This window comes from Anomaloglossus baeobatrachus, chromosome 6, assembly GCF_048569485.1.
Source record: "Anomaloglossus baeobatrachus isolate aAnoBae1 chromosome 6, aAnoBae1.hap1, whole genome shotgun sequence".
NCBI lineage: Eukaryota > Metazoa > Chordata > Amphibia > Anura > Aromobatidae > Anomaloglossus > Anomaloglossus baeobatrachus.
Window position 1 is genome coordinate 437,393,538 of NC_134358.1, and position 288,358 is coordinate 437,681,895.

The 288,358-nt window shown below is 46.2% G+C and overlaps 2 protein-coding genes across 6 annotated transcripts; one reads left to right on the forward strand and one right to left on the reverse strand.

Annotated features, from left to right (window-relative positions):
- The first annotated feature begins 9,113 nt into the window (after nucleotides 1-9,113).
- Nucleotides 9,114-116,152, forward strand: GASK1A (golgi associated kinase 1A). Of its 2 annotated transcripts, none has more exons than XM_075315226.1 (5): nucleotides 9,114-9,615; nucleotides 44,615-46,003; nucleotides 112,174-112,296; nucleotides 114,828-114,931; nucleotides 115,395-116,152. In XM_075315226.1, exons 1-5 carry the CDS (start codon nucleotides 9,613-9,615, stop codon nucleotides 115,597-115,599), a joined length of 1,824 nt encoding a protein of 607 aa, XP_075171341.1. In that variant the 5' UTR covers nucleotides 9,114-9,612; the 3' UTR covers nucleotides 115,600-116,152. The 2 variants fall into 2 exon arrangements, with proteins under 2 accessions (XP_075171341.1, XP_075171342.1); XM_075315227.1 differs by lacking the exon at nucleotides 9,114-9,615 and adding an exon at nucleotides 13,979-14,064.
- A 64,862-nt stretch (nucleotides 116,153-181,014) lies between these two features.
- On the reverse strand, nucleotides 181,015-243,954 carry POMGNT2 (protein O-linked mannose N-acetylglucosaminyltransferase 2 (beta 1,4-)). Of its 4 annotated transcripts, XM_075315229.1 has the most exons (3): nucleotides 243,572-243,954; nucleotides 238,636-238,700; nucleotides 181,015-184,907 (listed from the first exon to the last, which is right to left on the reverse strand). In XM_075315229.1, exon 3 carries the CDS (start codon nucleotides 184,816-184,818, stop codon nucleotides 183,082-183,084), a length of 1,737 nt encoding a protein of 578 aa, XP_075171344.1. In that variant the 5' UTR covers nucleotides 184,819-184,907; nucleotides 238,636-238,700; nucleotides 243,572-243,954; the 3' UTR covers nucleotides 181,015-183,081. The 4 variants fall into 4 exon arrangements, with proteins under 4 accessions (XP_075171344.1, XP_075171343.1, XP_075171346.1 ...); XM_075315228.1 differs by lacking the exon at nucleotides 238,636-238,700; XM_075315231.1 differs by lacking the exons at nucleotides 238,636-238,700; nucleotides 243,572-243,954 and adding an exon at nucleotides 215,142-215,162.
- Nucleotides 243,955-288,358: the final 44,404 nt, after the last annotated feature.

The following is a 288,358-nucleotide window of genomic DNA, read 5'->3' on the forward strand; positions in this document are numbered from 1 at the left end:
GCCATAATGGGATGGGATCTGCAGGGGGAAAGGGGCCATAATGGGATGGGATCTGCTGGGGGAAAGGGGCCATAATGGGATGGGATCTGCTGCGGAAAGAGGCCACATGGAATAGAATCTGCAGGGGGCAAGAGACCACATGGGATGGAATCTGCAGGGGGCAAGAGACCACATGGGATGGGATCTGTTGGGGGAAAGGAGCCACATGGGATGGGATCTGTATGGGGAAGGTCGTCCGTTCCAGTTTTAGCAGGGCTCCTTTAGTAATAATTTTAAAAAACTGTAGAAAAAACGTTTAATACAATAAGAGTGACAGTGACTGGAACAACTGGTGCTGGTCAGGAGAGTGAGGGTATAGGAGGGGAAGAAGGGGAAAGAGATTATACTTTAAATTACTTGTATTTTTTGGTTGAGGAAAGTGCATGAAAATGGGTGTGGCTAACAAAATGGGTGTTGTTACAGAATGGGTGTGGTTTTCAAATGGGTGGGGTTTACAGAGAACCTGTTGTTAAAATTTGAATCCCACCTGTGACTACCTGGCTAGTCCAGAGCGTCACATAATCAGCACATACTTAACACATGGTGCATGTGGAGATAATATAAATCATAAAAAAATCCCAGCACTCACTTTGGATCAAGAAAATATCTTTTTAATTATCATCATCTGTCTGATCTGGACGTTTCAGATGTGTCAGGATGGGGCTATTATGGGGACATATATACCAGGCTGTGGCCATTGTGGGGACATATATACAAGGATGGGACCATTATGGGGACATGTATACCAAGATGGGGCCATTATGGGTACATGTATACCAGGATGTGGCAATTATGGGGACATGTATACCAGGATGGGGCCATTATGGGGACATCTATACCATGATCGGGCCATGATGGGGACACATATACCAGGATGGGGAAATATATACCAAGATGGGGCCATTATGGGGACATATATATCAAGATGGGGCCATTATGCCAACATGTATACAAGGATGAGGCCATTATGGGGGCATATATACCAGGATGTGGCCATTACAGGGACACCTATACCAGGATAGGGACATATATATCAGGATGGAGCCTTTATTGGGACATATATACCAGGATAGGGACATATATACCAGGATGGAGCCAGGATGTGGGCATATACCATGAAGGGGTCAGGATGTGGAAATATACCGGGATGGGCAATGATGGGGACATACAGTTAGGTCCAGAAATATTTGGACAGTGACACAAGTTTTGTTATTTTAGCTGTTTACAAAAACATGTTCAGAAATACAATTATATATATAATATGGGCTGAAAGTGCACACTCCCAGCTGAAATATGAGAGTTTTCACATCCAAATCGGAGAAAGGGTTTAGGAATCATAGCTCTGTAATGCATAGCCTCCTCTTTTTAAAGGGACCAAAAGTAATTGGACAAGGGACTCTAAGGGCTGCAATTAACTCTGAAGGCGTCTCCCTCGTTAACCTGTAATCAATGAAGTAGTTAAATGGTATGGGGTTGATTACAGGTGTGTGGTTTTGCATTTGGAAGCTGTTGCTGTGACCAGACAACATGCGGTCTAAGGAACTCTCAATTGAGGTGAAGCAGAACATCCTGAGGCTGAAAAAAAAGAAAAAATCCATCAGAGTGATAGCAGACATGCTTGGAGTAGCAAAATCAACAGTCGGGAACAGTCTGAGAAAAAAGGAATTGACTGGTGAGCTTGGGAACTCAAAAAGGCCTGGGCATCCACGGATGACAACAGTGGTGGATGATCGCCGCATACTTTCTTTGGTGAAGAAGAACCAGTTCACAACATCAACTGAAGTCCAGAACACTCTCAGTGAAGTAGGTGTATCTGTCTCTAAGTCAACAGTAAAGAGAAGACTCCATGAAAGTAAATACAAAGGGTTCACATCTAGATGCAAACCATTCATCAATTCCAAAAATAGACAGGCCAGAGTTAAATTTGCTGAAAAACACCTCATGAAGCCAGCTCAGTTCTGGAAAAGTATTCTATGGACAGATGAGACAAAGATCAACCTGTACCAGAATGATTGGAAGAAAAAAGTTTGGAGAAGAAAGGGAACGGCACATGATCCAAGGCACACCACATCCTCTGTAAAACATGGTGGAGGCAACGTGATGGCATGGGCATGCATGGCTTTCAATGGCACTGGGTCACTTGTGTTTATTGATGACATAACAGCAGACAAGAGTAGCCGGATGAATACTGAAGTGTACCGGGATATACTTTCAGCTCAGATTCAGCCAAATGCCGCAAAGTTGATCGGACAGCGCTTCATAGTACAGATGGACAATGACCCCAAGCATGCAGCCAAAGCTACCCAGGAGTTCATGAGTGCAAAAAAGTGGAACATTCTGCAATGGCCAAGTCAATCACCAGATCTTAACCCAATTGAGCATGCATTTCACTTGCTCAAATCCAGACTTAAGACGGAAAGACCCACAAACAAGCAAGACCTGAAGGCTACGGCTGTAAAGGCCTGGCAAAGCATTAAGAAGGAGGAAACCCAGCGTTTGGTGATGTCCATGAGTTCCAGACTTAAGGCAGTGATTGCCTCCAAAGGATTCGCAACAAAATATTGAAAATAAAAATATTTTGTTTGGGTTTGGTTTATTTGTCCAATTACTTTTGACCTCCTAAAATGTGGAGTGTTTGTAAAGAAATGTGTACAATTCCTACAATTTCTATCAGATATTTTTGTTCCAACCTTCAAATTAAACGTTACAATCTGCACTTGAATTCTGTTGTAGAGGTTTCATTTCAAATCCAATGTGGTGGCATGCAGAGCCCAACTCGCGAAAATTGTGTCACTGTCCAAATATTTCTGGACCTAACTGTATATACAAGGATATAGCCATGGTGGGGACATATACTGGGATGGGTCCATGATAGAGACATATATACAAAATATACAACATATATACATATATACAAAAGTTAAAAAAAAAAAAGAAAGTTTAGGTACTCTTCAAGCCCTTGCCATTGCTTCCCATGATGGACTTCCTGGGATCTAATCCTTATTCTGGTTTATGAGCTCACTATAGTTCGCAGAAATACAAGTGAGCTTGTGCGGGTGATCCGACAGAACATGATTGTAAAAACATTTTCAGAAAGACCTATTAGGCTAGGTTCATATCTCCGTTGTTTTTCCATCAGTCACATGCGTTGTACAACGGATGACAAGAATAGAATTCATTGTCGGATTCCGTTGTAAAACGTGAGAGAGAGAGCAATCAGCTGATCGTTCACAATAGCCGGCCGGCGGCTTTTGAGAGCGAACAGATGATTTCCCAGCGGCCGGCTAATGAGAGCGATCAGCTGATCGCTCTCATTATCCGGCCGCCGGGTGATCAGCTGATCGCTCTCATTATCCGGCCGCCGGGTGATCAGCTGATCGCTCTCATTATCCGGCCGCCGGGTGATCAGCTGATCACTCTCATTATCCGGCCGCCGGGTGATCAGCTGATCGCTCTCATTATCCAGCCGCCGGGTGATCAGCTGATCGCTCTCATTATCCGGCCGCCGGGTGATCAGCTGATCGCTCACATTAGCCGGCCGCAGGGTGATCAGCTGATCGCTCTCATTACCCGGCCGCAGGGTGATCAGCTGATCGCTCACATTAGCCGGCCGCCGGGTGATTAGCTGATTGCTCACAGAAGGCGGCTGGCGGTTGATCAGCTGACCGTTCGGCCACCGAGAGAGAGAATGCGCAGCGGAATCAAAAGGATTACGCTGCTCAAAAACTGATATATGCTGCGTTCCTGCCGCCCGATGGTCAGTCGTTCCACGACTGTTCAGTCGGGCAGAGGATGCAAGAGCATCAGTCACAATCCGCCGCTCATACAAGTCTATGGGAACAACAGAATCCGCCAAACGGATTCTGTTGTTTAACAGAGCCACGGATTGTGACTGATACAAATTGACGGAAATGTGAACCTAGCCTTAGTGATCAGATCAGAGATAACGTCTGCGGGCAGCATGAGACACAACTGCTCCAATATAATGAAACCTCATGTACACATTTTCTCTATATCTATATATATAACTGCCTTATTCTGTCTGTCTGTCTGTCTGTCTGTCTTGCTCCAAAATTGTGTCCTTACGGTGACACAAAGCTGATTGGCCGCTGGGCTCGCCATGGCCCCGCCCCCCCCGCACGGATTGGCCGCTCGCCCATGCTCCGCCCCCACACACACATCACACACACATCACATCGCATCCACACACTCACAACATCCTGGGATATCGCTTGCTTCTCGGCGGCGATACTGTGCTGTGAGCTTCCAAGACCTGCCGGAGGATCACATGGCCAGAAGCATGTGGTATCTCCGGATGTTGTGAGTGTGAGCGCGTATGTGTAATATCGTCAATATGTGTGTGCGTGAGTGTATGCGATCGTGTGTGTGCGTGTATGCGATCGGGTGTGTGTGAGTGTATGCGATCGGGTGTGTGTGAGTGTATGCGATCGGGTGTGTGTGAGTGTATGCGATCGGTGTGTGTGTGTGTGTGTGTGTGTGTGTGAGTGTATGCGATCGGATCTGTGAGTGTCGGCAGAGGAGCACGGCGTGCTGGAGGAGGCTGGGAGGAGAGAGGCTGATCCTGGGGAAGGCTGGGAGGGGGATGGGGAGGCTGGGAGGGGGGAGGCTGAGAGAAGAGAGGCTGGGGGAGGCTGAGGCTGGGGTAGGCTGGAAGGAGAGAGGCTGATGCTGGGGACAGAAAAGGCTGATGCTGGGAGCAGAGAGGCTGATGCTGGGAGAAGAGAGGCTGATGCTGGGAGGAGAGAGGCTGATGCTGGGAGGAGAGAGGCTGATGCTGCGGACAGAGAGGCTGATGCTGCGGGCAGAGAGGCTGATGCTGGTGCAGCATGGGGGATGGAGCACGGTGGGGGGTGCACAGCATGGGGGATGGAGTACGATGGGGGGTGCGCAGCATGGGGGATGGAGCACGATGGGGAAGTGCGCAGCATGGGGGATGGACCACGTTTGGGAGTGCGCAGCATGGGGCATGGAGCACATTTGGGAGTGCGCAGCATGGCGGATGGACCACGTTTGGGAGTGCGCAGCATGGGGGATGGAGCACATTTGGGAGTACGCAGCATGGTGGATGGACCACGTTTGGGAGTGCGCAGCATGGCGGATGGAGCACGTTTGGGACTGCGCAGCATGGCAGATGGACCACGTTTGGGAGTGCGCAGCATGGCGGATGGAGCACGTTTGGTAGTGCGCAGCATGGCGGATGGAGCACGTTTGGGAGTGCGCAGCATAGCGGATGGACCACGTTTGGGAGTGCGCAGCATGGCTGATGGAGCACGTTTGGGAGTGCGCAGCATGGCAAATGGAGCATGTTTGGGAGTGCGCAGCATGGCGGATGGAGCACGTTTGGGAGTGCGCAGCATGGCAGATGGAACACGTTTGGGAGTGCGCAGCATGGCGGATGGACCATGTTTGGAAGTGCGCAGCATGGCGGATGGAGCACGTTTGGGAGTGCGCAGCATGGCGGATGGAGCACGTTTGGCAGTGCGCAGCATGGCGGATAGAGCACGTTTGGGAGTGCGCAGCATGGGGGATGCAGCACGATGGGGAGTGCGCAGTATGGCGGATGGAGCACGTTTGGGAGTGCGCAGCATGGCGGATGGAGCACGATGGGGGGTGCGCAGCATGGCGGATGGAGCACGTTTGGGAGTGCGCAGCATGGGAGATGGAGCACGATGGGGAATGCGCAGCATAGGGGATGGAGCACGATGGGGAGTGCGCAGCATGGGGGATGGAGCACGATGGGGGGTGCGCAGCATGGGGGATGGAGCATGATGGGAGGTGCACACCTCCCCCCAACACACACACATGTGCACTGCACAACACACCACACACTGGGAACCACAAACACCGCCCTACACAGACACCCACACACACTGACAACGCCGCACACACACAACACCCAACACACAAACACCGCGGCATACATAAATATACGCACATACCGCACAACACACACATTGCACAAAACATACCTCCCCCCAAAACACACCACACACACACAAACCGCGCAACACACACACAACGCTCCACAAACAACGCAACACACGCAACACACATACAACACCGCTCTCACCCCCCGCCACACCCAGACAACACCCAGAACATGTACAGCGCCCTACACAAACACTTGGTAACTACACACAACAACATCTATATATATACTAGAAGGTGGCCCGATTCTACGCATCGGGTATTCTAGAATTTACGTATTGTGTAGTTCATGTATGATTTTTGTTATATATATATATATATATATAGAGAGCGGTGTTTTATGTGTGTTGCGTGTGTTGCGTTGTTTGTGGAGCGCTGTGTGTCTGTAGCGTTGTGTGTGTGTTGCGCGGTTTGTGTGTGTGTGGTGTGTTTTGGGGGGAGGTATGTTTTGTGCAATGTGTGTGTTGTGCGGTATGTGCGTATATTTGTGTGTGCCGCGGTGTTTGTGTGTTGGGTGTTGTGTGTGTGCAGCGTTGTCTGTGTGTGTGGGTGTCTGTGTAGGGCAGTTGTTTGTGGTTCCCAGTGTGTGTGTGTGTGTGTGGTGTGTTGTGCAGTGCGCGCGCGCGTGTGTGTGTGTGTGTGCATCAGCCTCTCTTCTCTCAGCCTACCTCTCCCAGCCTCCCTCTTCCCAGCCTCCCTCAGCATCAGCCTCCCTCTCCCAGCCTCCCCAGCATCAGCCTCCGCCAGCATCAGCCTCTCTCCTTCCAGCCTCCTCCAGCATCAGCCTCCCTCTCCCAGCCTTCCCCAGGATCAGCCTCTCTCCTCCCAGCCTCCGTCCTCCCAGCCTTCCCCAGCATCAGCTTTCCCCTCCCAGCCTCCCTCAGCATCAGCCTTCCCCAGCATCAGCCTCTCTCCTCCCAGCCTCAGCCTCTCTCCTTCCAGCCTCCCCCAGCATCAGCCTCTCTCCTTCCAGCTTCCCTCAGCATCAGCCTCCCCTTCCCAGCCTTCCCCAGGATCAGCCTCTCTCCTCCCAGCCTCCTTCCTCCCAGCCTCCTTCCTCCCAGCCTCCCTCAGCATCAGCCTTCTGCTCCCAGTCTCCCCCAGCATCAGCCTCCCCATGCATCAGCCTCCACCAGCATCAGCCTCTCTCCTTCCAGCCTCCCCCAGCATCAGCCTCCCCTTCCCAGCCTTCCCCAGGATCAGCCTCTCTCCTCCCAGCCTCCTTCCTCCCAGCCTCCCTCTCCCAGCCTCCCTCAGCATCAGCCTTCCGCTCCCAGTCTCCCCCAGCATCAGCCTCCCCAAGCATCAGCCTCCACCAGCATCAGCCTCTGTCCTTCCAGCCTCCCCCAGCATCAGCCTCTCTCCTTCCAGCCTCCCTCAGCATCAGCCTCCCGTTCCCAGCCTTCCCCAGGATCAGCCTCTCTCCTCCCAGCCTCCTTCCTCCCAGCCTCCCTCAGCATCAGCCTTCCCCTCCCAGTCTCCCCCAGCATCAGCCTCCCCAAGCATCAGCCTCCACCAGCATTTGCCTCTCTCCTTCCAGCCTCCCCCAGCATCAGCCTCCCCAAGCATCAGCCTCCACCAGCATCAGCCTCCCTCGTCCCAGCCTCCCCCTCCCAGCCTCCCCCAGCATCAGCCTCTCTCCTCCCAGCCTTCCCCATGATCAGCCTCTCTGCTCCCAGCCTCCTCCAGCACGCCGTGCTCCTCTGCCGACACTCACACACCCGATGGCATCCACTCACACACACCCGATCGCATCCACTCACACACACCCGATCGCATCCACTCACACACACCCGATCGCATCCACTCACACACACCCGATCGCATCCACTCACACACACCCGATCGCATCCACTCACACACACCCCGATCGCATCCACTCACACACACCCGATCGCATACACTCACACACACAGACACTGACGATATCGCACATACGCGCTTATACTCACAACATCCGGGGATATCACATGCTTCTGGCCATGTGATCCTCCGGCAGGTCCTGGAAGATCACAACAGCACAGTATCGCCGCCGAGAAGCAAGCGATATCCCAGGATGTTGTGAGTATGTGGATGCGATGTGATGTGTGTGTGAGTGAGTGTGATCTGATTTGTGTGTGTGTGTGTGTGTGTGTGTGCTGTTATGTGTGTGCTGTTATGTGTGTGCTGTTATGTTATGTATTTTCCGCCGCTGCAGGACCTTGATGTGTGGATGCGATGTGATGTGTGTGTTAGGTGTGTATGAGAGTGAGTGTGAGCCGGTGTACACTGGTAACTATGATACACATCGGGTAACTAAGGGACCTTAGTTACCCGATGTGTATAATGGTTACCAGCTTTCACGGCCTCCGTGAAGATCCCAGCATCGCAAGGTTATGTGTGGCGCTGCCGGGATCCTGACGGAGCCGGTGTAGAAGCAAGCGATATCCCAGCATGTTGTGATGTGTGAGGTGTGTGTGAGAGTGAGTGTGAGAGTGAGTGTGATCTGATGTGTGTGTGTGTACTCACCTGGGAATCGGGGCTCCGTGTCAGTTGGGCCAGAGCGAGCGTGCATTGCGTGAGGGGGGCGGGGCCTGCAGAGAGCCGGGGCGAGAGGCCAATCCGTGTGGGGGGGGCGGGGCCATGGCGAGCCCAGCGGCCAATCAGCTTTGTGTCACCGTAAGGACACAATTTCGGAGCATGACAGACAGACAGATAGACAGACAGATAGACAGACAGATAGACAGACACAGACAGACAGACAGACAGACAGACAGAATAAGGCAATTATATATATATATATATATATATATATATATATATATAACAAAAATCATACATGAACTACACAATACGTAAATTCTAGAATACCCGATGCGTAGAATCGGGCCACCTTCTAGTAATTGAATAAAGGGCATAGCTTTCTTTCACATTAATTGCAATACATCAGAATACCCACATTTTTTTCTGTGAAAATGTTGTTATCAAAATTTCATCAAATTTGCATTTTTTATTTTGCAGTTTGATTTTTATTTATTAATTGCATTACAAATTACACATTTTTTTTGCTTTATTTCCCAGGAAACGTTTTAATATTCCATGGTAGGACGTTTATTGTGAAGAAAGAACATCAAATAAATGAGCCTCTCCTCTTTCACCCTGCCAGACCCCTTTGAAACATCGGCCGCCCCCTCCTCTGCCTCACCTTAATCCCACCCTCTCCTCCTGTTAGTCTGGTCTGAGCTGGCTCCTCTGTGAGTGACACAAAAGTTGGCTGAACTTCCCCAGATACTGCACACATAGACACTCACTAAGCCAAGGGGAATCTCATCATGGAAGGAGGGGTGCATGAGGCTGATGGTTGATTTATAGCACACAGTAGCTTTAAGGGGAGTGTAGTATATGGGCTGCACAATTTTAATGCAAACTAAGCAGAAGAAAGAACTAAACAGATACAACTGTGGATACAAAACATCTGGATAGCATTGAAAGAGACTGCAGACAGTGTGGTGCTGGGGCTGAGCAGGAACCATGTAAACCTGATACCTCTGAGCTGTGAAGTGCTGGGATCCTAAGGAATAAGAGGCTGCACAACTGACTGCCTATGGCAAGGAGGACACAAAGGACAGGACTGCTCTACAAGACATGGTATGGATGGCTTTGGCTGTGACCATCAGTGTGGGGTGAATGCACACGTCTTATTCTCCAAAATGTAACATTTGTCACACACCCTTTAAATGCATGGGGAGAACCTTTGTTTTAGATATACTTTTCATTGGTATCATGTAGTAAAATGGTAAAAACTAATAGCAAGACAAGCAATAAGCCTGTAACTTTAAGTTGTATTATGGGATATTTTTTTTTTTACCATCTTTTGTCATTTCATAAATTAGAATTTTATTGTCACTTCCCAAAATGAATGTCTGAATAATAATAAATAATAATAATAATAATAATAATAATAATAATAATAATAGTGTAGTTAGCAAAGTGTAGATATACAGTATTGATGGAATGTAAGACTGGGTCACCAATAGAGTGATGGTTAATGGAAAAAAGTCAATAAAAAAGTTCCACCATTCTGCGGCTGTACTATATACCTGAATGGCGCGTACGGAAATCCATGCACATGGTGGAGAAACAAGCTGGAACTGATTTTCGTTTGTAGACATTTCTGAATCAAACCTGCCCCATGTGAAAAAACCCTTAAGTCCACGTTCCAACGATCAGTGTTTGTTGAGATTTTGACGCTGCAGAACTTCCGCACCTTGGCTTCCTTGCACTTTTTCCATTGCATTTTTGTGAATTTTTTTTATTGTGCTTTTGACGCTGCATTTTTTTTTATCTCTGCTTGGTGTATTGTGCTGTAAATAAAGCTGCTTTGTTTTATATACTGCTTGGTGTTGACATTTTTAGGTATGAACAAGGCTGAGTTCATATGTCCTGTAGTGATCCCTTAGAATTGATCCTGCAGAGATCTGTTGGCAAAATGCTTCTGTCAGATCAATTTTTTTAACGTGTAAGTATATGGAGAATGGATCCGTTAACGAATTGCTATCTATCTGCCATTCATAACGGATCCTGTAAGAAAAATACGGATCCTTTACCAATGCAAGAAAAACGGATGCCTAAATAGAAATCTGTGAATGGATCCATTCTCCATAGACTCCAATGTTAAAATAAGGGATGCAGCAGACTTTAGTTATTTAACAATGGACAAAAAGTTGTGTCTGCACAACTTTTTTCCCAATGGATCTCTGCAGGATCCATTCTAATGGACATGTAAACATAGCCTTACAAGCGTTTATGATGCGTTTCCAAAGCGGAAATGCGCTAAAAACACGTGTTCTTTTTTGCCTGTGGATTTTCCGCCTCTAATGCAAGTGTTGTGGGCGGAGGCCAGACTGTAGCTAAGGGGCTGCTCAGGGATGCTCGGCTCCGGGGCTTTATTGTGGCTCGAGTGGGGACCGGACCCGGGCTCGAGCAGCGGTCCGCTTCCCACAAGTGAAAAGGGGATATTTACAGGGGAGATTGTCTGTGACGCCACCTGTGGGTTGCGGTGATGAGATGGTGGCACCGCCGCTGCTTCTGGGGACCATGCCCGGGACTGATGGAGCGGGACAGCAAGGTGGGATCCCCTCCACGGGTAGGGGAGTTGTAGTCCCGGGGCCCAGGGTAATGTGAGAGGTTGCAGGGAGCAGTCTTTAGGAGGCAGGAAGTAGAGCACTTACAGTTGGTAGTCGTGGTGCTGGATGAGGCTGTATTGATGTGGAGGGTCAGTAAACACACAGTCTGTTTTGTCAACCAACTTGCCAAATGGCCGGTCACCTTTGGCGGGTGTCTTCGGGTCCCACACCCAGGTGTACAGCCAAGGCCCTTCCTTCCACTCTCTCTGTCTGTCTCCCTCGTGTCTGGACTAGTCCACTCAAACGGCCTCCGGAATGAGTCCCCACTCTTGGCACCGGTGGGCTACAACTCTGTCCCGGTCGCCTCAGGATCCCTGCGATCGGATCTCCGTCGCCTGTGGACCTCACTGCCACCTAGTCCTGTAGTCCAGGGCTCCAACCCCGACTAACACCTTCTCCAGGGAGTTCCAAGCTTCTCCCTGTCAGCGCTTCACTGACTACAGCACAACTGAACTTAACTCCTCTTGCCCCCTCCCCTTTTTCCTGGGGAGGGGGTGAGTAGGGCCTGATTGGCTGGTGTACATCTGTGTGGGGATTGTGTAGCTGCTAAGGAGAATTAATTCTTTCTGTGACTACCTCGTTTTGCCAGGGCGTCACATTCCCCCTTGGTTGAATACAGCCCGTCCGCGGGCTGTCCAGCCACTGACGTTTATTTTAACGGGAAAAGAAAGTTAACACATTACAACCATACATCTTAACACATCTGGAGGAACGTATGCTTAACCTTTAACTGTCCTGCCACCCACCACCTGCTGTGCAGATGACCTCCTCTGGGAACATAAGGACGTTCAACAGGGGCGACAGTCCATAAAACAGTCATTCTTTAACCTTGCGGGTAGCCGTCCATGTTCCACTACTGCTGCTGCTGCTGCCTCCGTTGCGGCCGGGCGGACTGCCGGAGCCAACTTCATCTCTGTTGCGGCTGGGCGGACTGCCGGGGCGGACTGCCGGGGCCGACGTCATCTCTGTTGCGGCCGGGCAGACTGCAGGGGCCGACGTCATCTCTGTTGCGGCCGGGCGGACTGCCGGGGCTGGCGTCATCGGGGCTTCGGTCCGGCTCGGGTCCGAAAGAGATGTCATCGGGGTTGCAGCCAGCTGTAACATCTTGCCGCTCTTGTGTCCAGGAACGGAATTTTGCAGAGTCCTGGCGTCCCTGCACTTTACAGTTCTCGTTACATGCTGCAGATTCTTCACCCGCCCCCCTTGGTCTTTTGCAAGCACTCCCTTGTGCGGAAGGTTAGTTTAGTTTTCGGCCTCAGGGTCCTCCTTCCAGCCATGTTCCAAGGGGGCGGGGCTTCAACTTCACGCCGTTTTCGGGGAAGAAGAAGATGGTGCCGTTGTTTTGGTGCCAAAAATGGCGGGCAAGATAGCGGCAGGTCATAATTTTCAAACAGTTCATGGATTACAAGGCGCACGTCATCCAGGTCACGGATAGGGTAAGAATCCTGTTTGTGACACCAAAATGTTGCGGGCGGGGGCTAGATCGTAGCTAAGGGGCTGCTCGGGGATGCTCAGATCCGGGGCTTCACTGTGGCTCGAGTGGGGACCGGACCCGGGCTCAAGCAGCGGTCCGCCGCCCACAAGTGAAAAGGGGATATATACAGGGGAGATTTTCTGTGATGCCACCCGTGGGTTGCAGTGATGAGATGGTGGCACTGCCACTGCCTCTGGGGACCGTGCCCGGGACTGATGGAGCGGGGCAGCAAGATGGGATCCCCTCCACGGGTAGGGGAGTTGTAGTCCCGGGGCCCAGGGTAATGTGAGAGGTTGCAGGGAGCAGTCTTTAGGAGGCAGGAAGTAGAGCACTTACAGTTGGTATTCGTGGTGCTGGATGAGGCTGTATTGATGTGGAGGGTCAGTAAACACACAGTCTTTGGCGGGTGTCTTCGGGTCCCACACCCAGATGTACAGCCAGGGCCCTTCCTTCCACTCTCTCTGTCTGTCTCCCTCATGTCCTCTGGACTAGTCCGCTCGAACGAGCGTCACCACTATCGGCAGCGTATCCGCAGGAAAAATTAACATGGTGCAAATTAGAAAAATGCACCACAGGTCAGTTTACGCAGCGTAAAAAAGAAGCACAGTGGAAGTGGACAAGAGATTTTTATAAGTCCCATCCACTTTGCTGGAAATATTTTTGCATCCAGTCTTCAGAACCCAGAATAAGTAAGTTTTGTGTTGAGGCAGCACTTACAGCCCTGAATAAATAAACTTTTCACATGCAGACGCTGCAATTCTTCACCATTCTTCTGCTTTGTATTACTGTTTATACTCTGCTACACAGAAATGGTCTCCAAATCTTCAGGAAGTTTCCTTACAGAGAAATCAGACTTTCTAATTGTTAAGAATAGGTTTGAAATCGACTGATATCCACACTAATCATACACACTTTAATAAATTCCCTTTATTAGTAGAGATATAAACTGGCTTCCCATTGACAATAGTACCTCATTGCTCCATTTATCAAATGACATTAAAAAAGCACTCCCATTAAACGGTTGGATCACCCATTTTCATTACTGGCCACATCGATATTATGTTGAGAAACAAGGTTTATCTCAAATACCTTGTGTTTGTAATAGTGCCTGTGAGTGGCGGCGCTATTGTGGTCAGCTCACCCCCTTCGTGTGACCCACGGGCTCCGTGACCTCTGATGTCCGGTGATGTCATGTCAACTGAGGCGGGCCGCAGTATTCCTGAGTGACTAGGTTGTGAGCGGAGTTTCACCACTTGTCACAGCCCAGGGCTGTGCTCCCTCCTTCACCGCAGAGTACACGCGAGAAACACAAGCGGTGAAACTCTGCCCGCAGCCCAATAACTCAGGAAGACTCAGAGATCACGGAGCCTGGGAATCACCCGAAGAGGGTGAGCGGACTCCAATAGTGCCACTCACAGGCACTATTGGCAACACAAGGTATTTGAGAGAAGCCTTGTTACTCAACATAATATCGATGGGGCCAGTAATGAAAACACGTGAACCACCTCTTTAATATTTTTTTCATTAAATATGTGTATATGTGCACGTAGTGTAGTGTGAGTGTATTAATATATTCACCTACCGCTGCTTTTTCAGTGATCCAGTGTTGTTCTGTTTCTCTTCTCACTGCAATTACGATTATCTGACTCACTCTATGCTGTAAATGTGAGCTGGAAGTCTATTTTACAATATAAGTCTATGGAGTCTCATTCTGATGTTCCATAGACTTACATTGAAAAAGGTCACTTCCAGGTGATACAGAGTGACCCAGAAAGTCTACAGAGCGGTGACAGCACTGAGAAGAGGAGCAGAACAGCACTAGATCTTGGAAAAAGTAGCAGTAGATGAGTATATTAATACACTCACACTATACTACATACATGTATACACACATTTATTGAAAGCAAATGTTAATGGGAGGGCTTCTTAAACTATCAAATCTTCAGTAATGCATTTATAAAGTCTCTCCAAAAAGTGGCTTTACTGCTGCTACTGTTTTCATCTGTTGACTTTGTGGAATATGTGATGTAATCTTTCCTTTATGAGGGAGTATATTGTACATATTTCCTTGGTTGTAAAGGGTTAGTTTTCTGGTGCAGGTTCATTAACAATAAAAAAGGTTTTTCTCTTAAATGGCTATTCCAAATATCACAACTCATATCCTATCAGTCAGATAAGAGATAACATGCTGATCGTTTGGACCCCCAGCAATACTGAGATCGGGCTCTGTAGTGCTGTATGTGGCTATTTCCGTCAGTCACATTGACAAGTAATTAAGCAGTGGCTGGGTGTTTGCACTTATTTTCCATTGATTTAAGGGTTGCAGAGCACTAGCCTTAGGCTGGACTCACACGAGCGTATGACATCCGATGCGAGAGCATCGGATGCGATATGCTAATGTCCCCCGGCTCAGGCTCTGCTGCGAGCGTGAGCCGGGTGTCATGCGACTGTAACCCGATCTTGCGATCGGGTCACAGCTGTGAAGCTGAGTGCAGGCGCTGCGGAGGAGAGGGAGGGGTTAATCCTCCCATCTCCTCCACTGTCAGCCTGTGCGTAGATCGCACTGCACTGGGATAACATCCGAGTGCAGTCCGATGTATCTCTCGTATCCATTCACTTGAATGGGTGCGAGGGATACGGCTCTCGCAGACAATCGCAGCATGCTGCCGCTTTTCTCGCATCCAGAATCTGGATGCGAGAAAAGCTGACCAACAGCTCAACCTCATTGCCTAACATTGGTCAGAGTGCAATGCGAGAATTTCTCGCATTGCACTCGTCCGATTTTCACGCTCGTGTGAGCGTACCCTTAGGAGGATCAATGGAGATCTCAGCAGCGGTCAGTCCTCCCCAGATCACCAAGGTATCCCCTAGCCAATGGATAGGGAATAAGTTGTGATTATGGGACAGATCTTATAACTTCCAGAAGACTGCTGACTATTTTTTAGTTTATATTGTATAAGGCTACATGCGCACGCTGCTTCTTTTTCGTGTTCACAAACTGCAGCCAAAACTGCAGCCAAAACTGCACCTTGTCAGAGAGAGCCTGGAAATGTCACAAAAAATGTAGGTGCTTTTTTGGTGCATTTTTGCTGCTTTTTTGGTGCGTTTTTGGCTGCAGTTTTGTCAACAATTGTTTCATCTATTTTTCAGTTCAAACAAGCCCATAAAGCTTGTTGAATTGAAAAAAAAAAATTAGAAATAAATAAATAATTAAAAAAAACTGGCGTGCGGTCCCCCCCAATTTTAATGCCAGCCAGATAAAGCCATACGGCTGAAGGCTGGTATTCTCAGGATGGGGAGCTCCACGTTATGGGGAGCCCCCCAGCCTAACAATATCAGTCAGCAGCCGCCCAGAATGGCCGCATACATTAGATGCGACTGTTCTGGGACAGTACTCTTCCCGATTTGCCCTGGTGCGTTGGCAAATCGGGGTAATAAGGAGTTATTGGCAGCCCATAACTGCCAATAAGTCCTAGATTAATCATGTCAGGCGTCACCCCGAGACACCTTCCATGATTAATCTGTAAATTACAGTAAATAAACACACACACCCGAAAAAATCCTTTATTAGAAATAAAAAACACAAACAAAGTCCCTCATTACCAATTTATTAACCCCGACAAAGCCCTCCATGTCCGGCGTAATCCAGGATGGTCCAGCGCCGCATTCAGCTCTACTGCATGGAGGTGACCGGAGCTGTAGAATACACCACCGCTCGGGTCACCTCCATGCAGCAAATGAAGACAGCCGCGCGATCAGCTGAGCTGTCACTGAGGTTACCCGCGGCCACCTCAGTGACAGCTCAGCTGATCGCGCTACTGCGTGGAGCTGACAGGAGCGTGGAGGACGGGACTATCAGCGGCGGTGGTGGCGGTGAGAGGGGTCCATCATCTCCCCTGTGCGTGCTCGCTGGGGACAGCGGTACTTCGGGGAACACGTGGAGGACGGGACTATCAGCGGCGGCAGCGAGAGGGGGATGGACATTGGCAGCTAAAAACATTGATTTTTCCCTCTCGCTGCCGCCGCTGATAGTCCCGTCCTCCACATCATCTCCCCTGTGCGTGCACGCTGGGGACAGTGGTACTTCGGGGAACACGTGGAGGACGGGACTATCAGCGGCGGCAGCGAGAGGGGGATGGACATTGGCAGCTGAAAACATTGAGTTTTCCCTCTCGCTGCCGCCGCCGCTGATCGTCCCGTCCTCCACATCATCTCCCCTGGGGACAGCGGTACTTCGGGGAACACATGGAGGACGGGACGGGACGGGACCACTTGCCTGACCTCACTTCCTGACAAATCACCTGCGTTTTTGGTACCAAAAACGCAGGTAAAAGGCAGTTAAAATGCACCACTTTGGATTAGCATGCATTTTTCCTGCGTTTTTGATGCCCTCATTGATTTCAATGGGTGACAAATGTTGACAAAAACGCAGGAAGAATGAACATGCTGCATTTTTTTGTCACAAACTTTTGACAAAAAAAACGCTGACAAATAAACTGCAATGTGCGCATGACAAATCTGACTTCTCATAGACTTTGCTGGGAAGTCAGATGTCAGAAAGTTCTGCTGACAAAACTGCAGCCAAAAAAGCAGCAAAAAAGCAGCAAAAAAGCAGCAAAAAAAAGCAGCGTGCGCATGTAGCCTAATGAGGGAGTCCATGTGAAAGGGAGATTATGACCAACAACCGACAGATGAGTGTTTTCAATTGTTCAAAGCACTGTCCAAGCGTGTTGGATTTTTTGGCTACAACTTTGGCTGCATCATCAGCCAAAAGATTCCAATATTGGCCGATGTAGTCTATACAATGTTTGGGGCCAACGAAAAGTGGTCGTTCGTTGGCTTACTGTCACGATTCCTCCACTCTGTGATCAGGCTGTGTTAAGCTGTCAGTTGGGTGACTGACAGCTCAGTTATTCAACCTGGAGCTGCGGCATGATGAGTTTGTAACGTCCCACGCGGCTTTTGGGTACTCATCACCGGGCTAGTGGTTTCTTGGGGTTCCTGTGACAGGCCTGACCCGGCTCCGTTGCCCCGTCGGCTACATGAAAAGACAAACAAACAGGTGGCCAGTGTAAATGGGAATGGAAGGAGGGCGATGGGTCCATGGGAAGCATGTCACCGGTTGCAATGGCAACTGGGTCTCGGCCTCCTCCACCACAGACCTTTCCTGCGACTTTTCCTCTCCCAGGGCAGTGTTGGATGGGAATGGGGGATGCTTCTCAGCGCCACACGTGGTGTCCGGTCAGGAATTAGCCGCCGCTGTATAATCTCTCTCCGGGGGAAGGTGTTGGGTGCAGCCAGGATGGTATCACTCCCCACAGGCAGAGCGGGATTACCCTGGGAGGTTGGTGAGAACGAAGCAGCAGTCCACAGGAGTGCCGGAGCGCGGGTTGGCGGCATTTACTCACAGAGTCACCGGTGCGGGTTCCAGATGCTTTTATTCTCTGGTTAAGATGGTATCACGCCCCAGGTGCTGGTCCTCGCCGTCAGAGACTCCGGTCGATCCTGGGCAGGGCAGAGGTCTGGTCCGGTCTGGTAATCGGTGGGCTTTCTCCTCCATGCACAACTCTGTACTTGGTGGGTCCCCGTGGCCTGAAGCGTCTTGGGATCCCCTCCTGCTCTCTCTCTCACTCTCTGTCTTCGCCCGTATGGCAGGCAGCTTGAACCTCTCTATGGGTCGGACCTCTGTCCCCGATCCTGGGTTCCCTTTTTGATGCTGTGCCTTGGACACTAACGTCGGTGAGGTCCCTCACTGGGCAGATTGTTATCCGGTGAGCTTGAAGTGCCTTCCTGAACTAGGGCTCTGTACCCCGCCTGTGCTCAGTCCCGTGAGTACTTACACCGTACTCTTCCTGGCAACTGTACTCCTTTTGCCCATGATTACTGGTACCGGGTCCTGTCCCTCCAGTTGTTACTAGCCCCGGTCTGGCTGGTTCCCCTCTGCAGGAGACTTCTGCAGAGATTAGTGCGGTGTTACATCCCAGACGGTACTGTTCTGCCTCCCTGAGGGGTGCCTGGCAGCAACCCCTCAGGGAGCTGCTCCACAGCATGTCTGCTCTGTCTCTACCTGACTGAAGCTGACTCTACTTCCTGTCTGCTCATTAACTTACTCCTACTCCTGCCCCCCTACCTTTGCAAGGATTCAAATCGTTGTTATGGTGACCTGGAGTTCCCCTAGTGCCTGTGTCTGCTAGGAACAGGCTGAGTCACTTCCTGACTGTCTTTAGATGAGCTATGTGAGGTGTGTGTAAACTTATCAGGTTAACCTCTTCCTGCCCGAGAAGGATATAATGATATACCCTGTAGCGACCAGTCTCAGAGGCACTACAAGTTGTCTGTGTTTTTGATTGACAACTCAGTTGTCCACTCTCATACCGGGAAGTGCTGGATTTCTGCCATGTTCCCTGTCATTGTCCAGCTATTTAGCTGAGCAGTTTATCAAAGATCACTCCCAGTTTTAGTCTTCTGTTGAGTTGTGCATGTTGGCTTCAGTTATCTGTGCTCTGGGAATTGATCTTTTGCTGACTGACCATTGACTTTGTTTGACCATCCTTTTTTCTTGTCCCTCTGCTCTGATCCGCTACCCTCCAGGAATTCTGACTGTGGATCATTACCTAACTATGTCTCTGTCTATCCTTCTTAATCTTGATGTGATCTCAGCTACCTGACCCCACAACATATAACTTTCCTGCCTCACGATTTGCCCGTGTAGTGACTAGCGTCACATGTATTTTAATATAATGTGTATAGGGACCTTAAAGGATTTGTCCTCTTTTCCTTTTCAGAAGCCCACCACTCTTCAAAAGCTCAGTTTTTTGATTACTGGTGGGTGGGTGAGGGGTGCTCCTTCTTGACTGACAGTTAAGACTGAAGCATTGTTGCACAACTTGCCTGAACTGTGCACTCTCTAATGCTGTTATAGGAGGAAGCCTTGCCTCCGGAGTGTCTGAGTTGTGCAGTAACATTGAGAATGGCTAGGATAGGTATCAAAAAGTGAACTCCAGTGAACTATTGGATAGAGCTAGTAAACACTGCTAGTAAACTCAGCCACTACTGATAGAGCGCTGTGGTGGCTGATATCCTAGGCTACAAGCTGTGAACAATAAAAAAGTGTAATTAGTAAAATGGTGTATAATTTTAAATCAGAATTGAATTGTAATGTTGCTTGTTTTTACAAGCACTTTGGAATTATACTCATCTTTTATGATGGCAGTAAGCCTTTAAAGGGAGGTATTCAGCCTGAACTGACAGTATGAATTAAGTAAATAGCCTTGTAGAGGATATAGCTACTATACAAATCACACCTTTAGCTTTCTAATTGCTGCCTCAGTTCTGCAGAAACTGAAGATTAATCAAATATACAAATTAGGGTGCACAGTACACCTCTGGTGTGGTCAAGAGGCTCAGTGCACTGTTCTGCCATCTGGTTTTGTATGTTCCACCTCCCTTTTGTAGTAATTGATAACAGTAGCTTCCTGCAGACAGTGCTGTGTCCAGGTAAATCAGAGCTGTCAATCACCTATGAGGTAGGTGTGCCGCCCCTGTGCCAGCAGCCGCCGCTGCTCGGGTCCAGACCCGCTGTATGTGTCTGTGGCTCCAGGGATCCTCCGGACCCAGGGGTCACGCGGACACGCCGAATAAAAAGGGGGGACGTAGATGTACGGACTAGGCCGTATTAAGTTCGTGACGCCACCCACGGTGTGTGGTGAGGTGGGACACCACCGCTGCTGTTGTAGGGCACCCGGGGAAGATGTAGTGGCAGCTGTATGTTAACCCCTCCGTGGGTAGGGATGGTTTCCCCGGGACCCAGTGTCTTTGTGTAGGGTATAGAGATGGCAAGGGCCGGTGCGCCCGGCTGTGCGAGGGGATGTTTGGTTACTCACAGCAATGAATCACACGAGTCTTTTGGTAAACCAAGGTGCTGGTGGCCGGCCGCCGTGGCCGGTTGCATTCTGGTCCCCCACCCGTGCTGGTGGTTGCTGTCCTTTTCCCTCTGCACTTAGTTTGTGTATGATGGACTGGCTGGTCTGGAACTCAGGAGTCCGCTCCCGGCTGGCTGTGGCCTAAAAAGCCGTGCCCGCAGACGCTGGCCCGTGAGATCTATGCACTCTGGCGGTGGCCTTATCCCTATCAGTGGGCTGTTATCTTCTTTAGGGTCTTTGGGTGGGACAGGACCTATAATTCTGCCCTCAATCGGTTAATTAGCTAGGCCGCTGGTTTCGGTCCTGGCTTCAGGGTCCGAGTACCCCCTCTGTGCTACGGTTTCCGGGTCAGTTCTCCTTTTACGGGCTACAACCCTGTCCCGGTCCACCTCGGATCTGCCGAGCCATCTTCCCGTCTACTGCTGACGGAGACCACCGTCTGCCACCTAGCCAAAGGTACCAGGGCTCCAACCCTGGCACCGTTCAACTTGAGCTTTTCCTCTTGCTGGGACTACACCTAGCCCCAGCTCCACTCCTCTCAACTTGAACTACCAAACTTATCTGACTCAGAACTGCTTGTTTTCCCGATCCGGGCTGTCTAGACCCCTAGGTGGGCATTCCCATCCGCCTGGTCCCGCCCACTGATGTGTCCATCTTTCCCTAAGGGGGGTTTCAGGTCGGCTGTGTGTTACCTAGGTGAGGGAAGGTGTTATGCGGCGGCCTATCTGTGACTACCTGGTTTTGCCAGGGCGTCACATAGGTAGGTCCTGCAAAAGCTGTGGTGGATACAGTGGAGTTCTAAGGCTCTTGACCCCAGCAAGGGTGAACTGAGCACTATAATTAGGATATTTAATTGAACTTCAGTTTTTGCAGAATAAAGGCAGGGAGTAGAATACTATGGTGTGATTTTTATAGGGGCTATATCCCTTACAATGTTATGACCCTGATTCATCAAGACTGGTATTGTTTAAAAGAGTTGCTAGAGTCAGAAGGATGCACATAACTCTTCTTGAATCATTAACTTCTTAAATGTGCCGTGCTTTTCCCTGCATTTTGCCGCAAAACTTTCTCCAGTCTGTGATTGAATGATATTTGTGGTGTATCATATGCCACAGGTCATTATGAGAATTCCAAATGATGCAAAAAGGGTTAATGCCGCTCTGCCGTGAACGAGAGTTAAAATCCAGGAAAGATTCAATGGTGATTTTATTAAGAACGCCTTTTGGAGATATCCATCTCCTTCATCAGGTCAGAATAACATTGAATTGATTTTTCCTCACATTCATGGCAGAGCGGCATTAATCCTTTCTACACAAGTTGGAAGTCACCTTGCACGTGGGGCTGCAACAGCGGTGTTCTATGCCATTATAGTGGTTATGACTGTCACAACCCCAAAGGTGAGTCTCTTTCAGTGTCTTAACCTTATCCTCTCACCTGGATAAGACCCTTTTTGCGCTCCTTTGTCTTCCAGCCTTAGATTACAGCTCAGTATGTGTTAGATTAGCGGGCATTGCAGTCCATCATCCCGCCCTTTCTCTGCTCATTTAGGCGGAGCTAGACAAACCTAGCGTGAACAAAAGAGGTAACATTTTTGTATAACCTTGCATTGTAGCGCCACACCGGGCAGGTGGTTAACCTACTCGTTTCCGGGCCGTTGAGGGTCGGGTCAGGCGATGTCATGGGTGGCCTTGCCTGGTTCCGTTGCCCCACGGCGTACAGTAAAAGGAAGGAAAAGTGGGGTGATTGGGAAAGTTTGTCGTGATGCCACCTGTGGTATTTGGCCAGGGAGTAGCCGCCGCTGCAGAATTCCTCACCGGGGCAAGTGTTATGGCAGCCGGGATGGTGTCGCTCCCAACAGGCAGAGCAGGCCCTGGGTGGATGACGAGGGTGGCAGTCCCTTGGAAGCACTGGAGCGTGGGGCGATGGCGTCGCTATTCAGAATCTGAGTCAGCAACTGCAGTTCCAGGTTCTTTTACTCACTGATTTAAAGCTGCAGCCAGGTGCTGGTCTCTGCCGTCGTGGGCTCCAGTCAATCCAAAGCAAGTGAGGGGCCACTACCGGTGTTTGAAGAAAGAGTGTCCTAGTGTCCTTTCCTAGGGTGACTTTTGTAGAAGTCAGGTACCCGGGCTGATCTCCACTCCAAGAACCGGGCCTAGTGAAAAGTCCAAGAGTTCCAAAGGTGTCTGGTCAGAACTATGGTCCTGACTTAACTGAGTGTGAAAGAATGTTGCGCCTAAGTGGAACCCACCCCCCCAGGTGGCTGGCTTCAGTGACCGGGGAAGTCCCATGATTGTGATAGCCACCCTCTGTCTACCCTGAGCCATCCTACACTGTGTGAAGGCTCCTGAACTGTATGTAATATGGGAATATGGAACACTGGTGATTAACCCCCCTCTTACCTGAGATAGAAACCGCACCTTAATTGAGATGCAGTACCCTGTGGCGACCAGAGCCTCAGAGGCGCCACACAAACATTTTGAAACTTTTCTAAGTGTTTCATACCAGATTTCCGAGCTTATGTGGTTAGTTTATACTGTCAGTTTGAGATGACGGATTACTTTTAAAATGCAACGTTAGTAAACTTTCTTATGTTAGAACAAAGCAAGACTACGTCTCCCTAAAAAAGTTTAGGGGAAAGTTTTAATTTAGTATTCTGACAGGATAGAATCCCATACTTAGCGTAAAACATCTAGAAATGTTGGCCCACATATAATATTAGAGTTACGCCAGAATTCTTTCATAAGTCACACCTTCTTTTTATCACAAACTAATTAAGATAAATGTCATCATTGGAGTGTTCCAAAAAGAACAATGTGCGTGCCCGTCTAGACATTGTTTTCGTTAACGTCTAGAAAAGAGACCATAGAGTCTAAAAATTGCCATATTTATTGTTGCATGTGCTGGTACTTTTAATTGCCATTAAGATTAACCCCTTATTAACTAATTTTGCAGAACTAAACACAAACATATCTACTATCTTTTTCTATTCTACTCTCTATTATGCCCCATTTTTACATCTTTTTATGGTTCTTTCTCTGATTTGTTTAGTTTCTCCCACTCTTAAATTCTCTATGTTTTTCTGTTTTCCTTTTATCATAAAAAGCATATTGCTTTGTAATTTCTTTTATTCTGTAGGATTGCAAATATAGAAAATAACTAATGAAGTTATTTACCCTCCTCATGTCCAGCACTGCCTCGCCACCAGACAAGTTACAGTGTCAACATTGAACATAGCTGCTATAGCGCAGCGGTTCTGCCTATGTAGACGGCACAAGTGACAAAGCCAAATGATTGCCTGCAGTGGTACTCCGCTATAGTTGTGACGTAACTGTTGCAGCCTGCCAATAAATAAGGAGCAGCAGCGGAGATGCAGTGCTGGATCTGAAGATGGTGAGTATTAGTGAGTTTATTATTTTCTATAGCTACAATCAATTTAATGTTTGACTTGCAGGACCTGTGTGAGGTCACAGCCATGTGACCAGAAGGGGCGGGGCCTCAGCCAACAGAAAAATGTTGCTTCCTGATATCAGCTTTGTTGGCTGAAGCCATGCCCCTACTGGTCACATGGGTATGACCTCAGCACAGGTCCTGCAAGTCAAACATTAAATCGATTGTGTGGCGCCCCTGAGTGTCAGGATACTACATCTAACCCCGGATTCTTGGAAGACCAATGCTGGTAAAGACCACAACACACACACAAATCCACGCCCTTTTCCCCAGACTGGGTAACAGGCTAGAGATGACCTGATGGATGGCCACTTATTGGTTGGGACTCATCCAATCCACTAGTCAGAAACCTGGGAGGAGGAGGGGCTAGTTAGTGGAGTTGACGGACATCTTGTCAGAGATAGTGAAAAGTCAGAAAGACAGTTGGTCAGAAGTTAAGGTGCTGACAGAGAAAGTTTAAAGTGACTACTGAGTAAAATGGGAGTGTGGTTGTCAGGGAGAGTACAGCGAGAGTACTCACTGAACCGAGCACCGACGGGGTACAGAGCCCTAGTTCAGGAAGATGCTTCAGGCTCACCTGATAACAATCTGCCCGGTGAGGGGACCATCAAGGACCTTACTGACGTTAGTGTCCGGGGCACATCAGCAGGGGGAACCTGGGAACGGGGACAGAGGTCCGACCCAAGAGAGGTTCAAGCTGCCTGTTGTACGGGCCAGGACAGAGACAACAGAAGGGGAACCCAAAATGCTCCAGGCCACGGGGACCCACCAACTACAGTCGAGTGCATGGAAGTAAAGCTCACCAGTTCACTACACCGCCACTGGAACAATGGGAATACTGGAGTGGTAGAGACCAGCACCAACAGGGCTGCAGCAACTCCAAACCAGTGAGTAAAGCACAAGTTAAACCGCAGCCCCTGTGTTCTCTGTATTCTTCCTACACCTCTGCATCTATATACTACAAACACCATCATCCTCCCCTGGGGCCTAGCTCTACTTGCGGAGAGCCATCACATCTAAGCTGCTTAATATCACCAGCCCCAGCAATGAGAGATTTTGCAGCGCCGGCTTTCCTATATAGCCGCATACCGCAGGTGGCGTAATGAAAAACACTTTATTTTTATTTGTCCCTTGTACAGTACCCTCTTTTAAGTGACCCCCAGGATCATGGAACCGGGCAACGGCCACTCAGTGAAATATCCCAGTAAGATACAGCCCGGAACCGAGTACCCCAAAACCCTGGGGTGCGTCAATTGTATAATACTTATGCTAATTCTAACCGGGGGAGGGGATAACTATGAATACCCCCCCAGCTATTATTTGATCCTCAACTGCTGTCACTTAAGAAGCTGATGATTTTATAAACTATCCTTTTTTGGATTTCAAAACCTAAACATCCGAGCTGACAACTAAAGGTATGTAAAGAATCAGCTTGATAGTGCCAGTATAGCACTGGCTTTAGGTTATATACGGAAATCCTGGTGATTGGTTCCTTGTCATACTCTCAAGAACAAGTTAGTGTTGCCCTCTTTTAAAGTCTATGGGAGCTACAAAATTTGTATCCATAACCTCCATAAAATATAATGGAGGCATTTGAATACATGTTTCAGTGCCCCTGCCTGCATTGGACCACCACTGTTAAAACAAGTTTTAAAAAATTGGAAGTACACTTTAACCAGTCCATCAATTTAATCAGATTCTAAATAACTTTTAACCTAACACCCAATGATCCAGCATGCATTGTTGGGTTCATAGTAGTCCCAAATTATGTATCTACAATTTCCAAATGGACCTAAAAGGACATAATTTGCATTTTTGGTTGTCAAAATCTGCTTCACATCCTATCGTTGGGCTACTTTTGTTTCGCCCTGCAGCAATTACAGTCATATGAAAAAGTTTGGGCACCCCTATTAATGTTAATCTTTTTTCTTTATAACATTTTGGGTTTTTGCAACAGCTATTTCAGTTTCATATATCTAATAACTGATGGACTGAGTAATATTTCTGGATTGAAATGAGGTTTATTGTACTAACAGAAAATGTTCAATCCGCATTTAAACAAAATTTGACCGGTGCAAAAGTATGGGCACCCTTATCAATTTCTTGATTTGAACACTCCTAACTAGTTTTTTACTGACTTACTAAAACACTAAAATTGGTTTTGTAACCTCATTGAGCTTTGAACTTCATAGGCAGGTTTATCCAATCATCAGAAAATGTATTTAAGGTGGCCACTTGCAAGTTGTTCTCCTATGAAGAGTGGCATCATGGGCTCCTCAAAACAACTGTCAAATGATCTGAATACAAAGATTATTCAACATAGCTGTTCAGGGGAAGGATACAAAAAGTTGTCTCAGAGATTTAAACTGTCAGTTTCCACTGTGAGGAACATAGTAAGGAAATGGAAGAACATAGGTTCAGTTCTTGTTAAGCCCAGAAGTGGCAGGCCAAGGAAAATATCAGAAAGGCAGAGAAGAAGAATGGTGAGAACAGTCAAGGACAGTCCACAGACCACCTCCAAAGACCTGCAGCTTCATCTTGCTGCAGATGGTATCAATGTGCATCGGTCAACAATACAGTGCACGTTACACAAGGAGAAGCTGTATGGGAGAGTGATGTGAAAGAAGCCGTTTCTGCAAGCACGCCACAAACAGAGTCGCCTGAGGTATGCAAAAGCACATTTGGACAAGCCAGTTACATTTTGGAAGAAGGTCCTGTGGACTGATGAAACAAAGATTGAGTTGTTTGGTCATACAAAAAGGCGTTATGCATGGAGGCAAAAAAACACGGCATTCCAAGAAAAGCACTTGCTACCCACAGTCAAATTTGGTGGAGGTTCCATCATGCTTTGGGGCTGTGTGGCCAATGCCGGCACTGGAAATCTTGTTAAAGTTGAGGGTTGCATGGATTCAACTCAGTATCAGCAGATTCTTGACAATAAAGTGCAAGAATCAGTGACGAAGTTGAAGTTACGCAGGGGATGGATATTTCAGCAAGACAATGATCCAAAACATCGCTCCAAATCTACTCAGGCATTCATGCAGAGGAACAATTACAATGTTCTGGAATGACCATCCCAGTCCCCAGACCTGAATATCATTGAAAATCTGTGGGAAGATTTGAAGCGTGCTGTCCATGCTCGGCGACCATCAAACTTAACTGAACTGGAATTGTTTTGTAAACAGGAATGGTCAAATATACCTTCATCCAGGATCCAGGAACTCATTGAAAGCTACAGGAAGCGACTAGAGGCTGTGATTTTTGCAAAAGGAGGATCTACAAAATATTAATGTCACATTTATTTGAGGTGCCCATACTTTTGCAACGGTCAAATTTTGTTTAAATGCGGATTGCACATTTTCTGTTAGTACAAAAAAACTCATTTCAATCCAGAAATATTACTCAGTCCATCAGTTATTAGATATATGAAACTGAAATAGCTGTTGCAAAAACCCAAAATGTTATAAAGAAAAATGGTTAACATTAATAGGGGTGCCCAAACTTTTTCATATGACTGTATATCTGCTAATTAGTAATCATTTACGGTGATGTGATTGTCAATAATATGTCTTATGTAGTTAGTGATGAAATACATTTGTTATAAAGCTCTATTTATAATATATCAAAACAATAAAGTAGAAAGTGAAATTCTCTTGGCTTTCATCCAATACTTGTTAATGGTGTAGAAAGGAGACATATTCTTTGCCAGGAAATCATTTATGTCAGTAAGCTGGGCAGTCATGTTGATAAGAATGTGCGCTATAAAAGCAAAAGTAAAAAAAAGCAAAACCAAAGAAAAATATTGTGAATTTTTTATCTTCCTGTCCAGGAGAAGTGTGGAATTTCATGAACGTGCTTTCCAGGTCACTTAGCTTGGAGACGTGAACTAACAGACTTCACAGCTGAGCTCCTGAATGCCTTTCTAGAAATCTGATACTATCTTTTCCTTACCAAATGTTTAAGGCTAAGTTCACACATCCTGTGTTTTGCATCAGTCACAATCCGTCGCCTTGGGGAATTACGGTAACCTGCAAAATATTTTGCAGGAATCCTGTATTTCCCCATAGACTTCTATTAGCGACGGATTGCGACTGATGACCCTGCGTTGCATCCGCTGCGTTGCGGTCCGTCGTTTTTGACTGACCGCCGAGCGGGGAGCAACGCAGAATGTAACGTTTTTCGGGCCGTCAAAATTAACGCGCCGCGCAGGAATCCGTCGCCATCCGTCAAGCTTGTAATGCATGTCTATGGTGCTGGATTCCGTCGTAATCCGTCTTACAACGGAATCCAGCGCAGGATTCCGTCATGCTCTACTGAGCATGCCCAGCATGCTTGGCACGCCCACTGGGCTGTCCCAAACACAGACGGATCATGACTGATCCGTCAAAAAACGGACGCACAGCGGATGTAACGGACGCAACTGATCCGTTTTTTCACAGGATTCCTGTGAAAGGAATCCTGTGAAAAACACATCAGTTGCATCAGTTGACATCTTGAAAATGACTGATCCGTTGCTGACGGACCTGACGGATTGAAAACACAGGATGTGTGAACTTAGCCTTAGGCTAAGTTCACATTTCCGTTGATTTGTATCAGTCACATGCGTCGCTTGACGCATGTGACTGATGCGCTGTTCAACGCTGTACAACGGATGACAAAGAACAGAATTCTTTGTCGGATTCCGTTGTGTGCGGGGGGCAGAGTTCTGGGGCAGAGCCGAGCGGGGGGCGGGGCCAGGTGCTGAGGATGTCAGTGGAAGTGCTGCGGTCTGCATGGCTGGGGACAGGTGAGTGTATCTGTGAGTGAGTGTGTGTATGTGCATGTATGTATGTATGTATGTGTGTGCACATGCAAAGTGCGGGAGGGGGCGGAGCCGAGCGGGGGGCGGGGCCAGGCGCTGAGGATGTCAGTGGAAGTGCTGTGGTCTGCATGGCTGGGGACAGGTGAGTGTATCAGTGAGTGAGTGTGTGTATGTGCATGTATGTATGTATGTATGTATGTATGTATGTATGTATGTGTGTGCACATGCAAAGTGCTGGAGGGGGCGGAGCCGAGCGGGGGGCGGGGCCAGGCGCTGAGGATGTCAGTGGAAGTGCTGCGGTCTGCATGGCTGGGGACAGGTGAGTGTATCTGTGAGTGAGTGTGTGTATGTGCATGTATGTATGTATGTATGTATGTGTGTACACATGCAAAGTGCGGGAGGGGGCGGAGCCGAGCGGGGGGCGGGGCCAGGCGCTGAGGATGTCAGTAGAAGTGCTGCGGTCTGCATGGCTGGGGACAGGTGAGTGTATGTGTGAGTGAGTGTGTGTATGTGCAAGTATGTATGTATGTATGTATGTCTGTATGTATGTGTGTGTGTGCACATGCAAAGTGCGGGAGGGGCGGAGCCGAGCGGGGGGCGGGGCCAGACGAGGGTGTCAGTGGCAGTGCTTGTCTGCATGGCTGGGGACAGGTGTGTGTGTGTGTGTACATACATGTGCGGAGTGCGGGAGGGGGCGGGGCCGAGCGGGGAAGTGTCGGCCTCCCTGCACACGTAACCAGCCTAAATATCGGGTAACCGCAAAGCACCCGATGTTTACCTTGGTTACCCGATATTTACCTTGGTTACGGGCCTACACCGCTTAGCGCTGGCTCCTTGCACCGTAACCAGGGTAAATATCGGGTAACCAACCAAAGCTGGTGACGTGTGCAGGGAGCCAGAGAGCATGCGCAGCGAAATCCGACGGATCTCGCTGCTCAAAAAACGTTACATGCTGCGTTCCCCCCGCCCGGCGGTCAGTCGTTCCACGACTGATCAGTCGGGCGGAGGATGCAACGCAGCATCATCAGTCACAATCCGCTGCTCATACAAGTCTATGGGAGCAGCGGAATCCGCTAAACGGATTCCGTTGTTTACAAGAGCAGCGGATTGTGACTGATAGATTTTAGCGGAAATGTGAACTTAGCCTAAGCCATCAGTATTGCCCCTTTCTGTTCAATTCTCTGTTCAGACATAAAATAGAAGCAACATGTAGGTTTTTCCCCCCATCAAATCAGTTTGTTTTATAATTTTCAAAGAAAATGAACCTACGTAGAAAGTAACATGTTAAAACATTTGAAAACATAATATGTATTGGTTCTCAGTTTCAACATGTATTATAGCCCAGAGCTGCATTGACAATTCTACTCCATCCAGAATTGAATTATTCTTTGCTGGCTCAATATCTGCACACCTCAATATAACTATGGATAGGATTTGTAACAAGGCTTCCACTGACTATTTGTCACGCTGCCAGGTATGACAAGCGTGGCACGTGTGTTCAGACGTACAGGCGTCTGACACATGACAAAAAATACAACAAACAATGCAACAAGTAAGGGGGAACACTGGGAACACAATAACATGGTGGACCCTAGCTCTATTGAGAGGGGTAGATGTGTCACCTCCTATCCTCACCTGCAGCTGTTCCTACTCTCCTAGCCAGGCCCTATACAGTCTCCTCAACTATCGTTGAACAGGAAGCTAAGAAAACCATGTAGTTGAACTGGCTAGTGTGTTTGCAGATGGGAGGCGCTAGTCGCACTGCTGTACTAATATGACACAAGGAAAGGTAAGACAAAAAGGAAAACAGAAACAAAAAAGAATAAAGACTGTTTTCAGGAACGAGCCTTCACAGGACCTTCCACCACGGTGACCAGAGAACAAATAGATTTGTATCTTCAGTAATGATTGCTGAGAAACACCTCTACTTAAACCTGAAGAGGCGTGGCTATAAAGCAGCTGCAGCTGAAACACTTAGCTAGGAACTGCTGGACAACAAAATAAACATTAATTCATGATGCACTGAAAGAAATGAAACCCCGTTTAAATGTAGAGCCCCAGATGGAAATGAGGGATCCCAACCCTGAATCCGTCACTAGTCTCCAAGAGAGAAGAACGTGACACTATTATTGTCTTCTTATGTGGCAAAGGGACATCTGGGCCACATATCAGAAATCAGGGATTAGGTACGACTGGTACATACCTAATAAGTACACTGGATATAAAATGTCTATCGTCCCCTGTTAAAATGCCAGTTTTTGTTATATAAAAAAATAATGCCAAGAAAAATGATTTCAGAACTTGTTCCTCCTGTAATCTATCATCACTTATAATATAATCTGTACAATTCAATTGAAAAATAAACTAAAATGATAGAATGGAAAAATAAAGATTTAGAAGTAAAATAATGTGATTGCATAAATATGCAAAACCTAAGGCCTCGCTGACACAAGCATACGAATTGGATGGGTGCGAGAAAATTGCACTCGGACCAATGTTATTCAGTGACACAGAACAAATCTGTGATCTTTTTCTCATGCTGAATTGGCGTGAAAGAAAATTGCAGCATGCTGCGATAGGCAGCGTATCTTGGATCACGTCTATGGGTACATGTGAAACATAGGATGTGCACTAGGATGTTATTTTGAGTGCAGTCCAATATACGTAGAGACAGGCAATGGAGAAGATGGAAAGATTTATCTCTCGCTCCTCACTGTGATCCAATTCTCACATGCGGGAGAATCGGAGCCCAATAGAATGACACTCGGCTCAACTTCGGATCATAGTTTGAGCCGAGTGTCATTAGCATATCACATCGGATGCTACCCTCTTGTCTGACCCCGGCCTTAAACGAGTACTTTGTTGAAGTACATTTCTAATTTATGACAACATTAAGTCTTTTCGGGTATGAGTCTATCAACGTTGTACATCTAGAATTGTCAATCTTTTCCCACTCGTCCTTGCAGTAGTGCTCCAAATCTGTCAGACTTTGAGAGTATTTCCTGTTTACTGCCCTCTTTAGGTTAACCCATTGACTTTCAATTGGATTAGGCTCTGGGCTATGGCTGGGCCATTGCAAAACTTAGAGCTTCTTCTGACAAATCCATTCTTTAGTTTATTTGGAGGTATGCTTAGGTAGAAAAACCACAAAGAACTATATAAAAAAAACACCAAAAAGGAGCCAAGACAAATGATATGTGCACACACAGAATGTGGTGAGCCTTCCTCATAAAGATGGCTACAGCCAAGGTGCAAGATGCTGATGTCACAGCCACTCAACTGTGGCTCAGTGGCTGTGACATCAGCATCTTGCACCTTGGCTGCAGCCATCTTTATGAGGAAGGCTCACCACATTCTGTGTGTGCACATATCATTTGTCTTGGCTCCTTTTTGGTGTTTTTTTTATATAGTTCTTTGTGGTTTTTCTAACTAATTCAGTGTAGGGACTCGCAAGTGTGAGAATCCTTGACGAACGGATTGCGAGCTTACATATTTTGGGCCAAAATATAAACTAATATCTCACTATTTGAGGTATGGCACATTTTATCCATTTTTGCAGGATGTGTGTGGACCTTTTGAATTCAGGTGGTTAAATGGTGAGCCTGTCATGTGTTATGTACTCATATAGTGCTAACTGACCCGCCTAGACCTGGTGTTGTGCATCATTTATAGGCCTTAATTCAGACACTGTGCGTCTCGTGTATCCGTGCGAGATGCACCTATATAGTGCTGTTTAGCCCGCCTGACCTGGGTTTCTGGCGTCATTTATAGGTTACAGTTCAGACACTGTGCATTTCACTCATTATATGATGGGCTCCCAGTGCAAGCCTTATTAGTGTGCATGTCTTATGCTAAGCAGCCGCCCCTCCCCTCTAGTGTGGAGGTTGAGTGGCTGTGACATCAGCATCTTGCACCTTGGCTGCAGCCATCTTTATGAGGAAGGCTCACCACATTCTGTGTGTGCACATATCATTTGTCTTGGCTCCTTTTTGGTGTTTTTTTGAGGTATGCTTAGGGTTTTTGTTGTGTTGAAAGTGAAATTCCTTTTCATCTTCAGATTTTAAGCAGAGGCCTTAAGTTTTGGTTCAAAAAATGACTGATATTTGGAACTGTTCATAGTTCCCTCCACCTTAAGTAAAACCCAAGTTCAGGATGCTAGAAAACACTACCTAAGCATATTGCTGCCTCCACCATGCTTCACTTTGGCAATGGCTTTCTTTTGATGATGGTTAGTGCTGGCTTTGCGTCAAACATACGGTACCTCATGGAAGTATGGCCACAAAGTGCAATCTTGCTCTCATCAGATCATAACATATTTTCCCACATGCTTTAGACAGACTTGACATAGATTTTGGCAAAACATAGCCAGTCTTGGATGTTTTTCTATGTAAGACAAAGCTTCTGTCTTGCCACCCTATCTCACAGGCTAGATTTATAAAGAACATGGGAAATTATTGTCACCTGCAGTACACAACTAGGACGTTTTTAGAAATTCCTGCAATGTTGCTGTAGGCCTCTTGGCATCCTTCCAAACTAATTTTCTTCCTGCCTTTTCATCAATTTTTTAGGTTTCCATACCAGGTAATGTTACAGTTTTGCAAAATTTAAACCACTTCTTGATGACCGTCTTCACAGTGTTCTGTGATATATCTTACGCCTTGGAATTTTCTTTGCCCTAATCTCCTGACTGATAACTTTCAATAATGAGATCCCTTTGCTGTGTTGTAAGCTGTTTATGGACGATGGCTTTTGCTGTTAAGTCAAAATGTGAACTATTTATTTGTAAAAGAAGTCAGATTGTTCTCTGAAGGGTTGGAAAATTATCAATAATGTAGACAACAGTGTTGTAGAAAACAGTGATGCATGATGGAGGTTCCTTGCAAGTGTGGGGTTGCATTTCAGTAGAGTTGGTAATTTGTCAAGAGTGAGAAATACAAGTAATCTATGATGCTATACCATCAGGGAAATGCCTGATTGGCTCCAAATTTAATCTGAAGCAGGATTACTTGAAGGGACAGATATATCTCCACAAGCCTACCTCCAAAGATGATCTGTGAATAATTTTCGAAGATATCTGGAGCAACCTCACTCCCGAGTGCCTTAAAAACCTGTGTGCAAGTGTACGTTGAAGAATTGATGCTTTGATAATGTTTTGAAGGCAAAGGGTGCTCACACCAAATATTGATTTTATTTAGATTTCTTTTTTGTTTATTCACCTTGCATTTTGTTAATTCCTAAAAATAAACTATTAACATATTTAGAAGCATTCTTTCAACGCCTGCCTAAACCTTTTGCACAGTTCTTTGTATCTTAATCTTCTTTGAGAAATAAAAATAAAGGTTTGTCAGTAAACAGTGGATATCTAGACATGTGGGAATGAAAGTAAGTGGTTAGTTTATCTTATGACATCTTAGACTAGCCTCTTGAAGGGTCATAGCGTGGTGCCCTCTCCCTGGTGGAAGCTGAGGTTTGGGCTGGCTCTCCTCAAACCTGGTTTATTGGTTTATTTTCAAAAGTCTTTTTTTATGTCTTAATAAACACAGTAGTAACTTCAGCAGACATGTTTTTGGAAAAGTATCTAAAAAGTGCATGGATTTAGAACGACCGATTTCTCATCCTGGAGAGCAGCCAGTGAAGCAAACATGTTTTATATGTAAACATATATATTGGATCTGACTGAATATAGCAGCGGTTTGTCTTGAGTAGAAATGTCCAATATTCACAAATGTTATTATGCTGACGTGAGATATAGTATGGTGACTCGCTCAGACCGTTGACCCAGAACCAGGATAAACTTCCTTTTCGGAATAGTAAATTGCTTTCCTGGAAACAAGTTAAAGAGAATGCTTCCACTTATTATTCCTTTTTTTTGCTTATTAAATCCAGATACCGAAAGATTCAGGTTTTTTTTCCCATTTTTTGATATTAGATTTTTTTATTCTAGTTTTTGTCCATCATTATGGGGTTGACAGTTAATGTGAACGTACAGTAGCTGTATTGATCAGATGAATCTGTTGTTGGGAGATTATTGACTTTTTTCTAATGGTGTTCTAGTGACGCCCTGCGACCTGTGGAGGTTTTGCCAGGAAGTGGGGGAGGCTTGATTAAACCATCACCTGTTTTTAATGGTAGATCCTGTGTTATCTGCTGTATGTAGAGGTATGAGTTGTAATTAAAGAGATTGTCCACTACTAGGACAACCCGTTCTGATTCCAGGTTTCCCCCAGGTAAAAATAAGAAAGCCTATACAAACTTCCGTGGCTGTCGTGGTGTCTGGGCTCACGTTGCTGGGGTTCACATGACATCATGAGAACTCTGCATCCAATCAGTGTCGGCTTCTGTCTCCCCGCCATTGGACAAAATAAGTTAATCATTAGGAATTGAGGGCTGTGGCTGCCGCTCACTTCTTGTTGATTGCTCCTATGTCTGAAAGCAGGGAGACAGAAGCCGGCACTGATTGGACTCAGGGCTCTCTTGACGTCATATCACTTGAGCCCCGACACAAAGATGAGTATAAGCTTTTTTATTTTACCTTTGGGAAACATGGAATCAAAAGGTGTTGTCTTATCAGTGGACAACCCCTTTAAGATAAACAAGATGAATGATAAAGTATTTTTTCCAGGACATGTGAACTACAGGACTAGAGGACATGTGAACCCAGCCTAATGCAGTTCCTCCAAAGTGGGAAGTCTTACAAAGGTTTTCTTTAACTAGGTATCAAAGGGGATGACAACAGCAAGGACCACTCACCCACTCCATAAGGGATGTTTTGCACCTACAAGTCTTTATGGAGATGAGAAAATGTAGGCAGAGAATCCAGTGAGCAATCCGTAAAATCCTTAAAAAACAACTTTTATTCCATCTTTAAAATTGTCAGACAATATATCGCAATGAGTGGCAGTACTATAATGCAGTCATCAACAAACTGCACATTTTGGCTTTACAGCCATTCTCATGATTGTCTGTTGAAATACTGCATTATAGTACTGCCACTCCTTTTATTATTACATTGTCTCAATTTTAAATATGGAAAAAAGGATTAAAAGCTATTTTTTAAGGATTTTAGGGATTGCTCGTTGGATTCTCTGCCTACATTTCTTCATCTCCTTCATATCGGTGAGCTTCCACCCCCCATCTGGGCGTAACCTCCAGAATCTGAACTCACACATCTTTAAGAAGCAACCTAAGGGTACATTCACACGACCATCCCGTTTTTTGCGGTCCGCAAAAAATGGTCCTGTTTTTTCACGAATGCATCCGTGTGACATCTATGTGACATCCGCATCCATTCCGTTCCGTATGCAGTCCTTGTGCCATCCATGTTACTTCTACACTAAAACGTGTTTAGCCTTGTACGTAGCCAAAAAATAAATAAATAATTAAAAAAAACCACATAGGGTCCCCCCAAATTGGATCACCAGCCAAGGTAAAGCGGACAGCTATGGTCTGGCATTCTCAGACTAGGGAGATCAGATGGTTATTGGATACTTCCCAGGCTAAAAATAGAAGACCGCAGCTGCCTCAGAGGTGGAGCATCCATTAGATGTGCTAATTCTGGCGTTTTGTCCCAGCTCATCCTGTTGCCCTGGTGCGGTAACAAGCGAGGTAATATATGGGGTTGATACCAGCTGTGTAATGTCACCTGCCATCAAGCCCTCGCTTTAGTAATATCACGGCGTCTATCAGACACTTGACATCATTAACCCAGTAATTAATAAAAAGAAATGGACAACAAACACATTTTTATTTTAAACAAAACTCCCCAACACATTCACACTCTTTCGCCGATTTATTGAAAGGAAAAAACAATTCCAGGTCTGGCGTAATCCAATAAGGGGGTCCCACAACGATCCATACTCACTGTACCAGTCAATGAAGAACAGAATGTTCCCCATTGGCTGGGAGAGCAGTGCAGTGACCTGAGCTATCATCAATAGGGCAGCCCAGGTCACCGCAGGTCATAACGAGCGCCGATGTCATTACGTTAGCTTAGGTACATTGCCTGCAGTGATGAACTCCGCTGAACTCGTAAAGTCAGCGCTCATCACTGAGTTCCATGCTCGCCGCGTTCTCACATCAAGTCTCACAGGTCCCCCGTGATGTCACCGCTAGTCACAGCCTCTCGGGCAGCTTGCGACACTTGAGGTGATATCGCTGCGGCCATGGACGACACGAGTTCAGCAGACTTCATCACTCGTCATCCACACAGCTGCTCGCACACTGCTGTGAGCCGCTGTGGGGCTGGCGGGGGAGTGGGATACAGATTGCAGTGGCATTGATAGACGGAAGCCACATGAAAGTGCTTCCGTGTGGCTTCCGGGGATTTGCGAACCCATTGACTTGTTTTGTGTCACGGTCCACATTTGCAGAACAGAATAGGACATGTTCCATAATAATGGAACAGACATATGGACACTGATATGTTTTTTGTAGGAACTGACGGCACACCGAAATGCTTCCGTGTGCCATCTGATCTTACACAAAACACATTGAAAAGATGATCTTGTCAGTAGGTCCACAAAAAAAAGGAACTGACCAGGACAAACGGAACGGTCGTCTGAATGAGCCCTAATGGTGAGTTGGTTATTTTTCTATTTGTTTGTACATGTCTCTAAGGCTTATTTTTTCAGTGCCAGATTTTTCACTGTTATTTGATTCACTTTGATATGATATCTATACACATTAGTAATTAGCCATTCTGTCTGTTTTCGATGTTTAATTCCGGTACTTGCCTGTTAGTGCTTAGGCACATTATTTTATTTATTCATTTTTTAAAAGTCCCAGATATACTCCATAATTCTGAACTTCTGGGTTTTACTTAGGCAAAACTCACACATTCATGTGTCACGGACTGTGATTCATGGACCAGCTGCTGGTCTCCCGATCCTAGCTCAACAGCTTTATAGGCATATATGAGCCTTTCAAGTTCAGACCCAAGGCCAGGCTGTGCCACACGGTTCTCACTTGGACTTCGATACAGTGATTCCAGGCCCGAGTCTATCATTCAAGAAATCTGCCAAGTTGAAGTTCACAACCTCCACCATTGTGTTGGGTTTTGATAATCTTTTATTTGATCACTTTGGGGTATATTAATATTTTACATCTAAGGAATCCTACATTACAAGAGATCTAGAACACTGGGACCTACTTAGGACGCAACATGCTTCTTACACCTTCCTATTGCTTTTGCTTCTTTGCAGCAACCATGAGATTTTGGGAATAGAATTCCTGGATGAGATGTTTTATGTATTAATATGTCCATCTATTTTAATCAACAGAATTGTAATTTACTTAAAAAAAAAAAAAAAAGAATAAGTTAGGAAAGTTATTAAAGGGAAATCAGAACACAATAGCGGAGTATGCACTGAGCAGAATGTTCTAGCTAGAGGTTTCAATTATACAGTCATGTAAAATCTTTCTGCCAAGTTCCAGGACATCAAAGATCCCATAGCTAAAATGTTCAGTGGATTTCTCTAGTGTTTGGACAAAATGTGCAAATAATAAATTCAACTAAATCCTTACAGTAATGGTTTTTTTTTATAATTTATTAATGACTTACAGCTATAAAGTGCTAGCATGCAACTGTAGCGCCCCACGGGGGACTTGTGCAGAAGATGGCTGGGGAAGGATGATGGGGGTAGTAGTGGGGTGAATGTCGTGACACCATCTGTGGTATGTGGACAGGGAAGTAGCCGCTGCTTCTGTCGCTGTCCTCCGGGGCGGATGGTGGTAGCAGCTATGGATGGTATCACTCCCCACAGGTGGAGCGGGCCCCGGGGAGGATGATGAGGGGAGTAGTAATGGCGGGGCGCTGCCGGTAATTAAGAGACAGAGTTTATGGCTGCGGTTTCAGGTTGCTTACTCTTTGTGTAGTGCCGCTCACCCAGGTAATGCAGGTCACTTGCTGTGATGGGCTCCGTCAAAGCCAAAAGAGATCAATCCGGTGTGGTGTTCGGTGGGTTCCCTCCTTGTAGCACCTGTGCAGTGGATCCCCTGGCTTGAAGCTACGAGGGGACCCGGGTTTTTACGAGTAGTACTCTTGTCCCTATATTCAGGTGCCGTGGTTCTGATGTGGGGTCTGGCGTTATCCTAGGCCCCTGATCCTATATGGCACTGTGCTTTAGGGTGCTGTGTGGCCAGGGAAGCTTGAAACTTTCCTTGTCCAAGTAGATTCTGGAAAACCAACGTGGAGTATGATCTTCCCTAGGGTCCTGCCGCCCTGAGTGGCGCCGATTCCGAGGAGAGCAGATGCACTCTCCCCACAGCAATCATGGGAACTTCTCCTTTCTTCCCACCGGAGCACCCATGAGACATGTCTGCTCCCTACCTCTCCTGCTGGAGAACTCTCTCTAACTGATGTGTTGGCACCTGACTCCCCCTGCTGGCTGCAGCTCCCCCCTCATAGGTCCTAAGCTAGTGGCACTGGGGCCCCTGTGTGACGGCATCCTGTAAATGCCACTCTGTCGGCGATCCCTTTATTACCCTACTCTAGCCCAGTCCCCAGTGGAAACAGGGCAACCTGGTGTGTATTTGAGTGTGTAATATGGTTAAACCGGCACTGACATCTTCAGGATCCAGGATTAGCATTACACCCAAATTTGGGTGCAGTACTCTGTGGCGACTGAAGCCTCAGGGGCACCACACAACATTCAACCATATTCTTAAATTTTTCTTCTTAGCTTTTGGATATCAACCTACCAATGACTGTGGGTAAGGCCCCCTTCACACATCCGTGAAACACGAGCGTGTTTGGTCCGTTTCCGTATGTACCGGAGACACGGCCAAACGTGCACCAATGTTAATCTATGTTTGAGGGCACACGTGCGTTATTTCATAATGTCCGTATCCGTGATCCCTATGTGTTTGCGTTTTGCACGGAAGCATGTCCGTTTTCTGCACGGAACACGCACACGCGGACACCATGAAAGTCAATGGTTATGTGCACACAATATGTGACACGGATGCATCTCTGCATGCTCCGTGTACGTTTTGTGCTTTTTTCTAGTCATTTTTTCTTTTCCTGTCTATGTCGGTCAATCTCCCTCAGTCCGTCGGTCGGTCTTTCTGTCTGTCTGTCGGTCTCTCTCTGTCTTGTCTGTCCCTCTCTTGCTGTCAGTCGGTCAGTCTCCCCCCTCTCTCATACTTACCGTTCCCCAATCACCGGCACGGAGCTACACGGTTGTTCTCTAAACTCCGGCGGCTTTTCCTCTTTTGAAAAATCCGGCCGCTCGTTAAACAATTTCGTATTCCCTGCTTTCCCCGCCTACCGGCGCCTATGATTGGTTGCAGTTAGACACGCCACCATGCTGATTGACAGCTGTCTCACTGCAACCAATCACAGCCGCCAGGGGGCGGGACTATACTGTGCAGTTAAAAAAATAAATAAATAATTAAAAATAAATGGAGGGCTTTCTTGGGGTTAATAAATTGTTGACGAGGGAATTTGTTAGTGTTTTTTATTTCTAATAAAGGATTTTTCGGGTGTGTCTGTTTTTTAACTGTAACCTACAGATTAATCATGGAAGGTATCTCGGAGAGACGCCTGACATGATTAATCTAGGATTTAGTGGCAGCTATGGGCTGCCATTAACTCCTTATTACCCCGATTGCCAACGCACCAGGGCCAATCGAGAAGAGCCGGGTAGAGTCCCAGAACAGTCACATCTAATGGATGCGGCCATTCTGGGCGGCTGCTGGCTGATATTGTTAGGCTGGGGGGCTCCCCATAACGTGGAGCTCCCCATCCTGACAATACCAGCCTTCAGCCGTGTGACTTTACCCTGGCTGGTATCAAAATGGGGGGGGACCGAACGTCGTTTTTTTATTAATTATTTATTTATTTTTTTAACTGCACAGTAGTCTTGCCCCCCGGCGGCTGTGATTGGTTGCAGTGAGACAGCTGTCAATCAGCGTGGGAGCATGTCTAACTGCAACCAATCATAGGCGCCGTTAGGCGGGGAAAGCAGGGAATACGAGATTGTTTAATGAGCGGCCGGCTTTTTCAAAAGAGGAAAAGCCACCGGAGTTTAGAGAACAGCCGTGCAGCGCCGCGCCGGTGATCGGGGAACGGTGAGTATGCAAGAGGCGTACTCCATTCAGTTACTCTGGTGATTAGCGGTCACCGGTGAGTCCTTCACGGGTGACCGCTAATCAGGACGCGACACAGACAGAGCCGCGGTATGACAATGAAGTCGGGTGAAGTTCACCCCAGTTCATTCTCTACTCGCGACTCTGTCTGCTGTCAGCGGGTATGTATCTACGACATTGTGCATCACAAATACGCATAAATTCACACGGACAACACATACACGTCAGTTATTTCTCTCACGCATAAACGGACAACCAACACGCACACACAGCTAGCATACGGCATTCACACAGATGGCACACGGACACAAAAAAAGGACACAAAAACGGACCCGAAAAACGGACGTAACACACGTGCATGTTTTTTCACGGACGTGTGAAGGGGGCCTAAAGCAAAGGACATGTAACAGCAAGAAGTCAATGAAAAGTTAAGCTGTTTTCTGGTTTTGGACTACCTGTCTCCGCATTACTCTCCCTCCCCCTGGTCCAGCTCTGAGTCTTTGCTACTGCTCCCAGTGCATGTTATTGTTGGCAGTGCTGACGTTATATCGACAGCACTGCAGGCAATAACTAGCTTAGTGGCTCTGCCCTAGTTGGACGAGCTACTCAGAGATGCTGAGCTCAATGATTAGCTGCAGCACTGTCTATGTGATGTCAGCAGGCTGCAGACAATGACATGAGCTGAGAGGAGCAGTGGAGAGTTAGTAATGGATCCATTGAGTGTGATTAAAGCGTATAGGGTTACTTGGCCTGAAAAGATTAGGAAGCCCTGGATTAGGGGTTCTAAACCTGCATTTAATGCAAGAATGATTTGATACTAAATACAGAACACATAAAATAATGTATAAATCAGAAGCATTGTTCATAGTCTGCTCATCAATGGAAAAGTGAGATTATTTACACAATGGCTGTAAGATTTTAGGAAAAATGCAAGCTAAATGCAAAGATCTGAAGTTTTGTATTACAGATTATATGTACAGTAGGTTCTCCACATGTTTCCATATGGTGCCAGCATACATGCGTCAACCACCAATCGATTCCCATAGTTTCCTTTCAGCAATTTAAAGGGATTTTCCACTTTCAGGAATGTGGGCCCCCAATGCTGTAAAACATACCTAAAAGAACCAATAAAGCAGGTACTCACCCTCCTTGGTACTTTGCAGCTTTTTGATGCTGTTCGGGTCTTGGTGTTTTGGTTGCAGCGTTGATGTGTACTGTTGATATGGCATTAATGTTGCAGGCAAAACGTAGAGATCCAAACAGTGTCAGGGAGCCCGCACAGGACCCGGGACAGTGAGTACCTGGGTTGTTTGTTATTTTAGGTATTTTAGATTGTTGGAGTCCACTTTCATAAAAGTAAAAAACCCCTTTAAGATAGATTTCAGCCACTGGGATAAAAAGCTATGGAGCTGGAGCGGTCTCTGTGCCGCCCCCATGCCAGCAGCCGGGCTGCTCGGATCCGGATCCACAGTGTGGTTCGAGGGGTCTCCGGACCCGGGGGTCTCGCGGACACTTCAAATAAAAAGGGGAATTGGTTGTATGTGGGATTTTCTATATAGTCCGTGACACCACCCACGGCGTGTGGTAAGATGGGGTACCACTGCTGCTATTAGGGAGCACATGGGGCGTTGGAATAGCAACTAGTTGTTTTTAACCCTCCGTGGGTAGGGGTGGATGCACCAGGGCCCAGTGTCACTGTGCTGAGGATGGTGGCTGCAGGGGCCGGCGCGCCCGGTTGGACCGGGGGATGTTAGTGTACTCACAGTCAAAGAAATCACACAAGTTCAGCGGTAACCCATGGTGCCAGTGGCCGGCCGCCACGGCCAGTTGTATTCTGGTCCCTCACCCGGGGTGATGGTCTGTGTCACTTTCCTCTGCACGGTTTAGCTCTCTTTGGACTTCCCGGTGTGGAACACGGGAGTCCGCTCCCAGAACTACGGGTGGGAGCCTTGCCCGCAGACGCTGACCTGTGGGATCTAAAGGGGCCCTGGCGGATGCCCTATACCCCGCGGTGGGCTGCTGGTCTGCTCTTTTGGGACTTTGGGTGGGACAGGACCTATAATCCTGTCCTCAACTGGTGAAATAACAAAGCCGGTGGTTCCGGTCCTTGCTTCAGGGTACAGGTACCCCCTCTGTGCACGGTTTCCGGGTCGGTCTCCGGTGTCGGTACCGGCGAGCTCCTACCCTGTCCCAGTCCACCTCGTATCTCCGGCAGCCGTCTTCCCGTCTCCTGACAGACACGGACCACCGTCTGCCACCTAGCCAGCACGCCGGGGCGCCAACCCCGACGCTTTTCCTCTCTGGCTTCCACTTCAACTTCACTTTCTCCTCTCCTCTCCTCTCTCACTCCTACTCCGAACTCTGCACTCTCAACTCTGCACTCTCTTTTCCTGCCCTGGATTCTCTAGACCCCTAGGTGGGTGTTTTCCTTCCACCTGGTCACGCCCACTGGTGTGCCTTTCCTACCCTGGGGGCTGACTAGGGTTTTGTCGGCTTGGTGTAACCCTATGAGGGAAGGTGTTGTGTGGGGGTCTACTTTGTGTGTGACCACCTGGCGGCGCCAGGGTGTCACATTTCCATTCAACTCTATTGGAGAAATGGAAAATGCTAAGTGCACTTGAGACAATAGAATAAAGGATCACATAGGTTGTTTGATTCTTTGTCCCTCCCAGAATAAGAGGCACTCAGGTGTTTATTCACCCCCTTATTAGAAATCATTTCATGTTGTTACTAATGAACTAATCATTGTATTTTTTTCATTAGTTTTTATTGTCCCATTTTCAAAAGTACAAGAATAATAACATCTTTCATAGTTGATCTACAATGAGCATTGACATCTGGTTTCATAACAGTATTATTAAGTATTAAGAAAAGTAACCATAACAGTCTCTTACGGAAAAAACCTTTACAGTGTTACGTACGTTCATGCAGCATTGTTTTTAGGAAACCAGTAACCGCACCCCCGTCAGTGCAGGGGGGTGTAGTTACAGCCTCCACTCACTATACCAAAGAGTTGACTGAACCTGCGGCGGCGCCATCCTGATGTCCAAAATCCCGAGGTTCCTGGGAGGAATAACCTTCTTTTCCTCCCGGCACTGGAGCTCTCGGTTGACAGCGCAGAGCAGCTTCTGAACACTATTAATTTGCATATTAATCAAATTTCTGTTGATTATGGGGTTTTTTTTAAATTTTTTTATCTGACAGGTTCCCTTTAAACTTGATTCCCTCAAAAGGTTATTTTCTTGGTATTGTAATCACTTGTGAACCTTAGAAATGTTATTTTAAAAAAGCTGCAATCGTATATTCGCACCATTAATTGATGTTGATAATGATTCCTTCGTCGTGGGTACTCAGTAACAACATTTAGCTATTTTTAGTCTAACAATAGTTAGAACATGTAAGATTACAGTTTTATAAAAAAACAAACAGAAAAAACGGAAAAAGTATCTGCATTCATATTTAGAACTGCTAAGACAGTATCTAAAATAAATGGATATCCACAAAGAAAGGACAGATATGTCTATGGGTCTCCATAGTGTAAGGATTTGGCCGCATTCCCATTATTTTAGCTTTATGCCATTGCATCTCCAATATTGTATTAAATTGATAAATGATTATGATTATTGATAAGCAAATGTCATTTCATTATCAGTTACTAATTAGTTGGTCATTAGATTACAATCTATAGAGAAACATTTAATAACACTCTTGTGTTTATTTCTTACTTTAGGCCTTGATGTTATGGCTGAGGATGCGCTTGAAGAGAAGACCATTTGTTGGTTTCTGCTTCCTGTTCATCGTCTCTCTGTTGCTAATGAACAGTTTTCCTGCCTTACCCGCAGACACAAATGGAGTTTCTGATCATCGACGTTCCCAACACAGAAAAGTAGTTCGACATAAGCGACTATGGATCAACACTCCAGACCCTAGTCTTGGCTTAATCCAAAATGCTGACCACAAAAGTTGGGAATCTGGCCTGGAGAGTTACAGGGTAGACGTGCAATCATTTCTCAACTCCAGCCGCAACTGTAAGGAAAAAAATGATTTAGGTCAGCTTAGCAAGCAAGAAGGATGGAAAAATCATAATTACCAAACCAAAGAGAAGAGGTCTGCCACCAAAAAACATTTACTTACGTTAAGCAATGCCGCAGGATATAAGCCAAAGAGCCTCATACCAGTAACCGATATAAACAAGAGGATATATAGTTATTCAGGTCCAGCAGGAATCCTTGCAGGCAAGAATCCTCATAGTCTGAAGGAAAGTGGCATATATCTTCCAAAACCAATTTTAGCAAAAAACAATAGTTTGGAAAAATCCAAAACTAAAATCAAAACCTTACTCAAAAAATATTCAAAAGTTGTACCAGATTTTCACCACCAGAAAACAGATGAACATGTGTTTCCATTAGGCAGGTTTTCAGGCTCTGTAAGAAATGGGGCGAGAGCCAGGGAGAACGTGAGTAATAAAACGGCTCTTTTCCAGGATTCTTCAATAAACTATAAAAAACATTTAATCTCAGACTGCATAAAATTCCAGTCTGAAGAGCCTAAGGCTGGTCGCCTTAAAGGAGACAGATTCACTAAAAATCCTCCTCCTTGGTTAACATCAGATGATTTGGTGAAGATGAAGTTGCTTTCTGAAGGAGAAATTATAGCTAAATCAAGAATCCCTGCTCATGGACAGGTCCTTAAAGTTTCTCTTTGCTCTGGCCATATGGATGGACAATGTCATCACAAACACCACTGTAAACAAGGCTTTTGCGGATTAATTAAAAGACCCAGTGATTTATATGAGGTTCTAGCCTTCCATCTTGATAGGGTCCTTGGGTTGAATCGGAGCCTTCCAGCAGTGGCCCGATTATTTACTAATAACCTATTGCCATACAAGTATACCAATGGTGTGCCAAGGCCTATTGTGTGGTGGGCACCGGACATCAAACACTTAAATGACACCAACAATGATCAGAATTCTCATGCCCTGGGATGGCTAGAATATCAGGATATGTTGAAGCATAGGTGTGGCATGTCGAACTCTCTTACTTCCATTGATACAGCACCATGTGTTGGCATCAATCATACTGAATGGTCTAAATTGGCCTTGTTTGATTTTCTCCTGCAGGTATGGCTCATTTTATTTCCATATATATAAATGTACAGACAGGTTGTGATATCGGTGTTTTTCTAAAACAATGTGTTGAAAAATTATTAGTTCATATTAACATTATTTGGGTGTTAATTTGGTTGGACATAAATGTAACTGCATGTATAATGATATAATGCCATTAGATAGTGTAGTACATACCAGCATGGTTGCAAAGTTTAATTTTAAGTGTAATTGTAACCGGTCCTCTACCGGGTCTATAGGAGCGTGAAGTGTTCCATTAGCCCACCAAGAGTTAAATTCACCCAGAATGGCTGCCAGCTTTCTCCAGTGTTTCTGTGTCATTGCCTGTGCTTACCCAGAGACCCACCACTACATTCCTACTTTTCACCGGATCCACTCACAACTACTTGTGCCTGCAAGAGTGGAATGTTCATGGCAGCCAACAATCTGTACAAGCGTATGGTCTCAGTTCTAGTTCTTGTTAACCATATGGTACTGATTCTTTAGGGACAGGTTTCCCTTAATTCAGTAGTGATATTGCAACAGTTCTTCATACAGTTCTTTATTTTCACAACGATGTTAAATCTAATCTTGATCACATAACCATGATGCACGCTAACTTCAAAGTATTACTTTTCAATTTCCCCATGTACATTGTACATTACTTTAATCATTTTGTTTATATTCTAATAGCCTATTGGACTAACTTCTCCCCCTTTCACCAAACCATTGGTTCCGCAAGATTGACCATTTTACAGGCCACAAGAAAACCAGTCTCTCCATAACTGCTGGTCTCTCTATCAAACTTGACCTCTCACACAGCCCACATGGACCCAGCAATGGCTCCTACTGTGACGAATACCCATCACGGGCCATTTAGTCTCTGGGGGATAATTTCCCAAAGGGCTTAAGTCTTGCTAAACATAGAGCATTTTCGTTATTGTTATTGGGGTATTCCATATTTTTTAAATCAATTGACCACTTTGATCAGCTGTTTAAAGGGGCCACAATGCTCCAGATATTGCAGCTTTTGTGCCTTTAAAGGAGATAAGCCAGAGTTGCAATATCCAGTACAGCCATTACTACAGAGTTGTGTAAGCAGTGAAGGCAACACAGCTCTCCGAGGAGTGCCAAGGTTGCTTCAAACAGCTGATTAGTGTGGGTACCAATATTAAGACTCCATTAATACAATATTAATAGACTTAAATCTTAAAGGAGCTTTGCAATACTAGGATAATCCTTTTTTAAATACTATACTCTCCCTAGTAAAATAAAAATAACAGCTCCTCACATCCAATACCAGCCTTGTTCTAGCGATGTCAACAGACGGTCTCCTGACCCTCATGTGACTTTGGCTGCAGGCATACATTGCTTAACAATCAGCGGCTGCTAATGGACTGCAGCGCTCCCACCTCCCCAAATGATCAAGGTTTGTCCAAAAGAAGTGAGCACAGCAGCTCACAATCGGCCGCAAACTGGTTTGCAGGCTTATGTTTCATAATACAAGTGCCAGGAGACCCTACATCAACATCGGTGGAATAGCACTGATATGACAGGTGAGTATGTGTTATTTTTATCTTACTAGGGGAGTACAGTATTTAAGAAGAGGTTGTCCTAGTAGTGCACAGTACCTTAAAGGGGTTGTCTGGTCTATGTATGAGTATGAGTTTGAGTGAGTGTGTGTGAGTGAGAGTGAGTGTGTGAGTGAGAGTGTGTGAGTGTGTGTGTGAGTGAGAGAGTGTGTGTGAGAGTGTGTGAGTATAAGTGAGTGTGAGTATGAGTTAGTGTGTGTGTGAGTGTGTGTGAGAGTGAGTGAGAGTGATATTCAGACCATCTTCTGTACAGCAAACAGGATCCTTCCTGCAGCATACAACCGCAACTGTTAAAACCGGATCCGGCACCCATTGAAATACATTGCAGCTACTGCCGCAATTTACAGGATCCGGTGAGTTGCAGTTTTTGAACAGAGGTGAAAAACGCAACAAGTTGCGTTTTTGATAAAAGGTAAAAAACTGCAACTTATCAGATCCTGACACTACCGCACGTAAATGCATGTTGCCGCAAGTCCATTGACATTGCATTGAGCAGACAACGGATCCAGTAAGATGCGTTTTGCGTTTTTTTGCCAATCGGCAAAAAAACGCTGATGTGAAACCAGCCTTAGTTAGGTTCTGGCAGGGAACATGAATATCACAGAAGTGCAGTCACGTGACAGTTGTTCTCAGTTCAAAAAACAGCGACTCTTCACAGTGCAGATAGAGTGACTGCATACTTATCACTTTAGACCAGACAACCATCAATCAATATTAAGAGATTGGGAGACTCTTGGGCCTGGGAAATGATATTGACAATTAGGGCAATATCTCAATTGCAAAATGTATGAACCTCCACTTGTTCAGACGCTCACATAATTCAGAGAAGGGAACCTGGTGTTTATTAATAATAATAATAATAATAATAATAATAATAATAATAATAATAATAACATAGGCCAGATAACAAGTACCATTTATAATACTGGCAGTATCTTGTGTGGCAGAGGGGCCTTCAACCCCCATAGGACCTGGATTCGGCAGCTATCGTTGCACCCCCACAGCCATGCCCTGGGGAAGACATAAATCTAAAAAAGCTCATTTCTAACGTGTCATGTACACAAAAGCTGCAGAAACCATAAAACGTTTCTGAAGTATTTGGTTGCTTTCAGTAAACTATACACATATCCCTGTATTATATCATACGTCATACTTCCAAAACATTTGTAAACTATTTTTGCTAGTTATACGGTTCCCAAATGTTTCATTCATGAAACTGTTTTGGAAAGTGCTGGAGAAGTATTCATCTAAGTACGTCTGACACACAACACGGCGCACATGGTAATCATTTATCTGAACGGTTCCCTCTGGATGATTTTTCGGAATATCTTCCTCGCTGAGGTACAGATTATGTTTCCTTTGAAGTTGCCATCCCCAGAGTATGACCAGATTACTGTTTTGGCTGACTTTAATATTTAATAGCTTATGTTTTTGCTCTTCAAAGTCTTACCCTAAGTAATATTCATTATTATTCAGAGCTACTTTCTAATTTTAAGAGATTTCCAAAGATATTAGTAAATGGCCAAGTATTGATTCCAGCACAAACATTTCATCTTCAACAGATTCTTTTAGTTCACAAACTGATACTGTCCCCATTGGGGATCACAATCTAAACTCCTTATCAGTATGTTTTAGGGGTGCAGGAGGAATCCGGAAAACTGGGAATAAACCCACGCAAACACAGGGAGAACACAGACACTCCTTATAGATATTGCCCTTGATATGATGGGAGCAGTAGTGTAATGTGTGATCCCCGCTTGATCTAGAGCAGTGTCACACATTACACCACTGCTTCCAAAGAAGTGGACAGAGGAGGAATCAAACATTACACCACTGTTCCCATAGAAATGGACGGAGCGGTGTCCCTATTACACTACTTTTCACATAAAAGTGGATGGAGTGATGTCACACATTACACTACTGTTCCCATAGAAGTAGATGGAGCGGTGTCACACATTACACAACCGCACCCATAGAAGTGGATGGAGCAGTGTCACACATTACACTACTGTTCCCATAGAAGTGGATGGAGCGGTGTCACACATTACACTACTGTTCCCATAGAAGTGGATGGAGCAGTGTCACACATTACACTATTGTTCCCATAGAAGTGGATGGAGCAGTCACACATTACACTACTGTTCCCATAGAAGTGAATGCGATCCAGTTTTTATAATATATGTGACATTGCCTTATAATTAGAGATGGGCGGACTCACAGAAAACCAGGACTGGCAGGTCCCTGTTATCTTTTTTTTTTTTAAAACCCGGTTCCGATCTGGAATCAAGTTCCCATATAAGTCTATGGGGATCAGAAACCAGAGATTAAAAATATTGGTAGAAGGGATAGGGAGTTAGGAGCGCCCGCAGTGTACTCTCCGTCACCAATGCTCTGTCATAGCGTCTAGCTGCTTCCAGGTTGCGCATTCACTTTCAGAGCAGCATTCATTGAATATGCACTGCTTTCCCCTCCCACCAGTGCCTGTGATTGGTTGCAGTCAGCCACGCCCCCACACTGACAGCGTGTCTGCGTGTAAGCTAACTGCTTCCAATGACAGGCTCTATGAGCGTCTATACCGTAGGCCGGGTAACAATGGCGTATGGCATGTGATGCGACAGCATCGGATGGGATATGCTAATGACACTCAGCTCAGGCTCTACTGCAAGCATGAGCTGAGTGTCATGTGACTGTGACCCGATTCTGTGATGACAGCTGCTGAGGAGAGGGAGGAATTAATCACACCATCTCCTTGTCAGCCTGTGCGTATATCGCATTACACTTGGATGTCATCCGAGTGCAGTCTGATGGTTCTCTTGCACCCATAGACTTGTATGGGTGCGAGTGATAGGAGACTCGCAGACAATCGCAGCATGCTGTGATTTTTTCCTCAGGCCAATTAGGGCTGAGGAAAAACTCACAGATGTGAGCTGCAGCATTGTCTTACATTGGGCCGAGTGCAATGCGAGATTTTCTCATGGCACTCATGCGAGTCATATGTCAGTGTGACTCTACCCGTAAAGTAAAAATAAATAAAAAAGTTGGCATAAGATCCCCCCATATTATGATACCAGCACAGATAAAGCCCACAGACACAGGCTGCCATGTGCTTATCTTGGCTGTGTATCAAAATAAGAGGAAAATAAGAGGAACCACATGCAGCTTTTTTATTATTATTTAATTAAACAATTTAAAAAACAGTGTGTGGTCCCCCACAATTTTGATACCCAGCCAAGATAAAGCCAGACAGCTGGGGGTTGGTATTCTCAGACTGGGGAGGGCCATGATTATTGGCTGCCCCCAGCCTAAAAATAGCAACCTGCAGCCACCCAGGATTGTCACATCCATTAGATGTGACAAGCCTGGCACTTTAACCGACTCTCCCCTGGTGAGGTGGCAATCGGGGTAATAAGGGGTTAATATGAACCCACAGCTGCTACTAAGCCCTAGATTAGTGATGGCAGGTGTCTGTGAGACCCCCCATCACTAATTTGTAAGTGAACGTAAATAAACACGGTCACCAAAAAATCCCTTATTTGGAATAAAATACAAAAAAACACCCTGTTTCACCACTTTATTAACCCCCGAACACCCCTGCAGGTCCGACGTAATTCACACGAGGTCCAATGGCGATTCCAGTTCTGCTACATCTCACAGCAAGCAGCAATAGAGCATAACTGCCCATTGTGAGCTCCATGGAGAGAATGAATGAGCCGCAATGAGCGATAACTGGTTGCAGGGCAGATGCTGTCACACAGGCTGGGGACGCGTCTGACTGCAACCAATCACAGAGGCGAGGCTGCCCGGTGGGTGGGGAAATCAGGGAAAGCAGTGCATATGAAATGAGCAATGATAAGCTGTACAGAAAGGCCGCAGGAGCAGCATATAGCGGTGTGGAAGCAGTTTACAGCCGCGATGGAGCTTCGGTAAGTATGAAGCGCTTTCTTCATTCTTATTTTCTTTATTTTTCCTTTATTTATTTTTTTAATTTCCCGAGTGCAGCATCCGGATCAAACACCCAGAATTGCAAGCCCAGGTTCGGCACACGGGTAACTTTTGAAACCGCGTGGATCCGGACTTTTACATTACAAACATAATGTGCCAGGGAAAAAAAAGAAAATGTAATAAAAATTTTGTATAATAAATCAAAAGTTTGATAATTTTCCAGGCAATATATGAATTATTACATTTTATGAAATTTAACCATTTAGAAAAAAAACATTGGAGTAAACATTGAGTAACTGGAGTAAACATTGTACACATTTGCTAAGGCCTAAGCCACACGGTGAGAAAATCGGTGCGAGAGGAGTGCGATAAAACATCGCATTCCCCTCTGACCAATTCTAGCCTGTGTGTCAGCACACATGAGCGATTATTTTCTCAGCCCTAATCAGACCGAGAAAAGCTGAGTCTCTTTCTCTCGCACCCATTCAAGTGAATGGGGCAAGAGAAATATCGCACTGCACTCGCAGTACACCGGTGTACTGCCAGTGCAGTGCGAGAATGGCAATAGCCTGCTACGGAGGAGAGAGGGAGAGAAATCCCTCCCTGCCCTCCTCAGTGCCAGCCCGCACCCCGCAGCTGAGGTCTGCTCACATGATCGGAGCTCAGATGCAGGCAGACTCGTATGACACTCGGCTCCTGCTGTGCTGCCAGCGGGAGCCGAGTCTCATGCGAGCATCGCAGTAGTGCCCCGTGTGGCCCCAGCCTAAATGTGATTCTCACTTGTTCAGCCACATCCCCACATAAAAACTGTCAGCCATGAGAAGACGATATATAAAAATGGCAGCCAGATGCTAGATAAATATAACATTGACTCATCAACTTATTGTTCCAACAAAATATTTTTTCCAAAATTAAAAAAGAAAACAAAACATTCCATCAGAAGTGACAGAAAGAACAGTGCGGCCTGCATCACTACACTTCCTCCTGCCAAACGAAAGTCATAACAACAGAGCCCGAATGGACTTGCGTCATTGCGTAGCTTATAACTAGTGATGAGTGAACCCATTGAAGTTCGGGTTTGATAGGTTCAGCCATATTTTAGATAAAGTTCAGTTCGGGACCCAGACTTGATCTGAACTTGATCTCAGAGCCTGAACCTCATTGGAAGTCACTGATTGGCAGTTCGGGTCTCCGCCCACATACAGCCAGCCGGTGGGCAAAGAAGTCCTGAATCCAACTATATATCACTTAGATTACTGGATGCAGCTGTTCTGACACAATCAGATTTTTTAGATTTAAGCATGTAGCAGAGCTGAGAGAGCTTCCCCCACCCACACCAGGCTCTCAATAGCGATTGTACATTGACAGTGAGGTGTTAATCAGAGGAGGGGGTATGCCGGACTGCCCTGCCCTTGAATTTGTAATCCAGCAATGATAAGCAGCAGGACATAAACAAACATTGCAAATAAGCAACAGATCAGACCCTGACAAGACAGGCATACCTGAATTTTCTCTGTTGACCATTGCAGCATGCTGCCTGCAGCTTACATAGCAAATACCTGCTGACAGATTCCCTTTAACATACTGGTTAGTAAAACAGAAAAGTCTTTTAAATACAACAAATAAAAATTAAAGTTCTTTTTCATTTTTTTAAGTAATGGACTACTTTATTATAACCAAACTTTATCACAGTCACATTTACCTCCCGTCTGCATCAGTTATTTTGAACCTTAATTCCCTCCCCCCAAAACTGTCTAAATGATCCTTTACCATGAAGCTGTAAAATGTAAATGCTATCGGAGATTGTGCTCCTGAACACACAGTCTGTGTGTGCCCGCCGGCCTGAACCGTGGCAGTCTTCCTAAACCAGCACACTGTATTTGCTTCTCAACCGCTCTTTAAACAAGAAACTGAGCGGAGAAGCAAGTATCTTTTTGTCTAGACCTGTCCAACTAAGCCACATTTATTTCCTGAGGTGTATATGGCAGCCAACGCTGTCAAAGATCCATTCTTACAGCTCCTCGGCGAACACCGAAGATAATCGCAGGTCAGACTTCCTAGAAAGACATAGAGGCGAATTTTCTGCATTCACTTAAGGGCAATTACTACGTGTTACCAAGGGCAATTACCGTGTACTCTGTAACAGAAAAGTATAGCAATATGAGACCCAATAGTAAATATAAGAAACACAAGCACTGCATTCATTCACTGTTACGTCAAGTGTCATCTAGGTAAGGGGAATGATAGCTAACTCATGATACAAGGATTCTTACTACTCTATAAGATATTTGAATTTTCAATTCCTCCTCATTCTCAAGATCTTTGTTTGATGTGAGCAGAAATGGGCCTTTCTGACCTTCTGATGCTTATTTAGTACTGACGGGCTCTTTATGTCACAATAAAATAACAGTTCTGCTGTTCACATTTTGCGGATTTCCATGCAAATGGTGAAATATGCTAGAAAATCCAGAAGAAATATGTAATATGCTGCAGATTACAAAACCCCATTCATTAGAATTTTACTATACAGGTACAAGTGACTTAAGGTCTATTTACATTAGACAATTTTGCGGATCGTAAAATATTTTGTGATCAACGGTAGTTTAATAACCTATTCACAGAAGGAGATTGTGCTTCAGATGATTCAGTAATAGTGATGGGGGGACTCGCAGATACCTGGGTTTGGCGAGTCCAACCGGCTTTAAAAAAAAACTGGTGCCGGCCCTGATTTGATCCCTGATCTCTGACCAGATGCCTGTCCCCTTATAAGTCTAAGGGGATCCGAATCTGGTGCTTTAAAATGGTGGTAGAAATGATATGGGGATTAGAGCAACTGTGTTATACAGTACTTACCAGTCTCCCGCGCAGCTGTAATGCTACTTCCGGAGTAGCTCGTTAACCTCATGCATATGCACTGCTTCCCCCACCTGCCGGCAGTCCTGGCATCTCTGATTGTTTGCAGTCAGACCATGGCGCCACCCTGTGTGACAGCTTGTCTGACTCCTTGCAGACACTGTGTGTATCGTGGTGTATAAATAAAAAAAAGAAAGAAATTAGAGTAGGGTCTCCCATATGGAGCACAGACTTACCCAGCACAGATAAAGAATACAGCTACAGGCTGCAGCCCCCAACCATGTGTTTATCTTGGCTGTGTATTAACATAAGAGGAACCCTATATGATTTTTTTTTAATTTAATTATTTAAATAAATAATTAACAAAAAATATGGCTTGCGGTCCCCCCCAATTTTGATACCCAGCCATGATAAAACCGACAGCTAGGGGCTGGTATTCTAAGGCTAGGGAGACTCATAGTTATTGGGCCTCCCCAGACTATAAATACCAGACTGCAGCTGTCCATTGTCTAACTGCAACCAATCAGGACTACCAGTGGGTGGGAGAAGCAGTTCATATGTATAAAGGCTAATGAGCAGCCCCGGAAGTAGTATGAGGGGCCCGGAAGTAGTGTTACAGCCCCGCAGAAGACTGGTAAGTATAACGCTCCTGCTTTTCCTTTTTTTTCTTTATTTTGTTTAATTACCCGAGTTGCTAGATCTGGATAGGTACCCGGAGTCGGTGCACGGGTACTTTTACAGTCCAGGTCCGCCCATTGGTATTATGTAAAAGATCATTCTGTGCATATAGACTGCATTGTTCTCTGCAGCACAGATCCTGTTTACACAGGATGATGCTTTGTCGAGAACGATTATGTTTTGTGTAGCTCAGAAGATCATCATTTCACCAGATGATTAAGTGCTTTTATTGTTCATCTGCTGATTGTTAGACACTGTAGACTGTACGATTATTGGAAAACAAGTGTTACAAGTGTTCATGATAATCTTGCAGTGTAAAAAGACCTATAATCTCCATAAAGTCATATGTAAATGTGATCCCCCTGGACTATCAGGTCGTCACAGGGTACTGCACAAACTGCCCTTCCGTGCGGTATTCCACCTCCCTCTTGGTGCTGGGTCCCTATCTTAATGGTGTTGCCTCCAACAGCAAATCAAATCCTAGATACACCCTGCACAACACCCACCAGGCACACCAGTGGACGGCTTGAGTGGAATAGAGTCGCCCACCTGGGGGGTCAGGGAGGGGAGGTGAGAAGTGTAGTCGGAGATAGAGAGTGAGAATGAGAGAGAAGTCGGGAGCGGTGGCTCTTGAAGAAGTTATCTAGGTTGCAGACAGTGGTCTGGGCCTAGAGGAGTTATACCCCCGGTCACAGGGGATTGTGGCATGGTGCCTGGACCTGTCGAGGAGGACAGCGGGCTGCCTTGCACTGTCACCGATCCGGGACCGAAGGCACGACGGGGTATACGGACCCTAGGTCGGGGAGTAGCTTTAGGCAACCTGACAATTTACCTTATGATCTGTTCCCACCCGCTCCAAAATCGGGGCACTAGCGCAACGAAGGGGATAGGACTTTCCAACCTAAAACGGCCCAGAAAATCCCAAGCGTGAGCCCTGAGAGCAAGCTCCCACACTCAGCCACAGTGGGGAGCGGGGACCAGCAAGTTCCATACTACTGGGCCACCAAGTTGAAGTTAAACTTAGTGCCAGGAGGCAGGTCACGGATCACCAGGCAACACCATAGGGGATGGGACCCGAACGACCTCCCCTCAGCGGTACTCAGAGAATTGGTTTACCCGGTTGTCAGCGTCTGCTTATGAACTGAGTGAGTACAAGAGTGACCCTTGCATCCCACGGCACCCCCACACCGAGTCCTGGGGCATCCCCCCTACCCATGGAGGGCTACCACACCTTGCTGCCCCACTTCATCACCCTGGATACTCCCAATGGCAGCGGTGGTACTCCCAAATTACCGTACACCACAGGTGGCGTCACGAACTATACATCAACTTCCCTGTAAATACCCCCTTTCATTTGAGTGGCCGCACGACCCTGGGTCCGGAGACCCTCCTCGAGCCACAGCGAACCCGGACCCGAGCAGCTCGGCTGCTCCCACGAGGGCGGCACATAGTGGCAGGTGGCTGTCAGATTATAACGGTATGAAGTGATTACTTATTATTAATGGTTGCAGAGCCACATGGGCAGTCACAATAAGAAATAAGTGTTTGTTGGTTTCCCTATAATCTATTTGACAGCTGTTGTGACCGTAAGATACAGGCACCTCCCACTTTTTCTGTACACTAGTGGTCTGCTAGCTGTTACTTCTGAAGTTCTGACCCTATCCTGAAGGCAGCTTCTTGGGTCATGGTTCTGTTGTGGCTCATTACTTCACTATGTGTAAGGCCAGGATCACATCAGCATATGCCACAGTCCGTATACAGACAGCTATGCCCGGTCTAGTGTCGGATCTTCTATCCTGAATTTACAGACTATTATTTGTGTATGAGTCTATAAGTTCAGGTCGGGAAACCAGTTAGTCAGTCAGGGCATTGTATCCGTGTATACAGACCTTGAAATATGCTCTTGCGAACCTGGCCTAAAGTTTGCCACTTTTTAAAAGTGTAAGGGGTGGACGGACCCCTAGTGTGGAGAAGACGTTTTTCCCCCCCTGAAGACGCCACAAAAGTATGGTGGCACATTGTACAATGTTGTGTGTTATGTACGGTTCTCCCCCCCTAGGTGCCAGTGTAGTGAGTGGTTCCCCTGGTAACAGTGACAGGGAAGGAAGGGGCAGGGCAGCCTAGGAGGGAAGAGAAGGGGGGTTGGGCTCTGAATGCAGGGCAGTGTGCTGGGAGATGTAACATGGGAGAGAGCTGAGGAGAAGTGCCGGGCAGAGTGGAGGAGTGGGTGCTGTGGCAGTGGAGCGAAGAAGTTGGAGCTAATCCGGAGCCGGTAGTGAGTACTGGAGCCGTCCCCTAGTTCAATACAAATCCCTGGGAAAGGGCTGGACTAAAATCGGGATAGGAGTACCACTGCTAGGGGGATAACAATTGGCCCCTGCAGGCAAAGGAAAGTGCCCGTAGAGAAAAAGGAAACCGTTTTCGTAGAAAAGGACTTGTAACTTGTAACGTACTAAAGTAAGCCTGCTGCAAACAGAAAGATGGAAGCTTTGTTTAATAAAACGGTGTTTGGTTTACCCGCTGCCTGCAATTGTCTCTTTCCTGAAAGTGAAGAAGGAGCTGGAGAGCACAGAAGGAACGCTGTCATGAATGGGCCCCATGCATCCACACTCTGCCCCAACAACACACCTGTTTTGCAAGTAACGGCCGGGCCGGGGTTCAGCCTGCGGCCCACAAGGCGAGGGGACCCGACTACACCCCCTGAGGTGCCCCCTGCCCCCGTTACATTTTGGCGTAGTCGGCAGGATCGGGCTCGCATGCGAGAGACCCCGACCAGAAACTGTGAAGATGACCAAGTGGTGCCTGATGTGCTGTACGGGCCACAAAATGGCGGCAAGATGGCGGCCGTCTTCATGGGTTTACTTAAGGCGCGAAAATTTGGCGCCAAACGAAAAGTGCTGGGCTGGCCTGGGCGGAGGAAGAAGCCAAGAGTGAGCGGAGTGCACCACCCAAAGAGGGGAGGTACCAGCCCCAAGAAGCTGCAGAGGTCCGGAGATGTGGGCGGCGCTGCAAGAAACAGAAGGCATCGCCAGCACAGCATGGACCCGGTGAGTGAAGCCGGGGGCGGAGTTTGGGCCGAATCGGAGAAAGAAGTACTGGAGCCACAGCCATGTTACGAGCCGTTCCACAGGCTACCCTGCTTACCTGGACAATCCCTCTCCAAATCTGTGAGGGCCCAGCGGGCTGAATGGCTGCGTGCATACCACCCAGCGTGAGGGTTAATCATCCGGAAGAAAAAGATCTGTTTGTTGTCGAAAGCCGGTACTGTTGGAAACCGGTGAGTGTTTATGGTTAAAGCTACGTTAAAAGAACTGAACCCGGGAATAGAAGAATGCAGGGACTATGCATGGACTTCTCCCGCGACTGTTAAGTAAAGAACCCTTTTGTTTCTGTTGGTCGCGGCTCATCTAAGACCGGGAGCGCTTGAGGAGAGCCTCTGGGCAGAAGATCAGCCAAGACCGGGAGCTCCCCTGGAGGGACTCCGGGCACCAGACTTGTGTGCCAATCTGGTGTGCTTTGATACGTTAGTTTTAAAATGTTTTTTTTTTATTGATAAGAAAGAAAAAGAATACTGCTGAAGAAACGTGTGTGTGTTTTCTATATACGTTGTCTTGCAGGTGCGGAACCTCGCCAGGAGGCTGAGGTTAAAGAGGGGAGGAATGTAAGGGGTGGACGGACCCCTAGTGTGGAGAAGACGTTTTTCCCCCCCTGAAGACGCCACAGGAGTATGGTGGCACATTGTACAATGTTGTGTGTTATGTACGGTTCTCCCCCCCTAGGTGCCAGTGTAGTGAGTGGTTCCCCTGGTAACAGTGACAGGGAAGGAAGGGGCAGGGCAGCCTAGGAGGGAAGAGAAGGGGGGTTGGGCTCTGAATGCAGGGCAGTGTGCTGGGAGATGTAACATGGGAGAGAGCTGAGGAGAAGTGCCGGGGCAGAGTGCAGGAGTGGGTGCTGTGGCAGTGGAGCGAAGAAGTTGGAGCTAATCCGGAGCCGGTAGTGAGTACTGGAGCCGTCCCCTAGTTCAATACAAATCCCTGGGAAAGGGCTGGACTAAAATCGGGATAGGAGTACCACTGCTAGGGGGATAACAATTGGCCCCTGCAGGCAAAGGAAAGTGCCCGTAGAGAAAAAGGAAACCGTTTTCGTAGAAAAGGACTTGTAACTTGTAACGTACTAAAGTAAGCCTGCTGCAAACAGAAAGATGGAAGCTTTGTTTAATAAAACGGTGTTTGGTTTACCCGCTGCCTGCAATTGTCTCTTTCCTGAAAGTGAAGAAGGAGCTGGAGAGCACAGAAGGAACGCTGTCATGAATGGGCCCCATGCATCCACACTCTGCCCCAACAACACACCTGTTTTGCAAGTAACGGCCGGGCCGGGGTTCAGCCTGCGGCCCACAAGGCGAGGGGACCCGACTACACCACCTGAGGCGCCCCCTGCCCCCGTTACAAAAGTATTCTCTATTTTGCATCTCATAGGATTCTTTGGATTCAAGTCTCTGTACATCCCAATCTCATGTAGTGCAGTTTCACCTCGTGTGACTGCTCTGACTGGATGTAGCAGTCATATGTGATGAAATATCGCCACAAGAGACCAAGCTGTACCAAGACTGGCATGGAAACAGTTACATGGGCAATGAAAGTGGTAGAAGTGATTAGTATTAGGGGTTCATGTATAGTCATGTGATGACGCCCTGGCCTATCAGGTCGTCACAGGGTATTGTGCAATCTGCCCTTCTGTGCAATATCCACCTCCTCATTGGTTACGGGTCCCTAACCAATGGTGTTGCCAAAACCAGCTAATCAAAATCCTAGGAACACTCTGCCCCACACCCACCAGACACACCAGTGGACGGCCTGAGTGGAATATGGTCGCCCACGTGGGGGGGTTGGTGAAGGGGAGGTCAGGAGTGTCAGGAGTCAGTCAGTGAGAAAGAGAGTGTAGTGTTGGAAGTGAAGGAGAGAGGTGGTCAGGAGCTGGGCTCCTTGGAAATACTAGGTAGCAGACGTTGGTCTGGGCATGGTAGGAGCTGGACCCTGGGTCGCAGGGGATCGTGACAAGGGGCACGGCATTGTCGTGGAGGACAGCCGGCGGCATTGTACCATCACCAGGCTGGGACCAGGGAATGACGGGGTACATGGACCCCAGGTCAGGGAGTAGCTTCAGGCAACCTGACAATTCACCTGACAAGAACGGAGCCTTCAAGATCCGCTCTCCATCCGCTCCAAAATCGGGGTACTAGTGCAACGAGTGGGATAGGACTTTCCACAAATACGGTCCATGAAATCCCAAGCGTGAACCCTGAGAGCAAGCTCCCTCAGTTATCCATACTGGGGAGTGGGACCCGACTAGTTTCAAGCTACAGGGACCAACTAGAAGAGAATAAGGTGCCAAGGGAAAGGTCACAGATCAACAGGCAACACCAGCAGAAACGGGACCCAAAACGTGCTTCTCCTCAGCGGCAGCGGTGTCTAGAACTTTGGTTTACTACAGTTGTTGGTGTCAGCGTTATTGGACTGAGTGAGTACTCAAGTGACCCTTATCTCCCCCACGGCACATCCCTGTCACCATCACCGAGTCCCGGGGCATCCCCCCTACCCGTGGAGGGGTTAAACACCTGGCTGCCCATTCCGTCGCCACCGGGTACTCCCAGCTGCAGCGGTGGTATTCGACCTTACCACACACCACGGGTGGCATCACGAACTTTAGACACTATCCCCTGTAAATACCCCCCTTCTTTCGAGTGGCCGTGTGACCCCCGGGTTCAGACTCCCCTCGAGCCACCGCGGATCCGGATCCGAGCAGCCCGGCTACTGACGTGGGGGCGGCACACTAGTACAACCCATTCTTTTTCCCCATGTTTGGCCCCAATGAAATATAAAAGGTTATACTTACCTCCTATGCCAGTGAAGAAAGGCACGGATGCCAGCTGAACGGGCGCCGCACTTCTTCGCCAACAAGTAGTCTCAGTGTGAATTTGGGTGGGGTGCATGACACTTATTGGTTTCTTCAGGCTGGTGTCCATCAACGCGCTGCCAGTCCTCGTCATAGACAAAACAGTAAAGGGGGCTTTACACGGTATGACCGATTGTGCAATTTCACGATCGATCGTAACCGCCCCCGTCCTTTTTGCGTCACGGGCAAATCGCTGCCTGTGGCGCACAAAGTCGGTAACCCCCCGTCACATGTACTTACCTCTCGTGCGACCTCGCTGTGGGCGGCGAACGTCCACTTCCTGGAGTGGGAGGGATGTTCGGCGTCACAGCGACGTCACACGGCCGCCGGCCAATGGAAGCAGAGGGGCGGAGATGAGCGGGACGTAAACATCCCGCCCACCTCCTTCCTTCACATAGCCGGCGGCGGCCGCGTGACGCAGGTGAGCCGCTGTTCATCATTCCCGGGGTGTCACACGGAGCGGCGTGTGCTACCCCGGAAACGATGAACAACTAAATTAAACGATATTATGGAACCTAGCGAGCAGTACACGACTCACGATTTTTGAGCGATACTGCGTCGCTAGGAGGTGTCACACAGGCCGGCATCGCCAGCGATGTCGGATGTCCGTCACAAAAACCGTGACCCTGACGATCTATCACACGATAGATTGTCTGGTGTAAAGCAGCCTTAACACACACAACACCAGAGTTAACTTGGCAACCAAACTTGTTCAGTTTATTCTTCACATCGTTATGACAGATATAGCCTCACTCATCACGGTGTCACACTGAGATTTCACCTGATGGTTTCTCTGGTGTCTGGGATCAACACTGGCAGACTCAGGTGTCAACCTGCCGTGTGCTGATTCATAGGCAGGCTAGCAAGAGTTAATCTCTGCTAGTCTGCTTGCTTCTTTAATCACATGTTGTGGAGAGACCTATCACATCTGCTCCCCTACTATTTATGCTAGTGGAATTCTTTTACCCATGCCAGCTCTAGTTTATTCTATATTGGTCTGTGAGTTGTGGTTTTCCTTACCCTCTGGTTAAAATTGTGCTTTAGTTGTGCGTATTGCTTGAAGAGACTGTGGAGTTTTCTCCTGTTCTTTTGTAGCTTCCTTCCTGATCTTGTTTTCCTCCTGAATCTCTTATTGTCTTTACCTTTGTGTGTAAACTGTGTGACAGAGTTTTGGTTATCCCATTGTCTGTCTTTTGATTGGTTTCAACACACTCCTGTTTCATCCCTCTCTGGGGGGAGGTGGAATCAGATCTGGAGCGGTCAGTAGCAGGGCCAGGAAGGAGACTCAGGTCTTTACACCATCAGGAGTTTTCCTGAGATTAGGAATAGCATAGGGTCCACTAGCTTGAGGGACAGATTAGGAACCTCAATTCACCCACTATCCCAAAGTCATGGTAACACATGGTTCTGATTTTACGGTTTCTGGGGTACTCGTCTTAAACCTGCCATTTCTATGTGTCTGTTCTCCCTCTTCCTTACACTATTGACTGCTTTTGGGCCTTATAAGAGTTTTCTAGTTGCATGACTCATGTCCATAGGTTCCGAACTGCTCTAGGTTACCTCAAAGTTCTGTGACTGGCCCTGACACCATGGACACATCTTCTCTTACTTGAACCCTATCCAGAACTGGCACCCCAGGAGGCCCACACTACTAGCCAACCCACTTGCCACCTGTCACTCCTCTTCTACTTCAATTTAACCCTGTTCCAGCAGATATCTAATCTATTGCTGCTCCAGCCTGCCTGCTAAGTGGCTCCCCTTGGTAGACAGCCCTGGCTCTGCTACATCAAGAAACTACAAACCTCTAGCAGAATTTACATGTTAAAGGGAATCTGACACCAGGTTTTTAACACCTAATCTGAGAGCAGCAGTAATGTAGGAGCAGAGACCCTGATTCCAGCGGTATTTCACTTACTTGGCTGCTTTGTGTAGTTTTGATAAAATCACTGTTTAATCAAAAGTAGATTATCATTAGAGGACAACTTGGCGTGCATCGCATCACCTGGCACAGCCGCACACTCTCCTGACACAAGGGTTTCAGTTGCATAGAAATACATGCATCCGACCAGCTCCTGTCAGTAGAGTGTTAGGCCATGCCGGGTGATGTGATGCGAGTCACTCGCAAGTGTGACTCTGGCCTAACTGATAGATCTGCAGCAGAGAAAACATTGATTTGATCAAAATGACAGCAGACAGCTCAGTAAGTGACATATCACTGTAATCAAGGTCTCTGTCTCTATATTATGCTGCTCTCAGATGGGGGAGCGAAAACCTGGTCGCAGATTCCCTTTAACACACATTTATAACAATCAACGTCATATCATATGCTTAGTCTAAACATTTTTCACAGTACAGGTAGACAACATATACCATAAAACAGCGTAGGGACTCGACAACCTCTATACAACCACTGTTCCAGTGGTGTCGGGGATCACTCTCCCAGGTCTCATGTGAGGTTGTGACGTCACGTGAACCCCGCTGCCAATCACTGCTGTATGAGTGTTTAACAGGAAGTGAGCGACAACTGCAGCTCTCTCTTCCTGTTGATTACTCATGCCTGAAGGCGGGGATATATATCGATATATATTGTGTGTATACCATATATATATATATATATATAAATGAATGTAGATAGATGTGATTTGAAGAATAACCCATTAAAGCTGGAAATCCATTCTTATGTACTCCTTTTCTCAGTCCTCCGTTCGGTCAGGTTGAGCCTTGGTCATGTTTAAGGACAGTGTGAAGTATTGAATTCGCACATTTGTTCTGAAGACTTCCAGAAATCACAGCTGCAAGAAAAATATTTTAGAAGATAATTTCAGCACTGCCTTGGTAACTAATCAGCCACACTAAGCCAGTTGTTGGCGATGATCATATAAATACCATTGCTGAATATTCTTAAAGAGAACCTGTCCTGTCCAATAATGCTATTAACCTGCAGCGATAGGATTCATCCTCAGTTTAAAAGAGTTATGAAGGTGCCCAGCCGATGTACTAAGAGTGCAGCACTTGGAAGAAAATTAATTCTATTTCTCTTGTGAGATGATGGCTTAAGGGCACTTTACACGCCGCGATATCGCTATGGATATCGCTAGCGAGCGTACCCGACCCTGTCGGTTGTGCGTCACCGGCAAATCGCTGCCCGTGGCCCACAACATCGCTTACACCCGTCACACATACCTGCCTAGCGACGTCGCTGTGGCCGGCAAACCGCCTCCTTTCTAAGGGGGTGGTTCGTGCGGCGTCACAGCGGCGTCACTAAGCGGCCGCCCAATAGAAGCGGAGGGGTGGAAATGAACGGGACGAACATCCCGCCCACCATCTTCCTTCCTCATTGCGGGCGGCCGCAGGTACGATGTTGTTCCTCATTCCTGCGGTGTCACACATGGCGATGTGTGCTACCGCAGGAACGACGAACAACCTGCGTCCTGCAACAGCAACGATAATCGGGAAAGAAACGACGTGTCAACGATCAACGATTAGGTGAGTAATTTTGATCGTTAACGGTCGTTTGTGCGTTTCACATGCAACGACGTCGCTAACGAGGCCGGATGTGCATTACAAATTCCGTGACCCCAACGACATCTCGTTAGCGATGTTGTTGCGTGTAAAGCGACCTTTAAGCCATGTGCACATGTGGCGCCCCTGACCTGGTCAGGCACCACTGAGTACTGCACCCATGCTAGGACAGTGCTTTCAGGTAATTTCAAAGGCCGGAATACACATAGCAACCAGGTCTCCCACACCATAGAGGGGACCCTTGGGCAGACCCAAGAGGGGGCGTTCCTCCACATCTCAGTTAGGGGTGTAGGGGAGGGGCTGTAAGCTAAGATGGCAGTGGCTGTAAGGAAAGTAGGAGGAGTTTAGTCAGTCTGGTAGCAGTAGGCGCATAAAGAAGGTTACTGAAGGAGAGACGCGTGCTGACACGCTAGTCAGACCCTGCACGTGCAGTAGCCGTTGGCGGGGGAGAACGGTTACCAGAAAGTCGGTCAGAAAGACGCTGAGGAAGTCAGCGGGGCAGAAAGACACTGAGGAAGTCAGCTGGTCGAGTACGGAGACTCCTGGTGGCTAGTTACGCACGGGGAACAGGTCCCTAGAGTAGACATCCATTTATTGATCTCCTAAACCTGCCGGTGAGGGGACCACAAGTTCCACACCAACCAACTAGAGTCCGAGCCTCAGCAGCAACAAGGGGGCCCATAAGGAGGATCGAGCCTGGAGCCATCTTCCTTGGTTCACGCTGCCGGCAAACGGGCCAAAAAGGGTAGAAAAGGCAGTAGCGACTTCCCTGGATGAATCCCACGGTACTTCAAGTCAGGGGTTATCAGAAACAAGAAGTGCTAGGAAGGCAAGTTAACGGTTACCCTTAGACCGGCCTAAAGAATACCTGGTTCCTCTTGGCTAATCTCAGCATCACCTGGATACCTCACAAACCATCAAAAGTGAGTAAACAAGTTGATCTTACACTGAGACTGAGTTATTCTGGGATCTGTTGTTCTACACACCCGAGCCTCTGGGGCCAGCCTCACTCACGGGAGACTGCAGACTCCATCAGCCCCAGACACTCGTTAAACCTGCAGTGGCGGTCACCCATAACCCTGACCGCAAACCGTGAGTGGCGTCACGACTCCCATGTAAATAAACCTGACATACCTGTAGCCAGATCTACCCAGAGTGAAGACCTTGTGGCGTCCCTGAAGGTGGACTGGAGTCCCTGGGGTGATCGCTACAGGTGGGCGACACACACACACGTTGCAGATTTGGTTAAAGAAATTTGTGCACCAAATCTGCATCTCCAGGCAGAAAAAGCACTTTGCAGTGTTTTCGGTGCATTTTTTATGTGATTTTTGCATGTTTTTCATGCATTTGGTCTGGAAAAACACAAAGAATTGACATGCTGCAGTTTATTTTCTGCACCAAATCTGCAAGGTGATTTGGTTTTTGGTGAGTTTTTGCCATACATATTTCATAATAACATCAGTGGGTGGAAGGGCTGAAAAACACAGAAAGAATTGACATACTGCAGAGTATTTTCTGCACCAAATCTACAAGGAAAACTTAGCAACATGTGCACACACTTCAGAATTTTCATTTACTTTGCTTGCATAAGGATAGACATGCGTTTTGTGAGAAAACTGCACTCAAAAACACAGTCATGTAGACGAATCCGCAATAATTACAGTTACCGGTCACAACAATGGGAGCGGCAGCTGTATGCACGCCCTGAGACTAAAGGCCCTGTCACACACAGAGATAAATCTTTGGCAGATCTGTGGTTGCAGTGAAATTGTGGACAATCAGTGCCAGGTTTGTGGCTGCGTACTAGGGTGACCGGATCTCATAGGGGGGGAGGGATGTCGGAATCTTGTTCGTCTGGACCCCACAAAACGATTCCCCTTTCCAGATATTGAGTTAGCCAAATTTTGAGCTCGATCACATGACGTTAACCCGTGCCGCTCGTTGCTCAAAGTTTGAAAAAAATCCAAATTTTTGGCCAAAAAGCTGACATATGGAGCCATAACTCCAGAACAGTAAATAATAAAAACACTCTTAATATCTCAAAAGAAAGCTAATATTGTTCTTCAAAATGTATATGTTACACACAGGGTGCATGTAATTTCTATTTTAGGGATGGTGATTTTACTTCAGCGTACAACCGACCTTTATTTATTCAGTTTAGTTTCTAAAGTGCCTTTGAGCTGGTTAGACCAAATTATCCAGTGAAGATATTTTAACGTTTTTTTTTAAATTTTCCAAGTGTGTGTGTTATTGTTTTTACAGCTATTATAGTATTATTTTAAAAGATATTTGAAAATATTTTATTGAAATTAAAGTTTGTAATATATTTTGTTTCGTTTTTCTAGTTAACTGTTATTTACCTATTGGACTCTGAAATGGCATTCACATCAGGTGTACAAAGCCGGAACAAGGATAAAATATTTCTTGTGGGCTATCCCATTCACCAGATCACCGGTTGTAAACTACCCTCAAATCGTCAAGTCTTATGTGCTTTATTTTATCATTTACGTACTGTGAAATTACAGTTAGGTCCAGAAATATTTGGACAGTGACACAATTTTCGCGAGTTGGGCTCTGCATGCCACCACATTGGATTTGAAATGAAACCTCTACAACAGAATTCAAGTGCAGATTGTAACGTTTAATTTGAAGGTTTGAACAAAAATATCTGATAGAAATTGTAGGAATTGTATACATTTCTTTACAAACACTCCACATTTTAGGAGGTCAAAAGTAATTGGACAAATAAACCAAACCCAAACAAAATATTTTTCTTTTCAATATTTTGTTGCGAATCCTTTGGAGGCAATCACTGCCTTAAGTCTGGAACCCATGGACATCACCAAACGCTGGGTTTCCTCCTTCTTAATGCTTTTCCAGGCCTTTACAGCCGCAGCCTTCAGGTCTTGCTTGTTTGTGGGTCTTTCCGTCTTAAGTCTGGATTTGAGCAAGTGAAATGCATGCTCAATTGGGTTAAGATCTGGTGATTGACTTGGCCATTGCAGAATGTTCCACTTTTTTGCACTCATGAACTCCTGGGTAGCTTTGGCTGTTTGCTTGGGGTCATTGTCCATCTGTACTATGAAGCGCCGTCCAATCAACTTTGCGGCATTTGGCTGAATCTGGGCTGAAAGTATATCCCGGTACACTTCAGAATTCATCCGGCTACTCTTGTCTGCTGTTATGTCATCAATAAACACAAGTGACCCAGTGCCATTGAAAGCCATGCATGCCCATGCCATCACGTTGCCTCCACTATGTTTTACAGAGAATGTGGTGTGCCTTGGATCATGTGCCGTTCCCTTTCTTCTCCAAACTTTTTTCTTCCCATCATTCTGGTACAGGTTGATCTTTGTCTCATCTGTCCATAGAATACTTTTCCAGAACTGAGCTGGCTTCATGAGGTGTTTTTCAGCAAATTTAACTCTGGCCTGTCTATTTTTGGAATTGATGAATGGTTTGCATCTAGATGTGAACCCTTTGTATTTACTTTCATGGAGTCTTCTCTTTACTGTTGACTTAGAGACAGATACACCTACTTCACTGAGAGTGTTCTGGACTTCAGTTGATGTTGTGAACGGGTTCTTCTTCACCAAAGAAAGTATGCGGCGATCATCCACCACTGTTGTCATCCGTGGACGCCCAGGCCTTTTTGAGTTCCCAAGCTCAACAGTCAATTCCTTTTTTCTCAGAATGTACCCGACTGTTGATTTTGCTACTCCAAGCATGTCTGCTATCTCTCTGATGGATTTTTTCTTTTTTTTCAGCCTCAGGATGTTCTGCTTCACCTCAATTGAGAGTTCCTTAGACCGCATGTTGTCTGGTCACAGCAACAGCTTCCAAATGCAAAACCACACACCTGTAATCAACCCCAGACCTTTTAACTACTTCATTGATTACAGGTTACTGAGGGAGACGCCTTCAGAGTTAATTGCAGCCCTTAGAGTCCCTTGTCCAATTACTTTTGGTCCCTTGAAAAAGAGGAGGCTATGCATTACAAAGCTATGATTCCTAAACCCTTTCTCCGATTTGGATGTGAAAACTCTCATATTGCAGCTGGGAGTGTGCACTTTCAGCCCATATTATATATATAATTGTATTTCTGAACATGTTTTTGTAAACAGCTAAAATAACAAAACTTGTGTCACTGTCCAAATATTTCTGGACCTAACTGTAACTGTAAGAGAATCAGCAAACCTGACCATACGAGAAGTGTTCATTTTTTGGGGGAAAGCTCGAATCCCGACTAAACATGAGCAAGATGCAATTACTAAGCTGGAAAAACTTCACGCCGAGTGGAGAAGTCTTCAAAAAGACCGGAAGAAAACATCGGAAATGGCCAAGAACAAATTTAAACAGTTTGTTGAAAAGTTGAATGATCTCTTTGATATTGCTCAACAAGATGCCTTGGCTCTGATGAAATCGAAAGAAGATAAGGCGTTTCTCGTGAAACAGAGGCAGAAGGGCCGCCCAGGTTCCATGGCTGGAGTGGATCTCAAGTTGTCTCGAGCTGAAGAAATCAAGGCGCAAAAGGAACTTGCAAAAATGAGCCGACAAATCCAAGAAGAAACTTTTGATATTGGTGAGTTTATTTTATTATTATTATTATTCTAAAAAGTAGATAAACAAATAAGTAAATAGTTTCATTATAATTGAAAGAAAATTGTACATGAGAGCATCATTTGGCATCTTTATGATTGAGTTTATATTCTTAAAATAATACCTATTGATAATTAGAAGTAGGTAATTTAGTACCTATGTATTATTACTATTCTGCTAAAACGACAAGTTTTTATACTCTTTTTTTTTTCTCTTTCTTTTGTTGCTTCTTAGAGACGAATGATGAAGACAAGCTCGAAGAAGGAAAAGAAGAAGAAGAAGATACTGAAGAGGACAGCATCTACCAGGAACTTGAGAGCTTGGAGGAAATGGACATCCTTGAAGAAGCTGCAGAAGATCCAGGACCATTTGAGAGCAAGAGGATGAAAGTTTCATTTGCAAGGGGCGTTAAAGAGATTTTAAACATGAAATTATCCATTGTGTTAGATCGATGTAAGGTATCCGACAGAAATGACACGAGAATTTTAATACCTACTCTAGAAGCACTAAACCTTGACCCTCTTGAGTACAAAGTCTCGAAAACTTTATTACATTCTAGAAGGCAAATGTTCAGAGAACAATATACGAAATTTTTTTTTAGATATAGTAAACATTCCTGAAAAAGAGCCCGTGGTTGTCTATTGGGACGGTAAACTTTTACCGGGTGTTTTAAAACATGAGCAAACGTGAGCGAATATGTGGCGCCCCAGGACCTGGTCGCCACAACAGCATTGCCCTCCCAAAGGGTTAATGCTGAGCCTGGAGGTAATTGGGAGGTCCATTGGCCAGCATTGGCCAACATCCAACGCAGTTCTCCCTCCGGCCAGCAGGGGGAGCTCTGAACCTGGAATTCCAGGGAGCATTCCTTAAGTCTGACCTGAGGGAGGAAGTAGGGTTCAGTCTGTAGAGAGAAGTGAAAGGAAGCAGATGCAGAGTGTGCTGTCCTGTGGATCTGGGGCCTGGAGCTGGAACAGCTTGGCCCAGGGAAGCAGGAGTAGCAGAGAGGCAGAGAAGAGACTGGGACATCGGAGTCTGTGGCCACCAGGGCTTAAAATACTCCCTGGTAGCCGAATCCGGAGGGCAGGAGAGCTGCAAGCACCTGGCCCATAAACAGCCCCAAGGTACAGCTGCAGCATCAGGGCCTGGTGTGGACTCCAGCAGAGAAGCACCAGAGAGGGCCTGCGCAGCCTACCACAGAGGGAAAGGGACGTACCACCGGTCCCAGCAGCAAAGAGGGCCATTGCTGGATCCAGAGAAGCAGGGTCCTATCGTAGTAAAGAAAGGAACAGGAGTAGGCCTCATACTCAGCTGGCCAGAAAGATCACCCCAAGTACTTCCAGGCCGACCGGATCCCCTTCACCACCTGTGACGGTCTCCCAGGATTGGACTGTTCCTAAAGTAAAAGAGGAGAAGGTAAAGAGACTGTTGTTTGTGCCTGGTTCTTTCATTGCCTGTCGGCCCTGCACCGTGTTAGCCACACAACACCATAGACTTTCATGAGCACTAACAGTGTCCCCAGGGCTCCGCTCCACCTGTGGGGAGCAGTACCACCATTGCTGCCGTATCATCACCCCGGAGGCCTCACACAGCAGCGGCGGCTTAATAGCCACAGACCACAGGTGGCGTCACGAAACAAATACTTTAATTGCTCTCAAGTCACCAGCCATATTAAACTGACACCCACCAGGGCCACGGAGTCGGGCCCCGCCACCACTGACGTCCCCCGGACTAGTCCGGCCCGGCACCGGGTGTCCCATAGCCCTGGGGTGGGCGAGTCAAATAGCTATTGCTATTTCATATGGCGAAAAGGAACAGCTGCTGGGAGTTCCTGTAACAGCAAGCAGCTCTGGAGAGGAGCAAACCGTAGCCGTATATGAATGCCTACAGGAATGGAGTCTTCACAACACCGTCAAGGCAATGTGCTTCGACACTGCAGCATCGAACACGGGAAGACTCAAAGGAGCATGCGTCCTATTGGAGCAAATGTTAGGAAGAGAATTGCTACACCTAGCTTGCCATCACCATATCTTGGAAATTGTGTTAAGAGGCGTATTCGACACAAAAATGGGATCAACCACTGGACCTCATCCAGACATTTTCAAAAGATTCCTCACTGCGTGGCCCAAGATAGACAAAGAAAAATACGACACAGGTATCAGTGACAATCTAATATAAAAGCAGCTAACTCCAGAAGTAATTGCAAATGTTACTGCTGAATTCGAGACCAAATTAACTGAGAGCCACCCCAGAGATGACTACAAGGAGCTGTTGCAGTTGGTTCTCGTATTTGTTGGATCACTAGACGGCAATGTTGTGGGTTTTAGAACTCCAGGAGCCATTCATCATGCTAGGTGGATGGCAAAGGCTATTTACTGCTTAAAAATGTTCATTTTTCGTCGTCAATTTAAGATGTCTAAAGAAGAAGAAAGTTCTGTGCGTGCCATCTCTGTTTTCCTAGTTAAAATTTATTGTAAAGCTTGGTTCAATGCTCCAAAAGCTCATCTTGCGCCAAAGCAAGATTTAGGTATTTTGCATAGTCTGTTAGACTATAAAGAATGTGACAACGACATTGCAGAAATAGCCCTGACCAAATTTTCGAACCATTTGTGGTATTTGAATGCAGAGTTGGTGGGATTATCGTTTTTTGATCCCACCATTACAGACGATGAAAAGTTGTTAATGGCTAATAAATTGCTCAGTAGCACAGATGAACCATCAGAGCATGCTAGGGTTGTAAATCCAAAAGTTAGGAAAGAAAAATTAAAAGAGGTAGTTGATGGAGGATTGGTAAATTTACTTACCAAAGAAACATTTACATTTCTTTGCCCGATTTAGTATAAAAACAGATTTCCTAAGACAAAATACAAACACCTGGCCTCAAAATAATGACTTCCAAGAAGGATTGAAAATTGTCAAAACATTAAAAGTAGTTAATGATATGGCTGAGCGTGGTGTTAAATTAATAACCGACTTTAACGACCTTCTGACAAAAGATGAAGAACAAAAGCAATATGTCCTGCAAGTTGTAAGCAATTGCCGAGCATTATATTCTGACGTTTCAAAAACTACTTTAACAAAAGCTCTAGAATAGATTAGATAACTATGTAAAATTATCAACTCATGTAGGTACTACGTCTGTATCTTTTCTGTGTCTGTTTTGTATGTATTATATACCTCATTTTTATATTTTAAAATAAAAAATGTCATTAGACTTATCAGTATTACTTGTTTTTTTTGTTATATTTCTACTTTAAACTCATAAATATACCAAAAAAAACCCCAAAATTTATCACTTAATAACAAAATACACGAAGTATGCTCCTAGTGGTACCAGGTCACGTTCTTGGGGCTAAAAGCTGTTGTAACTCAGTTTGACTTAAAATAACAACAATTATGAATACAATATAAATTTTGAAGAACAACATTAGCTTTCTTTTGAGATATTAAGCGTGTTTTTATTATTTACCGTTCTGGAGTTATGGCTCCATATGTCAGCTTTTTAGCCAAAAATTTGGATTTTTTCAAACTTTGAGCGACGAGCAGCATGGGTTAACATCGTTTTATCGAGCTCAAATTTTGGCTCTCTCAATATCTGGAAATGGGAATCGTTTTGTGGGGTCCAGACGGACAAAATTCCGACATTGATTTTTTGCGGTCACCCTACTGTGTATAAATGGAACAATAAGTCCATGATTTCACTGCAACCACAGATCTGCCAAAGATTTATCTCTGTGTGTGACGGGGCCTTTAGGCCACGTGTACATGTTGATTATTTGGTGAGTTTTTTTACCTCAGTATTTCTTATCTATTATTATAATGGAAATAGCACCACTTTTGCATTTTTTTTTCCCACTCCTTGTTTGGTCTTAAAAAAGCTGAGGTAAAACCTCACCAAATACTCAACGTGTGCAAGTGGCCTGACAGCCAGCTCAGCAGGGCATAAGTACAGGGCCACTTGTATACAGTGGCATGTAAAAGTTCGGCCACCCCTGGTCAAAATTACTGTTATTGTGAAAAGTTAAGCAAGTTAAAGATGAAATTATCTCTAAGGCCTCCTTCTCCGGTACATGTGTCGTCCGTTTTCACACAAACTGGAGACACGGACGCATGTAGACCCATTAAAATCAATGGGTTTCCGCACATATCCGTGTTTTGAGACGGCAACATGTCCGTTTTCTGCCAGCAGCATGGATATCACACGGACCGCACACTGATGTGATCCTTGTGGCATCAGTGTGATATCAGTGTGACACGTACCGGAGGAAACAAATCACTGAGAAATAAATGTATTTTTATACCTACCTGGGACTGCTGTCACACTTGTTTCTGGCCCCTCTCATTATGCTCATGAATATCCACTGCACTGACTGGGGACCAGGAAGCAAGTGTGATAGCAGTGCCAGAGACAGGTAAATCTACAAGATTTTGATGTTTGTGTGCTATCCGGATGTCACACAGATAGCATGAACAGCAGAACAGCACATGGAACACACAAACACGGACACACCGATGGACATAAATATTGGTGGCTCAGTGGTTAGCACTGCAGCCTTGCAGCGCTGGGGTCCTGGGTTCAAATCCTACCAAGGACACCATCTGCAAGGAGTTTGTATGTTCTCCCAGTGTTTGCGTGGGTTTCCTCTGGGTACTCCGGTTTCCTCCCACAGTCCAAAGACATACAGATAGGGACTCTAGATTGTGAGCCCCAATGGGGACAGTGTTGCCAATGTATGTAAAGCGCTGTGGAATTAATAGCGCTATATAAATGAATAAAATTATTATTATTATTATTATTATTATCTATACCATGGACTGTGGAAAATGTTCAGTTTTTGCAGGGACGTGTGAAGGAGGGCTAAAAGGCATAAAAAAAATAGGAGTATGAATGTAAAGAATTTAATTGCACTAAGCCACATTTCATCTGATAAAGGTCAAATTCCCAGGCAACCTCAGTATGAACCACAACAGAAGGGAGTGTATTGATGTGGCAATCGTAAGTGTCATCAGCATCAGAGAGACAGCTTTTTATTCCGCAGTCAAGGGGGAACAGTTTTCCATTAATGAATTATTTAAATTGCAACTCATTTGATGTAGTTTATTTATAAGAGTTTGACTGTGACCTCCAATATGTCAGCCGGACAATTCAGCCTATGCACAATAGGCTGAATAAACACCGGCATAATATTAGGCAGTGTTTCCAAACATTTTCTCCTTGACCACTCAAAGAATCCTGCAAATTTGCAGCTGACCATATTGGAGCAAATTCCAGAAAATGTATTGGATTGCCATAGGAGATTCCTCAATGGAGAATCCTTGTGGATTTTCAAATTGGCCACATTAACTCCTAAGGGTGTAAATATCAATATTGAACACATTCACTCACTAACAAATCAATCATTGAAATACATATACACGCGCACACACACACACACACACACAAGCGCACACACACACACGCGCACACACACACACGCACACATATATATGTATATATAAATATATATATATATAAAATTGATTATTTCAATGAAGATTAATAACAACCCCTCTTGATTTTTTTAATGATTTTTATTGAGCCATGTCACATTTATATATAAAAATTCATATTAATGTTATCAATTTTTCTTTTCTTTTCAATCTTTTTTAATAGGTTAGAATTTAAAATTATAATCGTTCCATTTGATAGAAAAATATCACATTATTATTAACAGTTCATTCATTTATTCCACCAATTTATACAAAATTGGAGTTTGATATAAGTCATAACTATTCTACACTGTTTCATCCAAGAAAATTATTTATTTATCAAGAATTCCTGTAGTTGTATCAGTGTATTTGTCACACGTTTTACATGAAATTTTAGCAATATTTTAATAATTAATTTACTTCTTTACACAAATTCACGATTTTATTTTTTTGTGTGGATATCATTTTAAATTGAACCTTAATCATAATCTGAAAGGTATTAATGCATAAGTTCATGTATATTTTATGTGTCTATTTATGTGCGGAATTGTAATTTAATTGTTTTACTGATTCCAAAATGATGTTGACTATATATAGGGGAAATTAAACACTGTTACCAAGCACCTGATAAAGGGCACGGACTGTCCCAGAAAAGTGTTGGGCAATAAAGGGTTAACAAGCTCACCCGATGTTGAGTCGGTCATCCGTGCAACGCCCAGATAACATCCTTTTTTCTTTGGACTATTGTTTGATGCAAAAGTTTGGTCACCCTGCATTGTTAGTACCTAGTTGCACCCCCTTTGGAAAGTATCACAGCTTGTAAATGCTATTTGTAGCCAGCCAAGCATCTTTCAATTCTTGTTTGAGGAATTTTCATCTATTCTTCCTTGGAATATGAATACGTAACCAGAACCACAGTCAGTGCATGACTACATCACCACGACAATCATTAGTACAGAAATACAGCACCAGAACTATCGCCACTACATGAATAAATCATCACAGTTAGTAGAGCGAACACTTGCTTAGCCCCTAACATATACACTTTGTTGCATGAAATGGCGAATCCCAGTATGTGATTAATAATGGGTAGGATAAGATTGGAGGAGTTTTTTCCAGCCATCATCAAAGTATGCATCATACAGGAATCACAGTACTGAATAGTTGCAGTCACTGTGCGATGCGCTCTGTTTGATGTGCACAATGACAGCACCTGCTTTGTTGCCGGCTCAGATCAGCAGTAATCAGCTGGCACACGAGCAGTGTCAGAATAACTGTTATGCATAGACCAGCACCACCCCCACAGGTGACGTCACTAGTCTCCGCACACCGGGTTTTGTGACACGGCTCTGGTGATCAGAGCTGGCAAGAGAGTGCATGCTGTCAGTGTGTACTTTGCGCAGAGACTAGCCCAGCCCTTGAAACGCGTGTCACTGATGATGCTTTGTTTTAGGTAGAGGCAGAGGCTGTGGCCAACCCTTTAACTTTGGGGAGATATCTTGTTTTAGGTCCATTAATTCTGAGCAAATTGGTGCAGCAATGTGTCGTGAGACCTCCATAGATTGCTCAAATGACTTCTTAGTACTGCACAGATCAGGAAACAGGACTATGATTTTCTACTGCATCCACTCTGTTTTGTCTGCTCTCCTGTCTCATGAGTTGCACTTTTCTAAGAGGTCTGTTGTGCGATTAGGTCTTTTGAGCAATTAGTGGGGGACTCGGTGTCAGGTTCCCCACAAATCTGCTCAAAATTAATGACCTAAAACAGAAAAAATAATTTCTCAAACGTTCAATTACTTTTTAAGGTACTTTTACACCGCAGCCAATATTGTTCTACCTAAACAGGAGCAGGAGCAAAACATTTGTTTAGTGAAATTTTTAAGCTTTAGGGGAGTCTGTCATCCACAAAATGCCAGTCACCCTGCATAAACATTCATATTAGGGAACGTAGTCCATACAAAAATCATACCAGGTGTATTCAGTTTAACTTAACATTTGCTGAAAAATCCACATTTATCTTATATGCATATGAGGGCGCTTCAGTGCACACTTTGTATGGCCGATGCTTTGATGCACTGTTATGTTCTAATATTTGAATATTAAAGCCAGTCCCTTGTCTTGATTGACAGCGGTCTGTTGAAAACAGAGAGTGCTCCCAGTGACAATGCAGGTGCAGACAATGTTGGCTATGGGCACACTCTGATACATGGATTTTGCCTGTCCGTGAATCGGGCCTGTCCGTGGTCGCTGCTCAATGCACCTGGCAGTGTAGTAAGCGACACCTCTCATTCTCCTCATTGAAGCCGCTTGAGTGGTGGGAAAAGACAAGTAGAAATCAGGCATCGCCTGTGGCCACATTGTATGCACGGCCACATGACACTTGGAGCACACCGATTTTAAGCAGCTGTCACTCTTATTAAATGAGCGCTGTCAATGAAGACAGCGGACTACTTTTAATATGCAAATTAAAGGATGTAATATTGCAAAAGGCACAGGCCACTCCAAAGGTTTACCAATACACCCTCATATGCATAAAAAGATAAAAGATTTTTCATTATTGGGTTAAACTGTATATGCCTGGTATGATTTTCATATAGGCTACATTCCCTAAATAAATGTATGTGCAGTTCCATTGGCTTTTGGGGGGGTGACAGACACCCTTTAAATATAATCTTTCTTGGCAGCACAATATCTTACAGTAGATCAGAGGTTGTTTATAACCTACATTTAGCCAATGTATTCAACCACCACTTGCATTTAGCCACCCTTAGATCTAGGTACCTCACAGGTCATGGTGCCAATGTAGAGCAGCTAGGGGTGTGACGCCCCTGGACTATTCAGGTCGTTACAGGGTACTGCACGCTCTTTCTCTTTAGTGCGGTATTCAAATCCCTCATGGTTCTGGGTCCCCATCTTACAGTGCTGCCTCCAACAGCAAATCAAATCCTAGATACACCCTACACAACACCCACCAGACACACCAGTGGGCGACTTGAGCGGAATAGGGTCGCCCACCTAGGGGTCAGGAAGGGGAGGTGAGGAGTGAAAAGTGGAGTGAGAAAGTAGAGTAGTACAGTGGAGGAGGTGGGAAGTAGTGGCTCCCCAGGAGAAGCTGACTAGGTTGCAGACGGTGGTCTGGACCTAGAGGAGTCAGACCCCGGTCGCAAGGGATTGAGGCAAGGTGCCTGGACTAGTCAAGGAGGACGATCAGCAGCCTGGTCCTATCACCGGTCCGGGACCAAAGGCACAGCGGGGTACACGGAACCTAGGTCGGGGAGAAGCTTCAGGCAACCCGGCAATTAACCTACTTGCGGAGAGCGGAGCCTTTATGGACTGTTCCCACCACCTCCATAATCGGGGCACTAGCGCAATGAGGGGGATAGGGCCTTCCATACAAGCAGCCCACTTGAATCCTAAGCGTAAGCCCTGAGAGCAGGCTCCCACACTTAGCCACAGTGGGGAGCGGGGCCCAGCAAGTTCCAGACTACTGGGCCACTTCGGTGAATTTAAACTTTGTGCCAGGAGGGAGGTCACGGATCACCAGGCAGCACTGCAGGGGACGGGAACCGGACGAGCTCCCCTTTGAGAGGCAGCAGCATCCAGAGACTTGGGTTACCCGGTTCTCAGAGTCTGCTTATTGGCTGAGTGAGTACCTGAGTGATTTCCCCTTCACGGTGTAACGGGGGCAGGGGGCGCCTCAGGGGGTGTAGTCGTGGCCCCTTTGGGCGACAGGCTGACCCCCGGCCGTCACTATTAAAACAGGGGTGTTGTTTGTGGGGCAGAGTGTGGGTGGCAGGGACGCGTTTGTGCCGGTACCTGAGTTCTCCGTTACGCCGTTTTCCCTCGGCTCGCCAGCCCCTTCATCAGTTACAGAAAAGAGCCACTGACAGGCAGCTGGTAAACTAAGAAACATTTTATTGAACGAGGCTTCTATTTTCTGTTACACTTCTCAGCAGCAAGTTACTTCAGTACTTCACTTTAACGTTACAGATTACGTTCCTTCCTGACGGTTTCCCCTTTTTGCTGACGGTCACTCTCCTTCACCTGCAGGGGACACTTGTTAACCCCCTAGTAGCTGTACTCTGAACCCTGAATTACTGCAGGGCAGATCTAGCACACACTACCGGTTCCGGATGATTTCCCACTCCTCTTTACACCTTTCAGCATCAAGTCACATCGGTTTACAGGTTACACTTCTTGCTGACGGTTTCCTCTTTCCCCGGTAACTTTCCCTCGCCTGCAGGGGACATGCGTTAACCCTCTAGTAGCTGCACACTGAACCCGGATCTATAGGGCAGATCTAGCACAGACTACCGGCTCCGGATAAGTTCTCACCTCTCCACTTCTTTGCCGGGGAACTACTTCTCTTGCTTTCTACGGGCGTTCCCGTGTACCTCCACTTCTTTGTCTGCGCACTCACTCTGGCTGCCTGCCACTTTTTACTCACACACTCTGCCCCGTCACCTCAGACTTCTCTCTCCAGTCACATCTCACTGCCCTCTGCACACTGCTCAGCCTTCAGAGACCTCCCTTCCCCACCTAGGCTGCCCTGCCCCTCCTTCCTTCCCTGCCACTGTTACCAGGGGAACCACTGCTCTACACTGGCACCTAGTGGGGAAACTGTTTAATCACTACAACAACAGGTAACATTTTACCATTAACATTTAACATTGGCCACCATACTATGTGGCGTCTTCAGGGGGGGAAAACGTTCCTTCACTACCAGGGGTCCGACTACCCCTTACATTCCTCCCCTCTTTAACCTCAGCCTCCTGGCGAGGTTCGTACCTGCAGACCAACACATGCCGGGCACACACACACGTTTCTTAACTAGTATATTCTTTTTATCAGAAAAACTTTTAAAAACAACACTTAAAATACACAGAATGGCACACAAGTTCGGTGCCCGGAGTCCCTCCAGGGGAGCTCCCGGTCTTAGTTGAACATCTGCCCGGAGGCCCTCCTCAGGCGCTCCCGGTCTTAGCTGGTATTCTGCCCGGAGGCTATTCCCAAGTGCTCCCGGTCTTCAGGTGAGCAGAAAATAACAGAAACAAAAGAGTTCTTACTTTAACGGTCGAGGAAGGAGTCCATGCATAGTCCTGCATTATTCTACTCCCGGGTTCAGTACTTTTAGCGTTACTTGAACTGTAAACATTCGCCGGCTCCTAACAGCACCGGCTCTCAACAACAAACAGCATTCTCTTCCGGATGACCACCTCTTCACACTGGGTGATATGCATGCAGCCATTCGGCCCGCTAGGCCCTCACATGGTTGGAGAGGGACTGCCCAGGTAAGCGGGGTAGCCTACAGTACGGCTCATAACATGGCTGTGGCTCCAGTGCTTCTTTCCTCATTTTGGCCCATCCTCCGCCCCCGGCTTCACTCACCAGGTCCGCACAGTGTTGGCGACACCTTCTGCTTCTTGCAGCGCCGCCCACATCTCCGGACCTCTACAGCTCACAATGGGCGTCATGGGTCTTCTTGGGGCTGGTACCTCCCCTCTTTGGGCAGTGCACTCTGGGCTTCTTCTTCTGCCCAGGCCAGCCCAGCACTTTTCGTTTGACGCCAAATTTTCGCGCCTCCGCTGAGTCCATGAGGACGGCTGCCATCTTGCCGCCATCTTGTGGCCTGTTCAGCACGTCAGGCACCACTTGATCTTCCTCACAGTTTTCAGTCGGGGTCTCTTGCAGGGCATCCTGCCGACTACGCCAGTTTGTAACGGGGCAGGGGGCGCCTCAGGGGGTGTAGTCGTGGCCCCTTTGGGCGACAGGCTGACCCCCGGCCCGGCCGTCACTATTAAAACAGGGGTGTTGTTTGTGGGGCAGAGTGTGGGTGGCAGGGACGCGTTTGTGCCGGTACCTGAGTTCTCCGTTACGCCGTTTTCCCTCGGCTCGCCAGCCCCTTCATCAGTTACAGAAAAGAGCCACTGACAGGCAGCTGGTAAACTAAGAAACATTTTATTGAACGAGGCTTCTATTTTCTGTTACACTTCTCAGCAGCAAGTTACTTCAGTACTTCACTTTAACGTTACAGATTACGTTCCTTCCTGACGGTTTCCCCTTTTTGCTGACGGTCACTCTCCTTCACCTGCAGGGGACACTTGTTAACCCCCTAGTAGCTGTACTCTGAACCCTGAATTACTGCAGGGCAGATCTAGCACACACTACCGGTTCCGGATGATTTCCCACTCCTCTTTACACCTTTCAGCATCAAGTCACATCGGTTTACAGGTTACACTTCTTGCTGACGGTTTCCTCTTTCCCCGGTAACTTTCCCTCGCCTGCAGGGGACATGCGTTAACCCTCTAGTAGCTGCACACTGAACCCGGATCTATAGGGCAGATCTAGCACAGACTACCGGCTCCGGATAAGTTCTCACCTCTCCACTTCTTTGCCGGGGAACTACTTCTCTTGCTTTCTACGGGCGTTCCCGTGTACCTCCACTTCTTTGTCTGCGCACTCACTCTGGCTGCCTGCCACTTTTTACTCACACACTCTGCCCCGTCACCTCAGACTTCTCTCTCCAGTCACATCTCACTGCCCTCTGCACACTGCTCAGCCTTCAGAGACCTCCCTTCCCCACCTAGGCTGCCCTGCCCCTCCTTCCTTCCCTGCCACTGTTACCAGGGGAACCACTGCTCTACACTGGCACCTAGTGGGGAAACTGTTTAATCACTACAACAACAGGTAACATTTTACCATTAACATTTAACATTGGCCACCATACTATGTGGCGTCTTCAGGGGGGGAAAACGTTCCTTCACTACCAGGGGTCCGACTACCCCTTACATTGGCACCCAGTAGCACCATCCAGAGTCCCGGGGCCTACCCCTACACCTTGCTGCCCCACTCCATCACCCCGAGTACTCCCAATTGCAGTGGCGGTACTTCCAGTTACCGCACACCACGGGTGGCATCACAAACTACAACTCCCCTGTAAATATCCCCTTTTACTTTAGAGTGTGGCCACTAAGCCCCCGGGTCTGGGGACCCTCGAGCCACGAACTGACACCATCCCGGATCCGAGCGGTACGACCCGCTGCTAGGGCGCTTTAGGGGAGGCAGTAGTAGTTGTGTGTGCAGGGGTTGCCAGGCTGCAGTGCAGCTATACAGCCATTTCTGCCCTCGATGGGGTTCCCTCCAGACTTTGTTCCATAATTAAATTGACTCGCTGACCACTTTCTTGAGCTCCTTCAGATACTGCTAGGCCCCTCATTCTCCTGTTTGACATCTCACTGCACTAGCCGATTCAAAAAGTCCTTTAGCCACTCCATCCCACCCACAGGCATTTAGCTGATGCTATTGAAGGAGCTTATTTCGACGACACTCCTCAGCCCGTGCTTCTGGCCAGGACCTACTCTTTTCCTTTAAGAGCTCACTGACCTTCGGTCTAGCAGGGAAATCCGTTGGGTTTTCAATCCAGGAAAGACAGGACCCCGCATGTCTGGTGTCAAAGGGTTGACCCTTAGGATTTTTTAGCATCAAATCTTTGAGCTTGTTAGCTTTCCCCTACTAGGGACTTTCCTGCCCTCCTTCTACATCCTGTCCTATTAATTCTGTGACCCCCTCCTTTCATTTAATCCTCTTCCTACCTAAGGGTATGTGCGCACGTTGCTTTTTACCTGCTTTTTACCTGCTTTTTTGCTGCTTTTTCTTCTGCGCTGTTTAATGCCAAAATGGATGTGTTCTGCTTTTCAAGCAAAGTCTATGGGAATTTGGGTTTCTTGTTCACACTATGTTGTTCAAAATGCTGCCTTTTTGTGGCAGAACTTTGGTCAAAAACTCAGCTTTTCAAAGAAGCAACATGTCAATTGTTTTTGCCATTTGGGTTTTGCACTGCAAAGCTGAGTTTTTGACCAAAGTTCTGCCACAAAAAGGCAGCATTTTGAACAACATAGTGTGAACAAGAAACCCAAATTCCCATAGACTTTGCTTGAATAGAAGAACACATCCATTTTTGCATTAAACAGCGCAGAAGAAAAAGCAGCAAAAAAGCAGGTAAAAAGCAGGTAAAAAGCAACGTGCGCACATACCCTAAGGATGTCAGGAAAGCAGTCACAGGGGCACCTCACCACCTTGTAACCATCTACCAAAATACACAATACAAACCAATATATTTTATGAACCTTCATGTGTTTCAGCCACTTCTGCAGAGGCAGCGTAACCTTTATCCCCCTTACACCATTATGACTTCACATCCACTGTTTGTACCTGCAGACCTCAATCTTCTTTGATCTTCTGCTGCACATCCCAGCACTGTACTCTTAAAAATAATAGTGTCATAATGCTGCCTGAATAAAAATAAATACTCATGCTGTGCCCTAAATAAGCCCTACGTTGCGCCCCTAAATAAATATCTGCTCTTAACTGTGATCCCTGTACAGAAAAATGACCCCACACCATCCCTCTTATGTTACATAGCCTCCACACCATCCCCTTTATATACCATGATCCCCACACCGTCCCCCTCTAAATACTAATAGTAACACATCATTCTCCCTTATATATCATGACCACCACACCATCCACCTTATGAATTACACTCACCGCACACTCCTCACTTTTGAACTTTCAAACACTGTCCCCAGCCCACGCTGCCCCCTCTTCCAATGGTCTCCCTCACGTTAGACTTCTCCATACTGAACCATGTTGCCCTTTCTCCATACTGTGCCCCCCACGCTACTCCTCCATAATGAGCCCACCCCACACTACCCCCTTTTCCATACTGAGCCCACCCCATGCTGCCCTCTTTTCTATTCTGAACCCACAGCATACAGCCCACTTTTCCTACTAGCCCATCTCATGCTGCCCCATTTTCCATGCTGAGCCCATCCCAAACTGCCTGTTTCCTATTCTGAGCCCATCTCATGCTGATCCCTTTTTCATAATGAGCCCATCTCATGTTGCCCCCTTTTACATATAGAATCTAACCAACACTGCCCCTTTTTCATACTGAGCCCACCTCACACTGCTCCCTTTTCCATAGTGATTCCATCCAACGCTGAACCCTTTTTCCATAGTAATTCCACCCAATGCTGACCACTATTCCACACTGGGCCTACCCCATGCTGACCCCTTTTCTATACTGAGCTGACCATACATTGCCTCTTTTTTCATAGTGATCCCATCCAACCTTTCCCCTTTTCCACACTGAGTCTGCCATGTTGCCCACTTTTTTTTTCTATATTAAAATCTTGAACATTGGTGCAGCCCCCTCACGACCTGCCACCCTAGGCACCTGACCTCCGGTGCCTAGTGGTAAATACGGGCCTGTTTAGGAGATTTCAGTCAAACTCAATGCTTTGCAGATTAATCCGCTCATCTCTAGTTTAAAAGTATTTAATAACTCCAAATACGCCAACAAGGCACCCGGATAATTGCTTGTGCAGATGAAAGATTACCATTTTCTCTCAGTTTTATTGTTGTAGCTGGGAATGCATTCTCATTTCCATTTTTCTCCTCAATCCTCCGTTCTGTCAGTGTGAGCCTTGGTCTTGTTTCAGGAAAGTGTGATGTATTGATATCAGCATGTTCATTGTGTCATTTTCCAGAAATCACAGCTGCAAAAAGAATATTTTAGAAGATGATTACCAAGACAGTGATGAGAATTAACAGCCACACAGAAATGTATATTATAATCTTCAACAAATAAATGGATCTACTGACAGATCTACAGAAAAAAACTGCAATGTATTTCTAAAATTAAAATACCGTACTTTTACAGTATATTTCTTGTTTGCCTTTAAAGTATTACTGAACAGTGCCATCAAGTGGCCACACTACAATAATGAATTAAAATCACTTTCGCCTGTTCACCTTTTTTTTTTTTTTTTTTTACTAATTCTTGGTGGCTGTACTAAATATAATAAAATAGGTGTAACACCCTCCCCAGGTCCAGGGTTGCATCTGTGCTGCTGACATAACGCCAATAGCAATGCAGCTGTTCACAGTGACCTGTGATGATCACCTATTCTGAATGGTGGTTTCAGTGTTATTTACTGTATATAGTGGTGTTATCTGTCATTATAATCCTGTCTGTAGTGATAATGAGATAGCTGAAAAGTCATCTGTACAGAACATGTGACATAGGTGTCTAGGAATGGGTTCTGCCTGTAATTCTGTAATTAAATGCTGGTTCTGCGTGAAAAATTCAACTTTTTAACCATGCAGATATAGAAAACTAGTCAAAAGGAAAAACCCCACTTTTAGATTTCAAGTAGGCTCTTTCATTCAGAAGCCAAGATCTCAGCTTATTAAAGGGAACAGGTCACCACTTTTTGGCCTATAAGCTGCGGCCACCACCACCGGGCTCTTATATACAGCATTCTAACATGTTGTATATAGGAGCCCAGGCGGGGGGTATAACATATAAAACACTTTATAATACTTACCTAACGGTCGTGTGGTGGGCCTTATGGGCGTCTCCGTCGTCCGGTCCCGGCGCCGCCTCTTTTGGCCATCTTTGTTCTCCTTCTCCCGGCATTCAGGTCCTGAGCAGGCGCACTTTGATCTACCCCGAGCAGGGCAGATCAAAGTATTGTAGTGCGCCTGCGCAGGACCGGCGAGTGTGTATGATGTAGACGCGTCATGCACACAGGCTTCAGAAAGAGACAAAGATGGCCGAAAGGGGAGGCAAGTTTTTCTTTTGGTCCGAAAAAATTATTTTAAAATTTAACTTTTAATAGTGCAACTAAAAGTGATGAAGTATCACAAACACCAGACAAACAACATAAGAAGGTTCTGGCCCTCCTATCGTCTCAAGGATTCATATAAGCCCAGAAATTGTTTGGACCTTTAACCCAAATGTAATCGGACTTCAGTACCCGTCAATATAGGTGCCAATTAACATCCGTGTCCAAAAAAATGGATAATTCTTACCTCACTCCATAACAAAGATATGAATTGGTCTCACTTTTTGTGATCAATGCCCTTATAAACCAACAATTTGAATTGGAGCTGGGAGTAGGTAATTATATATCATCATTTTTCTGGTATATGAAAAAGTTTTGATTTTTTTTGTTCTTTTGATATTTTTAATGTCCTTTGTTTCGAATTGGCTGCTATGCGCTTTATGAAAATAATGGTACTATAGGGAATACCCCCATTTATCTGGGTGATACACCATATCTTTATGGAGTTAATGTTTCTCCAGTTGTGTATCAGAATGAAAAAAAAATATTTTTGGTGATTTGGCCGAGATCTGTAATTATGCAGTATGCAATCACCGTGTATTCTTTTATGATGTTTAAGGGTGGCACCGTTTTTATTGAACGGGGGCAGCCTCCCCATCATGAAGAAAAAATAAATAAAAAAATATATTTTGATATGCCCTCTTTTGTTTCAATTTTTGTTGGGTAGGAGGTGGAAAAATGTTGCTGTTTTTTTACGCACACTATTCTATGTACACCATTCATGGACGATTGTATGAGTTATCATGGCAATCGTTTGTGATAGAATGGCGTGTGTTGACATGAGTGTTATTTTGAGCTTTTGTAACCATATTTGACATTGTTAAGAGGGTTTAATTGCAGCTCTATAACCTGGGGACAGTTGTGTCGCCTGGTGATCTAACCCGACGACTTTTGTGGCCGGATTGGGTTTACCCAGCTGACAATGCTTTGCTCTGAACGGTAAGTCAGCACCATCTAGCGTCATTGAATACCATGGTAACTGCATATATTTTCTTGTACGGTGCAGCCCCACTGTGGTCATGTGATTTGGAGGCAGGCACGTTGCACTGCGGCGAATTCCGGCGCGATGGGAGCCGCTCCAGCAGTATGATATAGTCGGACTTAGCTGCGGTTATGTGATCTGATAGGAGCCGGGTATCAGGTCCTGGCTTCTGTGTGGCCGCATAGATGTTTTGATTTTGTCGGTGTCACATGACCGGGTGGGTGTAGCCCGGTGCCATGGTAACCTAATAGACAATATGACGTGGTATGCTTCAGATGCGGTCATGTGACTCGGAGGGCGGTAGTGACGCTGGATGGTGTGTCCGGGCACCATGGAAACTGTATAATCATTCTGAGCTGTTCATTAGTCACATGACCGGAAGTTGCATCATATGATATGACGTGGTGGGAATATTTAAATCTGGGCGGCGTGCAGTGGCTCCTTTGATAGAGCGATAAGCACGGCCGCTCCAGCCACATGGTGAGTCCCCTAATTGCTTGTTTGTTTTGTGTGTACAGCAGCTTTGATGTGCTGACTCTTATCTTATGAAGTTGCACATTATCTCCCAGCATGGTGTATAGGCTATGGGTCCATAACCTTTGGGACCGAAGTTGGATGCGTCACAGAGTGGTTATGTGATGAATCCTCACTAGTTGGTGAGTTTTTTTATGTACCAATTTCATCTATGGATTTGTTTGGTGGGCTGACATGCTGATGCCTATGATATTGTATGTTTGTTTTCAGCATGTCATGCGGATATATGGGTTCAGTTTCTGAAGGACCCTAAAAGGATGTAATATATTTTTTGAGACTCCCCTGAAGAGTTCGATACTTGAATGAAACGCGTCGGGAGGTAGGGGTATTTTGTGACCCCAATATGTGCGTTTGATGACATCCAAATAATATGTGGTGAGACCAATTCATATCTTTGTTATGGAGTGAGGTAAGAATTATCCATTTTTTTGGACACGGATGTTAATTGGCACCTATATTGACGGGTACTGAAGTCCGATTACATTTGGGTTAAAGGTCCAAACAATTTCTGGGCTTATATGAATCCTTGAGACGATAGGAGGGCCAGAACCTTTTTATGTTGTTTGTCTGGTGTTTGTGATACTTCATCACTTTTAGTTGCACTATTAAAAGTTAAATTTTAAAATAATTTTTTCGGACCAAAAGAAAAACTTGCTACTTATCATTGATAAATTGTATTTATACCCAGTGGCTACTTATTTTTGATTGTGATTAAAGATATGGCGGGTTTTCTGAGTACTGGTATGGACACTGGCTCTTGGGCCAATGAGGCAAAAGATGTTTTTTCAGAAAAAACGTTTGTTCAAAAGAAATATACTCCTACCCTGAGTGGTGCCTTCCGAGAATTGACAAAAATTTACAAGAATAGGACAGCATCTTGGTGGGAGGTTCAATCTTTAGAGGTATACCTACGTGATAAGATTGTTCCAAGGCACCTGAGAATCTCCCTACAGCCTGGTTACCGTTACAGGAGCCAGGAGTTAGCTACTAGATGGGAAAAAGAAGCTACAGAGAGCTCCCTAAGGCTCATGGCTTTACTTCTGGATGAAGAAAAGAAAAATCTTGCAGATCTAGAAACAGCACTCAAAGAACAAATAGAAATGACTAATGCTTTTTCGAAAGAAACAGAGTTTTTGGTAAAAGAAAAGACTCTGCAGAATACGATTGAAAAGTATCAGTATCATTTAAAAGATAAAAAACACAAATTTTATAATAGGGATCTGCAAGATTTTAGAGAAAATAAAATTTATAATTTTGCTCAGCCACGTTTTGCCAAACCGAGTGAAACTGACTGCTCAACAACGGATACTGATGTGTCTGATTCTGAGAGCAGGATAATGGGAGCGAGAGGTAGGAAGAAAAAGAATTTTGGTAATGGGAGAGGGAGATTCCACCAACCATACCAAAATAGCCATTTTTTAGAGCCAAGGGAGTATTTTCTCAGGAACCGTACGAACCGAGGGGGCTACCAAAATCAGACCCCAATGGATCTCAACAAGTAGTTAATCTTTCAAGTAGGGAATTAAGTACAACAGAGCTCAGCGTACTAAGTAAGGGTCTATCATTTGTGCCTACAACGGACTATAATGATTTTGAGTGTGTCAAGGATCTTGGTCTCTTCATCAGGAAACTGAAGTGGAAAAAATATTTCATTAGAGATAATAAGAAAACATGCACTGATTTGGGAATTCCAGATGACATCCTAGAGGATGTCAGACTATTGTATGGTTTGGATGAAATGGGACCTGAACTGACAGGTCGAGGTCCCTTTACAGAGTGCAAATTAAAAAGCACTAAGACGCCTCCGGTCCAGAGTGACCTAAGTGCAATTGATGTTTTTCAAAATCTGGTATCTCATGAATTGGAGAGATTGAAACCCAATCATAGGGTTAAATTTAATCTCACCAAGAAGGAGATGGAGAGCCTTGACACTCTGGGTAGGGCAATGGACATAGTTATCAAGCAGTCCGATAAAGGGGGGAATACTGTTGTGATGGATCGATCTAAATACCTGGAGATGTGTTATAGCATCCTTGAGGATAAAAATGGTTATGTTAAGTTAAAAACTAATCCATCACATCAGTATTTCAAGGAATTGAGGATGATCCTTTTGTCTGCCCTGGATAGAAATCTAATCAGCAAGTCCGAATTTGATTTCCTTCTTCCTAAATATCCGGTTATGGCTACTTTTTATAGTTTGCCTAAACTTCATAAGGGTGTCGATCCTTTGAAGGGTAGACCTATAATATCGGGTGTTGATAATCTGACGCAAAACCTGGGTATCTACCTGGATGACATCCTGAAACCGTTTGTAGTAGGTTTGGGCTCGTATTTACAAGACACAACCGACCTGCTTAAAAAAGTAGAAGGACTATCTTTTGAGAAAGAGACATTCCTGGTGGGAATAGATGTCGAGTCGTTATATTCATCAATACGCCATGACCTAGGCTTGACTGCAGCCAAATATTTTCTCAAGTCCAGGGGGATCCAGTGTGAGGAGCACACTGAATTTGTCTTGGACATTCTTGAATTCTGCCTGACCCATAATGTCTTCTCCTTTGATGGCCACACCTTCCACCAGCTCAGGGGCACAGCGATGGGGAGCCCATGTGCCCCATCCTATGCCAATTTGCTCCTGGGCTGGTGGGAGGAAACGGTGGTCTTCAGGGAGGAGTGTGAATCTGTGAACAGTAACATCGGAATCTGGTACAGATTCATTGATGATATTTTTATGGTTTGGAAGGGCAGTGAAGATGATTTGAGAAGGTTCATGAGAGATCTGAACAATAACAATTTAGGCCTTTTTTTCACATTTGAAATGGATAGATCGAGGCTATCCTTTCTGGATTTGTTAATCGAGAAGGATCCGGATGGTACTCTGGTGACAAGTACATTTCGAAAACCTACCTCGACTAATTCCTTATTGCGGTGGGAAAGCAATCATCCACTAAGCCTAAAGAAAGGTATTCCTAAGGGACAGTTTGCTAGGATTCGTAGGAATTGTTCCGAGGAAACACACTTTAGGAACCAGTCAGAGGACTTAGAGAGGAGGTTTCAAGAAAGGGGCTATCCGAGGTGGGTGGTAAAAAAGGCGGCTGCAGACATTGGTAAGGTAAAAAGAACCGAGTTGTTATATCCCCCTAAAAAAGTGGCCAAAGAGGATGGGAGGAATGTGATAAGATTCATAACCACTTTCAATAATGGAGCCAAGGATGTAAGAGAAATCTTGGAGAAATACTGGCCCATATTGAAAATGGATGGAGATGTGGGGGGTCTGCTTACAGACAGACCGTCCATCACTTATAGAAAAGCAAGATCGCTAAAGGACCGGCTGGTCCATAGTTTTCTTCCTCCAAATAATCCTTTTGGTGCTTTGCCTGCTTTGAAAGGCTGCTATAAATGTAGTGGCTGTATTGCCTGTAATTTCATCACTGTGGGTAAAAAATTTGTGAGCCAAGTCACAAAGAGGGAATATGACATACGGTCCTTTATAAATTGTAAAACGAAGGGCGTGATATACAAAGCAACCTGTATATGTAAATTAGAGTATGTGGGGAAAACCCGTAGAGAACTAAGACGACGGATCGGTGAGCATCTAAGGGACATCAGGCTAGATAACGACACTCCTCTAGCCAGACATGTCAATGGTAGGCACAATGGAGATTCTTCTGTGATTGCGTTTCAGGGCATTGATCACATAAAGCCTTTGCCTAGAGGAGGTAACTGGGACAGAAGGTTACTACAGCAGGAATCAAAATGGATTTACTGGTTAAAGACCCTTTCCCCTAATGGTCTAAATGAGGAGCTTTCATTTGCACCCTTTATTTAGTGGTGATGTAGGGTCTTTGCTAGTTAGGAGGGTCAGACGTCGGCCGAGTGGGGGCGCCCTCACACCGTCTCTTTTTATGGCGCCAACCCCCACGTGATAGGTAGGGCTAGAGATTAATAGTTAGACTCCTAGGGAAATGGCAGTTCCTTCCTTGGTTGGTGGTATCTCCTTCTACTTTTTCTGAGTCTTCATCCTCCTCTGTGGGGTGAGGGTGTTGTATTCGATACTTTTTGTGATCAATGCCCTTATAAACCAACAATTTGAATTGGAGCTGGGAGTAGGTAATTATATATCATCATTTTTCTGGTATATGAAAAAGTTTTGATTTTTTTGTTCTTTTGATATTTTTAATGTCCTTTGTTTCGAATTGGCTGCTATGCGCTTTATGAAAATAATGGTACTATAGGGAATACCCCCATTTATCTGGGTGATACACCATATCTTTATGGAGTTAATGTTTCTCCAGTTGTGTATCAGAATGAAAAAAAATATTTTTGGTGATTTGGCCGAGATCTGTAATTATGCAGTATGCAATCACCGTGTATTCTTTTATGATGTTTAAGGGTGGCACCGTTTTTATTGAACGGGGGCAGCCTCCCCATCATGAAGAAAAAATAAATAAAAAAATATATTTTGATATGCCCTCTTTTGTTTCAATTTTTGTTGGGTAGGAGGTGGAAAAATGTTGCTGTTTTTTTACGCACACTATTCTATGTACACCATTCATGGACGATTGTATGAGTTATCATGGCAATCGTTTGTGATAGAATGGCGTGTGTTGACATGAGTGTTATTTTGAGCTTTTGTAACCATATTTGACATTGTTAAGAGGGTTTAATTGCAGCTCTATAACCTGGGGACAGTTGTGTCGCCTGGTGATCTAACCCGACGACTTTTGTGGCCGGATTGGGTTTACCCAGCTGACAATGCTTTGCTCTGAACGGTAAGTCAGCACCATCTAGCGTCATTGAATACCATGGTAACTGCATATATTTTCTTGTACGGTGCAGCCCCACTGTGGTCATGTGATTTGGAGGCAGGCACGTTGCACTGCGGCGAATTCCGGCGCGATGGGAGCCGCTCCAGCAGTATGATATAGTCGGACTTAGCTGCGGTTATGTGATCTGATAGGAGCCGGGTATCAGGTCCTGGCTTCTGTGTGGCCGCATAGATGTTTTGATTTTGTCGGTGTCACATGACCGGGTGGGTGTAGCCCGGTGCCATGGTAACCTAATAGACAATATGACGTGGTATGCTTCAGATGCGGTCATGTGACTCGGAGGGCGGTAGTGACGCTGGATGGTGTGTCCGGGCACCATGGAAACTGTATAATCATTCTGAGCTGTTCATTAGTCACATGACCGGAAGTTGCATCATATGATATGACGTGGTGGGAATATTTAAATCTGGGCGGCGTGCAGTGGCTCCTTTGATAGAGCGATAAGCACGGCCGCTCCAGCCACATGGTGAGTCCCCTAATTGCTTGTTTGTTTTGTGTGTACAGCAGCTTTGATGTGCTGACTCTTATCTTATGAAGTTGCACATTATCTCCCAGCATGGTGTATAGGCTATGGGTCCATAACCTTTGGGACCGAAGTTGGATGCGTCACAGAGTGGTTATGTGATGAATCCTCACTAGTTGGTGAGTTTTTTTATGTACCAATTTCATCTATGGATTTGTTTGGTGGGCTGACATGCTGATGCCTATGATATTGTATGTTTGTTTTCAGCATGTCATGCGGATATATGGGTTCAGTTTCTGAAGGACCCTAAAAGGATGTAATATATTTTTTGAGACTCCCCTGAAGAGTTCGATACTTGAATGAAACGCGTCGGGAGGTAGGGGTATTTTGTGACCCCAATATGTGCGTTTGATGACATCCAAATAATATGTGGTGAGACCAATTCATATCTTTGTTATGGAGTGAGGTAAGAATTATCCATTTTTTTGGACACGGATGTTAATTGGCACCTATATTGACGGGTACTGAAGTCCGATTACATTTGGGTTAAAGGTCCAAACAATTTCTGGGCTTATATGAATCCTTGAGACGATAGGAGGGCCAGAACCTTTTTATGTTGTTTGTCTGGTGTTTGTGATACTTCATCACTTTTAGTTGCACTATTAAAAGTTAAAAATTTTAAAATAATTTTTTCGGACCAAAAGAAAAACTTGCTACTTATCATTGATAAATTGTATTTATACCCAGTGGCTACTTATTTTTGCCGAAAGGGGAGGCACCCGCACCGGACAACAGAGATGCCCATAAGGCCCACTGCGCGACCGTTATGTAAGTATTATAAAGTGTTTTTTATGTTATACTCCCAGCCTGGGCTCTTATATACAGCATGTTAGAATGCTGTATATAAGAGCCCGGTGGTGGTGGCTGCAGCTTATAGGCCAAAAAAGTGGTGACAGGTTCCCTTTAAACATATACGGGAGATTCCCTTGAACTGCAGTTTTTTGGCTGTTCGTGCACTTTTATTTAGCGTTAATTTTTCATTATTAAAGAAATTAAACTTTTCACTTTACTGATGCATTTTGATTGTTTACATGTATATTTTGTTTCCTATAAAGAATTCCGTAGTTAAATATATGAAAAAAGAAATCCTTAGGCTAGGTTCACACTTCCGTTGTTTTGCATCAGTCAAAATCCGTCGCCTTGAGGAATTACGGTATCCTGCAAAATATTTTGCAGGAATCCAGTTTTTCTCCATAGACTTCTATAAGTGACGGATTGCGACTGATGACCTTGCGTTGCATCTGTGGCGCCCCTGAGGCTTCCGTCGCCACAGGTCATTGCACCCCATCCAGCGGTGTGATGCCCCATTCTGAGAGAGGAAGAGAGTGAACTCCGGTCCCCTGGTAAATCCACACTACACCCATTGTTAGGTACATACTGGGACCAGGGAAAGTGGCAGGCAACCCTCCCATGCTGCATGCTGAGAGGGGCTGTAAGACCCATCCCTGCTCCCATAGGGTGGTAGCTTAGCAACTGGGGAGGTGGGAGGAGCCATCTGAGAGCAGACACAGGGAGGAAGGTCAAGTTTAGTTAGTTACCTCAGGGAGTGAGAGAGTGAGGAGTCAGCATGTAGTTAGAGAAGAAGAACGAGAGAAAGGAGGGAGGAGGAGGCCTGCTGGAGGCAGGCAAGGAGGAGAAAAGAAAGACAAGAAAGAAGGAAAGAAAGCTCCAAGTCAGGCAGGAGCAGAGAAACAGAAGGAGACGCTTCCTGGTGAAGATCCTGGCACCCAGAGGTCCAGGTGACACCACGTAGGAAACAGAAGGAGTCGCAGGGCCACGGGTAGTCCTAGAGGTACCACGAGCAGTCCTAGAGGTCCCAAGGAGAGAGGGCCTAGAGGCGCCACGGGTAGTTGTAGGCTGCGGTGGCCTGTTCCACATTAACATCGGTGGAGTGATCAAGCTGCGACAGGGGACGGTCCCTAGAGACTGGAGGAGTGCAAAGACAATCTCCAAACAGTAAAAACCGAGGCCCAGGGAAGGTTGTAGACTCCCAGGGCCAGAACCCATAGCAGACTTCCAGAAAAGGGGCAATCAGCCGACAGGTGACCCCCCAGCCTGGAGGCTGTAGTGGAGGCCAAGCCAGGTCCATCCTAACAAATTCAAGGCTAAGGAAGACAGCAGAAGAAAGAGACACTAAGAGAAGGGCACCGGCATTCACTCTCAGAATCACCCAGAAACGGCGGAGGTCCCTGACAGTGGTCCCAGCAGTCCAAGGGTTCCTGCCGGCCTTGACAAGAACTGTGAGTAAAGAACTTGAACTGCACCCTTGGAGTGGTCTCTGTTATTTCAGCTGCATAGACACTTACAAGCACCAACTGTGCCCCGGGCATTGCTCCACCTGTGGGGAGCAGTACCACCATTGCTGCCATAACATCATCTCGGAGGCCCCACACAGCAGCGGCGGCTTAATAGCCGCATACCACAGGTGGCGTCACGAACACAAACTTTATTCATACAGCCACATACTCTACTGACACCCACCAGGGCCACGGAGCAGGGCCCAGCCACCACTGACTACCACCGGACTAGTCCGGCCCGGCACCGGGTGTCCCACAGCCCTGGGGTGGGCGAGTCAACTTTGGCGTCACGAACAGGATTTCGTGCCCGGTCACACCGGGTACTGTACGCCTGAAGAATCGTGAAATCTGTGTGTTACTGTGAGAAACTGCCGCCATTGAAGTCACTGAGTGCGGGAAGAAGGGGGCGTGCAAGAAGAAAGGGCGTGAAGAGAAGCCCCGCCCCCTTGTCCAAGAAAAGAGCGCGAAGTGGTGCCCGCCAGAGAAGGCGGAAGAAGAAGAAATGGCGACCAGATAAGCTGGCCGGCTGGCAGAGAGAGTCTGAATGCCAGACCAGCAGATAAAGAACATGTACCTTATCGCAAACGGAGTGATGCCGGCCGTGATGGGCTGGGCGCCAGTCTGGCGCCAGTTGCTAGTGCAGCCTCCGGCCCCGCCTCCGAGAAGGGAAAGGGAGCAGCCGAGTGGCGTGGTCGAGCACCCGAGCAGTGTTCCAGGCAGCATTCCCCAGGTCGGTAGCATGGCGGAGGAGCTGCAGCAAGGTGCACCAGGGACCGGAAGAGTGGATCCCGAGCTGGACCTGCTGAGAGAAGAAGTGCGAGTCCTGGCCCGGAGGCTGAGCAGCGTGGAAGTGGGAGCGGCAGAAAGAAACGCCGAGGGTGCCGGAGGATCTGGAGCGGTGGATGGATGCCGCGGAGCGGAAGCAGGGTGAGCAACCAGACACCCCGTCCAGTCCGGACCCAGGGCCCCGCCACACGCCCCCGCTTAGCCCCTTCACTGACCCTCTGGCCTTCCCAGCCTACCCCGCAGACGCCCGGTGGGGTACCGGAGGCCTGCCTGAGACCCCCACAGACGGAGCTTGGGGAGGGGTGGACCCCGAACAGCTAGTGGGCCCCCTGCCGAGTCCCCCTGTGAGCCTCCTGGGAATGGCATCCCTGGGAGTGAATTGGGACGCAGCGCCCATTGAAAGCAGGGGGCTGCAGCGGCCGCTGCGCCCTAAGGCGACCCCCCTGGCCAACGAGCTAACGTGCCAGAGGCTGGTGATCGAGTATCAGAGGGAGCGGGAACTCCGGGAGGAGAAACGCCGGGCCAGAGAAGTCGCTAATCTGGCCTCCAAAGAAGAGGTCAGGAAGGCCCTGAAGGGATCTGAGGGCCCAGTGCGACGGGGCCTAGTAGTGGACTTCAGACAAGTTGGTGGCTGGGGCTTCATCAGGGAGCCCGGCCTGGGCAAGGATGTATTTGTAGCTCGAAGAGACATCGAGGAGCACCTGCCCAGAGGCCACCCAGGGCGCGATGCCAAGACGGGTGATGTGGTGGAGTACATACGGCTGATGGGGGACCGTGGATGGTACGCGCTGCATGTACATATCCTGCGGGAAGAAGCGGCCCCAGAAGAGCCAGAGTGGCGCCGCACAGTGCAGGAGCGCAGCATCTCCCCTAGCAGCAGCACCACCTCAAGGCAGACCCAGGCCACAGAACTGAGCAGAGGTCCTGCAACAGCCACTCAGGAGACGCAGACCAGGATCTCCATGGCGTGTGTGATGCAGGGAGCCCGGCCAAGACAGGGCCCTAAAGACCACAGTAACAGCCCTCTACAGGCGAGCAGCCCTCTGCAGCAACGTCGTACAAAACCTGCAAGCAGTCCCACTCCAAGCCAGGCTGCAGAACAGCGCAGAAGGTCGGGGACCAGCGCCCAGGGGACCCAGACGATGATCTCGTCGGCATACCTGCTGCCAGGAGCAATGCCGGAGTGGGACCCTCGCATCTACCCTCGTGAGTAAAGGAGAAGAGATGCTGAACTGTAAATAGCCCCTGTCTGCCCCTCATTCTTTTTGAAGAAGTCCCTTGTGTTCTGCCCCTCATTCTTTTCGAAGATGACACCCTTTCCTGCTGTACTGCCCCTCATGCTTTTTGAAGACGTCACCCCCATGTTTATGTGTTACCGGGCCACTGAACTGGAATGTGGGCCCCGGTGAATGTGTATGTGTCTTATGTAACCAGGCCATTGGACTTAATGGCTGGTTGATTGTGTCGTTTTGGTGTTGAAAGGAAACGAACTGCCAGGCTACTGGACTTGTTGTAGCCAAGAAATGTATATAGTTGCACCTATTGTGCCCCCTACCAGAATTATGGGGGAAGTGCCCAAACCGTGCAATGAACTGGAAGTGCACACATAGTTTCTTTATAAGAAGTTCGCAACGTTAAAGTGATTATGCCTCCCATAAAGGGAAGAAATGTTTTATTGTTTTATGTTTTGCATACCAAAAATGTTTTGCAGTTCTCCCACATGTTTTTGTTGTTTTTCAGCCCGAGGACGTGCTGGGATTTGCTGTGGGGGAGTGTGGCGCCCCTGAGGCTTCCGTCGCCACAGGTCATTGCACCCCATCCAGCGGTGTGATGCCCCATTCTGAGAGAGGAAGAGAGTGAACTCCGGTCCCCTGGTAAATCCACACTACACCCATTGTTAGGTACATACTGGGACCAGGGAAAGTGGCAGGCAACCCTCCCATGCTGCATGCTGAGAGGGGCTGTAAGACCCATCCCTGCTCCCATAGGGTGGTAGCTTAGCAACTGGGGAGGTGGGAGGAGCCATCTGAGAGCAGACACAGGGAGGAAGGTCAAGTTTAGTTAGTTACCTCAGGGAGTGAGAGAGTGAGGAGTCAGCATGTAGTTGGAGAAGAAGAACGAGAGAAAGGAGGGAGGAGGAGGCCTGCTGGAGGCAGGCAAGGAGGAGAAAAGAAAGACAAGAAAGAAGGAAAGAAAGCTCCAAGTCAGGCAGGAGCAGAGAAACAGAAGGAGACGCTTCCTGGTGAAGATCCTGGGACCCAGAGGTCCACATGACATCACGTAGGAAACAGAAGGAGTCGCAGGGCCACGGGTAGTCCTAGAGGTACCACGAGCAGTCCTAGAGGTCCCAAGGAGAGAGGGCCTAGAGGCGCCACGGGTAGTTGTAGGCTGCGGTGGCCTGTTCCACATTAACATCGGTGGAGTGATCAAGCTGCGACAGGGGACGGTCCCTAGAGACTGGAGGAGTGCAAAGACAATCTCCAAACAGTAAAAACCGAGGCCCAGGGAAGGTTGTAGACTCCCAGGGCCAGAACCCATAGCAGACTTCCAGAAAAGGGGCAATCAGCCGACAGGTGACCCCCCAGCCTGGAGGCTGTAGTGGAGGCCAAGCCAGGTCCATCCTAACAAAGGCAAGGCTAAGGAAGACAGCAGAAGAAAGAGACACTAAGAGAAGGGCACCGGCATTCACTCTCAGAATCACCCAGAAACGGCGGAGGTCCCTGACAGTGGTCCCAGCAGTCCAAGGGTTCCTGCCAGCCTTGACAAGAACTGTGAGTAAAGAACTTGAACTGCACCCTTGGAGTGGTCTCTGTTATTTCAGCTGCATAGACACTTACAAGCACCAACTGTGCCCCGGGCATTGCTCCACCTGTGGGGAGCAGTACCACCATTGCTGCCATAACATCATCCCGGAGGCCCCACACAGCAGCGGCGGCTTAATAGCCGCATACCACAGGTGGCGTCACGAACACAAACTTTATTCATATAGACAAAAACTCTACTGACACCCACCAGGGCCACGGAGCCGGGCCCAGCCACCACTGACTACCACCGGACTAGTCCGGCCCGGCACCGGGTGTCCCACAGCCCTGGGGTGGGCGAGTCACATCCGCTGTGTCGCGGTCAGTCGTATTTTGACTGACCGCCGGGCGGGAGTAACGCAGAATGTAACGTTATTCTGGCCGTCAAAATTGACGCACTGCGCAGGAATCCGCCGCAGTCCGTCACGCTTGTAATGTATGTCTATGGTTCTGGAAACCGTCGTAATCCATCTTACGACGGAATCCAGCACTGGATTCCGTCATGCTCTACTGAGCATGCCCAGCATGTTTGGCACACCCACTGGGCTGTCCCAAACACAAACGGATCATGACTGATCCGTCAAAAAGCTGACGCACAGCGGATGCAACGGACGCAACGGATCAGTTTTTTCACAGGATTTCTGTGAAAGGAATCCTGTGAAAAACACATCCGTTGCATCAGTTGACAACTAAAAAATGACTGATCCGTAACTGACGGACCTGACGGATTTAAAACAACGGAAGTGTGAACCTAGCCTTAGGCTATATGCGCACGCTGCAGAATTGTTTCTCCAGCAAAAAATGCACCTACTTGTGGAAAAAACGTACCTACCTGCGGAAAACCGCACCAAAAACTCATGTGTTATTACCGCGGTTTTGTGCGGATTTACCGCGTTTTTGCCTGCGGTTTTTTAACATTGAACACAGAGAAAAACGTAGAAAAGAAGTGACATGCTGCTTCTTTTTGCTGCAGAAATTCTGCAGCAAAACCTGTAAGGAAAAAAAATGCAGCGTGCGCAGAGCATTTTGGATTTCTCATAGACTTTGCTGGGGAAGTACTGCATGAAGTTTATGACCACAAACCGTACCAATTCTGCAGCAAAAACATCGGCAAATCCATGTCAAAAAATGCAGTTTGTGTACAGAAGAAATGCCAAAGTGGTGAGAGCCTAAGGCCCCCTTCACACGTCCGTGTCTCCGGTACGTGCTAGGTCCGTGCCCGTATGTACCGGAGACACGGGCACACGTATACCCATTAAAATCAATGGGTATATGTGCATGCACGTGTTCTGCCAGTGGCCCGTGCCTCTGTGTGGAGCAGATGTGTGCCGTGTGCTCCACACGGATGCATGTCCGTGTTTCTCTGGCAGCATGGTCCCGCACACGTACCACACGGAAGTAGTGTGGATGCGGGTGCACGTGACTCGCACCGGAGAAACACACATGGCATTGTAAAAAAAAAAAATTACATACTCACCTCCACGGGCCCTGCAGTCTCTGCCACGGCTGTCACCTGCATCCGTCCCCCAGTGAATTTGAACAACGCGTCTTCTTCACTGGGGGCCGGAAGCAGCGCCAGCGGGGCGTGGCTTTGGCAGGACGCTGTCATTCAGCACCACAGACAGCGCCGGATGATGCAGGTGAGGCGGGGCTTTCCGTTCTCCGTGTGTTATTACGTATAACACACGGTGAACAGGAATGTGCCACAAACACGACACACGGGGAGCAAACCACCCCTTTAACACGTACGTGAAAAAACGGAACTTTTTTTCACGGACGTGTGAAGGGGGCCTAAAAAAAAAGTCTGTAGGATATTTCATGTATACACAAATAAGGAGAAATCGTAGAGCCATTTTGAAACACTTTTTCTTTTAAACACTGCAGCATTTATAAGGTAATGTTCACACTGAGTTTTTGGAGCAGAAACTGAGTGCTAACTCTCCAAATCCTCCTAAAAACTGAAAAGTCAGGAGTTTCCATTAAGTGGCTCTGTCCACACTGAGGTTTTTAGGACCTTTGGAGACAAAACAAAGGACAATTTTTCAAATACTGATCAAAGATTCAAAACTCCTCAAAAATTTGAAGGCTCTGCTCAGTTTTCTCTAGAAGAAAAAACACCTAGCAAACTCCAGAGATATGGTTATTAAAAAGGGGCATGGCGCATAGGATTCTCTAAGGGCATGTCTTTAGGCTCCTCAGCATTATTACCCTGCGAGCAATGCCTCTTGGGTAAAAAAAAAAATAGCATGAAATTAAAAATCCCATATATCCATATATCAGGGACAATATGACCCCTCTATCTCCCCAATTAAAGATGACTTGTTGCTTTGAAAAAAATTGAATTTAATTGTAAAAATCCCTGAGATCTCTTGATTATATTGCTGTTTTCCATTTTACACATCCATTGCAGAAACAAAAACAACAAATGTGAATATGTAGAATCTCTGCCAAACACAGCATCTGAGAGGGAGAAATGAAACCGTACAGTGCCAGAGAAGACTAGTGAAACATTCAGTTAGACTACAAGCAGAGATTTCACATAGTGTGCTCCGAAAGCAACAAGCGTGAATATCTCTGCAATGGAGCCACGCAGCACAATATAAAAAAGAGTGGCGGAGTCAGGGGAGCGCAGGGATTTTTACAAGGTATTTAACTCATTTTTTGTTTAGCAAGTGACCAGTCCCTAAAATACCTTTATTTCTCCTATTTATTCTTTCTAGCATGGTTTCTCCAGTTTCTATTGCATTATTCACTTTATAATAGCTCCCTGACCCCAATGCTAAACTTGTATTTAAGTCTCTAACCACCATGTGCCAGGACTACCATTGAGTTACAGAGCACCCACTTACTATGTACTATTTATAATACAGTTATCTTAAAAGGGTGATGGATGGGCCATTGGCGCATTTAGTCACAAGGATTTAGATGTGACTGCAATCCCTGCACCACCTATAGATAGGCCCTTGAATGAACATCTCCCAGACATTTCTTTCAAATTTTGGCATGTATTATAATATCGCTCTATTATAAAGGTCTTCTCCATATCTGAGATATGCATCTCTGAAGATGAGGATTAGTCACAGCTTCACTATGTCAAAAAATTGAAAGAATTTGTAATTCTGTAACAGCTGCTGTGCCCAACCCTGCCAAACTGTAGGAAAATCAGGAAAATTCAGGATAAAATGCTGCAAAATAGCAAGAAAATAATGTAATGGTGAAAAAGGCAGCAAATAGCAACCACTTTGTAGCAGGGGTGGAACAATTTCGGTCGCAGGGATCGCAATTGTGACTGGACGCGGCAGTGCAGTGGGCTCACTGGCCCCAGCCCCTGATCATGCTGGATGTGCGTCCGAACCTGCACATGCTGAAATGCATCGCGGTGCAGAGACCTGTCGGGTCCCTGTACTGCGATACACACTGCCGGCCAGACAGAAGCCGGTAGCTTTCAACTGTGTCCCAGTGACTGAGGGAGGTGCATGGCAAAAACGTCATGCGTTGCAAAAGCACTGACACTGATGAAGGCTGCCGGCCACTGTGCGCCTGCTACACAGGACGATGCTGCGTGATTTTGGGAGCGAGGGACTGTGAGTTCAATGGTGTTTTTTGCATTAGGCAGAATTAGGCAGAACAGAGACATATTTACCAGGAGGGGGGCAGTAGATACTAGGAGAGGCCCAAGATGGGGACATATACATCAGGATGGGGACATATATACACCAGGATGTGGGCTAGAATGGGGAACATATATACTAAGATAGGGTAACTACAAGTCAGGATGGGGGACATATATGCCAAAATGGGAGACATATTTACGAGGAAGGAGCCGGATGGGGGATATTAGAACAGGGTGGGGGATGCGTTTAGGGTCGCAGTGCCTAACTAAATCCCGCCCCACCTGCGGTCTGTATTAAAATACAGGTGTTCACTAACATATTAAAAGTTTAAAATACAGTTGTAAAACTAATCTCTTAGCGGAATTAATAGAAAATAATAAAACAGTGAATATTATAAAATATAACATATGTGTTTTTATATATATATATATATATATATATATATATATATATATATATATATCTATGACGGCCGGTACGTCTCGCCCCGGTTGTGCTCCCTCCATGTATAGAAAGCAACTCCACTTAAGGGTTAATGCTGTTTTCCCTGCAGGCTGAAAGGAGGGTTAAAAGGAAACAGGAAGATGGGCGTGGGTCCCTAGTGTGAGGGAGTGAACACAACTCCCTGAGTTTCTGCCAGAGAAACACATGTGTGCTGTTTTGGACTTTTGTTTGTGCAATAAACCATGTGCTGTGACCATTGGTGCCTGGATCCCGTGTCTTCTGCCGCGCAGCCGACCACGCTACCTCACAGATGGTGGAGAATGCGGGCATGCCAGCCCAGTGAGGTGTAGCATCCATCCCTGGTGACCCAGTAGCGCATGTCCTGGATTCGAGCGGCTATACTACAGCCCAAACCCGGCGACGCCATGGAGGACATACTAAAGCAGCTGGCTCAGGCTAATGCACAGCAACAACAGACCAATGCACACCTGCTCCGGTCGTTGGATCGTCAGCAGCAAGCCTTGCAATTGCAGGAACAAAGGCACCAAGAACAGATGGTTCTCCTGGCCAAGTCGATCTGTGCCGGACCGGCAGCAACAACCCCAGGACCAGGTGACGACGGCAGCGTCCGGAAAACGGTGAGACAAGCGTTGCAAAAGATGACCCAGGGGGATGATGTGGAAGCGTTCCTGGCGGTGTTTGAGCGGGTGGCCGAGCGGGAGAAGCTGCCGACCCCCCAGTGGGCTGAGGTATTGTCGCCCTATCTGACGGGGGAGCCCCAAAAAGCGTACCTGGACCTCTGTACCGAGGACGCCATAGAATGAGACCCTAAAAGCCGAAATACTTGCTCGGTTGGGGGTGAATACCTATGTACGGGCTCAGCGGGTAAATCAGTGGTTCTATGAGGAAGTCAAACCCGTACGCTCCCAGGCCTATGACTTGTTGCATCTGGTAAAGAAGTGGTTGCAGCCTGACACTCTGAGCCCTGCGCAAATGGTGGAAAGGGTAGTGGTTGATCGCTTTGTGCGCACTTTACCCGTCACCATTCAACGGTGAGTAGGACAGGGCGACCCAAGTACCCTGGACCAATTAGTGTGCCTGGTGGAGCGGCATGTGGCTACGCAGGACTTGATACGGGACACTGAGACTTTGCGTGCCGCCCGTCGGTCCGGCCCCTCCAAGCCTCGGGCCAAGGATCCACCGCTGACACCGGTGCGGGAGTCCGCTACCGTCCCGTCTGAGGCCGCGCCCGCCGTCCCTGAGGTTCGGAAGGCTATGTACCCTAAACGACAACTCGTCAAGGGGGTTTCCTTCCCTATTAGATGTTGGCGGTGCCAGCGGGTGGGACATATGGAAGCCCAGTGTCCACTCACCACGGAGCCCATGGATTGTGGGGTTACCCGGCGGGGTTCAATGTATGCTTAGGTGGTGTGTACCGTGGACCTTGTCTCCCCGGAGACTGAGCCCCACTTGTGCCAAATACAGGTGAATGGATGTCCGGTTACAGGCTTGTTGGATTCCGGAAGCTTAGTGACCCTGGTGCGATCAACCCTAAGGGCTGAAGTAAAGGCCACAGGACGTACCGTGGGGGTGGTTTGCATATATGGGGACTTCCGAGACTATCCCACGGGGATTGTCACCATCACAGCACCCTGCGGTCAGGTGCAACATGAGGTGGGACTTATGAACACTCTTCCCTATGACGTGATCCTAGGAAGGGATCTGCCATATTTTTGGACTCTATGGAAGGGGCCTCCTAAGTCCCCTCAGGTATTGGACAGTCCGGGACCTGAGCCCGACAATCCCGAATCCGGGACGCCTGCCGTAGGGGTCCCCATGATAGGGACAGAATGTGAACCCGATAGGTCGCCCCTAGAGGTATTGGCAGGAGAGGCTGAGATGGTCGAGCCCATCCCGGAGTTGGAGGCGTCCCCGGATACGTTTGGGACAGCCCAACTCCAGGACCCTACATTAATACATGCCCGGAGTCGGGTGACAGTGGTTGACGGGGTGGCACAGCTGCCCGGTGCCCAGGTAAGGTACCCCCATTTCGCTCTTAAGCAGGATTTACTCTACCGGGTAGATGAAATACGGGGCATGGGGGTAGAGAAGTTGGTGGTGCCCCAGCCGTATCGCCGGTGGGTCCTCGACTTGGCTCATAAACGCCTGATGAGTGGCCACCTAGGGGTCAAGAAAACGCAGGAGCGAATATTGCAAAGGTTCTATTGGCCCGGGGTCTTTGGGGAGGTAAAACGGTTCTGCGAAACCTGCCCGGAGTGTCAGCTTACCGCACCCCTGGCCCACTTTCGCAGTCCGTTGGTACCGTTACCCATTATAGAAGTCCCTTTTGAACAGATAGGGATGGATCTGGTGGGGCCCCTCGTAAAGTCCGCTCGAGGGCACCAACACATCCTAGTGATCGTTGATACCTCTCAGACATACTGCGGCGAAGCTTATAGCTCGGGAGTTGTTTGCTGTGTTCTGCCGGGTGGGGTTGCCCAAGAAGATCCTTACGGATCAGGGGACCCCGTTCATGTCTAAAGTGACCAAAGAGCTATGCCGGCTACTCCAGATCAAGCAGTTGCGTACGTCTGTGTATCATCCTCAAACGGACGGTTTAGTGGAGCGATTCAATAAAACCCTGAAAACCATGCTCAAAAGGGTGATTTCCAAAGACGGGAAAGACTGGGATATGATGCTTCCCTATTTGATGTTTGCCATCCGAGAGGTGCCACAGGCATCCACGGGGTTTTCGCCTTTTGAGTTGTTATACGGGCGACATCCCCGGGGATTGTTGGACCTGGCAAAGGAAACATGGGAGCAGGAGCCCACCCCCCATAAAAGTGTGATTGAACACATTTTAGGAATGCAGAACCGCATAAGCGCGGTCATGCCAATTGTGAAGGAGCATTTACAGGAGGCTCAGACCGCGCAAAGCGGCCGCTACAATAGACAAGCCACCGTGCGGACCTTTAAACCCGGGGATCGGGTGTTGGTATTGATCCCCATGGCGGAGAGTAAATTCCTGGCTCAGTGGCAAGGCCCCTACGAGATAAAGGAAAGAATCGGGGTGGTCAACTATAAGGTATTGCAGCCCGGTAGGCGGAAACCTGAACAAATATACCATGTCAACCTGTTAAAACCTTGGCAGGAACGGGAAAGCCTGATGGTTGATTTTTCCCCATCTCCCTCCTCTTCGGGTCGTTCAAACCCGGCTCCAGCGACCTCCGGAGAGGACGAACCGGAAGTAAGGATTGGAGAAGCCCTCACTAAGCAACAGAGGCGAGAGGCCAGACGGATGGTTCAGCAGAACCCCGATGTCTTCTCCAAGCTGCCTGGTAGGACAAGTCTGATACGACATGACATTGTCACCGAGCCTCACCTGAAGGTACGCCTGAAGCCATACCGGGTACCGGAGGCTTGAAGACAAACCATATCAGAGGAAGTGAAGACAATGCTACGCCTGGGGGTCATCGAAAAATCCCGGAGTGAATGGGCTAGCCCCATTGTCCTAATACCAAAACCCGATGGCTCCTTAAGGTTCTGCAATGACTTTAGGAGATTGAACGAAATATCCAAGTTCGATCTCCACCCCATGCCTCGGGTGGATGAGCTGATTGATAGGCTGGGACAGGCGCGATATTTCACCACGCTCGACCTGACCAAGGGGTACTGGCAGGTGCCACTGACGGAGTCCGCCAAGGAGAAAACCGCTTTTGTTACGCCGGAGGGTCTCTTCCACTATGTTGTCTTGCCTTTTGGGTTACATGGCGCTCCAGCCACGTTCCAGAGGTTGATGGACTTGGTGCTGGAACCCCACCAGGCGTATGCATCAGCGTACCTTGATGACATCATTATTTACAGCTCTGAGTGGCAGACCCAATTGGAACAGGTACAAGCGGTGGTGAACACGCTCCGAACAGCCGGATTGACAGCCAATCCCAAGAAATGTGCGTTGGGGCTCACGGAAGCCCGCTACTTGGGCTATGTAATAGGCCACGGAGTGATTAAGCCCCAAATTAACAAAGTTGAGGCGATCCAGAAGTGGCCTAGACCCCTGACCACGAAGCAGGTTAGGGCCTTCCTGGGTATCGTGGGGTACTACAGGAGGTTTGTAAAAAATTTTGCGGGACTATCGGCCCCCTTGACGGACCTTCTCAAAGGCAAGAAGTCCGTCATGGTGCGCTGGACTCCGCAGGCCGAGGACTCCTTCCGGGCCCTGAAGGGGGTCCTGTGCGGACAGCCCGTTCTTGTCAACCCTGATTTCCGGAAGGAGTTCGTAGTACAGACTGATGCCTCTGAGGTCGGCCTGGGGGCAGTGCTGTCTCAGGTGGTTCAGGGGGAGGAACCTTCTTAAGTAGGAAGCTCACCCCTCCCGAGCGGAATTATAGCGTAGTGGAGAAGGAGTGCCTGGCGATCAAGTGGGCCTTGGAGTCCCTACGCTATTACCTGCTGGGACGGCAGTTTCGCTTGGTGACGGATCACTCTCCGCTGGTCTGGATGAGGTCCGCCAAGGAACGGAATGCCCGGGTTACCCGGTGGTTTCTTTCTCTGCAGAACTTCTGGTTTACGGTTGAACACTGGGCCGGTAGGTTGCAGGGCAACGCCGCTGCCTTGTCCCGCGGCCCATGTTTGATGGCGGGAGTTCAACCCCGCACGCTTGAACTGAGGGGGGGGTATGTGAGACTGTGACCGGGGTTGTCTATGACGGCCGGTACGTCTCGCCCCGGTTGTGCTCCCTCCATGTATAGAAAGCAACTCCACTTCAGGGTTAATGCTGTTTTCCCTGCAGGCTGAAAGGAGGGTTAAAAGGAAACAAGAAGATGGGCGTGGGTCCCTAGTGTGAGGGAGTGAACACAACTCCCTGAGTTTCTGCCAGAGAAACACATGTGTGCTGTTTTGGACTTTTGTTTGTGCAATAAACCGTGTGCTGTGACCATTGGTGCCTGGATCCCGTGTCTTCTGCCGCGCAGCCGACCACGCTACCTCACAATATATATATATATATATATATATATATATATATATATATGTGTATATATATATGTATATAACACACTATGAAGAAAAAGACATGGATCGCACATCCCAAAAATACATTGATCTAAAAGCCGCTAGGCAAAATATTAAATAGAACATGAGGTTCTTTTGTTACCATTCTGATCAGATTGTATTAAGCCCACTGCCACGTCACGGCAAACCTCTTGAGTGGGTCCCTAACCTGACCTTTTTGTGTGGCACCGTGCACCGACCACCGCCGTAGCGACAAAGCGCCAGCAGGGCGGGCGACCTGGCGCCTCACAGCACCCATGCTGCAAGGCAAAGCCCCCAAGGCTCCAGGCCGCGCCGCCCCACCGACACCACACCACCACCACAACAGCAGCCACCACACAGCACCAGCACACAGTGAGAGGAGCTGTGCACTCACCTCCCACTGGCTCCCATATGTGAACTGGGAGCAAAAAGAAGGCTGACCCCTCTTGCAGTTTCCTGCTGATTAAAATCACCTGTGCCAAATGGGGAGAGTGCAGATCCAAGCAAAAAAAAAAAAAAGAGGGGGATAGAATGTTGTATAACACACTATGAAGAAAAAGACATGGATCGCACATCCCAAAAATACATTGATCTAAAAGCCGCTAGGCAAAATATTAAATAGAACATGAGGTTCTTTTGTTACCATTCTGATCAGATTGTATTAAGCCCACTGCCACGTCACGGCAAACCTCTTGAGTGGGTCCCTAACCTGACCTTTTTGTGTGGCACCGTGCACCGACCACCGCCGTAGCGACAAAGCGCCAGCAGGGCGGGCGACCTGGCGCCTCACAGCACCCATGCTGCAAGGCAAAGCCCCCAAGGCTCCAGGCCGCGCCGCCCCACCGACACCACACCACCACAACAGCAGCCACCACACAGCACCAGCACACAGTGAGAGGAGCTGTGCACTCACCTCCCACTGGCTCCCATATGTGAACTGGGAGCAAAAAGAAGGCTGACCCCTCTTGCAGTTTCCTGCTGATTAAAATCTGTGCTGTGTGGTGGCTGCTGTTGTGGTGGTGTGGTGTCGGTGGGGCGGCGCGGCCTGGAGCCTTGGGGGCTTTGCCTTGCAGCATGGGTGCTGTGAGGCGCCAGGTCGCCCGCCCTGCTGGCGCTTTGTCGCTACGGCGGTGGTCGGTGCACGGTGCCACACAAAAAGGTCAGGTTAGGGACCCACTCAAGAGGTTTGCCGTGACGTGGCAGTGGGCTTAATACAATCTGATCAGAATGGTAACAAAAGAACCTCATGTTCTATGTAATATTTTGCCTAGCGGCTTTTAGATCAATGTATTTTTGGGATGTGCGATCCATGTCTTTTTCTTCATAGTGTGTTATATATATGTATATATATGTTTTATTGTATAGGAGTTCCAAAAAATTACATATTTGGTATTCTCACAACCATAATAACCTGAAAAATGGAGTAAAGAAAATAAAAATTTGGCTAGTCATCAGATTCTAATGAAGTCTAGTAATTAAGGAATTAATAAATACTTGTGTTCTTTATTAATGCATCATTCTAGCTTTTTGTTTTTCAGTGTTGGAGTGGTGCTTTTATCTGAGATCCCTGCCCCTTGTAATACACTGTGTGCAGAATTATTAGGCAAGTTGTATTTTTGAGGATTTTTTTATTATTGATCAACAATTATGTTCTCAATCAACCCAAAAAAACTCATAAATATCAAAGCTTAATATTTTTGGAAGTTGGGAGTGGGGTTGTTTTAGATTTGGCTATCTTAGGAGGATATTTGTTTGTGCAGAATTATTAGTCAAGTTAATAAAAAAAAATATATTCCCATCTCACTTGTTTATTTTCACCAGGTTAAAAAATATAACTGCACAAAATTTAGAAATAAACATTTCTGACATGCAAAAATAAAACCCCAAAAAATTAGTGACCGATATAGCTACCTTTCTTTATGATGACACTCAACAGCCTACCATCCATACATTCTGTCAGTTGCTTGATCTGTTTACGATCAACATTGCATGCAGCAGCCACCACAGCCTCCCAGACACTGTTCCGAGAGGTGTACTGTTTTCCCTCCCTGTAGATCTTACATTTTATGAGGGACCACAGGTTCTCTATGGGGTTCAGATCAGGTGAACAAGGGGCTATGTCATTATTTTTTCATCTTTTAGACCTTTACTGGCCAGCCACGCTGTGGAGTAGTTGGATGCATGTGATGGAGCATTGTCCTGCATGAAAATTATGTTGTCCTGCATGAAAATTATGTTGTCTTGAACGATACCGATTTCTTCCTGTACCACTGCTTGAAGAAGTTGTCTTCCAGAAACTGGCAGCAGGTCTGGGAGTTGAGCTTCACTCCATCCTCAACTCGAAAAGGTCCCACAAGTTCATCTTTGATGATACCAGCCCATACCAGTACCCCACTCCACCTTGCTGGCGTCTGAGTCGGAGTGGAGCTCTCTGCCCTTTACTGATCCAGCCTCTGGCCCATCCATCTGGCCCATCAAGAGTCACTCTCATTTCATCAGTCCATAAAACCTTTGAAAAATAAGTCTTAAGATATTTCTTGGCCCAGTCTTGATGTTTTATCTTGGTATGGTATGATATGGCACACCTTGTGCTTGTTGATACTCCAGTAACGTTGCAGCTCTGAAATATGGCCAAACTGGTGGCAAATGGCATCTTGGCAGCTTCATGCTTGATTTTCCTCAATTCATGGGCTGTTATTTTGCGCCTTTTTTTCCCAATACGCTTATTGCGACCCTGTTGGCAAATTATCATGAAACGCTTGATTGTTCGGTGATCACGCTTCAAATGTTTGGCAATTTCAAGACTGCTGCATCCCTCTGCAAGATATCTCACAATTTTGGACTTTTCAGAGCCCGTCAAATCTCTCTTCTGACCCATTTTACCAAAGGAAAGGAAGTTGCCTAATAATTAAGCACACCTTATATAGGGTGTTGATGTCATTACACCACACCCCTCCTCATTACAGAGATGCACATCACCTGATTTACTTAATTGGTAGGCTTTCAAGCCTATTCAGCTTGGAGTAGGACAACATGTATAAAAATTATCATGTGATCAAAATACTCATTTGCCGAATAATTCTGCACACAGTGTGTGCTCACCCTCTGGCATTTTCACCTTTTACTGATCCACTCTGGTCCCACGGTGCCATCTTGTTACTTGTTACTGTAGGCTTGTCAAAGCGCCGGCTGCCGGTGCGAAACAGCTGTCGTCTGTGTGTCCCGTGTCTCCCTCTCCCCCTCCTTCCTAGGATGTTTTTCCTTTTCTTATAAGAATAAATGTGAATTTTTCTGCAAGAAAAAACTGGTGAGTGCCTTCCATCCTTACATTTTTTATGCTGATTGTTTTACGCTTTTTCTATGAAGTTGCACCGCTAGTTGCAGATCCTTACTTAGGAGTTAAAAGTCTGCTCACCGAGACAGGTGAATGAGGCGCAGTGATTGCTAGCTGGAAGTTAGTGCTCGGCTTTCTTTCTATTTTGGCTGCCATCTTGTTACTGTAATTTCTAACCTCCTGGTAGTCTGACGTTATGTCACAATGCAAGTCTATGAGAGCCAGAATGAGGCCAAAATGAGGCTCTCATAGATTTGCATTAAAGAATGATCTCCAATTTGCTCCATCAAACACTGGAGCTGCCAGCAGATTATAAACTACAGAAGACCAACAGGAGTGGCGGTGGTAGAGGGTGAAGATGGCAGCTGGTAAGTATAAGACTATCATAAGCATAGTAAAGTAGTAAAGCTCCAGTATTGATAATACTTGGCTGCATTGTCATCAACTATAACATAGAAGATATTTTTCACTAATTGGAAACTATGATCAAGGACATAAGAACATCTGAAGATGGGGTTTATTATTCTGAGTTTACCAGCTTGATTGACTAAATAACTCTGGTCCTTCAATGAATTAACACATGGATACCCAATGTATGTATTAAGTCTTCATATATTATTTTAAATCAGACTACTTTTATGTGGGTGAACATAAAGGTATTGGGTGTATATCAATCAGACCTGCTCTATGTATTCATACAAGTCATTATAGGGAGAAAAATAAAGCCTTAATAGGATCCATCAACAGGAGACTACATGCAGGTAGATAAGAGATTACTTCTTACACTACACAGAGCAAGGCCTCATTTAGTTGTGTTGTTTCAGGCTCGTTTTTGAAACTTGAAACTTTAGAATACCACTTTAAAAGTTATCTTCTATACAAAGTATAGGGGATAACTTTCCGATTGCTGGGGGACCCCCACCGATCTCAATCTATGAAGAGTCATGACCGAATGGAGCAGAGGTCGATCTTGTGCTTCTCCATTCATTCTAATAGGAGCACTGAAGATCAGCCGAGCGCTGCACTCGAGAGCCTTTATCAATTCCATTAATACTAATGGAGCGGTAGTGCGCAATATGTCTGCTCCATTCAGCTGTGAAGAGTTCAGATAGATTTTCAGGATTGGTGATGGCCACAGTGGTTGGACCCCAAGCGATTGGAAACTTATCCTCTGTCCAGCAGATAGGGGATAACTATTAAACTTCAGAACGCCCCTTTAAAAAGCGACCATTGCTGAAAACTGAAGTATTATATGGTGACCAGTCCATTAACTAGCTAATCAAATATCAAAAGGATGGCTTCAGTCACTTTCACAGAGTTTCTCACCATTTTTACTCAAAAAACAAGGTCCTGAACAGATGACCCACCTCTCCATGGTATTGTCACGCCCTATTAGGGTAGGAGACAACTCCTTTAACAGCCCAATAATTGCCTAAAATGTGACTGCGCCCACGATGCATGTCAGATCCACAATTAGTTCAGATATGTATGAAATGTTTGCAGTGTAACTATACTTGTCATCTTTAGGACAGGAGTAAATTGTTGAGTTCCATACATAAGTATTTGCTGGCACATCATGGTGATTCTGCTAAGCAGATATACTAAATATTTGACCTGATCACTGTGAAAATCTGACTGACATACTAAGGTATCGTGTAGAATTACATTGGGATCTCTACTAACCAGTTACTTTCAATGTCATCCTCTATCAGGTTCAGGATCGACTAGACAGATATTGCTGTGGATTTAACCCTGAGCCGACGGAGTCCTGTGTGGAGGAACTGCTGCATGACAAATGTCGCAACCAGAATGAACTTATTTTAGTACATATCCTTGTAAGTGTTCACATTATGTAAGTCTAAGGCTGCTCTGATGATCACCAGCAATACATTGCCTTTGCCACAGTATGGGTGCTGTTACGCTCTTGTCTGAACTCTCTCCCATGACCACTGCCTCTAGCAACGTTACGCTTGCACCACCAATGGCATTGGAGAATGTAAGCATGTTCACTGTCACATGGTTACATTAGTCTGGCTGGCACTCCTTGTCCCGCCTAGACAGTGTGTCTATATCTTGCTGTAGGGTGTTTGTTACATGTTGAAATCAGCTCCCTGCTGTGAGCCTTGAGTAGAGTCACTTCCCATTTAAACCACCAGCAGCTAAATCTACTAGTTATAAGTTATACCTTCCCTGGTTCACTCTTATTCCAAGAGGTAGAGCAGAAAGCAGGTTTCAAAATCCGCGCCAGACCACAGAGAATCCAGATGCTTGTTAGTAAATCCTTTCTTTATTTATTTTTTACACAGGTCTACGTGTTTCGAGGACACATCAATCCTCATCATCAGGACAAAGTACAAAGAAAAACTAGCCAGATAGTCTTTCTTTGTACTTTGTCCTGATGATGAGGACGGATATGTCCTCAAAACGCGTAGACCTGTGTAAAAAATAAATAAAGAAAGGATTTACTAACAAGCATCTGGATTCTCTGTGGTCTGGCGCGGATTTTGAAACCTGCTTTCTGCTCTACCTCTTGGAATATATCTACACTGCGGGACCGCTGCCTTCTACATCTACTACGTGTCTTCATAGGGGTTGTGACTTGCACAACCCCTTCAGGTGAGTGTACTAACCCACACTTGCCCCCATGTGTCATACCGGGTAAGACCCTATTTTGCGCCTTTTTTTCCACAGTTATCCTCATCCCTGGTTCACTCTTGTTACTTTGCTCCTGCTCAGGATTCCTGTCCTTGACTTGTATTTTTACTAGCTCTAGATATTGTGCCTGACCTTGACCTCTTGGTTCTGACTATTGTTTGCCAGCCCATTTCACCGGAAAGCAGCCACTCTGTAGACACAACCCAGGGTGCCCTGCATAAGTCCAGATGTCTGTATAGGCGTTACAGGGTGAAGGCCAGGATTCTCTTGAGACCTGTTAGACGGAGTGGCTTGCATAATGTCTGTCTTTGGAAGTCCTTTTAAAGGTAACCAATCACCAGGATTTTCGTATATAAGCTAAATCCAGTGCTATACTGGCACTATCAGGCTGCTTATCTACATACCTTTAGTGGTCAGCTCAGATGTTTAGGTTTTTAAATCCAAGAAAGTGAAGTTTGTAAAATGAGCAGCTTCTTGAGTGACAGCTGCACTGGAGCAGATCATATATTCATAGTTATCTCCTCCCTCTGTTATAATTAGCATAAGTATTATACAAACGACTAACTTTGTCTGTGGAAGGACCTGTGGGAGGTCATACCCATGTGACCTGGTATCCAGCTTTGGTGGCTGAGGCCCCGCCCCTTCTGGTCACATGGCTATGACCTCACCACAGGTCCTGCTAGACAAAGTGAGTCATTTATATAATACTTATGTTAATTCTAACAGAGGGAGGAGATAACTATGAATATATGATCTGCTCTTCTGCAATTGTCACTCAAGAAGCTGCTCATTTTACAAACTTCACTTTCTTGGATTTCAAAACCCATGCATCTGAGCTGACCACTACAGATATGTATAGAATCAGCCTGATAGTGCCAGCATAGCACTGGCTTTAGGTTATATACGAAAATCCTGGTGATTGGTTCCCTTTAAGAGCTACCAACCTTCCACTAACAGAGCTTCATTGCAGGTGCTGTGTGAAGTACTCTCTGTTGGCATCTCCCATCCATATGTCTTGTTGTCATAAAGTATAAAAAAAACACCTCCTTCATATATAGATAAATACAAGTGCTATAAGTTGGCCAAATCCTTCCATACAATGGTCTCACATAAAAAGCTATAAACTGCCATCACCACCATGCACTGCTGTATATAAATGGTGCTTATTGGGCTCAAATAAAACCAACACGCTGTGACAAATTAAGGCTCCATACGAAAAGTAGTGAACAGTGCTCTACAGAGTCCAACAAATACTGTTATATAAATGTTAAGAGCTTATTACCAACATTTCACAGCCCCATTCTCGGGTCCCATTGAATAGAGAAGAGCTGCTAATCAGTGCTGGGGGCATGGCTGCAGCAGGATTCACATGGGCTGCTAGTCCGACAATGATAATCTCCTGCTGATAAACCACTCATCGTATTGAAACCACAGCACATAGCCTAATAAGTGACACATCTCTGAAATCAGTGTCTCTGCCCTTACCTCTTGCTGCCCTCAGATTAAAAAGCAAAAGCCTGCTGATAGATTCCAGTAAGCTTCTTGGTGATCACAAGCCTCAGGTGCCAAGTGATTTGTGATGGTAATTTAAGCCTGAGTGTTTGCACACCCCTATAACTGTTGTGTGGGAGAATTTGCCATTCAGAATTCTGAAATACAACTAAATATATTATTCCATTAATACTCATAATTGCTTTGCTTTTTTTTTTAGGTTCGTCATAGTGACCCTTCTCACTTAGTTTACATTGACAATGCTGGGAGACCTAATCACCCGCATGATAATCTGAACTTTAGGCTTTTGCAAGGGATTGATGGGTAAGATATATTTATTTGTTGTTATATGCATGTAATCATTTTATATTTTTTCTAGATATATTTACATACATATTTATATATTATTTATATATTTAGACATATTTTTAGTTTTTATCATCCCTATATTTTGAAAGCCTTTCAGTCAACATAACCATATGGGCTTGTTTTTTGCGGGATGAATTGTATTTTTAATTGCCTTTATTTTAGTGTATATACAATACATTATTTACCTTGTTTATTTTTCTATTGGGGTACAAAACAAAAGGAATTTAGTTTCAACCAAATCTGCATCATTATGAAGGTTGTAGAATGTTTTTGTTTTTTTTATAATTAGATCTTATATTCTAAAACTACAACTAGCTGAGCTAGAATGCCGCATCACCACAGCCGAGCCATATCCATAGATAGAGCCTTTAGGACATTGCCACACAATCACTAAAATGTTATTATTACACCTTTTTAGGTTCCCTGAATCTGCAGTGCAAGTGCTACAGTCGGGATGTTTACAGACTATGCTATTAAGGTCACTGGAGGTGGACCACATCTTCTGGAGCAGCCATGGAGGCTTCCAGGGAGTAAAGAAATTAGTTGAAATCATTGATCAGAGAGGACAGATTCTTTTGAAATACATAGAAAAACACTCGATACCACTTATTTCTCATCTATAACTATCTGCTCAACATCAAGAACTGGAAAATGTGAAACCATCATGAGAACCAACAGCGAAAAGAAATCAAAGCTGCCCGAAAAAACTATAAAAGGATGAAGAGGAAAAAATAAACTATAAACTATATACCACAAATCCAAGCGCCAGTGTCAGATTGTGTGATAAATGATATTCATTGCTGTATCTGTGAAAACAGGCCTGTGTCACTGTAAATTCATACATTTTCTTTGTACTAAACTGCATATGCAAAGTTCCCACCATGATTGTTTGGTGCATTTTTGATGCTGCAGATTTTCTGCATCAGTTTTTGTCATTAGCAATCAGTTAAAAATAGTTTACTTGAGGTTACTTGTTTTTTTTTTTCATTGCATTTCAGCGCGTTCTTTTACATGTTTTTTTTTAATCATGTTTTTCAGTTGTGGTTTTTGTCTCTTTTGTTATGTCATTAGTGATGAGTGAGCACTACCATACTCGGGTGCTCAGTACTAGTGATGAGTGAGCACTACCATACTCGAGTGCTCGGTACTAGTGATGAGTGAGCACTACCATGCTCGAGTACTCAGTACTAGTGTTGAGTGATCACTGCCGTGCTTGAATGCTTGGTACTAGTGATGAGTGAGCACTACTATGCTCGGGTGCTCAGTACTAGTGATGAGTGAGCACTACCATGCTCAAGTGCTCAGTACTAGTGATGAGCGGGCACTACCATGCTCGAGTGCTCAGTACTAGTGATGAGTGAGCACTACCATGCTCGGGTGCTCAGTACTAGTGATGAGTGAGCACTACCATGCTCGGGTGCTTGGTAATAGTGATGAGCGGGCACTACCATGCTCAAGTGCTTGGTACTAGTGATGAGCGGGCACTACCATGCTCCAGTGCTCGGTACTAGTGATGAGCGGGCACTACCATGCTCGAGTGCTCAGTACTAGTGATGAGTGATCACTGCCGTGCTCGAGTGCTCGGTACTAGTGACGAGTGAGCACTACCATGCTCGGGTGCTCAGTACTAGTAATGATTGAGCACTACCATGCTCGAGTGCTTGGTACTAGTGATGAGTGAGCACTACCATTCTCGGGTGCTCAGTACTAGTGATGAGTGAGCACTACCATGCTCGGGTGCTTGGTAATAGTGATGAGCGGGCACTACCGTGCTCGGTACTAGTGATGAGCAGGCACTACCATGCTCCAGTGCTCGGTACTAGTGATGAGCGGGCACTACCATGCTTGGGTGCTTGGTACTAGCGATGAGTAAGAACTACCATGATTGGGTGCTCAGTACTGGTCATGAGTGAGCACTACCATGCTTGGGTGCTTAGTACTAGCAATGAGTGAGAACTACCATGCTTGGGTGCTCGGTACTAGCGATGAGTGAGAACTAGCATGCTTGGGGGCTCGGTACTAGTCTTAAGTAAGGACTACCATGCTTGGGTGCTCAGTATTCAAAATGAGCAGGTTGGACGCTTGCGCGGGCTGGATTTGAGTACTGAGTATAATGCAAGTCAATGGGCAACTTGAGCATTTTTCCAGAAGATCTTCCAGAAAAATGCTTGAGTTCCCCCTTGACTTCTAAAATAATAAATCCCAGACAATTTAATGGAACTGTTATATTCAGATTTTTACACATGGAAATAAATACACAGCAGAATAGTGTATAAAATACTCATCGTGGGAACTTAACTTTACGCTATGTTCACATAACTGGATTTTTTACCCCAATGTTTTCCGTGAAAAAAGCTGAAATCTCACAGACAGCAGCCAGACCAATGATATTCAATGCATGTGCGGAAAAAAATAGCAGAATGCACCTTTCTTTTCTGTATAGTCCATTCAAGTCTATGTGTGCACAAACCAAATCTGATCTGATCCGGATCATCCGTATAACATCCGATGTGTAGGGAATGGATACATTGTGATTATTAACAAAAGTGATTGTATTTGGTGTTGTAACTGTGAATCACTGCTGATGTAGAAGAACTATTGCCATACGGATGACAGGGACTTATTTTTTTTTTACACACTCGTGAGAACTTACCCTTATAATTACTGATGGGCAAGCACTAAAAAATGTGTTTTTAGTGTGTTTCCATTGCGGGAAAAATGCACTACGAATGCAAGTTACTTAAAACATGACATACCAACATGAGACAAAATACCGCAGAATGGGTTCAGAAATAGTGCAACATAAAAAACGCCCCAAAAGCTTTTCGTGGGAACATAGCCTTAGATTTCCTTCATACGTTTTTTGTTTCTTGCAGTTTTTTGTTAGGCTTGTAAATCAAAAAGGCTTTATATTTTATGACATTTTTGCAACATTCTTTAGTAGCATTTATTTGTCTCAATTCTATGGAAAACTGCCTGAAAAAAAAACAAACAAAGAAAGCACCAAAGCTGGAGCAACAGAAACAGACCCCCCCACCCACCCACACTCCCGGCCAACATAGGGTAGCTTACAGAAGTTGTCTGGCTGTAGGGCGAGGATGACAGGCAGAGGTAGCCATGCATACAGGGGTTAAGGTGCCGCAGCGCAGCCAGCGGTTAAGCTCATGCCTGCCGGTCCTTACTCCACTTGAATGGGAACTTCTGTGCCGTTCTCATTGGGCGCCACTCACATACTGAGACAGAGGACGACACAATTGGGAATAATTTTCTAGCAACTCCACTTTACCTTTTCAGTCCAAAACAATACTTGACACATTCCCTTTCAGGGCGCCAAACTTGTTCCACAGGGGTTCTTCACAGTTACAGCAAACAAGGCACCCAAATCGGTCCCACAAGGGTTCTTCACAGTTACAGTAAACAGAGCACCAACATTGGTCCCACATGGGTTCTCTACAGTTACAGCATCACAGTCTAATTTGGAAGCCGGCGCTTCCCTGGCACCTGTGTACTCTCGGGCATCACTAGGCCCCTCATTTCCCTAACAGATGTCACTCTAGCACTGGCCAATTCATTGCAGCTCCTAAGCCCTTCTATCCCACCCACAGGGACCTGCGTCTTGCACAGAAGGGACTTACAGCATAGTCTTCGCCGGCTTTTGCTCTGGCTGGGACCAGACATACCCTTCTCCAGATGGCGCAACCGGCTGTCACTCACCAGGGGGGTTCTTTGGGTATCCACAGCAGGGGAACGGTCGGCTTCCTGACCATCCAGACGGTGCCCACAGCAGGGGATGGGGTTCGGACAATGCTCCAGTAACAGGATCCCTCGTTCTGACGATCAAAATTGGCCCATCGGGGCCACTAATTCTACGAGGCCAGGCCTATACCACACACAGGTGTGTACACTTGTACGACCCCGGACTCTCCTAACAATTTTCCACTGCGACTACCTTTTGTCCCTCCGTGTCATTTTACTGTTTGGCCATGGAAGTGGCCAAGCACACCATGGCCCTCTTGTGACCAAACAGTAAAATGACAGGACAAAATAAAATAACATTTCAAAACCATAGTCGAACAAGTTGCAGCCAGCCTGCAGGTCTGGGATGGGCAGAGCCCAGCACCCCTCTTACACGGCCACAAAATATATGCAGTATATTTTTTAAGCTAATCTGGGCTGTATTGTCATTGTCATATAAAACATCCCTATATTATTATTTTTTTGTTTCTAATTTTTGATCCTCTTGAATTTTCACTTTATTCTCTGCAACTACTTTATTTACCTGCAGCTCAACCAAACATGACATGTTTGACTGCCGAACTTCACAGTCACAGCTGGCACCACCCAGCCTCAGTGTCCAGCCACGCCCTCTTCACACTCATTGTGTATACTGTATAGCACCTGATGGGAGTCTATAGTAGATATATACACCATGTGTGTATGGTCAAAGAGAAGAAAAAAACCAGCTCACCCTTTCAGGAGATTAGAGTGTCAGCCAAGAACGGTGCACGGACTTTTTGTAGTTAGACCTTACTACCACGAATTGCAGGGAGGAGGAGATAATCCAGCATCCAGATATCTAGACTAAGGACATATACGTCCGAAACGCGTCCTCCCCTTTTTACACCTGCTATGATGCGTTTTTAATGCAACCATGGAACATGGAATTTTAATGAAATTTTGAATAAAATCTGATGTTTTAAATTTCTGGAACTGGATGCTGGATTATCTCCTCCTCCCTACCATGTGTGTATGGTGTATATATATATATATATATATATATATATATATATATATACAGTCAGGGCCAGAAATATTTGGACAGTGACACAAGTTTTGTTATTTTAGCTGTTTACAAAAACATGTTCAGAAATACAATTATATATATAATATGGGCTGAAAGTGCACACTCCCAGCTGCAATATGAGAGTTTTCACATCCAAATCGGAGAAAGGGTTTAGGAATCATAGCTCTGTAATGCATAGCCTTCTCTTTTTCAAGGGACCAAAAGTAATTGGACAAGGGACTCTAAGGGCTGCAATTAACTCTGAAGGCGTCTCCCTCGTTAACCTGTAATCAATGAAGTAGTTAAAAGGTTTGGGGTTGATTACAGGTGTGTGGTTTTGCATTTGGAAGCTGTTGCTGTGACCAGACAACATGCGGTCTAAGGAACTCTCAATTGAGGTGAAGCAGAACATCCTGAGGCTGAAAAAAAGGAAAAAATCCATCAGAGAGATAGCAGACATGCTTGGAGTAGCAAAATCAACAGTCGGGTACATTCTGAGAAAAAAGGAATTGACTGGTGAGCTTGGGAACTCAAAAAGGCCTGGGCGTCCACGGATGACAACAGTGGTGGATGATCGCCGCATACTCTCTTTGGTGAAGAAGAACCCGTTCACAACATCAACTGAAGTCCAGAACACTCTCAGTGAAGTAGGTGTATCTGTCTCTAAGTCAACAGTAAAGAGAAGACTCCATGAAAGTAAATACAAAGGGTTCACATCTAGATGCAAACCATTCATCAATTCCAAAAATAGACAGGCCAGAGTTAAATTTGCTGAAAAACACCTCATGAAGCCAGCTCAGTTCTGGAAAAGTATTCTATGGACAGATGAGACAAAGATTAACCTGTACCAGAATGATGGGAAGAAAAAAGTTTGGAGAAGAAAGGGAACGGCACATGATCCAAGGCACACCACATCTTCTGTAAAACATGGTGGAGGCAACGTGATGGCATGGGCATGCATGGCTTTCAATGGCACTGGGTCACTTGTGTTTATTGATGACATAACAGCAGACAAGAGTAGCCGGATGAATTCTGAAGTGTACCGGGATATACTTTCAGCCCAGATTCAGGCAAATGCCGCAAAGTTGATCGGACGGCGCTTCATAGTACAGATGGACAATGACCCCAAGCATACAGCCAAAGCTACCCAGGAGTTCATGAGTGCAAAAAAGTGGAACATTCTGCAATGGCCAAGTCAATCACCAGATCTTAACCCAATTGAGCATGCATTTCACTTGCTCAAATCCAGACTTAAGACGGAAAGACCCACAAACAAGCAAGACCTGAAGGCTGCGGCTGTAAAGGCCTGGCAAAGCATTAAGAAGGAGGAAACCCAGCGTTTGGTGATGTCCATGGGTTCCAGACTTAAGGCAGTGATTGCCTCCAAAGGATTCGCAACAAAATATTGAAAATAAAAATATTTTGTTTGGGTTTGGTTTATTTGTCCAATTACTTTTGACCTCCTAAAATGTGGAGTGTTTGTAAAGAAATGTGTACAATTCCTACAATTTCTATCAGATATTTTTGTTCAAACCTTCAAATTAAACGTTACAATCTGCACTTGAATTCTGTTGTAGAGGTTTCATTTCAAATCCAATGTGGTGGCATGCAGAGCCCAACTCGCGAAAATTGTGTCACTGTCCAAATATTTCTGGACCTAACTGTATATATATATATTTATATTTATTTATGCTGTAGATATATATATATATATATATATATAGTACAGACCAAAACTTTGGACACACCTTCTTACTCAAAGGGTTTTCTTTATTTTCATGACTCTGAAAATTGTAGATTCACATTGAAGGCATCAAAACTATGAATTAACACATGTGGAATGAAATACTTAACAAAAAAGTGTGAAACAACTAAAAATATGTCTTATATTCTAGGTTCTTCAAAGTATCCACCTTTTTCTTTGATTACTGCTTTGCACACTCTTAGCATTCTCTTGATTAGCTTCAAGAAGTAGTCACCGGAAATGGTTTTCACTTCACAGGTGTGCCCTGTCAGGTTTATTAAGTGGGATTTCTTGCCTTATAAATGGGGTTGGGGCCATCAGTTGTGTTGTACAGAAGTCTGGTGGATACACAGCTGATAGTCCTACTGAATAGACTGTTAGAATTTGCATTATGGCAAGAAAAAAGCAGCTAAGTAAAGAAAAACGAGTGGCCATCATTACTTTAAGAAATGAAGATCAGTCAGTCCGAAAAATTGGGAAAACTTTGAAAGTGTCCCCAAATGCAGTGGCAAAGACCATCAAATGCTGCAAAGAAACTGGCTTCACATGAGGACCGCCCCAGGAAAGGAAGACCAGGAGTCACCTCTGCTGCGGAGGATAAGTTTATCCGAGTCACCAGCCTCAAAAATCTCAGGTTAACAGCAGCTCAGATTAGAGACCAGGTCAATGCCACACAGAGGTCTAGCAGCAGACACATCTCTAGAACAACTGTTAAGAGGATACATTGTGCAGCAGGCCTTCATGGTAAAATAGCTGCTAGGAAACCACTGCTAAGGACAGGCAACAAGCAGAAGAGACTTGTTTGGGCTAAAGAACACAAGGAATGGACATTAGACCAGTGGAAATCTGTGCTTTGGTCTGATGAGTCCAAATTTGAGATCTTTGGATCCATCCACCGTGTCTTTGTGTGATGCAGAAAAGGTGAACGGATGGACTCAACATGCCTAGTTCCCACCGTGAAGCATGGAGGAGGAGGTGTGATGGTGTGGGGGTGCTTTGCTGGTGACACTGTTGGGGATTTATTAAAAGTTGAAGGCATACTGAAGCAGCATGGCTACCACAGCAGCGGCATGCTATTCCATCCGATTTGCGTTTAGTTGGAGTATCATTTAGTTTTCAACAGGACAATGACCCCAAACACACCTCCAGGCTGTGTAAGGGCTATTTGACTAAGAAGGAGAGTGATGGGGTGCTACGCCAGATGACCTGACTTCCACAGTCATCAGACTTGAACCCAATCGAGATGGTTTGGGGTGAGCTGGACCGCAGAGTGAAGGCAAAAGGGCCAACAAGTGCTAAGCATCTCTGGGAACTCCTTCAAGACTGTTAGAAAACCATTTCCGGTGACTACCTCTTGAAGCTAATCAAGAGAATGCCAAGAGTGTGCAAACCAGCAATCAAAGCAAAAGGTGGCTACTTTGAAGAACCTAGAATATAAGACATATTTTCAGTTGTGTCACACTTTATGTTAAGTATTTCACTCCACATGTTTTAATTCATAGTTTTGATGCCTTCAATGTGAGAAAATCAGAAAAACTGTTAATTTTGCAGCGGTCTCTTAATTTTTGCCAGAGCTGTATATATATATATATATATATATATGTACATATATATATACTGTATATATATATATATATATATATATATATACAGCTCTGGCAAAAATTAAGAGACCGCTGCAAAATGAACAGTTTTTCTGATTTTTCTCTTTTTAGGCATATTTTTGAGTAACATGTACATTTTTTTTATTCTATAAACTACTGACAACATCTCCGAATTCCCAAGCGACTGAGTTTGTATTTATTTTCTGAAAATGAGAAATGGTCTAAATAACAAACAAATGCATTGCTTTCAGACACCTCAAATAATGCAGAGAAAACAAGTTCATAATCATTTAGAAACAAATATACTAATGTTTTAACTCTGAAAGAGTTCAGATATCAATATTTTGTGGAATAACCATGATTTTTAATCACAGCTTTCATGCATCTTGGCATACTTTCCACCAGTCTTTCACACTAATTTTGGGTGACCTTATGCCACTCCTTTTGCAAAAATGTAAGCAGTTCTTCTTTGTTTGATGGCTTGTGACTATCCATCTTCCTCTTGATTACATTCCAGAGGTTTTCAATGGGGTTCAGGTCTGGAGATTGGGCTGGCCATGATAGGGTTTTGATGTGGTGGTCATTCATCCACACATTGATTGACCTAGCTGAATGGCATGGCACATTGTCCTGTTGGAAAAAAACAGTCCTCAGAGTTGGGGAACATTGACTGAGTAGAAGGAAGCAACTGTTTTTCAGGATAACCTTGTATACGCCTTGATTCATACGTCCTTCGCAAAGTTTAATCATGTGACCTCAATGGCGGCCTGTGTGAATGCCATAGGACACGTCATGCACCCAGGCTTCAGAAGAAGGAGGACAAAGATGGCCGAAAGAGGAGGCGCCGCACTTGGAGAATGGAGGCATCCATCTGACCCATCTGCACCACACCGACCATTTAGGTAAGTATTATAAAGTCATTTTTATGTTTTAAACAGCTCCCTGGGCTCTTATATACAGCATGTTAGAATGCTGTATATAAGAGCCCACTGGTGGTGGCCGCAGCTTATAGTCACCAAATCTGGTTCTTTTTAAGGTCAATTTTTTTCAAAAACTATTCATAAACAAGTCTCAAACTTAGACACTTAAGTCATGCTCACTTAGAAGCTTTTAGGCGCAAAATGCACTATGGAGCAAATAGTTTATAAATTTCTATTCTAAAATGTAAAACCTACAACAGACCTTCAATAGCAAAAAGTAGCCAAAAATGACTCAGACATAATAGAGGGCATAAAAATGATGTATGAAAAATAGTATCACAATGACAAAAATATATAAATGGTAGGAATAAATAGTAGATAGTATAAAAAAGACCAGACTAAAAAGACATGCACGGAGGCCAGGACTTAGTAGTCCCCATCAACAAAATTGAAAGAAGACAGCACCCAAAATGTCACAGATGGAGGAAAATGGAAAGAATAAGGTAAGAAGTTCAGTAAACTGTCTATGGACAGGAAAATGGATACAAAAAAGAAACATGGCAGGTCACACAAGCTTGTTTGCCATCATCTCCATTTCTTCTGTATTAATGGCACAATCTGTACATGGCTTATATTCTTTTTACCTTATTCTTATCTTGATCTAAGACATTTCAGGTGCCATCATCTTACAGTTTCCTCACTAGTTCTATAGTCTAAATTCCTGCTGCACATACATTTTACCATCTTTCCCAAACCTTTATTTATGTGCCTTATTCTTCTTTACATTATTTCTACTTACCATTTCTTTTGGTGCATGAGGACTCATTTGGGATTGAGACACTGAGACGTTCTCTCTGATTAATGTTACATACAAACTTTTGACCAATATCAATAGGGGAGCATTGTTTTTGTCTGTAATTAGGGCTCATTCAGATGAACGTATTAAACCCTTCCTGGCATGCGTCATACATGTATGGTGCAAATCATAAGCAGGTGCATGGAGTGGGCTGACGTGGTGAGCCTGCCAGATCCTCAGCAGGTAACGGTTATGTGTTGCAGCCAGGAAAGTAATAATAATAATAAAAAAGTTTCTAACAATTGCGGGTGGAGCAATCTCTGCATTTATTACGCGTCGCCATTGTAAGCTCCCATCAGCACTACTTTGCTGTGATCGTGGGTCGCCGATGGATTGCTCTGACAGCAGGGTGGTCTGCTGAAGACCTCCGTGATTGTCATAGCAGCGCTCCTTTGAAAGCCTGTCTGTAGCTGGGCTTCAAAGGAGACTGTGATGCAATGGCAAAATATGAAAAAATTAAAAGAAACTAAAAAATCCCACCAAGGACGACATCTGCAAGGAGTTTGTATGTTCTCTCTGTGTTTGCGTGGGTTTCCTCCGGGTTCTCCGGTTTTCTCCCACACGCCAAAGACATACAGATAGGGAGTTTAGATTGTGAGCTCCACTGGGGACAGTGATGATCACGTCTGTAAAGCTCTGTGGAATTATTAGCACTATATACTGTATATATATAAGAGTAAAATAAATACATTAAATAAATAAAACTTGAAATCATCGACCCTTTTGCCCCATTAAAACTAAAGATGATAATAATAATAATAAAAAAAATACACATACGTGGTATCGCCGCATTGAGAAAAGGCAGAGCTATCAAAATCTAAAAATAATTAACCCGATCAGTAAATACGGTAAACAAAAAAATATTCAAGAACAGGAAATTACATTTTTTAGTCTCTGCAAAACCACAAAAAATGCTGTAAAATGTGAGCAAAATATCATATTTATCCCAAAATGGTATCAATAAAAACATTGTTTTGTCCCGCAAAGAAACCCCATCATACAGTTCAATTGACTGAAAAATATATAGCAGTAATGCAGTACCAGAGTTCCCTTATACATTGATGGCCTTTTAGTGTGCAGCTGTATGTATCTTGAAAAATGAAACCGTTACGGGTCTTGGAAAATGGCGACACAACCCTAATCAATTTTTTTTTACAAACAACTGTTTTTTTTTCACCACTAAAATAATATTAAAAACTGGACTTGTTTGGTATTACATAATCGTACTGATTAATATAATCGTATTGTGAGATCATATTACAACAAAATATATACTATAAAAAGAATTCCCCAAAAAATGTTTGAATTGTTAGTGTTGAGCGAGTAGTTAACTATTCGTATTCACTATGCTGTTAGCGAGTACTATCCACTACTCACATATTCATTACAAGCAGCGGGCGCAATGTAAGTCAATGGGAAATGCTCGCTAAGTAGCGAGTTACCCGAAAGCCGTACTATTCACCACTCACACAAAAAGTACGGTTTTCGGGTCACTCGCTACTTAGTGAGTATTTCCCATTGACTTACATTCCGCGTGCTACTCGTAACGAATATGCCAGTAGCGGACAGTACTTGCTAACAGCATAGTGATTGCGAATAGTTAACTACTTGCTCAACACTAAGAATTGTGTTTTTTCACAATTTCTCCCTTTTTGGAATTTTTCCTTGTTTCATTACAATATGTGGTAAAATGAATGGTATCACTCAAAAATACAACTTGTCCTGAAAAAAAAACAAGCCCCCATATGTCTATGTGGTCAAGAAAATAAAAAAAAGTTATGGCTCTAAAAGAAGGGGAAGGAAATTGAAAATGCAAAATCGGAATTTGTTCTGTCATGATGGAGTTAAACATCCATATTTTGTCGGCAAGCAAAACTGTTATTGTAGACATTGACCAATGCAAGTCAAAGTGCTAGCTCAAAGTGTTTTCTTGTTTTCTTTTTTTTACTTTTTTTTCTGTACTGTTTATCCCCATTTGATAGCGGCTCCATGGACAATGCTACCAGGTGTGTATCTTGTCAGATGTATGCATGCCTTGAGCAGCCATTCGAGGGTGAATATGTCTGCACTCGATGCAAGTATGTTGCATATTTGGAAGCCCAGGTAACTGATGTAAATATGCAGCTCGCAATATTCAGGAGCATTGCAAACCGGGAGAGGAGTTTAGAGCTCACTGAGCTTTCTCTGGCTGGGGCCAGTGATATGGAGGAGGGTGGAGGAAGGGAAGATGAGGACCCAGAGGTAGGTAGCTGGGTAACCGTTAGAGGAAGAGGTATGGGGAAAAGTGTCAGGGAGCCTAGTCCTGATCTGGCACAACCTAGTAAATATGCCTGTTTGGTTGATATTAGTAATGTAGGCCCAAGACCTGGATCACTACAGCAGGACGTTGCTTCTAGCAACCAGGAAATGACTGCTGTAGGAAGGAGGGAAATAGGAGATCAGCAAAGCCCAGACAGATGTTGGTGCTAGGGGACTCTATAAATTAGGCGGACAGACAGGGTCATCTGTTGCCGAGACCGTGAATGCCGAACAGTGTGTTGTCTGCCGGGTGCTCGGGTTCGGCATATTGCAGATCGGATAGAAAGATTGCTCGATGGGGCTGGGGTCATGGTGCAAATTGGTATTAATGACAAAGTTAGAGGCAGGTGGAAGGCCCTTAAAAATGATTACAGGGAACTAGGAGAGAAGCTGAAGTCCTGGACCTCCAAGGTGGTGTTTTCAGAAATATGACTGTCACTAGAAAGACAGCAGGAGCTTAGGGAGATAAATACATGGCTTAGAAATTGGTGCAGGAAGGAAGGGTTCGGGTTCATGGAGAACTGGGCCAACTTCTCAGTTGGCTACAGGCTGTATGGTAGTGGCGGGCTGCACCTCAATGGGGAGGGTGCAGCTGTGCTGGGAGAGAAAATGGTCAGACAGATGGAGGAGTTTTTAAACTAGAATCTGGGGCGAGAGAGGGTAGTGGAGCAAATAAGGGGATAGATAGAGCAGATAGAGACAGTGAGACAATGGGGGTCAATGAAGGATTAGGGGGGCTGGGACATGCAAGGAACGTTGGGAGGCTAGGAGTAATAAATGTGTTAATAGTATTAAATGTCTACTGTCAAATTCAAGAAGTCTTGCAAACAAAATGAATGAATTGGAGACTCTTATGTCAGTTATGGATTATGATGTGGTGGGCATTACGGAAACTTGAATGGATGAAAGCCATGACTGGGTGACAAACATAGAGGGTTATACTACATTCAGGAAGGACAGAAAAGACGAAAAAGGTGGTGGGGTGTGTATATTTATCAAATCTAACCTAAAACCTGTGTTGAATGATGACATTGGGGGGAACTGCAACAATGTAGAGTCCGAATGGGTAAATGTACATGGGGTGGGGAATAATGGAAAAATGCTAATTGGAGTTTGCTATAAGCCTCCTAACATACATGAACAGGTAGAGGGTGAAATGCTGGAACAAATTGAAAAGGTAGCAAATAATAATAATGATAATAATAATCGGGTTCTTATTATGGGGGATTTCAACTATCCACACATTCAGTGGGACATAGAATCTTCTGGTTGTGCTAAAACCTGTAAGTTCTTATCTACAATTCAAGACATTTACCTTTCTCAGCTGGTAGATGAACTGACCAGGGGAGATAATTTGCTAGATCTGGTCCTGTCAAATAGACCGGAGACAATTTCAGATCTACAGGACCAGGAGCACTTGGGCACCAGCGATCATAATATGGTAAGCTTCAACGTAATATTCAATAGAACATTTCAAAGGGGGAATGCTAAAACCTGGAATTTTAGGAAAGCTGATTTCAACAAATTAAGGGAAGAGCTTAAATGTGTGTTGGGACAATGTCATGGTAACTGGGGATACCGAACATAAATGGGGTACGTATAACTTTATACTACTAGACTCCTGTAAAAAACTTATACCCTCTGGTAATAAAATGTCCAGGAAAAAATGAAACCACTATGGATAAATAAGACAGTACAAAGTATAATAAAACAAAAACAAAGGGCGTTTAAAATCTTAAAGGCTGAGAATACAGAAATAGCATTTCAGGAGTATAAAGATATCAATAGGAAATGTAAAAAAGAAATCAAGCAAGGAAAATTAGCTACTGAAACAAACATCGCCAAAGACATTAAAATAAATCCCAAAATCTTTTATAAATACATTAATGCAAAAAGGAAAACAAAGGATAGTATCGGCTCCTTAAAATATAATAACAAGTTAGTTATAGAGGACAAACATATGAGATATTAAACAAGCACTTCTCATCTGTGTTCACCAAGGATCTGACTGTTCCAGGGATCATTCAACAAGTGAACAATCAAAGTTCCCCACTCGATATAATTAATTTAACACAAGAAGAAGTACGCCTACGTCTGAGTAAATTAAACATTGACAAATCCCCAGGGCCAGATGGCATTCTTCCATGAATATTGAGGGAATTGAGCTCCGTAATCGACAGATCGCTGTATCTCATCTTTTTAGACTCGCTTGTAACAGGGTTGGTGCCTCAGGATTGGAGGATTGCTGATGTGGTACCGATATTTAAGAAAGGTAAGAGGGTGGATCCAGGCAACTACCGTCCAGTAAGCCTGACATCAGTAGTATGCAAAGTTTTTGAGGGCATTTTAAGAGATGACATGCAAAAATATATTGCAGAAAATAATATAATAACTGACAGACAGCATGGATTCATGAAAGATAAGTCGTGTCTAACCAACCTGTTGGGGTTCTATGAGAAGGTAAGTGCAAATCTGGATACTGGTAATGCAGCTGATGTGATTTATTTGGACTTTGCAAAGGCATTTGATACTGTACTACATAATAGCCTTAACCCCATAGCGACGGCCTAACGTCTCAAGACGTCGGAAAAACAGGGTACTTATTCTGTTCCGACGTCTTGAGACGTCAGGCCGGAAAAAGCTTGTAGCGCCCCCCAGTGACGAAAAATCTCGGGGGTTTCAGCTGCCGGGGGTAGCTGAGACCCCCAAGATTATGAATCGGGGTGGTTTTTTTGGACCCCGATAATGTGATCGCCGGTATACACCGTATACCGACGTACACATAAAAAAAAAAAATGGCAAATAATACTGATTTCTTTCTCATCTGACATGATCAAACATGTCAGATGATAAAGAAATATAATCCTCTAGTGCCCCCAAAGCCCCCGGTACCGGAGAAATCAACCCCCACCACCCCCACCGGACATCCAAAATGGCGCCGACGCGGGACGAAAACTGCCGCCGCCGCCGGCTCTGCATTAATTTCCCTCCGATCTGAAATGATGAAACATTTCAGATCGGAGGGAAATGTCCTCCCCCTGACCCCTCCTCCGGTACACCGGAGATCTCTGGTCCCCCGGAGCACCCTCCGGTTCTCCAGAGCGCTCCCCCTTCCCTCCTCCGGAGCGTGCAAGATGGCGCGCGGCCGCATTCATCCTGCTCTTTCTGCCGCATGTGACACGTCACATGCGGCAGAAAAGTTGTCCCCAGGTCCCGCTAGGTCTCCCCCTCAGCCCCCGGTCTTCCGTTACCTGGCTGCTGCTCCGTCCCCGCGATCACTCCGCCTCCTCTGGAAAGCTGGCGGCGCATGTGCAGACAGCGGCTGTCAGCTGGATCCTTGCAAGCAGGGATGCTGGCTGCGCTGCTTGCACATGCTGCTGTACTGTGGAACGGGGGAGAGTGAGTGCAGTAATCTGCAGCTACACTCCTCACATGGAGAGCCTGCTGTTCTAGAAAATGGGGGATATGTTCCCTGAACGTGCCCCCCATATTCTAGAAGGTCCAGAGTCGCCGAGGGACCTCCAAAATGGATCACAGCGACCGAAATTTATTTATTTTCAATAAATTGGTGAAAAAGGAATGTTTCGGGGAGTTTTTTTTTTCAAATACATTTTTTTTTGTCTTTATTTTTTTCTATTACTGACTGGGTTAGTGATGTCGGGTATCTGTTTAGATGCCGTGACATCACTAACCCCAGGGCTTGATGCCAGGTGACATTACAGCTGGTATCAACCCCGTATATTACCACGTTTGCCACCGCACCAGGGCGCGGGATGAGCTGGAGCGAAGCGCCAGGATTGGCGCATCTAATGGATGCGCCACTTCTTGGGCGGTTGCGGCCTGCTATTTTTAGGCTGGGAAGAGTCCAATAACCATGGCTCTTCCCACCCTGAGAATACCAGACCCCAGCTGTCCGCTTCACCTTGGCTGGTGATCTAATTTGGGAGGGACCCCACCTTTGTTTGTTTGTTTGTTTGTTTGTTTTTTTAAAAAAAGCCCTCCAAATTGATCACCAGCCAAGGTGAAGCTGTCAGCTGTGGTTTGCAGGCTACAGCTGTCTGCTTTACCCTAGCTGGCTATCAAGAATAGGGGGGACCCCACGTCGTTTATTTTAATTATTAATTTTTGGGGGGGGCTAAATACAAGGCTAGGCACCCTTTAGTGCCACATGAAAGGCACTAAAGGGCGCCAGCTTAGAATATGCAGGGGAATGGGACATTATATTTGTTTGACATCTATCCATTCATCCATTGTAGCATTTTAGGCTGTGCGCCCACAATCGGGATTTGCAGCGTTTTGGGCGCAGAGTGTTTTCCCTGCATCCATAGCGCTGCGTTGTGCAGTAGAAGCACAGTGGAAGGACTTTTAGAAATCCCATGCCCACTGTGCTTCTTTTCTCTGCAGCATAAACTGACCTGTGGTGCAGCTTCCCGAGCCTCAGCATGTCAGTTTATGCTGCGGAGACAAGAGTGTTCTCTGCAGGTAGCTTAGAGCTCCACAGCAGCCTGAACCCAAATCGTGGGCATGGGCAGCTGCGTTCTCCCGTGGACAACACTCACATCTCTGCAGGAAGGCTGACACGCTGTGCTAGATGCCGTGTCGCTGGATCATGGCCACATAGCCTAAAAGTGAGAAATTTGTTGCTACAGCAACATTTTTGTGAAGTACCTGTGGATTCAAAATGCTTACTATACTCCTGAATAAAATCCAGTTTCCAAAATGGGGTCACTTGTGGGGGGTTTCTGCTGTATAGGTACCCAAGGGGCCTGCTAATGTGACATGGTGCCCGCAATTTATTTCAACTTTTCCAGAATTCAAATGGTGCTCCTTCCATTCCAAGCCCTCCCATTTATCCAAACAGAGGTTTTTGGCCACATGTGGGGTATCCCTGTGCTCATAAGACATTGGATAACAACCTCTAGGGTCCACGGTTTGTTGTTGCCTCTTGAAAAAGTAAGAAATTTGATGCTAAAGCAACATTTTTGTGAAAAAAATGAAAATTTTCAATATGGCAACCTAAGCTTATCAAATTCTGTGACGTACTCTTGGGTTCAAACTGCTCACTATACACCTAGATAAAAGCCTTGAAGTGTCTTGTTTCCAGAATGGGGTCACTTGTTGGGGACCTCCACTGTTTAGGCACCTTAGGGGTTTTCCAAATGCAACATAGCGTCCGCTAATGATTCCAGCCAATTGTGCAGTCAAATGGCGCTCCTTCCCTTCCGAGCCCTGCTGTGCACCCAAACAGTTGATTTCCACCACACATAAGGTATCAGCATACTCAGGAGAAATTGCACAATAAATCTTATGCTGAATTTTTTCCTTTTACACTTGTAAAAAAAAAGATACCTGGTTGAAGTAACAATTTTGTGGTAAAAATGTATTTTTTTATTTTCACAGCTCATCATTATAAACTTCTGTGAAGCACCTGAGGGTTCAGGGTACTCACCAAACATCTAGATAAATTCCTTCAGGGGTCTATTTTCCAAAATGGGGCCACTTGTGGGGGACCTCCACTGTTTAGGCACCTCGGGGGCTCTCCTAATGCAACATGGCGTCCGCTATTGATTCCAGACAATTTTGCAGTCAAATGGCACTCTTTCCCTTCCGAGCCCTGCTGTGCGCCCAAACAGTTGATTTCCACCACATATAAGGTATCGCCAAACTCAGGAGAAATTGCACAATACATTTCATGGTGACTTTTTTCCTGTTACCCTTGTGAAAAAAAGCTACCTGGTTGAAATAACAATTTTGTGGTAAAATTTTATTTTTTTATTTTTATGGCTCAACGTTATAAAATTCTGTGAAGCACCTGGGGGTTCAGGGTACTCACCAAACATCTAGATAAATTCCTTGAGGGGCCTAGTTTCCAAAATGGGGTCACTTGTGCTGGGTTTCTGCTGTTTAGGTACCTTAGGGGACCTCCAAATGCGACATGGTGCCCGCAATCTTTTTCAGCCAAATTTCTTTTCCAAAATTCAAATATTGTTCCTTCCGTTCCAAGCCCTCCCATTTGTCGAAACAAAGGTTTCAGACCACATGTGAGGTATCACCGCGCTCATAAAAAAGTGGGTAAGAAACCTTGAGGTCAAATTTTTGCAATTACCTCTTGAAAAAGTGAGAAAATTGATGCTAAAGCAACATTTTTGAGAAAATTATTAAAATTTTCAATATGACAACGTAACGTTAACAAAATCTGTGAAGTACCTGTGGATCCAAAATGCTCACTATACCCCTAGATAGAAGCCTTGAGGGGTCTAGTTTCCAAAATGGCGTCACTTGTGAGGGGTTTCTTCTGTTTAGGTACCTTAGCGGACCTGTAAATGCAACATGGTGCCCGCAATCTATTTCAGCCAAATTTGCTTTCCAAAATTCAAATATTGCTCCTTCTGTTCCGAGCCCTCCCATTTGTCCAAACAGAGATTTCTGACCACATGTGGGGTATCAGTGCGTTCATAACAAAGTGGGGAACAAGTTTTGTGGTCCATTTTGTTCTGTTATTTCTTCTAAAAGTGAATAAATTTGGGTTAGAGCAACATTTTTAGGTAAAATTAAATTTTTGCTTTTTTTCATTCCACATTGCTTTTGTTCATGTGAAGCACCTGAAGGGTTAATAAACTTCTTGAATGTGGTTTTGAGTACTTTGGGGGGGTGCAGTTTTTAGAATGGTGTCACTTTTGGGTATTTTCTGTCATCTAGGCCTATCAAAGTCACTTCAAATATGATGTGGTCCCTAAAAAAATGGTTTTGTAAATTTTGATGTAAAAATGAGAAATCGCTGATAAACTTTGAACCCCTCTAACTTCCTAACAAAAAAAATTTTGTTTCCAAAATTGTGCTTATGTAAAGTAGACAAGTGGGAAATGTTATTTATTAACTATTTTGTGTCACAGAAATCTCTGGTTTAACGGTATAAAAATTCAAAAGTTGAAAATTGCTAAATTTTCAACATTTTTGCCAAAATTCAATTTTTTTCATAAACACAAAAAATATTGTCCTAAAGTCCAATATGTGACAAAAAAAACAATCTCAGAATCACTGGGATCCGTTGAAGCGTTCCAGAGTTATAACCTCATGAAGTGACACTGGTCAGAATTGCAAAATTTGGTCTGGTCATTAAGGTGAAAATTAGCTAAGGGTTAAGGCCATGTCACACACAGAGATAAATCTGCAGCAGATCTGTGGTTGCAGTGAAATTGTGGACAATCAGTGCCAGGTTTGTGGCTGTGTACAAATGGAACAATATGTCCATGATTTCACTGCAATCACATATCTACACTAAGGGGCTGTGTACAAATGGAACAATATGTCCATGATTTCACTGCAATCACATATCTGCCAAAGATTTATCTCTGTGTGTGACGGGGCCTTTATACTAAAGCTCCATAAGGAAGGATTAGGGGAAACTATATGCAACTGGGTAAGGAATTGGCTAAAAGATAGGAAACAAAGAGTAGTCATAAATGGTACATTCTCTAAATGGGCTATAGTCAGCAGTGGGGTGCCGCAGGGATCTGTGCTAGGACCGATTCTTTTTAATCTCTTTATTAATGACCTTGTGGATGGGATTTATAGTAAAGTGTCAGTCTTTGCTGATGACACCAAACTATATAGGGTATTAAAACTGACCTTGATAGTACAATATTACAAAAAGATCTGGATAAGATGTCAGAATGGGCAGATACTTGGCAAACAAGATTAAATGTTGATAAATGTAAAGTAATGCACCTAGGACGGAGTAATCCTATAACTGCGTATACATTAAATGGAAGTAAACTCGGGACTACAGAACAGGAGAAGGACTTGGGTATTCTCATTACAAATAAGCTAAGCAGCAGCACTCAATGTCAGGCAGCAGCTGCTAAAGCAAACAAGATGTTAGGGTGTATAAAAAGAGATCCTGGGATCCCAACGTATTGTTACCCCTCTATAAATCACTTGTAAGGCCACATCTGGAATATGGGATCCAGTTTTGGGCTCCACATTTTAAAAAGGACATACACAAGTTAGAATCAGTCCAAAGGCGGGCAACTAGACTACTACAAGGAATGGAAGGCCTCCCATATGATGACAGGTTGAAAAAGTTAGATGTGTTTAGCTTAGAAAAAAGACGTCTCAGGCTATGTGCGTACGTTGCGTAATTACATGCAGTTATGCTGCGCTTTGTAGCGCAGCGTAACTGCATGCGTCCTGCGTCCCCTGCACAATCTATGGAGATTGTACATAATCCATGCGCATGTTGCGTTTTAGAACGCAGTGATTTGCATGCAGAAATTTACATCCGAATCGCTGCGTAAAAAAAAGCAACATGTCACTTCTTTTGTGCGCTTTGGTCCTATTGAAATGTATGAAGCTTGTTCAAAGCGCAACGAAAATGCATCGCTGTGCGCTTGCACTGCATTTTTGTTGCGCTCTGAATGATACAGAACGCATGCAGTTTGCCCTGGAAGTGAGGTCAAGAGGTTGGTTTCCTGTTGACCTCACATCCTGGCAAAGTACAGTCATCTTTCCTGTATTTTGGAGAGAGGCGGGCGTGTTTTTTTTTTACCTACCCAGGTTCGGAGCAATTATTTGGAGCATATACCATGGCGTGGTATAATCGTTTAAAAATAGATGTTCCGAAGATGATCAGCCTGGTGAGTATAGTGAATGTTTTATTTTTTGTCCCATAGTTTAGCCCCCGTGACCTGGTGCTGGCCTGTCCCGTAGTTTAGCCCCTGTGATCTGGTCCTGGCCCGTCTCGTAGTTTAGCCCCTGTGATCTGGTCCAGGCCCGTCCCGTAGTTTAGCTCCCGTGACCTGGTGCTGGCCCGTCCCCTAGTTTAGCCCCTGTGATCTGGTCCAGGCCCGTCCCGTGGTGCGGCCCCGTCCAGTGGTGCGGCCCCGTCGCGTAATGCGGCCCCGTCGCGTAATGCGGCCCCATCACCTGGTGCTGTCCGGTGCCGTGGTGCTGTCCGGCCCGTTGTGCTGACCCGTCCAGTGTTGATGTCCCATCCGCTCCTGCTCCACCATCCACTCCTGCTTGAATGACATATTTCTTCATGAGCTGAGGTGACGTCACCCCAGCCGTGGGAAATGTCCTCAAGTTACCCTATTCTCCCCAGCTGAGGTGTGATAAAATGTAAAAAATGAAAATAAAGTTTGTGATCTTATCTATCGATTCTTTCTTTTTATGTATATTTTCTATCTTTCTATGTATCCTTCTTTCTATGTGTTTGTTCTATCTTTCTATGTATCCTTCTTTCTATGTGTTTGTTCTATCTTTCTATGTATCCTTTTTTCTATGTATCTGTTCTATCTTTCCATGTATCCTTCTTTCTATGTGTTTGTTCTATCTTTCCATGTATCCTTCTTTCTATGTTTGTTCTATCTTTCCATGTATCCTTCTATGTGTTTGTTCTATCTTTCCATGTATCCTTCTTTCTATGTGTTTGTTCTATCTTTCCATATATCCATACATTTATCTGTACAAATTTTTTTTTTTTTTTTCACGGAACATGGTTTTTACTGCTCTTTTGTGTTTCTAGGTGGAGTCGTTCCCCTGCATATGGGACCCATCCATTCAAGATTATAGCCATAAACAAAAGCGGGAAAACAGCTGGATAATTATCTGCCGTGAACTTTTCCCTCGGTGGCATGAGGCTGATGCTGCTCTGCAGAATCAAATTGGTAATGTTAATTGATGCGTCGTACTGTCTACCAAAATATTTTATACTCTGTCTTCAAGATTTTTTAATTTTTATTTTTATTTGTTACAGAAAAAGATATACGTAAAAGATGGAGGTCAGTGAAGGACCGGTACAATAGGTTCCAAACGGATGCCAACCGGAGTGGATCTTCGCCTTCAAAATTTAAATTTCCTTTCCATGATGAGTTGCAGCTTCTCCAGACAAGCAGAGTCTTACGTCCGTAAGTTTACAAAATTGTTGCTCAAAAAACAACCAATGTTACCCATCTTATTTACCAATTTGTTAATATTATAAATTCTCAAAATGAACTATTTTATGTATTCACAGGACCGAAGGAAATATAGATTCTCCACAGGAGCCTACACAAGAAAGTTCTCTGGACAGTGAAGAGCTGGTGTTACAACAACCACCACAAGACATCTCCAGCCAGGCGTCTGAGGAATCAAACATGGCGGCAACCGAACAGCAAAATCCCAGCACAGGCGGTTCGTCGGTGGCAGCGGCAACTTCAGTGTCTGGGATCCGTCCAAATACTCAAAGAGGGGAAAAAACCCCCAAAAAACCACAAAACATTGAGAGCCAAGTCCTGACCCACTAGCAAATGAAACTTTGGCTATGCTAAAAAGTACGGCACAGGAGGATCACTTTGATAATTTTGGGGCAAGCATTGTGAATCGATTGCGTCTCCTAAACAATCGTTGTAAACAATCAACATGCATGACGGGCATTTGTTCGGTATTAGCTGGCTTTGAGTAAGATGTGCCCTTCCCAACAGGAGGTGAGCTTGCCTGTGGCATTGAACAAATATTTTTTCGTAAACAGGCAAGAACACCAATTGTAACAACAACTACAACAAGTGCCACCGTCACAACTTCTAGTGCCACCATTCCAACACCACCTGCCACTTATTCCTTTGTTCGTCCCTCCCCCTACCCAGACATTCCTAGCACATTTGGGGTGAGACCTGCCACCCCATATTATCAATCACAATTAAGGCGGGAGGTTCACCCAAAAAACATTGAACAAAATACCCCTCAAATTACTGGCCCATCACAAGGCTTTGAAGCCATGACCAACTTGTATTCTGAAGACTTTTTTAATCTCTAAATTAAAATTCCCCCAAAAATTTGAGGTTTATTCCACAGCTATGTTTAGACTGTAAAATAAAAAAAAAATGGGTCCTATCCTAAAGAATTATTTAATGTTTAAAAAAAAAAAAATTAAAACAATGTGTATGTTTATTTTTACACTGTCAAGTTTAGAACACTGTAAAATAAAAAATACTAGTTTTTAATTGAATCTTTTTGGTTAAATAAATTGTGAAAAACAGTTTTGACTGTGTGTGTGTTAACTTCTTATTTTGTTTCATCCAAATTGTGACACAGTAATTACATCATTTTTCATTTAAAACATATTTCTTTCACATAACATAAACATGTTGCATTTGAGGTATTAATTAGGGGTGACAAGATGTATTATTCCATTGAGCGTGAAAAAAAATCTTCAACATCTTGTCTTTCATTCGGGGTCCTGTCTTCTCTGCTGGTCTGGCTGCTCAACACCGACACCAACACCGACTGGAGTATTGCCAGTGCACGGCACCTTCCGGACTCAAAGTAGTCAGTGAAGGTCTCTCTCACAGAGACACCAGAATTACTAGGCTGACCAGAAACGGTCAATACTGGCATAAAGCTTCGTGCCTGTGCTTCTTCAACTACATCACTGGTGTACTGACGAGCAAAATTGTGTAGAGCACAGCACACTTTTATGACAGCATCAACCGTGTTTGGTTTTAACTGGATGGCTGTGTGAAAGATCCTCCACTGACTACTCATGATTCCAAAAGGTGCACTCCACATATCTACGTGCACGACTCAGCCGATAGTTAAAAATCCTACGCCGGTTATCCAGTCCCCTCTGTGGGTATGGGCGCAGCAGGTTTGTTCGTAAAGGGAAGGCCTCATCCGATACCATCACAAAGGGGACTGGATCTGTGGAGCCCGGCAAAGGTTGTGGGGCTGGGAGTGTTACGCAATCTTGAAGAATTTGCAGACCAATCTGTGATGTTCTCAACACCCGAGAATCCCCCGTACTGCCATAAGCACCAACATCGATGGCCACAAAGTTGTAATGGGCATCCGCCACCGCCATGAGGACCACAGAGAAATATTTTTTGTAATTAAAAAAATTGGATCCTGATCGCGGTGGGTTCTGCACTCTTACATGTTTGCCATCGACGGCACCTATGCAGTTGGGGAAGTTGGCCACAGTCTGAAAGCCTGCCGCAACCTGCAGCCAAGTCTCCTCGGTTGGGGAAGGCATCACTATGGGCTGCAACTTCTGCCAGATCACGTTGCATGTGCACCTCACAATTTCGGAAATGGTTGATTTACCAACCCGAAATTGAAGATGCAGGGATGCAAAACTCTCTCCAGTGGCCAGAAATCTGGAAAAGAAAAGAAAAGAAAATGAAATGAAAACCAGTTTGGGACTTTTTTCAAAATTTACATACATTGCAATTTAATTCAACCAATTCGCAGCAGTGACCTCATTAGCGATCTCGCTGTGTGTGACACTGGGCAGCGAGCTAGCCCCTGCTGTGAGATCGCTGCTCGTTACACACAGCTCGGCTTCATTTTTTAGTTGTTGCTCTCCCGCTGTGAACCACACATCGCTGTGTGTGACAGCGAGATAGAAACAATCTGATTGTGCAGTGAGCTGGCCTCTGCGGACGCTGGTAACCAAGGTAACTATCGGGTAACCAGCCTGGTTATCTGATATTTACCTTAGTTAATAGCTTCCGCCGCTCTCACGTTGCCAGTGCCGGCTCCCTGCACGCATCGCCGGAGTACACATCGGGTAAATAAGCAAAGCGGTTTGCTTATTAACCCGATGTGTACTCTGGCTAGGTGTGCAGGGAGCCAGCGCTAGGCGGTGTGTGCTGGTAAGTAAGGTAAATATCGGTTAACCAAGCACTTGGTGACCCAATATTTACCGTAGTTACTAAGCACAGCATAGCTTCCACGTGTCGCTGCTGGCTGGGTGCTGGTCAATGGTCGCTGGTGAGATCTGCATGATTGACAGCTCACCAGCGACCATGTTGCGACGCACCAGCGATCCTGACAAGGTCAAATCGCTGGTGGGATCGCTAGAGCGTCGCTAAAGTTTGACGGTACCCTTACTGGCTGCGTTGTGACAAGAAGACATTACATACAAAGGTGTTGGCTGTGCATTGTCCTCAAGTTCAGGCTGCATTGTGTAACAGCTATATTGACTTTAATGTTGCCAGGTTTTTTGAGAAATTAAATTAAGTGCAACATGAACATTTCCCATCAAAACAATCTACGTAATTCCCAGTGTCACATGAGTGTGGCCAAAATGTCGAGATTCAACATGCAAGGGTGCAGATTCCTGTAGCAGACACACAAAAAAACAAAAACATTGATTGGTATATATTACGTTACAATTTACCGCAAGGTGATGAGCAGCCTTTCTTCAGCTGAGATAGACCTTCGCATCACAGTGTCCTTGTATGTTAGGTCCGTTTTGACAATTGCTAGTAGATGATCAAAAGCGTGGATCGGGAGCCGACAAAAAGAAATGAATTTGTCTGGATACCTTTTTTTAAAAAAAAAACAAAAAAACAACAACAATAACAACCAGAAGCAGAGATTACAGAGATTACTGAATCCTCTCATGATTAGAAGCACGTATAATTCATAATACATATAGTTGGCAGAGAATGCAGAAACATGGGGGAGGAGGCGGAAACATGGGGGAGGAGGCGGAAACATGGGGGAGGAGGCAGAAACATGGGGGAGGAGGCAAAAACATGGGGGAGGAGGCAAAAACATGGGGGAGGAGGCAAAAACATGGGGGAGGAGGCAAAAACATGGGGGAGGAGGCAAAAACATGGGGGAGGAGGCAAAAACATGGGGGAGGAGGCAAAAACATGGGGGAGGAGGCAGAAACATGGGGGAGGAGGCAGAAACATGGGGGAGGAGGCGGAAACATGGGGGAGGAGACGGAAACATGGGGGAGAAGGCGGAAACATGGCAGAGAAGGCGGAAAGATGGCGGAGAAGGCGGAAAGATGGCGGAGAAGGCGGAAAGATGGCGGAGAAGGCGGAAAGATGGCGGAGAAGGCGGAAAGATGGCGGAGAAGGCGGAAAGATGGCGGAGAAGGCGGAAAGATGGCGGAGAAGGCGGAAAGATGGCAGAGCAGGCGGAAACATGGCAGAGCAGGCGGAAACATGGCAGAGCAGGCGGAAACATGGCAGAGCAGGCGGAAACATGGCAGAGCAGGCGGAAACATGGCAGAGCAGGCGGAAACATGGCAGAGCAGGCGGAAACATGGCAGAGCAGGCGGAAACATGGCAGAGCAGGCGGAAACATGGCAGAAAAGGCAGAAACATGGCGGAGAAGGCAGAAACATGGCAGAGAAGGCGGAAAGATGCCGGAGAAGGCAGAAACATGGCATTCATAATACATATAGTTCACAATGGTTAATTTAAATAACATTAAGATACAGATTATATATGTCAACAGATACGTTATTAGCAAAATTTATAAAAAAAAAGATGAAAATAGCCTATAGAGATGCATATAGAAATATGGTATAACATACACATATACATATGTAGCAACATAAAAAAAGTAGGTTTTGCTCACCGCCTTAAATCTCTGTACAGTGAGGCAAAATGGCCTTTCTCCTCACGTGCCATAACAAGAGGATGCACCCACATCTTTTTTGTCATTGCCTACAACATATTGTATTGGTTAATAGAGCACAACACACAAAACAGAAACATGATCAAATTTGGGGAAAAAATTACCTGGCGTCTACGACGGCGAAGTAATAACAGTAGAATAATGAGCAGCCGACTTCGTTGTGCCCTGCGTAGACGTATCTGTCCTGTGGGGTGCGGCATTTTTTCAGCCAAGATCACTCTGTTTCCACAATGGAGAATGTGGAGAAGAAGGAAATGACATCACAGGTTTTTTTTTTCCCAAGGTCTGTTTTCAACAAACTTTATTGAACAGTGGGTTGGAAAACGTGCCTAAAAAACGCATGGAAAACGCATGGAAAACACATCAGTGATGCCAGAAAAAAATGGACATGTCTCCGTGCGGCAATCACGCACATGCGGGTACGCTGCACGGAGACACGTGCAGTGAAAAATCACTGACATGTGAGCAGACCCATTCATTATAATGGGTCTGCGTATGTCAGTGATTCTGGTACGTTTTAAAAAAAAGCACAAATGTCCCAGAATCACTGACATGTGAAAGGGGCCTAAAACGGATGATTTTGCATACACTCATGTAAAGCCAGCCTTAGGGTTTTTTGTTGATAAGACAGTACCATCAAAGTCTTTCCCCATATACGAGTACATGTTTTTTTACGCAGGGTTCACATGAGCGTATGCAAATTTGTCTGTTTTACATCCAGAAAAAAGACGATTTTTCATCAGCATTGTCATTCATATGTGATAAATGTGCATGTTGGCCCATCCTGGGTTATGGCAAGTGTCACACATAACCCAGGATGGGCCAGCACCACATGAATGAGGTCTTACTATAAAGTTCCTCAATCTAATTCCAAGGGGAAGATAGCACACAAGCCTCCTCTATAAAGGTGGTGTCACACACAGCGACAACGACGTCGCTGCTACGTCACCATTTTCTGTGACGTTGCAGCGACGTCCCGTCGCTGTCGCTGTGTGTGACATCCAGCAACGAGCTGGCCCCTGCTGTGAGGTCGCCGCTCGTTGCTGAATGTCCAGCTTCATTTTTTGGTCGTCGCTCTCCCGGTGTGACGCACAGATCGCTGTGTGTGACAGCGAGAGAGCGACGAAATGAAGCGAGCAGGGAGCAGGAGCCGGCATCTGGCAGCTGCGGTAAGCTGTAACTAGGGTACACATCGGGTAACCAAGGTGGTTACCCGATATTTACCTTCGTTACCAGCCTCCGCCGCTCTCATGCTGCTAGTGCCGGCTCCTGCTCTCTGCACATGTAGCTGCAGTACACATCGTGTAATTAACCCGATGTGTACTGTAGCTAGGAGAGCAGGGAGCCAGCGCTCAGTATGCGCGGCTCCCTGCTCTCTGCACATGTTGCAGCACAGCGACGCGTGTCGTTATGATCGCTGCTTCGGCTGCTCTGTTTGACAGCTAAGCAGCGATCATAACAGCGACTTACAAGGTAGCTGCTACGTCACAGAAAATGGTGACGTAACAGCGACGTCGTTGTCGCTGTCGTTTAGTGTGACCCCAGCTTAACAGTGACCCTAAAGATAACATAAATTATCTATTTTCCCACCTGATATCCATGTATTGTTCCAAACACATTGACACTGCTGACTATTATGGTACTATTTCTCCCAGTAATCTCCCATCAAAATAATTATTAGGAGCGACTAGTGAACAAGGCCTAAAATGAGGCCGAAACGTTTGTACGGTCGCAAAGCTCCACAATAATAAAAAACACGTTTTGAAAGCAACCTCTGGAGAGTGCAGTGATTTTTCTTAATTTTGGACTTTGACCCCTCACAGTAGAGACACCCAGAGCCCCCATTACTGGTATAATGACAGCCAAAGCTTTTCCACAGAAATCACACCAAGCCATTATACCAAGATCCAGGGTTCCTACCTTACCCCTAAACAGATATGCTCTCCTGTGCGGGGCTACAGACAAAAGTCACCATATGAAGACCTGCTCTTCATAGCATGCACCAAGATAAAAACAGTTGTAATCCACATATCAGAGGCCCTCTGGCCCCATGTGGCTCCCAAGCCACCAATTGGGGATACCTGTATTATACTGTTAGGAACAGATCTTGCCCTACTGTCCACACACAGTCAAAAAATAATACAGCATGTGCATGTGAAATCTTTCCTTACATGTATAGCTGTATACCAGACTGACAAATTTCACTATGTAATAGCTGAACAACAGACATGGCACTTTGTGATGTCATCATCCATGGCTGCCGAGGAGCTTCATTGTGACATGTGCAGGGTTCTATCAAGGTGCCTGACAGTGTCAGTCTCCATTTTGATTTGAAGTAGGCATCTTTCCCTCATCGACTGCTCTCTTTTTCAGGCCGCAAAGACAAAGACAATTGACAAAGCCTAAACTAGGCACTTATATGACTGGCTGCCATCTTCTGCTATATATTGGGTGTCCATACGTTTCATGCAGCTTTTACTCTTTGTGGTCCAGGTTTTTTCAACTTGAGCACATTTTGCAATATGCAAACAGTTGCAGAGAATGAATGGGGACTGGTCAGGAGAGAATGGACAGTTGCAGGTGAGGTTAGGAGGTGCCCACCTACCCCTTTCACTAGTTCCAGGACCTCCTGTTGTTTGTGTGTACCCCCCTTTCTGGTGTTTTTTGTTGTGCTTCAGATGCACGTAGGTCTGAACGCATCCCGCCACGCTTGCTACACCTGGCAAGCATTGACATTATCTTCAACCCTACCATTTTTTCTACACCATCATAGTTCAGGCTGCAGCACTTGCATAGCTGATATAGTCCATGTCCCAGTTCTTGGACATGCGCACTCAAATTGTGCAGCAACTACAGCAAATTGCTGGGTATCTGGTCTTGTTGCATGCCCAGGCACAACCAGAACCCAAGATTGCTCTGCCGGATAAGTTCGCTTGTGGGAGGGATAAGTTCACCACCTTCTGGGAAGCCTGTAAATTGTATTTTAGGTTTCGCCCTTTAACTTTCGGGAGGAGCAGCGGGTGGGGATAGTAGTCTCCCTATTGCGGGGAGATCCGCAGTCCTGGCCTGGGCTTTTTCTCTACTGACCAACTCCCAGGCATTGCAGTTGGTAGATTAATTTTTTGTGGCTCTGGCCTTGGTGTATGGAGACCCTGACGGCATTACGCTCACGGAGTCTAAACTCTGAAAACTCCAACAGGGGACGCAGCCAGTAGAGGAGTATTGTTCGGAGGTCCGAAGGTGGGCCACTGACACCCAGTGGAATGACCCAGGGCTAAGGAGTAATGTTATGGATGGGTTGTCAGGTAGACTGAGGGACACTCTGGTGCAATACTCCGCCCCGGAGTCCGGAGGCTGCCATGGCTCTTGCTATATGAGTGGATCGCCATCTCAGGGAAAAACCCTCTAGGACCCTGTCTCCTGTTATTTTCCCCAGGAACATCTCCCACTAGTGCAAGCCAATGAACCTATGCAGTTGGGGGAAGCCTCCCCTCAGATGGAGTTGCTTGCGGTTCGTCGTGGGTCTGGGTCCTGTTTCTACTGTGGGGATAAAGGGCATTATATCAGGATCTGTCCTATAAGATCTAAGCCAACTCCATCTGGCAAAAAGTTGCGTCCTCCTTGTCGGGTAGAGGGAAATGACCAGGCTGTGTACATCTCCGCCATCTACATGTCCCAGTTCACCATCACAGCAGAGATGGCTATAGGTGGAAAAACTGAGACAATCTCTATGCTAGTTAACAGAGGAACCGATGCCAATTTGGTGGATTCTTGATTTGCGCAGAATCGGGGTCTGACGCATAGTGCACTGACAAGATCCATTCCCACCCAGGCTATTGACACAACTCCGCTCAGCCAGAGAGAGTGCACACATATCGTGCCTAATAATAACCTGCGGTGGGCTCTGTTCAAAGGAAGATAAGGATTTAGTGATGAGCGAGTACTAAAAAGCTCGGGTGCTCGAGGCTCGGGCCGAGCATCCCAAGATACTCGTGTACTCGGCCCGAGCACCGAGCCCAATGTTATCCTATGGGAGACCCGAGTATTTTTCTGAAATGACCCCCGGCAGCATGTAGAAACCCTAAAAATGGCACAAAAGTCTCAGAAGAGTGCTCAAATGACATGGCAACAGCATGGGGAAGACCCCTTGAAGCATTTATCACTCAAAAGTCCCAGCTGTGAACAATTTAGTCCGAGTTTTACGCCATTTTTACGGACTCACCAGAAAACCTTCCAAAATGACACCAAAATGAATTTTCATGGCGGAAATGTTAAGGGCACATACCCAATAGTGAGATAGAGCTGGTGTATGTTACTTTTTGAGATTAATACATGAAAGATTTTACGTAAAACATTGTGTGGCACTCCGATGTCCAAAACGCACGTTTTGTGCTTTTTACTAGCGATGTCGGTCATTTTTTTTTTCATTCTATCTCCCGTCAGTCGGTCTCGTTCTGGCAAATCGGGGTAATAAGGAGTTAATGGCAGCCCATAGCTGCCACTAAATCCTAGATTAATCATGTCAGGCGTCTCCCCGAGATTCCTTCCATGATTAATCTGTAAATTACAGTTAAAAAACACACACACCCGAAAAATCCTTTATTAGAAATAAAAAACACTAACAAAGTCCCTCATCACCAATTTATTAACCCCGACAAACCCTCCATGTCCGGCGTACTCCACAGTCCTCCAGCGTCGCATCCAGCTGTGCTGCATGAAGGTGACAGGAGCTGCAGAATACACCGCCGCTCCGGTCAGCTTCACACAGCAACTGAAGACAGCCACGCGATCAGCTGAGCTATCACTGAGGTTACCTGGATCCAGAGGTGGATGCAGCGGTGGCCGCGGGTAACCTCAGTGACAGCTCAGCTGATCGCGCTACTCACCGCCGCTCCGGTCAGCTCCACGCAGCAACTGAGGTGAGTATAGCGATCAGCTGAGCTGTCACTGAGGTTGATCGCGGCCACCGCTGGATCCAGCGGTGGCCGTGAGTTACCTGACTGACAGCAGCTGATCGCGCCACTCACCTCAGTTGCTGTGTGAAGCTGACCGGAGCGGCGGTGTATTCTGCAGCTCCTGTCACCTGCATGCAGCAGAGCTGGACGCGACGCTGGAGGTCTGTGGATTACGCCGGACATGGAGGGCTTTGTCGGGGTTAATAAATTGGTGATGAGGGACTTTGTTAGTGTTTTTTATTTCTAATAAAGGATTTTTCGGGTGTGTGTGTTTTTTAACTGTAATTTACAGATTAATCATGGAAGGAATCTCGGGGAGACGCCTGACATGATTAATCTAGGATTTAGTGGCAGCTATGGGCTGCCATTAACTCCTTATTACCCCGATTTGCCAACGCACTAAGGTAAATCGGGAAGAGCCGGGTACAGTCCCAGAACTGTCGCATATAATGTATGCGGCAATTCTGGGCGGCTGCTGACTGATATTGTTAGGCTGGGGGGCTCCCTATAACGTGGAGCTCCCCATCCTGAGAATACCAGCCTTCAGCCGTATGGCTTTATCTGGCTGGTATTAAAATTGGGGGGACCGCACGCCGTTTTTTTTTAATTATTTATTTATTTATTTTACTGCACAGTATATACACGCCCACCGGCTGCTGTGATTGGGTACAGTGAGACACCTGTCACTCAGCGTGGGGGCGTGTCTCACTGCAACCAATCATAGGCGCCTGTGGGCGGGGAAAGCAGGGAATATGAGATGGCTGTGTGCAGAGCACAGCACGCCCGCCGGTATAAAGGCTCGGTCACGCTGTGCAGGCCGGCCAATCACTGCAATTCCACAACTAACAGGGCTGTGGCATTGCAGTGGTCTGCCAGCCAATCCCTGCATGAGGGCTGGCTCTCAAAAGAACGCCAACATGCAGGGATGAAGACCACGAGTACAGCACGAGTATCGCGAAATTACTCGGTACCCGCTGAGTAGCCCGAGTACAGTGATACTCGTGCGAGTACCGAGTAGTAACAAGCATACTCGCTCATCACTAATAAGGAACCTTTATCCTTCTATGTCTTGGAGGGTTTGCCTACTCCTATTGTGGTGGGACTTCCCTGGTTGAAGAGGCATAACCCTGTGATAGACTGGGGAAGTTGTCAGTTGGGGCAGTTTCTGTGAGACTAAAGGCCACTTTACACACAGCGACATCGCTAGCGATGTCGCTGGTGAAAGCACCCGCCCCCGTCATGGCGCACAACATCGCTAGTCCTCGTCACACATACTTACCTGCCTAGCGACGCTGCTGTGGCCAGCGAACCGCGTCCTTTATAAGGGGGCGGTTCGTTCGGCGTCACAGCGGCATCACTAAGCGGCCGCCCAATAGAAGCGGAGGGGCGGAGATGAGCGGCCGGAATATCCCACCCACCTTCTTCCTTCCTCATTGCTGACGGCCGCAGGTACGCTGTTGTTCCTCGTTCCTGCGGTGTCACATATAGCGATGTGTGCTGCCGCAGGAATGACGAACAACCTGCGTCCTGCAACAGCAACGATATTTGGGATTAGAACGACTTGTCAACGATCAACGATTAGGTAAGTAATTTTGATCGTTGACGTTCGTCACTGCGTTTCACATGCAACGACGTCACTAACGGGGCCGGATGTGCGTCACGAATTCCATGACCCCAACGACATCTAGTTAGCGATGTCGTTGCGTGTAAAACCCCCTTTAGTGTCCATTGCTGCAGTACTTATTAAACACTGTCCACCCTGCCTTCCAGTAGTGACCTCTAAAGTGTCAAATAAAAGTAAAGGTACACTACCCCCACCTCTGGGGAAGAGTAGGCCTCAGTGCGGCTCCAGTAGAGGTGATTGGGGGAGGGTAGTCGGTCCCTCTAAGGGGTACTTTGCACGCTGCGACATCGCAAGTGCGATGTCAGTGGGGTCATGTCGAAAGTGACGCACTTCCTGCGTCGCTCTCGACATCGTAGTGTGTAAATCCTAGATGATACGATTAACGAGCGCAAAAACGTCGTAATCATATGATCAGTGTAGCGTCGGCGAATTCCATAATTACGCTGACGCGACGGTCCGATGTTGTTCCTCGTTCCTGCAGCAGCACACATCGCTGTGTGTGAAGTCGCAGAAGCGAGGAACATCTCCTACCTGTGTCACCGCGGCTCCCGTCGGCTATACGGAAGGAAGGAGGTGGGTGGGATGTTTACATCCCGCTCATCTCCGCCCCTCCGCTCCTATATGCCGCCTGCCGTGTGACGTCGCAGTGACGCCGCATGACCCGCCCCCTTAATAAGGAGGCGGTTCACCGGCCAGAGCGACGTTGCACGACAGTTGAGTGCATGTGAAGCTGCCGTAGCGATAATATTCGCTACGGCAGCTATCACAATGATATCGCAGATGCGACGGGGGCGGGGACTATCGCACTCGGCATCGCAGCATCGGCTTGCGATGTCGCAGCATGCAAAGTACCCCTAAGGCTATGTGCCCACGGGGACAGTGTCCTGTGGTTATATCCGTAGGACATTCCGCAGGTGCTCCCAGAAAACTGCAGCAAAACTTCTGTCTGTTTCCATGCTGCAGATGTACAACGGAATGTCCTGCGGATATGGTGCGGGCATTCTGCATTGAGGATACAGTACCATGGCTTCGGCACTGCATCCTCAATGCAGAACAAGTGCTGCAGTGATCGGGGCGCTCATATTACTTACCTCCATCATGCAGCACCTCGCTTTCCGGTGGCCGGGTCACTCTGTCACCGTCTGATGCACTGTGCTGGAGAAGCTGGACGGGCCTGCACTAGCTCCGGCTGTCACATGACCGGAGCTCGTGCAGGCCCCACCCACCTCTTCCTTCCTGTACCTGGATTGACCGTGCTCCTGTGCACCGGACAGAGAAAGTGACATTGTTGTCTTCTATCAAGGCAGGTAAGTATGGGACCCTGCGGAGAAGTCCGCAGGAATAATTCCCATGCTGCTGATTTTTCCGCAGGGAAATCCGTATTATTTCCGCTGCGGAAAAAAACGCAGTGTGGGAACAGCAGTTTCCAAATGCCATAGAAATGGCTGGGGAGTAACTGTGCTGCAGATTTTTGAAAAATCCACGGAATTTTCGCGAAAAAAACGAGGCAAATTCCGTGCATTTTCCGCAGCGTGGGCACATAGCCTTAGTGTGTGGTTCTGGAGTGTAAATTGTTGAATGAACAGGGAGACTCCTCTGTTGTTGGCTCTGCTAGGGGTCTTTCCACTACCACCCAGTGCATGAGTGTGAATAAATGTCTAGGTCCGGACCTGTTTAAAAATGACCTTGTATGGGTGTTCACCAAGAACACCAGGTGAAAGTGTGTGTCTGGGGCTCTAGGTTCAAGGTTGATTGGCCCCTTTAGGGTTCTAAACATTCTAAATCCTATGGCTGTATCGCTGGAGTTGCCCCCTGAACTAAACACTTATGATGTAGTCCACAGGTCCCTGCTTCGGGAGTGTGTGTTGCTCCCTACTGGTAACCAGAGGGACCTGTTCACATTAAAATGACCGTACCTATCTTGAGAGTCCGGAGGCCTCTTGTTATGGGAGAAGTACTGTCACGATCGTCTGTCATGATGTATGTAGTTTTCTCCATCCCATATTTTTGTATAAGATGCCATGTGATGTATTTTACCTTCTCTCTGTATTTGCTGTAGTACTATGTCTTGGGATGTAAGTGACCATACCTTCCCCCCAGCCTGTATCATATTGCAATCAGGCTTGAGCAGTAGCTATTGACATTGATTTGGTGGGGGTTGCATATATATATTGTTCTTCTCAGCATGGGACTTCTCCAATCTACAACTTGGTAAACAGAAGAGAGACAGCAGTCTAAAGTCCATTCATGCATCAAATGGCCAGGGGGAGGTGTGCCCACCTAAGGGGCTGATCCCAGGAGAGAAGAACATGTTAGTTCAGTTAGTTGGATATCGGCTGGAGAAGGATGAGGACCTATGGCTGAGGCTGGATCATAGAGAATGTGCATGTGTGGCGCCCCTGACCTGGTCAGGCACCACTGAGTACTGCACCCATGCTGGGGACAGTACAATACAGGTAATCCAGAAGGCTGACCGGGGTGTGGAACACAGGCGCATAGTGATCAGGTCTCACACATGTACCCATGAGAGGACCCCTGGGGATCCCAGGAGGGGGCAAGCCTTCACCTTCACTGGAATAGTGGAGGGGGTAGAGCCTCCATCTCCTCTCAAGGGGTGTGGTGGAGAGTCTGGTTGCTAGGTGGCGTAGGCAAGAACAGGAGAGGAGGAGCAGTGAGCCAGTTCAGTGTAGAGTCCAGGGAGCTCAAGTGAGGAGCAGATCCCTGGAGCTGTGCAATCTGACAGTGTCCGCGCAGTGGCTACAGACGGGGGAGAACGGTCAACTAGGAGTGCTGCCTGAAAGCCAGCTTCAGCTAGAGAGTGCAACGGAGTGGGAAGTAAGGAGACTGCTAGAGAGCACCAGGCCCAACCGGGCGGCAGATCCCGAAGCGAGGATAGATTCACCTTTCCCTGCTAAACCTGCCGGTGTGGGGCTCTTAAAGCCCACACCACAACACCACAAAAGCCGCAGCCACGTAACCGCAGTGAGGGCCCATAGGTCACAGGAGGCAAGCAGCTGGAGTGGCCTGGTCCGGGGAACAAGCACACGGCAAACAACAAGGGGAGAGAGGCTGCAGCATCTTCCCTGGGTGGCCCCCATAGGGACTCAAAGTCGGGGTCACCCCAAACCACCGAGGGCTAAGGAAGGCGAGTCAGTAGTCACCCTCATAAAGTCAGCCTGAAGGATACCTGGTTCCCACCTGGTTCATCTCAGCTACGCCCGGGCTACTCACTCTGCCATCAAATGTGAGTAAAGCCCTTGAAAGACAGTTCTGCCTGTGTGAGTCATTCTGCGACTTGTGGTACTACAAACCTACACAGGGCCCTGGGGCTTGCCTCACTCTCAGGAGGCTACTACATCCGACTGCACCCACCATCAGCCCCAGGCGTCCCCTAACCTGCAGTGGCGGTCCCCACTGACCGCAATACTGAGAGTGGCGTCACGATCAAACAAGAAGATTTCCTACCAGTGACGGAGATCCAGCAACGTGGAGTCCCTGAAGGTAATGCACCGACACTGACACTACCCCTGTGGGGCTTCACATCTGGCGTCACGAACAGGATAAGGACTAGACCTGTTCAGACAGGTGACCATGTGCCTAGGCGGTCCGCTTGAAAAATTGGAAGCGCCGCCATGTTGCCACCATGAAAAGCACGCTGAAAAACAACAGCAGCCCGCGCTGGAAGAAGTTACCGCCCACGAAGAGGTGTGGCTACCCAGAGATCCCCTGCAGGGTCCTGACCTCGCTGATGAAGAAAGCGGAAGCGTCCAGAGACGGCGGAGCAGAAGAGAAGCCAGTAGCTTGTTAGAGAAAATGGAGTCCAGACGCGGATACCCAGAACCAGGCACTGCTGCCTGGTGGTGCCGAGAGCTTGCCATCTTCTGCGACCGGCTGGAGGCCGGGATTGTGCGACAGCTTAGGGAAGAACGCACGGAGCTCCTGGAGATGGCTGCGGCGGTGCGGACCTACGAGGAGGGAGCCGCGCGACGCATGTCAGACCGAGCGGCGACGACGCAGACCCCGATGCTGCCACAGATGGGTGAGTCGAGTGATGCCCCGGCCAGCACAAGTGTCCCGACCCCTGCTGCCACGCCCGCGGTCCCGGAAGAGGCGCCCGGCGCGGCGCCACCGAACCAGGCCGCAGCCACGCTAGATGCGGCCCGCCAAATCCAGGCCGCCGCAGCCATGCCCCGCCTGGCCCGCAAAGGTCCGACTACCACTGCGATACTGATCCGTGCCGCAGGTGTGACACTGACCCAGGCTGCCACCCTGCTGAGCCCAGTCCGCCAAGACCCCACCGCAGCAGCGACGCTCGTCCGCGCCGCAAGTGAGATGCTGAACCAGGCCGCAGCCCCGCCGGGTGCGGCCCGCCAAGCTCCGATCGCTGCAGCGACGTCCAGCCCAGCCTGCACAGAGCCCCCTGCAACAGCGACACTGATCCAGGCCGCCGCCATGCCGGGCGCGGCCCGCCAAGACCAGGCCGCCGCCAGCCAGGGCGCGGCCCGCCAAGACCAGGCCGCCGCCATACAGGGCGCGGCCCGCCAAGAGATTGCATCACTATTTTCCCCGGCCTGCAAGGCCAGAGCAGACACCGCTCCCCAGTCCAAGGAGGTCCCTGCTAGGAAGACCCTGATAGGAGAGGACCCTGAATACTGGAAGCTGAAGGCTGACCTAGAGGCCCAGTTCCCACAAGAGATGGTGGATCGGTATCTGCTCCCTCCGCATACCCCCAAGGAGATTCAGGCAACCCCTGCAGCCGCGCCAGAGAGTCCACCGCCCAGACCAGCTGAAGAGAGCCCATCCCCAGCACTGCCACAACCAGAGTGCAGCGAAGAACTAAGGGGGAGAGGAGGCCAGGAAGCTGAGGAGCTGACTCCAGTGCCACCAGCAGTGGACCCATACCCAGAGCCAGAGATGCTGCCCTATTCTCGCTGGGATGAGGAAGATCTGACCCCGTCTGCTGACGAAGATCAGCCCAAAGACCTCACCTGGGAGCCTGCAAGCATGAACCCAGCCCGCAAGACACGGCGCAGCAGAACAAAGTATCCTCCAACACCACAGTCTCCAGAGCAGAGAGAGGTCACAGCCAGAGACCTGCAGGAGAAAAGATTACTGAGAAGGTCTAGAGTCCAGGTCAGAGGACCCCTTTACAGAGGAGTTGTAGAGGACTTCAATTTGAAAAGCGGATACGGCTTTATTGTAGTAAGAGGAATAAAAGAGGGCATATTTGTGAATCGGAGAGATGTTCAAGCCCACCTGCCCAGAGGACATTCAGGCAGAAATCTGAAAGTTGGAGACGTAGTACAGTTCACCTTGCATCAAGGAGAAAGGGGCTACTATGCCTTAGACGTAGCACCATGTCCCAAAGAGGAAAGAAAAGATAGAGATACAGAAACAGATGCAGAAAAGGAAACAGATGAAGATCAAGAAAGGAAAGACAAAGAGCCTACAGATGAAACTACCTCAGAGGATGACAAGGAGCAAGAAAACAGCAGGTGCCGTAGCCCAATAGGCCAAAGCCCTGGTACCGAGGAGTAAAGTAAAAGAAAGAAGTACCGAAAGTTTGACCAGTTTTGAAAAGTTTTGTTTTGCAACGTTTAAGCATGTGCCCACAAAAACTATTGTGAGAAATAAACTTTAAGGCTATGAACTTGCTATAGCCACAAACTCTCGCAGTGTAAATAGTTACACCAGTGGCACCACCACCAGGGCCAGCCTGTTTAGGGGCTTGGCTCGTCTGCAACCAGGAGGGGCCCGTCCGTATATAGGGCCTTGGCTCACCTGCGACCAGAGAGCACGCCTGTTTATGGGGCCTTGGCTCACCACCACAAAGAGGGTACCTGGTCAGCACCAACTGTGGAGGCCGCCTCTACAACCTGCCAGAAGAGGCTGACGGCGCGGATCCACCAGGCCAGGTATACCCTGAAGACCACCAGCCCATGTAAGCCGCCTCTACATCCTGCCAGAAGTGGCTGAAGTCGCGGCCAACGTGAAAGGGTTTTGGGTGGGTTAACGGACTTGTGGGTGGAGGGTGGTGATGTCTGATACCTGGTGGTTTTAAAAATGTTTTACATGTTTTAATGTTTTATGCATTTTAAAAAATGTTGTCTTGCAGCCCGAGGACGTGCTGGTGATAACTAAGGGGGAATGTGGCGCCCCTGACCTGGTCAGGCACCACTGAGTACTGCACCCATGCTGGGGACAGTACAATACAGGTAATCCAGAAGGCTGACCGGGGTGTGGAACACAGGCGCATAGTGATCAGGTCTCACACATGTACCCATGAGAGGACCCCTGGGGATCCCAGGAGGGGGCAAGCCTTCACCTTCACTGGAATAGTGGAGGGGGTAGAGCCTCCATCTCCTCTCAAGGGGTGTGGTGGAGAGTCTGGTTGCTAGGTGGCGTAGGCAAGAACAGGAGAGGAGGCCCAGTGAGCCAGTTCAGTGTAGAGTCCAGGGAGCTCAAGTGAGGAGCAGATCCCTGGAGCTGTGCAATCTGACAGCGTCCGCGCAGTGGCTACAGACGGGGGAGAACGGTCAACTAGGAGTGCTGCCTGAAAGCCAGCTTCAGCTAGAGAGTGCAACGGAGTGGGAAGTAAGGAGACTGCTAGAGAGCACCAGGCCCAACCGGGCGGCAGATCCCGAAGCGAGGATAGATTCACCTTTCCCTGCTAAACCTGCCGGTGTGGGGCTCTTAAAGCCCACACCACAACACCACAAAAGCCGCAGCCACGTAACCGCAGTGAGGGCCCATAGGTCACAGGAGGCAAGCAGCTGGAGTGGCCTGGTCCGGGGAACAAGCACACGGCAAACAACAAGGGGAGAGAGGCTGCAGCATCTTCCCTGGGTGGCCCCCATAGGGACTCAAAGTCGGGGTCACCCCAAACCACCGAGGGCTAAGGAAGGCGAGTCAGTAGTCACCCTCATAAAGTCAGCCTGAAGGATACCTGGTTCCCACCTGGTTCATCTCAGCTACGCCCGGGCTACTCACTCTGCCATCAAATGTGAGTAAAGCCCTTGAAAGACAGTTCTGCCTGTGTGAGTCATTCTGCGACTTGTGGTACTACAAACCTACACAGGGCCCTGGGGCTTGCCTCACTCTCAGGAGGCTACTACATCCGACTGCACCCACCATCAGCCCCAGGCGTCCCCTAACCTGCAGTGGCGGTCCCCACTGACCGCAATACTGAGAGTGGCGTCACGATCAAACAAGAAGATTTCCTACCAGTGACGGAGATCCAGCAACGTGGAGTCCCTGAAGGTAATGCACCGACACTGACACTACCCCTGTGGGGCTTCACACATGGACTGTTGCAGACTGGAGATCAAGTGGCCACATGGCATTGTGTTGTCTCAGCCACGCTATCGGATTTAAGGAACACATCTAAGGACTGTTGTTGCATTTTCCTTGGCGTCAGATTTCCCTGGATCTTTTTCCTTTGTGTGGACTCTAAAGAACCATTTTATTATTGGATGTTTTATGCTCCCTGTCTCATTAAATCTTCTTGGATTGTTCATTGGCCTGGTGTCCCTTACTGCTCTGTCGCAGACCCCGTCACAAACTGGTGGCAGCGGCGGGATCAGAGCAGAAGAAATGGAGGACAACGGCCAATCAACGTCTGAAACCAGAACCTCAGGATACAGGAACTGGACTGTGGTGAGCCTACAAACAAAGGCCCATGAATTAGGTGTCGGCTACAAAGGACTCTCTAAGGAGCAACTGATTGAGGCATTGGAAAAAGCTTGCCTGCAAGATGGCACCGAGGAACAATTTCCACAGCAAGGGGAGCAAAGACGGGAGCCGGAGGTAAATACCCAAAAAAGTCAATGGGTTGTGTGGTACGAGGAGGAGATGGCCTTGCTGGGAGAGGAGACCACCATAGAATATAAGATGGAGGTCATGCGTGGAGCTAAAGAGAAGGAGCACAGGATGGAGGAGATGGCATTGCTGGATAAGCAGCTCGCTGTAGAAGCCGCGAGAGGTTCCAGACAGACTGTAACCCCAGCACCCATCATGAGGGAACTTCCCAGGGTGTCCCGCAAAGACTTCAAGCAGTTTAATGAGGCTGCTGGTGACATTGAGGGCTTCTTCCAGGACTTTGAGCATCAGTGTCGATTAATGGAAGTCCCAGAAAGGGAGGGCGTCCGGCATCTGGTTGGGCTCTTAGAGGGTGGAGCTGCTGCAGCCTATAGAGCTATGGACCCTCGGTGGAACTGTGAGTATGCGGATATTAAACAGACTATTCTAGAACATTATGCTGTAACGCCAGACACTTACAGGACTCAGTTCCGTACTTTAGCATGTGATGAGGAAGTGTCCTTCAAGATGTATGCCCACAAACTCAAACATCTGTGGCATCATTGGCTGGAGGCAGAGGAGGCCTTAACCTTGGAGACCGTCCTTCAGGTCCTCCTAAAAGAGCAGTTTTACTTCAAGTGCCCCGCTGAGATCCGGGAATGGGTGCGTGAAAGGAGACCAGCCACTGTGGAACAAGCTGCTGCTCTAGCTGATGAGGTGGTCACTATCAAGCCTCAGTGGAAGAAGCTGCTAGCAGAGGGAGCAAAAATGACCAGCTCCCCAACTCCAGAGGTTCCTTGTCCTTCAGTGCCCAATGTTCCTCAACCTCCTAGATCACCACCTCATGTGGATACCCGTGTGTATGTGCCTCCAGTTGTTTCGACCACATTTTCTGGAATGTGACGAGGAGAGAAAGTAGAAGAGTGAAGATGTTATAGCTGTGGGCATCCCGGGCATCTGCGGGCCACATGCCCATCTATCCCGTGGAGTCATCCTCCAAATCGACAACCACCTCCTGCACCTCCCTATCAGTCACCAAGGTCTCCTACCTACTTCTCCAGAAGGCAAACTGGAAGGAGTGAGACGCAGCGCAGATGTTATGGTTGTGGGCATCCTGGGCATCTGCAAGCTCACTGTCCAGGTGTTCAGAGGCAGAACAGCTGCAGATCACCTTTGCCTGTCCATTATCTACAGACACCCTCAGCAGGAGAAGAGCTGGATTCAGGCCCTGATGATTTGCCAAGTGACCCTGATATCTTGACTTCCCTACCAGGAGTCTATGGAGTGCGAGCCACAGCCACGCGTTCTTATGATCTTCAGCATAAACATCTACAGGAGGTCGTGCTGGATGGCCAAAAAGTTGTTGGCTTTCGTGACACTGGGGCTTTTCTCACCATCGCAGATCCCCGAGTAATTCAACCAGAAGCAATTCAACAGGGACCAGGAATTGCCATTGAATTGGCTGGAGGTACTCAAAGATACATTCCAAGAGCGAGTGTGACCCTGGATTATGGCTTTGGGGCAAAACAATGCATAATCGGTGTGATGAGCGGCCTTCCTGCAGACATACTCCTAGGCAATGATGTGGGAGATATACAATGCCGATTTGTGGGTGCAGAAAGCCAAGTTTAAGTGAAGGAGGATATAAACTGGACTCGAACATTCAACCCCACATCTTCACCATACACTAAAGAAGATGGAGCCAACACCCAAAATGCAGATGGACTGTCCAGGCAAGAGGAGCCTTGAGTCCTGTCAGCCATGCCTGCGTGTACTTAACCAGCGACCTGTAGAGGTCCCTAGTACGTACACAGGTTGGGAGGGGAAGGAATTGTCATGATGTATGTAGTTTTCTCCATCCCATATTTTTGTATAAGATGCCATGTGATGTATTTTACCTTCTCTCTGTATTTGCTGTAGTACTATGTCTTGGGATGTAAGTGACCATACCTTCCCCCTAGCCTGTATCATATTGCAATCAGGCTTCAGCAGTAGCTATTGTCATTGATTTGGTGGGGGTTGCATATATCTATTGTTCTTCTCAGCATGGGACTTCTCCAATCTACAACTTGGTAAACAGAACAGAGCCAGCAGTCTAAAGTCCATTCATGCATCAAATGGCCAGGGGGAGGTGTGCCCACCTAAGGGGCTGATCCCAGGAGAGAAGAACATGTTAAGGCCCCGTCACACTAAGCAACATCGCTAGCAACATCGCTGGTAACGAACAACTTTTGTGACGTTGCTAGCGATGTTGCTGTGTGTGACATCCAGCAACAACCTGGCCCCTGCTGTGAGGTCGTTGGTTGTTGCTGAATGTCCTGGGCCATTTTTTAGTTGTTGCTGTCCTGCTGTGAAGCACAGATCGCTGTGTGTGACAGCGAGACAGCAACAACTAATGTGCAGTGAGCAGGGAGCCAGCTTCTGCTGAGGCTGGTAACTAATGTAAACATCGGGTAACCAAGAAGCCCTGTCCTTGGTTACCCGATATTTACCTTTGATACCAGCCTCCTCCGCTCTCACTGCCTGTGCTGCCGGCTCCTGCTCTGTGCACATGTAGCTGCAGCACACATCAGGTAATTAACCCGATGTGTGCTGTAACTAGGAGAGCAAGGAGCCAGCACTAAGCAGTGTGCGCTGCTCCCTGCTCTGTGCACATTTAGCTGCAGCACACATCAGGCAATTAACCCGATGTGTGCTGTAACTAGGAGAGCAAGGAGCCAGCGCTCAGTGTGCGCTGCTCCCTGCTCTGTGCACATTTAGCTGCAGCACACATCGGGTTAATTAACCTGATGTGTGCTGTAACTAGGAGACTGGGGGCTGGTCACTGGTTGCTGGTGAGCTCACCAGCAACTCGTGTAGCCACGCTCCAGCGATCCCTGCCAGGTCAGGTTGCTGGTGGGATCGCTGGAGCGTCGCAGTGTGACAGCTCACCAGCAACCTCCTAGCAACTTACCAGCGATCCCTATCATTGTTGGGATCGCTGGTAAGTTGCTTAGTGTGACTGGACCTTTAGTTCAGTTAGTTGGATATCGGCTGGAGAAGGATGAGGACCTATGGCTGAGGCTGGATCATAGAGAATGTGTATGGACTGTTGCAGACTGGAGATCAAGTGGCCACATGGGATTGTGTTGTCTCAGCCACGCTATCGGATTCAAGGAACACATCTAAGGACTGTTGTTGCATTTTCCTTGGCGTCGGATTTCCCTGGATCTTTTTCCTTTGTGTGGACTCTAAAGAACCATTTTATTATTGGATGTTTTATGTTCCCTGTCTCATTAAATCTTCTTGGATTGTTCATTGGCCTGGTGTCCCTTACTGCTCTGTCGAATACCCCGTCACATCGTCCACCTGTATGTTGAGACCAGTGAAAGCCTTTGGACTGGAGCCTCTCATTTGGCTCTTTTCATTTAAATGGGTTTCATTTCTCTTGGCACTGAAGTGGTTAAGTTCCGCTTTGCTATTGTAGCTTTTCCTAAGCAATTCCTTGCTGAGTGATCAGCTGCACTTACTCAGTAGTCACACCCATCAGCATCAAATAGCACTGTATCCCAGCATTCCCTGCTGAAGATACACACTCATTTGTGTTCTGGCCGCCTCTGAGAAAGGTTCTACAAGTTTGGTTCTTGTGCTCAGGCTATATCCTTTTGTTGCCATCTTTTCCCCTGTTTTTATTTCCCTGGTGTGTTGTTAGAGTAGAAGTGAAGTCTAGTGAACCCGACCTGCCCCTCACTAGTCAGGGTTGCTATAGGGCCGTTATAGGGTCCCAGGTTCCTGTTCAGCGACAGTTGCGGAGACTGAATAGCGACTGGTGAGGAGAGAATGGACAGTTGCAGGTGAGATTAGGAGGTGCCCACCTATCCCTCTTACTAGCTGTAGGGCCTCCCGTTGTTTGTGTGTCCCGGTGCCCCCCCTTTTTGGTGTTTTTTGTTGTGCTTCAGAGGCAGGTAGGTCTGAATGCATCCTACCATGCTTGCTACATCTGGCAAGCGTGACATAGTGTTGGGAGGGTATGGACAGTTCATGAGTCACAGGACAGCAGCTACCAATCTTGATCCTGCAATTCATTACATCTCCATCAAGTTAGTGGGCTGCATTACTGCCAACAGGTATAGAAGAGGAAGGTCAGATATCAGACCAAGATAGCAGGAATATCAGATATACAAAAAATAATTGAAAACATTTTTTAGAGTTGCTAGGTGTCACGCTCCCCGGGTCCCCTGCCACGCTCTCCGGCTCCCCTGCCTCGCTCCCCGGCTCCCCTGCCACGCTCCCCGGCTCCCCTGCCTCGCTCCCCAGCTCCCCTGCCTCGCTCCCCGGCTCCTCTGCCAGGCGTCCCCCGCTCCACAGCCTCCAGGCCCCATCACCTGCGGTCCCCAGGCGGCCCGGTCCCCGCTCCCGGCGCCCGTCGGCAGCTCTGCTCCAGCCCGGCTCTCCTGCCTCCTGTTCACCGCTCCCTGCCCTGGCTTCTGGCACCCGGGCCTCGCGCATGCGCATTAGGGCGCGCGCACGGTCATTGACCCTCTCTTAAAGGGCCAGTGTCCTCCAACAGGATATTGAAGAATCAGGTACAGGGTATATAGGGGGATCCTTTCCAAGTGGGCGGGGCCTGTTCTTCGTGTTTTCTAAGCTAGGAGTCAGGTCTCCTTGTGTCTTGTGATATGCTCACCTATCTCTCTCGTAGAGCCGCTCCTGCCTCGCCAACCGGTCCTGACGATACCCGAACCCCGAACGGTGACGGCCTGCCATCCCGTCAGTTCCTACCATCTCCGATCCCTGTGGTGACCCGCCTTCTCGCTCCATTGGTTCCGGACTCTGCCTGACGTCATCTCGGTCTCCGAACCTGAGCTCCGTCACTCGGACTACCCTCAGAGACTCCGTGGTCCCAGGGACTTCTTCACTCCACTCCTCTGAACGGACTGTCCTGCTAGTGCTCCGGCTACCGGGCACCTTGCCCTCGGTGAGGTGTTCAGCCCAGTGGATCCACCTCCTGGGTCTGCCCGTCCACCTGGCCCTAACACTAGGGGCCGGACTTTATAATTTGCGATTTATTTATTTTAATTTTCTTTTTTCGTCTGTGGTATTAGCTTGCAGTTTTTGTGTGCCAAATTCTTCAAAATTTAATATACAATTCTTGAATTTGGCACACAATAAAAAATGCTATTTATTTTTGTCTTTAACTGGTTTCGTGAATTTTCAGCACCAAAAGTCGTAAATCCTTTAAAAAGTTTGTAAAAAGTGTCAAATTGAAAACTCTTCCAGAAACTTACTCCAGGGGATACACTGGAGTAAGATGCACTCAGAAAATGTGACATCTGGTAAAAGTAAGATTTTATGAACATCTAGATAAGAAAAGATGAGGAGGAAGTATATAAAAAAAAGCATATAAAAGAAAGACAACTTAAAAAAATGGCACAAAATGTACAGGGAATAATCTAGAGAAACAGATTTGAATTGAGATAGGGCCAAACTGGCCATCTGGCATTTCTGGCATATGCCAGCAGGGCCGATCCCTGTAGTGGGCTGGTCGATCTATTGTCACCTCCCTCTCTCTTCAGGAGTATGCATGCCAGGCAGCATTAGTTTGCTTTGTGCACACAATCGTGCTGTGCTGCAAAGCTGAAACCAGCAGGGTCAGGGTACGGCACACTGTTCTCTGCAGTCCCTTGCCCCTGCTAATTTTAGTTGTGCAGAACGATTGTGTGCACAAGGCAAACTAATGCTGCCTGGCGTGCATACTGCTGAAGAGAGAGTAGAGGTGACGATAAATTGAACTACAATATCAGGCCCACTTATCTGTCCAGCTTGCTTCTTCCTAATCAAATGTATTTGTGTCTATACCATTTGCATATATGCAGTAATGTGCCGACTAGACATGTGCTGCCTCGCTCAATGAAAATGAATTGAGTTACACTGGACACGTCTAGTTGGAATGTGGGCAGAAATATACAAATCACTAGTGATGAGCGAGTATGCTTGTTACTACTCGGTACTCGCACGAGTATCACTGTACTCGAGCTACTCGGTGGGTACCGAGTAATTTCGCGATACTCGTGCTGTACTCGTGGTCTTCATCCCTGCATGTTGGCGCTCTTTTGAGAGCCAGCCCTCATGCAGGGATTGGCTGGCAGACCACTGCAATGCCACAGCCCTGTTAGTTGTGGAATTGCAGTGATTGGCCGGCCTGCACAGCGTGACCGAGCCTTTATACCGGCGGGCGCGCTGTGCTCTGCACACAGCCATCTCATATTCCCTGCTTTCCCCGGCCACAGGCGCCTATGATTGGTTGCAGTGAGACACGCCCCCACGCTGAGTGACAGGTGTCTCACTGCACCCAATCACAGCAGCCGGTGGGCGTATCTATACTGTGCAGTAAAATAAATAAATAAATAATTAAAAAAAACGGCGTGCGGTCCCCCCAATTTTAATACCAGCCAGATAAAGCCATACAGCTGAAGGCTGGTATTCTCAGGATGGGGAGCCCCACGTTATGGGGAGCCCCCCAGCCTAACAATATCAGTAAGCAGCCGCCCAGAATTGCCGCATACATTAGATGCGACAGTTCTGGGACTGTACCCGGCTCTTCCCGATTTACCCTAGTGCGTTGGCAAATCGGGGTAATAAGGAGTTAATGGCAGCCCATAGCTGCCACTAAATCCTAGATTAATCATGTCAGGCGTCTCCCCGAGATTCCTTCCATGATTAATCTGTAAATTACAGTTAAAAAACACACACACCAGAAAAATTCTTTATTAGAAATAAAAAACAATAACAAAGTCCCTCATCACCAATTTATTAACCCCGACAAAGCCCTCCATGTCCGGCGTACTCCACGGACCTCCAGCGTCGCATCCAGCTCTGCTGCATGCAGGTGACAGGAGCTGAAGAATACACCGCCGCTCCGGTCAGCTTCACATAGCAACTGAGGTGAGTAGCGCGATCAGCTGCTGTCAGTCAGGTAACTCACGGCCACCGCTGCATCCACCGCTGGATCCAGGTAACCTCAGTGACAGCTCAGCTGATCGCGATACTCACCTCATTTGTTGCGTGGAGCTGACCGGAGCGGCGGTGAGTAGCGCGATCAGCTGAGCTGTCACTGAGGTTACCCGCGGCCACCGCTGCATCCACCGCTGGATCCAGGTAACCTCAGTGACAGCTCAGCTGATCACGCGGCTGGCTTCAGTTGCTGTGTTAAGCTGACCGGAGCGGCGGTGTATTCTGCAGCTCCTGTCACCTTCATGCAGCACAGCTGGATGCGACGCTGGAGGACTGTGGAGTACGCCGGACATGGAGGGTTTGTCGGGGTTAATAAATTGGTGATGAGGGACTTTGTTAGTGTTTTTTATTTCTAATAAAGGATTTTTCGGGTGTGTGTGTTTTTTAACTGTAATTTACAGATTAATCATGGAAGGAATCTCGGGGAGACGCCTGACATGATTAATCTAGGATTTAGTGGCAGCTATGGGCTGCCATTAACTCCTTATTACCCCGATTTGCCAACGCACTAGGGTAAATCGGGAAGAGCCGGGTACAGTCCCAGAACTGTCGCATATAATGTATGCGGCAATTCTGGGCGGCTGCTGACTGATATTGTTAGGCTGGGGGGCTCCCCATCCTGAGAATACCAGCCTTCAGCCGTATGGCTTTATCTGGCTGGTATTAAAATTGGGGGGACCGCACGCAGTTTTTTTTAATTATTTAATTATTTATTTCACTGCACAGTATACACACACCCACCGGCTGCTGTGATTGGGTGCAGTGAGACACCTGTCACTCAGCGTGGGGGCGTGTCTCACTTCAACCAATCATAGGCGCAGGAAAGCAGGGAATACGAGATTGATTAATGAGCGGCCGGCTTTTTCAAAAGAGAAAAAGCCGCCGGAGTTTAGTGAACAGCTGTGCAGGGCCGCGGCAGTGATCGGGGAACGGTAAGTATGAGAGAGGGGGGAGACTGACCGACAGACTGTGAGAGGGGGACAGACAAGACAGAGAAAGACAGACAGACGGGAGATAGAATGAAAAAAAAAATGACCGACATCGCTAGTAAAAAGCACAAAACGTGCGTTTTGGACATCGGAGTGCCACACAATGTTTTACGTAAAATCTTTCATGTATTAATCTCAAAAAGTAACATAAACCAACTCTATCTCACTATTGGGTATGTGCCCTTAACATTTCCGCCATGAAAATTCATTTTGGTGTCATTTTGGAAGGTTTTCTGGTGAGTCCGTAAAAATGGCGTAAAACTCGGACAAAATTGTTCACAGCTGGGACTTTTGAGTGATAAATGCTTCAAGGAGTCTTCCCCATGCTGTTGCCATGTCATTTGAGCACTCTTCTGAGACTTTTGTGCCATTTTTAGGGTTTCTACATGCTGCCGGGGGTCATTTCTGAAAAATACTCGGGTCTCCCATAGGATAACATTGGGCTCGGTGCTCGGGCCGAGTACACGAGTATCTTGGGATGCTCGGCCCGAGCCTCGAGCACCCGAGCTTTTTGGTACTCGCTCATCACTACAAATCACATTCTTGTGCTCATATGATCATCCACTCTTGCCATTGGCATGGGAGAATCCGAAAAGTGTGCAGAGCACACTGTGAGAATGCAGAAGCCTGCAGTCCCCTAGAGTGATTGCAGACTTTTATCTCAAACTTGGACAAGCACTTTAATTATAAAATTAAGCAGTGTAGCCCAATTCTAACAGTATGTAATATATGCACTATAAGGATTCAGCTCTGCTTGCTGGTTCCAGCAGTCATCACATGGCCACTCCACTCATGCAATTCTAATACCTACACTCATCTGGCAATTAGCTTTTCTTCCTGCTTCTCTCAGTTTTTCACTGAGCATTAAGAGAATTGGAAAGAGCAGCTTGTCGGCATGTGACTGTACAAATCGCATATGAATGACCGGTCACATGACGACTACTCAAATTGCTTGGGGGGTACACCAAAATGAATTTCTGCCAGACAACCTAGATACACCTCTGCCCTTTTGTCCACATGGGATAGCTCATCTTCCATATATTGCTGTATACTAAACTGAAAACTTTAACCTTTACACTTCTGTTTATGCAAGGGCTGAAGGAGGCTTACATTGTCAATCTCCATTTTTATTTAAAGCAGACCACTTGTCCTTGCCAACAGCTGCCTTTTGTAGGCAATGAGGGAGAGACAACAGCTGACAAAATGTAAATTGAACACCCACAAGCATTGCTGACATCTTCCACAGTAAGGCTATGTGCGCACGTTGCGTAAAAACATGCAGTTACGCTGCGCTTTGTAGCGCAGCGTAACTGCATGCGTCCTGCGGCCCCTGCACAGTCTATGGAGATTGTGCAGGGGCCGTGCGCACTTGGCGTCTAAGAGCGCAGCGCTTCGGCTACTGCCGAAGCGCTGCGCAAAAAGAAGTGACATGTCACTTCTTTCCTGCGCTTTGCCGGCAGCTCCTGCTTTGTCTATGGCAGGAGCTGCAGGCAGAGCGCATGGAATCAGCGCTCACTACGGACATTTCTGCAGCGATCTACAGCGCACATGTGCTCTTCAGATCGCTGCAGAAATTTCTGCAGGGCTTGTACGCAACGTGCGCACATAGCCTAAGAGGTTTCACGGTATGCTGTGACACCAAGTGTGCATGTGGCCTCCTTCTTTTCTTTTGCTGTCAAGGCTTTTTGCAAAGTTGTCACTTGCTGCATTAAAATATATGGAGAACAGAGAAAGTTGGAGAATCCAGGCAGCAGTTTCAGGGCATTAAACCAAAAAAAAAAAGGGATACAGATCCATATCATATCTGTGTTTGTTTTTAAAGCAGATCTCACTGATTAAGACATATACTCCGACAAAGAAAGAGCGCTGCTCATATAGATATCATAATAATGTATCAGGCACATGTGTGATTATAAGATTTTTTTATATCATATTTTGTTTTATCAAACGATAACATTACATAAAGTGCTGGTGCTCACAAACCATTAAAAATCCCTACCCCATAAAACCATCCAAAACCAACCTGGTGCGTTGTGGAACAATCATAATACAAATTGCAATCTAAATATACAAATATATCTGGATATCAAAAATTCATAGTAAAAACCTTAGATACCTCTCACAGCATAAATAAAGTGCATATGCATTCGCTTCATGATATACAGTGCCTACAAGTAGTATTCAACCCCCTGCAGATTTAGCAGGTTTATACATTCGGAATTAACTTGGCATTGTGACATTTGGACTGTAGATCGGCCTGGAAGTGTGAAATGCACTGCAGCAAAAAAGAATGTTATTTCGTTTTTTTTTGTTTTTTTTTTTAAATTGTGAAAAGTTTATTCAGAGGGTCATTTATTATTCAACCCCTCAAACCACCAGAATTCTGTTTGGTTCCCCTAAAGTATTAAGAAGTATTTCAGGCACAAAGAACAATGAGCTTCACATGTTTGGATTAATTATCTCTTTTTCCAGCCTTTTCTGACTAATTAAGACCCTCCCCAAACTTGTGAACAGCACTCATACTTGGTCAACATGGGAAAGACAAAGGAGCATTCCAAGGCCATCAGAGACAAGATCGTGGAGGGTCACATGGCTGGCAAGGGGTACAAAACCCTTTCCAAGGAGTTAGGCCTACTTGTCTCCACTGTTGGGAGCATCATCCGGAAGTGGAAGGCTTATGGAACTACTGTTAGCCTTCCACGGCCTGGACAGCCTTTGAAAGTTTCCACCCGTGCCGAGGCCAGGCTTGTCCGAAGAGTCAAGGCTAACCCAAGGACAACAAGGAAGGAGCTCCAGGAAGATCTCATGGCAGTGGCGACATTGGTTTCAGTCAATACCATAAGTAACATACTCCACCACAATAGTCTCCATTCCAGATGAGCCCGTAAGGTACCTTTACTTTCAAAGCGTCATGTCAAGGCTCGTCTACAGTTTGCTCATGATCACTTGGAGGACTCTGAGACAGACTGGTTCAAGGTTCTCTGGTCTGATGAGACCAAGATCGAGATCTTTGGTGCCAACCACACACGTGACGTTTGGAGACTGGATGGCACTGCATACGACCTCAAGAATACCATCCCTACAGTCAAGCATCGTGGTGGCAGCATCATGCTGTGGGGCTGTTTCTCAGCCAAGGGGCCTGGCCATCTGGTCCGCATCCATGGGAAGATGGATAGCACGGCCTACCTGGAGATTATGGCCAAGAACCTCCGCTCCTCCATCAAGGATCTTAAGATGGGTCGTCGTTTCATCTTCCAACAAGACAACGACCCAAAGCACACAGCCAAGAAAACCACGGCCTGGTTCAAGAGGGAAAAAATCAAGGTGTTGCAGTGGCCTAGTCAGTCTCCTGACCTTAACCCAATTGAAAACTTGTGGAAGGAGCTCAAGATTAAAGTCCACATGAGACACCCAAAGAACCTAGATAACTTGGAGAAGATCTGCATGGAGGAGTGGGCCAAGATAACTCTAGAGACCTGTGCCGACCTGATCAGGTCTTATAAAAGACGATTATTAGCTGTAATTGCAAACAAGGGTTATTCCACAAAATATTAAACCTAGGGGTTGAATAATAATTGACCCACACTTTTATGTTGAAAATTTATTAAAATTTAACTGAGCAACATAACTTGTTGGTTTGTAAGATTTATGCATCTGTTAATAAATCCTGCTCTTGTTTGAAGTTTGCAGGCTCTAACTTAAGGTCCAGTCACACTAAGCAACTTACCAGCAATCCCAACAACGATAGGGATCGCTGGTAAGTTGCTAGGAGGTTGCTGGTGAGATGTCACACTGCAACGCTCCAGCGATCCCACCAGCAACCTGACCTGGCAGGGATCGCTGGAGCGTGGCTACACAAGTTGCTGGTGAGCTCACCAGCAACCAGTGACCAGCCCCCAGCGCCGCGTGGAAGATGCTGCTTGGTAACTAAGGTAAATATCGGGTAACCAACCCGATATTTACCTTGGTTACCACCGCACGGAGCTACACGTGCAGAGAGCAGGGAGCAGCGCACACTGAGCGCTGGCTCCTTGCTCTCCTAGTTACAGCACACATCGGGTTAATTACCCCATGTGTGCTGCAGCTAAATGTGCACAGAGCAGGGAGCAGCGCACAATGCTTAGCGCTGGCTCCTTGCTCTCCTAGTTACAGCACACATCGGGTTAATTAACCCGATGTGTGCTGCAGCTAAATGTGCACAGAGCAGGGAGCAGCGCACAATGCTTAGCGCTGGCTCCTTGCTCTCCTAGTTACAGCACACATCGGGTTAATTAACCCGATGTGTGCTGCAGCTAAATGTGCACAGAGCAGGGAGCAGCGCACAATGCTTAGCGCTGGCTCCTTGCTCTCCTAGTTACAGCACACATCGGGTTAATTAACCCGATGTGTGCTGCAGCTAAATGTGCACAGAGCAGGGAGCAGCGCACAATGCTTAGCGCTGGCTCCTTGCTCTCCTAGTTACAGCACACATCGGGTTAATTAACCCGATGTGTGCTGCAGCTACATGTGCACAGAGCAGGAGCCGGCACTGACAGTGAGAGCGGCGGAGGCTGGTAACAAAGGTAAATATCGGGTAACCAAGGACAGTGATTCTTGGTTACCCGATGTTTACATTGGTTACCAGCCTCCGCAGAAGCCGGCTCCTGCTGCCTGCACATTTAGTTGTTGCTGTCTCGCTGTCACACACAGCGATCTGTGCTTCACAGCGGGACAGCAACAACTAAAAAATGGCCCAGGACATTCAGCAACAACCAACGACCTCACAGCAGGGGCCAGGTTGTTGCTGGATGTCACACACAGCAACATCGCTAGCAATGTCACAAAAGTTGTTCGTTAGGAGCGATGTTGCTAGCGATGTTGCTTAGTGTGACGGGGCCTTTATTTGCATCTTATCAAACCTGCTAAATCTGCAGGGGGTTGAATACTACTTGTAGGCACTGTAAATAGCCAATACAACCTCACAACCAGTGGTTTGTAAAATTAGCAGCAAAGTTAGACAATTAGTATTGAACAAAGTAAGTATATCACCATATAGTATGACCCATGAAGCTCATGGGGCAGGGCATTTGGCTTAACACTAGAACTACTGAGGTAGTCATTTTGACTACTTTGCACCATGTATTTCTATATAGGTGTCACGAGTCCAGTAGTTCTAGTGTTAATACCTGGGTAACCAAGGAAGTTACCGTTCTAGCTGGAGGGTAAACAGAGGAGAGGTATTAAGCCAAACGCTTAACACCAGGTTGGTTTTGGATGGTTTTATGGGGTAGGGATTCTTAATGGTTTGTGAGCACCAGCACTTTATGTAATGTTATCGTTTGATAAAACAAAATATGATATAAAAAAATCTTATAATCACACATGTGCCTGATACATTATTATGATATCTATATGAGCAGCGCTCTTTCTTTGTCGGAGTATATAGCACTTTCAGGGCAGCAGCTACCAGTGTGCTTTTCTGCACCGTGCCATACATTTGTGAAAGTATATGTCGTTCTAAGGAGCTCAATGAATTAGAGTGCGGTCCTAGAATAGGATGCAATTTGCAACAAGTCAGTTTGTGAGACTTTTCTTTGTTTCAACTGTGAGTGGTATTACTGAAAAATGGAAGAGTTTAGGAAACACAGCAACTCAGTCATAAAGTGGAGACCATGTGAAGTTACAAGGCGAGGTCACCAAGTGCTGAGGCTCAGAGTGCATAAGTCGCCAACACTCTTCTGACTTATCAAGTACCGACCTCCAAACCCCTTGGTATTAACATCAGCCCCAAAACTGTATGCTGGTAGCTTCAGGGCATGGGTTTCCATATCAGAGTAACTGCATGCCTGCCTTACATCACCAACAACAATGCCAATTGTTGGATGGAGTAGTGTAGACCACGCCGCCACTGGACTCTGGAGCAATGGAAACATGTTCTGATGAGTCTATCTGGCAGTCTAATGGCATGGTCTGAGTTTGGTGAATGCCACGAGAATATTACCTGTTTTGTAGAGGAGCGATAATGTTATGGTATTGTTTTTCAGCGATCGGTTTAGGCCTCTTAGTTCCAGTGAAGAGAAATCGTATTCTTCAGGATGCCAATACATTTTGGACAATTATAGCTTCCAACCTTGTGGGAACAGTTTTTCTGTTCCAACATGATCCCAAAACACAAAGCAATGTCCCAAAAGACATGGCTGAGGGTGTTTGATCTGGAACATCTTCTCTGGCCCGCACAGAACATGGACTTCAACTGCAGCGAAAATAAAGGATCAACCAGAATGGAAATTGTAAGCCTGGCCCACTTATACAATATCAGTGTCAGACCTCGCTAATTAATATTTCTCTGGATAACTGGGCAAAGAATTCCATGGATACCTCCAAAATCTTGCAGAACATCATCCCAGAAGAGTGGAAGCGGTTATAACTACAGTGGGGACATCTATTAATGCCCATAGATTTACAGTGAGATGATAAAATATTTTGTGGCACGTATAGGTGTCCCAATACTTGAATACGTCTGTCAACATAGTGTATATCCTGTATTTGGGAGCCCTTTACATCAACTAATGTTACTTAGGCTAGATATATACCTTTTTGTTTTTTTTATAATTGCTACTTCTCTTATATAGAAAATATTATTTTATAGGTAAATCCAGACCAGTGAATATTTTACCCCATCTTGTGGTCAAAATTTGTTAATGCAATAGAGATTTCTGCAAAAGATGTAAATAGGAAACATAATGCTGCAGATCGAGATTTCAGCTCAATGCCCTCTTCATTAAGCAGAAATCTCAATCTGCGCTTGCACAGTCTTCACTGCCACTTTATAAAAGACAGCCTGTAGAATCACATTGCTTATGGTCTTCAATAGAATGCAGCATACTGAAATTTCGACTTAAAGGGAACCTGTCACCAGTTTTTTCCCTATTAAACCAAAAATATCACCTTCTCCAGCTCCTGGGCTACATTCTAGGAAGGTGCACCTTGTTGCTGGCCCCCCTTGCAGACCCCTCAAAGAACTTTAGAAAATCTTACTGCTTCCTATGCAAATGAGTTTGGTTGGCCAGATGGGCGGGCTCTAATTTGGCTCCTGCCGCTGTTCGCCGTCCCCCACTCATGATTTACATGGAGGCAGGGGCATAACTACCACGGTCGCAGCGGTCGCCATTGCGACTGGCCCAGGAGGTTAGGGGCCCGCCCTGAAGATAAACAGCTGATCGTGTCAGGGAGCGAGAGCTGCATTAACTTATTTGTAACTATACTATACGAGCTCTTATACAAGTGGCCGGCACCGCCCCCTCCAGCCTCTTCTTACCTGTGACCTCGGGCTGACTGCCTGCCGCGTCATCTACTCTTCTACAGCGAGGGTATGGAGACAGTGACTGGCTGCTGTGAGTGACTGTGGATGCATGTCGGCAGTCGCAGGAAATGAAGATTCAGGTCAGGACTGGAGGCTGCAGTGCGGTCTGAGAGGCAGACAGTGGCCGACATCGTTACAAAGTTTGTGACTTGTTGTGAGGCTCAGCCTCTGCTGCCTCCCCCTCCCACTAGCTCTGGTCAGTGACCGAATGTCGACCCTTAATTTATTTAGTAATGTGCAGGCAGCCATGTGATGAACAGGGTTAATACAGTGGCGTAGCAAAGGGGGGCGGAGGGGGCGGCCCGCCCCAGGCGGCACATGTCAGGGGGGCGACATTTTGGCCACTCGCCTTCAGTTCTGCTGCCCCCGGGCCGAGTTCCGGGGACCAGAGTCCTCAGCAGGAAACTGTGGCTGCTGTCTCTTTAAGGCATGCAGACCACACTGTCCTGCTGGATTGAGCTTCATCTGTGGGCGGAGTTACCGCCCGGCGTCCTGCTCTGTCCCACAGAGATGGAGTGCCAGCCAGCAACCCCCAGCACAACGCTGGCCTCCTGCGCTGTGTGGGCCCCCTCTCATCCGTGTCCGAGCGGTAAGTGCTACCCCCTCCCCCCCTCGACCTGTATACTCCCTCCCAGCCACCCGGTTTATGGGCCCCAGTGAGCTGCATGGGCTTTCCCCACCTCAGGAGCTGCGTGTGTCGGTGCAGGCTCAGCTCTGCTACATCTGCCCTGTGTCTGGTGCAGGCTCAGCTCTGTTACATCTGCCCTGTGTCTGGTGCAGGCTCAGCTCTGCTACATCTGCCCTGTAGTTGGTGCAGGCTCAGCTCTGTACATCTGCCCTGTGCTTGGTGCAGGCTCAGCTCTGCTACATCTGCCCTGTGCTTGGTGCAGGCACAGCTCTGCTACATCTGCCCTGTGCTTGGTGTAGGCTCAGCTCTGCTACATCTGCCCTGTGCTTGGTGTAGGCTCAGCTCTGCTACATCTGCCCTGTGCTTGGTGCAGGCTCAGCTCTGCTACATCTGCCCTGTGCTTGGTGCAGGCTCAGCTCTGCTACATCTGCCCTGTGCTTGGTGCAGGCTCAGCTCTGCTACATCTGCCCTGTGCTTGGTGCAGGCTCAGCTCTGCTACATCTGCCCTGTGCTTGGTGCAGGCTCACCTCTGCTACATTTGCCATGTGCTTGGTGCAGGCTCAGCTCTGCAGCAGCCGCGGGTGCGGGCCCCCAAAAGCCGCGTATGTGTCTATATGTGCAGCAGAGTTGTGTGTGTATGTATGTATGCATTAGAGCTGTGTGTGTCTGTCTATATGTAGCAGAGTTGTGTCTGTATGCATGTATGCAGCAGCTACAGAGTTGTGTGTGTCTATGTATGCATGTATGCAGCAGCTACATATTTGTGTGTCTATGTATGCATGTATGCAGCAGCTACATATTTGTGTGTGTATGTATGCATGTATGCAGCAGCTACATATTTGTGTGTGTATGTATGCATGTATGCAGCAGCTACATATTTGTGTGTGTATGTATGCATGTATGCAGCAGCTACAGAGTTGTGTGTATGTTTGCATGTATGCAGCAGCTACAGAGTTGTGTGTGTCTGTATGTATGCTGCAGAGTTTTGTGTCTGTCTGTATGCAGTAGAGCTGTGTGTCTGTATAAATGCAGTAGAGCTGTGTGTGTCTGTATGTATGCTGCAGCGTTGTGTGTCTGTCTGTATGTATGCAGTTGTGTGTCTGTCTGTATGTATGCAGTTGTGTGTGTCTGTATGCAGCAGAGTTGTGTGTGTCTGTATGTATGCTGCAGAGTTGTGTGTCTGTCTGTATGCAGCAGAGCTGTGTGTGTCTCTGTATGTATGCAGCAGAGTTTTGTGTGTCTATATGTATGCAGCAGAGTTTTGTGTGTCTGTCTGTATGCAGCAGAGCTGTGTGTGTCTGTCTGTATGCAGCAGAGCTGTGTGTCTGTATGTATGCAGCAGAGCTGTGTGTGTGTATAATAGGCCTACATGTGTGTAAAAAGGTGAAAGTCTAGGACTAATAGCAGCAGTCTACAATTAGATCTTTGATTGTAGTTCCATGAAAAATAAATATTTTGATGGTTTTCCAAATTTTTGAAAATTTCTGGATTATCAACGGCCAACGGAGGGGGGCGGCAAATTTGACGACCGCCCCGGGCGGCAAAAGCAGTAGCTACGCCACTGGGTTAATAGTAACTATATGCAGAAAAGTGCATCTGGCCCTTTTTGCATTATATCTTTATTATAACATGTAAAGATTCACCAAGCTGCCAGTGCCTGGAACACTAGAATCTGGGGGGATGGGGGACAAGGGACTGAGGCTGACCCATGAGTTGGTGGGGGTCACAACCCACAGAATCAGTCACATACAATGAGTGTGAGCAGTGGGGGAATAGAGCAGTTTGTTGAAGGCAGCCAGGTCCTTGTGCTAAATCTGGCTAAATGACTGTGCACTGCTGAGTGCTAATACACTGTAACGCTATGTGCACAAGATGGAGATTTGGTTGCAGAAATTTCTGCACCAAGTCTGCATCTACTGGCAGGAGAAATGCTGCAGCAAAAACAAGGGGTTTTGCCACAATTTGGTGCATTATATGTATTTTTGGTTTTGTTTTTTTTTCATTACATTTAATGGGGAAAACGCAGCAAAAACACAGAAATAATTGACATGCTGCAGTTTTTTTTTCTACAACCAAAGGAAAAGATCCTGAACGTGTCCATAATACTTCAGGATTCTCATTTACCATATTTTTCGCTTTGTTAGACGCACTTTTTTCCCCTGAAAACTGGCGGTAAAATGGTGATGCATCTTACAAAACAGATATGGCTTATGAAGGCGGCGGTGATCGAGCGGGCTCATAGGATGCGCTCAGAGGTGTCGCGTGGGCAGCATTGATCTGCGGGCAGGCGGGCTGTGAGGGTGTCTCGGCGGCGGGTGCATTGAGCTGACTGCAGGCTCAATTGAATCGCTCAGTTCACGAGATGAACTTCAAGAAAATGGCCACAGAAGCAGCGCTTGCGCAGATTGACAAAATGGGCTTCAAGAAAATGGCCGTGGAGTCCTATCTACGCACGTGCCACCTCCGCGGCTATTTTGTTGAAGTCCATCTCGTCAAACGCGGATGATTCAATGGAGCCGGCAGTCAGCTCAATGCACCTGCCGCCGCGTTGCCTCCACAGACCACCCACCGCCATGACACCCTGTGTTGTGACACCTCCAAAGACCGCCTGCCCGCAATTCAATGGCGGCCGCTGCAACAACCTTGAGCGCATCCTGTGACCCTGCTCCACCACCACCGCCCTGGTAAGCCATACCCGGGGGATTCAAATGCGCCCATGGCTACACCCCGAGCCACAGCATCGCTGACCCTCCTGAGCCGCAACACTCCCTCCTCCGAGCCTGCAGCATCGCCGACCCTCCTGTGACCTTCCCAAGCCACTACACCACTGCCGCTCCCCCCTGGTGAGCATTAGGATTAAGACGCACTGGGATTATAAAACGGACCCTCTTCAACATTAAAACTTATTTTTTCCTATTTTCCTCCTCTAAATCTGGGGTGCATCTTATGCCAGAAAAGTATTTTATTTTTCATTTTATAAGGATTTCCTGCAGCAGCATTTACTAAACTGTACACTGACCAGCTGCAGAATTTATGCTAAACTGTGAACTGTATATATACCTGTCCTCAGGGTCGTAACTACCGCGGTCGCGATTGCGACCAGGCCTGGGAGGTCAGGGGCCCGCGGCCGCCCGCCAGATCAGCAGCCAGCTCCTCTCTGTGAGAGGAGCTGCGCTGTTCTGCACCAGACCACGCGGCACGGCGGCTGCTATATGACCCAGTCGCCGCCGCTGACACCGGGCCCCCCTGCCTGGTGTCAGCGGTGGCGTCACTTCGCTCCCGTCTCTCACCGCGCTCCCGTCTCTCACCGCGCTCCCGTCTCTCACTGCGCTCCCGTCTCTCACTGCGCTCCCGCCTCTCACTGCGCTCCCGCCTCTCACTGCGCTCCCGTCTCTCACCGCGCTCCCGTTTCCCACCGCACTCTTGTCACCACGCTCTGCTTTGATATTGCATAGGGTGCCCGGTGCCGCTCTATGCATCATTAGTCTTCCCCCGTGTCTGTGCGGTGAAGTCACTCCTGTGTGACTGCTGTGTGTGGTGAGAGCACAGGAGGACACCGACCGAAGCCACGGGGGAACGACGACGGGCAGCGGTGAAACAAGTAGAGGTGAGGACAGAACTGCGATGGAAGGAGAAGAGAGGTGAGTACTTGTTTTTTTTATAAATCAGTGAGTACACGGGGAGGCTGGCTGCAGGACACATGGAGGGCCTGGGGGGGCCTGGCTGCAGGACACATGGAGGGCCTGGGGGAGCCTGGCTGCAGGACACATGGAGGGCCTGGGTGGGCTGGCTACATGACACATGGAGTCCTTGGGGGGGGGGGCTGGTTGCAGGACACATGGAGTCCTTGGGGGGGGAAGCTGGCTGCATGACTCATGGAGGCCTGGTAAGGGGCTTGCTGCATGACACATGGAGACCCTGGGGGGGCTGGCTGCATGACACATGGAGGTCTATGGGGCTGCATTATACATGGAGGTCTATGGGGCTGCATTATACATGGAGGTCTATGGGGCTGCATAATAAACATGAAGAACACCTTATACATGGACTATATGGGTGCATTGTACATGGAGGAGTATGGGGCTGCATAATACAATATGAAGGTTTATGGGGCTGCATTGTAATACATATAGGACTATGGGGGCTACATTATAATATATGGAGGACTATGGAGGCTACTTTATATATGGAGGACTATGGGGGTGCATTATAAAACATGGAGGACTGTGGTGCAGTATAATACATGGAGAACTATGGATTGAATTATAATACATGGAGGACTATGGGAAATGCATTATAATACATGGAGGACTATGGAAGGGTATTCAAATATATGAAGGGTTATGTGGGACCCTTTATACTATATGGAAGGCTATGTGGGGGCCATTATAGTTTTTGAAAAACTATATACGAGGGGGGACAAAGATACAAGTATGGGATGGGAATGTTTTGTGCTGAGGGAAAAAGGCTCTTTCCCTCAGCACCCAGATTTCCCATGCTACGCTATACACGTCTCTCAGCACCCAGCTTTTCCATGCTCTGCTGTACATCTCTCAGCACCCAGCTTTCCCATGCTCTGATATGGGAAAGCTGGGTGCTGAGGGAATGATGTATAGCAGAGCATGGGAAAGCTGGGTGCCGAGGACAAGATGAATACCAGATCATGGGAAAGAAGGGTGCTGAGGGTAAGAGCCAAGTGTCAACATTTTGCTGTTTCTATTTGTCTTAGTTAAAGCTGTTATTTAATGTTTTTCATGCTTGTCTCTGCTGCCATCTACTGGTCAGATCTTTTGGCTCCTCTGTTTCTTTTGTCCAGCCCATGGGAGTGTCTGATGACCCTCTTGCATCACATCCTGGTATGTTCATTCCAAACCAGAGTTTGTGAGAACAACATCCCTTATTGGAGCTGCTAGAAGCAAAGTCTTCTGACTGTAGTAGCTTCAGAGACAAACATCACAGGAGAACCACAATGCCAAGTACTTCTGTACTGGACCGCTGTTCTTCTGCATTTCCTTAACCTTTGGAGAAAATAAACCACCATTGTTTCATCTCAGCATGTGCATGTTTAACTCTGGAGCACTCTGGTCCTGTCTGCCTCACCTATAGGAAAAACGAAGGTAAGATTCTCACAACTACGCGCCTTCAATCGCCTTTAAGTGGGGACAGAACAAACATCATTATCCTGTACCCCGAGTGTCAGTGTCATTATCCCGTACCCTAAGTGTCAGTGTACGTGGAGGGGGGGCCCCGGTCCAAATTTTGCACTAGGGCCCATCAAACTCTAGTTACGCCACTGCATGGAGGACGCCACCCCGTCATCATCCACGCTGCTGGAGTCTCGCGCAGGCGCATTTCGCTGTGCTTGGACACATTACTTTTTTTTACATCCTCACAAGAATAACGCAAAAATAAAAAAAAAATCTTTTAAAAAATACTGAATATTCAGTGACCTGTAAAAGAAACAGAGGAGGCAGGAGGAAGGCGGAGAAGCAGAAGACCCTACACCAAGTCCCACCCTGATACACACCAATGCACAGAAGACGTCATGAGATGAAAACTGAAGATTATTCAACAACCACAGATCGGATTCTTTCACTGCAGGTATCCATTTATTCAGCATAACAGCAAAATACAGCCATGGCATTACTTTATAGTGCTAAATCCTGCCGACAGTTTCTCTTTAAGAAATACCCTGATTTTAGAGCACAGATTCAACATCATGGCCTCAGGGTATGTAGTTACTGTCAGCATGAATACAGATCTGATGCTGTTCAGAGCACAAATGAGCTGGAGGGTAAGGCTGCTTTCACACCTCCGGTTTTAGCAGAGCCGGCCAATGCGGCTCTAAAACCTATGCAACGGATGCGGCGACAATACCGCATCCTTTGCATACGTTTTTGACATGCGGCCCGTCTGGTTTTTGCCGCTTGTGGCACGCTACTAAGCATGTGCAGTGGAAAAAAACGCATGCGGCGGCCGGATGCGGTGTTTGCCGCAGGACACCACATGTGGCGTCCATAGGCATGCATTGCAAATTGCGCCGCATTGGCAGGATGCGGCGCGATGCATTTTTTTTTTGCCGGACAAAAAAAACGTGCCAGGCAGCGTTCCATCTGGCCGCCGCATCGGCTAAATCTGCCGCATGTGGCAAAAAACGGACCGAACGCAAGCCCATGCGGCACAATCCGGCACTAATGAAAGTCTAGGCAAAAAAAACGCAACCGGCGGCAAAAAAAAACGGTTGCGGTTTTTCTGCAAAGCTCCGGATTGTGCCACACAGGAAAAACCGGAGGTGTGAAAGCAGCCTAATAGATGGCCGCCTTGTGTCTTCAGCTATTGCTACATCAACAATAGCCATTACAATGGATGTGCATTTTCACATGTCCTTTTTTGGAAAAATGATAGTACTTTAAAAAAACAAACAAACCCAAAAGCACTTTGAACCATGTAGTCATCAAACTCACCAATGTAAGTCAAAGTCAATGACCCCATGGAAAAGCAAAACGGATACCACATGGTTATCATACAAGTGCTGTCTGTATTTTACTGTTTAATGAGTAGAAGCTAAGAAAAAATTTCAAAAAAAGATATGACGATTGTAAAAACAGACACACCGACCAAAAATGGGTCCAGCACACTGAAAAAACATGGGCCAGCCTCACTGAAAAAACATGACCCAACTTAGCAACGATGTTAGTGGTCATGACCCCTAAAAAGACCTAGATTTGTTTTTTTTCCATGCTTCAAGCCCCCCTGACGTGATAAAAATGGGTTGCAGTTTGACATATGTGACAACTGTCATTTTTAGCACATTCTTGGAGAACGCCTTTAAGGGGCCTATTAAAGGGGGAGCTGATTGCTATACAATTGTTCATTTTTGATCACTGCCTTATGTAAACCTGCCATCACTGAAAAGAAAAAAAACACTAATTTGATTGCATCTTTTTTTGCAGGTATAAAAATTAAAGAAGTTGTCCAGTTACCAAAACTTTTCTCCTAAATCTTGCTATTATGTGCCTCTCCACACATCTATTATGTTATTTTAGCAATATTACATTTTATCATGCCGTAGCAGCACATCCTTATTGCTGGCTCCAGCTCTGATGGGGTTAATCTCTCTCCTGACTTCCTGTGTTCAATTCCTACAACTTCCATGATCCTTTGTGGTGGCCTGCAGTCTGTATCTCACACCCACTCAGATCTCCACCCAAAGACTCCTCCCTGCCCTCTTCCCTGTCTCTGCATGTTATGAAGCACTAAGAGAAATCACATCAGTGACACATCAGCAGCTCCAAGCTCTGCACAATACACAAACACACACTGTGCTCTGCTCTCACACACTGTACACACACTGCGCTCTGCTCATTCTCCCACCCGTGCGATAACATACTCACCCAACATGACTCCTCCTCTCCCTCGCCTCTCGATCCTGGTGCCGGCCTGCACACAGCTGCAGGATGGGTAAGCCCTCCTCTTGATGCTGGGCTGTGATGTGCAGTGAAACCTCGCTCACAGCCCAGTCACTCAGGATCAAATACAGCTGAAGCTGCAACGTCAACTTTCAGAGCCCAGAAGTTGACGTGACATCAGCGGATGCCAGCGGCCACAGCACCCGGGGGTCATGAGATCGGCATTGAGCAAGGAGGATAGCGCCGCTCAGTGCCAGAACTGGAAATAGAAGTTAATTAAAAAGAGACTTATAATAGGGATTTAAATTGATAGTGAAAAATTAAAAAATGGGTGAACCACCCCTTTAAGCAGCACATTTCCTTGTGTAAATCAAGGATTATGCAGCTGTAAAAAGTGTACAACAGAGTGGGAAAGATACAAAGCCCCCTCCAGAAACCCGCACAGTAAAACCACACCAATTCATGATAAGCCTGCATGTGGGTTTCACCCCCTATTTTCTGGCTATGAGGGACAAACTACTACTTTTCTGAGGGGCAGTTCTTCCATAAAAACTTAGTTTATCATCACAACTAGACCTCTGGCTCTGGTCACATTACCCCTAGAGATGGTGAAATTAATTCACAGAACCAGGTCCATTGGCCACATCAATCTGTGAGGGCCAGAAATGTGCCTTGTGAACCACTTCCACCTGCCGTCACCCCCGCCTCCACTTTTAATTTGCCAGCCTGGTACGGTGTGATTGTTGAGGAGTGATGCACATGTGACGTCGTGCCAAGCCGACTATTCCAATGAAGAGCTATGGATACCAGGAGGTAGGAGGTGGGCTATGTCTGGTAGTCACAGATTACTGACAGCTGGATCGGGTCCTGTCATTCGATTAACACCAACTCTAATCATCACCTTTCACTCCCTACTCTGCAAGCCGTTCTTTAGTTTAGCCAAAAATCTTTCCACCTTGGTCCTTTCCATAACTGCTTCTGCCTTTCATTCCATAACTTCTTCTGCCTTTTCCATACCTGCTTCTGCCTTTTCCATACCTGCTTCTGCCTTTTCCATACCTGCTTCTGCCTTTCATTCCATAACTTCTTCTGCCTTTTCCATACCTGCTTCTGCCTTTTCCATACCTGCTTCTGCCTTTCATTCCATAACTTCTTCTGCCTTTTCCATACCTGCTTCTGCCTTTTCCATACCTGCTTCTGCCTTTCATTCCATAACTTCTTCTGCCTTTTCCATACCTGCTTCTGCCTTTCATTCCAAAACTGCTTCTGCCTTCGTGATTGGAACTTCCATTTCTTTTTCTCTCTCTGGCTCCTATCTGTGAATCGGACACTTAGGTCTGTTTACAGACAAGACTCTAGTAATCAATATTATTTGGAGCACAAGGTGGATTTACAAAAGGAATATGATGGCCACCATTCCAGAGAGGATATAATATGAGAGCTCTTATGCGCCATTCAGTGACAGATGGAAACAGCCAAGTTGTGTTGTGTGGCGATGGAGTAATTGGGATCCCAACTCCTATAAAACAATTCTATAGTAAAATAGCTTACAAATGACCAGTTTATTTGAAAAATATCTGCAATGTCACAGTACTATGCCCTGTGTATATATACTAGCCTATTGACTAAAAAGGTACAAGCCATTTAGAAATGAACACAAGAGACAAATTATAACAGCTACTTTATAGAATATGATTTTTTTTAATTTATAAATTATAATCTAAGAACATTTATTTCATCACAGATAAAATTTATATGGTACCAAGAATAAATCCTAAAATGTTGTCGAAGCTTTGCAAAAATACACTTAATTTTCAAAAGCATATCATATCATTTGAACCTATTCACTGCAGAAGTGATACCATGATTGCTGTATAAGAATGTGAAAGATGTTCCATTAGGTCAGTGTCAGATACCTGGAAGGTGCTCCCATTTTTGTACTATGGCTCTTAAGGGGGCTTTACACGCTACGATATCGTTAATGGTTTGTCGTCGTTGTCAAGTTGTTAGTGACGCACATCCGGTGTCATTAACGATATTGCAGCGTGTGACACTGACCAGCGACCTTAAACAACCTCAAAAATGGTGAAAATCGTTCACCATGGAGAGGTCGTCCCAAACTCAAAAATCGGTAAGGGTTGTTTATCCAGGTGGTTCATCGCTCATGCGGCAGCACACATCGCTGTGTGTGACACCGCAGGAGCGAGAAACGTCTCCTTACCTGCCGCCGGCCACAATGCGGAAGGAAGGAGGTGGGCGGGATGTTACGTCCTACTCATCTCCGCCCCTCCGCTTTGACTGTCCGGCCGCTTAGGGACATTGTGGTGACGTCGCTGTGATGCCGAACGTCCCTTCCCCTTGAAGGAGGGATTGTTCGGCAGTCACAGCGACGCCGCCGACTAGGTAAGTATGTGTGACGCTGCCGTAGCGATAATGTTCGCTACGGCAGCGATCACAAACAATCGCATGCGCGACGGGGGCGGGTACTTAGACACTCGCTATCGCTACAAATTGCTAGCAATATTGCTACCGTGTAAAGCCCCCTTAATACTCAGACCACAGCTAGACCCAACGTAGATGATCATAGTGTCCTATCTAAGCTCGGTTCAGCTCTACCACAGGATGTCCTGATATTGCTATTGTCATAATGGAGCTAGACTGTGTCCATAAAAAAAATGAGATATTATTGTTATTGCACTCAAAATGTCCTAGGTTTCAGAGCTGAAATCTCCCAGTATGCTCACTGGTTTAACGTCCTGCACGCAAATTTCCTATCTCAGTGAAGTCCTTACCACAGACCTATATATAGAATGGTAGAGTTGTAAGGAGCCTCAAGGGCCATCGGGTCCAAACCCCTGCGAGTGCAGGTTTTCCTAATTCCTCGATAACAATTGACTCTTTATTGCAGCTCTTCTTAGTAGTTAGTGGTTTTGTTTTTTTGAGCAGCTTCATGACTAATCCCAATAGCAGCCAGCATATGTGTAAATGCAGAAATGTCTAGAACACGTGCTGTATCATCAGACCTGCAAAAGAAGTGAAGCAATGTATTTGCAGAATTACAGGTCAGCAGATATAATTTATTTTAATGTCCAAATGTAAACACAAACTCAGAGTAAAAGGCTTGGCAAGTTATCACCTATCCACTAGGACTTCTAACGGTCCTGACTGGACATGGTCAGATCTACTCCATCTACTGTCTATGAGACTACAGAAGAGAACCGGTTTTACACATCTGACATTCACCGACCGAGTAGAGATCATGATGCCCGGACTGGCCGGAGGATCCTGACCCGAGCTCAACAGCCTTATAGCCATATATGAGGCTGCGGAGCTCACCGGCCAGTCTGGACATCGCGATCCTTGCTCAATCTGTGAATGTTGGACATGTGAAACCGGCTTATTGCTCATTCCTTTTTTTCTTCCTAAAAATAAATTAACATATAATGAAATGTAGGTCACAATCCACATAACAGCAAACACTCTGTACAAGTCGTCTATAGAAAAAACGCTATAAATACGGTATATACACAGTGGTCACACAGCAGTTTATCACCATAGTATAGTCCCTTACGGAGTCCAAATCTTCAAGGTACGTTGAGTAATTATATCAGGCAGATCTTTTGCATCTTGTCATATAGAAAAACAATTCTAGACATATAAAATCCGGACTGTTAATGGTGCAGCAAATCTCTTTTTCTCTTGTCTAGTAATAGATGGACATAAATAGTAGATAAATAATTTAGTGTTATGTTTTGCACAACAAGACATCTGCAAATGGTCCAAGTAGAGTTTTATTGAATATGCACCGGATCCAGACCAAATAGGTTGTAGATGGTTTAATGTTCTCAGAAAATGTGTGGTTTTGGTAAGGTAACATGTAAGGCATGTACGTGTTCTCTCCTTGCTCCTGTATCCATACTTCATATTTCACATCTCTTACTTTCAAATACTTGAGATTCCAGGGAATCTGCCAGGACACGGACAGCTTTGTTACGCTTCCTTCAGAGTTAGAAGCCTGGCATCTGGATTCCCTTACCTTCCCCGGGTACAATCCATTTACCCACTTCTGCTTCCTAGAAGTAGGCTTGGTTTTCACAACGCTTCTTATAGCTTGAATAAGAGAAGACACATCAACCTTTGTGTCCTGGTAAATACGGAAAAGCCATTCTGGATTACGGCAGCAAAGATGACGCGGCACTTCCTTGCTTTTCTTTATTCGTTCTTGCTCACTAGCATCTAGATGGGTAATGCCACCTTGCTCCCATGGTCTTTCAGGGTATGTGATTGTATTTGCCATTTCTTTATTTTGCCAGGCGACATACTGGAGTTCCATGCCGGGCAGAGTGGCCAGAGTTTTGTATGGTGTGTAATGATCTGGGTTTACACCATACGGGAAGAGTTCTACCACAGCAGCTCCTTTTGGTAAAAAGAGAGACAAAACTAACTGTGCCCCGTGCATACAGACAAGCATGGAAGCATTACTAATCAAACGCACGATGTCTGGAAAAGAGTGGTCCTCTAAAGAGACGGTGATGGTTTTCATCTGGAATTCCTGAGCAAGTGCCAGGAGTAATTCGGCCTCATTTACTATCAGTCGATCCATTGTCCGGCTGAAGAGAACTATATAGTCTTCAGATGCACTTTGATCAGTGCTGATATTCAATTTTCCCAATATGAATTTGGCAAAGTGCCTAATTTCATTCCCAGACACCAGTATATTGGCTTTTGGACCCTGTGGTTGTACAAAGCCATACTGATACCATGTTGTGATTTTTGTTAAACCAACATAAGACTTGGTGAAACATAAAAGCCTACCCAGAGTCTTTAACTGCTCTTTAAAGAGCGGAAGCTTATTGCTCATGACCTTGTACAGGTCAAAGTGAGAACCTTCACCCCAGCCCTCCATAAAGAACAGACGAGAGTCCAGGTCTAGGTCCGGGAACTGCTGCATGGTGTAGAACATGGGCAGAAGGTCATCGTGAAACACATGCATGAGGTTATCTGGATTAAACCTGTTCATAATGAGGGCAACATCTGGCACAAAGACCGGTTTGGGCATAAACTTCAGTGCGGCAGCTGGAAGCTCAATAAAGTTGAAATATTGTGTATTGTGGTCATCTACTGAGGAGAGGTCTAGCAGAGCAGGCTGAAAGCGTCTGGAACCCAAGCTGGGCAGCATGATGGACGCGTTACTGTGAAAAAAGACAAACTCCTCCGCCTCTGTGGAGTAACAAAGTGATTCAAAGCGACACACGCGATCTGTATGCATCCTACCCGTACAAACCATTTTAGTGCCATCTTCCACAAGAGCATAGAGAGCTGCCTGATAGTCTATGCGAACCTGGGACAGCTCCTGGGATTGACGTGTAAGGTCCAACTCCTCCTCAATAATAGAAAACTGTTCCCATAACTTGACATATTTCCACAACACTGCGGCCAGTATGGACACAAGCAGAGCATTAAACACAGCGGATATGTTCATTCTGCAGATGTGCTGGGTAAGAATATCCAGAAGGAAGCTTAAAAGGTACAACAATCATCATTAGTCCACCTCAACATAGTAGGGGAAACCTAGGAAAGAAGAAAAGGACAAAATAAGCCAAAAGAAACACGGTGCTCTCATGCAATGTCCATTATTGGAAAACTTAGGTTTTCACAGAGTTATTACTGATGTACAGGATAGGCTGCTGATGTCCACCACTGGATCCCCCCCACCTCCCAATCATGAGGTCCCTATTTAAATAAAGCAGCCGTCATACATGCCTATTGCTACTCCATTCAAAGTCTATAGAGAAAACGAAGAACACTGAGTTCAATGTCTATAGGGCAAATTAACAAACTCATGCCAAAACACTGAACAAAAATATAAACGTAACACTTCTGTTTTTGCTCCCATTTTTCATGAGCTGAACGCTAAGATCTAAGACTTTTCTATGTACAAAAGGCCTTTTTCTCTCAAGTATTGTTCAAAAAGATGTCTAAGGCCGAAAACACACTTCCGCATAAAAAACGTACGTGTGACACGGTCCGTTTTTCGGGTCCGTGTTCTGTTTTTTTGGGGCGTTTCTCCGGTACGTATGACATCGGTGTGATGGCGTATGCTATCCGTGTGTGCGTGTGGAATGTCCGTGTGTGCGTGTGGAATGTCGGTGTATGTGTACGTGAAATGTCCGTGTGAAATGTCCGTGTGTGTGGTAAAATGTCGTTTGATACATGACGGCAGACAGCAGACAGAGTTGCACGATGAGAATGAACTCGGGTGAACTTCACCCGACTTCATCCTCATACCGCGGCTCTGTCTCTGTCGCGTACTGTTTAGAGATCACCCGTGAAGGACTCACCGGTGACCGCTAATCCCCTGAGTGACTGCAGTGAGCAGCGCGCTTAGCGCTGCCGTCACTCAGGTTACCCGCGGCTAGCTGGATACTCCACCCGAGACCGCAACTCACCTGTGACTTCATCGCTGTCACTCGGGCTGTGGAGGATCCAGCGGTGGCCGCGAGTAACCTGAGTGACAGCTCAGCTGATCACGCTACTCACCTCAGTTGCTACGTGGAGGTGACAGTAGCGGCGGTGTTCTTCTGCAGCTCCTGTCACCTTCATGTAGCAGAGCTGGAAGTGACGCGGGACCTCCGTGGATTACGCCGGACATGGATGGGTATTTGGGGCATAATAAATTGGTGAACGAGGGAATTTATTGTTTTTTATTTCAAATAAAGGCTTTTTTCGTTGTGTGTGTTTATTTACTTTAACTTGCAGGTTAATCATTGGGGGTGTCTCATAGACGCCTGCAATGATTAATCTTGCACTTATTGGCAGCTATGGGCTGCCATTAACTCCTTATTACCCCGATTGCCAACGCACCAGGGCAAATCGGGAAGAGCCGGGTAGAGTCCCAGAACTGTTGCATCTATTGTATGCGGCAATTCCGGGCGGCTGCTGGCTGATATTGTTAGGCTGGGGGGCTCCCCATAACGTGGGGCTCCACATCCTGAGAAAACCAGCCTTCAGCCGTATGGCTTTATCTTGGCTGGTTTAAAAATGGAGGGGGACCGCACGCCGTGTTTTTAAATGAATTATTTATTTCACTGCACAGTATAGACCCGCCCACCGGCTGCTGTGATTGGGTGCAGTGAGACAGCTGTCACTCAGCGTGGGGGCGTGTTTGACTGCAACCAATCATAGGCGCCTGTGGGCGGGGGAAGCAGGGAATAGTAGATTGATTAATGAGCGGCCGGCATTTTCAAATGAATTGAAGCCGCGTATTTTCGGCACAGCTGTTCCTCGCCGCGCTGGTGATCGGGGATTGGTAAGTATGAGCCGGGTGAAGAAAAAGACCAAGCGCCAATGTAAGTATGACTGAGAACAGCAGAAATAAAGGTAAGTATACTGACTTTAATAAAAAAGAAAAAAAAAATAGATTGCTCGTTTAAAAACGCACACGGACGAAACGTGCTGAACACGGACATACTCCGTGTGCGGTCCGAGCAGGAACTGACCCATAGACTATAGCGGGTCCGTGCCTGCGTGCTGCCGGCCAAAAACGGACATGTCGTCTGTGTAGAAAACCGCACACACGTACTTACCACACGGACACACGTTCCGTGTCATTTTACGTGTGTGACCCATCACCCATAGAATAACATGGGTCTCCGTGTCTCCGGTACGTGCAAAAACGTAACAAACACGTACCGGAGGCACGGATGTGTGTTGCAGGCCTAAATCTGTGATATTGAGGACTACTCATTTGCTGAGATAATCTATCCACCTCACAGGTGTGGTAGAGCAAGATGCTGATTAGATAGCATGATTATTGCACAGGTGTGTCTTAGGCTGGCCACAATAAAAGACGACTCTAAGGCCATGTGCATACAGTGCATTTATTTCTTAAGCAGTTTTTGATAAGTTTTTGTTTTTTTTTTATAACTCTTCACCAAAATCTGCATGCCTATCCTGAAGCCAGCAAAATCTATGAAATTTCTGAAGTGTTGTGGCCACATTGGGTTTTTTTGTTGCAGATTTGGTGAAGATTTTGTTGTAGAAATAATCTGCTGTATGTCAATTGTTAAGGCATTTTTTTCCTGGACTTTTTAGCCCTTCCACCCAGTGACTTCATTAAAAATATGCATGGCATAAAAACACACCAAAAAACACACACCAAAAACGCATCCAAAACCTGGACCCAGAAGGGGGAGGAAAACTTTTCTTTTTATCTGCTGCCTCCTCTAATGCGGGCGTCACACGAGACGATCTATCGTCTGATGCATCGTCGGGGTCACGGTTTTCGTGACGCACATCCGGCATCGTTTGCGACGTCATTTCGTGTGACACCTCCGAGCGACGCAGAATCGGTCATAAATCGTGAGTCGTGTACTCGTCGCTTATTTTTAAAAAATCGTTTATTTTTCATGGCGCCGGTTGTTCATCGTACCCGGGGCAGCACACATCGCTCCGTGTCACCCCACCGGGAACGATGAACATAGCTTACCTGCGTCCCGCGGCACCCGCCGACTATGCGGAAGGAAGGAGGTGGGCGGGATGTTTACGTCCCGCTCATCTCCGCCCCTCCGCTTCTATTGGCCGGCGGCTGTGTGACGTCGGTGTGACGCCGAACGTCCCTCCCCCTTCAGGAAGAGGATGGTCGCCGCCCACAGCGAGGTCGCTCAGTAGGTAAGTACGTGTGACGGCGGTTTAACGACTTTGTGCGACACGGTCAGCAATTTGCCCGTGACGCACAAACAACGGGGGCGGGCACGATAGATCGTACCGTATGACGCCAGCATAAGGCTAGTTTCACACTTGCGTTGAACGGCATCCGTTGCATTGTGTTGTGTGACGGATGCAACGGATGTGTTGCATTTAGTGGCACAACGGATGCAACGAATCGTACAAAACGGAATCTGCTTTTTTTTTCTTTACAGTTTTACCGGCGGCAGACTATTGTGAACGATCAGCTGATCACCCGGCTGCCGGGTAATCAGCTGATCACACAGCAGCCGGCCGCCGGGTGATCAGCTGATCGCTCACAGCAGCCGGCCGCCGGGTGATCAGCTGATCGCTCGCAGCAGCCGGTTGCCGGGTGATCAGCTGATCGCTCACAGCAGCCGGCCGCCGGGTGATCAGCTGATCGCTCACAGCAGCCGGCCGCCGGGTGATCAGCTGATTGTTCAGCCGCCGAGAATGTATGCGGGGGGCGGAGTGTGGGGTGGGTGGAGCTGAGCGGGGCAATGGCGTTGAGGACGTTAGTGCCGGGGACTGCATGGCTGGGGACAGGTGTGTGTGTGTGTGTGTGTGTGTGTGTGTGTGTGCGTGCGCCTGTGTGTGTGTGCGTCTATGTGTGTGTGCGCATGTGTACATGCGGAGTGGAGTGCGGGAGGGGGCAGAGCCGAGCGGGGAAGTGTCGGGCTCCCTGCACACGTAGCCAAGGTAAATATCGGGTAACTAAGCAAAGCGCTTTGCTTAGTAACCCGATGTGTACCCTGGTTACGTGTGCAGGGAGCCAGAGAGAGCATGCGCAGCGAAATCCTAAGGATTACGTGCTCAAAAAACGTTACATGCTGCGTTCCTTCTGCCCGGCGGAAGCAACACGTCGGCCAGGGGAAGCAACGCAGGTCCATCAGTCGCAATCCGTCGCCCATACAAGTCTATGGGAAGCAGCGGAATCCGTTAACGGATTCCGCTGTTTTCCAAAACGGCGGATTGTGACTGAAGGAAAACAACGCAAGTGTGAAACTAGCCTAAAGCCCGCTACACACGCTTCAATATATCTCACAATCCGTCGGTGGGGTCAAGTTGTAAGTGACGCACATCCGGCATCGTTTGTGAGGTATCTGCGTGTGACATCTACGTGCGATCAGGATTGAACGCAAAACCGTTGATCGCAAACACATCGTATCTTTGTCTGGAATTGAGTGTTTTGTTGCACGAACCTAGTCAATTGTAACGTGTGGCATCCCTCATACGATTTTGGTGTCTGATGCTATGTGCGCAGGTGTGCGCTCTGCACCGCAGCTTAAAAAAGGTCCGCTTCAGAGCGCAGCTGAAAAGCTGCGTTCTGAAGCGCCTCACAATGTCTGTCATTCACTAATCTCTGTCAGTCGGTCACTATGTCAGTCGGTCACGATCTCTGTCCCTCACTCTCTGTCCATGTCAGTCTATCCCCCCTCTCTCATATACTCACCGATCCCCGGTGCTGCACGGCATTCACACTGCTCCGGCGGCTTTTACTGTTTTGAAAAAGCCGGCCGCCCATTAAACAATCTCGTATTCCCTGCTATCCCCGCCCACCGGCGCCTATGATTGGTTACAGTGAGACACGCCCCCACGCTGAGTGACAGGTGTTACACTGCACCCAATCACAGCAGCCGGTGGGCGTGTCTATACTGTGTAGTGAAATAAATAATTAAATAATTAAAAAAACCGGCGTGCGGGCCCCCCCAATTTTAAAACCAGCCAGATAAAGCCATACGGCTGAAGGCTGGTATTCTCAGGATGGGGAGCTCCACGTTATGGGGAGCCCCTCAGCCTAACAATATCAGCCAGCAGCTGCCCAGAATTGCCGCATACATTATATGCGACAGTTCTGGGACTGTACCCGGCTCTTCCCGATTTGCCCTGGTGTGTTGGCAAATCGGGGTAATAAGGAGTTATTGGCAGCCCATAGCTGCCAATAAGTCCTAGATTAATCATGTCAGGCGTCTATGAGACACCCTCCATGATTAATCTGTAAATTACAGTAAATAAACACACACACCCGAAAAAATCCTTTATTAGAAATAAAAAAACACAAACATATACCCTGGTTAACCACTTTAATCGGCCCCAAAAAGCCCTCCATGTCCGGCGTAATCCAGGATGCTCCAGCGTCGCTTCCAGCTCTGTTGCATGGAGGTGCCCGGAGCTGCAGCAGACACAGCCGCTCCTGTCACCTCCACGCAGCTAATGAAGACAGCTGCGCGATCAGCTGAGCTGTCAGTGAGGTTACCCGCTGTCATTGGATCCAGCGGTGGCCGCGGGTAACCTCAGTGACAGCTCAGCTGATCGCGCTACTCACCTCAGTTGCTGCGTGGAGGTGAGAGGAGCGACGGTGAGTAGCGCGATCAGCTGAGCTGTCACTGAGGTTACCCGCGGCCACCGCTGGATCCAATGACAGCGGGTAACCTCACTGACAGCTCAGCCGATCGCGCGGCTGTCTTCATTAGCTTCGTGGAGGTGACAGGAGCGGATGTGTCTTCTGCTGCTCCGGTTACCTCCATGCAGCTGCGCTGGATGCGACGCTGGAGCATCCTGGATTACGCCGGACATGGAGGGCTTTTTGGGGCTGATTAAAGTGGTTAACCAGGGTATATGTTTGTGTTTTTTATTTCTAATAAAGGATTTTTTCGGGCGTGTGTTTATTTACTGTAATTTACAGATTAATCATGGCAGGAATCTCGGGGAGACGCCTGACATGATTAATCTAGGACTTATTGGCAGCTATGGGCTGCCAATAACTCCTTATTACCCCGATTTGCCAACGCACCAGGGCAAATCGGGAAGAGCCGGGTACAGTCCCAGAACTGTCGCATCTAATGTATGCGGCAATTCTGGGCGGCTGTTGGCTGATATTGTTAGGCTGGGGGGCTCCCCATAACGTGGAGCTCCCCATCCTGAGAATACCTGCCTTCAGCTGTATGGCTTTATCTGGCTGGTATTAAAATTGGGGGGGACCGCACGCGGTTTTTTTAAATTATTTAATTATTTATTTCACTGCACAGTATAGACACGCCCACCGGCTTCTGTGATTGGGTGCAGTGTGACACCTGTCACTCAGCGTGGGGGGCGTGTCTCACTGTAACCAATCATAGGCGCCGGTGGGCGGGGAAAGCAGGGAATACGAGATTGTTTAATGGGCGGCCGGCTTTTTCAAAATAGTAAAAGCCTCCGGAGCAGTGTGAATGCCGTGCAGCGCCGGACATCGGGGATCAGTGAGTATATGAGAGAGGGCTGCTAAACTCAGGAGTTTAGCGGTCACCGGTGAGTCCTTCACTGGTGACCGCTAATCAGGACGCGACACAGACAGAGCCGCAGCATGACAATGAAGTCGGGTGAGGTTCACCCGAGTTCATTCTGACAGTGCGGCTCTGTCTGTGTCTGCTGTCAGCGGCCATTCAGCTCTGCTACATGGCTGTCTGTGTCTGCTGTCAGCGGCCATGTAGCAGAGCTGAATGGCAGATGACATAGTAAAAACGCATCCCTACACATTACACACGCTTGGCAAGTCAATAAATAAAAAAAAAAAAAAAAAATAAAAAAAAGGTGCCCAATGCATACGTCACAGAACACATGATCTAAAGGATCGCACACAAAATTGATCAATTTAACATAGACTACTAACGCACGTGTGACAGCAAATGAACGACCTACGTGCAATCTCATAAGATCCCGTATGCAACCTGGGGTGTCACATCGCAAATGCGATTGTACAACTAATTGCAACGTGTAAAGCAGGCTTAAGATATCATCTAGAGTTGATCCAAACAGATAGTCACTCTGGCATGGTACTGAGCATAGCTTCATTTTGGATTGGAAATCCGCCTGTGCTTGCGTTCCTCCAGATTATTAAGCATGGCGTCCTGCATGAACCACTGTTCTTTTGGGGATTTTATCCCCATAGCGGCTCTAGGACTTTCAGGAGTCTCCCTGTGTCCTCTGCTCGAAAGCATGACCGATCATATTCCCCATCATGATGATGATTCTGACATGAGCCCCAATTCTCCCGGTTCCTCCCCGTCTTCCTGAGAGCTATCTTCAGATGGAAACTGGTCTTTACTGGTGGATGAGGAGGTGTCTCCTATAAGGCACATCTCCTGTTTCACCGTATTTTTAACCTGTCCTTTAAAACAAGAAGAGGGCAGTGGGGGTGTTTCAATATGGCCTGATCGCCTAACTAATCCTTGATTATGGATATGATCTCCTGAACCATTGATGGGGACTCTTCCGCTACTGTCTTCTCTATGCATGTCTGACAGAGCTTCTTCTCATAAGATCTTGGTAATCCCTTTCTGCATAGAACACATTTTCTATTTTTTGTCTTTGCTACTGCTTTTTTTTGGCCTAAAGGTATTTAAAGACAATAAAAAGGGGGGTCAGTATATGGCATAGGGGGAACGTACTCACTCGTCCTGAGCCCCGGCAACTACCACAGTAAAAGTAGGTCTGGGATCCTCTGTATTTACACTGGGTGCTGAGGGATTTTCCATCCTGGAGGGAGGCACTTCACCGCCGACACTGTCAGGCCCGAGTTCTTTTATTAACTGCAAGCGCAGCCTCCAAACTCGGAGGTGGCCTGTGACGCCTCCCACAGTGTGCGCTGTCAATTCCCGTACCCTTTGACCCGGAAATGGAAGGGGACCCGTGCCTGCGCACACCGCTGTGTGCAATTTCTGGCGTGTGGCAGCGCATGCGCCCCCGCCTTCCGAACCCGAAAGTGGCTGCGATGCCACAGCCCCAGCCGTCGCATGGTGAAAACAGAGCCCCATATAGGTCTTGGCCCCTGCACTCCGTACCACCGTGCCAGTGCATTGCTGAGTGCAGGAGGAAGAAGCTGCAGCCTACAACCAGTGCAGAACCCCCTCCCCCGTGATATCAGGATCCCGGTGACCTCCTGGCCTGCCCGAGACCCAGTCCTCTGGAGAAACATCACCAGGTACTCCTTGGTATTCTCTCCTCTGTTTCCTGTTCCTGGGGGCGGATACACTCTCTCATGCACGCTGCTGTCATGGGAAGGGCAAATTTCTGCAACCATATACTCAAGTGTGAGCACAAGTGTCCTCTAACCTGCAGGAATTCCGAGTGCCCCAGTGCTAGGACCTCTGGTGATCACATGGGAAATAAGGACAGTAAGGGCCCCATAATTATCAGTCACCAAATCTGTATAGGAAGAGGGGAAAGCTAGCGGTCAGCGTGTATGGAGGCCCTCAGTGTTCATATGCCCACTGTGCCCAGTATTCTCACTGGGTTGTCTATGTAAAGTCCTGACTAGTGATGAGCGGGCACTGCCACACTTGGTTGCTCCTGAGCATGGTAGTGCTCACTCATCACTAGTACCCAAACATGGTAGTGCCCGCTCATCACTAGTACCGAATACCCGAACATGGCAGTGATCACTCATCATTAGTACTGAACATGGTAAAGCTCACTCATTTCTTGCACTGAGCACCCGAGCATGTTTGTGCCCGCTCATCACTAGTACCGAGAACCCGAGCATGGTAGTACACACTCAAAACTACACGAGCATGGTAATGCTCGCTTATCACTAGTACTGATCACCCGGGCATTGTAGTGCCCACTCATCACTAGTTCGAAGCATGGTAGTGTTCACTTATCACTAGTACTGAGCATATGAACATGGTAGTGCCCACTCATCACTAGTACCGAGCACCTGAGCATGGTAGTGCCCGCTTAACACTAGTACTGAGCAACCGAGCATGGTAAGCCCGCAAGGGCAGGGCCCTCTTCCCCCTGTGCTAGTCTGTCTATTGTAACGTGTACATGTATTCTGTATGTAACCCCCTCATGTACAGCACCATGGAATCAATGGTGCTCTATAAATAAACAATAATAATAATAATAATGGTAGTGCCCACTCATCACTAGTAACGAAAACCCGAGCATGGTAGTAGCCACTCATCACTAGTACCGACCACCTAATTATGGTAGTACTCGCTCATCACTAGTACAGAGCATGGTAGTGCTCACTTATCACTAGTACCGAGCATGCGAGCATGGTAGTGGTCACTCATCACTAGTACTGAGCATGGTAAAGCTCACTCATCTCTTATACTGAGCACCCGAGCCTGTTTGTGCCCGCTCATCACTAGAACCCGAGCATGGTAGTACACTCATCACTACACGAGCATGTTAATGCTCGCTTATCACTAGTACTGATCACCCGGGCATTGTAGTGCCTGCTCATCACTAGTTTGAAGCATGGTAGTGTTCACTCATCACTAGTATCGAGCACCCGAGCATGGTAGTGCCCACTTATCACTAGTACTGAGCAACCGAGCATGGCAGTGCCCACTCATCACTAGTACCGACCACCCGATTATGGTAGTACTCGCTCATCACTAGTACCGAGCACCTGAGCATGGCAGTGCCCACTCATCACTAGTACCGACCACCCGATTATGGTAGTACTCGCTCATCACTAGTACCGAGCACCTGAGCATGGCAGTGCCCACTCATCACTAGTACCGACCACCCGACTATGGTAGTACTCGCTCATCACTACTACCGAGCACCTGAGCATGGTAGTGCTCACTCATCACTAGTACTGAGCACCCGAGCATGGCAGTGCTTACTCAGCACTAGTACCGACCATAGTAGTACCCGCTCATCACTAGTTCCGAGACAATAATACTCACTCATCACTAGTACCAAGTAACGAACTTAGTAGTGCTCATTCATGACTAGTACCAAGCACCCGAGCATGGAAGTGCCTGCTCATCAGTAGCACCAAGCATAGAACATGGTTGTGGCCACTCATCACTAGTACTGAGCATGGTACTGCCCGTTCATTACTTGTACAGAGCACCCGAGCATGGTAGTGCCCGCTCATCACTAGCCCTGACCCAGCGGGGTCTCCGCCCGGATATATACGGGGTCTGCCATAGATTGCTAGCTGTTAAGACTCCCTCCTGGCATCTACTGCTCTGTTCTCACCAGGGATCTATGGGCAGTAAATCATGGGTACAATACGCACGCATATATCAGGCCAAAGAATTGCTGCCATTCAAAATGTTTAACCGGTAAATAACGCGTTCAGTAACCGCACTACAAAACCGCGGCAGTTACTGGTGAGATTTGTGCGGTTTTGCCACGTGCCACCAGCGTTCATTATGCAGCATATTTTACCGTGGTCCATAACAAGCACCTGTGGCAATGAGAATGCGACTACATGACGCGCTGCACTGGGCACTAGCATAATGGTGATCAGCTCCCAGCAGGATAAAGGAGCTGGGTCATGATGGGTTAAATAACCCTTGATGACATCAGATGCCGGATCACAATAGGCTACAGGACCTTTGATGACGTCACGCCCATGTGATCTCTACATGTGTAGGAGGCTTCAGGTCTGTGTGTCACGTGTCAGCACTGCGGTGTCATTAAGCGCACTCTGCTGTTACCTGTAATGAGGCCGCGTTCACACAGTCCTGCGCCAACCGCAGCTTCGAGCGGCTGAAGGACTTCTGGTGATGTCACACACTAGATCGTAAAGCTTAAGGACCTTCAATGATGTCATGCGCATGTGATCAGTCACGTGTGTGTGGGCGGAGACAGCTGGTGCTCTTTTGGAGACGCCCCCCTGGTGGTCTCTGCAGGTGACGGCTCGTGCTGCTGCTGATATTACAGAGGAGGGTTTCTTCCAGCCAAAGCGCAAAGTAAAATGCCAAGGGAAGAAGAGAGGTGGAATGGCCGCGGCCTGCCGTCTACACTCGCATATTCCTCCTCTTCTCCCAACAAACACAACTTGTTTTTTTTTTCCAGGACGAGTTTTGGTCCCATTTCTTTTTTACCATACAATGTACTCGAAAATTAGAAAAATGCAAATAGAGTGAAATGGTGGGAAAAATATGCTATGGTGTATGTGTACCGCCCCGCGGGCTCGGCTGCGGCCGCCGAGCCGCTCGGATCCGTGCTCGCACTGCGGGTGGTGGCTCAAGCCTCTCACGGACCCAGGGGTCACGTTGCTCTGCAAGAGAGTTGGCGCTACACGCGGGGATTTGGGTGTTTGGTTTGAAGTGATAGTTCGTGACGCCACCCACGGGTTGTGATTGTAGACACCACCGCTGCGGTGAAGGTGTGGGGGCCCCTGGGAGCGGTGTAGTAGCGCAGCTAGGTGTTGACCCCTCCGTGGGTAGGGGATGTTGGTCCCGGGGTCCGGTGGGCCAGGCCCCGGATGCAGGGTGTAGTGTTGCAGTGCGGTGCCGGATGGCACTGGTGTACTCCCTCTGACACAAGACACTGGAGTCACTGGTAAACCAAACGGAGTGATGAACGGGGCCCTCAGCCGGCTGCAGCTTTTCCCAGATTAGGTTGGTAATGTCCACCTTTCTCCTGCACCTCTGTATGTGAATCTTTACTCCTGTGCCTAGGCACCGGTAGTCCTCTCCCTGGCGTGTATTTGTCGTAGGAGCCCGTTTGCCCGCAGCCACCGGAGTAGTCTTTGGCAGGCCTGAGCACAGGTCTGCTTCTGGACACAACCTCTCTCCTTCACTGTCAAAACCACTCTCAACTCACTTGAACTTGACTACTAGGTTCCCGCCTCCAGGCCTGTGAACTCCTCGGTGGGTGGAGCCAACTGCCTGGCTCCCCCCCCTGGTGTGGACATCAAACCTGGAGGGTGGTGACAAGGCTTTTAAGTTTGATGTTACCTAACTGGGAAGGGGTGTGTGTAGTGTTGTTGTGTCTACCTGGGACGACCTGGATAGTCCAGGGCGTCACATTCCCCCTTGGTTTAATGCAGACCGTCCGCGGGCTGCCCGTCCATCACCGGTTTATTTTTGTTGTAAACTGAAAAAAGATAATTACATATTTACATTTTCAAGAATATGTAATCTTTCTTTTTCTTCCCTTACGGGAGGCACATCACTTTTAACGTTGCAAAACATGTTTAATAACAAGGGGTCCATGTCCTTCCGCTTTCCCACCCAAGCAACCTAGCCTTGATGCTGCCCCTAAGAAGTGGGCACCACCCCTTTTTCCTTGTCCAGATCAGGAACTTGGCCAAGCAACCCAAGCGGGAACGGGTACGGTGCTTGGCACCCGGCAGTCACTCAGAGGCCCCACGTCCAGGGGACCCCTGACCCGGAGGATGGTCACCGGTTCCTGTGGTGACCGGACCCCAGCCTGCTCTGCTGCAGGTTCTCCCTCCAACCAGCCTCTCCGGAGACCGGCAGTTGTGGGAAGGGCAGTAAGGGCACTATTTACAAGCCCAAACGTTTTTGGGTGGCTTGCTAGTTCTCAGCCATGTTCATGATTTCTCATGTTACGAAAGGGGGCAACAAAAGTCCCAACAGGGACGGGCGCTTCAGTAGCTGGTCCGCTACCATAAACATAGGTCCCAACGGGGACTTGCAGATGGGTCCCAACGGGGACTGTCCTTGTGGCAACGGGGATCCACTACCTAACTCTTCAGCACTTTCAGCCTCCACTTCATACTCGTCATCTTCATAGCGAGAGGGTGGCTGGGAGAGGCGGACGTGCAGCTGAGCACTCATGTACGCCCTCCGTACACCCAAGGCTTGCACGGAGATCTGGGACATCTGGAATTCACGGGTGTCCCCGTGAACGGGTCCTGTCTCCTGATGGGTCGGCGGGTCTGGAAGGGTCTGATCCTGCCGGGGTGCTTTCCCCAAGGCGGGCTTCTCGTTCACCCGCACCACGGCCACCATCTCTTGTATCTCCTGCTTCCAGCCCAGAGCCTGCTGCATCGACTCAACCCGTACCTGGATACAGAACTGCGCCAACTTTCTTTCCAGCCACGTCGCCGTCCCCGGCGGCAACTTGCTCCATGTCGCCTCAGCTTCAGCGACCTGGGCGGGGGCCACTCCCGCGGCCCACGCGGGAACTGTAGCTTCTCCTTTTCCCCTGGCGGTTCTCCCTACAGACGGATCTCCGTGGGCCGGTGAGGCGGACCCCGCTGCCTGTGCTGGTTGCAGCAGACCGGGCGGGGGAACAGTGGCGACCGACACAACGGGGGAGGCAGTATAGGGGGTTGGGGCAGACCGAGTCCCTCAGCCGCAGCGGCCGATCCCTCAGGGACATAGGGACGTGGTTCGCCCACCAACTCCTCTAAAGCTGCCTTCACTTCGTACGCCCGTGCGACCGTAGCCAGCTCCTCCACCTCGGCTGTCCATCGCTCCATCAGGAGACGCACCTGGGCCTGGTTGCGGTGACATCTTGCCGCTGTTTGGGCTTCCATCCACGCCGCTGTTCCAGGCGTGGGCTCCGGGGTTGCGGGCTTGCCAGACGGGACGGACATAGTGTATGCTCGGGTTCCAGGAACAAGAAGGGTGGCGGGGTCCTGGCGTCCCTGCTCTTTATCCATGCGGTCACATGGCAAACAGTCCTCACCCGCTCCCCTTGGTCTTTTCGAGCACTTCTCTTGCTTTTTGCTCCGCTCCTGAGGGGCGGGGCCTCGCTTTTGCGCCTTTTCTGCTCAGGGAAGACGGCTCGGGTGGGAACTCTTCGCGCCAAAGATGGCGGATTCTCAACTTTTTCAGCGGGACGCCGCTGACGGTGACTTCAAGGCACACTTCCACTGGTAAGTGGACTGGTTCAATCCTGTTTGTGACGCCAGAAGAGTTGATGTGTACCGCCGAGCCGCTCGGATCCGTGCTCGCACTGCGGGTGGTGGCTCGAGCCTCTCACTGACCCGGGGGTCACGTTGCTCTGCAAGGGAGTTGGCGCTACACGCGGGGATTTGGGTGTTTGGTTTGAAGTGATAGTTCGAGACGCCACCCACGGGTTGTGGTGATTGTAGACACCACCGCTGCGGTGAAGGTGTGGGGGCCCCCGGGAGCGGTGTAGTAGCGCAGCTAGGTGTTGACCCCTCCGTGGGTAGGGGATGTTGGTCCCGAGGTCCGGTGGGCCAGGGCCCGGATGCAGGGTGTAGTGTTGCGGTGCGGCGCGGTGTCGGATGGCACTGGTGTACTCACTCTGACACAAGACACTGGAGTCACTGGTAAACCAAACTGAGTGATGAACTGGGCGCGCAGCCGGCTGCAGCTTTTCCCAGATTAGGTTGGTAATGTCCGCCTTTCTCCTGCACCTCTGTGTGTGAATCTTGACTCCTGTGCCTAGGCACCGGTAGTCCGCTCCCCAGCGTGTTTCTGTCGTAGGAGCCTGTTTGCCCGCAGACGCTGGCCCTTTGGATCTCTTGCCCTTGGCGGTGGCACTTATCCGGAATGGTTGGGCTGTTGCCTTCAATCGGGACTTAGGTGGGAATGAACCCCTGAGGTCCAGACCGCAATCAGTTAATTCGACTATGGTAGTGGCTTCTAGCCTAGATCGGGGTCTGAGTACCCTGCTTGATGCTCCAGTATCCAGTTGGCTCTCCGGTTCAGTTCCGGCGGCCCACTACCCTGTCCCGGTCCCTTACGGTTCCACCGGTCGTCTTCCCGGTCTCCTGCAGGCGGCCACTACCGTCTGCCTCCTTGCCAATGGTGACTGGGCTCCAACCCAGTCACCGGAGTAGTCTTTGGCAGGCCTGAGCACAGGTCTGCTTCTGGACACAACCTCTCTCCTTCACTGTCAAAACCACTCTCTCAACTCACTTAAACTTGACTACTAGGTTCCCGCCTCCAGGCCTGTGAACTTCTCGGTGGGTGGAGCCAACCGCCTGGACCCCCCCCCCCCCCTGGTGTGGACATCAAACCTGGAGGGTGGTGACAAGGCTTTTAAGTTTGACTGATGTTACCTAACTGGGAAGGGGGGTGTGTACTGTCGTTGTGTCTACCTCGGACGACCTGGATAGTCCAGGGCATCACATATGCAATGCTCTCAGATTACATACTAACAATATAGGGGGACTCTCTCTCCTATAACGCCCACCTGGTGATTGTGCCCCAGGAGCACCCAGCTGGCAGCAGAAGGGGACACCAGTAGGCCTCAGTTGCCATCATGGCCATATAGTGCCTAGCGAACAAGTCACTGGGGGCCAATACAATCACTGGCAACTGATCCACATAAATACAGAAGCATTTAAAAGGTTAACAGCAGCAATCTGAGCTCAGCTTGTGAACCCCCTTGCACTGATGTACCCCAACATCGTTTTGCATTAAAGGGAACCTGTCAGGATATTGCATATTGCTAATCCCTGCCTAACAGTCTCTCTATCTAATAGCATACACAAAGATCTTTACAAAAAGTATTTCTAAAGATCTTTTATAATATGCTAATTAGTCATGACTAGTCATGAGGGAGTTAGTTCCCTTGGCTAATCGGCCCCCTTAGCATAGTAGCAAGCCCCTGTGGGTGTACTAACATGGTAATGAATGCACAGCATCAGAGGAGATCTCACCTCTGCTGCCACTGCGGCCGACGCTGGATTTCGGCTCAGTGCGCATGATCCCAGACTTTCTTTCATCATGTGCCCTATGAAGCCGGGTGTACGCGTCCTGGTCTCAAACTGGTGCACCATTTTTTTGGACAAACTTGTGAATTTTTTTAACCCCTTAGATAAAAGTAAACCTATACATGTTTGATGTCTACGAACGCGTACCGACCTGTGGCATCACACTGCCACGTCAGTGTTATCATATAGGGAACATGGTGAATAAAATATCCCAAAAGCAATCAGGCAGTCGCACTTTTTATTGCAATTTTTTTCACACTTGGAATTTTTTTGACATTTTCCAGTACACTATACGGTAAAACTAATGGTTTCATTCAGAAGTACAACTCGTCCCGCAAAAAATAAGCCCTTATATGGCAAGATTGATGGAAAAATAAAAAAGTTACTGCTCTCAGAAGAAGCAAGTGAAAAAAACCCCGAAAAAGCGGAAAATCGCCTAGGGGTGAAGGGGTTAAGTGGTTTTTTTTTGTTTTGTTTTTTATAACTGTAGTTTTTATTGAATTATGTAAAGTTCAACAGATATCAGCATAAGCCCAATGCAATCGTATACCATAAAAAAGTATATCAATGCAAGAAGAAAATATTGAAGCTTATCCATAAAACTTTAGACCTTCTAGCGTCTCCTGAACTAACTGCATATCATTGCAAGAATTATAGACTTGTGAAGCCAAATGACTACAGGGTCTTAATACATCTTTCTCTTAGACCTCATTCACACGTCAGTGATTCAGGTACGTATGTTGCAGTTTTTATTCGTACCAGAATCACTGACATAAGCAGACTCATTAAAATCAATGGGTTTGCGCACTCATTAGTGATTTCTCACTGACCGTGTCTCCATGCGGCGTACACGCGTGTCCGTGTGCTCGGCACGGAGACAAGTCCGTTTTTTCCTGGCATCACTGATGTCCCACGGACCACACTATAGTGTGATCCGTGTAACATGTACCAGAAAAACAAGTACATTGAAAGAAAAAAAAGCTTTTTAAACTCACCTTCTCCAGTGCTGCTGTGTTCGGCCGCTGCTGTCTACTGCTTCCAAGCCGGCTCGTTATGGTCATGCATATGCATTTATGCATAGCACAGCCGACCCGGAAGTAGCTGCAGCGGGGTTCAGCAGCGGCCGGATACAGCAGAGCAGAAGACTTCAGGACCATGGACTGCGGTAGCAGGAGCAGGGACCGGTGAGTAAATGTTTATGTGCTATGACTGATGATGGATCACGGATAGCACATGGAGGGACATATGCGTTTTTTACACGGCAGTGAAAAACGACTGTTTTTCACTGATGTGGGAAACAGGCCTTAAACAGTTAACTTAAAGATATCAAACCAAAAAGTGACAAAAAAAGACAGGACTGACCCAATAAGGATTAAGAAAGGAGGGGACAAAGGCTGAGTGAAACCCAACTATTAAATTGGGCCCAAAAATAATCCCAGAGAGCCCAGGTACATTCAAAACAATCAACTGTAGCATTCAGCAGTGCCGTCAAATATTCCATTCTGTGAGTGTCAGAAATTCTGGTTAGTAAGTCCTAATAGGGTGGGGGATTGGACTTTTTCCAATGGAGAGCAATCCTGCATCTGGCTGCTGTTAGAAGGTGTAGTAACAGCTTAGCTGAATTCTTCCTCAACTCTCTAGGAGTGACATTGAGCAGGTAGATTGCTGGATCCAGCCCCACCTCCACAAAAAGAACCTCTTGTACCTTTTCACTGAGGTCCAAAATTTGGATAGCCTGGGGGAGGTCCAAAACTTGGATAGCCTGGGGAAGGTCCAAAACTTGGATAGCCTGGGGAAGGTCCAAAACTTGGATAGCCTGGGGAAGGTCCAAAACTTGGATAGCCTGGGGGAGGTCCAAAACTTGGATAGCCTGGGGAAGATCCAAACCCTTTAAGTGACTAAAGACGCTGAAAATGCTTGGTGGGATCAGACAAATCAGATAAAGATCGAGCAGTTTGGATTTACACTCCAGACTCTTTGGTTCTATGAGACATAAACCTCAGGGCTGTCTGCAGAGCCTTTCTTTGCTTTCCCCACTTACAAGTCCTACTTAAAAGGGTTGCACTATTTCAATAAATTTTAGTCCATGGGTTTCCTGGCTTATAAAATTTCTAAGCTTTTATTCACCCTCTCTGGCTCCAGCAATATTGCTCCTACAATTTTTGCTTATTAGCTGCAGTGGTAATTTCATATCTACATTGGCTGAGCACAGTGATTGGCTGCAGAAGTGATATCAGATCTACAGTGCTGATAACTGTTGCAGCCATCAAAAAACCCCAGAGCAGCAGCAGAGAGTCATTGCTGAACGCTCACCCCGAGGAGAGGGAAGTAAAGCACAGATATATTAGACTAATAAAATTAAACACGCTATCTCGTCCCTGACATCTGCCATACATGGCCGGCACAAGTCAGTTGTGGGGAATGAAATTGGCCTTGGCTGGAATGGGTTAACAAATTCCCACATTGTTTTTCTGTGCATGACCTGGCCACAGTGGAAAACGGAAAAACCACAATTGTAGAAACACATGCAATTACTCAAAGTAGTTGAGAAAAAAACATCAGGCACTCACCAGAGTTTTCTTGTGCAGGTTTCCTCTTTATTCGTGCAGGTTACATGTGCATGGGGGTGGAGGGGAGGGAGCGGACGCTAAGCACGTCCAACGACGACGGCCGTTTCGCACCTGTCTGGTGCTTCAGCTGGACCAGCTGAAGCACCAGACAGGTGCGAAACGGCCGTCGTCGTTGGACGTGCTTAGCGTCCGCTCCCTCCCCTCCACCCCCATGCACATGTAACCTGCACGAATAAACTGGAAACCTGCACAAGCAAACTCTGGTGAGTGCCTGATGTTTTTTTGCTCAACTACTTTGATGTTCATAAACTCTGCTACATCAATGGCACCACAGAGCATGAGGTTTTTCAGCCTGGAATAGGACGATTTTTGGTACATGGTGGGGAACAGTGCCCTGGTAGTTCTCTTTTGCACACAAAGTTCATGCAATTACTCGCCATATGGTGCGCAACAGCTACAGTGCCTACAAGTTAACGAAAAAAGGAGGGGAGCCAGCACTGCTTATGAGTGGCATGCAACAATGAAGAAATAAAAAGTGTAAAATTCACAAATTCATTCCTACTGTAACAATTCAATGAGATTTTTTGCAAATGATTGATCAATGATTTGAGCCCCCCTGCCCCGTCACGGCAAATCTCTATAGGGGGGTCCCTAACACTATATTATAAATTATTATATACCATAAGGTCTCATATAATGAGCAGGACCATATGAAAACACCACTTACCCGAGACATGTCTGAACCGCTCCCATGCTGCCAGGACTGACAACCGCGAATAAAGGCAGCCCAGGTGCCAGTGTGTGGCAGAACCACACACACCATCACAATGTCAGGACTGGCCCTCACAGTGCCAGACCAGCAAACATGGATGAGGGCGGAACAAGGTTCAGGCAGGTGGTGTTTAAATAATGAGATTTAATGATGGTTGACCGCCACCTTGCCGTGCACGCCCAGTGTGGTTTGCAAATTCCTTCTGTTGCCATCAAAATTCATGTTGGTGCCTGTTCACACACAGCCACCGCCCCCTGGTCCATAGGCATCATTATTTAAGCACCACCTGCCTGAGGCTGTTCCGCCCTTCATCCATGCTTGCTGGTCTGGCACTGTGAGGGCCAGTTCTGACATTGTGCTGGTGTGTGTGGTTCTGCCACACACACTGGCACCTGGGCTGCCTTTATTCGCAGTTGTCAGTCCTTGCAGCATGGGAGCGGTTCTGACATTCCCCGGGTAAGTGGTGTTCTTATATGGTCCTGTTCAAGTCATTATATGAGACCTTATGGTACGATATTAATTTATGACATAGTGTAGGGACCCCCCTATAGAGATTTGCCGTGACGGGGCAGGGGGGCTCAAATCATTGATCAATAATTTGCAAAAAATCTCATTGAATTGTTACAGTAGGAATGAATTTGTGAATTTTACACTTTTTATCTTTTCCTTGTTGCATGCCATTCATGAACAGTGCTGGCTCGCCTCTTCTTTGCATAGTGCCTACAAGTAGTATTCAACCCCCTGCAGATTTAGCAGGTTTGATAAGATGCAAATAAGTTAGAGCCTGCAAACTTCAAACAAGAGCAGGATTTATTAACAGATGCATAAATCTTACAAACCAACAAGTTATGTTGCTCAGTTAAATTTTAATACATTTTCAACATAAAAGTGTGGGTCAATTATTATTCAACCCCTAGGTTTAATATTTTGTGGAATAACCCTTGTTTGCAATTACAGCTAATAATCGTCTTTTATAAGACCTGATCAGGCCGGCACAGGTCTCTGGAGTTATCTTGGCCCTCTCCTCCATGCAGATCTTCTCCATCTAGGTTATCTAGGTTCTTTGGGTGTCTCATGTGGACTTTAATCTTGAGTTCCTTCCACAAGTTTTCAATTGGGTTAAGGTCAGGAGAATGACTAGGCCACTGCAACACCTTGATTTTTTCCCTCTTGAACCAGGACTTGGTTTTCTTGGCTGTGTGCTTTGGGTCGTTGTCTTGTTGGAAGATGAAATGACAACCCATCTTAAGATCCTTGATGGAGGAGCGCAGGTTCTTGGCCAAAATCTCCAGGTAGGCCGTGCTATCCATCTTCCCATGGATGCGGACCAGATGGCCAGGCCCCTTGGCTGAGGAACAGCCCCACAGCATGATGCTGCCACCACCATGCTTGACTGTAGGGATGGTATTCTTGGGGTCGTATGCAGTGCCATCCAGTCTCCAAACGTCACGTGTGTGGTTGGCACCAAAGATCTCGATCTTGGTCTCATCAGACCAGAGAACCTTGAACCAATCTGTCTCAGAGTCCTCCAAATGATCATGAGCAAACTGTAGACGAGCCTTGACATGACGCTTTGAAAGTAAAGGTACCTTACGGGCTCGTCTGGAACGGAGACCATTGCGGTGGAGTACGTTACTTATGGTATTGACTGAAACCAATGTCCCCACTGCCATGAGATCTTCCCGGAGCTCCTTCCTTGTTGTCCTTGGGTTAGCCTTGACTCTTCGGACAAGCCTGGCCTCGGCACGGGTGGAAACTTTCAAAGGCTGTCCAGGCCGTGGAAGGCTAACAGTAGTTCCATAAGCCTTCCACTTCCGGATGATGCTCCCAACAGTGGAGACAGGTAGGCCCAACTCCTTGGAAAGGGTTTTGTACCCCTTGCCAGCCTTGTGACCCTCCACGATCTTGTCTCTGATGGCCTTGGAATGCTCCTTTGTCTTTCCCATGTTGACCAAGTATGAGTGCTGTTCACAAGTTTGGGGAGGGTCTTAATTAGTCAGAAAAGGCTGGAAAAAGAGATAATTAATCCAAACATGTGAAGCTCATTGTTCTTTGTGCCTGAAATACTTCTTAATACTTTAGGGGAACCAAACAGAATTTTGGTGGTTTGAGGGGTTGAATAATAAATGACCCTCTGAATAAACTTTTCACAATTTAAAAAAAAAAAAATAAAAAAAGAAATAACATTCTTTTTTGCTGCAGTGCATTTCACACTTCCAGGCTGATCTACAGTCCAAATGTCACAATGCCAAGTTAATTCCGAATGTGTAAACCTGCTAAATCTGCAGGGGGTTGAATACTACTTGTAGGCACTGTATATGTACGGCTACATAAAACCAGGTGCACACATTGTGTTATCCATATGTGATACACAGATCTACCTCTCTGGACCTGACATTATCTCTCTACTAACCAAAATTCCACAATGTCTGTCTGCTATTTCATCCTTCTTCTCTGCGCGATTCCTAAAACTTAACATGGACAAAACAGAATTCATTGTCTTTCCTCCTCCTCACTCAACTCCTCCAACAAGCCTTTCCATCAAACTTGATGGTTGCTCACTCTCCCCAGTCTCACAAGGTTGTTGCCTTGGAGTAACCCTCGACTCTGCTCTATCCTTCAAGCCACACATCCAAGTCCTCTTCACCTCATGCAGACTACAACTCAAAAATATCTCACAAATCCGTGCTTTCCTTAACCAAGAATCAGCAAAAATATTAGTGCATGCCCTCATCATCCCCCGCCTCGACTACTGCAACCTTGACATACAAAGCCATCCACAACATGTCTCCTCCTTACATCTGTGACCTAGTCTCCCGGTACCTACCTGCACGCAACCTCAGATCCTCACAAGATCTCCTTCTCTACTCCTCTCTTATCTCCTCTTCCCACAATCGCGTACAAGATTTCTCCCGTGCCTCCCCCATACTCTGGAACGCTATACCCCAGCATATCAGACTCTCTTCCACCGTGGAAAGCTTCAAGAGGAACCTGAAGACCCATCTCTTCCAACAAGCCTACAACTTACAATAACCCTCAGTCCAGTACACCACTGCGTAACCAGCTCTGTCCTCACCTATTGTACCATCACCCATCCCCTGTAGACTGTGAGCCCTCGCGGGCAGGGTCCTCTCTCCTCCTATACCAGTCTGTTTTGTATTGTTAATGATTGTTGTACATATACCCTCTTTCACTTGTAAAGCACTATGGAATAAATGGCGCTATAATAAATAATAATAATGTCAGATGTATGCAATTAGCTTAGAAACAGTGTAACAGTGTTGGTCGTGTTATGCTATTTCCCTTAGGGCACGTGCACACATGAAGTATTTGATGAGTTTTTACCTTAGTATTTGTAGCCAAAACCAGGAGTGGGACAATCAGAGGAAAAGTATAATAGAAACATGTCACCACTGCTGTATTTATCACCCACTCCTGGTTTTGGCTACAAATCCTGAGGTAAAAAACTCTCCAAATACTGAACGTGGTCTTACTCCTATTCAATTCTATGCAGTGTGTGACAGCATAAGTCAGCCATAATCGGCCATTGACTCCAGTAGTCGGAGCCGGACAGACTTATCCCTGTCTTATCCTTGAAAAGCTAAAATGGGTAGAATCCTTTAAAGGTAATCTGTTATTTGCCTCATGAGGGAGCAGCATATAATAGGGGCAGATACTCTAGTAGGGTCACTTACTGGTCTTCTTGCTGTAGTTAGGATAAAACACTTCTCTGCTGCAGTTCTAGTCCTCTCAATGATGAGCTCCTGCTATGTAGTCCTCCATATTCATGACCCCGGCTATCTGACGCACACCATTGATTTACTATATCTTGATTTTTTTTTGCAAATATACGCTAAAATTAAACTTGTCATTCAAAATTACATCTTGCCCCGCAAAATACAAGCACTCATATAGCTATGTGGACAGAAAAATAAAATCGTTATAGCTCTTGGAAGAAAGGGAGGAAAAAATGAAAGTACAAAAATGAAAAATTCCCTGGTCATTAAAGGGTTAAAGCGTTTGTTACATTGGCACTGGCTAAACCTGTGGCAAGGAGCCGAAAAGATTCCAAAGTGTTCACCTACTAATCCCTATACAGGGATCTGGACAATGTTATAGAATATCTTCAACTACTGACCCTCAGAAAAGTCTTAATTGGCAGAAGTAGGAATAAAACAGTAGCAAGGTCAGCAGCAAGTCAGAGTTCATAAAGATGAAGGAAGCCAGGAGGACACTATGTTAGAAGACATATCCCACCCGTTCTCTACGCTCTGCAAATGACTTTCGACTAACATCCACACTAATTCGAACCTCCCACTCCCGAATCCAAGACTTCTTCCGAGCTGCACCAACCCTCTGGAACTCTCTACCCAAAGAAGTTAGGACGAATCACAGCTTACTCAGCTTCAGACGCTCCCTAAAAACGCATCTTTTTAGGGCGGCCTATCACACTCCCTAGCCAAACTAATTTCACCTAATCCCTCTACAACTTCTCAGAACATAACCTCATGTCAAACTCCATGGCACCCAAATGCATCTCAAGGCTCTGGCCAACTGGTCCAGGAAGCCATTATCTATCCCCCATTTCCTTGAGATGTCTGGATTGTCATTGTAAATAAGCACCTGTACCTTGCCCCTCCCCCATCTCATTGTAGATTGTAAGCTCTCACGAGCAGGGTTGCCTTTTTTCCCTTTAAATATTGTATCTTCTATAATTGTTACTTGTTTGTATATGTTTATGTATATGATATGTATATGAGCCTCCTGAATTGTAAAGTGCTGCGGAATATGTTGGCGCTATAGAAATAAAGATTATTATTATTATTATTATAAGACAACTCCAGCTGGTTTTCTTTATTGCACCGCTGCAGTGATGCTTTAAATCTAAAGCGGGCTTTACACGCTATGATATTTCTAGCAATTGCTAGCGATATCCTACGCAAAAGCACCCGCCCCCGTCGTGCATGCGATATCGTGTGATCGCTGCCACAGCGAACATTATCGCTACAGCAGCGTCGCACGCACTTACCTGGTCGGCGGCATCGCTGTGACTGATGAACAATCCCTCCCTCAAGGGGGAGGTGCGTTCGCGTTACCGCGACGTCACCGCGACGTCACTAAGCGGCCGGCCAATCAAAGCGGAGGGGCGGAGATGAGCGGGACAAACATCCCGCCCACTTCCTTCCTCCTCGCGGGCGGGACGTAGGTAAGGTGAGGTTCCTCGCTCCTGCAGTGTCACACACAGCGATGTGTGCTGCCGCAGGAACGAGGAACAACATCTATAAACAACCATTAACAATTTTTGGTTTTAGGACGACCTCTCCATGGTGAACGATTTTCACCACTTTGGAGGATGTTTAAGGTCGCTGGTAAGTGTTACACGCTGCAATACCGTTAATGACGCCGGATGTGCGTCACTAACGACATGACCCCGACGATAAAACATTAACGATATCGTAGGGTGTAAAGCCCCCTTAAGTCCCTTACACCTTCCCTTATACTCACCTTTTGGCACCATCATCTTTTCCCAGCATTGCTCCCATCGGTCTACAGCAATTTGTGACCTGTCGACAGCTCTAGTGTTTCACAGAGCACGCCAAATGTCACAACTCAATAAGAGTGTATGAGAGCATCGTTCTGGCTCTCATAGACTTGTATTGAGTGCTTGTGACGTAACTTATGACTTCCCGCCAGTCAGAAATTACAGACACAAGATGGCGCCAAAAAGGATGAAGCCGCCGGAGGGTGAGTATAAGAAGGAGGGCAGAGGACTTGGAGTTAAAGCGCCACTTCAGCGGTGAAAAAACAAACAAACAAAAAACACTGTGTGGAGACACGGGGCTCAGTGGGTGCTCTCGTCCACTAAAACCCTCCGCCTTTAGAAAGACAGCGTGGCTCAGGGCTCATCCCAACTGAACGCCGGCCTCCTTAACCGTGGGCGTAACACTACTCAGACAACACAGGGTGAGGGAACCACAATAATTAGACTTTATTGGATCCCCAAACAATTAACAGCACATAACACATAACCAGCAAAACACACAAATGTAACAGGCAACAGAGTCTCACCCTTCCGCTGGCTCACCAGGGATTTAGAAAGTCCATGCCTCACAGGTTCCAAGCTGTCTGAGGTCTGCAAAGTCTGTAACAGGTGACTGAACTGTCCCAACCTGAGTGTCCTCCTTAGGTAGACCTGGTTTGATGTTAAAATCCTGGCAGCCAGAGTCGAAATCCCTAGGCTGTGGATATGGTCTCCAACCGGGTCCGGAGTCCCTAGATTGAAGCCATAAGATATCCTGATCCTCTAGTCAGCTCCAAAGAGCTTAGACTGGATCCATCAGCATCCATCAACAACCCCGGGTGGCTTAAAGAAGTCCTTTTTATAGCCACAACCTTCCACTTGGATACACTGCGTCCTCATCGATTGGTTGGACAAGATTGCTTCTCCCATTGGAGGAATTTCAAGCTGCATGGACAATGTTCATTTAAATAATGTGCATAGAAAGACTGAGGGTGTACATGTAAACTGGGAGTCACTGACTAGACAATGGCTACTAAGGTAATTACATTATCAATACACAACTACAATACAATGGTTACTGGAAATGTGGAAATGTCTGGAGAACAATACGTCTGGCTTTCAGTGGCCAACACAATTAGATTGAGTCAACAAGAGTCTTGTAAAAACAATGAGGGACTTCTCCCCCATCTATAGACAATCTATCATGCTGTCTGGCTGGATTTTAAGAAACTTTAACCCATGAGAGTCCATGTCGTCACATTCCTCCCCCTTCTTAATATTAGCCAGACATGATAGGCTTCCGATCATCCTTCTCCTCTTGACGGCATTGTCCTTTTTAATGGTGAGGTCAGCAACAGAGGCTTGTATCTATACACCTCCCCCTGATTACCTCCCCCAAGTTGAGCAGCCATATTGTGGAAAAGCACTAAGGTGGGGTCCATGAGTTGGGCCTGCACAAATCTCCCACTATCAATCCTCCCCCAGTCAATAGCCACAGTGTGGTTAGGCTTACTCACGGTTCTTGGCTCAGAAGTGGATGATGGAGACCGGGAATGCAAACCATCCCTGGAAAAGATGTTAGAAAGATCCACATCAGGGTCCTGCTTGGCTTGGAGGTGGGTGATGGCTTCTTCAAACTGACTGGCTAGTCCTTGTCCTAGGTCATTCTCCAAAATGACTGGTGTGAGCAGGTAATTCACAAGCCCCACTTTCACTTCCCTTTGAGTGGTATCCGAAACAACAGGCTTGGTGGGGCCATCTATGAACCCCACTTCAACTTCCTCCTGGCTAGTCCCTGAAACAACAGGTGTGGGGAGGCTGTCCATAAATTCCATATGGACCTCTTCCTGGTCAGACCCCAAAATAACTGGTGTGTGGACGGTGTCCATAATCTCCACAGCCTTGCTCTGGTCAGTCTCCACAATGTCAGGAATGGGGAGGCTGTTCACAATCCCCACATCGATCACTTCCTGGATGGTCCCCAAAATACCAGGTGTGGGGAGGCTATCCACAAGCTCCACCTCGACCTCTCCCTGGTCGGTTTTTAGGTCCAACTGCACACATGCCAGAGGGACGTCTGAGCGCTGGCCCTCAGCCAGGGAGATGGATAATTGGGAATCTGGTACAGGGTCTTCTGGAGAAACAATAACTGGGCTTACCAGAGTGATGGAAGATCCAATGTCTCGAAGTCCCTGAGCCTGTATATCACCGACCTTGACCGTCTGGATGTGGGGATGGAGGTTGGCTGGTGTACGGTGTCCGGCCTGCCGTAGGGTGTGGACTGGATAAACCACTTCCTCAACTATTGGTGTTTCTTGGGAGTAGCATTCCTCAGGTCTCATTGGTTCATCTCGGCATATGTTGACTGGTTGGAGTGGCAGACGGGCTCCAAGCATGCGGCCTCGGTTTTGGAGACAATCTTTATCTAGATGTCCATTGCGCCCACATGTATAACAGCGCCATAGATTGGGCGAGTCACAGGCCCTGTTTGTAGTCCTTCGTTTTGGCGCAGCTTCTGCTGGGTAGCGGGACCATCCTTCTCGACCGGCTGGTGTTAGCAGTACTGCAGCTGGAATCCCATAAACATATTCCAGAACATAAGCCCTCTCTTCTCTTGAGGATCTAGGCCCCAATGCATCCAACAACGCTGTGGCTTGGGCCATTTTGGACAAAGTTGATTCCCGATTGTCACTAGATCCATGATGTGGCACATAGCTGAAATCCTCCGGGTCAATATCGGCGGGATCCTCATTGTCCTCTGCATCATTCTGGGCATCCCAACGGACTAATTTCCGGATCAAGTCCGACCGAGTCTCAGCGCTCCAGCAGACAATCTCTCGCCTCCGGCACAGATCCTGCAGCATCCATTTACTGCAGCGGTCTTAACTCCTCTCTTGTCCGTGTCCCATGGCTGAGCTGGTGGGGTTGGACATGGCAGCGTCCGAAACCTGAATGCCTCCCCTATGGCCTGCTGGGTATGCTTATGTGCCTCCCTGGTTGTTGAGCCCTGGACGGTGTCCGAAAACACCAGTCCACTGCAGCTCCCCTGGGTAAACCAGGCTGAGTAGTATCCCACCGCTGCCACCAATTGTGGAGACACGGGGCTCAGTGGGCGCTCTCGTCCACTAAAACCCTCCGCCTTTAGAAAGACAGCGTGGCTCAGGGCTCATCCCAACTGAACGCCAGCCTCCTTAACCGTGGGCGTAACACTACTCAGACAACACAGGGTGAGGGAACCACAATAATTAGACTTTATTGGATCCCCAAACAATTAACAGCACATAACACATAACCAGCAAAACACACAAATGTAACAGGCAACAGAGTCTCACCCTTCCGCTGGCTCACCAGGGATTTAGAAAGTCCATGCCTCACAGGTTCCAAGCTGTCTGAGGTCTGCAAAGTCTGTAACAGGTGACTGAACTGTCCCAACCTGAGTGTCCTCCTTAGGTAGACCTGGTTTGATGTTAAAATCCTGGCAGCCGGAGTCGAAATCCCTAGGCTGTGGATATGGTCTCCAACCGGGTCCAGAGTCCCTAGATTGAAGCCATAAGATATCCTGATCCTCTAGTCAGCTCCAAAGAGCTTAGACTGGATCCATCAGCATCCATCAACAACCCCGGGTGGCTTAAAGAAGTCCTTTTTATAGCCACAACCTTCCACTTGGATACACTGCGTCCTCATTGATTGGTTGGACAAGATTGCTTCTCCCATTGGAGGAATTTCAAGCTGCATGGACAATGTTCATTTAAATAATGTGCATAGAAAGACTGAGGGTGTACATGTAAACTGGGAGTCACTGACTAGACAATGGCTACTAAGGTAATTACATTATCAATACACAACTACAATACAATGGTTACTGGAAATGTCTGGAGAACAATACGTCTGGCTTTCAGTGGCCAACACAATTAGATTGAGTCAACAAGAGTCTTGTAAAAACAATGAGGGACTTCTCCCCCATCTATAGACAATCTATCATGCTGTCTGGCTGGATTTTAAGAAACTTTAACCCATGAGAGTCCATGTCGTCACACACTGCAGTGGTGGTTTAATTCTGAGAGTAGTCATGGTAAGCTAGAGGTCAGGCTTGAAAGAATGTAACAGAGCCAGGAGAAATCTCTTACTAAGCCCAGGTCAGAATCCGGGAAGCACCACAAGTTTCAGGCAAACTATGCAGGATGCTTTGGAGAGAGCAAGGTCAGGACACAATGTCAATAAAGCTCAATGCACAATAACAGGAGCCAGAAACAGTTCTGCCCCTTGATCACTAAAGGCCACTTTACACGCTGCGATCTCGCTAGCGAGATCGCTAGCGAGCGTACCCGCCCCCGTCGGTTGTGTGTCATGGGCAAATCGCTGCCCGTGGCGCACAACATCGCTCGGACCCGTGACAGTACTTACCTGCTTAGCGACGTCGCTGTGACCGGCGAACCGCCTCCCAATAGAAGCAGAGGGGCAGAGATGAGCGGGACGAACATCCCGCCCACCTCCTTCCTTCCTCATTGCCGGCGGCCGCAGGTAAGGTGAGGTTCCTCGTTCCTGCGGTGTCACACATAGCGATGTGTGCTGCCGCAGGAACGACGAACAACCTGCGTCCTGCAACAGCAACAATAATCGGGAATTGAGCACCGTGTCAACGAGCAATGATAAGGTGAGTATTTTTGCTCGTTAGCGGTCGCTCGTATGTTTCACACGCAATGACGTCACTAACGAGGCCGGATGTGCATCACGAATTCCGTGACCCCAACGACATCGCGTTAGCAATGTCACTGCGTGTAAAGCGGCCTTAAGCACAAGATGAGACTTTGGGTAAGACCAAACTAGCACAGTCGTGATGTGGGCTGAACCGCGCTTTCTGATTTGTTTAGCAGGGATATTACCACATGTATTCCACGTTGAATAAATTGGACTATTACATTGAGGTCATGCAGTTACAAAAGTTCTTATTTTCCCATCATTTGATCACTATATTCACTAGCTGCAATGTGTCACCTGTTTTTGGTAATGTAACTTTTCTGTTTGTGTATATTTAACAAATAGTGTCTTATTTTTCTTGACCAATTGTATTAGTTTGTGATACTATTTAATGTTGTCACATACCCAATTACTACAGCTATGACTAAAGCCCCCTAATGCAGAATAGATGGCTTTCAGCCAAATGATCTTTCGGCGTACAATATTTTCCCCGAGTCACTCATGTATGTTTGGCTGAGTACTTCAGTGTTCTCTAAAAGAGCATTGGCTAAACTATACAGATGTATAATGAAATTGGATGACTCAGTACCCCCATGTTGTCCCCACCATGTGCCTAGCTGCCTTTGCTGCTTATTTGCCAATCAGACCATTTACCATAACTTCTAGATGAACTCATAGCCTAATAGGCACCTCTCCTCCTGCCAGTTGTCCTGACGATCGCTACCCGCCTACTAGACACCTTACTAGTAGGGATGAGCGGTCCCATTGAAGTTCGGGTTCAGTCTGGGACCCGGACTTGATCTGATGCCCATTGGAAGTCCGCCCACATAGAGTCAGCCATAAACAGAGCATTTCCAGGGAAGGGAGGGCAGGGTTTTTTGTTTTTTTATTTTGTCACATTACATCTGAAAATATTGTTTTTACCCCCCAGTGAGAGCCATTCAGGGACCTGCATATGGTTCGCACTGGGCTGAGAATACCAAAGCACCCCGATGTTCGATCATGTGGTTAGCATGCGCAAAGCACCCGAACTCAGACACTGTTTTTTTTTTTGTTTTTTTTAAAGTCCGTGTTTAGTATGACCCCAGAACTTTACAGTTTGGGTTTGTTCATCTCTACTTACCAGCCCTGACATTGCGTTACTGCTGCTTAGAAGACCTACCAGTTCTCGCAAACCTATAAAATATCAGAGAACCAAGATGTCAACCTCAATCTGGCTTCTGAAACAGTGAGACGATGGAGTATATTTAGGAGGCACAGTGCATGAGGCTATTTTATACAATGGGATCGGTGTGGGGCACTATTATGTTCAATGGGCACGTTATGTTGCACTACTAGAATGATCACCATGGAACCCCCAACACCGCAGAGGAATGAAGACAATCTGTGTCCTTAAATTTGTAAACCTTTATTTAATCAGGCAGTGTAATAAACAGATAACACTATGCTGAATCTAATAAGAGTTTACAAATTCTCTTCATTCCTCTGGGGTTCCATGGTGAGGATATGCTTCAACTATGGTCTGTTCACTGTGCACAAATCATCCAGAACAGTGTTACTGGCTCTTCTTCTTATATGGATTACTGGGATCGGAGAACAATGCGTGGAGTTATTATCTTTAGGGAGCTCAGTTTATGACATTATTTTATTCAGGAGGCACAACATGTGCAAGATTTTGGAGGAGTGTATATAGCTGGGAGAAGTCATCATGAGGGTCTCGGTTGGATAGATGGGGATGGAAGTAAGGACGCCGCCTATGAGTGTCTGAATGCCTTTGTGTATTGGCCCTCTGACTGTCATCTCAGGACTTTACTCACACTGAGTATGCTTTTTGTGATGCAGTGATGAGTGTACAGTCATGGCCAAAAATTTTGAGACTGAGACAAATTTTGGTTTTCACAAAGGTTACGGCTTCAGTGATTTCAGATCTTTTTGTCAAAGGTTTCTATGGTTACTGAATGACAATGATCAGCATTTCATAAGTTTTTAAACTTTTATTGACAAATACATCAAGTTTTTGCTAAGACTCAATATTTACAGAGTTGTCCTTAATTATTCAGGACTTCTGCAATTCCTCTTGGTTGCTGGGTATCAGCTTCAGGGCCAAATCCTGACCAATGACAACACATTCTTGACTAATTACAGCTTGGCATTTCACAGTTTCTGTGTTTTTGTTTGTGCAGTGCACCTGCTTTTTGAGGGTTGAGAACAGGGATTGAAACCTGAGGAGTTTCCTGGCGATGGACGCAAAATATCAATGTTTTGTTTATGAAGCACTTGGTTATCACTTTTGCCTTGTAACTTGTTACTCCATCATAGGGAAAAACTATTATTCATCACCAAACTGCTTCTGAATCATTGGGAGAAGTTTCTCTTGGAGGATGTTTAGAGAACATTCTTTTTTCATGGTTGTATTCTTAAGCAAAATAGTGAGATAGCCCACACCATTGGATGACAAGCTATCCCACACATGAATGGTCTTAAGGGTGCTTTACACGCTGCGACATCGCTAGCGATTGCTAGCGATGTCACGAGCGATAGCACCTGCCCCCGTTGTTCGTGCGACATGTAGTGATCGCTGCCGTAGCGAACAATATCACTACGGCAGCATCACACGCACATACCTGTTCAGCGACGTCGTTGTGACCGCCGAACAATCCCTCCTTCAAGGGGGAGGTGCGTTCGGCGTCACAGCGGCATCACTAAACGTCCGCCCAATAGAAGAGGAGGGGAGGAGATGAGCGGCCGGAACATGCTGCCCACCTCCTTCCTTCCTCCTTTCCGGTGGACGCAGGTAGGATGATGTTCGTAGTTCCTGCGGTGCCACACACAGCGATGGGTGGTGCCGCAGGAACGACGAACAACCTGCGGAATGAAACACCAACGACATTATGATTAGGAGCGACGTGTCAACGATCAACGATTTTTTCCATTTTTGCGATTGTTGATCGTCGCACCTAGCTGTCACACGCTGCGATGTCGCTAACGACGCCGGATGTGCATCACAAACACCGTGACCCCGGTGATATATCGTTAGCGATGTCGCAGCATGTAAAGCACCCTTTAGAATAGTTTACTGTTAACATTACACAGGACTAATGGTAGTTCTCACCTTTTCTTCTCCAGACAATCGTTCTTCCAGATATCCCACGCAGCCTAAAGGGGGCTTCATAAGAGAAAATAACTTTGCAGTAAGTAAATTATTTTCTTTGTTGACGCCCCCTTCAGACAGTTTGGGACATGTTGAAGAATAATTGTCTGGAAAAGAAAAGGTGAGCACTATCATGAGTTCTGTGTTATCCCAAAAGTAAAGTATCTTGAGACCATTCATGTGTGAGGTGGCTCTGCAACCAAGGGAGTGGGCTTTCTTTGATTTTTGCCTAAAATACACGCTGCGACATCGCTAGCGATCGCACCTGCCACCATCGATTGTGCGTCACAGGCAAATCGCTGCCTGCGGTAAACAATATCGCTAGGAAGCATCACACGTACTTACCTTCCTACCGACATCGCTATGGCTGGCGAACAACCTCTTTTTTAAGGGTGAGGTTCGTGCGGTGTCACGGCGACATCACACAGCGGGCCACCAATAGAAGCAGAGAGGCGGAGAGCAGCCGCATTAACGTCACGCCCACCTCGTTGCCGGAGGATGCAGGAAGGCTGTTGTTCGTCGTTCCCAGGGTGTCACACGTAGCGATGTGTGCTGCCTCAGGAACGACGAACAACCTGCGTCCAGAACGAGCAACGATCTTTTGAAAATGAACGACGTGTCAACGATCAACGATTAGGTGAGTATTTCTGTTATCTATTCTGTTATTCTATTTCATTAGCACTGATTTGTAGGTGTCACACGCAGCAACGTCGCTAACGATGCCGGATGTACGTCACGAATTCCGTGACCCCGACGACATATCGTTAGATACGTCGTTGCATGTAAAGCGGCCTTAAGAGCAACTTCTCTCTGATCCTGGAGCAATTTGGTGATAAAGCTTTTTCCTTTGACAGAGACCATCTCCCAAGGCAAATGTGATAACTAAGTGGCTCACTGAGCAAAACATTGTAATTTCGAATACATGGCTCGGAAACTTCCCAGAAAAATGCTTGGGTTCCCCATTGACTTGCATTAGTTTCTATGTGATGAATACTGGAATAGTACTAAGTACTCGGTATGAATAACCTGACTATTTAGTATTCGCTCATCACTAATAATGAGTCAACTCTGTAAATATTGATTCTTTACATAAACTTGATGTATTTGCTAGTAAAAGTTTAAAAACTTATGAAATGTTATAATTGTACTTCAGTAACCATAGAAATGTCTTACTAAACAATATAAAAATTTGTGTCGGTCTCAAAACTTTTGATCATGACTGTACACACGCTGTTTGGTACCTTCAAATAAAATATGACATCAAGTATATAAATTGACATCAAGTATACAAATATATGGCAAAAGTGCACAGATGTGACATTCATCCTGAAAAGCCTCCTAATGATCTTATGCACCTTATGTGCTGGGTTGACACATAGATTTCCTGAACAGTGCCGCTAAGCTGTCATTATACAGCCCCACAACCACTCCAGCATTTTCATCATCATTTTAGAAGATTGTATGGAAAAACGCAACGCTATCTCAGTGTGCTTGCAGGAAGAATTACAAAGCCTTCTATATCGCTGCCTATCTGCTGCAGAAGAATAACTCCTGTGTGGGTGTCCTATGTCATCCTACAGTGGGTGTGACAGCTTAGCAGATGGAAAATAAACAGCGGATTGCAGTAGGAGCGTCGTGAATGAGCTTTTTGGAAATTTCATGCACACACTGGGATACAAATCTCCAGTGTGAATTGACCAGTACTGCAGATTGGCGCATCATGTGAATTTATGCTAATAGTGTCATGCCGAATTTCATCCTTTCCAATACAAGGGGTGAAATGTGCAGTAGATCCACTGCACTTCCTCAGCCATTTTTGTGGCTGCAGATTTTAGTGTATATTTTCTGCAGCAGAAAATTTGTAGGTTTGTACCCTAGATCTGCCTCCTTGTAGAAGAGTGCAGTTGTGGTCTGGGTAAGTAGCAGGGTTTAGCATTGTTATATTGGGATACAGCCCGAGAGTGGTATTTCTCCATAAATGAAAAACCGCCTTGATTTTTGGAACACTATCGTACATGTCGGCACTGTTTTCAGATGAATCACTGTGGATCTTGACTACCCAGCAACCAATCAGTTTGGCCATACCCCTACTCAGTATATGCTTACATCACATTTGGATTGATTGTCAGTATCACTACAAAAAGCCTAGAGCCAGCGCAAAGCTGTGCATTAGATAGTCATTCTCCACTCAACAAGGGCTGAATTAAAACACCATAAGGCATATCAAGTGACGAGATCTGTGGTCTGATAAATAATACAGCACTAGCAATGTGAAGCCATTATTTTTTAGGCTGACAAGCAGCTGAAAGCATCAATAAATTATCAAGTAAGTACGCAGCTTACGAGAGACATGATCATGGAAGTGATACACCATGGCTGCTAGTAAGTGGCTGCTAGTAAAATTGTAGAAATGTGCAGCCTAAAAAATTCAATTATGAGGTAAAATACACAATGGTCCTCTCTTCTGGGTCTCTGATAGCTGGGCACCGACATTTGGCTTCCTGAAAACGGGCACCTGACTTAAAGCATTACTCCAGCAGGGGTTTTTTTTATCCCTTTTGTTGGGGCTCATACTCACCGTATCATTATCCATTTTCAGCCCTCTCTGTGACTGCACTTGTGACCTGCATTATCACATAGTGGCTGCTGTGTGAGGTAAAGCAGAGGCGTAACCACCGCGGTCACAGAGGTCGCGACTGCGACCGGGCCAGGCAGCTTAGGGGCCCGCTCTGCAGATCAGCAGGCAGCACCTTTCTGTGAGAGGAGCTGCACTGTTCTGGCGCAGACCACGCGGCCGCTATATGACCAGGTGCCACCGCTGACACCGGGCCCACCTGCCCGTTGTCAGTGGCGGCGGCACCGGGCCCCTCTCCCCCGTCATCACGCATAGCAACATTGAAGTGTGGAGCGGCCCGTGCAGCTCCATGCTTCATCATTCTCCCTCTGTGCCTGCACGGTGATGTCACTCCTGTGTGACTGCTGTGCTGAGAGCACAGAGCAGAGGATGGGAGGACGCTAACCACAGCAGAGGGGGAACAGAGGAGAGAGGTAAGAACTTGTTTGTTTGGGTTTTTTTCTGTTTTTTTTTTTTTTTTTAAATCAGTGCGTACACGGTGGCCAGAGGCCGGGGGGGCTGCATTATACATGGAGCATGGGGGGCTGGCTGCATTATACATGGAGCATGGGGGGGCTACATTATACATGGAGCATGGGGGGGGCTGTCTACATTATACATGGAGCATGGGGGCTACATTATACATGGAGCATGGGGGCTGTCTGCATTATACATGGAGCATGGGGGGCTGCATTATACATGGAGCATGGAGAGCTGCATTATACATGGAGCATGGGGGGCTGCATTATACATGTAGCATGGATGGCTGCATTATACATGGAGCATGGGGGACTGCATTATACATGGAGCATGGGGGGGCTGGCTGAATTATACATGGGGGGCTGGCTGCATCATACATAGAGGCCTGGGGTGATTTATAATATATGGAGGACTATGGGGCGCAGTATAATATATGGAGTACTATGGGGTGAATTATAATATATGAAGAACTATGGGAAATGCATTATAATACATGGAGGACTATGGAGCTGAATTCTAATATATGAAGTGTTATCTGGGACCCTTTATACAATATGGAAGGCTATGTGGAGGGCCATTATAGTATTTGGAGAACTATATACAAGGGGGGACAAAGATACAAGCATGAGATGGGAACGTTTTGTCCTAAGGGAAAAGGACTCTTTCCCTCAGCACCCAGCTTTCCCATGCTCTGCTATACATCTCTCAGCACCCAGCTTTCCCATGCTCTGATATGGGAAAGCTGGGTGCTGAGGTAAAGATGTAAAGCAGAGCATGGGGAAGCTGGGTGCCGAGGACAAGATGGATATCAGAACATAGGAAAGCTGGGTGCTGATAGAGGGATTTCAGATCATGGGAAATCTGGGTGCTGAGGGTAAGAGCCAAGTGTCATCGTCATTATCCCATACCCCGGGTGTCAGTGTCATTGTCCCGTACCCCAAGTGTCAGTGTACGTAGACCAGGTCCGAACTTTGCACCGGGGCCCATCAAACTCTAGTTACGCCACTGAGGTAAAGATCACTTTTTTAAACCTTCTCAATGCAAGTCTATAGGAATTCAGAATGAGTCGCTATAGCTATAGACAGACAGAGACAGACAGAGACAGACAGGGAAAGAGACAGACAGAGACAGACAGGGAAAGTTATAGAGAGACAGATAGGGAAAGAGATAGATAGGGAAAGAGTCAGAGAGACAGACAGGGAAAGAGTCAGAGAGACAGACAGGGAAAGAGACAGACAAAGAGATAGAGAGACAGAGAGGGTCAGAGACTGGGAGAGAAAAAAAGAGACAGTTACTATCCCGAGCAACACCGGGTGCTACAGCTAGTCTCCTATAAAAATGGGAGATACTCTGCAGTACACAGCGGCAGCCACTAAACAATGTACAGTCATGGCCAAAAGTTTTGAGAATGACACCAAAATTATATTTTCACATGATCTGTTGCCCTCTGGTTTTTAATTGTGTTTGTCTGATGTTTACATCACATACAGAAATATAATTGCAATCATATTATGAGTACCAAAAGGTTATATTGACAGTTAGAATGAGTTAATGCAGCAAGTGAATATTTGCAGTGTTGACCCTTCTTCTTCAGGACCTCTGCAATTCTCCCTGGCATGCTCTCAATCAACTTCTGGATAAAATCCTGACTGATAGCTGTCCATTCTTGCATAAGCAATGCTTGCATTTTGCCAGAATTTGTTGGTTTTTGTTTGTCCACCCGTCTCTTGATGATTTCCCACAAGTTCTCAATGGGATTAAGATCTGGGGAGTTTCCAGGCCATGGACCCAAAATCTCTATGTTTTGTTCCATGAGCCATTTAGTGATCACCTTTGCTTTATGGCAAGGTGCTCCATCATGCTGGAAAAGGCATTGTTGGGCACCAAACTGCTCTTGGACAGTTGGGAGAAGTTGCTCTTGGAGGACATTCTGGTACCATTCTTTATTCATGGCTGTGTTTTTAGGCAAGACTGTGAGTGAGCCGATTCCCTTGGCTGAGAAGCAACCCCCCACATGAATCGTTTCAGGATGCTTAACAGTTGGCATGAGACAAGACTGGTGGTAGCGCTCACCTCTTCTTCTCCTAATAAGCTGTTTTCCAGATGTCCCAAACAATCGAAAAAGGGATTCATCTGAGAAAATGACTTTACCCCAGTCCTCAGCAGTCCACTCCCTGTACCTTTTGCAGAATATCAGTCGGTCCCTGATGTTTTTTCTGGAGAGAAGTGGCTTCTTTGCTGCCCTCCTTGAAACCAGGCCTTGCTCAAGCAGTCTCCGCCTCACAGTGCGTGCATAACCACTCACACCAGCCTGCTGCCATTGCTGAGCTAGCTCGGCACTGCTGGTAGTCCGATCCCGCAGCTGAAACAGTTTTAAGATACGGTCCTGGCATTTGCTGGTCCTTCTTGGGCGCCCTGGAGCCTTTTTTGCAACAATGGAAGCTCTCTCCTTGAAGTTCTTGATGATGCGATAGATTGTTGACTGAGGTGCAATCTTTGTAGCTGCGATACTCTTCCCTGTTAGGCCTTTTTTGTGCAGGGCAATGATGGCTGCACGTGTTTCTTTAGAGATAACCATGGTTAACTGAAGAGAAACAATGATACCAAGCACCAGCCTCCTTTTAAAGTGTCCAGTGGTGTCATTCTTACTTAATCAAGACTGATTGATCGCCAGCCCTCTCCTCATCAACACCCACACCTGTGTTAATGGAACAATCACTAAAATAATGTTAGCTGCTCCTTTTAAGGCAGGAATGCAATGATGTTGAAATGTGTTTTGAGGGTTAAAGTTCATTTTCTTAGCCAATATTGACTTTGCAAGTAATTGCTGTTAAGCTGATCACTCTTTATGACATTCTCGAGTATATGCAAATTGCCATTAGAAAAACTTAAGCAGTAGACTTTGTAAAAATTAATATTTGTAGCATTCTCAAACCTTTTGGCCATGACTGTATAGAGCTGTGGAGTTTTGCTTGAACACTACTTACATCCAGATTCTACTGGTGGAGAGGTCATGGGTTGCCGGGTGTTGAACTCGGAAGAATGTTATATTGATATTCTACAGGTCATCAATATCTAAGTCCCTGACTATCCCATTTAAGCACATGAAAAAGTTTACCCATAGTGCACAGGTACACAAGTTTGAACTGTAGCTGCTGTTCCGCAATGTGTTTGTGACAGTACTTGCTGTAACCCTCCATTCTTGGGTAGAACTAATTAATGACTTTGTGCCGGAACTAGCCAAAAAACAAGTAATAGAATTTGGGTCTGCCATATTTTCACTAAACGTATTTTTATCTTCTTGACAATTTTCAAAGATGGCAGGAAAAGTATCAAGCTTAGAGAAAAGGGAGTGGGGATACCTAAAAATGTCCTGACAAATTTGTCAATTCTAAAGGGGGCTTTACACGCTACGACATCGCTAATGCGAACTCGTTGGTGTCACGGAATTGGTGACACACATCCGGCCACATTAGCGATGCCGTTGCATGTGACGCCTATGAGCGATTTTGCATCGTTGCAAAAACGTGCAAAATCGCTCATCGGTGACATGGGGTCCATTCTCAAAAATCGTTACTGCAGCAGTAACGAGGTTGTTCCTCGTTCCTGCGGCAGCACACATTGCTTCGTGTGACACCGCAGGAACGAGGAACCTCTCCTTACCTGCCTCCCGGCCGCTATGCGGAAGGAAGGAGGTGGGCGGGATGTTACGTCCCGCTCATCTCCGCCCCTCCGCTTCTATTGGGCGGCGGTTCAGTGACGCAGCTGTGACGTCGCTGTGGCGCTGAACGAACCGCCCCCTTAGAAAGGAGGCGGTTCGCCAGTCACAGTGACGTCGCCGGGCAGGTAAGTAGTGTGACGGGTCCGGGCGATGTTGTGCGGCACGGGCAGCAATTTGCCCGTGTCGCACAACAGATGGGGGCGGGTACCCACGCTAGCGATATCGGTACCGATATCGCAGCGTGTAAAGCGGCCTTAAGGAGAGGAAATGACACAGAAATCATTGAAATCTACAGCTGTTAGGGCTCTTTCAGACATCCTATATTCTCATGTATGAGAAAAACGCACCAATTTTGATCAGACTGCGGTCAGTGTCATCAGTTTTTCTCTTATGTGGTGAGAGGAAAAAAAAAAGTAATCCGAATGCTGTCCAATTTTTTTTCCACAGACCCATAGACTTGTATTGGAAAATCTATGTGTCTGTGAGAAAAAAAAAATTGGATGGCTATTCAGAGAGCTGTAGCTTTGTTATTTTTACGCTGATGAAGCGGAAAGGCAGCTTGTTTCTTGCAGAACAAGATGACAGTTTCAAAGATATTATTTTTATTTACATATGACTTTTTGTCCTCGTTTTACTCCACTTTCTTTCTGCAGTGTGATGATAAAGCATAGTTTTTTGCCACCTTTATTTTTTTTTCATGGCGTTCAATGAAAGGGTTAACTAGGGTGCCAATTTTATAGATTGAGTTGTTCAACGTGGCAATACCAAATATATGTGCTTGGTTTTTTTTTAATATAAATATACATTGTGACGGGAGTGTACAACAGAGCAAAGGATGGACGAGGCCGAGGGACGATCCAACAGGTTTATTCACAAGAACACTGGAACAGTACACGATAAGTCCACGTAAAACAGATTCGGGGGCCCTTCCCGACAATCCTCGGACCGGATAACAAAGCAATCGTCCTTACAGTAGTCCAAAGAGTTCCACACAATCCCACGGGCCGCAACACAGGCCTAGCTCCGTCCGTGTCCACAACCACCCAGGCTGGGAGCTCCTTCTTCCCAAGTTTCAGCTCACTCTGAAGTTACAAAAAGGGAAATGCATTGTCTGTGCTCCTTGACCAGCCCACCATGTTCAGGGGGTAGGGGTCACACATCCTATCTTCAATGGTTTGGTCCATCACAGGGCTCCAATATGTCTGCCAGCCACAGTAGATGAAAAGATCCCCTGCTGTGCAGAACAATGACTATTCCTTCACTGGCCAATGCAATTACAGACTAGATACACAACTCTGGATAGAAGAGGACAGGCTATTTACATAATCACATTAGATGCCAAGACTGCAATTGTATGAGAGAGACACATTGAGACCAGTAGCTCCCCCAAGGAAATACATGAATTACAACTAATACAACCAGGGAAATATACATATCATGACATAGTATCACAGCATATACAGTGAGAGGGTAAATTACATCTTCACAATCCCTCCCCCTCCCAACTTGTGTACGTACTAGGGACCTCTACAGGTCACTGGTTAAGTACACACAGGCAGAGCGTTACTTACATGTGGCTTCATGCAGCCACGAATTGGCATCGTAGCTCTCCCACATCATTGCCCAGGAGAACAGCTGCAGGCAGACCACCCATCACCCCAACCACACATCGCCTGACCCCAAAACCAAAGTTCAGATCCACAGTGGCTGTGGGAATAGTCCTCCATTGTCCACCAGCCAGTTCAATGACAATCCCAGGTCCTCTATGGATTGCCTCAGGCCGAACCACTCGGGGATCAGCCAGTGTGAGGAAAGCACCCGAGTCAAAAAATCCAACAAGTCTCTGTCCATCCAGCACAACCTCCTGCAAGTGCTTACCTCGATGAGCAGAAGTCGTCATAACTGTGGGTCGCACCCCGTAAACTCCTGGTGGTGCAACATGGGGGGCTGAGTCACTAGGCCAGTCCTCACATAGCGGTGCCACATCTTCCTCCATGGCACTGGGCTGTAAATAATTAACAATCCGATTGGGTGCAGGATTAGTCCTCATTTGAACAGCTGGGCAGGAGACTTGCCGATGCCCTGGCTGTCCACATTGATAGCATCTGAGCTGGGTCTCCCTCCATCCAAGGCGTCCTCTTGGGTAAGGGGTAGGGGAACTTGGAGGCCGGCTCCCACCTGAAGGTGCTGTAGGGGTTTTAGGATGATTCCTCCATGGGCTGGCTGGGCATGAGGCCTGCAAATGCCCGGGATGCCTACAAACATAACACCTGCGCTCTGTTACTTCCATCTCCCCGGCGTATTCCAGAAAGTGCAGTAGAAGCAACTGGAGGTACATTAACACGGGTATCAACATGTGGTGGCTTAGAGGAACGGGGAACAATGGGGACAGAATAACTGGGGGCATCCGGTGTTGTGGAGCTGTTAGGCGTCTCTCCATCCTCCAACAGAACCCTCCACTGAGGCTTGATAGTGAGCACCTCATCAGCTAGAGCAGCAGCTTCCTCCACTGTCGCTGGTTTTCTCTCACGCACCCATTCCCGGATCTCAGCGGGGCACTGGGCAAAGAATTGTTCTTTTAGGATGACCTGCAGGAAGGTCTCCCAAGATAAGGCCTCCTCTGCCACCAGCCAGCGATTACATATTTGTTTGAGTCTATGAGCATATATCTTAAAAGACACTTCCCCATCACAGGCTAAAGCACGGAACTGAGTCCTGTAAGTGTCTGGGGTCACAGCATAATGTTCTAGAATAGTCTGTTTAATATCCGCATACTCACAATTCCACCGAGGGTCCATAGCTCTATAGGCTTCAGCAGCTCCCCCCTCTAGGAGCCCAACCAGGTGTCTGACTCGCTCTCTTTCTGGGACTTCCATTAATCGACACTGATGCTCAAAGTCCTGAAAGAAGCCCTCAATGTCGCCTGCAGCTTCATTAAATGGCTTAAAGTCCTTGCGGGACACTCTGGAGAATTCCCTCATAGTTGGTGCTGTGGTTAAAGTTTGTCTGGAGCCTCTAGCTGCTTCCACAGCAAATCTCCTCTCCAGCAATGCCCTCTCTTGAGCTCTGCGAATAGCATCCATCTTATATTCAATGGTGACCTCATCTCCCAGCAGTGCCATCTCCTCATACCACACAACCCATTGACTTTTTTGGGTATTTACCTCTGGCTGCCGTCTTTCTTCCGTTTGCTGTGAGGATCCTTCCTCCACGTCATTTTGCGAGCAGACTCCTTCTAGCGCCTCAATCAGCTGCTCCTTGGAGAGTCCTTTGAAACGAACTCCTACTTCACGGGCCTTTGATTGCAGGCTCCCCAAAGTCCAGGTCTTGTACTCTGCAGTGCTGGTTCCTGATGTTGAGCCATTGTCCTCCATTCCTTCTGCTCTGATCCCACCGCTGCCAACCAGTTTGTGACGGGAGTGTACAACAGAGCAAAGGATGGACGAGGCCGAGGGACGATCCAACAGGTTTATTCACAAGAACACTGGAACAGCACACGATAAGTCCACGTAAAACAGATTCGGGGGCCCTTCCCGACAATCCTCGGACCGGATAACAAAGCAATCATCCTTACTGTAGTCCAAAGAGTTCCACACAATCCCACAGGCCGCAACACAGGCCTAGCTCCGTCCGTGTCCACAGCCACCCAGGCTGGGAGCTCCTTCTTCCCAAGTTTCAGCTCACTCTGAAGTTACAAAAAGGGAAATGCATTGTCTGTGCTCCTTGACCAGCCCACCATGTTCAGGGGGTAGGGGTCACACATCCTATCTTCAATGGTTTGGTCCATCACAGGGCTCTGATATGTCTGCCAGCCACAGTAGATGAAAAGATCCCCTGCTGTGCAGAACAATGACTATTCCTTCACTGGCCAATGCAATTACAGACTACATACACAACTCTGGATAGAAGAGGACAGGCTATTTACATAATCATATTAGATGCCAAGACTGCAATTGTATGAGAGAGACACATTGAGACCAGTAGCTCCTCCAAGGAAATACATGAATTACAACTAATACAACCAGGGAAATATACATATCATGACATAGTATCACAGCATATACAGTGAGAGGGTAAATTACATCTTCACATACATATTTATTGTTTGTTTTTTTTTCATTTTTTTATTGGGGGATTTTTTTAACCCCTTCACAATCCTTGATGCCCTTTTACGTCATGGAAGGGAAGTCGTTCCCGACCAATGACGTATAGCTACAGTACAGACCAAAAGTTTGGACACACCTTCTCATTCAAAGAGTTTTCTTTATTTTCAGGACTCTGAAAATTGTAGATTCACATTGAAGGCATCAAAACTTTGAATTAAAACATGTGGAATGAAATACTTAAAGTGTGAAACAACTGAAAATATGTCTTATATTCTAGGTTCTTCAAAGTAGCCACCTTTTGCTTTCACTACTACTTTGCACACTCTTGGCATTCTCTTGATGAGCTTCAAGAGGTAGTCACCGGAAATTGTTTTCCAACAGTCTTGAAGGAGTTCCCAGAGATGCTTAGCACTTGTTGGCCCTTTTGCCTTCTCTCTGCGGTCCAGCTCACCCCAAACCATCTTGATTGGGTTCAGGTCTGGTGACTGTGGAGACCAGGTCATCTGGCGTAGCACCCCATCACTCTCCTTCTTAGTCAAATAGCCCTTACACAGCCTGGAGGTGTTTGGGGTCATTGTCCTGTTGAAAAATAAATGATGGCCCAACTAAACGCAAACCGGATGGAATAGCACTCTGCTGCAAGATTCTGTGGTAGGCATGCTGGTTCTGTATGCCTTCAATTTTGAATAAATCCCCAACACGGTCACCAGCAAAGCACCCCCACACCATCACACCTCCTCCTCAATGCTTCACGGTGCCAACCAGCCATGTAGAGTCCATCCGTTCACCTTTTCTACAAAGGTACGGTGGTTGGATCCAAAGATCTCAAATTTGGACTCATCAGACCAAAGCACAGATTTCCACTGGTCTAATGTCCATTCCTTGTGTTTTTTCGCCCAAACAAGTCTCTTCAGCTTGTTGCCTGTCCTTAGCAGTGGTTTCCTAGCAGCTATTTTACCATGAAGGCCTGCTGCACAAAGTCTCCTCTTAAAAGTTGTTCTAGAGATGAGGTGTGTCCAAACTTTTGGTCTGTACTGTACGTCATGGTGATCACGCCAGGGTATTGACTTTCCCAACAACCAAGCCCCAGCCCTCACAACCAGAAGCACAAGCTAAGCACAATGTATGGGAACTACAATGTACTGGGCACAAGGATTTATTTCCAATTTTTAATTCTGCAACATTCACTGCGTTTGACACCATTTCTAGAAACTAAATAGTCACTATATTCGTAGATGAATTCCCAGAGGGGTGTAATTTCCAAATTTTGGTCACTTGAAGGGATTCTTTCTGTTCATGCACTTAGGGGTCTGCAAATGGAGTCCGCAAACTATTCTAGGAAAATCTGTGCTCCATAAATCAAATGGCACTTCTACCCTCCTGAGCCCTGTGGTGTTGTGTGGTGTTACTTATTCCCCTTGTGAAAATTGGAAATTTGGGGTTAAAACAACAATTTAGTTGTAAAAATATAATTATCTTTTTGCTCACCGCCAATTGTTCACTGCCCAATTGTATAACATTTTGTGACACACCTGAAGTGTCAATATGCTAACTGCACCACTGGATGAATTTATTGATGGGTGCAGTTTATAAAATGGGGTCACTTGTGGGTGGTTTCTGCTGTTCTGGCACCTCAGGGGCTCTGCCAATGTGATATGGCACCCACAAACCATTCCAACTAAATCAGCACTCCAATATGGCGCAACTTCTCTTTTTCACTTTGTACTGTACCTCAAAAGTAGTTTTTGACCACATAGCTGTTATTTTCATACTCAGGAGAAATTGCACAACAACTTTCATGGTGCATTATCTCCTGTTAACCGCACATTTTTCAAATTCATTAGTGTAAAGCAACATTTTTTTAGGTTAAAAGTGTAGTTTTTCATTTTTACGACTCAACATTATAAAATTCTGTGAAGCACATAGGGGTTCAAGGTGCTCATCAACCATCTAGATAAATTCCTTGAGGGGTCGACTTTCCTACTTTCCAAAATGGGGTCACTTGTGGGAGAGCTCCACTGTTTAGGCACTTTAGGGGCGTTGCCAATGTGATATGGCACCCACAAACCATTTCAATTAAATCTAATTTCAAATATGGCGTTCCTTCCCTTCTTCACTTTGCTCTGTGGCTCAAAAGTAGTTTTTGACCACATATGAGGTATTGGCGTACTCAGGAGAAATTGCACAATACATTGTATGGTGCTTTTTTCCTGTTACCCTTAAGAAGAAAAAGCTATCTGCTAGAAGTAATCATTTTGGGGTAAAAATGTATTTTTATATTTTCACTGATCAAAGATATAACATTTTGTGAAGCAACTGGGGGTTCAAGGTGCTCACCAGACATCTAGATAAATTCCTTGAGGGGCCTAGTTTCCAAAATGGGGTCACTTGTGGGGAGCTTAACTGTTTAGGCACATCAGGGGTTCTCCAAAATGCCACATGGCGTCTGCTAATGATTTCAGCTAAGTTTTTGTTCAAAAATTCAAATGGCGCTCCTTCCCTTCTGACCCCTGCTGTGCGCCCAAACAGTAGATTTCCACCATATGTGACTTATCGGCGTACTCAGGAGAAATTGCAGAACCAATAGTATCATGCATTTTCTCTTGTTAACCTTGAGAAAATGCTACATTTTGGCTAAAGTAACATTTTTGTGGGAAAAAGTAAAATGTTCATTTTTTCTTTCCACACTGCTTTAGTTCCTGTGAAGCACCTAAAGGGTTAATAAACTTCTTTGATGTGCTTTTGAGCAGTTTGAAGGGTGCACTTTTTAGACTGGTGTCACTATTGGGTATATTCTATCACCTAGAACCTTTGTTGGAAAAATTAGAAATTGCTGATAAAATTTGAACCCTTCAAACTTCCTAACAAAAAAAAAAAAAATGTTTCTAAAATTGCGCTGATGTAAAGTAGACATGTGGGAAATGTTATTTATAAACGATTTTGTGTGACACATAAAAATTAAAAGTTTGAAAACTGCAAAATTTTCTAAACTTTCGCCAAATTTCCAATATTTTCACAAATAAACGCAAAAAATATCAGCCTAAATTTACCCCTATCATGAAGTACAATGTCATGGAAAAACAGAATCACTGTTGAAGCGTTCCAGAGTGACAACCTGTCCAAGTGATACTTGTCAGAATTGCAAAACATGGCCTGGTCAGGAAGAGGGTGAAGGGGTTAAAAAGAGTTGTACAAATTTTTTTTTTCCACTTTTCCTCTCTATGGGACTTTTACTAGACTGATCCCTGGTATAATGCACTGCTATGCACTATCATTGTAATGAAGAAAGAAAAATTCAGCTCACCCGTATACAGTGCCTACAAGTAGTATTCAACCCCCTGCAGATTTAGCAGGTTTGATAAGATGCAAATAAGTTAGAGCCTGCAAACTTCAAACAAGAACAGGATTTATTAACAGATGCATAAATCTTACAAACCAACAAGTTATGTTGCTCAGTTAAATTTTAATAAATTTTCAACATAAAAGTGTGGGTCAATTATTATTCAACCCCTATGTTTAATATTTTGTGGAATAACCCTTGTTTGCAATTACAGCTAATAATCGTCTTTTATAAGACCTGATCAGGCCGGCACAGGTCTCTGGAGTTATCTTGGCCCACTCCTCCATGCAGATCTTCTCCAAGTTATCTAGGTTCTTTGGGTGTCTCATGTGGACTTTAATCTTGAGCTCCTTCCACAAGTTTTCAATTGGGTTAAGGTCAGGAGACTGACTAGGCCACTGCAACACCTTTGTTTTTTTCCCTCTTGAACCAGGCCTTGGTTTTCTTGGCTGTGTGCTTTGGGTCGTTGTCTTGTTGGAAGATGAAACGATGACCCATCTTAAGATCCTTGATGGAGGAGCGGATGTTCTTGGCCAAAATCTCCAGGTAGGCCGTGCTATCCATCTTCCCATGGATGCGGACCAGATGGCCAGGCCCCTTGGCTGAGAAACAGCCCCACAGCATGATGCTGCCATCACCATGCTTGACTGTAGGGATGGTATTCTTGGGGTCGTATGCAGTGCCATCCAGTCTCCAAACGTCACGTGTGTGGTTGGCACCAAAGATCTCGATCTTGGTCTCATCAGACCAGAGAACCTTGAACCAGTCTGTCTCAGAGTCCTCCAAGTGATCATGAGCAAACTGTAGACGAGCCTTGACATGACGCTTTGAAAGTAAAGGTACCTTACGGGCTCGTCTGGAACAGAGACCATTGCGGTAGAGTACGTTACTTATGGTATTGACTGAAACCAATGTCCCCACTGCCATGAGATCTTCCCGGAGCTCCTTCCTTGTTGTCCTTGGGTTAGCCTTGACTCTTCGGACAAGCCTGGCCTCGGCACGGGTGGAAACTTTCAAAGGCTGTCCAGGCCGTGGAAGGCTAACAGTAGTTCCATAAGCCTTCCACTTCCGGATGATGCTCCCAACAGTGGAGACAGGTAGGCCCAACTCCTTGGAAAGGGTTTTGTACCCCTTGCCAGCCTTGTGACCCTCCACGATCTTGTCTCTGATGGCCTTGGAATGCTCCTTTGCATAAGCCTATGATTAAGGACTTATCTACATTCCAACTGTCCAAAACGCGTCAAGCCATGATGTTTTCATGGAACCGATGATGTTTTTCTTGGATTTTTAATCGTTGAATAAAGTTTCTACACTTTTATATATTTTTCGTTGGATTTACATTTTTCCCATCCTGGAATTGTTACTATCATTGTAATACATTGCATATATCAGTGGGACACTGACAGAACGCATCTAAGACCATGCTTCTGGCATGGTCTAACAAGGCACCATAGCCAGCAAATCTGGAGATTATTATCAGGTTGCCATGTCAATTATTACATTGTGGGGATACTGATCAGGTTGGAGAGGGTTCACACTCCCTCTCTCACCCTCCTAAATGCTTCAATTGCAATTGCTTGGGTTAAATATCCAAGGCTAGCGAGGGCACTGGCCTTGGTTGTGACAGTCGGAGCTTGGCTATCACTTATGCCGAGTTCTCTGTTCAGATCGTGCGGGAATAGTCTGTGCCCACATGATCGCCATGATGTACCCATAGATCGGGATACCCCTTCTAGACCATAGCCTATGGGTACAACAAAGGTCGAGATGGGGTTAACAATAGGATCAACCCTCTTAAACTGTCTATATAGGTAATAAAAAGTTAAAAAGTTGGATTGCAGATATCAAGATATAATTTTATTCAATGTCTTATTCCCAAGAAATCCATGTTTTTCTTAATATCTAGATGAGCTGTTAACATCTATGGGCCGGACACTGTTCGCTCTAAGAATCTGCCTCCAGAGCTTATTTTAAATAAGAGTTCATTATCAGTATGAGACATGGAGATATGGAGAGCAGATTGTCAGTCATTATATGTCCCATTCTGGTAAGTTCCACCTTTTCATTTACAATAAGCTTTAGAGGCAGACTTTCCAGGAGGTCAGTGTCCCGCCCATAGGTCTTAACAGCTCATTTACATATTAAAAATAATGCGGAAGTCTTTGGAATAAAACCTTGACATCTCCAATCAAATGTACCATTTTATTCAGTATTCTACGAACTCCGTTCCCATATAGATGGCTTAAAAGGGTTGATCCTACTGACAGATGCCTTTTAAATGTGACAGGTTGGCTTTAACTGGTAAATATGTTTAATTCAATGCCATGCTTCTCTACAGGTAAACAACCAGTAATGAATTCTCATGCCTTTTAGGACTCATCATACTTTTACAAAAATAAAAACATATTTCTTCTAAATCTGTATTCATTCAAGGCCTAAAGGCTTTTACTCCTGGGACTGAAACCTAGCTTCCCTTCTTAAACAAGTGTTCATATCTTAATGCATTCCCTGTTAAGTGATCTAATATGCAGCATGCCCACAGTTCTCACATCATCTAATAGTACTAGATCTAAATGATAAATGAGACAACTGCAATCGAACTTGGCAAGGCATTGTAAATCTACCACAATAATAATGTACTTTGTTGCAGTTTACCCAATACGTTTATGATGTACAGATTATGATACAGCATGGTGGCTCAGTGGTTAGCACTGTAGCTTTGCAGCGCTAGGGTTCCTGGAATCAAATCCCACTTCTTCTCCATGAATTTACGTGTGTTTCCTCCCACACTCCAAAGACATATTGATAGGGAATGGGGACAGTAATGTGTGTAAAGCACTGTGAAATATGCTCATGCAGCGTGTTAAATGTGACAGATTCCCTTTTTCCCCTTCCCACAATAGGACATTAATGAATGTCCTGGAAGGAGTCTGCAAGCATGGAAGGGGCTCAGGAGCTTAGCCCGCTCCACATGAGGCAGATGCTGGTTATGCTACATAGCAGGCAACTGTGTCTAACAGAAGCCACCTGGCCAGAGCTGTTAACCATTTAAATGCTCGCATGCATCAGCTCTCAGCACCCCCTCTAATGCGATCACATTTGTCGATAGGCTATCATGGCAGCTGAAGGCCCTCATTGCTACCATTTTGGATGGATGCGATCCTGGGCGGCTGATATTTCTTGGCTAGGGGGCCCAATGAACACAGGTTTCCCCAGCCTGAGAATACCAGCTCCCAACTGTCGACTTTATCCTGGTTGTGTTATCAAAATTAGGGGGGACCACACACAGTTTTTTAAAATGATTTATTTAAATGATTACAAAAATATGCATGTGGTTCCTCTTTTTTTGATACACAGCCAAAATAACCGCATGGCTGGGGGCTGCAGCCTGTAGCTGTATGCTTTATCTGTGCTAGGTATCATAATATGGGGTTAACCAATGACAATTTTTTTACTTATTTACTTTTACTCCAATCTACAGTGACCCACAGATAGGGTCTGTGATTGCAAGCAGTCAGACATTTTGTGTCACAGACTGGGGGTGCTGACTACAGCCAATCACAAACACCAGGACTGCTGGTGGGCGGTGGAAGCAGTGAATATGTATGAGGCTAATGAGTTGCCCCAGAACTAGAGTGAGCGACCCGAAAGCAGTTACAGCAGTGGTAGCGACTTGGTAAGTATAACGAGTTTTCTCTAATCCCCCTATCCCTTCTATCATCATTTTTAAGTGTTGGATTCTGGTCTAAAGTATTTCTAAAGATCCTTTATGATATGCTAATGAGCACAGGAACTAGCCACATGTTAGCATGCCCACAGGAGCTTGCTAACATGTTATTCAAGCATCATCGGTATAGATGCGCGTACCTAAGTTGGCTGTCACTGCCTCAGACGCTGGGTTTAGACTCTTCTGCTCTTGCGCACTATGAAGCCAGGTGTACATGTCCCAGCTTCAGAGAGGTCTAGTGCGCATCATCGGAAGTGCAGGGTCTTCTGATCATGCCCACTGAGCCTAAACCCGGTGTTAGAGGCAGTGACAACGGACAGGTACGTGTGTCCATGCCGATGACACTGGGCATTCAATAGCATGTTAGCAAGCTCCTGTGGGCATGCTAACATGCTAAGAGGGTGGACTAGTTGGGGGAAATGACGTCCTTGCGACTAGCTCCTGCTCTCACTAGCATCTCATAAAGTATCTTTAGAAATACGTTTTCTAAAGATCTCTGTATTTATGCTACTAGAACCTGGGACAGTTAGTCAAGGATTTGAAATATGCACCCAGAACTGCACGTTTTTCTGGGTGAATATTGCACCTGACAGGTTGCTTTTAATGTTTTTGTTATGAATCGGCGGTGCTGCAGCCGCAAGCAGCCTGCTGCGGTTCCTGCTATGCCCAGGCGTCGGCCGCCATTTTTGGCTGTGCCTCAGGTCATCCAGCTGGCTGCTTATTCCCCCATGTCTAAGTGTGGAGTGGCGGCTAGGGCGCATGCGCGTACCAATTTGCCCCAGCCAGAATCTAAGTCCAGTGATTCGCCTGGTGAGCATGCTCGTCCTGATAGTGCCATTTCTGAGGCTAAGTCCTCAGTTCAGGCTACTGAGCTTGTTCCCACACATAGTGTGAAAAGCCTCTTTGCTCAGGTACTTTGACTTCGTTCTGTGTCCAAGTCCTGTGTTGTGCTTATGTAGCGCCGCTGAGCCACTCAGGGCACTACTAGGAACTGCATCCTCACCAGGATGCTGGACCTGGAATACCAGTGCCAGCAACACCCACACACACCAAAATCCCGGTTTCCACTCCACACCATGGGTAAATGGCTAGTCGGACACAAGAAGATGGTCACCTAGAGGGCGAGGCCAGACCAGAAAGACTAGATAGCCTGGTGGGAGAGGATGGTAGTGAGTAGTAGGAGTCAGTGCATTGAAGTCAGTAGTGAGTGAAAGTGGAAAGACGTGCCTAGAGCTCGGTCGTATAACGGTGACCCGGGGGCACAGGAGAGTGGTCGTCAGGGCACGTACACCCGAGTACCGCTGGGACCAGAGCACCAATGGGGCACAGTGCCCTAGCTCAGACATCAGTTTCATATGGTCTGGCAAATACCTGCACAGTGAGGGGACCTCCACGGACCTCACTGACCTACAGATCCGGGGGCACCAGCAGTAAAGCAAGGATCAGGGTTCGGGACACAAACCAGCCCTACAGGGTCCACACTGCCCACCGTATGGACAAGGAGACAGCCACAAAAAGGGACAGTCGGACCCCAAACTGCTCCTCGCTATGGGGACCCAACCACACTGAAGGTGCCGGAAACAGAGCAACCGAGTCATCAACTGACACTGGAACTACAGGGACCTGAACCAGCCGTCTGAGGGTCAAGAGTGAGTAGAGACTGTTAATTACAACCCACGGTGTGGCCTCCATTATTACTCCATCATACATCTCCCAGGCTCAGCCCTAGTTGCGGAGGGCCTACCACCACAGCTGCCATTACCACCAGCCCTAGAAATAATCAACTCAGCAACGGCGGTTTCACCATCTTAACCGCAACCCGCAGGTGGCGTCACACAAATGACTTTAATCTCCCCTGTAAATACTCCCCATTAAAAAGCACCCCGGCTATGGGAGCGGGCAACGGCCACCAAAGTGACATTCCCCAGTGATACACCGCCCGGGACCGAGTACCCCATTCCCTGGGCGACACACTTACTGAGCATGCTCAGGCTGATAGCCTCGGAAATCAGACTAAGTAGATTGTTCAGGCTACTGAGCATGCTCAGGCACTTAGTGCATCAGAGGCTAAGTCCGGTAAGGACGTCACTGGGCATGTCCTTGAGGTGGCAGGCCCTGATAGGCTGGACAGCGTCAGGTGTCACGATGTGGCCACTCCGGACTGGCTCGCGGAGGCTGCCTTTATGACCTGGCACCCTACCATTGGTCATCAGACGATGGCTGGTAGGGTGTTTGGGGCAGTGCTGCCATTGTGTCATCAGTGACGTGGCGGTTCCGGATAGCCTGCTCGGGACGTCACTCATGATGCAGCACTCCGCTATTGGCCCCTTGAGGCACCATTGTGGCTCACCCTGGGTTTGGGGTGGACCCTAGGTTAAAAGGGCCTGGAGACCGCATGGAGGTGCGCAGTCTTCTCACATGCTCATATCTATGATTAGAGCCACATTGCGGCTCCAGCCACTAGTTCTGGAAGCAGTATGTAGGTTTAGGCGTTCGGTCAGTCACGCCAAGACTTCGTGGCTCAGCACGTTAGGGTCAGGCTCTACGCTTCCTCTCCTATCATCCACTCCTGCTTGGGCAGCCCAGTGGAGTTAACTGGGCTGTGGCTGATACACCTACTGTCTTGGGTGTGCCCCCTACGCACACAGACAGTGTACCCAAGGACCCCTGTGGTGCTAACAGGGGAGTTCCTGGCTTGGGGTGTGTGGAGCCTGTTGCGTAAACAGGTTTCACAGTTTCCTGATCCAAGTGACGCTTAACTCGGGTCAGGTTCATATTATTTGAGAGCCACCAATCTCTGTATTATCCGCCTGACCTACAGATTGCCAGCAGCTCCTTTACTATCTGGGAGCACAGTGGACCCCGACTGGCTATTAAAATATACATGACCTTATCCTAATTTGCCGGTCCCCCCGTAACACGTGCTTCATTTACAGTTGAAACCAGATGTTTACATACACTATCTAAAAAGACACACATGCATGTTTTTCTCACTATCTGACATGAAATCAGAATAAACTTTCCATTTTAGGTCAATTAGGAACCAAAATTATTTATATTTGCCAAATGCCAGAATAATAAGAGATACAGATGTGAAGGAAGGAAGCTGGGATATGCCGCGCTGACATCAAATGTCCAGAAGTTGATTAATTTCTCCTTTATTTAATCAGGTCTACGCGTTTCGGAGGATGCATCCTCCTTCTTCAGGACAATTATTATAGAAAAATCAACCTTACACAGGTAAAGTTGATTTTTCTATAATAAATGTCCTGAAGAAGGAGGCTGCAACCTCCGAAACGCATAGAACTGATTAAATAATGGAGAAATTAATCAACTTCTTGACGTTTGATGTCAGCGCAGCATATGCTGGTTTCCTTCCTTCACATCTGTAACACGTTACTTCGGGGCTGAAGCAGATGCCATTTTATGCCTTTGTAGGAGTTGTGACTGGCACAACTTCTACAGGTGAGTACCCTACCTGTTTGTCTTGTCATATCCCACCAGATAAGACCCTATCTGCTCTTCCTTATTCACAGCATACTTCTAGAATAATAAGAGAAAGAGAGATAATGTTTTAATGCCTTTTTTTTACTTTCTGCAAAGTCAAAAGTTTCATACACTGAGACTACTATGCCTTTAAACAATATGAGACAGCCCATGTGATGATGTCATGTCTTTGAAAGCGTCTGATTTATTGGCAACATCTGTGTTAATTAGATACACATCTGTGGATGTATTTTATTTTAATGCACACCTGAAACACACTGCTTCTTTGTGTAGCATTATGGGAAAGTCAAAAGAAATCAGCATAGATCTAAGGAAGAGTATTGTGGACTTGAACAAGTCTGGTTCATCCTTGGGTGCAATTTCCAGATACCTGAAGGTGTCTCGTTCATCTGTACTAACAATTATACGCAAGTACAAACAAGATGGGAATGTCCAGCCATCATACCACTCGGGAAGGCGATGGGTTCTGTCAGTGGCGTAGCAACTGCTTTTTCCGCCCGGGGCGGTCGTCAAATTTGCCGCCCTCCTCCGTTGGCGAGGGGTGAAGGGGGGGAAGGGAGGGTGGAAGGTGAGATTGAGGATAGCTACCTTACAGGATGGATCTAGACAGCAGGATCACAGCAGATGGAGGAAGCAGCAGATGGAGGAGGGTGAGAGGTGGGGGAAGGGGCAGCAGATGCAGGAGGGTGAGAGGTGGGAGAAAGTGGGCAGCAGATCGGGGAGGGGGCAGCGGCTGATGGGGAGAGCGGTGGCGGATGGAGGGGGGCAGCGGCTGATGGAGTGCGGTGGCGAATGAAGGTGGGCAGTGGCTGATGGAGAGAGCAGTGGCAGATGAAGGTGGGCAGCGGCTGATGGAGAGAGCGGTGGCGGATGAAGGCGGGCAGCGGCTAGTGGAAAGAGCAGTGGCGGATGGAAGGAGGCAGCAGCTGATGGAGAGAGCGGTGGCGGATGGATGGGGGCAGTAGATAGAGGCGGGTGGTGGCAGATCGGAGGCAGTAGCGGCGGTGGATCGGGGGCGGTGACTACTGCTGCTGCCGCTGCTGCGGGGGCTGATCAGGCGCAGTGGTGAATCGGGGGCACTTACCAAATGGCACTTGCAGGGATCACTCTCCTCAGCTTTCACGGATAGAGTGAAGCTGAGGGGAGCGGTCACCTACAGGTCACCGGCCCAAGATCCAAGGTGATTGGAGAGATCGGTCACAAGGCCGATCTCTCCAATCAGAGCTGGGGGCAGGTGAAATAAAGTTCACCCAGCTCCAGCCAATGATCAGTGCTATAGCTGCACTGATCATGGCTGGATTTCAATATTTCAGCCATTTTCAATGGCTGAAACATCACAGTGGCTGTGTTTGGCTGAGCGGCGTCCGTCAGCCAATCACAGCCTCCGTAGGTCCGGGGGGGGGTGACACCACCCCTCCGGAGGTCAGGCAGAGGTCCCCTCCTCCCTGAATCTAAGGTTTTTGCACACCGATCGCAGCCACCGGGGCTCCGGGGCAGCGATTTCGCCATGACGTTCTGGGTACATCATGGGTCATTAAATACCATGTTACCATGACGTACCCATTACGTCATGGGTCGTTAAGGGCTTAAAGATGTTTAGGAATGCAGCTGCAGATGGCCCTTTTCTATAAGCTTTCTATTTTTTTATTTTTTACCCCCAAAATACCGCCCCCCTGACACGTGCCACCCGGGGCAGACCGCCCCCTCCGCCCCCCATTTGCTACACAACTGGGTTCTGTGTACCAGAAATGAACGTGCTTTGGTCAGACATGTGCATATCAACTCAAGAACAGAAGCAAAAGATCTTGTGAAGATGCTGCCAGAAGCTGGTAAGATTGTGTCTTTATCCAGAGTGAAAAGAGTACTGTATCAATATAGGCTGAAAGGCCACTCTGTCAGGAAGAAGCCATTACTCCAAAAGAAACATAAAGCAGCCAGATTAATGTTTGCAAATGCACACAGGATCAAGGAAAAAAACTTTTCGGACACATGTGCTATGGTCCGCCAAAACTAAAATTAAACTCTTTGACCATAATAACCATTGTTACATTTGGAGGAAAAAGGGTAGATCACCATCCCAACTGTGAAACACGGGGGTGGCAGCATCATGTTGGGGGGTTGTTTTGCTGCAGGAGGGACTGGTGCACTTCACAAAATAGATGGCATCATGAGGAAAGAAGATTATGTGGCAATACTGAAGCAACATCTAAAGACATTATCCAGGAACTTAAAGCTTGGGAGGAAATGGGTCTTCCAAATGGACGATGGTCTGAAGCATACTGCCAAACTGGTTACAAAGTAGCTTAAGGATAACAAAGTCAATGTTTTGGAGTGGCCATCACAAAACCCTTATCTCAATTATATTGAAAATGTATGGGCAGGGCTGAAAAGGCAGGTGCGAGCAAGGAGACCTACCAACATGGGTCAGTTACACCAGTTCTGTCAGGAGGAAGGGGTCGAAATTCCTACAACTATTGAGAGAAGCTTGTGGAAGGAGATCCAAAATGTTTGACCTAAGTCATGCAGTTTAAGGGTAATGGTACCAAATACTAATAAAATATAAAACTTTTGACTTTGCAGAAAGTAATAAAAATGCCCTAAAACATTTTCTCTCTTTCATGATTCTGGCATTTGGTCGAATATAAATAATTTTGGTTCCTAATTGCCCTAAAATGGTAAAGGTTTATTCTGATTTCATGTCAGATAGTGAGAAAAACATGCAGATGTGTCTTTTTAGATAGTGTATGTAAGCGTCTGGTTTCAACTATATATAGTGAATTATAGCTTTTTCCATACAAAACCACTACTATGTTACCACATACAGTAGCAATGAAATGTTTGGACACAACTACTTATGCAATGGATTTCCTTCTTCTGATTGGAATGTGCACATTGTAGATTCAGACTGAAGGCAGCAAAACTACTAAGGGACACATATGAAAATGGTGAGTAAAGCAAGTGAAAAATAAACCATGTTTGCCTTAAATACACTTGGCATTTTCTCAAGCAGCTTTATCATGTAGTCACCAGGAATATCTGCAATGAACAGGTATGCATAGACAAAGTTTATTTGTGGAATCAGCAGCCTTCAAAAAGTGTTTGCGACTATCACTAGTGTTTTGCAGACACAGTGCTGGTACAGTGTTTCATATAGTGCTTAGCCCTATTCAACAACTGTTCTAAGCTAGAATATAGCAAGAGCCAGTCAACTAACTAAAGAGAACTGAGAGTCCATCAGTACTTTAAGACGTGAAGGTCAGACAAGCTGTAAAATTGCTTGAACTTTTACAGCATCTTAAATGTAGTCATGAAAACCATCAATTTAATGAAACTGGTTTTCATGAGGACTACTCTAAAACAGGAAGATCAAGAATTACCTCTGCTGCAGAGAATAAGTGCATCAGAGTTACTAGCCTCAGAAATGCCAAATTGAAAGCACCTCAGATTGCAGACTTCATAAATGATACATAGACATCAAGTAGCAGACACATCTCAACATCAACTGTCCAGAGGAGTCTGTGAGAAGCAGGCCTTTATTGTCAAATTACTGCATAAAAGCCACTACCTAGGGCCAGAAAGAAGAAGACAACACTTGTTTGGACCAAGCAATATATGGACTAGATATTAGTAGTGATGAGCGAGCACTATCATGCTTGGGTCCTCTGCACTGTTGATGCTCGGTTGGGCGTGACTCAAGTACTCAAGTATAAGTTCTACAAAAGTTAATGGTAAACTTGAGCATTTTTCCATTATACTCAGGTGCTCAACTCTTGCTCATCCTAGCATGAACTGCTCGTTATGAGTACCGAGCATACAATCATGGTAGTGCTCGCTCATCACTAGACATTAGGAATCTGTGCTGTGGTCTGATGAGTCAAAATGTGAGAATTTTTATATCAATTGCCATACGTTTTTGAGATGCAGAAAAGACCAGTGGATGGTTTCTATGTGTGTGGTGACCACCGTGAAAGATCATGGAGGGAAAATTGTAATGGTGTGGGGATGCTTTCCTTGTGACACTGTTTAGTGATTTACGCCAAATTCAAGGCACACTTTGCCAGCATAGTTAACATAGCATTTACAGCAACAACTGATTTGCACTGAGTGGACCCATCATTTGTGTCGCAACAGGACAATGACCCAAAACACACCTCCAGGCTATGTGACCAAGAAGGGTATGGATGGACTGCTGCGTCAATTGACAGCACCTGCACAATACCACACCTAAACCTAATTGAGACAGATTGGGATGAGTTGGGCCACAGAGTGAAGGCAAAGCAGCCAACAAGTGCTCCTTTAAGACTGTTGGAAAGCCATTTCTGGTGACTACCTGATGAAGCTGCTCAACAGAATTCCAATATTTGGTATAGCCATCATCATAGTAAAAGTGGTTTCTTTGTGAAATCTAAAGCTCAACACATATTCTGTTATGTTTCACATTTGTTTCTTTAATCCTTGTTCCACGTGTCTCTTCGTGATTTTTCTGCCTTTAGTCTGAATCTACAATGTGCACATTCCCATAAGAACAAGGAAAACAACTGCACGAAGAGGTGTGACAGGTACTGTATATTCTGCATAAATACTGAAATAATGTGTAGATTATTGTCGAATTGTACAATGTTACATTTGTGGTAATTAGACGAATGCGTTTCTTAAAGTTCATTAGTCTTTATATACAGTATATGCCTTTAGTCTATATATACATATACTTTTATCCCTGCTAATTCCTTGGATGTAATTTCCTATGCTATGTTAATTAGAGATTTTCGGTTATGTGCCGTGATCCATATATAAATATGCATGTGGTTTATTGTATGCTTTACTGTGTAACATCACAAGTATTATAGCTTATCTAGCATCCTTAATTACACACATATATATAAGCCATCAATGTCATCCATACTCACCATGAGAACATACTGTGTAGGGCTTTGGTGTAGCTGCAGGCTTGAGGTCCTGAGGCTTTCAAGGATGGAAGATCACCACTGTCAGGCAGATAAAGCTTACATAGCCGAGGATAGAGTATATTGCCGGTCCACCTGCCTGTCCTTTCCTTGTAAAATGGATGAAGGGGTATCCTATTGTTTTAAGTGTGATTGGAGAATCATAAAGGGATCTCAGCAAGCCTGTTCCATTCATATGATAATAGCTGTTTTCAGTGCACCATCTGCAGACTGAGCTGTCATTTGCAGCTCTAACCCTTCTCCAGTTCTGAGCATGCTCCGTCTGGACTCATGTCTTACTGCTCTGGCTAGCTCACCTCAATTTGTTAGCTTCCCTGAGGTCATCGTTCCATGAAAGATGATTTGCTGCAGTGCTCCTGAAAATCCCCAAGGAAAATGGAAAGACAGGCACTGGAAGGATAGAGCAGGGGAGGCAGCAGACGTCATAACGGTCTCTTGTCAGACATAATATTGACAGTATGAAATCCAGATATGTGAAATCTACAATTAAAGGCAACATTTCAGCACAAGATTACAAATGGAAGTAATGTTATAACTGTATAGGTGCTTATCCTGCAAGAAAAATTATATCTTTTTTGCATACATCTGATGCGCCAAACCTGAGAAAAGTAGCATAGAAGAATTATGCAAATCAGGCTCGGTGTGCGCTGAGGGTGTGTCAGCGCATCTGGAAGAAAAGTACGTGTCCAGTCTGTGCTGCATAAATGGCACTTTACACGCTACAATATATCTTACAATAAACAAAAAGCAGAGAGGGAGCATTAAGAGGCCATACATCATAATAAATAAATATTGAGACTCCTTGTAATGAAAAATTATTGACAAATTTATTTCAACATTACAGTAACAAGGAGACAACATTGCAGTTAGTAAGAAAAGTGCATAAGTGCAGGAAAAATGGTTCCAGAGAAAGTTCCCAGATCATGGGCCCCTGCCATAATGGCTACAAATCACTGGGTAGGCAGTACAAGTTCAATACATTTTAAATAATACATATATTGCCGCTTACCCATCAAGAAAAAGGTGCACAAGTGCTATGTAAACGCCCAGGCAGGGGTCCAGTACAGGGGAAGGAAGCCCCAACGCGTTTCGCTGCGTTAGCTTCTTCGGGGGGCAGTGTGTGGCAAGGGTACCGCATGGTGGGTCTTTATACACCCCCTAATCACCTGCGCCGCGCGCGTCCCGATCCATCTCACCCATCCGCCCACCACTTCCGGGTCTCACCAGCGGAAGTGACTCTAAAGTGACGTCACCCTCCACCGCTGGAGAGATCCTCAGTGCGAGCGGAATGGAGAGAGGCGGGAAGCGCGCGCCGCGGACATCCCAGGTATGGGCAAGGAAGTGGGCGTCCCCAACTTCACAAGACCATAGTAAACATGGCGTGAGCCGCGTCGTACATGGGCCGCACCTAAACATGTAAATACAAATACCGGGGCGGACCTAAACACACCGTACAATACAAAGTGTGTGGTCCAAATCAAACCCCGGACAGTAGTCAGAACTATACTTTAGTACAGGCCATAACGACGCATGTATATTCAGGGGGTATATAAATATATCATGGAAATCATGGAAATCATTGAAGGAGCATATACTCCACAGGAGCAGAACACAAACATAGTAAACATAGTAAAATCACACATATAATAGGGGGAAACGTGGAGATACAAGGTATTAAATATAGCACCATCTCCATATATTTTTTCTCTATCTTTATTTATCCTGTATCCATTACTCCACCTTCACCCCCATCACTGTGTAATATATAGATCAGTCCAAAATATGTATGTTCCGGTCCTAGTGAAAAATAAACATCCCAAAAGGAACAGAATGGTTTCTTCCACAGATGAAATTCATAGATATTCCATGGTTCGGGGAAGATATGCAGAAAAGACACACCATTACAGGCACCTATACAAAGAAAAGCCACAAACACAAAGCAAAAAAAGAGAGAAGAAAGGGAACAAAAATTAAAATCAATTAAAAACAACACATATGTAAAATCCACACATGGGTTGCCCCCAGAGAGACAGAAGGGATTAGAACCAATTAATCAATTGTGTTCCAAAAAGTATTTTACAAAAATGAAGAGAAGCTCAATTTCTCATTGAGACCGTTCGGTGTCATGGTCCCCAGATGGACTATTCAGCTACATTCCCTTTGGGCAAGGGCCTTGCTGTAATCACCCCCCCTCATCCCAAGGTGTACCACGTCAATGCCCCTCACCCTGAACTGGGTGGGGTCACAGCCATGCCTCACCTTGTGATGACGGGGTAATGTGGTCAACCGCGGATCATCCAAATCAAAATCAGATGCCGCTAAGATGTTCCTCACGTGTTCACGTGTACGCACTCTTAACTCCCGCGTTGTGAGTCCCACATATACAAGGTTACACCCACATGTGGCATAATAAACCACATTACTTGTCCGGCAAGTAATGTGGTGACGGATCTGGAATTCTCGACCACCATCAGCCGATAAGAACGAGGTTGCCCTTACCATGTTGCGACAGGCAAGACATGTGCCACAAGGGAAGAACCCCCAATGTGGTTCTCTACTCCCAAATAAGCGTGGCACCCTGGCCACGTAATGACTACGGACCAGGGTATCACGCAAATTGAAGGCCCTTCTCGCTGTCGTTGGTGGACAGTCCGGTAAATTTGGTCCGATGGATGGCTCCGTTTTAAGTACCCTCCAATGACGTTTAAGGATGGCTCCCATCTCCCGCCACTTATCATTATAAGTGGAGATAAAGCGGGCGACTGGAGCAGATACTTCCTTACGTTTGGGGGCTAATAACTCATCACGTGATGTCCTCTGAGCCCGATGGTATCCCCTTCGCACACTCCTTCCACTATAGCCTCTTGATAAAAACCTCTCCTGAAGGTCTTGAGCCTGCTCCTCAAAAGAATTACTGTTCGAGCAGACTCTTTTGGCTCTCAAATACTGGCCAATCGGGATTGCAGAGACTGTGGAAGGAGTGTGCGCGGATGATGCGTGGAGAAGACTATTTACTGATGTCTCCTTACGATAGATCGTTGTCTGGATAGAGCGGTCGGGATGCACCGAAATATGAATGTCCAAAAAATCAATAAGAGTAGCATGACATTTGAAAGTCAACTTAATATTATAATTATTTAAATTCAAATCGGAAATAAACAGAAAAATCAGAAAAAGTGCCCTTCCAAAAAATCAAAATATCATCAATAAAACGGAGCCAGCACTGCGCCTGGGACGCGGCGGGCACGCCCTCGCCGAACACCTCCCTCTCCCAGAAACCTAGGAAGAGGTTAGCGTACGAAGGCGCACGCCGCGCCCATCGCAGTGCCGCACTCCTGTAGAAAAAAATGATCCTTAAACAAAAAATAATTGTGGGTCAAAATAAAAGAAAGTAATTCCATAATCAATTCAATCATCGGTGCATCCAGACCGCCCATCTCCAGAAAGAACCTGACTGCCCCGAAGAAGCTAACGCAGCGAAACGCGTTGGGGCTTCCTTCCCCTGTACTGGACCCCTGCCTGGGCGTTTACATAGCACTTGTGCACCTTTTTCTTGATGGGTAAGCGGCAATATATGTATTATTTATAATATATTGAACTTGTACTGCCTACCCAGTGATTTAGAGAAACCAAGGGAAAAATTGTGAAAACATACCCTGCTGTAACTAAATAAAAGCATAGTGCATATAAACATAGGGTACTTAGTAAACACTGTTTTTGATCAAAAAAAGCATAAAGCTATCCCACCAACGCCAAGGTGTACCCAGTTGGGATAGTACCTACACTCTCTAATATTAAAACCTTACCATGGGTCTAAAATAGGCCTCAATGTGGATAAGGGCTGAGAGCGACCGGGTCCCAACAGGACACACACAGTCAGAGGGATTCACAGAATGAAATGTCCAGCTCACCAAGAGGGAGGGCCACACCCCATTTGTACTGAATACAAAAAAACTACATAAAAACAAAAAAGTGAGCCGGAGTATAAGATGGTATACATGGAGCTTCTGAGCTCATGTTCACACTGGCCATTAGACAAAGAGAAACCAAGGGAAAAATTGTGAAAACATACCCTGCTGTAACTAAATAAAAGCATAGTGCATATAAACATAGGGTACTTAGTAAACACTGTTTTTGATCAAAAAAAGCATAAAGCTATCCCACCAACGCCAAGGTGTACCCAGTTGGGATAGTACCTACACTCTCTAATATTAAAACCTTACCATGGGTCTAAAATAGGCCTCAATGTGGATAAGGGCTGAGAGCGACCGGGTCCCAACAGGACACACACAGTCAGAGGGATTCACAGAATGAAATGTCCAGCTCACCAAGAGGGAGGGCCACACCCCATTTGTACTGAATACAAAAAAACTACATAAAAACAAAAAAGTGAGCCGGAGTATAAGATGGTATACATGGAGCTTCTGAGCTCATGTTCACACTGGCCATTAGACAAAGAGAAACCAAGGGAAAAATTGTGAAAACATACCCTGCTGTAACTAAATAAAAGCATAGTGCATATAAACATAGGGTACTTAGTAAACACTGTTTTTGATCAAAAAAAGCATAAAGCAATCCCACCAACGCCAAGGTGTACCCAGTTGGGATAGTACCTACACTCTCTAATATTAAAACCTTACCATGGGTCTAAAATAGGCCTCAATGTGGATAAGGGCTGAGAGCGACCGGGTCCCAACAGGACACACACAGTCAGAGGGATTCACAGAATGAAATGTCCAGCTCACCAAGAGGGAGGGCCACACCCCATTTGTACTGAATACAAAAAAACTACATAAAAACAAAAAAGTGAGCCGGAGTATAAGATGGTATACATGGAGCTTCTGAGCTCATGTTCACACTGGCCATTAGACAAAGAGAAACCAAGGGAAAAATTGTGAAAACATACCCTGCTGTAACTAAATAAAAGCATAGTGCATATAAACATAGGGTACTTAGTAAACACTGTTTTTGATCAAAAAAAGCATAAAGCTATCCCACCAACGCCAAGGTGTACCCAGTTGGGATAGTACCTACACTCTCTAATATTAAAACCTTACCATGGGTCTAAAATAGGCCTCAATGTGGATAAGGGCTGAGAGCGACCGGGTCCCAACAGGACACACACAGTCAGAGGGATTCACAGAATGAAATGTCCAGCTCACCAAGAGGGAGGGCCACACCCCATTTGTACTGAATACAAAAAAACTACATAAAAACAAAAAACAAAAAAGTGAGCCGGAGTATAAGATGGTATACATGGAGCTTCTGAGCTCATGTTCACACTGGCCATTAGACAAAGAGAAACCAAGGGAAAAATTGTGAAAACATACCCTGCTGTAACTAAATAAAAGCATAGTGCATATAAACATAGGGTACTTAGTAAACACTGTTTTTGATCAAAAAAAGCATAAAGCTATCCCACCAACGCCAAGGTGTACCCAGTTGGGATAGTACCTACACTCTCTAATATTAAAACCTACCCAGTGATTTGTAGCCATTATGGCAGGGGCCCATGATCTGGGAACTTTCTCTGGAACCATTTTTCCTGCACTTATGCACTTTTCTTACTAACTGCAATGTTGTCTCCTTGTTACTGTAATGTTGAAATAAATTTGTCAATAATTTTTCATTACAAGGAGTCTCAATATTTATTTATTATGATGTATGGCCTCTTAATGCTCCCTCTCTGCTTTTTGTTTAATATAAACTTTTGGAGTGGCCTTAGAATATTTATATTTACCCCATCTGTTACCCTGAGGTTTTGTAAAATAATTACTTTACTGTGTATTTTCACAGCTCATGCAATGGGACAGATGGACACTGCACGTGAAAATACGTGGCAAAACAAATTGGAGCAGGTTTTTAATGATGATCCAGATAATTTTATGACACATAATTCTAGAGAGACAGAAGTTCTTATTGAGAGGTTGAAGTTTTCATTGAACCAGAAAACACGAGTCTGGTGGAATAAGGCATTTATGGAGAGATATCTGAGCAAGGGTCTTATACCCAGGGGACTACGGATACAAGTGTTCCCGTCCTTCAGTGTGGAAAGTGATGATATTAGGAAGGAGTGGGAGGATGTGGCAACTAATTGTTCCAGGGGTTTTATGGAACTCCTGGTGAAGATCAATGTAGCAACACTCTCCCGGTTGGATGGTGAGATTGAGGATCTGAAGAAGGATTTATCCTCTAAACTATCAGAAGACTCCCTAGGTAAATTTAATGAGGAGTTAGAAAAATCTTTCTCTAAATGGGAAAAAGAAATCATCGACATTAAAACAAAGAAATACAAGAGGGACTCAGGGGATTTTAGAAATAACTCCGTCTATAGATGGAAGCATCCTCAGAAAAGTCAGAGGAAAAAGAAAGGGGCAGGAATGTTGGATCACTCCAAATCCTTCTCAGCCTCATCTCTCTCATCTTTGGACGAGGATCTTTCGATAAAGAAAAGCTTTACAACTCCCTTGTTTAATAAGTGGGGTAATAGTAAGGATAAACTGGCGTCCACATCTACTAAGAGGAAGATTACTCCCCCTGAACCGGTGGAGAAAAAGAGTAAAAATAAAACTAACAACCTAGAGGTGATTAACCTTTCAAATATTATACTCTCCAAATCTCAGAAAGAGGTTTTGGAATTGGGTCTATCTTTCGTGCCTAATACTAGTTTTGATTATTTTACAGCACTTAAAGATTTAAATTTATTTTCACGAAAAATGGTCCTCCAGAAACTGCACACTCAGAAGGAGTTGTCGAATACTGGTCGGGAGATATCTGAGACCGAGACCCTGGAGATACTGGAGGAGTTGGATGGTGGCTGTTACTCGGCTCCTGGAGGTAAATTCCCTAAAAATATTTTTCCACGGTCCACCACGTTCCCCCCTTTCTCACTCTGCCCAGCAGTGGAGATTTTCCACAAATTGGTATCTAATGACTTTAAGAAATTGGGGGGCAGCAAATCGGGCAGGGATAACCTTACCCATGACCAAAGAACTGCTCTGGGTAAGTTGAGATCCCTGCCCGATATTATTATTAAACCGGCTGACAAGGGGGGGAACGTGGTCCTCTGGCCGACTAAAATGTACGAACGGGAGGCCTTCAGGCAGCTGAGGAACAAATCATCATATTCAACTCTATCCTCCAATCCAACTAACAAGTTTACGGCTGCTCTCTTTGAGATATTAGATCTGGCTTTTCAAAAAGGTTTGATACCCAAGAAGGTAATGGAGGGCCTTCTAACAAAAGACCCTAAAATTCCAACCTTCTACCTACTCCCAAAAGTCCACAAAGATCCCCTTGTCCCCCCAGGCCGTCCGATAGTCTCCGGCATTGGAGGGCTGTCTGAACCGGTATGCAGGTTCATTGATTTTTACCTGCATCCCTTGGTTCAGACTTTACCCTCCTATGTCGGAGATACTACTGACGTCCTGAGGCAGATAGATGGGATCTTTGTGGACCCTGATGTCATTCTAGCCACGGTGGACGTGGAGTCATTGTATTCCTCGATCAAACATGAGTTTGGTCTCCAAGCAGCGAGGTTCTTTCTGGAGATGGGCGGTCTGGATGCACCGATGATTGAATTGATTATGGAATTACTTTCTTTTATTTTGACCCACAATTATTTTTTGTTTAAGGATCATTTTTTTCTACAGGAGTGCGGCACTGCGATGGGCGCGGCGTGCGCGCCTTCGTACGCTAACCTCTTCCTAGGTTTCTGGGAGAGGGAGGTGTTCGGCGAGGGCGTGCCCGCCGCGTCCCAGGCGCAGTGCTGGCTTTGTTTTATTGATGATATTTTGATTTTTTGGAAGGGCACTTTTTCTGATTTTTCTGTTTATTTCCGATTTGAATTTAAATAATTATAATATTAAGTTGACTTTCAAATGTCATGCTACTCTTATTGATTTTTTGGACATTCATATTTCGGTGCATCCCGACCGCTCTATCCAGACAACGATCTATCGTAAGGAGACATCAGTAAATAGTCTTCTCCACGCATCATCCGCGCACACTCCTTCCACAGTCTCTGCAATCCCGATTGGCCAGTATTTGAGAGCCAAAAGAGTCTGCTCGAACAGTAATTCTTTTGAGGAGCAGGCTCAAGACCTTCGGGAGAGGTTTTTATCAAGAGGCTATAGTGGAAGGAGTGTGCGAAGGGGATACCATCGGGCTCAGAGGACATCACGTGATGAGTTATTAGCCCCCAAACGTAAGGAAGTATCTGCTCCAGTCGCCCGCTTTATCTCCACTTATAATGATAAGTGGCGGGAGATGGGAGCCATCCTTAAACGTCATTGGAGGGTACTTAAAACGGAGCCATCCATCGGACCAAATTTACCGGACTGTCCACCAATGACAGCGAGAAGGGCCTTCAATTTGCGTGATACCCTGGTCCGTAGTCATTACGTGGCCAGGGTGCCACGCTTATTTGGGAGTAGAGAACCACATTGGGGGTTCTTCCCTTGTGGCACATGTCTTGCCTGTCGCAACATGGTAAGGGCAACCTCGTTCTTATCGGCTGATGGTGGTCGAGAATTCCAGATCCGTCACCACATTACTTGCCGGACAAGTAATGTGGTTTATTATGCCACATGTGGGTGTAACCTTGTATATGTGGGACTCACAACGCGGGAGTTAAGAGTGCGTACACGTGAACACGTGAGGAACATCTTAGCGGCATCTGATTTTGATTTGGATGATCCGCGGTTGACCACATTACCCCGTCATCACAAGGTGAGGCATGGCTGTGACCCCACCCAGTTCAGGGTGAGGGGCATTGACGTGGTACACCTTGGGATGAGGGGGGGTGATTACAGCAAGGCCCTTGCCCAAAGGGAATGTAGCTGGATAGTCCGTCTGGGGACCATGACACCGAACGGTCTCAATGAGAAATTGAGCTTCTCTTCATTTTTGTAAAATACTTTTTGGAACACAATTGATTAATTGGTTCTAATCCCTTCTGTCTCTCTGGGGGCAACCCATGTGTGGATTTTACATATGTGTTGTTTTTAATTGATTTTAATTTTTGTTCCCTTTCTTCTCTCTTTTTTTGCTTTGTGTTGTGGCTTTTCTTTGTATAGGTGCCTGTAATGGTGTGTCTTTTCTGCATATCTTCCCCGAACCATGGAATATCTATGAATTTCATCTGTGGAAGAAACCATTCTGTTCCTTTTGGACTAAAATTTACATTTGAGGTGGGGGGTGATAGATTGCCGTTCCTGGATATCCTCCTGACCAAAAACATTGATGGTACCCTAGGGACGACAGTCTACCGCAAACCAACGGCAACAAATAGTTTGCTTAGATGGCAGAGCCATCATCCTGAAACCCTACGGAAGGGGATTCCGAAGGGGCAGTTCCTCCGTTTTAGGAGAAACTGCTCCTCCCTATATGATTTTCAACAGAAGGCAAATGGCCTGAGTGATAACTTTAGAAAAAGGGGATACCCTGCACATGTAATAAAGACAGCTTTTGAGTCCGCCTGGGGTCAAAAGAGGGCTACACTATTGACTCCCAAACCCAAACCTGAACAGGAACAGATTACCAGACTGATTGGTTCATATGATGACGAAAATACCAAGATTATGCATATACTGAGACGACATTGGGGGATATTAAGATCAGACCCCGATATATGTGAGTATATCACGCCACATCCGAGTGTTACATATAGAAGAGGCAAGACTATCAAAGATCATGTAGTACATAGCCACTTTGTGGCAGAAAAAGCACCAGGTACATGGTTGGAAAGAAAGCCCCATGGGACCTTTAAATGTGGGTCCTGCAAGTTCTGTCCCTTTATTGATCAAACTAAAACCTTTAACAATCACCAATCAGGCAGAGTCTTCTATATTAGAGATTTTGTAAATTGTCGGACGGAGGGCTTAGTATATAGATGTACATGTACATGCCCGCTCAGTTATATTGGCAAGACAAGACGCCAATTACGTGTCCGCATAGGAGAACATATAGGTGACATCACCCACAAACGTGACACACCTATAGCGAGACACGTGAATATGTGCCACCAAGGAGATCCAAGAAGCATACGATTCCAAGGGATCGAAGTCGTCCCTATGCCAATCAGGAAAGGCAATTGGGATATTAAAATTCTTCAGAGAGAGGCACGGTGGACATTTTTACTTGATACAGTCAGTCCAAAAGGACTTAATGAGGTTCTTAGTTACACCAGTTTCAATTAGAAGTGTCAGATGGGCCCTTTTATGTTGCTATACCTGAGAGGAATTTCAATAAATATAGCTATGCCGTTTTTGATGATTTTGTCATATCGTGTTGACTGACAAGAGATATTTCTGGTCAGGGTCATAATTATTTCTCTGTGCATTTAGATTTCTAGGTTCTCTTTTAGATTTAGGTTCCCCCATCCTTAAAATGAACCCACTATTTGGCCCAATATACAATAAAAAATACATAGAGTGGACAGTATTTATAAGGCCCTGGGACATGTATATTGTGCATGTATAGGAGGCACTAGGAAACTATGCGTTTCGTAGTGGATATAGTTAGGAAGAGATAATATACATACTGCTAATAATGCTATTTAGCCATCACTTAGTTGCTACTGTGGAACGTATGTATATGGGGGAAAAATAAAATAGACGTACTCCGGAAGTGATGTTACTAGACGCATCCGGCTAGATATTGTGGAACGCAGCATAATGGGGAGGAATATACCGGAAGTGACGTTCCTTGGCGGCTTCCGGCTAAGCATCGTGGAACGCACCATGGTACGTATGAGCGGAAGTGACCGCCGGATCACTTCCGGCTGGTCGCCATGGTGCGTCGCGATGCAGGCCCAGGGAACGGATGTGGAAGTGACATATCTAGCACTTCCGGCATGACACGTGGGAGCCGGGAACGTTCAGAATTTCATTTAAAATGCAGCGATAGGTAAGGGAAGCTGCACTATATGACAGCTGGTATCCTGGAACCTACAGGACTTTGAATGCAGCCATCTGCCGAATTTTGGATGACTGACCCTATTATGGGTTGCTGATGCCATACTAGTTTTACCGGCATTTATAAATATATAAGGTATGTCCCCATTATATACTATTCCTATAGGTTCCACCTCTGTTTTGAGGACCTTTCTATAATTTGAAACATAATAAGATATTATACCATGGATATGTTGTGTTTTTTCTAGAAATAAACCTCGGATCATTTATTCCCCTGATGAACCCCTAAAGAAAAAATAGGGGGGAAACGCGTCGGGATTACGGGATAGATTGTTGGATGGCCTCGACAGATAAGTTTCCCTGCTGGGAGTTTTACATCCACATATATATATAAATAAGTTTTTTCTCTATGATCTGAGATCTATATAATATCTATGAGAGGCTGTAACATACTTTTGTACGCCTGAATTACTAATCGTAACTAATTGCACTAACTATATTCTTTTGGTGGTGGGTCTCCCGGTTGCAACTGACGAGCTGCAGGGAGACATTAGGGAGAGACGACGTGGAGCGGGGGGTACCCAACAACTTATGGTGCACCTCCGCTGGTAGGTAGGTGAAAGGGAGGGATAGATATCTCATCCCCAATCTCCTTATAAAAACTATTGGAATAAGAAGTGCAACAATTATAGTTGCCCCTACCTTGAGAATAGTAAGCAAGTAGCACTGTCCTCACTAATCGTATCTATCACCCCTTTTTCACCCACTTTAAACGTACTATTTACTATAATGAACATGTATAAGCATTGTTTTTATACTTATGGATTTTAATGATTAATTAGAATAAAATATACTTTTTAGGAGTTTTTTCTTCTTTTTGGTTTTCTCTATATCTTCCCCGAACCATGGAATATCTATGAATTTCATCTGTGGAAGAAACCATTCTGTTCCTTTTGGGATGTTTATTTTTCACTAGGACCGGAACATACATATTTTGGACTGATCTATATATTACACAGTGATGGGGGTGAAGGTGGAGTAATGGATACAGGATAAATAAAGATAGAGAAAAAATATATGGAGATGGTGCTATATTTAATACCTTGTATCTCCACGTTTCCCCCTATTATATGTGTGATTTTACTATGTTTACTATGTTTGTGTTCTGCTCCTGTGGAGTATATGCTCCTTCTATTATTTCCATGATTTCCATGATATATTTATATACCCCCTGAATATACATGCGTCGTTATGGCCCGTACTAAAGTATAGTTCTGACTACTGTCCGGGGTTTGATTTGGACCACACACTTTGTATTGTACGGTGTGTTTAGGTCCGCCCCGGTATTTGTATTTACATGTTTAGGTGCGGCCCATGTACGACGCGGCTCACGCCATGTTTACTATGGTCTTGTGAAGTTGGGGACGCCCACTTCCTTGCCCATACCTTGGATGTCCGCGGCGCGCGCTTCCCGCCTCTCTCCATTCCGCTCGCACTGAGGCTCTCTCCAGCGGTGGAGGGTGACGTCACTTTAGAGTCACTTCCGCTGGTGAGACCCGGAAGTGGTGGGCGGATGGGTGAGATGGATCGGGACGCGCACGGCGCAGGTGAAGACAATCCCTATCATGTTTAGGGGGTGTATAAAGACCCACCATGCGGCACCCTTGCCACACACTGCCCCCCGAAGAAGCTAACGCAGCGAAACGTGTTGGGGCTTCCTTCCCCTGTACTGGACCCCTGCTTGGGCGTTTACATAGCACTTGTGCACCTTTTTCTTGATGGGTAAGCGGCAATATATGTATTATTTATAATGTATTGAACTTGTACTGCCTACCCAGTGATTTGTAGCCATTATGGCAGGGGCCCATGATCTGGGAACTTTCTCTGGAACCATTTTTCCTGCACTTATGCACTTTTCTTACTAACTGCAATGTTGTCTCCTTGTTACTGTAATGTTGAAATAAATTTGTCAATAATTTTTCATTACAAGGAGTCTCAATATTTATTTATTATGATGTATGGCCTCTTAATGCTCCCTCTCTGCTTTTTGTTTAATATAAACTTTTGGAGTGGCCTTAGAATATTTATATTTACCCCATCTGTTACCCTGAGGTTTTGTAAAATATATCTTACAATGTGTCGGCGGGGTCACGTCGTAAATGACGCACATCCGGCATCGTAAGGTACATTGTAGCGTGTGACAGCGACGTGCGATTGTGATTGAACGGAAAAACGTTCATCGCATGCACGTCGTTCAATTCCTAAAAATTGAACGTCAGGTTGTTCATCATACCCGGGGTAGCACACATCGCTGTGTGTGACACCCCGGGAACGATGAAGAGATCTTACCTGCGTCCTGCGGCTCCCGGCCAGCAATGCAGAAGAAGGAGGTGGGCGGGATGTTTACGTCCCGCTCATCTCCGCCCCTCCGCTTCTATTGGCCGGCTGCCGCGTGACTTTGATGTGACGCCGAACGTCCCTCCCACTCCAGGAAGTGGATGTTCGCCGCCCACATTGAGGTCGTATGGACGGGTAAGTACGTGTGACGGGGGTTAATCGTTTGTGCGACACGTTCAACAAATTGAACGTGCTGCACATACCATGGGGGTGGGTACGGTCGCATACGATATCGTATGCTGGATAGTATGGTGTAAAGCAGGCTTATGGCTTATACATTGGATTACTTTTTACTGGAAAATTGGTCTTTACAAAATATACACCATTTTTTATGGTGGATAAGCACCTACCATTACTTCCATATGTACAAATGCACTGACAGGTTCCCTTTAATTTAATGCTACCTATGTTTCCCCAAAAGGAAGACAGGGTCTTAAATTTGGTTTTGGTCTGAAAAAAATGCACTAGGGCTTATATTCGGGGGATGTCTTATATTTTTCCATGAATAACAATACACATTTATTTTTGAATAAAATATCAACATTTATTCACAAATGCGTTTTAGCCATGAATAAATTATAAAGCACTCTTCTTGTTTGTAACCTTGTGTGATATTTGATACAAGTAATAAAGATATCCTTTTATAATTTATTCATAGCTATACATTATTTGATGAATACTCCACTCAGGGTTATTACAGTAATTCATATGTTCATACCTTTCCCTATTTATTTGTTGTATGTGGTGCCAGCTATCTACTCAGTCATTGATATATAGTATTTCTATTTTATTTTCCATTTTTAAATGTTTTATTCTATATTTACTGTTTACTCCCAAAAGAAAGCCGACCACTCCCAAAGAAACCACAGGTGACCACAATAGAGTGGGCAAGTGAATGGGCTCTCACATACAAATCTGCATAACTGTCAGGTCTCTCTGCCTTTCACTGCAGTTGCTCCCCCTGCTGGCCGAAAGAAGAATTTCTCATGCGGAGTTAGTGAGAGCGGAGTAATACTGGGATTCGATCTGTGTGGGTGTCATGCTCCGTTCTGTGCAGTCCCCGACTCCAGTTCCCGCTGGTCATGGGGATCGGGGTGTCTCTGCAGCGTCACCAGGGCTGGAACGGCTTCTGTCCGTTCTGTACTTACCGTTTCCAGCAAGCTGACACAGCCCATGCGCTCTCCCTGCTTTCCTGTATCCACAGTAACACTGCAGAACCCAGCATGCACTAAGGATCATGTAATCTCGGACTCCTCCCCTCCCTCTGACATCATCGCAGGTCCTGTTAGTACAGAGCTGTTTTGAGTGCAATTCCCTGGTAGCCTATTGCTGAGCAGCTCTGTGTATATAACGCACCCTCCCCTTATGGGAAGTGCTTGTGCAACATTTCCATCCATAGGTATGTTGTCAGTGTAGGGGTCGCGCTGCGTTCCTTCCTGTGCCTCTTACTAATGTGTCATTTCCTATCCATAGATTTACTCTTGTTTGCTCTGCCTCCGGAACTGCTGCTTCTGTGTTGCCAAAAGGACCCGCAAGCTGTGCCTTCTTCCTGGTCTCAAGCTGCACTTTCGGTTCCACGTTCACAGAGCCTTGTTGTAACAGCGGTGCCACATCCGGAGTAGCCACTTCCACTTCCTTCACGTTTGCTGTGTCTTCGCACATTGTGCTGTGCCACTGTCTGGATACACTAACCAGAGACTTTGCTCTTTCCCTGTGACGCAGTGAGTCGTAACCACTGTCTTGGAGATCGTGCATATAGGCCCCCTGGGGTTGGGCTGGACAGCTCCTGTATAGGGGTTTGCTCCCGGTTACTCCTCCAAGGAAGTCTGGTGCATGGTCCGGTGGAGCTTCTCCCGGTCACCTTCGCACTCCTTTCCTATTTATGGATTATCAATAAACCTAGTCTATTGCTGACCATCTACACTCTCCCGTGTCCTACTTGTGGTCAGATACCGCAGCTCCGGTCTAGTGGATTCACACAATCACGCTCGCCGTGCTGCTGCAAGCGTTATAGTGTGAGAGCTGCTTTTCAATGCAGCTGCAAGGGACCTTTCAGCGATGCAGATCTCTCTGCGATAGCCCATCAACTGTCGACACTTTCCAGCTGCAATTGCCTAGGGCCTGGTAAGTGTTATTTTTTTATTTTTTTTTGGGGGGGGTGACTGCTCTCTTTTGGGGGTATACAATTAATAATCTTTATTAATAATCTTTATTTCTATAGCGCCAACATATTCCGCAGCGCTTTACAATTCAGGAGGATCATATACAAACAAGTAACAGTTATAGAAAATACAGTATTTAAAGGGAAAAAAGACAACCCTGCTCGTGAGAGCTTACACTCTACAATTAGTCTCTATGTGATTACCATTTACTGTTAAATGCTTGGGAAGCTCCAAAAATTACATTTTAGACGCCTTTATCCAGTGCCAATTACCCCAAAGATGGTTAAATAATAATATTTTGAGATATTTAAAATATAAACATGATTTAAAATAAACAAGGAGTCTCAATGGGGGACATACAAGAAACCAAGTAACACTATAATATTTATGGTAATAAAAAAGTCAAATTAAGAGTTAAGATACCGCAATATACACAGTAGTAATCAGATCAGTTGGGCAGATGAAATATACAATACATTACACATAAGGTGGAATTAAATAAACTTGTGCAATTCAATGCATATAAAGTGCTAGTCCGTAATAAGCCTGTGCAAGTAAATATACATGGCGTACGAATAAATAGAAAGAGGAAACGATCCATGTAATAGTAACAACATATAATAATGATGGGGGTTGTAAAAACAACAATTCCCTATAAGATTTTTTGTTGGTTAAAGGCCGATTGCCAAATGTTCAGCAGTGCTAACCTATCTGAGGCCTGGTAACTGAGTGTCCACGCTCCACCCCGACTCGCGTTTCCACACTTCTTCTTCAGGAGATGTCTGCTCTCTTTTGGGGCTGTTTACTTTTTAATGACGTGTCCTTCTATATTCTTTAACTTTTTTAGCTGCCTGGACTCTCCAGTATTGAAGTGCAACTAGGGCTTATTTTTGGAGTAGGGCTTATATTTTAAGTATACCTCAAAAAAGGCCGAAAATTTCTGCTAAGGTTTTTTTTCGGAGTAGGTCGTTTTTTTCGGAGAAACGATATGTATGAAAGAGACATTCATTTTCTTTTATAGCGCGAACAACTCTCACATATAGTAGTGTAAAAATAAATAAATAATTAAAAAAACGCCGTAGCTCTCCACGGTATTTTTGATTCTCAGCGCAGATAAAGCGGACGGCTATGGGCTGCTACCCCCATCTGCCTGGCTTTACCTTGGTTGGCAATCAAAATATGGGGAAGCCCATTAATTGTGTTTTTAATTATTTAAAAAATAATTTAAAAAAAGAAATGCGCGGGCTCCCGCCGTATTTTGATCGCCAGTCAGATAAAACCAGGCAGCTGGGGGCTGGGATTCTCAGTGTGGTAAGGTCCAAGTGATCTGGGTCCCCCTCGCTAAAAACCACAGCTTGCAGCCGCCCCTGGAAGTGGTGCATTGTTTCTTAGCGCCATTTCCAGGCACTTTACCCGGCTCGTCCAACGGCCCTGATGGCAGTGGCACACTGAATAATAAAGGGGTTAATACCAGCTTTGTATTCTCAGCTGGTACTAAGCCCGAAATTCATAATGTCACGCCAAATTAGACATGGTCACCATGAATTTCTAGTAAACAGTAAAAAAAAAAAATACAACACAGAAATTTTATTTTATTAGAAATAAAACAAAAAACATTCAGAGACTCCATCTTTATTATAAAAAAAAACCCTCAATCCGACGTAGACCACAGGGAGAGCAATCTCAGCTCTGCTTCATCGCTCTGTACAGACAAGCGTCCTACAGAGCGAGAAGCAGGCTGACAGTGAGGGTATGATTCCATTTGGTATGACTCATGTGAGTCTCACATCGTTATCAACCAGCACGGCGCACACTCTAATGTCTAATGACAAGAACGCCTCAGCTGCATGGAAATAGATGCAGGCAACCCGCTCCTGTCAGGAGAGAGTGTACCGTGCAGGGTGATACCGATGCGAGACCCGCACAGTGACAGTCAAAGTTCAATCGAGTCCATGGCTCATGGACTCGGGTGAACCCTGACGTCACCGCGAACACCAAAAAAAAGCCGAAAACTGGCGAGTGATGAGCAGTGCAGTGAATATCGCCAGATGTTAATGATCAAACCCGGAGGCAAAAGCGGTCGGGAGATAGCGGGTCTGCAGGATGTGTTTTTTTAAACAGCCCCTGGAACAGAACTGGACCTGAACTGTAACACGAGTTTCCCAGGAAAACTCGTGTTCGGGACAGTTCGGGTTCACCCATCACTACTCAGATGATGATGATGACTGTAAAGCTGTGTGAAAATGAATGGTGCTATATCAGCAAGAAAAATAAATACCGGTATGTAAAAGGAAGTCAATTTGTTTGTGCCCATCAGCCCTGATAGGATAACCTTTCTTTGATGGGAGCTTAAACCTAATATTTAGCAAACATGCCTCTCCAGGGACGAAAAGCCAAAAAATTAAAGAGCAAGAAGAGAAGAATCCAGCACAGCTTTTGACTGATGAGAGGAGTGCTCGGCCACCCATGCAGGCAGTCACCGCTTCCAAATGTTTGCTACAAAGGAACTAAAAACTGACCATCACGTCTTAATACTGTAGTAAAAGCAACTGTGAACAGGTGCTGTGACTGTACTATATAAAAACCAAAGCATACAGCAGCACACTACATGAAATAAGATATATACAATTGTACCGCCCCCGTAGCAGTACCCGAGCCGCTCGGATCCGGAGCCGCGGTGGCTCGAGGGGTCTCCGGACCTGTGGGGTCCACGCGGACACTCGAATTAAAAAGGAATGGGGGAGTATGTACACGGGATTAGGAAAGTTCGTGACGCCACCCACGGTGCGTGGTAAGATAGGGTACCACCGCTGCTGTTGGGGCCGCCCGGTGGCGATGGTATGGCAGCAAGGTGTTTTAACCCCTCCGTGGTAGGGGGTTTTGCCCCGGGAGCCCGGTGATGGTGGTGTAGGGGTGTCGTTGGGGGTAGGAGAAGGGTTTTTCAGTGTACTCACTCAGTCAAGAAATAACCACACCGACAGCTTGTACACCAAAGTTCTAAGCACCACTGCAGCTGGGAGGGAGCACGCTTGGGTCCATGCCCTTGGTGTTGCCGTTAGTCTGTGACCCTTTACTTGGCACCTGTGTTTTCTTCTTTGGACCCTCAAGTCTGAAACTTTTCAGGTCCTGCTCACCCGTATGGCTAACGGAGTGAACTTGCTCTCAGAGTTCACGCGTAGGATTTCTTTGGACTGTATTGGGAAAGTCCTATCCCATCGGTGTGCTAGTACCCCGATTTTGGAGCGGGCTGGGGATGACACTTGAAGTCTTCACCCCCATCGGGTAAATTACCAGGACGCATAAAGCTACTTCCCGGCCTAGGGTCCACGTACCACGTCATGCCCTGGCCCCTGCCCGGTGATAGCTGGAGGCCGCCGGCCGCCCTCCTCGGCAGTCCGTGCCCCCTGACACTATCCCCTGCGATTGGGGTTCCAGCTCCTACCAGGCCCAGACTAACGACTGCCACCTAGTACTCAGGAGCCCTGCTCCACCTGTGATCTCGCCTCACGAGAGTCACTTCACCTCCTTCTCCTTCCACTACCACTTCACTTCTCCTCTCCCTTTTCCACTCTCCCCTACCAACCCCCCATGTGGGCGGCCCTATTCCCTTCAGGCCCCCCAATGGTGTGTCTGGTGGGTACAGTGTAAAGTGTCCCTAGGGTTGTGATTGTCTCAGCTGTTAGCAACACCAAAGTACCAGGACCCGTAACCAAGGAGGGTGGATACTGTGCTGAAGGGCAGATTGCACAATACCCTGTGACGACCTGATAGGCCAGGGCGTCACACAATCATATATGAAATTGAACTGTATTAATGCTATTTAGAATATACTTAAAAAATGATGGTACTTGGTGCACAAATGGTGAATTCAAGTGTGCTCACCAGGCAGGATAAGGTGACCTTTCTCACCCTAACCTAATGTTTATCAAACGTGCCTCTCCTGGGACTTCAAAGTTAAAGGGCAGGTAGGATTCAGCAGTAATTAAAAAGTGGACTTTAACTGATGGGAGGAGTGCTGGGCCAACCAAGGATATCATCATCACCTCCAAATATATACTACAAAGAAAACAAAACACACACACACACACTACTGATTTTGCACCTCAGTCCTTACCAAAGATGCAAGTGAGATGAGCACACAGGAGTATTCAAATTTGTTTGCCAAGAACCTTTATTTTCTAAGTATATTCTATGTAGCAGTGTGCAGTTTAGATTTCATATATTCAGTGATAGCACACTCTTTGGTTTATATATTATGCAGTCACAGCAGCTTGCACTTGTTCTGTTAGTCTCTTGTGTTTTTTGGTTTGAATTTCAGTCCACTCTAAACTGCATACCCTTTGTAATCTTCTTGGTGCTGTGTTCTAATTTACAGAATCTGTCCTTACACGAGCTTCTCTTCCGCTATAGGACCCCTGAGACAAGCTGGGGTGGCTGTGTGATCAGCTTGAGGTTCTACAGAGAATTTCCTCCACACAGAAAGGTCCCATAAGAGAGGAGCGCCTTTATCAGCTCGCTATCTTCTAATAATGGATATGAAATAAGTAACGACCATTTACATAGAGATTATCTTTCAGACGTAACCAATTATGAGCGTTAATGAAAACAATTCCCCGTTCCCCGGTGCAGCTGAGCAACACAATAGATGTTCATATATATATAAAAAAAAGAAGAAAAAGAAAGAAAAAGAAAAATCTGTGCGCTTCCGTGTATTTACAGTTCAAACTTGTTGTATAAGTACTGTAGTAATGAATTAACTCCTTTCTGACTACTGTACTTATGCTGTACCTCGGACAGATGGTGAGTGAGTTAATTATTCCCATCAGTGTTTGATTGTTAAACTGAATTTCCATTATATTTAGAATGAAATGTATGGAAGTAACCATCTGACCCATCTGTTTTGCCTGTAATCCTTTGTATTAAGGTTCACAATTGTCTGATTTCATGAGCACTTCACATCAATCATATTCCTGAAAAGACTTTTTCTCTCTTAAAATGAAATGACAGAGAAATTTAGTAAGAGGTAAGTGGACAAACACAGATTTTCAGTATTCATCGATATGTAAGAGAACAATATAAACAAGTTTAATTTATTCACATCCTGTTAATTTTTTTGTCTAACTACAGTTGGTGTCAGATTATTATCAGTCACTGACTTCTGAGGATTTCTTCAGTAGTTCATATTATACTACCATCTAGAAATTCAGGTAAATTATAACTTTACATTTTTTAGACCTCATTCACACAGCAGTGTTTTTGATCAGTATTTGTATGCCAAAACCAGTAGTGTCTCCAAAACACAGAACAAATGTCAATCTTTCAATTAGGCTATGTTCAAACTATGAGTTTTCATCTTGCACGGTCAAGGCACCCAGTTCCAGAGGCAGCAAGTAAACTCCAAAACATCTTTGAATCTCCACCATATTTGACTGTAGGTACTGTGTTCTTTCTTTGTAGGCCTCATTTCGTTTTCAGTAAAGAGTAGACTGATGTGCTTTACTAAAAAGTTCTATCTTTGTCTCATCTGTCTACAAGTTGCTTTCCCAGAGGGATTTTGGCTTATTTGCACACATTTTGTCAAACTGCAGTCTAGCTTTCTTATGCCTGTGTCAGCAGTGGGGTTTTCCTGGGTCTCCTCCCATAGTGTTTCATTTCATTCAAATGTCGAAGAATAGTTCACGTAGACACTGATACACCCTGAGCCTGCAGGACAGCTTGAATTTGATTTTCACTCTGCTCTGCCCTCCAGTTCCGTAGGAGGATCAGGAAGTACTTGATTGGCAATCAGGCAGCATAGGCCCAAGTTGCCATCTTTTAGTCTGTGGTTACGGCTATTCCAACTCCTGCAGGAGCCAGTAGGAACTGTATGGTTGGGATCTCTAGTCTGTACAGGAACCGGCAGGGTCAGTTGCAGTTTTTAGTGTGTTACCTTTACCCCTTTATGAGTAGTTGCACAAACATAACATTCGGGCTGCTTATCCTCCACCCAGACTATTTTGCATTGCAACCTTCCATCAGTTTTTCTCTCGGGTCCACGTCAAAGGAGCTTCGCTACAGTGCCATGAGTTGTAAACTTCATGATTATACTGCGCATCGTGTACAAAGGAACATCAAGATCTCTAGAGATGGACATGTAGCCTTGATTGTTGCTATTTTTCAATAATATTAATTTTCAAGTCCACAGACAGTTCTCTTCTCTTTATGTTCTCCATGGTTAGTGAGGCACACACAGACGCACAATGCAAAAATTGGGTCAACTTCTCCCCTTTTTATCTGGTATCAGGTGTGATTTTCATATTGCCCACACCTGTTAGTTTCCACAGGTGAGTTTGAACAAACATCCCATGCTTGAAACAAAGTTGTTTGTTTGGCCTATTTTTTCTTTGTTTTTTTGTATTGTTCCAATACACCCAGGAAATAAACAATAGAACATATCTCCAAAACACCATTTTTAGAGATATTGGCAAAAGAGTACCAAATCAAGGTCCCTTAAAAGCCAGCACAAACTCCATATTGAACATTCAAGAAACAGGAGGAGAAGGGAGTTTTTGGATGCAAAATTAATTTATTATAGACAAAGGAGGGGTTTTGGCAGAAAAGTTTAAAAACAAGTATACAGGGCAGGAAAGGCGGCAAAAAGGTATAAATGTCTATACAAAGATATACACATAATAGCATCAAGCATAGAAAAAATGCAGAAAACCTGCTAGGAGATACAGTGATCCCTTATAGGCAAATTGTGAGATGAACTATCAAAAATGTAAAGTGCTCCAGTGCAAGTAATTCATGAATATAAGTTCATCAAATAACATTCATAAGCAGGTTTCTGCATGGGCTATCCTATATGTGAGAGGCTTAAAAAGTCTGTCCTAAAAGGAGTCCGAGACATCACAAAGATGTTGCATACCTGTTTGAAAGGAAAAAGGCAAGGAATTGCCAGTGCCGCGTGGGTGCCCAGAGTGAAGAAGATACCCCCCAGCTCACCGACACGTGTTTTGCCAGGATGGGGCAAGTGCACCCCAACTCATGGCTTCATCAGGGAGGGAAGAATAAACCACCAGCCGTGCCGTAGGACATTTAAATGGACCGCCGAAAACTACTTCCGCGGACACTGAATCAGTTGCGCGATTCCTTGCCTTTTTCCTTTCAAACAGGTATGCAACATCTTTGTGATGTCTCTGACTCCTTTTAGGACAGGCTTTCTAAGCCTCTCACATATAGGATAGCCCATGCAGAAACCTGCTTATGCATGTTGTTTGATGAACTTATATTCATGAATTACTTGCACTGTAGCACTTTACATTTTTGATAGTTCATCTCACAATTTGCCTACAAGGGATCACTGTATCTCCTAGCAGGTTTTCTGCATTTTTTCTATGCTTGATGCCATTATGTTTATATCTTTGTATAGACATTTATACCTTTTTGCTGCCTTTCCTGCCCTGTATACTTGTTTTTAAACTTTTCTGCCAAAACCCCTCTTTTGTCTATAATAAATTAATTTTGCATCCAAAAACTCCCTTCTCCTCCTGTTTCAGGAAATAAACTGGTATATAACAAAACGTGTAATTGCAATAATTTTCTGGTAGAAAAAACCTTCATTTTCTGAAACAATTTCAAGGCTGTCAACACTTAATAAATAAATTAAATAAATAAAACTATTTTTTGATAACTAGCGCAGGTAAAGCAGACAGCTGTGGGCTGCAGCCCTCAACTGTGTGCTTTATCTTGGCTGGTAAACTCAGAACTTCCAAGATTTTTAAATAAAGAAAATAGTGAATGGGGGAGTATGTAGGAGTCTTTATTCACCACTGGATTACGTTGGAACTTAGAGGAAACCAATTTTTTCCAGTGTGTGTGTGTCTTTTAAATGTACACTTATTGGGTTAAAAGGGTGGTTCACCCATATTTTTTTATTGTCTAGTTCGATATTATATTGAGAAACAATGTTTCTCTCAAATACCTTGTGTTGGTAATAGTGCCTGTGAGAGGTGCTATTGCATACCGCTGTTACCCGCTCTGGTGACGTCACGTCAAGTGCCGCACACGTCACATGCCTGCGGCCGGCTGCACATCTTCCTGACTCACTGAGCTATGGGCGGTGTTTCACCGCTGTCACAGCACAGCGCGTTTCCTGCTTGCAGCGTTCTGCTGTGAGGGAGGAGGGAGCAGGGAGCAGGTGGGCTATGACAAGCGGTGAAACACCGCTCACAGCTCAGTGAGTCAGGAAGATTGTAGCCGGCCACAGGGATGTGACGTGTGCGGCACTTGACGTGATGTCACCAGAGCGGGGAACAGGCACTATTGCCAACACAAGGTATTTGAGAGAAACATTGTTTCTCAATATAATATCGAACTAGACAATAGCAGGAATGCTGCATTTTTGCTGATCAACCCTTTTAAAGTTTGTTTTTGTCCAGAAAGAGTGATCCCCTACATTACTGTAAAATAAAATCATAGCCAAGAAAATAAAAGTAATGCTAACTAATGCCCAAATGATTCAATTATAAACATAGCAAAGAGGCAGTGGTATTTACCAACCAAGATCACAAAAATAAATGCACAACCAGGATGCAGCAGACTCCCTTAATACAGAAGGTAACAGATGCAAAATACTGATGAAACAACCACTCTAAGGCCAGAGTCACACTTACGTACGACTCGGCGAGTCTCGCATCGGCATCACCCGACACAGCCTAACACTCTCGGACAGGAGCGGGTCAGCTGCATAGAAATACATGCAGCTGAGAATCTCCGGTCCATAGAGTGTGCGGCCGCCCCGAGTGATCCCGATGCGAGACTCTTAAGGCTGCTTTACACCAGGCAATCTATCGTGCGATAGATCGTCGGGGTCACGGTTTTTGTGACGCACATCCGGCATCGCTGGCGATGCCGGCCTGTGTGACACCTCCTAGCGACGCAGTATCGTTCACAAATCGTGAGTCGGGTACTGCTCGTTAGGTTCCATAATATCGGTTGATTTAGTTGACCATCGTTTCCGTGGTAGCACACGCCGCTCCGTGTGACACCACGGGAACGATGAGCAACTCACCTGCCTCCCGCGGTCGCCGCCGGCTCTATGTGGAAGGAAGGAGGTGGGCGGGATGTTTACATCCCGCTCATCTCCGTCCCTCCGCTTCCATTGGCCGGCGGCCGTGTGACGTCGCTGTGACGCCGAACGTCCCTCCCACTCCAGGAAGTGGACGTTCGCCGCCCACAGCGAGGTCGCACGAGAGGTAAGTATGTGTGACGGGGGCTACTGACTTTGTGCGACACGGGCAGCGATTTGCCCGTGACGCAAAAAGGACGGGGGCGGGTACGATCGATTGTGAAATCGCACAATCGGTCGTACCGTGTAAAGCAGGCTTAAAGGTCAGGGTCGGACTGGGGTGTGAGGGGCCTACCAGGGAAATTGCCTCTAGGGGCCCACACTATAGCTACCTTAAACGTTTTTATTACTTGTACATTTTCGGCTTCTCTCAGTATAACGTGAGCCTATTAGCAAACTCTACAGTGCGCATAGAGCCCTGTCCTGTGCCTGCAGATAGCGCAGAAGAGACCTGTCCTGTGCCTGCAGATAGCACAGGATTTCTTGTAGCCTCTTATTTATTGCAGTTAATAATGGAATCTATTAATTTTCAGTCAGTCGCAGTTTTTCTTACACACGGACGTTCCTTGTCCTAGGAAAACCACCGAGTCCATCAGCCAAACAATAATCAAAGAGAAGCAGAACATTACCCAGCATCTTCATATGGAAACATTTACTAACATTAATCCCCCTCTGCCTCTATCTATCTGGGAAATCCCCTGTAAGGCTATGTGCGCACTGGGAAATGGAATTTTCTTGAGAAAATTCCGCATGCTCTCAAAGATTACCGCACCCGCGGTAAAAAAACGCAGGAAACCGCACCCGAAAACCGCATGTGGTTTGCTGCGGTTTTACCGCGGTATTATTCGCGGTATTGCCGCGGTTTTGCAGAGTGCGGGTTGGGATGTGCTTTATTGCATTCAATGCAATAAAGCACATTGAAAAAAAAAAAAAAGTCATTTAATTCTGAGATAGTAGATAGACAGAAGAATAGATAGAGGGATAGATAGATAGATAGACAGACAGAGGGATAGATAGATAGATGACAGATCGCTGCATTTCCCACGGTCGGCAGTGAGTTCACATTACCGGCCGTGGGAAATGACCGGTAATTACCTCTGCTGTCTGCTGCATGCATTCAGCGCTGTGTCTGTGACAGTCGCGGCTGGATGTAAGCAGCGCAGGACCTGTGGATTACGCCGGAGCGGTGGATTACGCCGGAGCTTTGGTGCGGGAGGGGTTAATAAAATGGTGAACGAGGCTTGTTTGTTTTATTTAAAATAAAGGATTTTTCGGTGTCTGTGTTTTTTTCACTTTACTTACGGGTTGATCATGTCAGCTGTCACATAGACGCTGCCATGATCAAGCCTGGAGTTAATGGCGGTGGTCCCCCACCATCATTAACCCCTTGTATTACCTTGCTGCCACTGCTACACGGCGGCAAGAAGAGCCGGGGACACGCCGGTGCTGCCGCATAATGCATGCGACAGTCCCGGGGCAGCTGCGGCTGATATTCTCGGCTGCCGGAGGGGGAGTGAGGCGGGGGACATTAACCCTGCCCCTCTCCCTCCCCAGTCTGAGAATACCGGGCCGCCGCTGTGTGCTTACCTCGGCTGGAAGGTAAATATGCAGCGGAGCCCACGTTCTTTGTTTTCTATATTTCCGTTTTCTTTCTATGTATGTTCTATGTGTCTGTGATGTGTGTGTTTACTCTCTGCTTTGCTTCCTCTTCCTGTAATGACATCACTTCCCTGCAAACCGCAGACAAGCGATGTACATTACCGGAGGTAAACCGCGAAATACCGCAGGGAATAACGCAGGAAAACGCAGTGAACCGCACAGAATTTGCTGCCTGTGTTATTCCCTGCGGGATTTCATGATTAACATTGGAGTCAATGGAGTGAAATCCCGCAGCGATGTGCGGAAAAGAAGTGACATGCACTTGTTTTTGCTGCGGGATTCCAGCAGCAAAACATGCAGCTGTCAAATTCCGCCCAGTGCGCACAGGATTTTTTTTCTCCATAGGATTTGCTGGTGATTCACTGCAGAGATGTTATGAACATTTTCTGCAGCGAAACATGCAGCAAATCCGCAGAAAATCCGCGGCAAAATCCGGTAAGTGCGCACATAGCCTAAGCGTGCGTGCCCAGCCGTCCACGATCAGTGTTTGCAGCATGTTGGCTGTAGCATGGTTCAGCTGCATCCAAAACGCTGCGTTGTAAGTACAAGCACAGTGGATGGATTTCTAGAAATCCTGTGCCCAATGTGATTCTTGTTTCCGCAGCAAACACTGACCTGCGGATCTTCTTTCTAGACCGCAGCATGTCAATTGTTTGCTGCGTAATCGCATGCGTCCTCAGTAGAGAGAACACAAGCGAGAGACCGCAGCGCACTGAAGCCTGATTGTGGGTACAAGCAGCTGCAGTCTCCTGCGGAGGAGACGCGCGGCCCCGCAGGTCAGGACCCGCTCCATGCAGAACACAGAGAGTCCTGATCGAGGGCACATACCCTAAGAGTCAGTATGTGGAGGTGTGAAGCATCACCGCCCAATACACTTTACCATTTGGAGACTCTGGTGAATATTTGTCTTCACTATAGTTTCCAAACTAGTGTTACATGTAGGATAAACCCTTCTCTAGTCCTGTGTATTCTGACAACACTGCTCTATAGACAGATCAGGCTTTTTTTTACATATACAGTATTTATAGTGAAGCTCCTCCTGTACTATCATCACATATAGAGGCCCCCTGAAAAGCAATTACATATAGCCTAAGATAATAACGCTGACACTGGGGTTGCAGGATAATGACACTGACACTGGGGGTACAGGATAATGACACTGACACTGGGGGTACAGGATAATGACACTGACACTGGGGGTACAGGATAATGACACACTGGAATACAGGATAATGACACTGACACTGGAGTACAGGATAATGACACTGACACTGGGGGTACAGGATAGTGACACTGACACTGGAGTACAGGATAATGACACTGACACTGGGGTACAGGATAATGACACTGACACTGGAGTACAGGATAATGACACTGACACTGGAGTACAGGATAATGACACTGACACTGGGGGTACAGGATAATGACACTGACACTGGAGTACAGGATAATGACACTGACACTGGGGTACAGGATAATGACACTGACACTGGAGTACAGGATAATGACACTGACACTGGGGTACAGGATAATGACACTGACACTGGAGTACAGGATAATGACACTGACACTGGAGTACAGGATAATGACACTGACACTGGGGGTACAGGATAATGACACTGACACTGGAGTACAGGATAATGACACTGACACTGGGGTACAGGATAATGACACTGACACTCGTGGTATGGGATAATGACACTGACACTGGGGGTACAGGATAATGACACTGACACTGGGGTACAGGATAATGACACTGACACTGGGGGTACAGGATAATGACACTGACACTGAGGGGTACAGGATAATGACACTGACACTGGGGGTACAGGATAATGACACTGACACTGGGGGTACAGGATAATGACACTGACACTGGGGGTACAGGATAATGACACTGACACTTGGGGTACAGGATAATGACACTGGGGTACAGGATAATGACACTGGGGTACAGGATAATGACACTGACACTGGAGTACAGGATAATGACCCTGGAGTACAGGATAATGACACTGACACTGGGGGTAGCAATGGGCCCCCCAGCCTTGTGTCCTGTAGCAATGGGCCCCCCAACCTTGTGTCCTGTAGCAATGGGCCCCCCAGCCTTGTGTCCTGTAGCAATGGGCCCCCCAGCCTTGTGTCCTGTAGCAATGGGCCCGCCAACCTTGTGTCCTGTAGCAATGGGCCCCCCAGCCTTGTGTCCTGTAGCAATGGGCCCCCCAGCCTTGTGTACTGTAGCAAGGGGCCTCCCTTCTTGTCCCCCATTATGCCATTGTTCACACACACACGTTCTCACCTGTCCTCCGTTCCTGCGCTGTCCTTACCTTACCAGTCCGCAGGCTCATGGACCCCTCCATGATCTCGTCCGGTGCACGGAGCCGCCGCCGCAGGTTGCCATCATGGCTTTACTGTAGTTAAATGCTTTGCGGTGCCGTAAAGCATTTAACTGCAGTAAAGCAATGAAGTCAGCCTGCAGTGGCGGCTCCGTACACTGGACGGATCACTGAGGGGGTCTGTGTCTTCAGGTCTGGAGCACCGCGGGAACAGAGGAGAACAGGTGAGAATGATTTTTTTTTTCTTCGGCTCCTGAGCGCTTATCTCTCCTCTGCAGCCCTGCGCGTCCTCTCCTCTGCTGCCCCGGCGGTGGCAGTATGATGACGGCCGCTGTGTCGGTGCGGGGCTGAGCAGCTCCTCCGCCTCCTGTCACCGGCCGCACTGTTCACATGTACGTGCGTCTGAAGGATGCACGTACATTTGAATAGCGCGCGGTGCAGGACCTACGGTGAGTCACATGACTGTCTGTGATGTCACCACAGGTCCTTCTGCACCCGCAAAAACTGCAGCGATAGTACTGAACTTATGCTATCGCTGCAGTTTGTAATTGAAAGGCCGGGGGCCCCTCAGAGCGTGGTAGGGGGGGCATCAGAGCGTGGGGGCCCTGCCCAGTCTGCCGCACATAACGCCGGCCGTGAAAAACCGGCGGCCCCGCGGCGCTGTACAGAGCTCCGCACTAATTAAGGCACGTGGGGCCTACTGAGGGCCCGAGGCCTACCGGGGGATTGCCCGGTACCCCGGCGGGCCAGACCGAGCCTGCTTAAGGTTAACGGGGTCTGAGGCACCATGTTCGTGTTTTTGTTATTAAGTACCATTGCCTTTTTGCTATGTTTATAAAGAGTGATCCTCATGGAATATGACTAATTCCAAGAAAACTACTTCAACTGTTAGTGAAATGGACACCCCATTGGTGTTGAGCTGGACAATAAATTTCAATAATAAGGATTTATTTTTTTTTCCATATGAAGATCATATTGTCTACAGTCCCTGACAGAAGTTCTGTTGTTTATCCATGTTATGTAAATAAAAGCTTATAACCTGACTTTAAATTCGTCCATTGGTTTCATAAATTACTCTTTTGAAAGCTGAAACCCTCCCAAATTTGGTTTAGGTTATGAAATAAAGTTGCTGCAAAGCTGAAATATTGATCATTTAATGAACACAGAATGGTCAGATTTTGGCAAGACAAAAGATTTGTCGCCCACAGAAAGTAATGTGAAATTCAAACAAATAATTAACTTCTAATACAAAGATATGTTGTGTGACGCCCCTGGACTAGTCAGGGCATCACAGGGTACTGCATGCTCTTTAAATCTTAGTGCAGGACTCAACCTCCCATGGTTCTGGGTTTCCAACCTATAGTACTGCCTCCATCGGCATCCAAATCCCAACCACACCTCACACCACACCCTGCCAGACACACCAGTGGGCTGCTGAGCTGGAATAGGGCTGCCAACCTAGGGGTCAGGCAGACTGGTGGGAGGGAAATAAGTGAGTGTAGTGGTAGCCCTTGATGAGTGAGAAGCTAGGGGAGTGTGTGGCTCCCGGGGAGTTGCAGGTTGGGTCGCAGACGGTGGTCTGGGACTGGAGGAGTCAGAGACGCGGTCGCAGGGTAATGAGGCTGAGTGCCTGGACCCGGTCTTGGAGGACGGGAGGCATCTGAGTCTAATAACCTGTCCAGGACCGAAAGCACAGCAGGGTACTGGACCCTAGGTCAGGGAGTAGCTTCAGGCAACCCGGCAATTAACCTGCAGAGGATAGTGACTTTATGGACTGTCCCCAAGAAGCTCAGAGATCAGGGGCACTAGCGCAACGAGGGGGATAGGGCTTTCCAACCCAAGCAGCCCACACAAATCCCAAGCGTGAGCCCTTGAGAGCACAGCTCCACTACAAGCAGTAGGGAGCGGGGCCCGGACAGCTTTATGCCAGCGGACCACCAGAACGCTTCCAATTTGTGCACGGAGGCAGTACTATAGGGGACGGATACCCGGACGAGCTCCCCCAAGAGGGCAGCGGCACCCAGAGACTTGGTTCACCTTATTGTCAGAGTCTGCTTTGCGGTCGCAACATCATCACCAACACTGCCTGAGTACATGGTCCTCCCCTGCTTCCAATCCGCACCACGCTCCCCAATTCCACCATCCAGAATCCCGGGGTCTCTCCTACCCGTGGAGGGAAACGTCACCTGGCTGCCCCACACCATCTCCCCTGGGTACTCCCATCGGCAGCGGCGGTACTCCCCTTACCACGAACCACGGGTGGCGTCACGAACTATTATCCCCTGTAAATACCCCCTTTTTATTTGAAGTGGCTGTAAGCCCCCAGGTCTGGAGACCCTCGAGCCGCAGCAGCAACCCCCGGATCTGAGCGGTTTGACTGCTGCAGGGGCGGCACAGTTGCATAACATTGATGAATGAAGTTGTGGTGCTATTAGAGCCATATTTAATATTTTGTGTGACTTCCATGAGCTTGAAGGACTGCATCCATGCGGTTCAACAATGATTCATACAATTTATTGATGAAGTCATCAGGAATAGCAAAGAATGCAGTCTTACATGCCTCCCAGAGTTCATCTAGATTCTTTGGTTTTGTCTTCCAAGCTTCCTCTTTCATCCTACCCCAAACATGCTCAATGATGTTCATGTCTGGTGACTGGGCTGGCCAGTCCTTGAGCACCTTGATCTTCTTTGCCAAGAGGAACTTTGTTGTAGAGATGGATGTATGAGATGGAGCACCATCCTGCTGCAGAATTTGACCCCTTTTATGATTGGGAATGTAAGAGGTAGCTAATACTTCTTGATATTTTAGGCTATTGATATTGCCTTCCACCTTGCAAATGTTTTGCACAGCCCCATACTGAATGTAACCCCAGACCATGATCTTTAAACCAACCAAACTTAACTGTTTTCTGGATCCATATGGGCTCCAGTAGGTCTCCTGCAGTATTTGTGGTGGCTGTGGTATAATTCAACTGAAGATTCATCAGAGAAATCTACCTTCTGCCACTTTTCCAGCGTCCATCAGTTTAGCAGGCTGTTGGACTTGGCAAATGCCACATGGTTTTTTAATTGACTTTTGTTTAGTGTTGGCTTTTGGGCACTAATACGACCATGGAGGCGATTTTGAGACAGACTCCTACAAACTGTTCTAGTTGACACAAGGACTTGAGGTGACCAGGCCTTTTGGAGCTCTGCTGCAGTAGAAGAGGGGCTGGCTTTGGATTTTCTAACCAACAAACGTTCCTCCAGAGCAGTTGTCTTGCAGGGTCAGCCGGACCTGGGCTTGTCAAAAACATCTCCAGTCTCTTCAAATTTTTTTTTTAAATCTTTGTACTTGACGCTGAGACACAATAAAGGTGTAAGCCACCACTGCAGTGGATCTGGTCTTCAGCCTCTTGATAATCAAGGCTTTGGTCGCAGGGTGGATTTTTGGCATGTTGTCAGAGGTCAAGTTGCAGTTCAAGTGAAGTTCTGGGGTATTGGGTTTCTTTTTATACACACCCACTAATTAACCGATCATTTAGTGAGCACAGGTGAGGATGTAAACTAGGATTGGGAGCAAATTTTATGACAAGGCGACAAAACTTTTGTCTTGACAAAATCTGACCTTTCTGTGTTCATTAAATGATCAATATTTCAGCTTTGCAGCAACTTTATTTTTAAAAATGAATTTCATGGCTTCCAAAATGAAATCACTCTGCCGACTTCTGCAAACTCTGTGTCACTCCTTAGGAAGTATGTCACTCCTTCAATACTCAGAAATATTTGAGTATAGTACTGTGTCAAGAAATCTCCTGCCAATTGATTTCTTGTAACTTGTGTATTAATTGACCTCTACTCTTTAAGTGGGATAGCAGTTGACATACATATCCTCTGAGGTGGACATCCAGATAATGGAACTAGGTGTAAGTTGAGGTATCTATCCCTGAAATCAGTGGCATACTACCAATGGCGGCAAACCAAGTGGCTGCTATAGAACCCGTGCGTCGAGGGGGCCTAATTAAGGAACCGCTCCCCCCCTTGCCCGTTCAACTGTATCAGCATCCTGGACTTGCTGACACTCCCTCTATCATTCACCCTCAGCGTCTGATGTCTCTGCTCAGTGGACACGATGACGTCACTACAACACGCCTGCTGTGCCAAGATGCTAACCTCTCACCACGGAAACCAGAGCAATGGTTGAACATTGGGAGGTGAGTATTTTTTTTAATCAATTTGTACACTGGTGGTAATCATACTATATGGATGGTGTGTACATTATTTTATATGGTTTATATTGAGTGCTAGGGGTTGTGCATCATACTGCATGGAGGACTATGGAGTGCATTATATTGTATTGAGGACTATCGGATGTGCATTATTTTATATATAGGTCTATGGGGTGGTTTATACTATATGGAGGACTATGGGAGTGCATAATTTTATATGGAGGACTATGGGCTGTACGTTATTCTATATAGAGGACTATGGAGTGTACATTATACAATATGGAGGACTATGGGATGTAAAGGATTTGATATAGAAGACTATGTGGTGTGCATTATTTTGCATGTAGGACTACGTGGTGTTTATTATACTATATGGATAACTATTGGGTGCATTATACTATAAGGAGGACTATGGGGTGTGCATTATATTACATGGTTGGCAATGGGGGGTGCATTAAATTATATGGAGAATTATGGGGGGGAATTATTCTATATGGAGAACTATGGGGTATGCATTATACAATATGGAGGACTATGGGGTGTGCATTATTGTATATGGAGAACTGTGGGTTGTGCAATATACTATATGGAGGATCATGGGAGTGCATTACATTATATCAAGGGCTATGGGATGTGTCTTATATTATATAAAGAACTATGGGGTGTGCATTAGTCTAAATGGAGGGCTATGAGGGCCCATTTTACTATATGGAAGACTAAGTGGAGGCCATTATACTATTTGGAGGGCTATGAGGGAGCTTTTTTACTTTTTGGAGGGCCATTTTACAGTGTGCAGAGGCAAGAGGGCTATTATACTGTATGTAATCCCATTATACTGCATGGAGAGCTGTATTGGGTTCACAGTTGGGGGATCTTACCGTGTTGGGGTCACTATACTTTGCTGGGGTATTTGTGGGGGGTACAGTAGGGTCATCAAACTGTGTGTGTGGCGAATAATGTGGAGAAATTACAAAAATAGAAAAAAATCCAGCTCCATAAAATTCCTGGATATTTTATTGAAAAAAACAACACTTCAAACAAAGTGACATTGTGCAATAAAAGCAACGTGTTTCAAACGGCACAGCGTTCTTTTTCTAAGCTAATATACAAATCCATCACCTGATATAGTATTGGATAACCAATGAAAAGTTATCAATATGCTCACATGTTTGATCAGGTGCAGATACTGGCCACTGAAGAAAAAAAAAGAATAACTAGTATAGTTACATGCATAAAATAAGTACAAAAACATATTCAAATAGCTTCTAAAAGTGAAACATTAGTTCTTTTCTCACAATAAGTCCATGCGGATGGCTCGTGTTTACATAATACATCCAGAATGCTTCTGGAGTGAATAATCATCCTTTAGTGTCTGCTCCTCTGGGTTGTGGAAGCAGCCTCTCAATGCTGCAGGCGTTGAAGAACGCGGTACTGCTATGATGATGTAGAATGAAATGCTGAGAAGTCTGTTACACCGCACGATGTGAACTGCTGGCATAAAGAATGTCAGTAAAGTGCTCAGATATATACATATTTTTAGAGATCGTGTGGTGCACCCTACATAGATTAAATTGTACACCTGATAATGTACACAACATTTTTAGAATTTTAATTGATAAATTACTTAATATTAAATTGTTGTGCGCTATTGTAGTTGTTATAATGCCGTGGGTTTTCAGAAAGCAATCATGTTCTGTAGCTGGTGCCCCCACATTTAAAAGAACATTATCTGTAAGCCAAGTATGTGTTTTCTTTTTTGATTGAAACAAACTTGGTGACAATTTATTACCCAAAGTACCTGCCTTTTTTGCAACTACTAAACAACCCATTTCTAAATCGTCATACGAAATCTGTAAATACAGTGGAACCTTGGATTAAGAGTGTGGAGACACGGAGGTCAGTGGGTGCTCTCGTCCGCTGGCCCGGCCGCCTTTAGAAAGACAGCATGACCCAGGGCTCATCCCATCTGAACGCCTGACCTCCTTATCCGTGGGTGGAACACTACTCAGTCAACACAGGATGAGGGAATCACAATATTAAGACTTTATTGGATCCCCAAATAATTAACGGCATATGGCACATAACCAGCAAAACCACAGAATATAACCGGCAACAGTTTCTCACCCTTCTGCTGGCTCACCAGGGATTAGAATGCCCGTGCCTCAGAGCTTCCAGGGCCACTTACTCCAAACCAGCAGCACCTCGCTTTCGGCGGGCACCCACCAAGAATGCAATAACGCCAGATTTAGGAAGCTGGCTGAGGTCTGCAAAGTCTGTAGTCCGGTGACTGTATTGTCCCAAGCTGGATTCCTTACTTAGGTAGTCCTTGATATCACAGCCAAATCCTTGCATTCAATGCTGAAGTCCATTTAGTGTTATAATCCAGGTTCAGCTATGGCTTGCCAATCGGATCCGCAGGTCCTAGATTGGTATCATGTAGCAAGAGTCTACCTGGGCAATGGACAGTCCTCCTTCTTATACCCCTGAGTTCTCCATTCAGACCATTGGGGTCTTCACGATTGGTGGATAAGACTGGGCTCTTATTGGCTAGATCTCAAGCCGCATATAAAATATCCCTATTAGTAGTGGTCTCTGACAGTAACAAGGGAGAAAGCCCAGCCACATCGCATCCAACAATACAATGGAGGTTCACACAATTGATTTTTCTGTGTATCTGATCCTTTCTGGCCAAGATCATTACATGAGTCAACAAGAACTTTAACACTAGACTCAATGAAACGAAATAATGAGGGCTTATCCCCTGTTTATAAACAAAATATCTTCATGTCCAGCTGAATGTTAAGAAACTTTAACCCTTGCTAGGCACTTACAAAGTCCATGTCGTCACAAAGAGTAACTTGGTTTAAGAGCGTTTTGCAAGACAAGCAAAGCTTTTTACAAATTTGTAACTTGGTTTAAGAGCAATGATTTGCAATAAAAGCAAATACTCCCTGTGCACGCTTCCGTCTTTTCACCCCACTTTGACCCCCTCTGGAGGTAACTTTCTGTACATATTTACTGTATACACTATACCATTTTACAGTACAGTATATACTATATACCATGTCTATCAATTTGCATTTGTGGATACAGTACTGTGTACTTTCTTTCTGCTAACCAGTACTGCACATTGCTTGTACTGTTATCTAATTGCCTGTGTAGTATTCCTATCCAAAATATGGCTAAGTTCTGCTCTTATTTTGGGGAGAATAGATTTGGGGTGTTCTTTTTGTGTACTGTATTAGAATAAGGATTATCATATTTATACATATTTTTTTCTTTCTATACTGTACCTCCCACACAACAGCAATTTTATGGTAAGCTAACAAGCAGTTTAATTTGTTTTATATGTTTTTTACTGTACAGTATTTTGTATTGCTGTACTGTAATAATTTTATATCAATACAAGACTTTATTTTTGTATTACTGTAATAAGTTTAGTATAAATACAGTAAATATTTTTGGGTTGTGGAATGAATTGTCTGCGTATTATTTCCTATGGGAAAATTCGCTTTGATATAAGAGTAACTTGGTTTAAGAGCACACTATCGGAACGAATTATGCTCGTAATCCAAGGTTCCACAGTAATTCAAATTTATGGACTTAAATTGGTTACTTTATTGTAGAGATAAAACATTGTTTTTTATTTTAATGGAACCAACATTATCATTAATTGAAATCAATTCAGTGCAACTCATTTCCTACAATATGTGATGCATGAATGAGTGACCAACTGGAAAAACCTCTTTTACTTAATCTATGAGCTAATTCAGCCAATGCCGCAGCCAGTTGATTAGGTTTACTGCAATTACATTTATTACGAGTGATTTCACCTACCAGCATTGCTTTAATGCTTTAGTTGTTTTGGGTTGATGACTACCGTAGATGCATGTAAAATATTATTACCTGCCTTTGGTTTAACATAAGTAGAAGTACATAGAATTTGGTTCATGTGCCCTTCCAACAATGAATCCAAAACAGAAATTTGTTCCAAATGACTCTGAAAGGTAAATGAAAGATTACAATGATTGTTATTAATGTACTGGATGAATTCTGGTATGGCAGACAGATCTCAACACAAAATAAAAAATGGATCATCGATGTATCTGCCATATCAGAAGACATCCAGAACAAAAGGATTATTGTCACAGTACAGATACAATTCTTCCCAGTAGGACATTACTAAATTTGCTAAGGACGGTGAATATTTGGTTCCCACTCCTTTGTGCTGTAAGTAAAATTCCTCATCAAAGCAAAAATATTTGTTGGACAATAAAAAATCAAGTAACCTGCAAAGTATATTGTATTAAGTCCAATGAAAACTTTGTATATTTTGAAATGTGATGATTTAAAGCTTCAATTGAGATATCATGGGGAATTTATGAATACAGTGACGTGACGCCACGAATAACCCTGCTTTCAAATAATACTTGACATTTGACTAAGAACATCTTTAGAGTCTCTTAAGAAGTTAATTTATTTTATCCAATAATACTTGTTAATTTGAGATTTCTTTCTTCAGTGGCCGGTATCTGTTTGCTTTATACATTATTTTTTACATATTCCATGTTAATCATGTTCCTATTAATCATGTCTGTTTGCTATATAAATTTCCTTTTAACTGTGAGAGAAAATATGAGCAAATAGTAGACATTTGCATTTCATCAATGGTGAACACTGCTGAACTGGGAGCACCCACAGTTGAACCTTGGCTCTCGTGGTGTATTCTTTTACTGTTACTGCAGTGGTCCAGGGCTCTTGTGGTTAAAAGCCATAAGATGACCAAAACATTTGAGAACAGCCTAAATCTGCTGTCAGGCCTGACGTCATCATTCTGCGTCAGCGCTAAAGCCGCAGGCCAGCAGAAAAGTCTTCTGTTGCCTAGCAATCAAACATGGTGGCTGTAAGGGAGCTGTAAGAGAGCTGTAGGGGAGCTGTAGAGGAGCTCTATGATAGCTGTAAAGGAGCTGTAGGGAAGCTGTAGGGTAGCTGTAGAGAAGCTGTAAGGGAGCTGTAAGGGAGCTGTAAATGAGCTGTAGGGGAGCTGTGCTGTAGAGGAGCTGTAAAGGAGCTGTAAGGGAGCTGTAGTGGAGCTGAAGGGGAGCTGTAGGGGAGCTGTAAGGCAGCTGTAGAGGGGCTGAATGTTACAATTAAAATACAATTTCAATTTCACTAAAAAAATGTGTAACCTTAAACATTTTGAAAACACTTTCATAGAGTGGAGTTTGTACATGATTATCTTTCAATTACTCCAGGCTCTGACATAAAAGTGGGCCACATGTGAACGACATTGGCATTAGGATTTATTTTTTGGGATTTGATACTCAAATACATTTATATGTAGAACAAAATGTGAAACTTATTTTCGGGGTAGGGCTTATATTTAAGCCTTACACCGAAAAGGCTTAACATTTCTGCTAGGGCTTATTTTTGGGGGAGAGCTTATTTTTGGAAAAACACGGTAACAAGCAGTGAGTAAAAAATGGACAGAACATGGAAGCAAATCAGATGGCATTGGTGTGCTATCTGTTTTTTTTTGGTGAACAAATCCTTGGTCCACAAATTGAACTAAAATGGGACATGTGTCTTTATTTGTATGTGGACCATTTATCAGAAAAAGACCTTGACATATGAATAGCCCAAAAGAATATTATGCAAAAATATAATGTAAAAAACATACACGGATGTGTAAATGATCCCTTAGTAGACTATAATAAAGTGAAGGTCCTGCCCAAGGTTTTAATCTTGCAAGGCTCCAATTTATAGTTAAAATTGACATTTATTTAAAGATTGCCCCAAAAGTTACGTTTTAACAGAATCATGATTGTAAATCAGAAATATAATTAAATAAGAAGGAAAGCGAAAACAGACATAGACATAGTATGAAATGAGGATTAGATCAAGATGAGTTTCAGTGGAATCATTAAGCTAGTTTGTAATCCGTCTTTAGTTAAAGCTTGGCTTTTTATGATATCAAGCTGACTTAGTCATAAGAAATTTTTATTTGATTGGAAACAACAGACTTTGTTTTTTTTTCTACCTGTCAGAAATGCATTTCAAAATCAAACTATTATATAAATAAATTGATTGCGTATTCCAAGCTGATTGATGGGATTTCATTGCTATAGTGCTCTTGTAAATCTGTGATTGTGTAATTCCAGATAGAGCCTTAATTACATTCTGTCTCTGCACAGCTGCCTCCTTGTCTGATTAACTTCTCTCATATTCTTCTCTTCTGTTCCTGATGAATGGCAGATTTTAAGCATGAAACATTTTAATAGCAGAATCCTTCCATTTGTATGTTGAAAAGAGACATTTATCAAGTGTAAGTAAATTAAAACATAAGTTGTTGGCACTTGGTCCAAACTATAAAAACTTGAAGATTTTTCAAGAAGTTTAAATGAAGCATACAAAATATTACTTATTTTTCGGGGCTTATTAAGCTTTTCTTTTAGACTGCAAAACCTGGAAATTAAAGTTTTATTGTACTTCATAAATATATACAATTAGGTGTTTGTAACAGAAATTATCTAATACCATTGCTTGATTTGTGCATAATCATCGTTGTTGCACAGCATTAATGTTCTACTAGTTTGTTGTGCCAAAGAACAGCTTTAATGTGTTTTCAGAAGACATTACAAAATATATAGATCTAGAGATTGTACTCTGAAAATTATTACGTAGAAATACAGTGGCCATTAATGATAGGAAATTTAATAGAAATTGGTGTAAAGGTAAGATTGGATTAATTACACCAACATCTGGAAAACAAAGGTTCTATTATATCACCCATAACTTTCTTTAATACAGAATCTATACAAATATGATGAACCTTGCAAAAATAAAAATGAGAACTATTCCTGTACTGCTGTCTATTTGATAATTTTACCTCCCAAAAATTAGAATATGACTCAGTTCACATTTATCCTGTGCTCTCCGCTGAGAACTTACGTTGTGATTTCCATGTAAAACTGTGATTCAGACAATTCTTTTACTGAACTGCTCACTATAATGAGGCTGATGCAGTAACTTTGGAATCCATCTGGTTTCCATTCTGCCCGTGTCCTATCATTTTAGGTGTCTTTTTAGCTCACAAGTGTGGACGACAACAGTTCTGTGCATGCCTAACAAAGATAGATACCAGCGGAACAGATGCAAATTGAGTCCAAAGTCTCCATCTGCCTCCTTATAGTGAGTGGCTCTGTCCAATGTTTCATCTAAATCTCATATTTTTGGGGGATTTACACAGAAACCCGGACATAAGGGCTCAGCGCAGAACACAAGAATGTGATGCGTTATACTGAATGCAATCAAATAATGTTCTATACTCAAAATGTTACCAATAAACCCCTTAACGTATCCCACATAAAACAGCCTCCACTCAGGTTTGTCATCTGGCACTGGGAATATTGGGGATTCCCACACTACTGGTAGAACAAAGAATCTGGAAAAGCGATGGCTCCCACCCGTCAAATAGAATCCATTGAAATCTGCACTCCCAAATCCAAATGCCCCCACCTACTGAGCCCCATTGTGCCTAAACCGCCATAAGGAGAACATGTGTGACATTATGTAGCGGGGAGAGCACACTTAACAATTTACGGGGTGCATGTTGCCAGAAGCTGGTCACTAGGCTGACATATTTACAACTCTCCAGAAAAAAAAGGCATGGCATAGATACTACAAAACAGTCACTGCAGCCGAAGATTAATTAATGGAGAGGTGCAGTTTGTACAGTGGGGTCAGTTTGGTAGTCTTCCTGCTTTTTTGGCCCCTTAGGGGCTCTGCAAATGCAAAATGGTGTCCAAATTTGCGTTTTAAATACTAAATAGCTCTCTTTGCTTTTCGAGTTTTGCAGGTGCCCAAACATACGTTTTTGACCACATATGGGATACCACTGTGTGCGGGAGAAAATGTATAGCAAACTATGAGGTCGATTTTCTCCTACTGCGCCTTGTGTAAATTATAAATATGGTGCTACAATAGTATTTTGGTGGAAAATTGTTTTTGTTTGTTTTCACATCTAAATGTTATAAAGTTTTGTGAATCACCTATCAGATAAAAATGCTCAGTACTCCCCTAGAGGAATATTTTCAGGGGTCTAGTTTCCAAATTGTGGTCACTTTTGGGGGTTTCTGCTGTTTTGGCATAAGCTCAGCAAATGTGACAATGCATTCATTATCTATTCCACACAATTCACACAAAAATCAGCCAAGCCCATCCTCTCCATCAGAAGCTCTGGTAAATACCTGGTAGGCTCTTAGTTACGCCCTTACAGGGTTGAGTCAGTACTGCAGCCCAGTGGGTTCACTCCCACTTGTACCCTCGAGCATTAGAGATACCTAAAACATCTACCACTTATCCTATTAGAAAGCAAGTTCTTAAATATTGTCAGAAATTTTTTAAAAAAATTCAATATTCATAGGGGTTAAAAAAATAAACCCCACAGCTCCGACGTAGTCCATGGCATTCCCATGACATCCCCTGAATTTGTGATGAGCAGTGAGGATATAAGTATTAGTGATGTTACCGCTCATCACTGCTCTTGCCGGGTAACATAGAGGGCAACGTCAGACTGGAATGTCTCACAAGTGGTGACGATACTGAGCTACTGATGTCACCACTCAAGATATTCCAGGTCTCGTGCTGCCCTCTATGTGACCCGGTGAGAGTGGTGATGAGAGATAACATTATTGATGTCATTACCACTTGTCACAGATTTGGGGGATGTCATGGGATGTCATGGAAACACTTGAGCTGCAGGGTGGACTACTTTGGATCTGCATGTCTTTTTTTTTCAGTTAAGTGATGAAGCAGGGTAAGAATTGGAAAGTCTTCTTTAAAACAACATTTTTTTGCGTTTTGTTTTTTTTTCTTTTCACTTACTAGGTTAGTGAGGGGGGTGTCTGATAGATACCTCTCCATTACTAATACCAGGGCTTGATGCTAACTAACACTACATAGCTGACCTCAACCCCATAAATCATTACTTCGATTGCCACCGCAATCCAAGGCAATTGGGAAGAGCCGATGGGAAGTGCCATAGTTGGCATATCTAATGGATGCACCAACTTTGGAGCGGCTGCATGCTGCTATTTTTAGTCTGATAATTGCCCAATAACCATGGACCTTTCCAGTCTGATAATGCCAACCCGCAGCTGTCTGCTTTATCTTGGCTAGTTATGAGAAATAGATGGACCCCACCGCATGTTTTTTAAGTTATTTATTAGGTTAAACAAAGCTAAAAACATCTTAAAGTGCCACATGGAAGACACTAAAGGGTGCAAGTGTATAATACATAGGGATGGTGGGACATTGCTGTGTTCAACTTCCTGTTGGTTCAAAGATAGGAATCAGAACAAACTTTATTAAGCCAAAAACACATGCAGCAAAAACACAAGTAAGCTAAGGTGCAGGATTCATTCGGAAATTCAGCTGTGTGAAAACCTGAACAAACACTGTGTTTCGGGCCGAGATGCTGCCTTGCCTGGGCCGGATTCCTCCCCATCTGCTTCTCGGTCGCGTCGTGCCACTCGTCGGTCTGCTTCTCAGTCTTTGGGCTGAATTTTGTGTAGTTTTGGGACTAAGTCGAAAGAACAGGGCAATTGCGCATGCGTTAAGTAAAGTAACGGAGTTTTGCACTAAGTGTGGTTTAATCCGTTCTGAGCATGTCTGCCACGTGGCAGCCGTCCATTGGCTGTGGGTGATGTCACAGATGATGCGGGGATCACATGGTTCTCGGCGTGTGACATGGCATTGGCTGATTGGCCACGGGTTATATTCGGATGACGCGCTGACGTCTGATTGGTTGTGGTGATGTCAGTGATGACGCTCTCTCATCCTATTGATCCAGATTCGGTCTTGCCCTGGACGTCACCATCTTGTGGGAGGTTCTTAGTTAATAAAAGACCCTGGAGCACTCCGCACGGCGCTCAGTCTTTCTTGTGCATGCATGAGGTTGCCGCCCATGTATGTGCTCTCCTACTATACTACCATAGTGAATCGCTACCCATACACTAGCGATGCTGTACTGCCGCTTTAGCAGTTATCATTCCCTCTGCTCTGCATTGGCCGGTTAGGCACATTCCTCTGGGAGTGGGGTCTGGTTGTGGGTTGCACACAGGCTGTCAGGCAGGTGCAGGTAGTCAGTGTACACCATACAGTGTGGTTAGCACCTGGTAAACGCAGGTCAGTGTGGTTAACACTGAGCCAGGATACAGCTGGTATGGTTGGTGCTGCTATTATTCATCTTTATACTGTGTGTGTGTGTTTAGACGCACAGTATTCTATACTTTACACTTTGCCTCTGCGAGGTAACAGAGGCAATATTGTGAGGACCTCCGTGACAGTTAACGGGGTCCTTCTCCTATTAAACATAGGTGTCCTCTGTGACGTAACAAGAGGTTCACTTCCTTTTATACCCACATGACCGGTAGTCGCTATAAGTTTAATAGCGTACTACCTTATTTATCATATATTCTAATTTACTTATCTCTGTGAACTTACGGAGAATACTTTAGTTCTGTTATTGCTAGCAGCGGTCTACTATCACCGCATGGTGGACCCTGGCTGTCTGAATATTTACCATCTATATTATATCAGACAGCACCCCCGTAACACACTAATCATTGCAATTACCCTTATAGTCTGCAGGGTTGTTCATTGAGTTATTTTTGCAGACCCAAAGTCACAGATCAAAATTACGTATATTAGTTTATAGGTCCTTGAAAATCATGGACAGCAAACATTAGAATGGGTAGGAGAAGCTGTGCAGTTTTTTTATTTTATTTTTGTGAGTGTGAGCAAATGAAAAAATCACGGATGGTAAAAATAAGCACACAATCCATACACTGATGAAAATATGATCCAGCAAACTGACTGATTGAAGTCGGTCTTCTTTGTCACTTGCGATTAAAAAAAAATGGTGTCTGAATGAGAACTTAGCGGCTTTTTCCTAAGATGAGAAAGAAGGGGGAATGCCATATTCTATTACTGTCCTGTCACACCAACATTCTGTATTTCTCAATGTTCTGTTTGTTGCATCTCACATGAATCAGATTCAGTGGATATCTTCAGGCTCTTTATGTTGAGCCACCCCCCTAGTGTTCGAGTTCGGTTCATCGAACGGCGGCTCCTTCGAACCCCATTGAAAACAATGGCAGGCAAACAAAACCACATACAAACACATTATACATGTACAGATACAGTTAATAAACATTGCCATTACACTTACAGGTCCCCGCGACGCGTCCTGCACTCTGTCTCCCACTGATTTTCCTTCTGATCATCGCTGCGCCCTCCCGGTAACCAGCACTGTTGATAGGACCTTCCTTGATGTCAAAATAGCATGTGACCCATCACGTGTCTATTATCTCATCGGCTACAGACTGGTCACATGGATAGACGTCATGCTAGGTCCTGTCAGTGCAACTCTCCGGTACGCGGTGCTCATTTGAGCATCTCCGTGTACCGGCGAGGTGCTTGGGCACATGGTCGACTCCCCGTCCATGCATGTCGGCACTCTTTACAAACACAGCCCACATGCAAGGACTGGATGCCACAGCCGGTGAATAACGGAGATCACCGTTGCTATAGTAACCCGCCTGTCAGCCTCTGCTCACTCACTGAATGATTAGACTGCACGGGAGCAGCAGTGTCTTCCTCCCATGCTCCCAGTGCTGTCTGATGTAGCAGAGCTGCATGGGTTGAAAGAGAAAGAAGACAGAAGACCAGGATCGTGTAGGGTTGAGAGGGAGTAATAAACATGGAGTCTCTAAGTGTGTCTGTGTATTTATTTCTATTAAAGTATTTTTTCTCTGTGTGGTATCTTTTTTTTTTAACCCTTTAGTGAAGATTTTTAATGGCCGGGTCAAACTTGCTTGACATTAAGAATCTCTGGCTTAATACTAGCTAGTAAAACTAGCTAGTAACCCATTATTACCC

Coding starts and splice junctions, on each gene's coding strand:
- GASK1A (XM_075315226.1), top strand. Junction 112,297..114,827: donor TTATTTTAGTACATATCCTT/GTAAGTGTTCAC, acceptor TTTTTTTTTTAG/GTTCGTCATAGTGACCCTTC. Junction 114,932..115,394: donor CTTTTGCAAGGGATTGATGG/GTAAGATATATT, acceptor ACACCTTTTTAG/GTTCCCTGAATCTGCAGTGC.
- POMGNT2 (XM_075315228.1), bottom strand. CDS start 184,818: ATGAACATATCCGCTGTGTTTAATGCTCTGCTTGTGTCCATACTGGCC.